A 288,358-nucleotide genomic window follows, 5' to 3' on the forward strand; every position below is an offset into this window, starting at 1 on the left:
TTACCTCCCCCACTCATGCGGGGGGTCACATACTTGACCCTTTGTATACAAATTTGACAGGGGCCAAGGTGGCTATGCCTAGCCCTATTGCCTGGTCTGACCACTTTTTAGTTAAAATCTCTCTTCTGATCAATGAACATCCATTTAAGCCCCTGGATAGAGTAGTGTACAAACGCCATTGGAATAAACTCAAACTGGAGGATTTTTACCATCTGCTGGAAGTGAACCCGTCAGGTCCTTATCTCAATGTTGATTCTGGGTATGACCTTTTCTGTGATTGGGTTTCTCGGGCCTTGGATGTATTGATCCCTGCGGCCTGGACGAAATGTCGTCCCAGAGAACCCAGCCCATGGTACGACAGTTCCCTGGTGCTGTTAAAAAAAGCCTGCAAACAGGCAGAAAGGGACTGGCGGAAATCCTATGAGGCTGGGAAAAAATCTCTGTATCTTTCTAAAGTCAAAAAATATCATAGAGCCGTGTGTAGAGCCCGTGCTGCCTATTATTCACAGGAATTCAGAACAAGTCTTAATCCGTCCAAGCTAATTTTTAAGGTCCTAAAGGATCTGATGGTCAAAAGAGCTCCTGCGGCGGAAATTTGTTCTGTGGCCCACTGTGAAGACCTGGCCTCTTTTTTCCTTGAAAAGGTTCAAGTTATCTACCGTGCCTTTTCCATCACTGAGCCGGTAGTTGAGCCCACCAGCCCTACACCAACTATAGGTGAGGCATTAGCATCATTCCCTAGTTTATCGATGGAGATATTTTTAAAACTAGCCCATAAGATAAAATCTGGCTCGCCAGCGGATCCCATGAGGCCAGCTCAGTTTAGAGACTCTGCTACTATCTGCCTCCCTCCATTGTGTCATCTTATAAATCTTTCTCTTGCCACAGGTGCTGTTCCATTTAAATGGAAACAGGCTGTTGTAACACCCATCTTGAAAAAGCCCACAATGGACCCCCTAAAACTCGAGAGCTATCGCCCGATTTCTCTCCTCCCTTGGGCCGACAAAGTTGGTGAGTCTCACGTGAACGAGGTGTTGACCGAACATCTTGTAAGGGCAAGTATTCTGGATCCCTCCCAGAATGGCTTCCGTGCTGGTCACAGCACTGAGACTGCCTTGCTCTTTATGACGGAACATCTCCGCTCTGTGCTTGACTCTGGTCAGACTGCTGCACTGATATTACTTGATCTCAGTGCCGCGTTTGATACGGTCTCGCATAGGATTTTACTCCAACGTCTCAGGGAGGCGGGTGTAATGGGCATTGCTCTCGACTGGTTCCGCTCTTTTCTTACTGATCGGACCTTTAAGGTTGCTACTCCGCCTTTTGAGTCCAAATTCTATTCGCTGGAGATGGGTGTGCCTCAGGGCTCGTCGTTGAGTCCCACAATATTCAACCTCTATGTGAGACCGCTGGCGGCTGTCGTCAAGCATTGGGGCTTGACTATGGTCTCCTATGCTGACGACACGCAGCTGGCGGTTGCCCTGAGTGGGGACTCTGACCTTGACGCCCCCAGATTCCGGGATGGTCTCTTGACGGTGGCTAGCTGGATGAATGCCAATTGCCTTCAATTAAATGCAAAAAAAAACGAGTTCATGATTGTGGGTAAGCGGACGGATCTTTGGGGTGAATAGGTGGTGGCCTCCGGAACTGGGTGTAACTCCTGTTCCAGTTTCAGAGGTAAAGAACCTGGGGGTGTGGTTAGATTCTGTCTTGAGTTTCAGTGTCCACACAAAAAAAGGGGCGGCTACCTGTTTTGGCATTTTGCGAGGGCTGCGACTCATCTTGAGGTTCTTTGATGCTTCTATCAGACAGCTGGTCATACAGGCATCCATACTATCGCGGCTTGATTACGCCAGTTCGCTCCTGCTGGGGGCCAACCAGGCTGAAATTGCCCGGATGCAACGTGTCCAGAATGCCGCAGCAAGAGCCCTGGTAGGCTTGCCGAGGTTCTGTTCTGCGGAAAGTACCATCCGTGCTTTGCACTGGCTGCCTATGGCACAGAGAATCCATTTTAAGACCTTGTGTCTTTCTTTCAAGATCCTCAAACGGGCCTCTCCCCAGATTCTTGCCAATCTTTTGGTGCCCTACGTGCCCTCGCGTTCTCTTAGATCTCTAGGTCAAAACCTGGTGGTGGTCCCACGGTTTAGGCTATGCAGGGCCGGAGGCCGGTCCTTCCGGGTTTTGGCTGCAAAGTTGTGGAACTCTCTTCCACCCCACATGCGTGAAATGGACGAGCTTCTGAAGTTTAGGAGGGCCATCAAAACGCATTTGTTTCCTCCCTCACTTTAGTATTTTGATCTGCGTGCTTCTGCCTCTGTATAGCTTTGTTGTGTTGGGACCTTTCTTTAAGCGCCGGGACGCCCCTTGGCTGGGGCAGCTGTGCGCTATAAAAGTGCTTTTAACATTTTTTTTAACAATTCTTTGTGTTTTTCTTTCCTAGTCCCCACGATGAGAGAAATGGCACTACCCCATATAACTGTTTGAAGGCCTCCCATAATATTTGTGGGGAGTCAACCGAGACCTGGTTTTCTTGAAAATACAGTTCTTTCTTGACCTGTGGGTTTCGGAGATACCATAGGTTAATAGGTGCGACCCCGGTCCTCTGCGTTTCTCCCAGTCCCATTTGCACCCAAAGGGGGGAATGGTCCGAGATGCCCCTGGCTAGGTGTTTAACCTCATGGATATAAGCCGCTTGTGAGGCAGGGGTTAGCACTTAATCAATACGAGAGAAGCTCTTGTGAGCCCCTGAGAAAAAGTGTGTTGTATACTGGTGGTGTGGAAAGCCCTCCACGTGTCCGTGAGCCCTAAGGAGTCTAAAAAATCCGGCAACCAGCGATTAGAGGAACTTAAGTTCCTAGGGGGTCGTCGGTCCAAGGAGCCCAAAACTACCGCATTAAGTCCCCTCTCACCAGGAGAAGACCATCAGGGAGTCCCATGAGCAGCTGTCACGAATAGGTCAGAGTGCCAGTAGTAAAATACCCCAAACCACTAACCTGAGCCGGCCAGCAGGAACGATGTGTGCGTTGCCTATCCCCCTTCTTCCCCCTTCCGCTAACGCTCACCATGGAAGAAAGCCTGAGTAGTGCGAGGGAGCAGTCGGGGGACAAAAGGGGGGGAAAAATAGAATGGTGTGGAGGTACGTGTGAACTTCTTGGGGGTTGTCGGTCAGGGACTTGCTCAAAGAGGTCTCCTGGGCTGGGCACTATGAACAAGAAAACAGAAGGCTAGTAACAAGGCACTATACATACATGTAATCCTAAACACACTAACCCCACTACATTGTACTCACTGTCGTCTGAGCTTTAGTTCCCACAGTATGTAGGCGGAGGTACCCAGCAGCTGCTCCTAGTCAGTATCCTCTTTATGTTTCAGGCCCCAAGGAACCTATACCGGACGACAACAACAGTACGGGTAGAAATTAAACAAGGAATGCTACTGCATCTTCTTAGTAGTGAGAGTGGTAGGAGAGAGGTCAAGGGAGGGCACTCCGGCCCCCTACAATCCTGCGTCTTGCCCCTCTCTGCGCTGCTAGGTTCACCGCTCCGTTTGGGGGTGATGCTTCCCAAATGCTCTCTTCCGCTGTTCCTTCACAGCGGTAGCACCCAATGTCATGAGGAGCTACAGCGCTCCCCCAGTGCGATCGACCGCTGTTCCCTCACAGCGGGAGCACCCAAGGACTCGAGAAGCTAATGGACTTCCGTCTCGCTAAAGCGCGGGTTACCTGTAGGTGTAGTGAAGACACGGGTGCCTGCCGGTGTCCAAGTGTTTCTTTTCGTCGGCGGCAGTCTCAGGGGAAAAGGAGTTCCGGTTTCTCTGCTTCCCTCGCACACTCGGCGCCCTCAGCTGATGATCCTCGCAGTCAAACCCAGAACTGGGCTCAAAATTGTCAAGCGCCTCCTCTAGGAGGAGGCGGTCTTTTATGGAGTCTGTTGATTCGGACATGGACGCCACGCGTCCTTCCGGCACACCCCAGGGCATTCTGGGTAATGTAGTTTTCGGTCCTTTTCCAGGTGACCGCGACAGAACCGCCTCTCGAGGACTGCCGTCCCGGCGGTCGTTCCGGCTTCCCAGGATGTGCCATATGGAATAGGTCCAATACGTCAGGGCAGTGGAGATTGTGTGCAGGTTCCCATGAATTGTCCTCCACCCCAAAGCCTTTCCAATCCACTAAATATTGGACCCGTCGTCTTACTATTCGAGAATCCAGTAATTCCTGTACTTCATACTCTTCTTGGCCGTCTACCTCTAAGGGACGAGGCCTCTCTGGGAGCCTCTTGCTGACAGGGCATGGTTGTAGCAATGACACATGGAATACAGGATGTACGCGCCAAGCAACGGGTAGGGATAGTTTCATGGCCACAGGGATCACAATTCTTTCTATGCTATAGGGTCCAATGTATCTGGCTTTTAGCTTATCTACCCCTTTAAGCTGGAGATTACGCGTAGATAACCATACTTTGTCTCCCACTTTATAGTTGGGTTCCTCCTCCCTCCTTCTGTCTGCGCACTTTTTGTGAGCTGCCTGGGCAGAAGCCAAACTATGTTTGGCATCGATCAACACTGCTCGGAGATGAGCATGATGTTCCTGGATGCTGGGAAGCTTGGATTGCACGGGCCAGTCAAAAGGGAGCATGTTGGGATGATATCAATAGAGGCAAAAAAACGATGAACAACCCAACGTGGAATGTTCAGCGTTATTATACGCGAATTCCGCCATCCATAGTAGGGGAAACCAATGTATGGCATTTTCCAACGTGAAACAACGCAAATATTGCTCAAGTGTCTGATTTAAGCGTTCAGTTTTTCCGTCTGTTTGCGGATGGAAGCTCGTAGATGTTCGTGCTTCGATAGAGAGTGACTGACAGAGAGCCTTCCAGAAACGGGAAGTGAATTGTGATTCCCTATCAGTGATTATTATACTAGGGATTCCATGTGCTTTTACGATGTGTTGAAGAAAAACGAGAGCTAGTTCTGCGGAGGAGGGGAGCTTTTTCAAAGGGATGAAGTGCCCCATTTCTGTCAAATGATCAACCAGTACCAATACTACGGTATATCCTTCGCATGGGGGCATTTCGACGATGAAATCCATAGAGATAGTGTGCCATGGTCGAAGGGGGAATAGGGATGGTGCGTAGTAACCCAGCGGGTTTTTTATGTAGCGCCTTACTTTGAGCGCATACCGAACAGGTCATCACATATTCATGGGTGTCTTTTCTCAATGTAGGCCACCAATAGGATCGTTCAAGACACAAGATGGTTTTGTAAAGACCTAAATGACCCCCCCAGAGGTGAATCGTGTGTCCAGGTCAGTACCCTTTGTTGTAGAAGAGGGTCTGGAATATGCAAGGCGTGGGAGTGATACAGAAGACAGTCCTTTTCATTTCTACTTTCGGGGTGTTCCAGTAGCCATGCCTGTGCATCTACTTCTGCCACCGCTACCCTCAGGTCTTCCAAGAAATCCTGTGGGGCGATCTGTGCGATTGTCTTGACGGATATTGGCTTGTCTGGGAGGATAAAAGGAGGTTCCATCTCTTCCATCCTCGCGTTGCATTCTGGCTCATCAACCCTTGATAATGCATCTGCCTTCCCATGCTGAGTTCCGGGGCGGTATTTGATAATGAAATCATAATCAGAAAAAAAGAATGTCCATCTCAGTTGTCTGGGAGTCAGGGCTTTTGCAGTCTTAAGAAATAAGAGATTACGATGGTCAGTGTAAATCTCGACCGTGTGGCGGGCGCCCAGAAGGTAATGTCTCCATTCCTAACAGGCTCTTTTAATCGCCAGTAACTCCTTGTCAGTGACGGTATAATTATTCTCACAAGGGGAGAGTTTTCTGGAATAATAGGCCACGGGATGGAGCTGTCCTGTTTCAGGATGTCGTTGGGATATTACTCCTCCTATGGCGTACTGTGATGCATCTGTCTCGACAACAAACGGGAGTTGAGTATCCAGGTGCCGTAAAATAGGAGCTTGTGTAAACCTGTCTTTCAGAGCCTGGAATGCTTGATTAGCTTCCGTTCCCCACTGAAAGGGGCTGTTTTTTCTCAGTAAACTTGATATGGGTTTTATGATCCTCGAGAAGTCTTTGATGAATCGTCGATAATAATTAGCGAATCCTAGGAATCTCTGCACAGCCTTGACGTTGTGGGGGGCCTTCCACTCCCGTGATAGCTTGTACCTTGCCATGATCCATCTGAAAACCCCGGGAGTTGATGATGTACCCTAGAAAGGCAACCTCCTCTGCGTGAAACAAACATTTCTCAATTTTTGCGAACAAGGAATGTTATTGTAGTCTGTCCAACACCGCCTTAACGTGCAGCACATGGTCTTCAGGAGTGGTGGAATATACCAAAATATCATCGATGTACACCACACAAAACGTTTCCAGGAAGCCTCGGAGTACTTCATCCATAAAATATTGAAAGGCTGCCGGGGCGTTACACAGCCCAAATGGCATCACCAGGTATTCATATAGACCAAACTTGGTCCTAAAGGCTGTTTTCCATTCATCCCCGCTTTTTACGCGTACCAGGTGATAGGCACCTCTTAAGTCAAGTTTAGTAAACCATCGTGCTCCCTTGAGTTGGTCTAACAGCACGGGGATCAACGGCAGTGGGTATCGGTTCAATACCGAATTTCATGAGAAGAGGTGGTGTATGATAGAGGACCAGTCCAGAGGACAGTGCAGTGCCGTCTACCGCCTTGACTTCCTCTGGGTGTTTCTTCTTTTCTTGTGGGACCCCTATGGTGTTGGGATACTTTAGGTCCATGTAATTCCCGGTCGCACCAGAATCCAACATTGCAGGCATGTCCAAGGGGGTATCAGGGTAAATCGAAAGGGTAATCCCTACGTTGAGATGCGCTACAGCAGGTTGGATGGTGTTCGCTACGGCGGGGGAGATCGCTGCTTGTTTCCCACCCGGTCCAGGGATCTCATCCAGACTCAGGTTTAATAGTTTTCCGACGTCTCTTCCTGATGCACAGAGGAAACTTGCATCCTTAGGTTGCCAGTTTTCTCAGGGAGTCTTGTTCTTGTTCGGCATTCCTGTATGAAATGCCCGCTCTTACCGCAGTAGAGGAAAAGTTTCATTTTTCGTCTTCTTTCACGTTCTTCGTTAGTTAAGGGTCCCTTCATCCCTCCAATCTGCATAGGTTCGGAGGTGTCATTAGTTTTAGGAGAGTCATCTGGGGGTAGCTTAGGTCGGGCGTAAGTAAAGCGGTTTTCTCCTCTGGTTCTATCTCCCTTCCGTTCCTGGAGACGATGTTCCAATTGGACCGTGAGAGTAATACATTCCTCACAGGTTGGAGGGAGTTGCACCACCTGGAAAAGAACGTCTTTTAACTCCCCTCTCAACCCTTGAGGAAGGTGCGCTTTTCCTGTGGCCAATCCGTCTCAACCACCAAGCGATTGAAAGAGGTGATGTAAGTAAGGAGATCCTGTGATCCCTGCTTCAGAGTCATTAATTCCCTGTCCAGAGTTAGCATATGTGACTTTCGATCGAACAGCTTCCTCATCTCTATGCAGAAGTCCGAAAATTGATGTAACACTGGGTCATTCCTTTCCATTAGGGGGATGGTCCAACTGGCTGCGTTCCCTCCCATGTAGGACATTGTGAACAGTGTTTTAGCGGCTTCATCCTGGAAAACCCCAGGTTTACAGAGAAAATTCAATCTACATTGATTGAGGAATGTCTCAAACTTCTTCGGATCCCCGTAGAACCTTTCAGGGTGTGCCAGTGGTATACCTGTGTTCTGCAACACATGTACCGTGGGGACGGTTTCAGTGACGGGCATAATGCTCTGAGGGGGAAGGGCTCCATTCCCTTTTCACTGGCCGGGTTTTGGCGTAATACCAGGAGGAGGGAGCGTCCATTCCTTGATGTAAGCCCCCGCCCCCCTTGATTCAGTTCTGCCTTGTCGGGATAAACCTGCTACTTCTCTACGTAGGGTACCTAGTTCGCTTTTGAGATCTCGGTTTTCAGAGCGGGAGGCCTGCACCTCCGCCTGAAGAGCTGCAAAGCTCTCCAGAAGGGAAGTGAGGATAACGTTAGTATCCATCGTTCGGGCTGGGATGCAATCTTGGGCTTGACAATCTGTCACGAATGGGTCAGAGTGTCAGCAGTAAAATACCCCAAACCACTAACCTGAGCCGGCCAGCAGGAACGATGTGTGCGTTGCCTATCCCCCTTCTTCCCCCTTCCGCTAACGCTCACCACGGAAGAAAGCCTGAGTAGTGCGAGGGAGCAGTCGGGGGACAAAAGGGGGGGAAAAATAGAATGGTGTGGAGGTACAGGTGAACTTCTTGGGGGTTGCCGGTCAGGGACTTGCTCAAAGAGGTCTCCTGGGCTGGGCACTATGAACAAGAAAACAGAAGGCTAGTAACAAGGCACTATACATACATGTAATCCTAAACACACTAACCCCACTACATTGTACTCACTGTCGTCTGAGCTTTAGTTCCCACAGTATGTAGGCGGAGGTACCCAGCAGCTGCTCCTAGTCAGTATCCTCTTTATGTTTCAGGCCCCAAGGAACCTCTACCGGATGACAACAACAGTACGGGTAGAAATTAAACAAGGAATGCTACTGCATCTTCTTAGTAGTGAGAGTGGTAGGAGAGAGGACAAGGGAGGGCACTCCGGCCCCCTACAATCCTGCGTCTTGCCCCTCTCGGCGCTGCTAGGTTCACCGCTCCGTTTGGGGGTGATGCTTCCCAAATGCTCTCTTCCGCTGTTCCTTCACAGCGGGAGCACCCAATGTCACGAGGAGCTACTGCGCTCCCCCAGTGCGCTCGACCGCTGTTCCCTCACAGCGGGAGCACCCAAGGACTCGAGAAGCTAATGGACTTCCGTCTTGCTAAAGCGCGGGTTACCTGTAGGTGTAGTGAAGACACGGGTGCCTGCCGGTATCCAAGTGTTTCTTTTCGTCGGCGGCAGTCTCAGGGGAAAAGGTGCTCCAGTTTCTCTGCTTCCCTCGAGGATGGGAATCGGACACACACTCGGCGCCCTCAGCTGATGATCCTCGCAGGCAAACCCGGAAATGGGCTCAAAATTGTCAAGCGCCTCCTCTAGGAGGAGGCGGTCTTTTATGGAGTCTGTTGATTCGGACATGGACGCCACGCGTCCTTCCGGCTCGCCCCAGGGCATTCTGGGTAATGTAGTTTTCGGTCCTTAAAGGTTGTGTGTTGGAGGCCGGGGGGGGGGGGGACGTAGACCAAGACCAGATTGAGAATGTGTCCCTCCCACCTTCCCGTGACTGCTACGTACCTACCCCCGTCATCAGTTCGAGTATGTTGAATAGTGAATGGACATGTGGTTTTCAAAAGGACACCCACCCCCCTGAAGCTGGAGCTAACGCCCGCGTGAGTGACCATCTTGTATCCCCATCGATTGAGGGCTTTGCAGGTGAGACTTTTTTAAGTGTGTCTCCTGTAGGAGCACCACATCTGGGGAGTGACGCCTAAGGTATTGTAGGACCAGTGTGCGCTTTAGCCTATCTTCTAGTCCATTAACATTTTAGCTAAGTAATTTTAGTTGTGCAGGCATGTGTGCGGTAATAACCTGAGTGTATTGAGTACAGGATATCCAACGGCATTGTCTCAACTAACAACCGAACGAACAACAAAATAAACATTCTTTGAGATTCTCCCATCCCCCAACCCTCAATCCCCCCTCCCTGCCACCCTGCATTCTGAGCCCCCAACTGCTCATATAAAACAACTGTGCAGAGCGCCTGTCACCCAACCTGCTAACCCTAAAGAAGGTAACTTATAGGGAGTAATACCTCCCGCAGTCCGCCCAATCCCCGATAAAAGGTCTAAATTGTGTCCTCAGCTGGTCCACCCCAGTGTCCAATTGTTCCATAGTGGGATCACACCCCCGCCAGGGTGTATCGTGTGACAAGACTAGTCTCTGACGTCTCCGCAGTGTCTCTCCTCTCCAAACCGGTGAAAGAGTCAGAAAAGTTTATTACCAGGTCAGCGTGTGTAGTCCCTCATCAGTCATTCCACCCCTTTACCGTACTTGGCGTTGTGGTCTCTCGCATCCCACCAGTTCTCCAGCCAGTCCCCGGCCTCCTCAGAACGATCGAAGAACCAGACCTTCCTGTTGGCTTCTACACGCAGGCGGGCTGGAAAGAGCATCGAATATTTAATGCCCTTATCTCGAAGCTGCTTCTTGACTGTGAGAAAGGAGCGACGAAGCCTCTGAACGTTTTGAGTGAATTCCTGAAAAAAGGAAATTGTGGCATTTTCGTATTTGAGTGGCGAACTTGCTCTAGCACTCTGCAAAATGATATCCCGGTCTCTGAAATTTAGGAGGCGGGCCAGGATTGGTCGCGGACGAGCCCCCGGCTTTGGTTTTCCACCCGGGACTCTGTGGGCCCTCTCGACCACAAATAACCGGGATAGGCCTTTGCAGCACAGGTGGTTGGTGATGAGATCTTCAACGAACAGGTCCGCTGCCTGCCCCTCCGCCCTCTCCGGCACACCAATAATGTGCACATTATTCCTCCTGGACCACCCTTTAAAATCATCTAGTTTGTCCTCTGCCTGCTTCTTGAAGGCCTGAAGATCCCGGAGTTTGTTTTGTAGCTGTGAAACATTGTCCACAAGACTAGACAAGGTGACCTCAAGTTGTTTAACTTTGTAGCTCATCTTGGAGAGGTCTGCTCTGATGAGGGTGACCTCCAATGTTATGGCTCGCACTCCAGCAATGGCATCCATAACATCTTTCAGGGTATGCTCAGGAGGTAGGCTCCCTGACTCTGCGCTTGACTCATCTTTGTGGACTGTTTCAGGAGAGTTCGCTTTTTGATACGTGAAGTGGTCGTGTCTCTGTTGGGAGGTCATCTTGGCACCCTTAGCGTGGGACATCGTGCGAGGCGTTTGACAATGCACACCACGCAGAGCCTCCCCTGCCGGCCACCCCACAATGTCAGGCCAATAGCAGCTGCCAGTGGAAGTCCCTTGTATATATTGCGAGTAGTCAGCCAGCAGAGACCCCCCAACGATGACACGGTCGCCACCGGGGAGGCCCTCCCACCGATAGCTTCGTCAAGGCGGGCGTCACTGGAATGAAGATGGAAGCCCGTTGTTTATGGCGAGTATCTCTGACGGGACAATCACGGCGATAATGGTGGCCGCTGCGCTCTATGGAAGCAAAAAAAGAAGCGGTGATGCACTGCCACAGGGGTAGGTGGGGGAAGATGGTCGGGGAATGGAGAGAGATCCTTTCTCACCCACCGCCCATCGCCTGCTAAGAGATTTTCACCAGTCACAGAGCCGCCTGGTGTACACGTCAGTATTGCTCATCAGCTCAGCCCCGGCAGCCACTCCAGATCCCGATCCGCGTTGTCCCTAGAGCCCCTCTCATGGGGATCCGTGCCGGTGGTATCTAGGAGAGTTTTCGACGATCCTGTGCGCTCGCCGGGTGTATGGATCTCCACCTTCGGGTGTCCGATAATGGCGGCCGCCGTGCCCGTCACGGAGGATAATTGAAGCGACTCCGGTCTGTCCCAAAGGGGGGAGATCCCGCCTCGCCCCGCCTGTGGCCGGCTCAATATCGTCAGTCCCCCGCAGAAGCCGCCGTGCGCGCGCCGCCGTACCTCTATGCAGTGCGGCTCCGGCTTTCACTGCAGGTCCCGGCTTAAGTCGTCACAAAGGCTTCCTGTCTGGCGACCCCAGACGGCGTTGGTGTCGGGGGTGTTAGACAGTTCCGAGTGCCCACTCAGGACAGGGGCTGCAGCGCAGGGGTGTCACTGCGCCGAGGGACGGATATTTCGGTCAGGATGTGGGAGGAAACGGTCGAGGCCACGGGAGCTGATTCACTACGCGGCCATCACCCTCAAGCATGTAGCCACCCCCCCCCCACTGTGCCATACTTAATATTACCGATGGGGAGGAGGTAGTCCAAGTGCTCTCTGAAGCCTGCAACCGAGTCATGATCTCAGGAAGCAGGTTCGTAACAAACCTTTTTAACAAACAATCGGACGCCTCACTCCATCGACAGTCCTGACCGCTAAAATCCAGAAACACCCCTTCAAACCTAGTGAAGAAGTCGGATACACTTTCATCTTTCTTCTGACGACATGCAGTTAACTTATCCCAATCTACTATTCTCAGTGGGATCAAGGAGCGCATATACGTGATAATTCAGCCTGGCAAAGCTAGTATCTCAGCTTTAGGCTTCTTGCCAGGCTTCCTCTCCTTCTCCCATGTCCTAATCTCATCCCAAATGCCACCCATCTCCACTACATGGTCCTGCGTGTGCTCCTGCCGCCGAATATCAACCGCCACCAGCAAACCGAAAAACATTTCAATGTCAGCCAGTGTCATCACCGTTGAGGATGCAGCCTCCGTCAGTTCTTTATAGAAGGCAGTCGGATTCTTCCTAGAGTCGGGCAACTGGGTCTTAAGAGATAAAATCTCACTCCTTTTCCAAGGAGTATAAATCCACTGTTCGTGGAAATGGCCCTCTACTTGTTGTCTGATGACTTGGTCCTGTTCATTTCGAAGCTCTGGTATTTCGAGGTGATAAATGGGATGCACTTTTCTCATCGGGAACTGAGACACTGCAATCGGGCTCTTTTGGATCAACCTGCCTCTGTATCCAATCAACGTGGCAACATTACTAAAAACATCATTAGGAGCCATGCCAGCCGCATACACACTATCCCGAATATCATAAATAATTTGGGGGGGGTAACACCATTAAAACACTGTTCCCATAGTCCGATCAGAGTAGCCGACATATGCTTGAGGGCATGCTGCTGCACAAATGGCTCATAGTCTTTCAACACACTCCACACATCTTCCACACTGTCAATTAGATTCCGGGCCCACTGAGAGGCCTGATCAGCCACCATCTTCTTCTCTGCATCACCCACATCAGACCGAATCAACACTCGCCCCATCCGTTCTTTAGCAGCCTCCCGACCCCCATCATCCAGCATGGGCGAGGAAAAGGAATGAGGGGAGGACACACTTGTAGATGTTGCAGGAACTGGGGACACTAATGTCTGTGTGGTGGGTGTAAACGAGAGGTGTAGGAAAGAGCCAGGGGCAATGGACACAGCAGATCGGCCTACAATTGCTGCAATCTTGGCCGATGGAGCCGAAGAAGAAATGAGGGGTGCTCCATCTGAAAAGGCCGGGTCAGGGGCAGGGGTGCCAGAGGCGGCAGCATGGGGTGTTGTTAGGGCTGCTGTGTATACCCTTTGCAGGCCATAAGTAAGGGGTGGCCGCACATCTAACAGATCCTCCACAAAAGGATCGCCTTCATCACGTGTGACATAAGACTTATCACATTGCAATCTAAACTTTCGGTCCGTGCATTCTATACCCTTCTCTATCTTCTCCCTCTCGTAGGCTATAGCGTTTTACATTACTGTCTGCGTCTTCTCTCTCCGGGCCTCCTTCTCTGCCCTTATCCGTCTTTGCTTAGCTTCCTTTTGCCATATCTTAAGTTTGTCAAACATAGACTGTCTGCTCCTTTTTGCAAACAATTTATACTGCAGGAAGTTCAGCTTCTGTTCATCAAAGGTACCTGTCAAAGGCCACTGGAACTCGGCGTTGTCCCTCGTATATTTGTGCCATAATGTACTAAACACAATAGGGCCATGGCCATTTTTGACATACATGGGGTGCCTTCTGGAGGCGCAGGCTGCCTCTCCTCCAATCGATATGAGAAGGTCAGTGTGCCAACAAGGGATTTATTTTAAAGTGATCAATTATTTATGAATTTCACCGATTTGAATCAATAGGCATGTTAAGATAAAATAACATCAATGTGAAATCAATTTCATAAACTGGACATCATAGATATATAATGATAACAACGCACACGGGGATTTCTTTTGTGATTCAAACACATTAGTTTATGTAATTTCATCCAGAGTAAAAAGAGTACAAAAAAGACATAAATTAAAGCAATATATCATGAAAACAGGGGACGGAATTAAGTCCTCATTTCATCTATATATACACATCTATTCCTGATTGGTTTGAACAGAGATGCAGCTTTTTCTTAAAAATACAATCTGCTGTACATAACGGATAACTTGGAATTAGATGGTAAAGTCGACGTTTCGGTCTTGGGTGGTGTCAATCCGTCAGACCATCTTCAGGACAATGATTGCTTAAAAAAGGGACTCCTAAACAATACAATGCAAATAGTTACATAAATGTAAACATAAGTGCACTAACAAATCTATGTACAAAGTTTAACCCGTGTGCGAGCAATAAAGTTATCAATATCTTATCAAAAGTTATATCAAATGTCTAATATTGAAAATGCTATTATCTTTCAATCATTTCAACCAATTATTTTCTGTGCTAATAGATAATTTGTATCAATGGTAATGCTTACTTAGAGGTCTCAGTAGCGTTCTCACGTAACTTTATTTAAAATCATGTGAGTATTTACACTGCAAATCAAAAAACATGATTCAAAATTTAGTCAAAGAGAGTTGTCATGTTGTGTGAAAGAAATTATCATACCATGTGGAGCTTTGGCATCAGCAACTGCCAGATCATGATAATGCGGGAATCAATCCTGCCGAGATTTAATTTCTGTACAATAGAAATAGATGATGGTGTATTAACTATTCAATCACCTATATGTTATTTCTCTTTTTCTGACTATGTTTATAGATTCCAATCGTAGTAATGGTAGTATGGATCTATTTAAGAGACCCGATTGTTTGCCAGTTTATTCACAATTTGTGTAATACAGTGATTTTCAAAGCTTGAATGAATTTTACACATTATATATACCACCGAGAGAGGTGCTACAGCTTAAGGATAGGGGCCTGACTAGTGTATATCACAGCAGGGCAAAATAATGAACTTTCCTCAGTAAAGTTTTGCTTTGTTCATCGTTGATTTAGAAGAATGTCAATTTGGGTAAATCACTCGAGACTGTACTAAAAATTAACGTTTGCTGACAGAACACGTTATTAGCCGGTCAGTAAGCAATGAGTAAATTAAACATGACTTACATTACTGTCGTTAGTCTTCAGGATGTGAATATGATCCGTCTGGATCAGGATAGACTGATAATACACTGCTTTTAAAGAAAGGCTGTGGTTACAAATCGGCACAGCTGAAAGCTGGAAGGATAGAAAGAGTGACGGCGTTAGGTTGAAGCGGCCATTCATTGCAGTCTTATTTAAACTAAACAACTGCAATTATCTAGGGTGTGTAGGGAAAATTTGTCATCTCACATTTGGCGTGGACAAATTGAGGTTGTATTTCTACAATGGACATTTAATTGCCCGGTTATCCAGTATAACAATAAAAATATTTTAAAGCATATACAATCGCTTAGAGGGTTATCATACGCTGATTGATTGTTGTTTCAAAAGGATCTTTTCTAATTTTATAGGGTCAAAGAGTTATATAAATACACTGTTTGGAGTGTACTGAATCAAGCGAGAATGCGCGTCATAAATTCACCAGTGAACAGTACAGACATTTTAAACAACTTACTTTTCTGGCGTCAGTCTTCAGAGAATCAATGGGGGTCTGCCTGCATCAGAACAGCCTAAAGGTATACTAAGCTGTGAAGTGCTTTTAAAGGCTGACTATGGCAGCAATTCAAAACAGCTGAGAGTCAAGAAAATAGACAGGGTATCTTTATCGAATGACAGCGGCCATCTTGAAGAGGCTTTTATCCACTTGATGGCTATGTTGTCACTGTGGTATATCAGTTATATTACAGCTAACAGAATTTATTGATGAATAGTTATGTATGTGATCTAGAGTAAGGTTATCTGAGGCCGGTCATTAATGTAATCCGGTCCATTCTCGGCTCCACGAGATATATATAGACTTTTACGTTGGATTACAGCCGCCATTTTGAAGTGTCCAACTTCACTCAAAGAGTATATTATTTCCTATTTCTTTTTAGCATTAATTAAAGACGAATTTCTGTGGTTGTGACTGAGTGGAAAACGATTATGAGCCGCTTGAAATAAGCGGGACATTAATCATGCTCCGGGGTAATCCTTTACCTTAGTGCTCACTGTCTGTGTAAACTATATTTACATAGCACAAAAATGTGAAAACATACTGAAAGTCTGTAAAAAATTTTTGATTACATGTTGATATATTTCTCACAGATACAAATCCAGTAAGTCGACCGTGTATCTATAACATTGGATATTACATGAAGTTATTGAACATAAATATGGGTATCCTGCCTATATCCATTCTATTTCTCACGGTGCAGTACATAAGTATAGTTGGATGAAGAAATATAAAGTCTGCATTCTTATCAGCAACACAGAGACGTGCTATTTTTCTCGCATTGTATTAAACAAAAACATAATTGGGTCAGTTGATGTCTAATATACATTTTTCTCAGCATCTCATAGAGATTCTATATCGGTTGACCATCGGATCATTCGTTGTTGTAGTTGGTTAACGATCAGATGTTCAGATCTAGATTTACATGGGCAGGGGCAGCTACTTAGATGGTATTTACATAGATAGGTAGCATGATGAATGCAATACAATTTCAATGAGTCTATGAAATGTGGGATTAAACAGCCTAGTTTGAAACTGAAGAGGGCTGTTAGGGCCTAGATCCACAGCCCTACTCATAGGAAATGCTACTGTCAGTAAAGGTACAGTTCAAATGATGAAAGGACATCAACGGTTAAGACATGCCAGCGAGTGCCACTCAGTGGCAGAGTTCAGGCCTTTTTTAATGTTATCAGTACGGCAGATCCAACGGTTCTCCCTCAATGTCAGTATGTGATCCACGTTTGTCTGTCGAATTGTGGGCTTAACGACTTCGATGACCCACCAGAGCATTTCTTTCTCAGTATGTTTCAGTTGCATATAATGCTCCACTAATGGTGCAGTCTCTACTTTACACCTGATTCTAGATTGGTGTTGCAGAATCCGTTTTTTGACCATTTGTGTGGTTTTGCCTATATACTTGAGATTGCAAGGGCATTGTATGCAATAGACCACATTACTGGTATTGCAATTCGAAAAGGATTTGACCATGTGGTTCTCACCCAGGAACTCAAATGATTTGGTGGTTATTGTGGTGGGGCATGCTGCACACTTGCCACATTTATGGTGCCCTATTAATGGTGTCAATTGGCGCATGTCATCAACCACATTTTGGTCTGTCATTTTATAAGCATGTACAAGTCGGTCTTTGAGATTCGTACCTCTCTTAAATGAAAAGAGTGGTTCCTTGGTGAACTCAGGCAATGCAGAAAGGAGTGACCAGTGTTTCTTTACAATTTTCTTGATTTTATTAGTTGCCGTGCCAAATGTAGTGACACAAACAAGTTCTGGTTCATTATTCTTAGTTTTCACTTCGAGTAAGGCATCTCGATCGTTGTACCATGCTCTCTTTAGAGATTTTTTCAACAATTTGTTTGGATAGCCACGATGATGTAACTTATCTTTGAGTTTTTTTGCTTCCAAAAAATAATCTTCTCTTCTGGAGCAATTTCTCCGAAGCCGGAGAAATTGACCAAACGGTAAGCCATCCTTGAGAGACTGGGGGTGGTGGCTTTCATATTTCAGAAGGGTGTTGCGGGCTGTTGGCTTCGTGAAAAGGGTGGTATAGAGTTTGTTATCTGTGTCTACTTTAATTGAGATATCAAGAAAATTCATCTGTTGGTTGTTGTAATCAATAGTGAATTGTAGATTGGAATTTTGGGAGTTTATCCAGGCATGGAACTCAAGTAGTAGTTCCACATTGCCTCTCCAAATAAAGAACACGTCGTCTATATACCGAAGCCAACATGAAATATTGGTTGTATACGGATTGATGGAATTTTGGACATGTTTTTTCTCAAACTCGGATACCTAGATATTGGCTATATCCGGTGCGTAGACAGCACCCATTGCAACTCCCTTGAGTTGTTGAAAAAAAGTCCTTTCAAAAAGGAAGAAGTTTTCGCATAGGGATATTCTTATGCATTCAACAATGAAATCGGTTGGTACCGCATGTGGTCTGGGTCTATCCTCAAGTAAAACTTCTGCTTGTGGAATGTTAGTATAAAGACTCTCTATGTCCATAGAGACTAGAAGTTGTGTCAGTGGATCAAATGTATAGTTTTCAACCACATTGATGACCGCTGTGGTATCTCTAATATATGTAGGTGTTTCTGTGGCAAAAGGTCGAATGAAAAAATCTGCATATTGAGCCAGTGGTTTTAAGATGGAATTGCACCCTGAGACAATTGGTCTACCGGGAGGTGTCTCAGCATTCTTATGTACCTTGGGTAAGATATATATCACCGGTACTGTGGGGGATTTGTTGATGAGAAAAGATGCTTCTTTGGCGCTTAGCCACCCACCATCGAAACCTTGTTTGCTCAACTCACTGATAGACTTCTCAATACGTGAAGTAGGATTGTGATTTAACTTCTTGTAGTGTGACGATACCGAAAGCTGTTTGTTCATTTCAGCATTATAGGATGTCAAATCCCAGAGTACGATGCCACCGCCTTTATCGGCTGGTTTAATGATGGTTTCTGGAAGAGATTGGAGATTTCTTAAAGCTTGTTGTTCATTGGAAGTGAGGTTGAATCTTGTGTGTGTGGGTTTTTGAAAAAGGTTATCTATCTCTGTGAGGATAGCATTCTCGAAGGTAATGATTTCTTTGGCTATCATTGTGTTAACCGGAAAAAAGGTTGAAGGCTGATGTAACCCTGTGGTATCAGACACATGTGCAATGATTTTATTTGCAAAGAAATTTTTCAGTCTAACCGAGCGGAAGAACTTATATAGTTCCAATTTGGTTTGGAACAAGTCGTTCCTATTGGTCGGCACGAAGGACAACCCTGCAGAAAGCACGGAAATCTCAGCCTCAGAAAGGTTGTGTTTTGATAGATTGAAGATGGGAATAGTCTCATTAGTTTTTACCATTCGTAGTACTGGTTCCGGGTTTGTCGATAGCCCGGTGTGTAGTGGTTGCGCGACCAACCCCTCCTCGCACCTCGTTGTCTCCGAGGTTGGCCGGATCCTCTCCGATCCTGACCTAAAAAAGACTGCCGTGATGTTGAAGGTTGTTGGTCAAAAACTTGGCGATAGTTCTTTTCGGATGTCCGATCACTATCAGTGTCTGAGTTTGTATCTGAGAATGTCACTTTTTTAGGGAGATCTGGTCTTAGATTATGATTTTGTTGTTGGTAAAAATCTTTCTGTAGATAGGGATAGGTTCTTTCTTTGCTGTATCTACGGATATCTTTGTGCAATTTATCTGTTTTTTTGTGGGAGTTAAACTCCTCAAAATCTTTTATTGTCAATGCCACTTTGTCTAACAACGCTTTTGCATTGACTATGCTGGAATCGGCATTGATTTTACTTTCTAGATTTTCAATCTCCTTTGTCAGTTGTTTAATATGTTTGATGGCTGTCTCTATGCTAAGCACCATCCATGTGCGGGAGCATTTGTTGGATGCGAAACTGAACCCAATCTTAAAGTCTTCGTCATCGACAAAGATGATTGGAATATTTCTAATTTGTAGTCCGCCTGGTATGATGTTAGCATTCAGACAGTCAGTTAGAAATTTCGCATGCAGTTCCGTTCGGACCAGCTTCTTTTTCAGTCTCTCTAATTGATTTAAATCAGATTCGTAGGGTAGGGACACTACCGAACCTTTAGCTCCTAGCAAGGAGGGGCCTGCAGCTATCTTTAGGACATATTCATCCGTATAGGACAATGTCTCCACCTCAGACATAAGTATGAGTGAAATTTGATATTTAAGACAGGAGAGATGATGTGACAATGTGGTCTACTTAACTATAGAAACAAATGAAAAGCACAATTTTTAATTCTTTCTAGTAAAATTCGAGGAAAGAAATAAGACTAGATTACAATCTAAAGTTCTGACAAAAACCACTTCAAAGAAGTGACCCAAAGCAGACTGCCGTCTGCGCTGGAACAATGTTAGATAGGGGTCAAACCCAATATACCCTTGAGGGCTTGGGCAAAGAGATATGAGAAGGTCAGTGTGCCAACAAGGGATTTATTTTAAAGTGATCAATTATTTATGAATTTCACCGATTTGAATCAATAGGCATGTTAAGATAAAATAACATCAATGTGAAATCAATTTCATAAACTGGACATCATAGATATATAATGATAACAACGCACACGGGGATTTCTTTTGTGATTCAAACACATTAGTTTATGTAATTTCATCCAGAGTAAAAAGAGTACAAAAAAGACATAAATTAAAGCAATATATCATGAAAACAGGGGACGGAATTAAGTCCTCATTTCATCTATATATACACATCTATTCCTGATTGGTTTGAACAGAGATGCAGCTTTTTCTTAAAAATACAATCTGCTGTACATAACGGATAACTTGGAATTAGATGGTAAAGTCGACGTTTCGGTCTTGGGTGGTGTCAATCCGTCAGACCATCTTCAGGACAATGATTGCTTAAAAAAGGGACTCCTAAACAATACAATGCAAATAGTTACATAAATGTAAACATAAGTGCACTAACAAATCTATGTACAAAGTTTAACCCGTGTGCGAGCAATAAAGTTATCAATATCTTATCAAAAGTTATATCAAATGTCTAATATTGAAAATGCTATTATCTTTCAATCATTTCAACCAATTATTTTCTGTGCTAATAGATAATTTGTATCAATGGTAATGCTTACTTAGAGGTCTCAGTAGCGTTCTCACGTAACTTTATTTAAAATCATGTGAGTATTTACACTGCAAATCAAAAAACATGATTCAAAATTTAGTCAAAGAGAGTTGTCATGTTGTGTGAAAGAAATTATCATACCATGTGGAGCTTTGGCATCAGCAACTGCCAGATCGTGATAATGCGGGAATCAATCCTGCCGAGATTTAATTTCTGTACAATAGAAATAGATGATGGTGTATTAACTATTCAATCACCTATATGTTATTTCTCTTTTTCTGACTATGTTTATAGATTCCAATCGTAGTAATGGTAGTATGGATCTATTTAAGAGACCCGATTGTTTGCCAGTTTATTCACAATTTGTGTAATACAGTGATTTTCAAAGCTTGAATGAATTTTACACATTATATATACCACCGAGAGAGGTGCTACAGCTTAAGGATAGGGGCCTGACTAGTGTATATCACAGCAGGGCAAAATAATGAACTTTCCTCAGTAAAGTTTTGCTTTGTTCATCGTTGATTTAGAAGAATGTCAATTTGGGTAAATCACTCGAGACTGTACTAAAAATTAACGTTTGCTGACAGAACACATACATAAGAATGCTGAGACACCTCCCGGTAGACCAATTGTCTCAGGGTGCAATTCCATCTTAAAACCACTGGCTCAATATGCAGATTTTTTCATTCGACCTTTTGCCACAGAAACACCTACATATATTAGAGATACCACAGCGGTCATCAATGTGGTTGAAAACTATACATTTGATCCACTGACACAACTTCTAGTCTCTATGGACATAGAGAGTCTTTATACTAACATTCCACAAGCAGAAGTTTTGGAGATCATTGAACATTTACTTGAGGATAGACCCAGACCACATGCGGTACCAACCGATTTCATTGTTGAATGCATAAGAATATCCCTATGCGAAAACTTCTTCCTTTTTGAAAGGACTTTTTTTCAACAACTCAAGGGAGTTGCAATGGGTGCTGTCTACGCACCGGATATAGCCAATATCTATGTATCCGAGTTTGAGAAAAAACATGTCCAAAATTCCATCAATCCGTATACAACCAATATTTCATGTTGGCTTCGGTATATAGACGACGTGTTCTTTATTTGGAGAGGCAATGTGGAACTACTACTTGAGTTCCATGCCTGGATAAACTCCCAAAATTCCAATCTACAATTCACTATTGATTACAACAACCAACAGATGAATTTTCTTGATATCTCAATTAAAGTAGACACAGATAACAAACTCTATACCACCCTTTTCACGAAGCCAACAGCCCGCAACACCCTTCTGAAATATGAAAGCCACCACCCCCAGTCTCTCAAGGATGGCTTACCGTTTGGTCAATTTCTCCGGCTTCGGAGAAATTGCTCCAGAAGAGAAGATTATTTTTTGGAAGCAAAAAAACTCAAAGATAAGTTACATCATCGTGGCTATCCAAACAAATTGTTGAAAAAATCTCTAAAGAGAGCATGGTACAACGATCGAGATGCCTTACTCGAAGTGAAAACTAAGAATAATGAACCAGAACTTGTTTGTGTCACTACATTTGGCACGGCAACTAATAAAATCAAGAAAATTGTAAAGAAACACTGGTCACTCCTTTCTGCATTGCCTGAGTTCACCAAGGAACCACTCTTTTCATTTAAGAGAGGTACGAATCTCAAAGACCGACTTGTACATGCTTATAAAATGACAGACCAAAATGTGGTTGATGACATGCGCCAATTGACACCATTAATAGGGCACCATAAATGTGGCAAGTGTGCAGCATGCCCCACCACAATAACCACCAAATCATTTGAGTTCCTGGGTGAGAACCACATGGTCAAATCCTTTTCGAATTGCAATACCAGTAATGTGGTCTATTGCATACAATGCCCTTGCAATCTCAAGTATATAGGCAAAACCACACAAATGGTCAAAAAACGGATTCTGCAACACCAATCTAGAATCAGGTGTAAAGTAGAGACTGCACCATTAGTGGAGCATTATATGCAACTGAAACATACTGAGAAAGAAATGCTCTGGTGGGTCATCGAAGTCGTTAAGCCCACAATTCGACAGACAAACGTGGATCACATACTGACATTGAGGGAGAACCGTTGGATCTGCCGTACTGATAACATTAAAAAAGGCCTGAACTCTGCCACTGAGTGGCACTCGCTGGCATGTCTTAACCGTTGATGTCCTTTCATCATTTGAACTGTACCTTTACTGACAGTAGCATTTCCTATGAGTAGGGCTGTGGATCTAGGCCCTAACAGCCCTCTTCAGTTTCAAACTAGGCTGTTTAATCCCACATTTCATAGACTCATTGAAATTGTATTGCATTCATCATGCTACCTATCTATGTAAATACCATCTAAGTAGCTGCCCCTGCCCATGTAAATCTAGATCTGAACATCTGATCGTTAACCAACTACAACAACGAATGATCCGATGGTCAACCGATATAGAATCTCTATGAGATGCTGAGAAAAATGTATATTAGACATCAACTGACCCAATTATGTTTTTGTTTAATACAATGCGAGAAAAATAGCACGTCTCTGTGTTGCTGATAAGAATGCAGACTTTATATTTCTTCATCCAACTATACTTATGTACTGCACCGTGAGAAATAGAATGGATATAGGCAGGATACCCATATTTATGTTCAATAACTTCATGTAATATCCAATGTTATAGATACACGGTCGACTTACTGGATTTGTATCTGTGAGAAATATATCAACATGTAATCAAAAATTTTTTACAGACTTTCAGTATGTTTTCACATTTTTGTGCTATGTAAATATAGTTTACACAGACAGTGAGCACTAAGGTAAAGGATTACCCCGGAGCATGATTAATGTCCCGCTTATTTCAAGCGGCTCATAATCGTTTTCCACTCAGTCACAACCACAGAAATTCGTCTTTAATTAATGCTAAAAAGAAATAGGAAATAATATACTCTTTGAGTGAAGTTGGACACTTCAAAATGGCGGCTGTAATCCAACGTAAAAGTCTATATATATCTCGTGGAGCCGAGAATGGACCGGATTACATTAATGACCGGCCTCAGATAACCTTACTCTAGATCACATACATAACTATTCATCAATAAATTCTGTTAGCTGTAATATAACTGATATACCACAGTGACAACATAGCCATCAAGTGGATAAAAGCCTCTTCAAGATGGCCGCTGTCATTCGATAAAGATACCCTGTCTATTTTCTTGACTCTCAGCTGTTTTGAATTGCTGCCATAGTCAGCCTTTAAAAGCACTTCACAGCTTAGTATACCTTTAGGCTGTTCTGATGCAGGCAGACCCCCATTGATTCTCTGAAGACTGACGCCAGAAAAGTAAGTTGTTTAAAATGTCTGTACTGTTCACTGGTGAATTTATGACGCGCATTCTCGCTTGATTCAGTACACTCCAAACAGTGTATTTATTTAACTCTTTGACCCTATAAAATTAGAAAAGATCCTTTTGAAACAACAATCAATCAGCGTATGATAACCCTCTAAGCGATTGTATATGCTTTAAAATATTTTTATTGTTATACTGGATAACCGGGCAATTAAATGTCCATTGTAGAAATACAACCTCAATTTGTCCACGCCAAATGTGAGATGACAAATTTTCCCTACACACCCTAGATAATTGCAGTTGTTTAGTTTAAATAAGACTGCAATGAATGGCCGCTTCAACCTAACGCCGTCACTCTTTCTATCCTTCCAGCTTTCAGCTGTGCCGATTTGTAACCACAGCCTTTCTTTAAAAGCAGTGTATTATCAGTCTATCCTGATCCAGACGGATCATATTCACATCCTGAAGACTAACGACAGTAATGTAAGTCATGTTTAATTTACTCATTGCTTACTGACCGGCTAATAACGTGTTCTGTCAGCAAACGTTAATTTTTAGTACAGTCTCGAGTGATTTACCCAAATTGACATTCTTCTAAATCAACGATGAACAAAGCAAAACTTTACTGAGGAAAGTTCATTATTTTGCCCTGCTGTGATATACACTAGTCAGGCCCCTATCCTTAAGCTGTAGCACCTCTCTCGGTGGTATATATAATGTGTAAAATTCATTCAAGCTTTGAAAATCACTGTATTACACAAATTGTGAATAAACTGGCAAACAATCGGGTCTCTTAAATAGATCCATACTACCATTACTACGATTGGAATCTATAAACATAGTCAGAAAAAGAGAAATAACATATAGGTGATTGAATAGTTAATACACCATCATCTATTTCTATTGTACAGAAATTAAATCTCGGCAGGATTGATTCCCGCATTATCACGATCTGGCAGTTGCTGATGCCAAAGCTCCACATGGTATGATAATTTCTTTCACACAACATGACAACTCTCTTTGACTAAATTTTGAATCATGTTTTTTGATTTGCAGTGTAAATACTCACATGATTTTAAATAAAGTTACGTGAGAACGCTACTGAGACCTCTAAGTAAGCATTACCATTGATACAAATTATCTATTAGCACAGAAAATAATTGGTTGAAATGATTGAAAGATAATAGCATTTTCAATATTAGACATTTGATATAACCTTTGATAAGATATTGATAACTTTATTGCTCGCACACGGGTTAAACTTTGTACATAGATTTGTTAGTGCACTTATGTTTACATTTATGTAACTATTTGCATTGTATTGTTTAGGAGTCCCTTTTTTAAGCAATCATTGTCCTGAAGATGGTCTGACGGATTGACACCACCCAAGACCGAAACGTCGACTTTACCATCTAATTCCAAGTTATCCGTTATGTACAGCAGATTGTATTTTTAAGAAAAAGCTGCATCTCTGTTCAAACCAATCAGGAATAGATGTGTATATATAGATGAAATGAGGACTTAATTCCGTCCCCTGTTTTCATGATATATTGCTTTAATTTATGTCTTTTTTGTACTCTTTTTACTCTGGATGAAATTACATAAACTAATGTGTTTGAATCACAAAAGAAATCCCCGTGTGCGTTGTTATCATTATATATCTATGATGTCCAGTTTATGAAATTGATTTCACATTGATGTTATTTTATCTTAACATGCCTATTGATTCAAATCGGTGAAATTCATAAATAATTGATCACTTTAAAATAAATCCCTTGTTGGCACACTGACCTTCTCATATCTCTTTGCCCAAGCCCTCAAGGGTATATTGGGTTTGACCCCTATCTAACATTGTTCCAGCGCAGACGGCAGTCTGCTTTGGGTCACTTCTTTGAAGTGGTTTTTGTCAGAACTTTAGATTGTAATCTAGTCTTATTTCTTTCCTCGAATTTTACTAGAAAGAATTAAAAATTGTGCTTTTCATTTGTTTCTATAGTTAAGTAGACCACATTGTCACATCATCTCTCCTGTCTTAAATATCAAATTTCACTCATACTTATGTCTGAGGTGGAGACATTGTCCTATACGGATGAATATGTCCTAAAGATAGCTGCAGGCCCCTCCTTGCTAGGAGCTAAAGGTTCGGTAGTGTCCCTACCCTACGAATCTGATTTAAATCAATTAGAGAGACTGAAAAAGAAGCTGGTCCGAACGGAACTGCATGCGAAATTTCTAACTGACTGTCTGAATGCTAACATCATACCAGGCGGACTACAAATTAGAAATATTCCAATCATCTTTGTCGATGACGAAGACTTTAAGATTGGGTTCAGTTTCGCATCCAACAAATGCTCCCGCACATGGATGGTGCTTAGCATAGAGACAGCCATCAAACATATTAAACAACTGACAAAGGAGATTGAAAATCTAGAAAGTAAAATCAATGCCGATTCCAGCATAGTCAATGCAAAAGCGTTGTTAGACAAAGTGGCATTGACAATAAAAGATTTTGAGGAGTTTAACTCCCACAAAAAAACAGATAAATTGCACAAAGATATCCGTAGATACAGCAAAGAAAGAACCTATCCCTATCTACAGAAAGATTTTTACCAACAACAAAATCATAATCTAAGACCAGATCTCCCTAAAAAAGTGACATTCTCAGATACAAACTCAGACACTGATAGTGATCGGACATCCGAAAAGAACTATCGCCAAGTTTTTGACCAACAACCTTCAACATCACGGCAGTCTTTTTTAGGTCAGGATCGGAGAGGATCCGGCCAACCTCGGAGACAACGAGGTGCGAGGAGGGGTTGGTCGCGCAACCACTACACACCGGGCTATCGACAAACCCGGAACCAGTACTACGAATGGTAAAAACTAATGAGACTATTCCCATCTTCAATCTATCAAAACACAACCTTTCTGAGGCTGAGATTTCCGTGCTTTCTGCAGGGTTGTCCTTCGTGCCGACCAATAGGAACGACTTGTTCCAAACCAAATTGGAACTATATAAGTTCTTCCGCTCGGTTAGACTGAAAAATTTCTTTGCAAATAAAATCATTGCACATGTGTCTGATACCACAGGGTTACATCAGCCTTCAACCTTTTTTCCGGTTAACACAATGATAGCCAAAGAAATCATTACCTTCGAGAATGCTATCCTCACAGAGATAGATAACCTTTTTCAAAAACCCACACACACAAGATTCAACCTCACTTCCAATGAACAACAAGCTTTAAGAAATCTCCAATCTCTTCCAGAAACCATCATTAAACCAGCCGATAAAGGCGGTGGCATCGTACTCTGGGATTTGACATCCTATAATGCTGAAATGAACAAACAGCTTTCGGTATCGTCACACTACAAGAAGTTAAATCACAATCCTACTTCACGTATTGAGAAGTCTATCAGTGAGTTGAGCAAACAAGGTTTCGATGGTGGGTGGCTAAGCGCCAAAGAAGCATCTTTTCTCATCAACAAATCCCCCACAGTACCGGTGATATATATCTTACCCAAGGTACATAAGAATGCTGAGACACCTCCCGGTAGACCAATTGTCTCAGGGTGCAATTCCATCTTAAAACCACTGGCTCAATATGCAGATTTTTTCATTCGACCTTTTGCCACAGAAACACCTACATATATTAGAGATACCACAGCGGTCATCAATGTGGTTGAAAACTATACATTTGATCCACTGACACAACTTCTAGTCTCTATGGACATAGAGAGTCTTTATACTAACATTCCACAAGCAGAAGTTTTGGAGATCATTGAACATTTACTTGAGGATAGACCCAGACCACATGCGGTACCAACCGATTTCATTGTTGAATGCATAAGAATATCCCTATGCGAAAACTTCTTCCTTTTTGAAAGGACTTTTTTTCAACAACTCAAGGGAGTTGCAATGGGTGCTGTCTACGCACCGGATATAGCCAATATCTATGTATCCGAGTTTGAGAAAAAACATGTCCAAAATTCCATCAATCCGTATACAACCAATATTTCATGTTGGCTTCGGTATATAGACGACGTGTTCTTTATTTGGAGAGGCAATGTGGAACTACTACTTGAGTTCCATGCCTGGATAAACTCCCAAAATTCCAATCTACAATTCACTATTGATTACAACAACCAACAGATGAATTTTCTTGATATCTCAATTAAAGTAGACACAGATAACAAACTCTATACCACCCTTTTCACGAAGCCAACAGCCCGCAACACCCTTCTGAAATATGAAAGCCACCACCCCCAGTCTCTCAAGGATGGCTTACCGTTTGGTCAATTTCTCCGGCTTCGGAGAAATTGCTCCAGAAGAGAAGATTATTTTTTGGAAGCAAAAAAACTCAAAGATAAGTTACATCATCGTGGCTATCCAAACAAATTGTTGAAAAAATCTCTAAAGAGAGCATGGTACAACGATCGAGATGCCTTACTCGAAGTGAAAACTAAGAATAATGAACCAGAACTTGTTTGTGTCACTACATTTGGCACGGCAACTAATAAAATCAAGAAAATTGTAAAGAAACACTGGTCACTCCTTTCTGCATTGCCTGAGTTCACCAAGGAACCACTCTTTTCATTTAAGAGAGGTACGAATCTCAAAGACCGACTTGTACATGCTTATAAAATGACAGACCAAAATGTGGTTGATGACATGCGCCAATTGACACCATTAATAGGGCACCATAAATGTGGCAAGTGTGCAGCATGCCCCACCACAATAACCACCAAATCATTTGAGTTCCTGGGTGAGAACCACATGGTCAAATCCTTTTCGAATTGCAATACCAGTAATGTGGTCTATTGCATACAATGCCCTTGCAATCTCAAGTATATAGGCAAAACCACACAAATGGTCAAAAAACGGATTCTGCAACACCAATCTAGAATCAGGTGTAAAGTAGAGACTGCACCATTAGTGGAGCATTATATGCAACTGAAACATACTGAGAAAGAAATGCTCTGGTGGGTCATCGAAGTCGTTAAGCCCACAATTCGACAGACAAACGTGGATCACATACTGACATTGAGGGAGAACCGTTGGATCTGCCGTACTGATAACATTAAAAAAGGCCTGAACTCTGCCACTGAGTGGCACTCGCTGGCATGTCTTAACCGTTGATGTCCTTTCATCATTTGAACTGTACCTTTACTGACAGTAGCATTTCCTATGAGTAGGGCTGTGGATCTAGGCCCTAACAGCCCTCTTCAGTTTCAAACTAGGCTGTTTAATCCCACATTTCATAGACTCATTGAAATTGTATTGCATTCATCATGCTACCTATCTATGTAAATACCATCTAAGTAGCTGCCCCTGCCCATGTAAATCTAGATCTGAACATCTGATCGTTAACCAACTACAACAACGAATGATCCGATGGTCAACCGATATAGAATCTCTATGAGATGCTGAGAAAAATGTATATTAGACATCAACTGACCCAATTATGTTTTTGTTTAATACAATGCGAGAAAAATAGCACGTCTCTGTGTTGCTGATAAGAATGCAGACTTTATATTTCTTCATCCAACTATACTTATGTACTGCACCGTGAGAAATAGAATGGATATAGGCAGGATACCCATATTTATGTTCAATAACTTCATGTAATATCCAATGTTATAGATACACGGTCGACTTACTGGATTTGTATCTGTGAGAAATATATCAACATGTAATCAAAAATTTTTTACAGACTTTCAGTATGTTTTCACATTTTTGTGCTATGTAAATATAGTTTACACAGACAGTGAGCACTAAGGTAAAGGATTACCCCGGAGCATGATTAATGTCCCGCTTATTTCAAGCGGCTCATAATCGTTTTCCACTCAGTCACAACCACAGAAATTCGTCTTTAATTAATGCTAAAAAGAAATAGGAAATAATATACTCTTTGAGTGAAGTTGGACACTTCAAAATGGCGGCTGTAATCCAACGTAAAAGTCTATATATATCTCGTGGAGCCGAGAATGGACCGGATTACATTAATGACCGGCCTCAGATAACCTTACTCTAGATCACATACATAACTATTCATCAATAAATTCTGTTAGCTGTAATATAACTGATATACCACAGTGACAACATAGCCATCAAGTGGATAAAAGCCTCTTCAAGATGGCCGCTGTCATTCGATAAAGATACCCTGTCTATTTTCTTGACTCTCAGCTGTTTTGAATTGCTGCCATAGTCAGCCTTTAAAAGCACTTCACAGCTTAGTATACCTTTAGGCTGTTCTGATGCAGGCAGACCCCCATTGATTCTCTGAAGACTGACGCCAGAAAAGTAAGTTGTTTAAAATGTCTGTACTGTTCACTGGTGAATTTATGACGCGCATTCTCGCTTGATTCAGTACACTCCAAACAGTGTATTTATATAACTCTTTGACCCTATAAAATTAGAAAAGATCCTTTTGAAACAACAATCAATCAGCGTATGATAACCCTCTAAGCGATTGTATATGCTTTAAAATATTTTTATTGTTATACTGGATAACCGGGCAATTAAATGTCCATTGTAGAAATACAACCTCAATTTGTCCACGCCAAATGTGAGATGACAAATTTTCCCTACACACCCTAGATAATTGCAGTTGTTTAGTTTAAATAAGACTGCAATGAATGGCCGCTTCAACCTAACGCCGTCACTCTTTCTATCCTTCCAGCTTTCAGCTGTGCCGATTTGTAACCACAGCCTTTCTTTAAAAGCAGTGTATTATCAGTCTATCCTGATCCAGACGGATCATATTCACATCCTGAAGACTAACGACAGTAATGTAAGTCATGTTTAATTTACTCATTGCTTACTGACCGGCTAATAACGTGTTCTGTCAGCAAACGTTAATTTTTAGTACAGTCTCGAGTGATTTACCCAAATTGACATTCTTCTAAATCAACGATGAACAAAGCAAAACTTTACTGAGGAAAGTTCATTATTTTGCCCTGCTGTGATATACACTAGTCAGGCCCCTATCCTTAAGCTGTAGCACCTCTCTCGGTGGTATATATAATGTGTAAAATTCATTCAAGCTTTGAAAATCACTGTATTACACAAATTGTGAATAAACTGGCAAACAATCGGGTCTCTTAAATAGATCCATACTACCATTACTACGATTGGAATCTATAAACATAGTCAGAAAAAGAGAAATAACATATAGGTGATTGAATAGTTAATACACCATCATCTATTTCTATTGTACAGAAATTAAATCTCGGCAGGATTGATTCCCGCATTATCACGATCTGGCAGTTGCTGATGCCAAAGCTCCACATGGTATGATAATTTCTTTCACACAACATGACAACTCTCTTTGACTAAATTTTGAATCATGTTTTTTGATTTGCAGTGTAAATACTCACATGATTTTAAATAAAGTTACGTGAGAACGCTACTGAGACCTCTAAGTAAGCATTACCATTGATACAAATTATCTATTAGCACAGAAAATAATTGGTTGAAATGATTGAAAGATAATAGCATTTTCAATATTAGACATTTGATATAACTTTTGATAAGATATTGATAACTTTATTGCTCGCACACGGGTTAAACTTTGTACATAGATTTGTTAGTGCACTTATGTTTACATTTATGTAACTATTTGCATTGTATTGTTTAGGAGTCCCTTTTTTAAGCAATCATTGTCCTGAAGATGGTCTGACGGATTGACACCACCCAAGACCGAAACGTCGACTTTACCATCTAATTCCAAGTTATCCGTTATGTACAGCAGATTGTATTTTTAAGAAAAAGCTGCATCTCTGTTCAAACCAATCAGGAATAGATGTGTATATATAGATGAAATGAGGACTTAATTCCGTCCCCTGTTTTCATGATATATTGCTTTAATTTATGTCTTTTTTGTACTCTTTTTACTCTGGATGAAATTACATAAACTAATGTGTTTGAATCACAAAAGAAATCCCCGTGTGCGTTGTTATCATTATATATCTATGATGTCCAGTTTATGAAATTGATTTCACATTGATGTTATTTTATCTTAACATGCCTATTGATTCAAATCGGTGAAATTCATAAATAATTGATCACTTTAAAATAAATCCCTTGTTGGCACACTGACCTTCTCATATCTCTTTGCCCAAGCCCTCAAGGGTATATTGGGTTTGACCCCTATCTAACATTCTCCTCCAATCGAGCATCAGCAGAGCAACAGCACCCGAAACAGCAAAACTTGCTAAAACAGGGCATCTTCATGAATACAGAAAGACAAATTTGCTACTTGCACCCGACAAGTGACTTACCAATTCCTCCCCACAGGTCCTTTCTCGAACTGCATTAAATGCTCAAAACCCAAAGACCAGCCCGCAGGCCAAATTACCAAGTCGCCTGGCAGAGGGTCCACAGACACCCTGTATCTCCAAAGCGGTCCGCAGACCTATCTATTTCACAAACAAACCAAGAAATGATCTCCAAACCGTATGTATATATCACGCTACCAAATTTGCACCAAGCAACCAAGGCACTCACAGGCGGGTGCTTTTAAGTGGTGGTGCCCCACGTTTGTAATATTCACGCTTCCCAACTTCGCCCTCGTCTTGTAACAAAGTAAAGCACTCACGGGGGGGTCGAATCAGCTCATCTTTTAATCAGCAAATAAACATAACTTTGTTACAAGACAAGGACGAAGTTGGGAAGCGTGAAAATATATATATTGCGGGTCCGGTGCTGTTTATTGGGACAGCTGATTCCGTGAGCTGGAGATTGCCTGGTAATGGGGAGCTGTGATACACTCGAGCACTAAAAAAGAACTTATGTTTTACATTTTTGGAGAGGTCCCATAATCCTTAGCAACGGCGTGTGTATTCTGCCGGCCCACATGGGCGTGACTTTCATTTAAATTTGGGGGATGTACTGGAAGCTGTGTTTGACCCACCAGTTGACAGTTTTGCCATGGAAGAAGGGCGGGGATGGCCCGAAACGCGTCGCAAGAGACTGTCGTGTGTTAGAGGTGCTAGCAGCTCCTGAGTGGCACCACGTCTCCAGCGAGTGCTTCCCGCAAAAGGCAAACCCTGTTTATGTATATATATATATATATATATATATATATATATATATATATATATATATATATATTATTCAAAACTGCACCCTTTTCACCAGGAATCAACACAAACTCACTTTGTACACACAGGTCAAAAAAAGTTATTCTCTACTGCCAACTCTTCGCACCAAACGGCCGATTCCAAGGGTTTCACATTTCAGGACCACAGCCGGGATGACCACTACATGAGGCACCGCCATATCAGACAGGCTGTAAGCACTGCGAGCACTAAGCTCAGTCGCGTGGGGATCCCCGGTCCGCACGTCCGACCTGATGCAACCCTGTCCGAGCAGTCTTTGGATTTCATGTGCTGATAATAAATTATGCACTTTGCACTTCATCCTGGTGTGTTCCTGATTCTATTTTGAATGGATGTTTGCCAAGAGGTCCTCGCCAGATGATCCCCGTTCAACTGCATAAAGCGGGGCTGGAACTGTCTTTGGAGATATATATATATATATATAAATTATTCAAAACTGCACCCTTTTCACCAGGAATCAAGACAAACTCACCTTGTACAAACAGGTCGAACAAAGTTATTCTTTACTGCCAACTCTTCGGACCAAACGGCCGATTCTAAGTGTTTCGCCTTTCAGGACCACAGCCGGGGTGACCACTACATGAGGCACCGCCATATTAGACAGGCGGGACAGCTGCGAGCACTAAGCTCAGTCGTGTGGGGATGCCCGGTCTGCACGTCCGACCTGATGCAACGCCGTCCTCCACACCCAGTTACAGGCGAGGATGGGACACCCGATGGAGTCCCTGTTTGGGCTCCAAATGAAGGAAGTGGCCCGATTAGGGTCACCCAGGTCACTCACGACCACCTCTCTGCCTTTCCAATAAATGAAGGGTCGAGAAGACAGTAGAGAATACAAACCAAAGCATTTATTAATATTGCGCTGCAGTGGAGCCCAGTCTGACCAGTCTGCTGAGGTGACTGTCGAGGGACTGACCCCAATCTACATGGTAACACAAAATATACATTTCCAACACCTCTAAAGTCCTGCCCAACTGGGATTTTCCAGCTCAGGCCATGGTGAACGAAGAAGGCAAACAAGGATGAGAGATGGCACAGAGCTGGGTACATGCTATCTCGACCCCAAGGCCATTCTGCCAGTGTCTACCATTATAAGATGTGGGAACGAGTGTAACTAACAGCATAGGTTTGCAATAATAGATAGCACATTCATTAGTGCAGCGAAGCTTCAACCTTGAGAAGTGTGAACTGGAGGCACAGGGGAGGCCTGTTTGCTGAGGCAAGCATTATGAGACAGGAGCTCGATCTTATTAACAGAACAAAATGGTGCCAAATAAAGATGGCGCCATGAATGCTAACTTAACACGGAATAGAGTTCAAGCATGGCAAAGGAAACATTGAATTCTGTGTATTACGGAAATAACATTTCATATCCAACAGCTTCATTTTGGTCTCTGTTGTGCCGCCCTTCAGAATTTTCGTAACATGGAGAGAGGGGATGGCATCTCTGTGGCAGAGGAGCAGCAGCTAGAGGACCGGCTTCTGTGCAGCACTTTGTTGGAATCTGGGAACCCCTGGAACTTTATTCACAGCGACAAAGAAGAGGTCGACATGCGTGCCCTGCCTAGCGCTACCATCACGTGCAACCTGCGCGTGAGGCTCTTCCAGGACTGTAGGTGCAGCGCTCCCCTGGGCCTCCTTTCTTTCGGGGTTCGAGCGGGCGGGGACTGTTGTATTCTGGCGAAGGCAATTTGCATTTTAGTCACTGTGTGGAGTTAGCATTTCAACAGTTTATAATATTGGTGATATCCTAAATTGCACCCACTTTTGTTTTTCCCCTGTTGTCTCCTAAAAGCACACTGCCTGTTTAGCAGGTAGGCCTGCCTGCAGAAAACGCAACCCTGTCCATTTGGAAACCCCTGTGATTATCTAATCTAGTTTTTGTTTGTCACTGAAGGACAATGTTTTCAATTTCAACCACATTTCATATGGTTTTGTCCTATTCAAATCTAGGACAGTTCCCTATTACACGTTAAGATTATTGAACTTTTTTATTATTTTAATATTTGTTTGTCGTCACAGAGTACAATTTTTTTTTTTTTACATACCGCTTACCATCAAAATCTCTCAGCTTCACAGTACTGTGACAAGCAAATGTTACATCATCAAAGTCCTTCTCCCATCAATTTAAAAAAATAAAAAAATAGTAAACATACCGAATAGCCTGGCACCCATGACCACGAGGTTGTACACTCGCTCACACCTCTGAAAATGAATTAGTACAATGAGCTATCTTGGCAGCTAACACTACCCCTTTTTATATTGTCGAAAAGGAAAAATTGGCAGCTTAATTGGGTTTGCATTATCATCATCATCAAGATTAACTTTATTTCGGCAATTAGCCTTAAAAAGTACAAATATAGATACATACAAAGACAACACATACACTTCATGGTAATATATCATAACAATTCATTAAATAGCAATCAGACCCCTTCTCTTGTTCCACATTGCTAATAAAAATTGGGAAACTGCAAAAACTATACATTCAGAGGTGTCTGTCTTGAAAATTCTAAAAGCGTGGTTACATTGCCGAAAACCCATATTTTTGCAGATAGGCAATATCCAATATTTTCTTGCTTTGATATATGCAGTGCAAAAAAACAATACATGGAGCTCGTCCTCTTTAACACAACTACAACCAGGGCAAACCTCAATGGAGTTGGGTGCCCAATTGCTAGTGAGAGCTCTCAAAGGTAAAGTGCCATATCTCCATTGAAGGTATAATTTTCTTGATGCGGTAGGATAAATAATATCCAAAAAGTTCTCAAATTGATAAAAGTCCTTGAAGCTAAAAAATGATTTAGTTAAAACTCCAATCTTAGGGGCAAACTGAGCACTTGTGAGTTGTTCAGCCCAAAAAATCTTAGTAAACAGCTTCCGCGAAATCGCCCTGCAACTTTTTTCTGGATCATACCACATATCATCTAAACCAAGTTTAATAAACTGGGATTTTAAAAACATAAACCAAGGGATTTTTAGTGAACTACTACTAGCCAAAATTTCCTTCAGCTCAGCTCTATAATGTAATAGTTCCGGCGTAGTCCACAGCCTGTGCCAGTATCGAAGGGGTCTCAGGGCTAATTCGTCATTGATGGACCGCAGGCCCAAGTCCATCCTTAGAGGTTGGAGCGGGGTACTTTGTGGGAGTGACAGTAACTGTCTAATAAACCTGTTTTCTATTTTAGGAAGATCAGACCCTGTTTGATACCCCCAAAGTTCCGCTCCGTATAAAATTGCAGCTCTGGCCTGACACTTATAAATTTCGAGCGGAGGTTTGATAGGTTTGTAAGTGGACGTGTTGGACAGCCTAACAATACCCCCAGTATACTGGGTTAATTTCAGCTGCGCTTTCGTTACTTGTTGAGCCCATGAGAGGCTTTCGCTTAGAGTTACTCCCAAGTACTCAAAGGTTTTAACCCTCTCCAAATTTAGTGAATCAAGTTTTGGGTTCGGCCGTGTAGAGGGCGAGGGATTAAAGACCATGAACTTTGTTTTGTTAACATTAATTTCCAAGCCACGGCCTTTACAGAAATCCTCAAAGCTATCAAGCACACGCTGAATTCCCATAGGTGTCTTAGAAAGTAGCAGGGTGTCATCCGCGAACATAATCGCTGGCACCCTGCTACCTGCCAACACTGGGGCATCATTATTAGGGGCATTGTTGAGATGGGAGATCACACCATTGACATATAGACAGAACAGGGTAGGTGCTAAAACGCACCCCTGCCTGACTCCTCTGTCAATGGGGAAATTGGATGTCAAAGCCCCATTCTTCCCATATCGAACCTGGGCAAAATTCCCCTCATGCAGCTTCATCAATATTGCCAGGATTGGTTGTGGCACACCCAAACTGAGCAACACAGCCCATAGTTTACCCCGGGGCACTAAATCGAAAGCGGAGCGAAGGTCCACGAATACCATATAGAGGCTGCCACCCTCAATCTTTGCCGTTTTCCAGAATAGTAGTAGTAGGCGAAAGATTTGATCTATGGTAGAAGTGTTCCTCCTAAACCCAGCTTGGTATTGACTCAGTATGGCGTTCTCCTCCTTCCAGTCCTGTAAACGATCAAGGATGAGCCGCGCAAAGATTTTTTGGGGAACATCTATAAGGCTGATGGGCCTGTAATTTGCCGGTAGTAAAGGGGAACCCTTCTTAAAAATGGGAACGATTTCTGCACCCAACCATGTGGAGGGCACGTTCATTCCTCTCAAGATTGCGTTAAATAAGATACATAGATAGGGTCCCCATATCCCCGTTTGATGTTTAAAAAGATCTCCCGGTAGTTTATCTAGCCCCGGAGCCTTTCTAGATGCAATTTTAGAGATGGCATTAATAACTTCCTCCACCGAGAACTCTATGATATTATAGGGCTCGTTTGCTGATGCTAGGACCGGATATGTATCCATATTAGCTTCAGCAGCGTATAGGGCTTTAAAATGTTCTTCCCAGACATTTTCGTCTATATTGGGTTCAGTTGCGGGTTTAGGTTCACCGCTACCTGTGTTGATTATAGCCCAAAATTTACGAGCGTCTTTCTGTTCTAGGGCACAGGATAAGTTAGTCCATTTTGCATAGTCCCAATCCTGTTTGGCCTGTTTCAGCATGGCTTTATAGTGTGTTCTTTTGGCAGAGATAAGGGTCTTGTCATTACAAAGTTTTAACACCTGTATCAACTCTTTTTTTGCCAGGCGGCATGCATTGTTAAACCAAGAGGAGAGAGGAGTCCTTTTCTTGCTCTTAGTTGCCAATGGGTTGAGCACAGCAAATAGGGTATCAACTAGGCCCACGTGCAGAGTTTGCAATTTAATATTAAAATCAGGGGGAGGTCGTTGGGAGGTTAGGGTATCTAATTCAATGAACCATGGCAAGATTGAGTTATACAATCTTGCCAGGTCCTCGCCGGACGCTTCCACCTTATCCCATTTAACCCTGCGCCGATCATTCGTTAGAACTACCCTATCAGCAGGATTATCCCGATGGCCCAATCCCTTCGCTTGTGGGGCCGGGAAAACCAACTCCAATCTTAAAAGATTGTGGTCGCTGTCAACCCTTGCTATAACCTCAAGGTCAATGACCTGCGACCACAAATTTGTCCCGACCATAATGTAGTCTAAGCGTGATTCATGGCCCTTTTTATTAAATGTACACCTGGATGGTATATCCGAGCGAGTACGTCCATTGCAGGCCCTAATTGCATGGTTTAATGTAAGGGCCGTGATTTGAATAGCTAAAGGGGACCATGACCTGGAGTGTGGAGATTGGGTTGGCGGAATAGACCAATAATCATCCTCAGAGGCAAGTGCACCATGGTCCATCCCCGGAAGAGGTTCAAAGTGACAATTCAAATCCCCTGCTACTAATAAAAATGTATCTGCTGGAATAGAATATAAAAAATTTGATAGTTCATCCACCGTAGCGGACTCGCCAGCTATGCCAACAGGTCTCGAATATACATTCACAGCAGCAAGCTTGAAGCTGTTGGGCCATTTCATAATGACGCACTGTATATCATCCGAATGGGTGCAAACAGACTCAGCAGTGCAACCCAAGTGAGTTGCTACCCATGTGGTAAGGCCCCCAGATGATCGTCCCTTCCCCCCCCCCCCATCGTGCAGGTATATGAAAACCCGCAAATCCCACTCTCCTTTCCTCCTCCCTGGCCCACGTTTCTTGGAATAGACAAATGTCCATTCCATCGATGAAATTGCCCCAGTCATCACACGATATTTTGTTGTGTAGACCCGCAACATTCCAGGACGCAATCACCAGAGATTCTAAGTTCGTAGTTGTCCTGGAGTTGCAGTCATTCCCAGTTATGGTACTTATTTCACAGAGTTGATGCTCTATAGCCGCTAGAGCTTCAGGAGGGCTGCCACCAGATATGGCCTCATGGGATTCAGAAGGGAATTCAACTGTGGGGCTACAGTGCACTAGGACAGTGTTTGTTATGCCATCCATACTTGGCATACACTCGGGTTCACCAATGGCCTTACCCCTAGTATTATTATGCATTTGTGTGTCGCCCGTTGCCTGGCCAAGTCAATCTACTTGGTCCAGACAGCTAAATCTGTTTTGAATTGAGATTTTAGCAGCTGGTAGCTGGTGGTCATAGGGAGCCCTTGCGTTCCTATCTCCTCGTCTATGTTGTACCAGTGACCACCCATTCTCCAAATTATTCCAATGTGTCGGGGGATAAAAATAAGACAAAGGATATGTTTGGATCAACGCTTGCTGGTTAGAGTGCCTCCAGTTGCAGATGTATTTGGCAGTTCTAGAATCTTTAAAATTAACCAAAATACAATCACCCTTGATGGTTTTGGGGCTATGACCCACCCACGCTACTCTACGTACCATCAAGATTTCACTAGTAATGTGGGGGGGAAGTGGCCGATTTTTATTAAGCCAATCTATGACTTTGTTTTTAAGAGACGGAAATAGTTCTCTAGTTGAGCTTGGGAGCTCAGGAACCCCAACCAGAACTGCCACATAGGGACTACATTCCGGAGGCAGATCAATTGTATGTTCCTTAGTCTCCGTATAGCCCCCCTTTCTGTCATCTGGGTTAATATCCCCCCCCGGCAGTGTGGTGGTTAAGATACTAGTTGGACACTGACTTATTGTTGATACTATTGGAGGGACAGGCGTGATGTTATTAGTTATAGCTGTAACAGACTGGGGATGTCTAATTTCAGATGGAGCAGGACATGGATTTGGGGTGTCTGGCTTTAGATGGCTCTGTATAACCAGTGCTACATTTTCCATCCGCATGAGCTGCTGTTCAATACGAGACAACCTCATTTCCAGTGGCGTGATCATGGCACTCAATAGAGCACTTATGATAGCATGTGTCTCTACTGGGGTTTCACTACTGCTGGATGTTCCTGACTGAATTTCAATGGGTGCAGGTGGAGCATGGACTAGAGCAGCAGTAGATGGTATGGTTACTGTTGGATTGATTATAATCTCACTACCAATGTGACCTTTAGCAGATTTCACTTTTTTTCCCCCTGCCCTAGGAGCCGTATTCCTCTTTCTTTTTGGCACAGCCCCCTGACGATTTCCTCGCAGCTGTGGGAGGCTTAATCTCTCGGGTGAACTGGGCATTGTTGATGCTATAGTAGAGTCTAGAGCTTGCTCGAGTGGGAGGGACTGGGGTGGATCTGTTCTACGATGCGCATTATTACAATTGGGAAATGCATTAACTAGGGGTTCCCTCCTACTAGCATCCGGAGTGAGTGCGTTAGCGATATGGCCCATAGAGGATCTTTTAGCGAAAGCTAGATCTTGTGAAACTCTTCGCTCCATTAATATTATCCCCTGGTCAATAACGGAATTTGCTCTAGTGATGAAATTATCAAGAGTTCCTGTTAAGGCAGTCCTACTTCTGGTTTGTGACGCAGCCATGCTACAATGGGCACAAAACAGCGATAGATGTACTTACAGTCCTCCTCCCGGCCTCACCACAATCGCAACATATAGAACGACAAGGGGGTGGCCCGGTCCGGTCTTGTCCGTGCTTGAACGGGCTTAAACGGGCCCGCCCTTGGCCCGGGCTTCGCCCCGGACTGCGTCCCGCTTGCGCGATATAGAGCGTTGCGTTTGTAGAGGGAGGAGGAGGGGCCGGGAAGAGGCACCAGGTGCGATGTCCTAAAGCACCCTGGGCCTCGCAGTCCCAGCGTCAGGAGTCAGCCTTTCAGGCAACAAAGCACAAAGGTCCCGGAATCCCCTCTGCTCCTCCAAAGATTAAAAGAATTCCGCAACAGCAGCAGGATGGTAGAGTCCTTGCCCACGAACGGCGCCCTCGAAGCAGGGGCCGGAGGCGTTTTCAAGGCGTAGAGGTAATGGGGGGAGGGGCCGGGAAGAGGCACCAGGTGCGATGTCCTAAAGCACCCTGGGCCTCGCAGTCCCAGCGTCAGGAGTCAGCCTTTCAGGCAACAAAGCACAAAGGTCCCGGAATCCCCTCTGCTCCTCCAAAGATGAAAAGAATTCCGCAACAGCAGCAGGATGGTAGAGTCCTTGCCCACGAACGGCGCCCTCGAAGCAGGGGCCGGAGGCGTTTTCAAGGCGTAGAGGTAATGAGGGGAGGGGCCGGGAAGAGGCACCAGGTGCGATGTCCTAAAGCACCCTGGGCCTCGCAGTCCGAGCGTCAGGAGTCAGCCTTTCAGCCTTTCAGGCAACAAAGCACAAAGGTCCCGGAATCCCCTCTGCTCCTCCAAAGATGAAAAGAATTCCGCAACAGCAGCAGGATGGTAGAGTCCTTGCCCACGAACGGCGACCTCGAAGCAGGGGCCGGAGGCGTTTTCAAGGAGTATAGGTAATGAGGGGAGGGGCCGGGAAGAGGCACCAGGTGCGATGTCCTAAAGCACCCTGGGCCTCGCAGTCCCAGCGTCAGGAGTCAGCCTTTCAGCCTTTCAGGCAACAAAGCACAAAGGTCCCGGAATCCCCTCTGCTCCTCCAAAGATGAAAAGAATTCCGCAACAGCAGCAGGATGGTAGAGTCCTTGCCCACGAACGGCGCTAAGAGTGAGCTGTGCTCTTCTTAGTGCGCACAGATCAGAATTTCTTTATCCTTGATCGTGATCCTCCTTTATGGGGGCTGAGTGTTGCCTGGTCACCAAAGCAGTCTCAAGTCCAGTTCCACACTTTACATCAAGACTGCCATATCCTTCAATGGAGTGGTCTGATGCTGGTGATGCAGGATGCTGAGGAGACCTTCCAGCGCAAAACAATCCTTACAGGCATTTTCCTCTTTCTATGTGTGCTGTGAGAGCCATGCTCCTCCAGGAACGTGGCGGGGTACCGGTTCTTCTTTCTTCCCGTTCCAGTCACTCTTCGTTCCTGCTTTTTCGGCCCTGCAGAATAACACCGCCTTCTCTTCTTGTTCTCCTCCTTCTCGCTCCTCCGCGTCTTCCTCACGGTGCGTCGAGCGTGTTAACGTTGTAATGCCTGCATGGCTCGGACTACCAAGCCACCTCTGCCAGCAGGATACCTACTATCCAGTCCAGTACTTTCTTTTTTGCAGTCACTTTTCCAGGTCTGTGAGTCCAATTGAAACAAACCGTGACAGCGAAATCAGAATGCACTCATTTGTGTAATGAAAACACTGGTCTTCTACTGTTGTTTTTGAGACTTGAAATAAAGAACTTTAATTTCAGATGTTTGTTATTCTTGTTTTTAAAAAATGACATTTATGATGCTTCGCCAGTACAAGCTCATTCTGTATCCCACATATTACTTCTTTGTCAATAAGTGGTTCTCTTTCCATATGTATCTCGTGCACAGGCGCGTAACACCCATGGGGCTCACCGGGCTTCAGCCCCCCCGTCATGTGATTCAGCCCTGGCTGAGACAGCTTCCTGGGCTGGCGACCCTCTAATTGCAGCCGCACCCGAGTACTTCACAGGTCTTTAAAAGACTATCTACTTGTTAATGAGGCTTTTCTTATGTTTTCCCCCCTTCTTAAAGCCACTCTGCGTGTGGCTCGAAGAATTAGCCCCCCGAAATCTTTTTCAGCCCCCCCACCGAAATTTGGCTCTAGTTGCTCGCCTGCTCGTGCATACACTGAATTATAAACGGGGCCTTGTTCTTGCATATCTAAAACTTCCAAGCTAAAACAAGCATTGGCAAAACTATTGGCTCTGCCAATGTGTTTTAGCCATGTTGTACACCAGCGTGGTCGCTGTTCAGGATGGCTAAAAGTTAGTGGCATAGACCTATACGGTGTACCACACTACCCATGAAGACAAGCGCTTTAGCGACACCCAAACGGGTAGTAAACGCCTCATAAAATGTTGCAATGCAATTGACAACCCGGTCTACAGGTTGGAGCTCTCTGGACGATAATGATGACGCACAACTGCGTCTTTGTGCTCTATTCTGCAGGGTTGTGTGCATGGAGGCGTCAGAGCAGAATGACACTGCAGCATTACGCTGTGCCCCTCTTTTGACTGGCAGTTTTAGTGTTGTGTTATTACAATAGGTCTTCGAGCAAAGCTTTGTGGCAGATGCTTTTCTACGTCAAGAAAAAGATAGCGCACATGGGCGGACTATGGGGGCGAGTCTGGGATTTTGAAAACCCATTGGATTGGAGGCGTGTTGATATAGAAAAGGGACAACAGAGCGATTCCTCAGCAGCTCGAGGGGGCCCACGTTCACCATTTCGTTGAATGGAGCGGTATAGAGTTTAGAGATTATTTATTTCTTCTGCTTCCTATACAACTTCTTTCCAAGTTGTCAGAGGGTGACTACCAGAACTGCATTGCCACACGTGCCTCCCACAAAATCGGACCCAACTCAGCAGGCCACAAACTCAGTAAAACTTAAAGGCATTGTAATATACAATCAAATAGCTCAACAAATGCGAGACCAATCTGCATTGCAAATGCTTGTTTTCATTCCAGTTACAACACATGGACTCAGACCGGGATATAAATGCGGCCAACCTGTGTGTGTGGGGTAGGGGGGTCATGGGCGTGTGTATTTGTTTACTCTGTGAGATGCACTCAATCACTCATTTTAGCTTGCACTTCTTTCCAGAGGCTTGGCTAGTTTGTCTACCTGCAGACCCCAATGTGCACGGCTTGCCACCCCTGCAGCCGCGGTATTTTTCTGGCACAAACATACAGCATTGCTCTGTCAGCATCCGTTGCTCCCTGTACCACTGATCTCTCCAGTCTGGCGCGAAGATGTACACGTTTCCTCGCCTTACAGTGTAGCTGTTATTGCTGAGTGAAACCCCTGCAGCACCCCATCCCCTCCCACTACTCGCCACCCCCCGTCCTCCTCCCTTCATTTTCCACCTGAGTTCCCAGCGCGGATGTGAAGCGCCCGACCGGAAGCGCCGAAACTTTCTTACCTCTGGTCTCGCGCGCCTGCGCAGTGTAGCGCTGCCCTCTCACCCGCGCACAAGTATGCCAAGTATGTGAAGAGCAGAGACTAGAGAGGGGCTGAGAGTGCCGGGGGGGAGAGAGAACGAGAGACAGCCCGACTCCGAGTGAGGAGAAGCAGACTGGCCCTGCTACAGAGAGAGACAGGGAGAGAGACGGAGTGGTTGGCTAGACAGAAGAGGAGAGGGCAGCTGGTGCACAGGGAGAAACAAATCTGCAAAGGGAGTGCACGGACTGGATCAACGGAGATCTACAGCGGGATCCTTGAGTGGAGATAGCGGACCGACGAATCTGCAGGGAAGAGTGAGACCGGCTGCCCCAGAGGAACGGACAGGTTCACGAGCAGGCACTCACCCAGACCTAGGCGGCGAGCCTGGATCTGCGGCGGTGAAACAACCCGGCTCTGGCGCGGACAATGCAGCTGTGTCCCGGAGAGAGCTGCAGGGGTGCTCGGCATTAGGGTTTGGACATCTCAGCTCAGCGGAGGATTGCAGTTCCCAAAGAGTTTAAGGACGATATCGTGTTGAAAAGGTCGGAAACACTCTGTGTGTGGGGGAGTATCTCAAGGACTCCCCCAGGTTTGGGGGGGACCCTGTGTGTCGTGCCAGGTGTATACGGGCGAAGTCTGTATGTTCTGTGTATGGATGGAGTATTTGTGTGGAGTTGTCTATGGGAAGACTGGTATGCAGTGCGCATGAGGGGTGTCTGGGAGCTCTGGGAGAGGGTACCTTCCTGCTGAGTGTTGGGCCGGTGCTATGCTTGTGTAACCTCTCTGAGGGTTTCTTGTGTGTTTAGTTTGCTCTGGTCTGGCGTGAGATCAATGAGTAGTCTTTGTGGGCAGGGGGGAGCCCCGTGAGTTGTGACATTGGGGGAGGGCGTGGTAGTGTATGTGTGTGTGAGAGAACTTATGTTGTGAAAGCGGGGACAGCCCCTTGTATGACGGAAGGGTACTATGTTGTATGTGGATTTAATGGGGAGTCGAGCGTGAAAGAGGGGATGGGGTGCAGTGCGTGGGAAGAGGTGTGATGTGGTGGTTGTGTGTGGAGGAACTATTTATGTGCGGGGTAAAAGGCCGGTGTGTGAGAGCCCCGTGAGTGTGGGGGTCCACAGATTGAGAGGGGCCGCTGGTAGGCATGGACTGCTGCCCCCGTCTGTGCCCTCGCTGGGGGCACGGCGAATCCCAACCCTGGCCTCGTGGCTCTCGCTGAGGCCGGGCACGGATCGGGGATGGCCGATCCTCTGCGGAGAACTCTATCCAGACTCCGGGGCAAGAAATCCAAGCGGGTCAAAGTGGCAGAGGGCACAAGTGCAGCTCCAGAGGAAGACGCACAGATGCCAACCCAGCACCCACTTGCCAACCAGAACAACAACAACTACAGAGAGGTGCTGTGGGCCGGGGAGGACTGCAGGTGGATCTGTGGTGTCAACATGACGAGGGAGCACCTTTGCAAGCCCGGGGGAGACAGCTGCCCCTGCACCGCCTGTCAAGGAGCCGTTCACAAACCGCAGAGGCTAGGGTGGGCAGTTGACGGCTGGGGGACCCAAACTGCTGCTGGGCAAGGCTGTGAATATTCTGCGTTCAGGGGCTGTGGTAAAGCTGTGGGACACGAAGACCTCAGTGTGGCCAGAGCCCCTCACACTTACGAAACACTGAGCACCAATGCTCTGTCTCCAGCCCCCGGGCATGCCCAGCTCTGCAGTCAATCCAAGGTGGCCCCTTTCCAGGCCCTGCCAGTGGACAGCGCCCAGTGCCCTGATCAGGCGTTTCAGGAGGGGAAGCTGCTCCTCTCCCGCCAGAACGGGTTCACCAGGGTCCAGAACTGCCCACAGCAGAAGTGGCAGCAGGCCAGGGACATCGTGTCGGAGTTGGCCACTGCCCACCCGGGCCAGGCTCGCCATCTCTATGCCAGCTTACAGCAGACCTACAGAAGCAGTCAGCACTCGTTGGATAGCGAGGACGACGATTACTACGACAACGACTGCCTGCCCTTCTATGAGCCGCCCGAGCTGTCAAGTGTCCAGGGGGGACAGGACGCTCCCTCTGCAGAAGAGACCGCGAGGAATGGAGACCCCACTGGGAAAAGCAGTGCCGGGGTCTCCCAAGAGACGGACCGCCTGCGGAGCCAGCTCCAGGAGGCATACTACCTGCTGATCCACGCAATGCACGACATGCCCGTGGAGCGGAGGAGCCCCCTCCCCTCGAGCACTCCCTCACAGGACAGCATCTGTACTCAGTCCTCCCCCCAGGCGCCGGAGAGCCAGCACTGCTCGTCCGGGGAGGCCAGTCCCCAGCAGGTATCGGACACCGAGTCTGCGGCCCCAGCCTCGGGGGGCCTCCTTCCGCGGCGTCACCAGTGGAGTAAAAGTGAGGAGACCCTGGGCAGGGAGACGGCCCTGCCTTCTCTTCAAAGGTCCCTCAGTGACAGCGGGATCCAGTACGGCGCTCTGCCCCCCCGCCCGAGGGACAGGCAGGAATGTGGAGGTGGGCCGGACAGTGAGGAGGAGGACTCCCAGTGTCCAGCTGCCGAGGAGCAGGCAGTGCGCTGGGGGCGTGCAGCTAGCGGGGCTGGCCATCCATCACGTTCGGACAAAGAGTGGCTGGGGGGGCTTGGAGACCCCGATCACAGCCCCTCAGGGATGGGCAGCCGGCCAGATGGCCCCCTCCGGGCCTCTGGGGTGACGGTGCGGAAGATGCAGAAGTGGATGTACAAGGGCCGGCTGCTGTCCCTCGAGATGAAGGAGCGCATCATCGGCGGGTCCCTGAGGCCCGGGGGCCTGGGCCCGAGGGACGAGGGGCGAGGAGGAGGCGTGCTGCCGGGGAGCGCGCCAAGCAACAGGAGGCAGCGGACAGGTATGTTCTGTTAAGATCAGAACTTTACATTTCACTCGTGTAGAAAGTTCTCTTTCCACCATCCATGTTTTTCCATTCGTTATTTGTAATTTACGTTTCCCACGAGCTTTATTTTTTGGTTCTAAAATCGCAACTTGTCCCAGGCCAGGTCAAAGTATCACGTCCGGATGTGTGTGTTTTCTCCGTGCACTTTTCATTGCCCTATCCCAGAGTGGGGATGGGGTTCAGGGCAACAGTGTAAGTCAGTATTCAGGACCCACCCTTTGGTCACGGACAGCACAATCTCTCAGCAACATTTGGTTTAAGTGGCCCACGTAGTGCATGCTCCCCGCGTCACTCACTGCTTTTGGGAGCGCACATTATTGACATGTTGCCTTTCTCATTTGTAAATATACCAGTTGCTTCAACTTCCATAGACCGATCCTGTCCTGGCACCTGTTGTGTTTGTGTGTGTGTTTAGTGCGCCAGGCGTCTCAGGGGAGCACCAGTTCCATTGTAGGATGTAAGCGCCTCTGTCCTGCACAAGTAGTCCCCTCCCTCCCATGGGTAGTATAGTGGCTCCTGCTATTCCGTCTTTACCCAGAGCTGTGAGGTCCCTGCCTGCTATTTACTATTGTCTCAATACGACATCGTTCATAAGCGCGTCGACCTGTTTGTTACACTGGCTGTTTGTGTACATTTGTGTACCTGTTACAGACAGGTAGGTGTAAAGCGCGTATCTGCTAGTTAAACTCTCCACCATCTGAGTTTCATCTCCCACTAGCAGCTAAGGCGCATGTTATCACAGAGCGCTATAACGTTTGTTATTTGGAGCGCTTAGAAATGGCCGGTGTGCGGTTTGAAGCGCTGTATACAGTTATTATTGAACGAGGGACTTGCAATCAGCTGACAGGGGCTTGGTTTTAGGCTGCAGGGAGACCACAATTACAGTTTTGAAAGCCGCCTGGGTGGAAGGGATATCGTTTTCGAAATGGACTCCGATTTAAAACGCAGCTTGCTGCCTGAATTTAAGAAACACATGTATGCGTCAGTGCGCCTGCCATGCCTGGTGTACAGGGTGTAATGCAACGCACACACTTTTTTGTTGAGATCCGTTTGTTCAAATAAAATGCATCACCACAGCCCTGAACATGGTATCCGTCGGACGGCGCTGATTGTACGCAATTTCTTAATGGTGCTTTTTTGCACTTGTCTTGTGCTACATTAGATGCGTTTGATGGAGCGTTACGGGCACGGAGACTGGAGCTGGTTCATACAGCGTGGACCGGCATGTGAACGGTGCTCGCAGTCCATACACCGGGTGCCCTCAGGTGTAGTGTCCTGCAGGACGAGTTTGCTCTTGGTCCATACAGCGTGTACTTGCAGGTGTAGTGTGCGCGTGGTCCATACACTCTGATCCTGCAGGTGTAGTGTGCTCGTAGTCCATACACCGGGTACCCTCAGGTGTAGTGTACCTGCAGGTGTAGTGTGCTCGTGGTCCATACACTGTGGACCTGCAGGTGTAGTGTGCTTGTGGTCCATACACCGGGTATCCTCAGATGTAGTGTGCTGCAGGTGTAGTGTGCTTGTGGTCCATACACCGGGTACCCGCAGGTGTTGTGTGCTCTTGGTCCATACACTGTGGACCTGCAGGTGTAGTGTGCTCGTGGTCCATACACCGGGTACCGTCAGTTGTAGTGTGCTGCAGGTGTAGCGTGCTTGTGGCCGATGATTTGTTTACCTGCATGTGTAGTGTGCTCATGGTCCATACAGCGTGTACTAGCGCGTGTATTGTGTTTGTGGTCCATACACTGTTGACCGGCAGGTGTAGTGCGCTTGTGGTCCATACACCGGGTACCCGCAGGTGTAGTGTATCTGCAGGTGTAGTGTGCTCTTGGTCCATACACAGTGTCCTGCAGGTGTAGTGTGCTCGTGGTCCATCCACAGTGTACCTGCAGGTGTGGTGTACCTGCAGGTGTAGTGTGCTCATGGTCCATACACTCGGTACCCTCAGTTGTGGTGTGCTCGTGGTCCATACACCGTGTTCCTGCAGTGTGCTCGTAGTCGATGTTTTGTTTACCTGCATATGTAGTGTGCTCATCTTCCATACAGCGTGTACTAGCGCGTGTATTGTGTTTTGTGGTCCATACACCAGGTACCCTCAGTTGTAGTGTGCTCGTGGTCCATACACTGTGTACCTGCAGGTGTAGTGTACCTGCAGGTGTAGTGTGCTCGTGGTCCATACACTGGGTACCTGCAGGTGTAGTGTACCTGCAGGTGTAGTGCGCTTGTGGTCCATACACCGGGTACCCTCAGTTGTAGTGTGCTCGTGGTCCATACACTGTGTTCCTGCAGGTGTAGTGTGCTCTTGGTCCATACACTCGGTACCCTCAGTTGTGGTGTGCTCGCGGTCCATACACTGTGTACCTGCAGGTGTAGTGTACCTGCAGGCGTAGTGTGCTCATGGTCCATACACCCGGTACCCTCAGTTGTAGTGTGCTCGTGGTCCATACACTGTGTACCTGCAGGTGTAGTGTACCTGCAGGTGTAGTGTGCTCGTGGTCCATACACTGGGTACCTGCAGGTGTAGTGTACCTGCAGGTGTAGTGTGCTCGTGGTCCATACACTGGGTACCTGCAGGTGTAGTGTACCCACAGGTGTAGTGTACCTGCAGGTGTAGTGTGCTCTTGGTCCATACACTCGGTACCCTCAGTTGTGGTGTGCTCACGGTCCATACACTGTGTACCTGCAGGTGTAGTGTACCTGCAGGTGTAGTGTGCTCATGGTCCAAACACTCGGTACCCTCAGTTGTGGTGTGCTCGTGGTCCATACACTGTGTACCTGCAGGTATAGTGTGCTCGTGGTCCATACACTGTGTACCTGCAGGTGTAGTGTACCTGCAGTTGTAGTTTGCTTGTGGTCCATACACTGGGTACCTGCAGGTGTAGTGTACCTGCAGGTGTAGTGTGCTCTTGGTCCATACACCCGGTACCCTCAGTTGTGGTGTGCTCGTGGTCCATACACTGGGTACCTGCAGGTGTAGTGTACCTGCAGGTGTAGTGTGCTCATGGTCCATACACCCGGTACCCTCAGTTGTGGTGTGCTCGTGGTCCACACACTGGGTACCCGCAGGTGTAGTGTACCTGCAGGTGTAGTGTACCTGCAGGTGTAGTGTGCTCGTGGTCCATACACTGGGTACCTGCAGGTGTAGTGTACCTGCAGGTGTAGTGTACCTGCAGGTGTAGTGTGCTCGTGGTCCATACACTGGGTACCTGCAGGTGTAGTGTACCTGCAGGTGTAGTGTACCTGCAGGTGTAGTGTGCTCTTGGTCCATACACTCGGTACCCTCAGTTGTGGTGTGCTCGTGGTCCATACACTGTGTACCTGCAGGTGTAGTGTACCTGCAGGTGTAGTTTACCTGCAGATGTAGTGTGCTCGTGGTCCATACACTGTGTACCTGCAGGTGTAGTGTACCTGCAGGTGTAGTGTGCTCATGGTCCAAACACTCGGTACCCTCAGTTGTGGTGTGCTCGTGGTCCATACACTGTGTACCTGCAGGTGTTGTGTGTTTGTGGTCCATACAAAGTGTACCTGCAGGTATAGTGTACCTGCAGGTGTAGTGTGCTTGTATTCCATACACTGGGTACCTGCAGGTGTAGTGTATCTGCAGGTGTAGTGTGCTCTTGGTCCATACACCCGGTACCCTCAGTTGTGGTGTGCTTGTGGTCCATACACTCGGTACCCTCAGTTGTGGTGTGCTCGTGGTCCATACACTGGGTACCTGCAGGGGTAGTGTACCTGCAGGTGTAGTGTGCTTGTGGTCCATACACTGGGTACCTGCAGGTGTAGTGTACCTGCAGGTGTAGTGTACCTGCAGGTGTAGTGTGCTCGTGGTCCATACACTGGGTACCGGCAGGTGTAGTGTACCTGCTGGTGTAGTGTGCTCTTGGTCCATACACTCGGTACCCTCAGTTGTGGTGTGCTTGTGGTCCATACACTGTGTACCTGCAGGTGTAGTGTACCTGCAGGTGTAGTGTACCTGCAGGTGTAGTGTACCTGCAGGTGTAGTGTGCTCATGGTCCAAACACTCGGTACCCTCAGTTGTGGTATGCTCGTGGTCCATACACTGTGTACCTGCAGGTGTAGTGTACCTGCAGGTGTAGTGTACCTGCAGGTGTAGTGTGCTCTTGGTCCATACACCCGGTACCCTCAGTTGTGGTGTGCTCGTGTTCCATACACTGTGTACCTGCAGGTGTAGTGTACCTGCAGGTGTAGTGTGCTCTTGGTCCATACACCCGGTACCCTCAGTTGTGGTGTGCTCGTGTACCTGCAGGTGTAGTGTACCTGCAGGTGTAGTGTACCTGCAGGTGTAGTGTGCTCGTGGTCCATACACTGGGTACCTGCAGGTGTAGTGTGCTCGTGGTCCATACACTGGGTACCTGCAGGTGTAGTGTACCTGCAGGTGTAGTGTGCTCTTGGTCCATACATAGTGTACCTGCAGGTGTTGTGTGCTTGTGGTCCATACACTGGGTACCTGCAGGTGTTGTGTGCTTGTGGTCCATACACTGGGTACCTGCAGGTGTTGTGTGCTTGTGGTCCATACACCGGGTACCTGCAGGCGTAGTGTGCTCAGGGTCCATACACTGGGTGCCCTCAGTTGTGGTGTGCTCGTGCTCCATACACTGTGTACCTGCAGGTGTAGTGTGCTCATGGTCCATACACCCGGTACCCACAGTTGTAGTGTGCTCGTGGTCTATACACTGTGTACCTGCAGGTGTAGTGTACCTGCAGGTGTTATGTGCTTGTGGTCCATACACAGTGTACCCGCAGGTGTAGTGTGCTCGTGCTCCATACACTGGGTACCTGCAGGCGTAGTGTGCTCGTTGTCCTTACACTGTGTACCTGCAGGTGTAGTGTATCTGCAGGTGTAGTGTATCTGCAGGTGTAGTGTGCTCGTGGTCCATACACTTGGTACCCGCAGGTGTAGCGTAAAGTTGGATTGAAGTGTGAGAATTGAACCTGCGCGTGTGCACACATGTACAAAGGAATGCATGGATGTCCTCGACATTAATATGAGATTATTTGCCTATCTCCACACCTGGCTTGTGCCTTGCCTGATGTGAGTGGAAATCATAAAATGCCCTTTCAAAAGCTGAAGGCCTCGTTAATAAATATATCGTGTCCCACAAGTACTTACTTGCCACCTGAAAACCAATTGCGTGGGCTGCAGTATTCCTGCTCCCTTGGGCCGACCTCGTGTGCACAAAAGACGACGCGCTTTATTACCACACGGCCCTTTGTCTTGTCTCGTGCAAAGACATTTGCCATTTCAAGTTGATGCCAGGGGCTTGACGCAGCCAACCACACGGTTCCCCGTCCATACACGAACGCGCGTGCACACTGTGGTGGCAACGCTGCTGTTGTGGAACAAAGACTCCTTGTGCATTTCTTTCTCTGTGTGATGCTAAAGAGATTGTTACGATTAAGGCGCGCTGCTTTCGATTTTCACAAATTTTACTAGTGAATACAACCAGAAATACTGCTGTCTTTTTTTTTTTTTTTTTTTTAGGGAAAAATGCCGAATTGCGCTCCTCCTCTGAATGACTCAACCCCCCCCCCCCCCCCCGACCTCCGCCCCCCGCCCCCCGCCCCCCACCACCATAATATCTAGGATCAAGAAAACAGATGTATGCGTGAAAATTGGAGCAAATTTTCGATTTCTGTGGTGTATGCCAGAAAATCTATTGAACATTGGAAAAGTTGTAGATATATGCAGTGCATGTGCGTGAGTTTAGGAACTGGACATTTCAAAACGTGCCCTGTCTTTTGTCTCCATGAGTCTGATTCTCTAAAAAAAACATAAATCTACACGCATGGGTGCCTAGGTTAAGTGGAGAGGAACACCTTTTTGCGGAATTCACAAAAATTCCAGAAGTACTGCTTGAAACCTGTGACAGTCACAGTTTTCCAGTATTCCTTCATGGATGTACATGGAGTACGTTAACCCTAGTGTAAATGCTTTGCCAAAGTTGTCATGCACGTGATAACTTTAAAAACAAATCTCCAAGGGAAAAATAACATCCCTCACTTTTCCACCAATTTAGGAGTTATTCCCTCCTGGCCTTGATGAAAGTAAATATTTGACCTAATTCGGGTCTGCATTGGGCCTTGGAATAGTTTGAAATGTACAATTTTGTCGGTGTTTGTCAAGTTTCCTTGACACCACCATCCAGGAATGCCCATTCTCTCTGTGCTGGGAGAACATTAACTCCCAGCGTAATAGTACACCATACTCATGTAATATTGGCGAGAAGATGAGCGTGCAGATATACATCATGCCATTTGCGCACCTGCTTTAAATGTGAGTGCACACATGGTCCTATGAATCGCCATACAACTTTAATAAAGTAAAAAACATGATGGGATTTTTTCTGGTTAAAATGCCACCTTAAACCAGTAAATCGCAGTGCAGCTAATTAAAACAGCAGGGGTCAAGACCAAACTATAGCTGTAATTTTAATCCTAGCAGGTCGCCGGAGGGCCTGAAACACCCTTGCCAACAAAAGACTGTGTAAAAACCACGTGCCACTGGTCAACTGGGTTTCCCACTAGAACTTTCAACTAAAAGCTAAACCCCCTTAAAGAAACACACATTTTGTTCAGAAAGCAGTGACTCCTGCAGAAATATGATATTTAAGAACGTAAAGGATATTTGATTTTGGCCAAAGTGGTTTTCTTAAAGTCGTATACACGTGCATACGTCCTTGGACTGATTAGTATCGCTTTACAATTTAATTTTCCAAAATTAGCATCCAGCATGGGACCTACAAAAACAAATGCTGCCATTCAGCCATTTAGTGAAACGTTTAGCACATCTGTAATTCCGATTGTTAACCAAACACGCTCCCTTCTTAGATCCTCGCTCTCGCCGTTTTGTTTGTGGAAAATGTAAGTATTTGTGAAGTATGAGGCGGCTTCTCATTACCAGGACCGCAGCGCGCGCTGTCAAGTCTGTGCAGGCCCCGGGGTGAGTTGGGAAATTCGAACAGATTGCTGGGGGTGTTCTGCGCTGTAAGCCCTTCTCAAATAAGTGCTTATTGGCGGAGGCCGAGAGCGCTGCCAGGAATGTCATGGCGGCATGTGTTGTCAGAATTGCTCTGTGCCTTAACTTATTGTTTTCAGAGTGGGAGATGGCCCTGGGCCCAGATTCCAGACACATGTGCCATTAGACCGTAGACAGAAAGGTGCTGATTATTTCTCGGCGGCGCGTTTTCTGAGAGGAATGTTACACGGGTTTCTGTGCACGGCGAACCCCGCGAAAGACTTGTCGATTTGTTTACAATCTGGTCCAGTTACTGAACTGGAGACTTGGCAATGGGCGCCTGAGTTCTAATGCCAGCTTGGCACTCACCCATAGTGTGATCTAGGGCAAACCACATTATCAGAAAGTACAAAAGACATAGAAGTACTTGAACCAATCTAAATCATTGATCATGTCTCTTAGTGCATTCCAGTCAACGTTTTTTAGCTCGTCTGCACGTATAGCGACAGAGACCAACCATATGCAAATATGGCTTTTTTTCCTGACATGCAACAGAGACATTCTAGTCTTGACTTATTAACTGCAGCACCTATTCACAAGGGCATTTTGTAATACATAACATACTACTCCTGTGGTACCCTTTTATGCACTTACATGCCGTTGCAAATTGGCCCCAAAACGTACAATGGAAACGATGGGACTATTCATGAACAATTAGTACAAATAGAAAGTTCTGTGCCCACTTTGCAATTTACTAATAGCGTGTTGGACATGGCAGACTCACATAAGGACTGGCGAGTATGTAACCGAGTACTCTGGTAGTAGTACTTCCTGTACTCATAAATCCGTTTGTGAATAGACCTTTTATCTTACCTTGAATCGTAAAAACGTGTACGTAAATATGCAAAAAAAGTATTAAAACACAGTGGCTCGTTCTCTATGTGTTGCCGTACATTTACACGTTTCCCGGTTCCTTTCTAGGATATCGTGTTTCTTTTATCCAGCCTCCACTGAACTCGCGTACACAATAGCGTTCTGTGTACAACTGAGGAGTACCTTCTTTTCTAGAAGTTTAATGTACGATGAAACTGTTTTCTGTTAACACTCCACTGCTCTAAATCTCGAGGAACGCGCAGTAAACGCCTAAGACATTTCAAAACAATTTAAATGTGCATTGTTGCTTCTAAATATTTTGCATTAATATTAATGAGGCACAAACTTAAAAATAATTTTGATGTGGAGGATTGTTCGAAACCATTATGAACAGTACACAACATTGTTACAAAACTTTGTACATTATCTTTATAGTTTTTTTTTAGGTTTGTATGTGTGTTTTGGGGGGATTTACTATAAATTGGCAAAAGCACAACAGAAAGAAAGTAATACTTTAATCCCAATTTAGATTCTCTCGGAGTGCTGGCCAGGGGCATGCTGACATAAGATAGACGTATTGTTCTAAATTCAAGCACATAGCCTTAGGCATTTTATTTATACAGTGGTCACTGCGCCTGGAAATAATGCTTCCTTGGTAACCAATCCTGGCCTGCTTCCTTGACGACCCGTCCTGCTTCCTTGACAACCACGTTGCACAGTTTCTTGAGGTGGATTTTACATTCCTCTTTAGATAAATTAATTGAATTACTTACTTCCTAACCAGTTTCCTTTTTTTCAAACCGGGTTAATGTGCTGAAATAAAATGTAGAACTAGATAATTATTTGTTGTTGTATGCTAAAGAAATATTTTTTTTTCAGCGCCAAATATTTTGTTTGTGGTATAGTTAATACTTATTTGTTTTTGCGATGTAATTTAATAGTAGAAACATTTTAAATAAGTTTGACACTGAGGGCATTTGTAGCCACTGCTAGGCATAAATACAAGGATCTAAATTCACTTAATTAATTAGTTTCTGTTCGTGGTTTGTAGTAAACATATGTAAAAAGGGATAAACCGTTTTTCAAAAAGTATTTACATGTTTGATCTGCACTAACTGAGCAACTTAATTGGATGAACGGGAACTCTGGTGCAAAGTCCAATTGTTAAGTTGGAAATGGTGTTTAGTGCTTCCTGATGATGGCTTATAGGTTTGTACACTTATTTTAACGCCTTACAACTTATTCTATTTGCATCTTAGAACTAGCTGTAGGTGTCTATTGGTTTCAGTTTACATTTTTTGTTGCTTCTGAAGGGCAAATGTAGTCCAGTGTCTAGAAAATGCATATGCTACAACTCAGCTCGGCCAAAACTGATTGTCACTGGTTTATTGGAATTTATATCATGAAGTGACACTGCAAGAAATATGTTCAGAATGTTTGTTATGTTCTGTTTTATGAAGGTAAGAGCACCTATTGTATTCCTTCTTGCAACAATTCTTGCAACAATTATTTGTAAGGCGTAGCATAACTGGGTGAATTTGCCAAAAAGATTGCGCATGGATGTGCATGACATGTAGAAAATAGGATCACGTTAAGTAATTGAGAATTATTCCACATTCATCCCTCTTTCCTAATATAGTCCTTATTAAACGAGACTCAATCAACATGGCTAGAACCTCCTGGCACCAACGTAAATAATAACAAAATGGCATAAACTGAACCATGTTGATCGAAGTCCCACACATTCCTTTAGGCCAGTATAGTCACAGACCTAACCCCACAGTCAAAACTGACGCTATTCGTGGAGATGAGAACAGGAAATAAAGACATCCTGCAGATAAAGGCCAGAGACTTCAAAACAGCAGGGACATCTTAAGGATTTTGGGGGTCCTGGGCCAAACGTATTTTGGGAGCCCCTGTTCGGAACAGCTTTGAATCAAAAGATCAGTTTCAGCTCTTTCTCCTTGGCCAGGTCACTGAGAGTGCACAGGCCACTGAGAGTGCACAGGCTACTGAGAGTGCACAGGCATACCGGTTCACATTCTCAGGGATAGTGAGGTGTGTTTTCAATTGTGTAACACAGCAGCAGCTCACTAATATTATTGCAAATAATCTATGTGACCCTCTCCCATTTCTCATATGTGAGGTCCTGTTGTGATCCAGAAGAAACTTTTTGTATGGATGTTGCATGAAACATAAACACAACGTTTCCCCGCAAAATTTCTGTTATAAACTGCCACACATCACCCATATTAAAAATACATTAAAGGCAAACCGTATTTAAAACAACCTCTTTAGGAATTATTTAAGGTCATCGGGTTAAGATTCTTTGCAGATCAGAGCTGGTTCTATCAGGGGGGCTGAAAAGCTGGGACCCTGGGCCAATGCCTACTTTGCCCATGCCTTAAAACATCTCTGTAAACTAGAGCACACCTCCGACTCTTCTAAATGGCGTTAATGCCTTCTTGTTGTTATATGTGGACGATGGATTCTAAGGAATGAAAAAATACCATCAGAGATGGGTTGTCCATTATCATCCTGGAACTTTAGATACTTTCTTTCATCACTATGTACCAGGACCAGACTGTTGTGAGACTACCATAGGTGGTGTGCAGCACTTACCACCTCCCACCAAAAAATAAACATAACAACTTGAGCATGATTGCATGAACACCATGTGTCAGCCATTCTCATGGAAGGGTAAAAAGGCACATGGGCATGTATAAAAATAATAGCAAGAGTGTATATACAAGTTACGTTGTGTCTAGGTCTTATAAATGCCAACATTACGAAACAAAATGCATGTAAATTTAACAGCCTCTGAAATGCAAAAGTCTCGAATGGAGCAAGCAACCTGTAGACCCTGACTCACCCCAGCCCCTCCCTATCAGACAGCACTGTGTCTCTATGAGATTGTACCCGGGATGCAGAAAATACTTAGAACTGATGCTGTCCTCACCAACTCCGTACAATTGTGTTTTCTCAATAGGCCCTTTGCAGACTGTTATGTATTCGCAACCTTTTCTGTGAAAACGTGTTTTCTGTAATTTATCCTCAGCACAACGACTCAAACTATGCCACTATGTTTTTAGGTCTCACCTAGCGTTGCAGCTCACATGCACTGCTCGCTCTGCGGGGGCTATTGTGAGAGAGGAGATTTCAGAAGGGGACTTGAAGCCCCGCCCATCATTTTCATTTGGTCGCATCAGCGTTTATGCTAAACGCAGGCTTCTCATTGAAAAGGATGCTTTTTCGTTACCGCCCTTTCTCCTTTTCGTCCTGCCCATCCGGACTGGGTCATTATTTCTTATCTTTGGAGGCGTGTAGTGACGGATCATGTTTCCTTTTATTGCTTAATGCCTGCGTTTACTTCGTTTACTCCGGGCAGGCACGGAGCTTAGAGGTGCAGGGGGTCACAGGGAGGACAGGGGTATCCCGTCAGACTCTGGGTGCTTTTCCGCCGAGGCAGCGTCATGTTAATTTTTGCATCGCCCTTTCACTTAAAAGTGATAGCGCGATGCAAAAGGCTGTGGGGCCGTCTTCTGCTTGAACCCCGTCCCCGGTGCTGCGGAGACATGTTATGATCCCCTAATTTCTCCTTATCCAACATGCATATCCGTCTGACCGCGAACGGGCTGCTGCGCATCCTCCGCTTCCCAGCTAGCTACAGGGAGAGCACGGTGGTGTTCCAGGCAGGTCAGTGCTTTTTATACCCCTCATCGAGGCTTTTAATAACACCACGGGAGACATCTTGTGTCGTTCTGTACCCGGGCATGGATGTGAAAGACTGACCTGTTCGTTTACTCAGGGCAGGCACGGAGCTTTGAGGCGCAGGGCGTTACGGGGAGGGCAGGGGGATCCCGTCAGACTCTGGGTGCTTTCCCACCGAGGCAGCAGCGTGTTCATTTTTGCATCGCGCTTTCACTTAAAAGTGAAAGCGCGATGCAAAAGGCTGTGGGGGCTGTCTTCTGCTTGAACCCCATCCTAGGTGCTGCGGAGACATGTTATGGTCCCCTAATTTCTCCTCATCCAACATGCGTATCCATCTGACCGCAAACAGGCTGCTGCACGGCCTCCGTTTCCCGGCTGACTACAGGAAGAGCACGGTGGTATTCAAGGCAGGTCGGTGCTTTTTATATCCCTCATCAAGGCTTTTAATAACACCATGGGAGACATCTTGTGTCGTTCTTTACCCGGGCATGGATGTGAAAGACGGACCTGTCAGGAGGAGGCTGCAGTATTAGTCCAATGGGTAGGATATGCTGTTTGCATGCTGTGGTGGCAAAGCTGCATGTATTTGGCGCAAGGTCGGCTGTTTCCCATGTTGGTGGCTGCATGTTGGTTTGTGCATGCATGTAAGCTGTTCTGGCAGACGCACGTCCTGTTTATATTTACGTCCTTGTGGAATGAGCGCCCTGTTTATATTTACGTCCTTGTGGAATGCAGAATGGTGGTCGCTTGTTACCCACTTCACGCGGATTAGGCGTTCTAATCAAGCACTAAATCCTCTGCAAATAGTATTCACGGGAGGTCATTTTCACATGATGCCCTAGTGCTTAATAATATTTTCTGCCCCTTCCTCCTCTCCTGGGCTAAACTTGGGCGTATCTTGCATGGCGTATCTTGCATGTCAGTTATCTGCTATTGCACATCACAGCTCCAATGTAACGACACAGTATCCTAATATTTAATTTGATAAATATTCCCATCGCATTGTAAACAAAAGTGCTCCTAGTCACTTCGAATGGTGGCCTAGCACAGTTCAGGTTCCAGTCGATTGTTGGTATTGTGTTTATATGTGAATAATGTGTAAGGTTTCCCAATTGATCCGTAAAGCATTGACCTAGGGCTTCGGTGGTTTGCAAGCATGCAGGTCTCAGCATCCATCCAGTTTGGCATTGCAGTAGCTCTATTTCTGCTCCCGTGACGCCGCCGGCATCATTTCCTCTCACTCTGCTGATGTGACATGGACTGTCTGACTGGCAGGAAGATGAGACCGTCCAAGGAGATGCTCTCAGTCTGATCTGACTATATTAGGAGAATTGCTTTGTACCCGTTTAGAAAATCTTTAGCTTGGCTTTCGAATAATTAGATAGAGTTGAGGCTTTGAGTTTGTATTAAAATAAATAAATCTTTCAGTATGATCTTGTTGGATTGCTGCTTTTTTGGAGAGATCAGTTCAGCTCAGGACAGACCTATATAAATGAATTCCATGTAGAATAATACTAGGTCAATCAAAATCTGGCATGCATGTTTCCTTGGACCTACATTTGACCCTGATCGAGGCCAATATGCAGCTTATGTGTAACTTATTTTCATGTATACATCCTGTTAGTATATAGAGACATGAAGGGGCTTGCACCTCACCTTTAAACCCGGTCTCAAGGGGCTTAGTGCAGTATTGATTCTACTAGAGGAATGTTTGTCCTCACTTCGGGTGGGAGTCTTGGTGGGTCAACTCAGCCTCTCATCCTCCCATGGTAGATACAAGTATAGCCATTGAGTAGATTAACAATGTACCATTGAGTAGAGTTAGTAGTAAACAGTAACCGGCCCAGGAGATCTCACGGGGGGGCTAAAAGAGAAAGTGGTGACCGAACGCCCGTATGCAAGATATCAGACAAAGACCGACCAGAAACACCTAGGCAGTACGCACCGACCAACACGAGGTACCAGAGGAAATACTCTCAGAAGACTACAAGAACCCAGAGACCTCAAGGAGAGAGCAAACACACGTGCTACAGATGTGGCAGCCAAACACATTCAAGCAACGATAAAGCATGGCCAGCATTCAGAGCCAAATGCTCCTACTGCGGGATAATGGGACACTACGAGCAGGTATGCCGGCGCAAGCTCAGCAGGATGGAGGTGAAGTAGGTCGCCCAGGAACCGGACGGTGGTGATGAAGTCCGAGAAGGAGGCGATGAAGAAGACGAGGTCTTGTGCATATGCGACCAGGTCCTGGGAGTAAACTGTACGAGATCCAAGAAACCGGCGTTACAGATGGCGATCGGAGGTGTACAAGTGGACATGGTGGCGGATTCAGGCTCCCCATACACAATTATTCAACGGACCATATGGGAAAACGACTTCAAGCCCAGAGTGGGTGAGGAGCTACTCCCCACAGACATCCACCCAGTCACGTTCACAGGAGAACCTATACCCATGGTGGGGTACCGACCGCTACGATTCGAGTTCAAAGGACTAATGGCAGAAGGAAAACTATACGTGGCGGAGAAAGGGCCCTCCGTGCTAGGATGGATGGCTCAAGGAGCCTTAGGAATACAGCTCAATCCAGGCGGAACCACCCAAGTGTTAATGGTGGACGCAGCCCAAATACACGAAGAAAACAGATGGATGAAGGAATACCCAGAAGTTTTCAAGGGAACAATAGGATGGATGACGACGTTCACGCACAAGATATGCCTGAAGGCTGGAGCGAAGCCAGTAAGCCACAAGGCCCGCAACATCCCTTTCAGGAGTAGGGTGGCGGTCCAAGAACAATTGCAACGCCTAGAGAGAAACGGAGTCATAGAAGCCATCGCAAGTGCTGAGTGGCTCGCACCACTGATGGTCGCACAGAAACCCAATGGGAAGGTGCGCCTGTGCTTGGATTTGAGGGAGCTCAATAAGAACATCTTGGTGGATAAGTTCCCGCTACCCCGGGTAAACGAGATGTTGGCGAAAACAAAGGGGGTCAAGTGGTTCTCAACAGTGGATCTCACTTCCGCGTACCACCAAATTGCTTTGCACGCGTCATGCAATCACCTAACATCGTTCATCACGCCTTTCGGCTGTTATAAGTGCCTCAGGATGCCGTTCGGACTTGCCTCAGCCGCCGCGGTGTTCCAAAAGCTCATGCATCGGCTGTTCCAGAAGGTGGAAGGAGTCCAGTACTTTTAGGATGACATCCTCATCATGGGGAAATCAAAGGGAGACCATGATGAGAAACTGCACACCGTGTTGACGATACTGGCACAAAACAGTCTCACCGCCGAATGGGAAAAATGCAGATTTGGTGTAGGATCGGTGACGTACCTGGGCCACGATATTAGCGGAAGGGGGATAGAACCGAAGCGAGCCAGCGTTGCGGCCATCAAGGAAGCGCCTACACCCAAAAGGAAGGAAGACGTTCGTTCCTTCTTAGGCATGGCGGAGTTCTACAGCAAGTATGTCCCTCACTTAGCTCCTGAAAGAAAAGAACACCTTCAAATGGACGCACGAAGAGCAAGAAGAATTCGAGATGCTAAAACAAGACACCTGTTCTGCCATTCCCCTTAAGGGGTTCGACCAAGTAGCTCTATCCATACTAACCTCCGACGCCAGCGACAAGGGACTGGGTGCGGTGCTAATGCAGAGATCCTCACCACTGTCAGTTTCGCCTCGCGGTCCCTAGCAACCAACGAGGAGAAATTCAGTGTGATAGAGAAGGAAATGCTGGCAACAGACTGGGCCATGGAATGGTTCAGACAGTTTCTTTGGGGTTCGAAGTTTCTACTCCGCACAGATCACAAACCGTTGGTGAGAGTCCTGACATCAAGCGTACACGCCCATGCGCCCCCCCCCCCGCATCGCGAAGATGACCCTAAGACTACTGGATTATGTGTACGAAGTGGAGTACCTCCCTGAGTCAAAAAACAAAGTAGCCAACTTTTTGAGCCGAGCAGCCGCAATGGAGTCAGCGGGAGATCAAGTGCCCTCGGAATGGGAAGGCTACATAGTAGCACTCACACAGGACCACGAAGGAGCGGTCAGTGCACAAGAGTGGGAAGAAGCTTACGCGGCTGAGGAGACTCTGGGAGCAGTGAAGAGTTACGTAACCCAAGGATGGCCAGACAAGAAGCACCTTAACAGTGAATTGAGGAAATACTGGGAAGTCCGTGAGGAACTATCCATCGGAGACAATCCAGTGTTCCTACTGAGAGGGGATCAGGTAGTCCCTCCGCAAGCCTTGGTGAGTCATCTTCTAACCATCCTACATGAAGGACATCTTGGCGTCATGAAGACCAAGGCGAGAGTGAAGCAGGCATACAGGTGGCCAGCAATGGATGGGCAACTGGAAAGACACGTCAAAATGTGCGAACTGTGCAACCAGGCAGACAAGACACAAGTATTACTACGCCCGCCACTAGGGAAGTTCTCCTGTCCGTCCAGCCCGTGGGAAATGCTTTCAGTGGACATACTGGGGCCCATTGTGAATGCGGAAGGTATACCCAAATACGCCATAGTAGTAGTAGACAGATACTCTAAATGGCCTGAGGTGGAAGTGTGTGAAACGGCAGACGCCGATGCTGTACTGGCTTTCCTCACGACCACATTCTTGAGGGAAGGAATCCCAAAGGTGATAACCTGTGACAATGGGCCACAATTTGTGTCATGTCAGCAAAATGGAATGCATTCATGGACCGAAATGGAATAGAGGTCAAACACACTCCTGTCTACCACCCGGTGGGGAATGGACTAGCAGAGAGGTTTAACCGAGTAATCATGGGGTCGGTACAAGCAGCGATAAGCGCAGGACTAAACTGGGAGAAGGAACTCCAACGCATGCTATGGGCCTATCGAATCACCCCGACGAACACCGGATACAGCCCTTTCAAAATCCTCTGTGGGCGTGATCCTTTCACAAAGGACAATCTGGCATGGAAACAACTTCTCATACAAAGCAGATGGTCGCCAGCGGTGGTACGACGCAACATTGACAGAGCGCAAGCCTTGTACACCGAGTACTACAACAAACGACGTCAAGGACGTAACCCTAGAAAGGGGAAGAGTGGGTTAGAGTGAAACAAGCTATTCTGAAGAGGAAAGGAGACACTACATTCAGTCAACCATTGCAAGTGGTAGAACCTTATACCAGGTCGGCCCTGTTGAGTGATGGGAAGATATGGTCGCAGGATAGGATGGCAAAGTGCAACAAGATCATGAAGTGGGAAGATCCGGAAAATAGAAGGTTACCCATCTCGGAAGAAGGAAATGAGCCTGAGAGAGACATGGAACAGGAGAATATAGAGCAAGGGCCTGTCATGGCCAAGAGATGTAGTTAAGATCAAGACGCCTCAGGAGAGAGCGGAGGAGTTGAAACGACCAGTCAATGTACACCTAAGAACTCAGACGTCAGAGTAAAAGAGAGAGAGGTGCAAGGGGAAGCGAAGGTAGGCAGTGGAACGCCGCTCACGTTCCTATACAGACCCGTACAAGACCGGGCAGAGTTGAAGATTTTGACACACGATTCAAGTAAGACTGTAACTGTTTATGATAGCTCTAGTGGTTGGAGAGCGCGCCATGGGCATGCCGGGAAGGGGCGCGGCTACGCGCCAGATCGCCGCGAGGTAACACGGTGGGAAGGACGCGTCCCGGCGCTCGGGGGAAAATAAAGATAATAAAGATAAACTTCATCATCTAAACTGCCTGGCGAGTTATTAATGTGGCAGAACCTCTACAGAAATCACTACAGACTCGCTCACTATAGTATTTAAGAAGAATAATATAAATAAATCCGTGGCTTGCAGAAGTGCAGACACATGATGTGGGCGGGGTGTAGAAAAGATTGAATGATCGCTGATGGTGGTTGTGCCCTTGGGTGTTTGTGTCTCTTTTCTTTTTTTTTTTTTTTTTACCAGAAATAACTTTCCATTTTAAAGGATCTAATTCTCGCGTGCGGGAGAGGAAATATTATCTCTCTTCTTTTCAGTCTGCTTTTGGTTTCTGGCGAGGAGCTGGGTTAGTGTAGAAGCTGCATATATCACTAATTAAATGTCATCTGATTACTCATGATGTCTCATGCAGTGTGACCGCACAGTGTTTCTGCTGGTAAATTGGTACTTATGCAGCACATTCTCTTACCGCTGCTGTTGTACAGTGTTAGTGCGTAATCTTCTCACTAATTACCACTGATGCATCTCTCTAGGTGATCCACAGACCACACTGCAGAATAAGCAGCATCTGATTGTAACTCCCCTCTTGGAACGATAACAGTGTGTGTTTAGATAGTCACCCATGGGTGTATCCTGCTGGTGGCATCCCTCCAACATGCATCTGGCACAATTATTAGAACTTCGAGGCAATATGCAGATTTGTCCAATGTTGTGTTATTTGTAGAGCAATACACTTTATGTTGTGTGCTTCTGGCAACATACCACATATTGGTAACTAAATGGTGTGAAAAGGCTTTTTCAAACTTTCCTTTCAGGATTTACTTCCCGAGAAATAGACGGTTCCCATATGTATTGCCAGTTATGCTGGCACATGAGAACTGTATTTCATTGTATGCCACCACAACAGCCTTTTTGTGTGGGCACAGTAAATGATATGAACGGAGGCACTGATTAGACCAATCCAGCGGGAGAGGAGCACATGAGCAGCCACCCTCATCTATTGGTGGTTAAGTGTATAGGTGGAAATGTAGAGACAAGCATAGTCTGGTAGAATCCGGCAGAATACACAAAAAATGAATGTAAAACTTGTGCACTATATCTCACAACTCTACTTACCATAACATGCCCGGCAATAGTTACCTAACAGGATCAGAGCACCACCATGGTCAGTCAACCGAGAAGCCCAATATTTCCTGCACAGGCTTCCTACAATGTCAACACGATCACAACCAAGCATTCTCCCATGGTGTAGCTTGATAACCAGTCCCTAATGCGCGCGTGTGCCTCATCAGGGGTATAAGCACTATATAAATGCAACTATAATACAATAAAATAACCTGAAAAAAAATATTGCAACAATGTGTCAATTATGAATAGCGTACTACTTTCATTGTTGCTGTTCATTCCAAGGAGTACTTTAGTCGGTCATAAAAACTCGGGCTAGGGACCATCGATGAGGGTGACTTGCCAGCAGTGCTTAATTTGTAACAAAATATGTGCCAGGGCCCTCATCAGGAGGCCACTGCAGCTTGCCACATGCATTGCCCCTGCCAGCGCTGCCAATGACAGTACCAAGACAACTACTAAAAGTCACACTCCTACAATTGTGACAATTCAGACTGTTCCAGGCTTCCAAAGCTATAAGAATGGCTTGGGTGGCATGTATCTGTCATTTTTAATGTGTACTGGATTAATAAACAACCGTTGTTGTGCTCATTGCTAAATTAGACAAACCGTGCCACCATGTGACAGACTGTCTTATGTGCAGGTGTTGACAATCAAGTGCTGTTGCCAGCACCGGAAACCACTGGCTTAAATTAACATTGTGTGCGGTTCCAAAAGGAATAGTGCATGTCTCTGGGCCAACACTGTACTCCAATTGAGAATTCTTGGAATTAGATGTCTTTGTAAGAGACTGGGCCAGGGGAAACATACGAAACTTTTTTTTACGGAAACCATATTAAAAGGATTTGATGTCAATCACTCACTAAACCAGGTTTTCCCCCCCATAAGTACAAGTGCTTCTGTATGCATTGTCATATTTGCGACTGAATGGGTGAGTGAGCGAATCTAAGCATGATCCGTGGGATAAGTAATTGAGTATGTATAGATGAGTGCTTGGATAAATAGCTGCATGAATGGATGAATGTGTGCATTGAAGTAAATAGTCTATCAAAATCCTCATCCATCCATCCGTTCAGGAATGTTTCTTTTCCTCATTCACTCAGTCATACACAAAAATTCTCCAAACAATAAGGAAGCACTTCCACTTATTAATAAGAGCCAGACCTACTGGCTTTGTCAAAGTTCGCTTTGAAATTGTCACTAATAATAGATATTGTTCTTTATTAGTTACATATTTAAAGATCGCAGTTAACTGCTTAATGAAAAGTTGACTGAATTTTTGATAATTACACTTTCCTTTCTGCTTTCAATGGATACTAATAGATTGTAAAATGTAGGGCCCATCTCACTTTGTACTGTTATTATTGTCATAACTGTATTTTTCTAATTTTGTCATTATGGTGGTGACTTTAGTGGAAGTTCGTTAAAGAATAGCTTTTATTGTATGGCTATATTAGGTTATTCGGGTTATTCCACATAACAAAACAATACAATTTAACTCAACGAATCAGCATCACTAGCTCAACTCTCGTATGGTTTCCCGCCTATGTTTCTGACCAATCCTTTTCTGTTGCCTGGTAGTGTACCCACTCCCATACACTCTGTTACCGGTCGAAGTCCCAAGAGGCGCCATTTTAACCCCTTCAGTGCCACGCCCTTTCCCCCCCCTGTGCCGGGCGTTGCACTAGTGGGTGGGGTTCATGACGCGATAGTCTCGTCATGGGCACAGCGCAACCGTGCTCCATGACGAGACTATCTCGTCATGGGCACTGAAGAGGTTAAGTCCTCTGCTGTTCTTTCTTTATACTACCTCTCTTGGTCATAGCATCTTGTCATTTGGCTTCTTTTTCCACTTGTAGGCAGTCGACACACAAATGTTGTTCTTATTCCCTGCTTTTTCACCTCACCTTCAGGCACACATATCGGATTGTCCATCAGCCATACTGAAAGATACAAAGCCCAAGATCTCATATCTTCGTTCCGCCTCTACAACTACTCTTCCTACCTACATGAACTTCCTCCTGACAGTCTTACCTTCTTGCCTCCTTATTACTCTCCCCACCAGCAAAGTAAGAACAGTTAATAATCACCTTTTAACTTAACCCATTTGTTAAGTTAAATGTGCAGCATTCTGATTCTGGTTGTTCCACCACCTAGGACCCCTCCCCTGGAAATTACATCCAGTTTCCATTATGGTTATTACCTAGCTACAGGGTAAAAACTGTTTTTAAAATTCTCATGTCACTTCAAATCAACAATGGTCAGCATATTCTTATTTTTTAACACGCAGTGCTTAATATGAATCAGTGGTTCCTGGTGCGTGGCGCCGGTGCCTAATTCAGTCCGAACTCTCGACGTGAACGTATGACAGATGCCACAGCATAGTCAAGCAAAACATTCCTTTTCTTTGCTCGTTATCAGTGACCAACTGAGCCCATTTCATTGCTCACCCCTGATATTGGAGATACCTCATTTGAGAATCTTAGACATTTCTTTGTCTAAGGTCAAGAAATCACATTAAAGTTACGTTTGTCCAGAAGATGGTCTCAATGATGTGCCACAACGAAGACCGAAACATTGACGAATAGTCCATTCTTCTACGTAGTGATTGTTCAATTAACTAAAATTTGATTGCTGGATCCTATGTTTAGCACAGACTCATTGTTCGTTTGGAGGAAGAGTGATATATACATTGACAACTAAGATAGTGTCTTATATCCAAACTTGTACGTTTTTCGGTTGTCAATGTTTGTTTCAGTTATTTGTTGTATTTTTGTACCCCTATATATTGTTCCCTAATGACTGATTTATTTTTTGTATGTTATTTGAAATATATAATTTTTATACATTTGGTCACCCGGTTGTCACAATTAATTTGCCATAAGAGTAAAAAAAAAATCTTTTTAGCATAATCGATTGCAACAAAAAATTATTTCCAAGTGTTATGAAATATCACTCCATAGATATAAGAAAAGAATCATTTCAGATTACTTGTTATTCAAACAGATCTCTTGTAAGCATCTCTACTTTTCTTACTTCATTGCCCAAGCCCACAAGGGTATATTGGGTTGCCCAGTTACTTAGCATAATTCTCAACACTGGCACTTATGGCAGCCACATGGTGACACTGTTGGACTAATCTAAAGATATGTGCAACCACAGTTGTTTATTAATTCAATATACATAAAAAATTACTAATATCAACCTCCCAAGTCATTCTTATAGCTTTGGTGGCCTGGAATACTCTGAATTGCCAACTTGTAGGAAGGAGTGTGATGGTTAGTAGTTGTGTAGGTAATGTCATTGGCAGCGCTGGCAGGGGTAATTGGTGGTGCAAGCTGCAGTGGCCTCCTGACAAGGGCCCTGACATTTGCTTTAGGACAAATTAAGCACCAACACTGTAAATATGTAAATATAACCTATCCATACATGTAACTGATGTTTATACTTAATAAATATTTAATATATAATACACTGTTTGCTCATCTGCACTATTATTACACACACACTCACCCCAATGAGTATATCACCAATTAAGCCATTTAGTATTTGTAACTAAATGATTTTCCTCTTCTCCAGCATTTCTGGTCAAAATATTATTTTCTGTTTCTTAATAAAAACGAATTAATCAAAGTAGGTCTCATTATAGAAACGGTTGGAGACGCAATACCTAGACCACCTTGCCTTCTAGAAAATCAATTTCCAGGTTCTATATCTCATTATAATCCAGGTACTTATAACTGTAGGGGTACTGAGGTGGGACCCAGTTTTTGTTAATGGAATCCCTGAAAATCTACCTTGTAGAAAAATTGCACTTTTCTAAGTAACAAAGGTATGTTCGTGATGAACTTTGTAGCTGAATCGTGGAAGTTTTCAGAGCTGCATGTGCAGTGAGGTATACAGAGGTGAAAAGAACAGATTTTGACATGGTGCAAGATAGTGCTTTCAGATCTTGATAATTGACATTCCTAATTTTTTTTTACAGTCTACACACTGAAGAGACTACTTCTATTCATTTTCAATTTTTGATATTCCTACTTTCTTTTTAATCAGAGATACTTAATATTGATGGGCCCAACAATTGCCACCAAAGAGGTATTAACAACGTTCCGAGCAAGTGTTTCCTTTGTGCTCATTGATTAAGGTTTGGCTAATGTGATTCTGGCAAGATGGTTGCTGTTACTGGTTGCCCCTCGATGGATCCAATGTGAAGCCAAAAAAGGATGGAGCACACAGCATGAGTCGTTCTGTTTGCCTTTTTTATGCTCCTTAATCTTAAGTTAATACATTTTGATTGATGCAGCTGTTTGTATTCAGTGTGGGCTCAACATAGTTGTGGTTGTGCTTGATTTTGTCAAAGAAGTTAGATCACCCAGAGTCTGTGAAGGGTGTACAGAAAGGTTTTAGCCGACAAGCTATAGGTTTGCCTTTACAAAGTTTGGACACCTTCCATTTTCTGTATAAAAGAAGCTGGTGTAATGGTGTAATATTGCATAGCAGTAGCAGCTTTTGTCAGGGCAAAGGGGGTAGATGACGAGAAAAAAAACGTACCTGCCACCCGCTGCATTGCTGCTCTTCTGCTCCTTTCCTCCACTGCAGCACAGGGTCTCAGACTCCCCTGTGGCCAATCCAGACACTGCTCTCATGCAGCATGAGAGCAGCGTCAGGATTGGCCTGGGCGTCCTGGATTTGTGCTCCCAGAGAGACTGGGAGCCTGTGCCTGCTGTCTCCAACCCGGCGACGCTGCTCAGGTTGGAGACATCTCAGTGCGCATGTTGGTTTGGCCGGCCTAAGACTGCCAGCCAAACCCACATGCGCACTGACAGCAGTGCCCATCACTCCCTTCCGTGACTGCCCCGTGATTACCCCGCCCCCAAGACACGGCCCTTAGAACGTGAAAAATAAAATTATAATAAACCTTATCGCTTTATTTTTCAGGTTTTAAGGCTGCTGGAGGGGGGTGGGGGAGTGACGCTCCTCTGCCATAGTGGAGGAGCCGCCGCTGTTGCGTGGTCTTTAAGAATCAGAATAGAAAGTGTACAGCCGAGCAATAGAACCACCACGCATTATTGGAGATCGTGTGCACTTACTGTCGCATCAGTCAGTGAGGCAAGATGAAAGCCTGTACTTTAGTGTAAAACTCTAAGAGCTCGCTTTTTGTGGGCCCTATTAGCAGAGGGAGAAAGGGCTACATATTGGGCAGGGGCAGGAAAGAATTATTGAGGCACAATCCGTGCATACATAAAGTATTAGAAGCTGATCACAAATGACTTCTTAAAAATAAATGTCCTTATTTATTTTGCTTTTCTGAGCAGGTGGTAAATAGCTGCAGGAGAACTGCGTGGGTGGGAAATGTCGGAGAGGAAATCAAAAGATGCTCTCTGGTGAGGTGAACATTACATGCCGGGCTGGGGGTCGGCGGGTAATTGGAAACTAGGTTGGGTCTGCACTGCAGCCCTTTCCCTATGTGGTTTTACCGGCCAGATTTTCTAGCTGCTAAAATTGTGTCCCTTGTTGGCACACTAGGATAATCTAGGTGCAGAAACTCTGAACCCCTTTAAATAATTTTGCAAAGGTATGCCCAGACGTGGGTCCCTTGCTCTCCATGTCACTGGAATCAAGCTATCCTGGCTGAAGAGGGGTGGAACCCCGAAACCGGTCCTAGGATGCTTGTTTCCAGTCCAGGGAGGACCTGGCTTGGCAGTTCGGGCTGGACTGTTCCCATGAGGCACAGGGTCAAGACTGATTAGCATATGGCTGGGTTCAAACTGAAATGGTATGGTGAGCAAAAAAACGATGGATTTAGGCCCAGATCTCTGTACTGGGGTGAATGTATGACATTGTTCTGCATTCTGTCCATCAACTGTTGTTCTTGCTTAATGACTGGGTAAGCATGTTTTTATATGATGCCTTCTGTGCAACATCGTTTAATTTTGCCCCAAAGATTCACTGATTTTTGTTTTTTATGTGTCAATATGATAGCTCTCATGAGTTTAGTTATGAGCATCTTCAATTTGTCTTCCTTTTTTTGTTTTGAAGGATTTCTATTATAAATGTTGCAATAATCAGTATTAATTGGCAATAGATTTTTTTTATCATACCATATTTCTTATTTTAAGCTCTCTTGAATATGTTTGTATATTTGATCTAACATTACCCTAGATTTCCAGGTTTTATAAAGTCAGTTGTGACTTGCAAAGTTAAAGCATTTTAGGAGAAGGAAAGGCCCATATTTTCGTCACTTGACATTGTTGGTGTTACCATCTCGTGCGGCGGGTCCTCTTAAGGAGCGTTAGGGACGTTGACCCTCACACAATGTAAGCCGTCACACACTGCAGCATTAATTATAATGATCCGTACCTTCAGGACAGGCAACTGTACGTGCAGTATTGTCAGGGGCGGAGGCGTGGCCCTGTTACAGAGCACCATGTGACATCATGCATCCTCCTGATGGTCGCCATGAAGTGGGCTTGTCCGATTGGCTGTTAGCTTCAATGCAGCCAATCTAACATGTGCACATTTGCCCTCTGAATCTGTGCTGTATGAGAGCGCTATGGGAACAGAGACCCAGTTCCCCTGTACTCGAAGGGAGCGCTAGGTTGAGCTGCCCAGCCAATACCGATGCTGCTTTCAAGCTTTGTGTTGAAATACAGAGCACGAAATCAGCATTGGGATTGGCTGGCTATGTTTTTGTCCGTTACAGCACTTTGTCGGCACCACACAGAAGGAGGCACAAACTGTACTGGAGTACGTAGAGAAAAGAGAGATCGGCGTTTTCAAACTCCTCGAATCACAGTGGTCAAGCGGCTGGAAAAGTATGTTCATTTTGTGGGCTTATTGCCCCACTACTTTCATATTTTACTAGCTGCCGCTGCCATCTCATACACGAAGGCCAACCTCTTTTCTGGGATGAATGGCTGCATATCTTGGATTTTTCAGACTGTACAGGCAGTGTTCCTGGAGGAAGTGTGTCTACAGTAGTGCAGAAATCTGTGCCATGGGGTAAGGCTGCACTGAAGGGATTCTTAATTTTTTTTTATTTAGTTTTCGTTTGAGGGATTGCATAAAAACCATGTATATGTGGGAGTTGCGTGTAGTATTTCTTTCTGATGGAACACATAGATACCTGTACTTGTAGTGCAGTGAGTGAGCTTGGTGAATTATAATGAACTCACTGTGGTCCTCAGTATGCCTTCAGGTTGGTGCTGCTGTCCTGGCTCTCTTTTTAGGTCTCACATACACAGCACATGAACTGTGCTGCGACACATATTGTTTACAATTCAGTGAGCTTACAACCCGCCCACAGCTTACCATTACTTGTTTTTGCTGTCACTTTCCTTTGCAATCTTTAGAATGCTTAGTTCCAGTAGGTTTCCCTTCTTTTCATATGTTTGCTCCGCCTTGGTGCGTGGACCAAGTACATGAGTTCTTCCTCATCTTTGTTCTTCTTCATCATTTTGCAATACACTATTTTTATGAATTTATAAGTGTTTCAATATTATTCCTAGATGTGCAATGTGTTTTCCTATTTTTATTAAAGGCAAACAGCTGATTTATGCTGCTCTCACCATATCTGTTGTCTCTATTGAAGCTTTAGTTACTTACACCCACAATTGTACTGCTCTATGCCACTCCACTCTACTCTACTCCTCTCCATTCTACGGCACTCTACACCACTCCTCTCTATGCCACTCCACACCACTCTACTCTAGACCACTCTACTTTATGCCACCCCACTCTACTCTGTGCCACTCAACTTAACAATAAGCCACTCCACTGTCTGCCATTCTATTATACACCACTCTCCTCTACACCACTCTATGCTATTCTGTTGTATGCCACTCTAGTCTGCTACTCTACTGTATGCCACTCTACTGCACGCCCGCCACTCCACGCCACTCAATTATACAACACTTAGCTCCACTCTTCTCCACACCACACTACTCCACCCCACTCTATGCCACTTCACTCTATGCCATTCTACTCCACTTTGTCCCTCTACTCCACTCTGCTCCTGCTCCTTTCCACTCTACTCTACGCCACTCTGCGCCACTCAACTTTACACAGAGTCACTCTGCGCCACTCCACTCTGCACCACCACACTCTGTACCACTCCACTCTACACCACTCAACTCTACGCCACTCCACTCTACTCTCGATACTTCACTCTACTCCATGCCCCTGTACTCCAACCCACTCTACTCTGCGCCACTGTACTCTGTGCCACTCTACTCTGTGCCCTTCTACTCTATGCCACTCTACTCCATGCCACTCTACTTCTACTCTCTTGTTTACAATTCAGTGGGCTTACAACCCGCTCCCAGCACACCATTAGTTGTTTTCGTTGTCACTCTCATTTGCAATCTTTCCATTTCTTAGCTCCTGTAGCTTCCCTTCTTTCTTATGTTTACTCCTCCCTGGAGCATAGACCAAGTACATGTATTCTTCAGCGTTTTTGTTCTTCCTCATCGTTTTGCACCATACTATTTATATTATTCTATAGGTGTTTTGGCATTATTCCTGGATGTGCAATGTGCTTTCCTTCTTTTAACACAGGCATCAAGCTTATTGTTTATGTTGCTTTCACCCTGTCTGCATCTCTAGTGACGCTTTATTTTTTTTAAAATATTTTTTATATACCAACAACTGTACTATTCTACCCCACTCTACTCTTCTCCACTCCACTCTACGCTATGCCACTGTACTCTACGCCGCTGCACTCCACTCCATTCCTGTGCAACTCCACTTCTACGTTTTAATGTATTATTTGGATGCACAGAAAAAAAAGTAATTACAAGAAATGCAGATGTGGGCTTGTGTTTTAAGTCTTAGAAAAGAGAACCCTGATACACCTGTCTTCAGATTTAAAAAAATAATCATTTATGCTATTGGCATTTGTATAACTCACGGTCTGTTATTGCTATGACATCATTGGCCATTTGTCATTCCGGTTAATTTATATGTAAGCCAGTGATAGTATTAAAAAAATAAAGGCTTCTCTCTAGACTAATTTATAATTTTCCTTGCTTGCAATGGGGCCTGTCACACCCCTGCTACCTACCACACTCGACAGCACTGCACTTGTTATTGCTGATTATAACCAAGAACAAACGTATTCATTAACACTTGGGAGTTTTTAATACAAGAACTGCCTGGGTAAATTCTACTTTTGTATCAACCATGCAACTCTCACAATAACTTCCAACAGTAATTATGCGTTTTTGTTTTAATAGATCTCATTGAAAACGCGCACGCATCGTCTGTCTTTAGAGAAGATCTGAAGGTCGCGGAGGTCAATGAGCAGAGACAACACAAGAACAGCATCACGGTGTCAAAAAAGCGCAACTGGCTGCAGCAGAGTACGCAGTCCCCACCTCCTAAAGATGGTTTTGACTTCTTTGATAACGCCCCTGGACGTGTCGCTCAGACCCCTGCCGTAATTTGTTCGGAGTCCCCGAAACTTCCGATAACTGCCCGATCACCTCCAGACCTCCAAAGTCCCGTCAGACCCCAGGCGCGCGCCACCACAGCTGCGCCCGGCGCCATCTCAAGCCCCGTGACTCTGAGCAAGTGCACCTGGAACCTCAGCGAGGAGAACGACGCAGACGACGAAGGGGAGATCTGGTACAACCCTATCCCCGAAGACGACGAGCCCGACCTGCGCCGAGGGCACTGCCCCTCGGCGATCAACGCCGCGAAGTCTGACGTTCACCCCATCCATCCTCAGAAGGTGTCTGGCAGGGATCGTATGAAAGGGCCGGGGCACGCCGCGGGCCGCCCGTCTCCTGCCCCCGAGAGCGCGGGGGACGCGCAGACGGCTCCTTCGAGTGAGATAAATCTGCTGGATTCCTCGCATTCCTCGGAGCACCATCTGCAGCTGCACAAGCAGAGGCCTTTGTACAAGAGGCCAGCCAGGCTGAATGCCGAGGACCTCCCGCCATATAAATCTTCGGAAACAGGTAAAGTGCCTGCAGCCTGGCCTTTCTTAGCCAGCCCTAAGAAAGAAGGGTGGATCTATCGCCCGAGATAAGATGACGTTTGCATTTCAATGTTTCCATTCAGTGTGCACTCAACTATGCAAAATGTTGAAGCAATTAACAGTATTTTGATAAATTAATTAGATTTTGTCCCTTTCTCCTGAAGGTCGGTACATTGAGTACCATGCGTGTGCAGTAGTGATATGTTTTCTTTAAAGCTCTTAGACAGCTAGGATAGCTCATGAGGTGAAAGCTTGCTAATAATGGAGGACAACACAGGTGATCGGCAGATCACGAGTACCAATCCCAGCAAGGCCAACACTGCCCTTCATCCTCCCAAACATTGGTAAATTGAGTACACGGAGTGGGTAATAATAATGTCTTTTATTTAAAGAGGCAGGTGGTATGAAGGTGTGCATAAAAAACAAATTACTAGTTTCTTCACTTCTACAACAAGGTTGATTCTACATTTTGCTTTGTTGAGATTGGGCATGCATTAAGGGTTCAAGATGGTGCTAGTTATCTGGTAAAGACATGCTTTAGGTTGATGATGGGACATCTTGTGTCGTCGGTCGGAAGACACATGGAAACAACTCAAGGTAGCACTAGAAGGATAATAAGAGCCTGTGAGTGCATGTTGAAACCGAAGTTATGAAATTGTGCAGTTTGTAAATCCAGGGACTGAGCTGCATTGACAAAGGCAATAAATAGGTCTAGTTTTCTCATGTTGCACGGGAGTCTATGTACTGACAGAAAACAATGAAACAACATGACATGCACTCAGAAAAGAAAACATACTACAAACGCTCATTCAGTTGCAAGCACACCAACTCAACTCAAGAACTTTTGCTGTACATGTGACTACTGCTTGCTCCTCCTCATTTTTGTCAAAGTAAATGGGAAGTGTATATTGAATAATCATTTCAAGTTCAGAGCAACTTCAATACAACTTTGTCAGGTCAAGAGCTCAAAGGTAGGCAAGAAGAGGCCTTTAAGATCAGAAAACAGACAGTCATGGGTAATAGCAATGCAATTCACATTAATGAGTAAGGGAGGACAGTGGGGTGCATCACAGACAAGAATCGGCAACAGGCAGAAAGAGACAATCAGCGACCAAGCACACCAGAGTTCTGAGGGTGGGACTGGACAGTAGAGGCCTGGGGAGGCAACATGAGGCACCATGGGAATGGGTTAGCAACACCAATGGATAGCCCAAGTATGGAAGATGTAAATGTGTGAACGAGGCATGTGTAAGTGCTCGCAAAGAAAGTTAATAAGCAGTGATCCAAAGAGGGATGGAACACAGCACAGCAGATATAGGGTGCAGGAATCTTGAAGCACAAGTAAGGTGGCACTCAAGGCAGCGTATGGTAAGGGGAAACTGCTCCATCATTCAGACCCTCTAGACATCTCCAGAGATCAAGTGTCTATAGAACAAACATCCCTTCTAAAGTGACTCCATTCCACAGAGCAGGCCGCCTTGGTTGATATTGGAGGATATGGTCTTTGGTGTCAGTGAGGATTTAGGAGGGTTGAGGATCTCCTGCTCTCTCTGCCCTCTCTGTTGCTCACTGTTCCTCCTTCCAGCCACACAGGGCAGGAGTACGTACTACACTATCTCATGTGTACAACGCTGAACAATAGCTACCCCCCGAGTACCCTCAAAGGTAAATTTATCCTTAAACATTAGTTTAAGACAGAATGGATCTTTTTTCACCTGCCGGGAATTTGGAACGGAATTCCTGGTGGGCATATATGCATTTACAAGTGTAGATTTTTCAATGAGTGCAGAGAAATCCACATCTGTAAATTCCACTAAAGGGGTTGGAAATAGCTGTTCCAAGACATGGTTTGCCGTTGAAGTTTGGAAACAGTCAAAAACATGTGTGTTTGTATTTTCAAACACCTCCCCTTCCTCTTCCCACCTTGGAAATGGTAAAGGTTTACCCCTTCCAGGATGGGAAGGGACTAGATCACCTGCCTGATTTTGTTGTGGTGTTGGCAAAGGTCTTTTTCCATGAGAAAAATGTCTCCACAGAGACGAACATTTTTTTTGCACAGGAGGCTTCATGCCTCATTTGTGGGTTTTTCCACTACGGGAAATAGGTGCCTTTTAAAAACGTCACATGACATTCCCGGGAATACCACTGGAAATCTGCATTTGTCACAGATTTCTGGGCGTATTTCCTGGAATGTTTTGAAAACAAAGCCTGAAAGTACACTTACGCAGAGCCGTTATCACCCCCTGTACTTTTCCAGGATTTTTTTTGTGTGCTTTGTGAACAGAGCACCATTTAGTGTTAAATATAATTTACAAAAATATTGTCACTTCGCAATTAATAATAGCAAATCTACGTTCTATTGGGTGATGTTTTTTGTATACCATGTTTAATACACAACATTTCTGTCAGATTATGTTTTTGATAATGATATTCTGACATACAACTACTTTTGAAGTACATCTGCTGCCATTTTGGAACACTAGAATATTGAAAAATGTAGAATCATCATAAGAAAAAAATAATTTCTCAAAAACAAACTCTACTTTTTTCAACGAAGAAAAATACAATCAACAATGCTTAAATTGTTTGTGTGTGAACAGCAAATATATTGTAGGTTTATTGAAAAAATATGGTGTGCACTACCAATTTATTTATGTGTTTTTTGTAGGTCCTGAATGTCTTATTAAGGCCATTTGCAGTCCTGGAACTGCAAGTAATCAGTGACTCTATGGGTTAGCCATTACAACTAAAAGAGTATCAATTCAAAGTTGCCCTTTGGTGGATCTGGCATTAGCTAATTCTTACTTATGTCCATTGGCATAACATAAGTCCCCACAGCCCCCCATGCGGGGTGGCCCTCGAGCTCCAGGGGCTCTCTCAGCAAAATTGCTAGATGATGGGCTATGGATGGGGCCCCCCTCAGTGGACTTTGCAGGGGGCCCCCTCAAGTTTCGTTACGCCACTGCTTATGTCCGCAACTCCATAGTTGCGTCATGCACTGCTATATTGTGCATAGCAAGCAAATTCCAGAAATGCTTACACATAGGAGGAGATGATATATGCTAATGGTTCAATAGCAATAACCAACAGCTCTTGCATAATGCTTGTGTGCCTCACAAAGAACCATTCATAAAGCTGAAAATATTGCATGTACACCCTTAACAATGTTCCATCTATGAGTGGACTTTAAATGTTTTAGGGAAGGGCTTATCTTACGTTCTCTAGCCAGAGCTCCATAAGAATCTGTTATATTGGGGTTTAAGATTGAATCTGCCACTACCAAAGTGGTTATTGGTCTCTTTCAAGATATTTATTGATTAAAATACATCACATCGGTGCTGAGGACTCGTGATGCACAAAGTTGCAGCTTGGTAGAGAGGGTTCTCTGTGCATCGATGGCTGCAAGGAACAAACTTTCCTTCTGCTCGTGGATGAATTTCACAAGCCTGCTTTGCATTGCTCCATTCTAAACTGTTATATACAGAAACCTTTAACTTACTGTACCTCAAAAGCCCTAAACCTTGATTGTGAGGTGAGTTAGAAAGCTCGTCACCCACTTTGATTCATTATGATTGATTATGTAGAAACTTAAGAAAGTATTAATTTCAAGTGACTATATAACAGAAATATATCTAGACTAAAAATAGAATTAATCATGGAAATTCTGCACTGAATTTAAAAGACTCTTTTTGACTACTTAGTACTCTGCTTTTCCCTGTTTAGCACCACTAGTCTCTTTCTTAAAGTTTCAGATGCTCCGCCACACTCTTTGTAGACCGTTATGACCTCAAGTGTGCTTTTGAATAACAACATTGTGCATCTTACAGACATAAGAAAAAATATTACAGAAGCCTATGCACCTTTGTTTGGAGAACTAGAAATATCAGAAGTAGCTCACAAGAAGTTTCAGGGAGTTAAACACTTGCCACTGATATCTGCTGTGACCCTAAAATCACATGTCGATTTGTGGAAAGGCCATCTCAGCCTTCAATCTTTTAATGTTGGGAAACAGTGAATATGAAATTGGGCACTAACAACACCTTTTATCAATCATCAAAAGTCTTTATTTTGGTTTTACAGTACCATAAAAGAAAAAAAGCACATAGGTCTTGCATGTCAATAATCAGAATACAAGGTACTGTAGATTAAAATACTTCCTATACAGGCTCTTGATAGTTTTAAAAGAGATAAAAATTAGGATAAAAAGCTTATCACAAAGATACAATATGTACATAGTGCAAATATAAGCATATTTCAATAGTTAAAAGATGCGTCCTAACATCAAAATTTAAAAGGCAAGCAATCCAAATATTTACAATCCAAGTGCTAGTGCAAAATACACGCCCATCTGTTCAAATCATTTGGGTTTTAATTCATTTACTTCCTTCAAGTCAATAAAGTCGATAGGGCCCTCCTTCTAATGGACCATAATTTACCCAAACATTTTGCCGTTGCACAAACAAAAAAATGGTCTCACATCTGACTTCAGAATGCGTAGGGCTTCTTTATGACTATGTGTCCCTAGGTGTCTACATACCGGGATAAGCCAGTTCCTTCTGGGTCTGGCGTAGGCGGGGCACGCAAAAAATACATGGCCTATTGTTTCTTTAGGACAAGGGCAAGAAGGACAGCCCTTGGGCTGTGATATATTTGTCCTCCAGGTATTAGTAAAAGCATTGATGGGAAGACAACCGTGTCAAAATTGAGTATATCATTTCCTATCTTCTGGCACTTTTATTAAATCAAGGAAGCTTTCTAACCAGCTGCTAGATTTAATATCAAAGAACAAGTCAGTTAAGCAGCCATGTCGTGTATTCATAACATTCTTCTGTTCTACCCAAGCCCAAAACTGTAGTTTTAGTATATCCCTAGAGTATGTGGGAAGGTGACCTTCTAGCTCCTTAGGCACACCTATGTCCGCCCGGATGGTATTTATATAGTTGATCCACCCAATTTTATGGTTTGTGTCCAGGGCCGAAACTTCATTAAAAGCAGCTGCATAGGACATCAGTTCTGGAGTTGTAACTAATCTGTGCCAAAAAAGCAAGGGGCGTAGGCTCACCATATCATTGATAGACTTGAAACCCATATCGAGTTTCAAGGGAAGGAGGGGAGTGCTCTGAGGGAGTGATAATAGGCTTCTAAGAAACTTATTTTCTATTATTGAGAGGATGTTAACATTTATAGTGCCCCACAGTTCGGCTCCATAGAGTGCACTGCTTACTACCTTGCAGCTATACAGCTTCAGTGCAGGGGCTATAAGCCTAGAATACGAGAGACAATGCTCCCGTCGCAGGGCCGCAGTTAACTGGGAGAATTTCAGAGATGCCCTCTCTAGATGTTTATTCCATATCATTCCCTCAGATAACGTAATTCCCAAATAATCAAAGGAGCTCACTCGTTTGAGCGGGACATTATCAAGAACCAAGTTACCCTTAAAGAATTTGTGAGGATTTAACATCATCAACTTAGTTTTAGTTGTGTTGATGACCAAACCCCTCTCGTCACAAAAGTTCTTAAAGCAATTTAAAAGTTTCTGTAAGCCCATGGGGGTTTTGGACACTAAAAGAGTGTCGTCTGCACACAACAAAGTAGCTCTTTTATGATTAGCCAGCGATGGGGCATCAGCCGAGGTAGACCACAAGAGATCAGCCACCTGATTTACATATAGGGAGAAGAGGGTGGGGGCCAGGATGCACCCTTGGCGCACCCCCTGCCTGATTTTAAATGGCTCAGTGTTTTGGCCCTGGTTTCCCCACCTTACACAGGCAAAGTTATCCTCGTGCAACCTAATGAGTGGCTCTAAAAGTTCCAGAGGCATACCCATGTCCCGAAGGACCTGCCAAAGCAGGTCCCTGGGAACTAGGTTGAAAGCTGGTTTCAGGTCAATAAAGGCAAGATGTAAGCTGCCTTTGCCCAACACAACTACCTTCCAATACAGCAAGACCAGGCGAAACACCTTTTATATACAGTGCTTTCAAACTGCAAAAACTGTGTTATGGAGATTTGTGCTACTATTATTATTGTTGTTATTATCATTAACAATTTTTCTTCGGTCCTCTCCTGTTCTCCCTATCAGGCTTAAGTATTTTAGAATTGCAGTTAAACCTTTAAATAGGCTTGTGTATTTTCGATTTTTTTTCACCATTCCAAATTTGAAAGCAGATGAAAAACAGCCGTTATTTAATAAATGTGTAACAAACGAGTAATTGTAAATATGGTACACTATATGTCCCATAATGTCTCATAATAGGCAAGAATGGGTTAACACTATTAAATTTGGAAATGGAGAACGGACTCACATTACCGTGAGCAAGACCCGTTTGGGTTGAAACGCTTTGGTGGTGGTTGATGGTGTTTAATTGCATGATTGCAATAAATCTTTAAAATATTGATTCTCATGGAGTGCGGTGATTTCCAGCGTGTGGATAATTTAGTATAGTCACACACACATATACATATATATATATATATATAATTATATATATATATATATAATATATATATTACCTACTGGCGGTCGCCAGTAGGTAGTTATAGTTAGGACCCCTTTTCCATAGGAAATCCGCAACATTCTATTTTGAATAACTTTGGCGCCGGTCGATGAATCCTCGCGAATTTCTCAAAATAGGTGGGGCGCTACGCTCCGCTCCTACCCTGAAAGTCTCGGGGGGATTCGTCAAGCGGGGGCTGAGATAAAAGGGGGGTCCCAAAACGCGTTTTTCCCATGCATTTTTCCATAGGACCTTTAGACAGAGCTACAGCCCGAACGGCTGAACAGAATTACTAGAAATTTGGCAGAGAGGTAGTCCCTATGTCAAGGAAGTGCCTTTTGTAGGTTTGGTGTAAATCTGTTCAGTAGATTCTGAGAAAATAGCCTTTAAATCAATATATATATCTGAGCCCGCTTACGGTACGCTTACCGTACGCTTACCGTACGCGTACGGTGGCATGCGCGAGCGCGATTCTGATTGGCTCTTAGATCTTAGTAAACATTCGAATCGGCCGAAACCAGGAAGCGGCGTCCGCCATTTTGTCTCTCGCACTGAGTGTTATTTATCAAACATGATGCCCAAAAACATGTTACGGGGCTGTTTTGACAACTCCCTCCCACATAGTCATGTTGAGGGAGTCCCCAAACATCCCCCAAGAGCAAAAACGTTTTTTTTTTTTTTTCGGCAATTTCGCTGAGTACGCTTACCGTACGCTTACCGTAAGCGTACGGGAAAAAATAGAAATAAAAAAAACACTATCCACACTTACCCCACCCCCTGTGCTTTTGGTGGCCGTAGGCCACCAAATGTACAGGGTTTATTACATCAGTAAAAAAACTATATTTTGGCAACATGAAATTATAAAATCGAAATAAAAAAAACACTATCCACATTGACCCCACCCCCTGTGCTTTTGGTGGCCGAAGGCCACCAAATGTACAGGGCTTATTAAAGTTGATAAAAACCGTGCACGGAACGCACTGCGTTAAGTGGGCGCGCACGCCTCGAATGGCGTAAAGTAACTTAGCATTTAAAAAACCGTACAAATTCACTGAAAAAACCATAGGTTTCACACACGTTATAGTTAGGAATTAGCATTTAAAAAACCTTGCAAATTCACTGAAAAACCCATAGGTTTCACACATGTTATAGTTAGCGGAAATTTTACTGATAAAAAACCAATGAAATTGCCCCGTTATAGTTAGTGCTGGCAACTATAACTCACGCGACCGCAATCTTCTGCTGATGACATATGTGTCTTTATAAAAAAAAATATTTGTAATATATGTATAGCTAAAAATGTATGGAAGAAGACATGGGCAAATAAGTGTCTAAATACAGTATTAGCATCAGCAGAGGATTGCGGTCGCGTGAGTTATAGTTGCCAGCACTAACTATAACGGGGCAATTTCATTGGTTTTTTATCAGTAAAATTTCCGCTAACTATAACATGTGTGAAACCTATGGTTTTTTCAGTGAATATATATATATATAGATCCACTTGGTGATCGCAATATATCATTTCTGGAAGTAATCTATCACCGCAAAGAACTAGTACACACTATTTTGTTGGGTAAGTAAAAATATAACTGGAGGCATCCGTATCATTTGTTGAAAACCCAGAGAAATATGATTCCTGTGGAAGGGCCAGAAATTGTCATACTTGTTACCTCTGTCCTTTTCTTTTAACTATTCAAGTGTTTCTCAAAAGTGATGCAAACAATCCTCATCCTTTGTCAGTGTTGTGTCTGTATGTTTATGGAGATTAGAGAATAATTATTAACATTCTGGTAAAGTAGGTTTATGTAATTTTGGATTTTACTCTGACTAATCCATATTAGAATGCATAGCCGTAAAAAGTGTTGTAGCTGCTAATTGCCTTTCATCACTGCTGGAGGCAATCCAGTCATAAAGAGATCAAGTATGCACCCTGCCTAGATTAGGTAACACATTTCTCCCTCAGCGTTTAACTCCTGCATTTCCAGGAGTCCATTCTGGAGATGTTTTGCCATCTCTGCCATTACTTACACGTTTATTCCTGACATGTTAGGGATTGTTGGGAGGGTTAATTCTTTATTTTCTCAAGCACTACTAGTAACAGCTGCGGCAATCATACAGCATATAAGAATAACATTACTGTGCACATGGAATTCTAGATTTCACTCTCCGAATTCTACTTAATTTTATGATTGCAGAAACTATGCACCCATTAAGCCTGTTTGATCAAAGGTGAGGTAAGCCCTCCCAGCAGAACATATCAAATATGTCGTGTAGGATTGATACATATTTTTCAAATTAATACTTTCTGATACCTTGAAAATTCAATATTATTTTTTATTGTTTTGAAGAGCAACAACCAGCTTCCAATATAATATTTTGGTGAATATTTGATTTCAAATATGATATACGATAATGTTCACTTAGTATATTAAAAAAATCTACAATTCAATATAATCAGCAGAATAAAAAAAATAAAAGTATAGTACCGGCCACCTCCCTTTCTTAAGAACCAGATTCCACTTCTAAGTTGACATGGTCAACACATTCATAGTACCTGGAATTGTGTGTACCCAACACCGCTGTCAAACAAACCCAACCTTCAAAGCACGCCTCCAAAGAAACCAGCTTGTTGACAGCATATTTTTTATGTCAGAAACGTTTCAAGAATGCTACTTAATGGAGGCAAAGCCTGTATTTCGCCACACCACATCCTGTAATCACATCCCATATATATGTTTCTTTAGCATGGAAATCGATGCCACAGATGTTGTACACTTCATCTCCTTAATCCTTTCTGAACTGTAAATTAAGTAATTTGCCGGGTGCCTGGCCAAATGCAGCATGTCTAGTCACAAGTTGTTAGATTAAAGCTGGATAGCCATGGATCCTCAGAACCCCCAATAAACAGAATACCTGATTATTGACAATTCAGCCTACAACCAGACAGCATGCCACATAATAGCAAAAGGAACTACACTCAAATCGGGGCCCCATAACCATTAGCCTTAAGCCAGATATTAATGTATCACTGAATATGTTTCAAACAATTTGCATAATCTCATCACACAAGTCATGAGGGCTGAAATATTCAACTTCTCATGCTGCTTCAAGTTCCTAAGAATGCCTGCCATCAAAAATATTGTGTTATTTTTCAGTCATTACCATTATTATCTTGTTATACTATGCACAGAAAATCTAAATTTAAAGATGGTTTTCGTTAAAGAGTGACCTGTACATTGCCATGCCAACTGATGGTTAACTGTCTGCATTGTCCCCATCCTAAGAGACTTTCACAGGCTTCCTCTTGGTGCCAACATTTTTCCTATGCACTCTTGTGTTCATAAAAAAGCCATCCACCATGGGCCCTATCTACATAGGGAAATTTAGTATTTAGGGAAATGATACACTGCTGCTACATAATAAACTTACTGGTAATCTTCTGACAACTGGAAAATGTGCTATAATCATTTTCTCTGATTAGGAGGAAATGCCTCCAGATCCACTGTCTATGAATCAACCTTATGGAAATAGCAACAAAAAACTGGTAAACCATCATACCTTTGAAGTAAAGCAAACCATACTCGTAGTAATACGGAATGCATCTACACCAGAGCCATTAGACTATAGCTTAACAAACATCTGCCCGCAACCACCTACCCATTCCACAAATACTGTATTCTAAGTAACTCTAGCATAATGATCAATATTTACATTATCAGATTTATAATCCGTATTAGACATCATCAAGGAAAGTTATCAATTTTCTATTACCTCGGAGTAAGATTGAAGACTAATATGTCCTGGACTATGCTAATTAGTAATAGTATCCTGAAACTTCAGGAGAACATTTCCGGGATACAAAAAGTGTTTCAGTCCACCTCAATTATGTCAGTTTCTCCAGCCATTAATATATATAATGCAAAAGCTCTGGGAAGTGCACTCTGTGCCACAGAATTGTGGGGCTTTTCTCAGCTAAATAGCCTACCAACAACTGTAAAAACGTTTCTGAGATCTTTAGTTAATTTACCAGTCTGCTTCATTTTTGCAGTTACTTTCAGACATGGGTTTAAAACGTATCTCCCAAAGGGTTGGCCTCAGACTATTAATATATTGACGGAGGCTTTGCTGCATTGAGAAATTATCATATTATCGATGAGCCCTAGAAGAGATTATTACCCTTGATACCCATAGAAGAATCCAAGGGATCAACAAAGTGTGATATACGCTGACTACCATTGGTGTGGAAAAGTTGTGGTCTAATAGAGCGAATCTTCTAGCAGTAACAAAATCCCAGTTAAAAGAGAATTACTGGCGATACTTAACTGAATGTGAGTTTTCTAACATGATACAGGGATCTCATACAGCAGCCTTCCTGAATTATAAATGTTTACCTTTATATGAATCATTTTTTGACATAATTACGCCCCCTGCAGTAAAACATTTGTAAATTAAATTTGGGTATGGGATTCTTCCTGTAAACAGCTTTTGCCACAACTGGAATAGCTCCCACCCTACTTCTGGAAATTGCCTGATTTGTAATAAGAAAGAGGACATTGTGTCTTATTGGTTGTTTTTTGTAATGCTTATCCAATTCCTCAGAAGGAGTTGTTAATACCAATATGTCGCTCTGTAGGGGCAATGCAGTATGCCGTTGCCCTTAGGATATTCAGATCAGCCTTATCCATAGTAAATGCACATAGCATAGCCAAGTATTTATATCCTGTCTGGTGTATTAGGAAAAGCTACACACAACAGAATTCTGCTTAGGTGTTTTACTTTGGAAGAGATATCTTCTAAAGCCTTGCAATGTTTTGGAGGTTTATTAATAATACTTATGATTTTTTTATATACATATATCATATGGGGTCTGTTAATGTAAATAATTGCCACTCTGCTCAATTATATGATTTGCATTGCACATGTTTTATCCTTTTAACAATTTTGTTAGTGTCTTTTATGCTTTTGACTAACTGAAATAAAGATTTATTGATGATCTTTTAATAGTATTTAACAGCATGCTACCAGAATGTTGTAACCGAAATATCGTCTGACAGAAATATTATTCCTTAAATATAATTTATAAAAATATTGCCTCATTAGTGTTAATAGTAGAACATCTGCCAAAGGGGCAATATTCTTGTAAATGTTATTTAGAACATAAGATATCACTCTTACAATATTTTTCCCAAATATATTTTGATATACCGTCTGTTTAACAAGATGTAAAGTGCTCTTGAACCTGGTCAGTATGTCAGGCCCATGACCTGGAAAAGTACTAAAGTAAGCAAATACATTACAGACTTTTCCATACTGTGGATCTATATTACATGGAAAAGAGCTCAGGCAAAGCAGAGTGTGAGTGCCATAGTCAAGAATGCGGTCAGTAAACCATAAGTAAAGCACACATAATGGCATTTGGGAGTAAATGTAACAGAAAGAAGACATGTTACAACAAGTGGCATGGCAGAAGATGATTAATAAGGAAAACTACAACGTATGAAGGGTCTACGGGAATATTTTGAGACCTGGCGTGGATATACTCCCCAATCACAAACTAGGTACAAAACAACAATATCCACGGGTCTATTCAGACAGTTAGAACCACAAGAGACCAGAAAAAACCGTGACCGCTAACCTATATACCTCTAGCAGGCTAGGAAAAATCCTTTAAAAGGACGGATTCCCATCACTCACCAAAGGTGACATGCTTCATCATCTGGGTCTCCTCCTAGTGTCACCCTAGTGGCACTAAGGGCTATAACCCTTTCAAAAGGAATGGGAAGCTCGCGGATGTTTTTTATATATAAAGCTATAGAGATTATAGCGATAAAGCTCGCTGTAATTGGACCTACAGATGAGGGCAATTGATTTGTGTGGGACTGATTAGTGCAGTGCAAAATAATATAAGATAGTGAATTAAAATTGAACAATGAGAGAAAAAACGTTATTGATATTTCTCAAAGCTCAAACTTAAAAACAATGCAATCGACAGTTTTCAACAAATGACTGTCTATGTATGGAAAAGGGTCAACATGTTTCGGCAGAAAAGGACATAATTATCCTATGGCTTTTTCAGGACCACAAAATTATTGCTGTTATAGTATGGAGCTGTAATTCAACATCATTTTGGACTAGAACAGTTACTGTAAGAAAAAGTTAATTGCATAATTCTAACTTGAGGCTTAAGTGGGTCATCTTGAAAGACATGCCATATTAAAATTGTGGGGATGTTAATTGAAAAAAAGGTATTTTATTACAAGCATAGTTGCCCATAAATGTCTGTATTGATAATATGCATTAGGTCCTCCTACAATTGTTAAAGAATGGTTTCTGATCATTTTAGAAATACTTTGAAATGTGGGTCAATAAGTAAATACTTGACAACACCAAAACATCTGGGAATGCAGTGACTTAAAAATATATTTATGTACCAGCACAGTTTATATTGTATAGTAGTGTGTTACACTATTGCCTAGAAATCAGAATGCGAAGACTAGGTAGGGAGGAACATGGAGGTTTTTTAAGGGTGGAAGAAGACTCATAGAGGAGAACAGGGAAAAAGCAGAATGTATTCAAGCTAATAGGAGGTTGGAGGGTGTAAAAGAACAGCAAAATGACCTACTTTTAAGTGTTAGTTTTACAGATGTACTTAACCCTTTTTCCTTTACTTTTATTAAAATATTTTCAGTACTTATTACTTTCTTATTCCCATCGCCAATGCTTTAACAGTGAGCAAAAGGGAAAACGTTGCCATTTTGCAGAGGACTGAAAATAAGGGCCTCATTATGATGCCGGTCGGACTTGCGTCCGACCAGCACCATGGCGGAAAAAGGACCGACTGACTAGTAGTCAGCGGTCCCGCTGTCCGCATTACAATACGACCACCTTGAAGGCGGTTGCGGCGTGTCCTGCGGGCTGCAGCACACGCCTCAGCACAAAACATACACATCTGACATATCCCTACACTATGTGGCAGGCATCGCATGGCCCATACTGAAGGGCCAGGAGGGAAGGGGGGGGGGGGGCTGCTACTGGCCCCCAAGTCACTTTCTGCCCTGCCTTTTCATGGCGTGTTAACCGCCATGAAACTGCCGGCGGAAAGGGACATTGTAATCCCTATGGTGCCACTGTTGTAGAGAATGCAGTCCCTCCAACGGTGCCCGTTGGATGCGTGGTGGTCGGCCTCCCCGCCTGCCCTCCATTGGCCTGCCATCATAATGCAGCAGGCGGTCCTGCAGGGTCCGATGGTGGTGGGACCACCCTGACGGTGGCGGTCTCACCGCCATCGTAAAAAGGCCCTCAATAACCAATAAGTAAAATCCCCCAAATTATACAGTTTTTAGAATAGCCATTTCTTTGATACAGCTTGCCCTAAATCCTGATTGAAGATTATAAAGCAGGCAGTTTTCTTCAAGGAAAGTTTCACTTGAGCTTCCACACAGCTTTTGTGTACATGAATGGTGGGTTGGACCTGGGGCAGTAGTTGTTCAGGTCTTCTGGAAGCACCTCTGTTTTTTTTGTCATGGAGATACTTGTACTATTTTTAGACCGTCCATCCTGAATATTTTTTCATGACTTATTGCATATTTTATAAATGTTAAATATTTAGCAAATGTTAAATTCTTAGGACATATTTTGCATTTCTACAAATTAATTTGCTATTCTTTTTCTATAACTATTGTATGCATGCAAATGTGGGATTATGTGTCCTGATTTTTTGTTGTTGTTAAAAGCGTGCTTTTGCATTATCCTAATTGGTGGGTAGGAATGAAATGTATTTCCTGGGTATGAAATTCATAAAGCAAACATCTCATAGGATAAGATGGGTGTGAAATTCATAAAGCAAACATCTAATAGGATAAGATTGAACTGATGTTGGATATTGAGTAATTTGCTACCTTGAGTATCAGTGTTTGAATAGACAGATGAGGTGCTCCATTTAATCAATTTAAATTATTCCTTAATTTTTGCTAACTTTGGTAATAATTGTTCGCTCACATGATATTGCTGTATAAGGGCCAAGTGACTCTTTTTATATAAACCTGCATTGCTTTAAAAACATATACTGCTATTATCCATTAAGGAAGCTCTCTTTAATACAGTGGACATTGTTAGTATTAAAATGTATCATATTAGGTTTGAATGCTGTACAGAAAAAACGAAAGAAATTGGTTTCACAATTCAATTGTTTTCTGAAAGAATGCATGATTCATTCAGTGACCTTAGAAAAAGAGAGTCTACAACTGTGCCACTAAGTAAATGTTGTGACTAATTGAAGCACTTTAATAAAAGAATAACCAACTATGGCCTGCGTCTCATGCAAGTCCTAGGCAATAAATTCCCCTCTGTCTCTTATCCTTCCCTGTGGAGAATCATATTTCAAAATGAGTGGCTTTAACTCTGGCCAGCGGCAAATAAATCTTACTGTCACTGCAACTGCTAATACTAGAATACATGAAGCTCATTGTTATGCTAATATTTCCTGTCAACATATGAAATGTACAGATGCCTTCAAAACAAAGGGGCATCATAAATTAGGTTCCTTGCTAATGTCAAAATGAAAAGCAAATACTCTCACAGGCTTGATTCGCTTGTGGAACTGCGTTTTCCTTGTCCATTGTGGACAAAACTGGTTGGACGGATACTAAGGGGCTTATTATGATGTGGGTTTCAATTCTGACTGGCTGATTATGAATCAGCCGGTCGGAATTGCAACCGGCCGGTCATTCCGGCTGGCTTCCAACAGGCTCAAGGAGCCCGTCGGTCAGTCGGAGGCCAGCCCGTAATCCCAAAGGGCAGTCTCTACGCCCTTGGGATTATGATGCATGGTTTCCAGAAGGGTTTCCATGCTGGCCTTTCCGACATGGAAACCCTGTAGCAGGGCCCCCTTGTGTGCCCGGCCTCCATGTGGGGGTGGGGCCTGCCACGGGGGCAGGGATTAACACCACCTCCCATTTCCTCCCATGGCCGTAACACATGATCCCAAAGGAAAACGTCGGAATGCTACCGAACAGTTCGGTCGCATCCAAATCCGCTGACCCGGAGGTTGGTCGGTCCTGTTTACGAGATGGTGTTGGGCGGATGCTAGTCCACCCGACATCGTAATCTGCCCCAAAGGGTTTCTGTTGGGGACAGTGCGACCCAGTGTACCTCTTAGAATTCCCATGATGAAGCAAACACTGGGAAGGAGGGAGACGATTGAGGATCATTTGCATCTGTCCACAACTCCGTTCTCTCCTTCTCAAAATGTTTGAGATGTAATGCACCAATAGATATCACACACATTGACCAAGAATGGGAAGAGGGCCTGTGAGATAGAGGTAGCCAAATACAGGGAAAAGGGACGTTTTGTGTCAGATGCTATTTTCTTTCACCCTAAATATGGCTAAACTTTATTGCAACCCGAGGTTGAAAGCTTAGCCAACTACCTGATCCAATGTGAAGGCAGAATTCTTGCAGCATATGTTTTCCTGCACAGACTATCAATTGTCTTTATTGTAAAGTCTCTCCCTAATGAACCTGACTTGGAAAGGGTAACCCCTCTTGCGTCATATACTTACAGATGAATGGCCCTCACCCTTGCCCAGAGCATTCTAAATGGTGTCTCCAAAATCCAGCTTAGATTGAACACCAGCATTGGTAACCCCTCACATCGTGTAATCAAACTTCTATCAACCCCAACCACGCACTAACACCCCACAGCTCCAAATCTTAGTTGTAACATGTGAGGGCCCTAGCCATTTCCCAACCATTGCCCTGCCAACTCCTTTGCCTTAACCCTCCTTCAGCTTTCTCCAAGGTCAAGTCACCCTGTCCCTCTGAGCTGGCTGCACATGTTTATTGGCTTGCATACCCCTTCGTCATGCCTCATAACATTCGACCCCTGCACAGCCTGCACACCTCTGACACCAGCAGCAACTGACAAAAAGCAAATCCTTTCATTCCTGTTCCACACAATGCCACTTCACTACATAGGCAAAATCTCTCAGGCAACTCCAGCCAATGAAACCGAGGGTTAAGGAGGGGTGGAGTGGGAGGGAAAAACACAACTTTGGCTCCCACCCTCTGTACAGGGGAAGCTGCAAGAAAGGCGGAGTACCTGTACATAGCCTAAATCCCAATGATACTATCCTGACCTCTGGCCCTTGTCATGTGATCTGGCTGCACTAACCACATTATTACCAGCTTGCCTGCCACTAAATCCACATTGGATGAGACTGCACATCACAACAGACTCTCTTTATATTTAAGAAACTCTTTTTAATGGGTCAAATCTGCATTACATCAAAAGCACCCACGACTTCTTGGCTACGCCCTACAGAATAACACCCCAAACTCACTATACAATGAAACTCCTAACAAGCCCAACCACCCTCTAATCTCCCAGTAGCTTCCAGTCATAACTATTTAGGCACCTCCGGTAAAACGAGCCATTTTTCAGAGGTAAATAAAAAACACACAGGACGAGGGCAGTTAAAAATAAAGTATGTGCAGTAACTCAGCTCGGCAATGACATCTGAAGGCTGAAGAGCTAAAGTGGCCTTACCGAATCGGAGTCTTCACAGCTCATACCCACGTCTCAGCAGTCTACTGACCTATGGGCCTGCCTGGTGAATGTAACCAGTTTATGTCTGAAGGATTTCATCTAAAGAAACGAAAACCGTCCTCGTCAATCTGAGTCCAATGTTTTAGGGTTGTATATTGCTGTATTTATCAATCACTTAGCCTGGAGCCCTCGCCGTGCCTGCCTTTTATAAATAATTACATGTAGACACCAGCCAAAACCATGAACCAAAAAGACTGAATATCGCCATTGAAAGCTTGCTTTTCATGAAGGTGAAAAAAGTGTAATGTGTTGGCTGGCTTCCCTCACCCAGGGGTAATGGCTTCTGACAGAGTCAGAAGATGAATGTTTTGGGCTAAGGCATGTGGCTGATTACTCCAGGGCGCTCCAGGCAGCCTGCAGCGAGTGTGTGCTGTGATGTGCAGCACAAGGGTAAGCTTTGTCCAGTTTTATCAAACAGCACATTTCTGACTAGCTGCTTGTCAGAAAAGCACAGCAGTCAGCCTCCAAAGGGCCCCGGATTTTAATATAGCGGTGAAAGCTTCAGTGCTTCAAATGAGATGAGACCGTTTTCCAGGAAGAGCCTTGCCATTTTTTAGTGTTATTTGCAAATAAGGAAATGGAAAGGTTATTGTGGAAAATATACCAAAACCTTCATAAACACAAGGCAGAGACTTTTTTGCTTTTGGTTTTTGATTGCTGCTGATTATGGGACATACAGACACACTGTGCATACAGACACACACGACTTTGGTGTCACATTTTGCCCTTGAGAAGCAAATATATTTTTTCTAATTTTAGAATGGTTCGTGCTCTATTTATATTAGGCCTCACATGGTTTGATAGTGCAATAACATAAACCTGATATATTTCACAAATAGTTTGCTGTGTATATGTAACATATATTCTTGTAGTACTCCAAATTTGCTCCTGAATTCCACTGGAAAACCAGGATTACTTCTTGTTTACACCTGGCTTAGTCCTGGAATTAAGCAGAAAGCCAATAAAGTATGTCAGTCGTTGTATGGCAAAATATCAGCCACTAAAATATAATAAAAACAGAACACAAAACTATCAACTTTACCATACTTTTGATGCAAAGCAAAAAAATATTATGAACAAAATATCAACGTTATAGTTATAAGTACATATATATAAATTGTAGTTTATAATAATATTAAATCATTAAAACAAAAACTAAATTCGTTTTGATAAAATTAATCTATGTAAAAAAAGAAATAGCACCTAAAAATAACCTATAAACATTAACTTGATTTTCCCCAAAAAATATAACTTTATGAATACACTTATTTAAAATACATTTGAATATTAAATTACAATACATTTATTATAAACATAGAAATAAGTATTACATAGACACATGATAGATCTGATTTATTTGAAAGAATAAAGCACCACCTGATCGAATAATTATTTGTTATTAGAAAAGGCTAAAGCTTATTTCAAATGTATCCAACCATTATAAATAATATTATGAAGTATCACAATAACGATAAACTAAAAAATAAAAATATAGTAAATCATTTAAATCCAATCCAAAATTATTTAAACAAAAAAGCAAATAAAAAAAATCAATACTGATACCATATTCTAACTAAAATCTTGCAAACGTGCATAAATTCAGGGGTCAACATTTACTTTCCAACTCCAGTCTTAACACTGAGAAAGAGCATACCTTTAGGGTCGGAAATGATTTCATATTCCAGCCAAAGTCTAAAAATTATTGAGGAAAGATTATACTTTTGGGTGGTTGGGGGCAGATTTTCTGTTTTGACTCCAATCCAACAAACATTGAGGAAGGTGCATGGGTGTGGGGCAGATTTATGTTTTTCAACTCTACCAAACATATGGGAAAGTGCCTACAAGGGAATGGTTGAATTTACTGTGCTAACTCCAATCTAACAAACAGTGGGCAAAGCACATACATTAGGAGGGAGCAAGGTCAGAATTATTATTCTACCTACAGTCTCCAAAAAGCACTGGGGAAAACACATATATTGGGCAGGAGTTCAGATTTAGTACTCCTCTCTAATTTAAGAAATATTGGGGAAAGTGCATACATTTGTAGGTTAAAGGACAGCACATTCAAATCAATATGTATAAACATTACAAATTATTTTGTAAATGTAAATAAATAAATTCCTAAAAATGTGTGTGTGTGTGTGTGTGTGTATATATATATAGATATATATATTAAAAATAACAAATATAACAATAATGTTTAAATAATGAAGTAAACCGTATCAACCGCACCTAAAATAACACATAAACATAAAAGACAATTAATGACATTTGTTGATAGAATAATTATTTGTAGTTAATTGTAATTTATTTGGTATAAAAACTCCCCTCTCAATCCCTTAAAAATGAAGTTTAAACTAATAAATGAATACTAATACTTAATATACATTTTAGAAATAACAGTACCTACCCAAATCCCAATACACTACACTATCAATAATAAATACATAATAGGTAATAGTTTCCTAAATATATATATATATATATATTGTTTCTATTGCCACACATGAATCACTTCAATTACTATCATGTTGCATAGGCTTGAATTAATTGTCGTATTTACGAATTGTTTAAACTGTTTCAAACTTTTTTCATGAATGAATTGATAACGTTTTTGAAAGTATGTCTTTTAAACTGATAAGGCAGGCGAACATCATATGCAATGTTTTCTATGTCTATAACCATACAGTCATGGACGGTCCAGCTCCGTCCATGACTTCCTCGCTCTTATACCATCTGCGTTCACTTCTGTCAATCAACTGCAATATGTTCTTCTCTACTGTGTTTACCACGCCTGGTTTGTGATTAAATATTGAGTACGTTGATCCAAATGGTATGACTTATTGATTGAGTGGTCTGGAAGCTGCCATCATTTATTCTCTTTCAACATAGAACACTCTTCTCGTTTTATTTGTTCATACTGGAGTTGCAGCTCTCTAATCCTGCACATCCTCATGAATCACATGCATCTTTGATGATCAGCATTGAACATTCTTTTCATACTTACAGTTAAGGCTATGATATAAAAAGATGTTAAATACTATTGATTAAGATGAGCATGTTAATGCATTCCAGAAAAAACAGTATTTTTATATAAGCCTCCATGTTGCAAAATGAAAATTGTTGAAGTTGTGAGTGTGGTAATAAACAAGTACAGCTGCAAGGTTCCTTAGAGTTTAATGCTCACCTGAGATATCTACTATAATTTGCAGGCCAAGAGTTCTAATCCCAGCAAATACAACGAAGCCTTTCTGGAGAATACTATTAAATTAAATATTTAAACAGTAGGCAATCTTCTATTCTGGAATGTATATCCATGTAGCTCTTATAATAAAGGAAAAGATAAGTCATTTGCATGTATTTTAAACTTATTTAAAATGTAGCAATGTTTAATGGCCCGTCCTGGATTATAATATCATTTTTATTCCTTGCATTCTCCAATGTGCATAATTTTACACATTGTTGTCATGTTCTGAATACTAGCGTCTATGTCCATTGCCTAATTAGGTGGATTTTCGTTAGTTTACTGTATTTTAATTTACCCTTGGTGCCCCACTCCACTCCCTCTACACGTCTTAGTCCTGAGGAAGACCCCATAGTAAGGTGGAACTCAACCTACGCTTATTAGGGGTCGAAACAATGACTTTTACACTTTTGTCTACCCAAGAACAACAGATTATTATCACTGTGTGTAAATGATATGCCTCTGTGATGTCAACAATGTATTTTGTGACCACACTGAACCCTTTAAAACTGTCTACACAACTTTAACACTCACAAAACCACTTACCTACCCCCACCTTTCCCCCTTTTTCCGGGCACTACTTTGATGCTTAATGAAGTGATTGGGCAAATATGTGCTTTGGTGAGGATGTGAATAAATGACATCTCTCACAAATTCAATGTATATCTTTCGTTTATAAAGTATTAACAATTGTTTGTGTTCTCTGAAGAGTATATACTGGGACCACTTTCCCTGCAACACTGAATACTCGTTAGGCATACGTGAACAACTAAGTATTTAAAGAATGCCATAACTGTTATTTTATTTGTGTATTTTTATGTGATTGAAAATATTCTTCTACTTATATTAAACTCTGTTGAGGTAATGATGCCGTTCATTGGACTAACAAAAGTAGCTCACCGATGTTACGCAAACTGGTCTAAGTGTTCAGGACCACTTAGGGATCACAGAGGATCCTTTCCTGGATATATATTCACACGTCTGTAACATTGATTTTTTAAAATTTGTTTTGGTCCCCTAAGAGGTATCCTCACTTATACAGCTAAGTTTTTGTTTCCCAAACCAACTCCGCATTGAAACTTTTAATAACGTTTGTATGGCTAATCTGGAATACCTTCGTGCAAGTCGTATTTGTGCAAGAACCTTTCATTATGCTTAATCCTAACAGAATGGTAAACTGTTATTACATGGGGTGTTGATTATAAAAACAATGATCAGCCAATTCTGATTGTACTTTTCTATTTAGGTCCTGGGAACAAGGCCAGCATACTGGAGTTCTCGCCACCTTCAAGCCCTAGCCCTGTGAAAAGGGGAGGCTCAATTAACTGGTCTTTTCCAGATAAAATTAAATCTCCTCGAACTGTGCGCAAACTCTCCATGAAGATGAAAAAGCTTCCCGAACTCAGCAGGAAGCTAAGCGTCAAAGGAGGTTCAAGCCATAATACTTATGACAACTCCTCTTCCTCACCTAAGGGATATTGCCAGAGCTCAAAACACCCCTCTTCTTTAGCTTCTGGGAACACTGCAGCTGCAAGCCGCAACGTGATTAGCCGATATCATTTGGACAGTAGTGTCTCATCTCAGCAAAACTACAAAAAGAAAACAACAGGAAATTCGAAGTCTTCTAGTAAAGGCGGGTACCTCAGTGATGGAGACTCTCCGGAACTATTAACGAAATCAGGTAAGCATGCATCTGAGAACAGAGCCAATAAAGGAAAAGAAGCCCTTCAGAGCAATAACAATAAAACTGACATTGACATTGATGCATTTAGGCACTACAATTTTTCTGATCAACCAAAATGTTCACACTATATATCGGGTCTCATGAGTGTCCACTTCTATGGGGCTGAGGATTTGAAGCCACCACGAATTGATACCAAGGATGTGTTTTGTGCTATTCAGGTTGATTCAGTGAATAAGGCAAGGACGGCCTTGCTTACTTGCAGGACTGCGTTTTTAGACATGGACCACACTTTCAACATTGATCTCGAAAATGCTCAGCATCTGAAGTTGGTAGTATTTAGCTGGGATCCTGCGCCTCGTAAAAATCGCGTCTGTTGTCACGGGACAGTCGTCCTACCCTCCCTTTTCCGAGTGACAAAGATGCACCAATTGGCTGTCAAACTGGAGCCCAGGGGACTTATCTATGTGAAAATCACCCTCATGGACCAGAGGGAGAACTCGTTCAATAGCAGCGGGGTGAATCGGGAGCCGGTCATGTTTGGGGTGGACGCTCGAAAAGTTGTTGAGATGGAAAATGTTGGCTTGATGGTTCCTCTACTAATGGAGAAGTGCATAGTGGAGATTGAAAAACGGGGCTGCCAGGTAAGGCCTTATTCCTTCATCTGCAAGTGTTAACACAGGGCAGCATTTGTGCATAGAGCTGGTACTTGTTTCTTTCTTCCAGTAACGTTTATTTTACTAACAAAGGTGGACTCCCCAGCCCTGTGTTGCTAGTTGTTCTTGTACTGAAAACACTTCTGATCACAGAGTAGTCTCCACATGAACAAACTTTTTGAGAAGCTAGATAACTGCACTCATTATGAGTAGAAACAAATTTAAGAATGTGTAAGCTTACTTTATGTCAATCTTCATTGTTGACAGGCCTGTTAAGGCCATACTGTTGTATGACACAGACTGAGGACATGAACCGTGGGTGTCAGTACATCCAGTGCTTGAAATGGAAAAATAGAAGTTTCTGGAAAGTGTCTGTACTTTCCAATTAAAAGTATTACATTTTTGTTGAGAAGTGCAGGTACTCTTCCTCTCCAAATTAAAAAAGTGTCCATACTCCGTACCGGACAGTACCAGCCCAGTTAAAGCACCGAGTACATCAAATACTTAGGGCAGCAAAAGTAACTCCTTTGGCCCAGGTGTAGTCATCTTTAATCCCGCTCTAAAACCAGTGGCGTCTCCTCCACTAAGGTGGAGGAGCCTCATCCCACTGCTTTTAGCAGTGCAAAGAAAGACAAATTAAATGATATTAACTTGACGTTATTATCATTTTATTTGTTCCTTCTGCTTGTCAGCTTGCGGGTGAGGCGGGTCTGCTCTGATCTCCGAGCATGGGGAAGGTGTGCAATGACTGTTTGGCTAACCCTCAGGGGCCGGCCAAACAGCCATGCTCACTTTGCATGTTCTCCACCCAGGCTGCATTACAGCCTGGGTGGAGAACATGCCCAGGCCCCCAGTCCCTGGTTGGGCGTGGAACCGCGGTGCTCAGACCAATCACAACACTGCATTGCAGAGTTGTGATTGCCTATGGGGAGCTTGGGAGTCTGGGAGCTTCCTGCTTGCACAGAAGCCAGGAAGAGGACAGAGGAGAGGCAGCGGCAGTCGGCTAGCCAGCAGGTAAGTTATTATTATCTTTTTTTAAACCTCCCCTCTTCCCCCCTCCCCGTCCCACTACTGCTTCTCAGGAGCAACCACTGGTGCCTGAAACACCCAGTAGCATCCTATATGTTGCTGAGGGGCGAAGGCCAGTGCTTTATTTGTAAAACAAAAAAACACTTAGTGTAGGGGACCAAATATTATTTTAGGAGTACACTGACCTCATGTCTCTTTCTTCTTCTGTCTTTTTAATCTTGCTCATTTAGTTTATTAATGCTTTCTCCCTTTGTCGCTGTTTTCCTATATTTCTCTTTCCATCCTTTTCTGCCTTTCTGTCTGTTACTCTGGATCAAAGTATGATGATGAAAATTATGTGCTGGTACCCACAACCATCAACCGCAGCACAATTAATTAGGCGCCGTCTGGTGGGGAAGGAAAGTCATATAAACCACAGAAAGTAAACAGGGCTTTAAGCGACCTGATTACTTATTGTTCATGGGACCCGGTTAGCTAGGGCAGTGCTAGGGGAGCTATAAAAGAGATATCCACTAACTTTGTATGAATGACGTCCATTATATCACCCTTGAATGCCGTTTGCACGGCAGCAAAACGATGTACAGTTTTATGTCAGTATGGGAAGTCTGGCCACAACTAAAATAATGTTGCCTCATTTCACACACAACTTGATGGCACTCAAGGTAAACATGTTGCTTTTTTTATTTAGTCTTCACTATGCTTCCTTGGGTTTGAGTCATTTAGAAATGAAAGGTGTTGGACTCACATGGAATTTAGGGCTTACGTGCACTTTACAAATTGATACTTTTTACAAATATTTATTTTGTGAACTTTTATTCGAGCAGAGTGTTACCAGTCTAGGGGCTTCCGTTGAAGCGGAGCATACTTTTCATCGCCCTGAATCTGTTCAACTACCCGCCGTATTTAACTGACAGTACACTGCGTTTCTACCTGACAAAAGAAAGGTTTCACAAAGACGAAAGATTAACAAGGTGACCGGAGAGCACAGCGGTCCACCCCCTCCCATCACCACAGCCGCCACTCAGAAAATGAAATTGGGTCAGGGCTTTTTTAAAGCAGAGTGTTGTAAAACACTGTTATGGTTTCCTTTCACGTTAATTGAATTCCCCATCTGGCTGCGGCAAGGTGCGTGCGTAGATGTTTTAAATTACAATGTGACATGGAGCACCTGGTGGCTTAAAGAGCGCGCCTTCAGCAGCTGCCGTGTGTAAAACTGCCTGACATCTTGAAACCGCATCCCGCGGTCTCCTCCGAGAGAACGTCTCTCTCTCTCTCTCTCTCTCTCTCTCTCTCTCTCTCTCTCTCTCTCTCTCTCTCTCTCTCTCTCTCTCTTTTCTAAGTACTCCCCTGCTCCTGGGTTACCTGCTGTTGTGCACTGCGCCGCTCGGGTACTTCTAAAGGTGATGGTGTTAATGGACGATGAAACACTCCGTTAACTATTACACTGTTTGTTTGGTAGCCCAAGAGCAATTTGTTAACCCATATCAATGCAGGAGTTTTGTGGTAATTTTTTTTTTTATTTGTCCTCTTTCACATCCTAAGTGGAGACCTTTCTGATTCCTATTGAGATATAATTGCACGTCATTTCCTTATGAAGTCAATGCAATGAGTTAAAATGGTCATGTTGACCAGTGGGACCTGCTCACACCTGTGTCCTGCCTTTCTATGGATGCTTCTGCTTTTCGTGCTGTTACGTTTGGAATCATGTGTCCCGCACTTTAACCTGGAAGAGCTTGTTCTTATCATATAGCTGTTTTCATGGTTTTATGGTTTGGCTTTGTTGCCTAAATGTACGAAATAGCTTCTCAGAAATTCGAACCAACTCTAGGATTTATACTGGTACCAAATGACATCACGTTCATTACCAATTGTAGTAATTTGTGGTTGGTTTTCTATCTCCTAGTGTTATTTCTGGCCAGTGGGGTCTACAGCTGACCTCACCTCAGGGACACTCTCTTAAAATTCACTTTCTTGGCACAAAACTGACCCAACTCCACTGGACGTTGATCACCAAAAATGGATATGTTGGCCCTCTTCTGAAAGTTCACAATATGTTGACCGGCAACAACCTACCGTCTGTTTTTCAGCACAAGCACAAAAAAGTCATTGTTAATATGACATTGCAATAAAAATACCTTAGTGTTGGCAGAAGGAATTGGCTTTTGTTATGATTAGCAAAACGTCCAGCCTCACATCAGCTCCTGACTCAAAGGTCTGCCACATACCTGGGTTTAGTATAGTGTCTGTGATTCAAATGTGGGTCCTGTCAGTGCATTACTCTATCCAACCTTTCCTGTAATAAGATCTACTTTTGTTCAATGAAAATCATCCTGAGCTACTAATAGGAGTGATGTAATGGTTACCATCCATTCTAAGATTGTCAGCAGTGATAACATCAGTACATTAAGTAGGCTTCCCATCAATAAATTAAGAACATATTATTGATTTGAAAAGCCTCTATATGGGTAATGTATAAAAGTCATATCTGCAACCCCCCTGGAAAAGGTAATATTATGAGTAATTAAACTCTCCAACTCAAATAGCTGCATTAAATAAATTCTGAAAATTCAACCATTTTTCTCCAAACATCAGCTTATGAGTCCTGAAAATACACACATTTTCGTCTGGAATACATGCTTTTGCACTTTTGTTATACATATTATAATTCAACCAAGCAAAAGCTTCTATAATAATAGGCTGGGCGGCACCCAGGAGAGCTACTAACAGGCACATGGAGAGCTATTTGTAGTTCACGAGCTACTTGTTGGAGACGCCTTCTCTACATAACATTATCTTCCATATCTTTCAGTGAGATCAAATGTATCCCTAAAAAGGTCTACGTGTCCTGGAAGAACTTGGTAAACGGGACAACTTCTTCACTTGTCAATAGTTAGAACAATCGGATAATAAATCAAGAGTGCCATTGGAGGGGTACCCACAGATCTGGAGATCTTTGCATTAAATAAGCAAGAGCAAGCTATAGACGAAGTTGGTTTCAATTGGTAAATGAACATTTTTGAAGGATTCTCAACGATGTAATGATTCATAAGCCTTCGAGTAAAAGAGAATACAAATGTAGGAATTCACTGCCTTTTTTAGACTGGTCCTATTTCCCAGAAATCAGGTACCATTATTGTTATTGTTTCTTCACGTTTGAATATTGCAGTGTTGCCATTTGTCCTTTTTCTTTCAAAGATTTTCCAAGATAAATTGTGCTTGTGAAACTACCTTGTTCATGCACCGTGTGATTTCAACTCTTGACCAAATCAGTAACTCTCCTATAATTTCACAGTGCAAAATAAAAAATAGTATTTGACAATCGATTAAGATATTCCGGGGAGTTGAAGCTCTGCTAAATGTCCTGAAACTATGTGCACCGGTTAATTTATGGTTTTGGCAGCACCTGTGAACACCGTGTAGTACAACAAATGTAGGCAGAAACATTTTAAGGCATGGGCAAGACAGGGAATGCGCAGGTAGGACCCCCACCTTCAAAGGGGCCCCTAGAAAAGTGAACGTTCTCCCTATCTCACGTATATCTATTTAATCAGCTCAAGCTTTAAGGTATTATTCAAAACTGTTTGGCATCATGAGTGCTTAAATTGCAGAAAATAAGTAATATAATACAAATTTGTTTCGAACAGGGTCTCCTGCAGCATGTCCGCCCATGGCCCCGAAAATCCTTAAGATTACACTGGTAGTAGGTAGTCTCTGGCTGTGGAACCAAACTATTACCAATCACGGGGGAAATAATTTCAGAAATTAAAACGATAATTTTAGAAAAAGAACACATTGGCGCCTAAAAATGTTATATTGTAGGTTGTCTGTGCCATTTTTCATGTTGTTTCAATTTTTATACTTGGCTTACTTTTATTTCATTGTCCTTACTAGAACTGAATTCAGTCTAACATTATGGGTTTGTTTTTATTTGTAGGTAGTAGGCTTGTATCGACTTTGTGGTTCAGCAGCTGTGAAGAAAGAACTTCGAGAGGCTTTCGAAAGGGATAGCAAAAGTGTGGTTTTGTGTGAAAACCAGTACCCAGATATAAATGTTATCACAGGTAAATATGGGAATTATTTCTGCATTGTAAAGGCTTCTGAAGGCTACTGTTTAGGAAAGTCAAGAGCTTCACATTGAGGGTGGTGCATTTTTGTAGGTAAAAAAAACCATAACATTAATCGAAAATAAGTCCATGATATAATCGTTTCCAAAGACAAGCATAGACTCACATGAAAAATAGCTTTAAGTTGATGCCTTTAACCTCAGCTTTGTGCAGTAATGGGGAGGTCAGCTGAAAACATGAAAGATCATCACTAGGTTTTATTACTTCCTGACTGGTAATTGAAGGTGACTGTTAGGTCATTCAAAGGGGCACATAATGGAAGTGATACTCCATCATTTCAGGATTTTAGTTTTCGACCCATTCCGGCTGAGGAACTTTACAATCATTCCTCTATTTGAGTATTTGAGGTACTGGATAATATTTGAATGAATACGCCATTCTCCAGACTGACTATAACTTGTGCATGATATGCATACATTCTGAAAATAATGAGTAGTTCTGATGTAAGATCAGAGGTGGTAGAGTCGCAGCTGGTCTGAGTTTGTGTTTTGATCTCTTCTTTTTTAGGTCTCGCCTAGCTAGCTCATGCGTGGTCTCCTCAAGACATTTTGTTTCTAATCAGGGGACCTACACCCCATCCATAGCTTAGTATTGGTTAGCTTAAGGCGTCGCTCTAAATTGCTTTGTTCCCATTTTGCATGGTATGCCTACGTCATGCCCTCTTCTGGTATTTGGCCCTCCTCTGGAGCATGGACCAAGTACTTGTGTCCTTACACTGCCCTTGTTTTTGGAGCTACTTTTTTTGTTGCGATGAAGCACTCCAAATACGAGTGCTTTTGTCTTCAGGCCATCTCTCATATCGGCTTCTTAAGCATGTTCTTCTTCATCTTACTCCTTTTACCCCTGCCTCCACCCCTTCCATGTTGCTTTTTTATCCTTCATCCCGCCCTGTCCATGTTTTTTCTTTGCCCACCCCAACCCCCTTTTTATGTTGTTTCTTTTAATGTTCCCTCCCCCCATGTTTCTTTCTACTCCTACCCACGCCGTCTATGTTGCTTCTTTAGAACTTTCTCCACCGGCCACCCCCTAGGTTGCTTCTTTTGCCTCCCACTGCTCTACCCCTGTCTGTTTCTCCTCACCCATCTGCACCATATCTGTTTCAGCTACCCCTCTATCCACTATGTCACTGTTGCAGCTCCTTACCCACTTGCCCCTTCCCTGTTGTAGCACCCTACCCACCGCCCCATACCTGTTGCAGTTCCCTCCCCACCCACCTCATCCCTGTTTCAGCTCCCTCCCTCCCCAACCCATCCCTGTTGCAGCTCCCTTCCTCCCCACCCACCCCATCCCTGTTGCAGCTCCCTCCCTCCCCACCCATCCCATCCCTGTTGCAGCTCCCTCCCCACCCACCCCATCCCTGTTGCAGCTTCCTCCACACCCACCCCAAAGCTGTTGCAGCTCCCTCCCCAACCGCCCATCCCTTTTGCAACTCTCTCCCCACCCGCCCCATCCTTTTTGCAACTTCCTCCCCACCCATCCCATCCCTTTTGCAGCTCCCTCCCCACCCGCCCCATCCCTTTTGCAGCTCCCTCGCCACCTGCCCCATCCCTGTTGCAGATCCCTCCCCACCGCCCCATCCCTGTTGCAGATCCTCCCCACCACCCCATCCCTGTTGCAGATCCCTCCCCACCCGCCTCATCCCTGTTGCAGCTCCCTCCCCAACCGCCCCATCCCTGTTGTAGCTCCCTCCCCACCCGCCCCATCCCTGTTGCAGCTCCCTCCCCACCTGCCCCATCCCTGTTGCAGCTCCCTCCCCACCCGCCCCATCCCTGTTGCAGCTCCCTCCCCACCTGCCCCATCCCTGTTGCAGCTCCTTCCCCACCCGCCCCATCCCTGTTGCAGCTCCCTCACCATCTGCCTCATCTCTTTTGCAGATCCCTCCCCACCGCCACATCCCTTTTGCAGCTCCCTCCTGACCCGCCCTATCCCTTTTGTGGCTCGCTGCCCATCCTCCCCATCCCATTTGAGGCTCCCTCCCCACCACCCCATCCCTGTTGCAGCTCCCCCCCCCCACCCACCCCATCCCGGTTGCAGCTCCCCCCCACCCACCCCATCCCGGTTGCAGCTCCCCCCCCACCCACCCCATCCCGGTTGCAGCTCCCCCCCCACCCACCCCATCCCGGTTGCAGCTCCCCCCCACCCACCCCATCCCTGTTGCAGCTCCCCCCCACCCACCCCATCCCTGTTGCAGCTCCCCCCCACCCACCCCATCCCTGTTGCAGCTCCCCCCACCCCATCCCTGTTGCAGCTCCCCCCACCCCGTCCCTGTTGCAGCTCCCCCATCCCTGGTGCAGCTCCCCCAGCCAAATCCCTGGTGCAGCTCCCCCACCCACCCACCCACCCACCCCGTCCCTGGTGCAGATCCCCCACCCACCCACCCACCCCGTCCCTGGTGCAGCTCCCCCACCCACCCACCCACCCCGTCCCTGATGCAGCTCAACCACCCACCCACCCCGTCCCTGGTGCAGCTAACCCAGCCACCCACCCACCCCGTCCCTGGTGCAGCTCACCCAGCCAGCCACCCACCCACCCCGTCCCTGGTGCAGCTCAAGTGTCGTAGCTCCCCCACCCACCCACCCTGTCCCTGGTGCAGCTCTCCCACAGCTCCCCCCACCCACCCTGTCCCTGGTGCAGCTCCGCCACCCACCCACCCTGTCCCTGGTGCAGCTCCGCCACCCACCCACCCTGTCCCTGGTGCAGCACCGCCACCCACCCACCCTGTCCCTGGTGCAGCTCCACCACCCACCCACCCTGTCCCTGGTGCAGCTCCCCCACCCACCCACCCTGTCCCTGGTGCAGCTCCCCCACCCACCCACCCTGTCCCTGGTGCAGCTCCCCCACCCACCCACCCTGTCCCTGGTGCAGCTCCCCCACCCACCCACCCTGTCCCTGGTGCAGCTCCCCCACCCACCCACCCTGTCCCTGGTGCAGCTCCCCCACCCACCCACCCTGTCCCTGGTGCAGCTCCCCCACCCACCCACCCTGTCCCTGGTGCAGCTCCCCCACTCACCCACCCCGTCCCTGGTGCAGCTCCCCCATCCACCTACCCCGACCCTGTTGCAGCTCAAGTCCCCCCACCCAGTCCCTGTTGCAGCTCCCCCACCCACCCACCCCGTCCCTGTTGCAGCTCCCCCACCCACCCACCCCGTCCCTGTTGCAGCTCCCCCACCCACCCACCCCGTCCCTGTTGCAGCTCCCCCACCCACCCACCCCGTCCCTGTTGCAGCTCCCCCACCCACCCACCCCGTCCCTGTTGCAGCTCCGTCCACCCACCCACCCCGTCCCTGTTGCAGCTCCGTCCACCCACCCACCCCGTCCCTGTTGCAGCTCCGTCCACCCACCCATCCAGTCCCTGTTGCAGCTCCGTCCACCCACCCATCCAGTCCCTGTTGTAGCTCCCCCACCCACCCACCCCGTCCTTGTTGCAGGTTACCTCCCACCCACCCCGTCGCAGCTTCCCTTCCACCCACCCCGTCCCTTTTTCAGCTCCCTCCCACCCCATCCCTTTGCAGTTCCCTGACCACCCGCCCCATCCCTTTTGAGGCTCCCTCCCTCCCCACTAACCCATTCCAGTTGCAGCTCACTCCCCACCCACCCCATTCCTGTTATAACTCCCTTTCCTCCCGCCCCTGTTACAGCTCCCTCCCCACCCGCCCCATCCCTGTTGCAGCTCCCTCCCCACCCGCCCCATCCATGTTGCAGCTCCCTCCCCATCCGCCCCATCCCTTTTGCAACTCCCTCCCCACCCGCCCCATCCCTTTCGCAACTCCCTCGCCACCCGCCCCATTCCTTTTGCAGCGCCCTCCCCACCCACCACATCCCTGTTGCAGCTCCCTCCCCACCTGCCCCATCCCTGTTGCAGCTCCCTCCCCACCCGCCCCATCCCTGTTGCAGCTCCCTCCCCATCCACCCCAATTCCTTTTGCAGCTCCCTCCTCACCCGCCCCATCCCTTTTGCGGCTCCCTCACCACCCACCCATCCCTTATGAGGCTCCCTCCTCACCCGCTGCATCCCTTTTGAGGCTCCCTCCCTCCCCACCCCATTCCTGTTACAGCTCCCTCTCCTCCCGACCCTGTTGCAGCTCTCTTCCCTCCCGCCCTAGTTACAGCTCCCTCCCAACTGCCCCATCCCTGTTGCAGCTCTCCCACCCACCCACACCATCCCTGTTGCAGCTCTCCCACCCTCCCACCCCATCCCTGTTGCAGCTCTCCCACCCTCCCACCCCATCCCTGTTGCAGCTCTCCCACCCTCCCACCCCATCCCTGTTGCAGCTCTCCCACCCTCCCACCCCTGTTGCAGCTCTCCCACCCTCCCACCCCATCCCTGTTGCAGCTCTCCCACCCACCCACCCCATCCCTGTTGCAGCTCTCCCACCCACCCACGCCATCCCTGTCGCAGCTCTCAAGGTCCCACCCATCCCGTCCCTGTTGCAGCTCCCCACCCATCCCGTCCCTGTTGCAGCTCCCCCACCCATCCCGTCCCTGTTGCAGCTCCCCCACCCACCCACCCCGTCCTTGTTGCAGCTCCCCCACCCACCCACCCCGTCCTTGTTGCAGCTCCCCCACCCACCCACCCCGTCCTTGTTGCAGCTCCCCCACCCACCCACCCCGTCCTTGTTGCAGCTCCCCCACCCACCCACCCCGTCCTTGTTGCAGCTACCCCACCCACCCACCCCGTCCTTGTTGCAGCTACCCCACCCACCCACCCCATCCCTGTTGCAGATCCCCCACCCACCCACCCCATCCCTGTTGCAGATCCCCCACCCACCCACCCTATCCCTGTTGCAGATCCCCCACCCACCCACCCTATCCCTGTTGCAGATCCCCCACCCACCCCATCCCTGTTGCAGATCCCTCACCCACCCACCCCGTCCCTGTTGCAGCTTCCTCACCCACCCACCCCGTCCCTGTTGCAGCTTCCTCACCCACCCACCCCGTCCCTGTTGCAGCTTCCTCACCCACCCACCCCGTCCCTGTTGCAGCTTCCTCACCCACCCACCCCGTCCCTGTTGCAGCTTCCTCACCCACCCACCCCGTCCCTGTTGCAGCTTCCCTTCCACCCAGCCCGTCCCTGTTGCAGCTTCCCTTCCACCCAGCCCGTCCCTGTTGCAGCTTCCCTTTCACCCACCCCGTCCCTATTGGAGCTTCCTCCCTAGCCCTGTTGTAGTTCCCTCCCCACCGCTCCGTCCCTGTTGCAGTTGACTCTCCTCCCACCCCTGCTGCAGCTCCCTCTCCCCTCCCTATCCCTGTTGCAACTCCCTCCCCTCCTGCCTCTTCCCTGTTGCAGCTCCCTCCCCTCCCACCCCGTCCCTGTTGCTGCTCCCACCCCTCCCGCCCATGCTGCATCTCCCTCCCCTCCCGCCCTTTCCTGTTGTAGCTCCCTCATACCCACCCTGACACTGGTTCTTCTCCACGTCTCCACCCGCCCATGTCTGTTTATTCTCCCTCCCCCTAACAGGCAAAAGAGAAGAAAAAGCACCCAGTGTTGGCCGCTTCATATGGCTTTCTTTTACTGCCTTGCTCTCCACTTCCACCTGTCCTCCCATTCACAACTCCCACCTGCCCTCCCATTCACAACTAACCCCGCCCTCTCATTCCCGACTCCCGCCCTCCTTCCTGTTCATAACCCCCACCCTACTGACAAAGCCAACAGCTTTCCCATATGTGAGACCTATTGGCTTTGCCAGTGCTTGTTCTAAAAGAGTTAGCAAACCCTTTCAAATCTTTGCTGTTTAAGAATACATAAATCGTGAGCTTATGTGAGAATTGCGAGTTGCTGGCTGCTTTTATTCTCAAGGTTCCATATGTATCATATGAATTGGTAATGAAAAGTTCTTTAAATAGGATTTTTTCCAGCCCCTTGGACAGTAGGTGAATAAAATATCTGCTCTGGTGGCTCCAGACTTTGCTAAAGTGTAGACATTTCTGATAAAGGTGTGACCGATATTATCATGAAAAAGTACATGAGTCTTCTAATGAGAGAGTGACGATAACATTTATATGGTATTGCGCAAGCAACAGACTCTTCTTTGTTATGTTTGTGCATTTGTACTATACGTTCCTCCCATTTGTATGGCCCCAAGCACTCTTTGAACTGGGGCACACTTTATTGTCCTGGTATTTCTTGTTAAATGGAGTCATCTGTTCTGTTAATTATTTTCAATGTTTCTCCTATTGTTTAGATATGAATCATATTGGATAGTGGCCCTCAAGGATGGGGTAAACTATTGTATTTTTTTAGAGATTAAATATTTTGAATAGTGGCTCGCCACATTCAGTCAAGGATCTGTGCAAAGCATGTTTTTTGCATGAATGCATTGGCAGAAGAAAAACATAACTGTGTGTTTCATTCTGCTGGGTTGTACAGTTGTCCTTTGTCAGGTATTAGGTGCGTGTCAGAGTTGGGTTTATCTTTCCTCATTATTATCGTCAGTGTTTGGTGGCTGTTAAATATTTAACTTGGTGGAGTGTGAGCAGATGGTGGCTTGTCCGTTGACACTCTTGAATGACAGTACTGGAAGCTACTAGATAGAGTGTGACGCTCTCTACCTTAACAGCATAGTTGAATATTCCTACCTTAACAGTGTGATGAAACTGCTTCAGAGTGGTAAACCTGCTCCTATGAGAATCAAAAAAGGAAAATATATTTTTAATTGGTTACTTCCTTGATGTTTAAAGTGTAGCATGTTGAAATATGACTTGCTATTAATTTGCATTGTTGCCATAGGTTGCTATGGGAGACGTGGTGGCTAGAGGTAATGTTTGTTTAGCAAATATTGCACCCCGTTCATAATAGTAGGGGCAGTCCGATTAAACAAATCTTTTACATTTTTAACTTGAGCACTAGTGCACTATTCACCGAAAGAGTTAACCAAGAATGAGATCTTCCTTGGTTACATTGCACTCAGGCCTTTGGGTTGGTGAATTATACATATGTATTTCAGTATTACAGTTAAATTGGCCAATATTGTACAGGGTGGCTGATCAGGTTTTAGTCGTTGTGTTAGTTTTTCTAAGATTTTTAATCCCAAGATGGCTGCCTTAAGTTATCTCATCTAAAACTCCTCTCATCTAGCCACCGATGTGCTGACAGAATGCAAGTGCTTTTGCTTTTTTAAAGAGTGCACACTTTTGTCTGTTTATCAGTCATGGGTGAACAAGAGACAACTTAGCCAAGGGTGGTTCCTTGAGTGGTAACTAGTTGCTCACCTTTCCCCTCAGTCACCTGTGGAGGTCGATGTTGGCAGAAATAAACTCAGTGGTTGCAGACCTGGCTAGTGACCAGAAGCAATTCTGCAGTTATGATTAAAGTAGTGAGAATGTAAAAATCTTTCCTCAAGGACAATTCCAAGCTGATATTGCTTGCTAGCAATGCCCACAGGTTATGGTGGTTGCGTTCATGCTTGAAGCTACAGAGCCCACTAGCTACAGCCTTCTTCCATACCTTATGAGCTCTGTGTTGATTATGTCTGTGCCGTGTACCCACTTGTATTGCCTCGCTGTCAATAGGGTAAAACGTTGGCCAACCACCGAAGGCTCAATATAAGGCTTAGTTGTTCTTTTGTTTTTGCTCTTTTGAGGGGAGCGGGGGGGTCAGTGCACTTAATGCAGTTAAGCCATTCAGGAGCACTGGCAGAAGGACTGCAGAATGACATTTCTATGGCTGCATGCCTTTCCACAGTGTACTAGTTCCTACCGCTACTGGGCCAAGGGGGTGGCTCTCAAGGAAAGTCCTCCATGCATTACATACTGGTACCCGTGCAGAGTTAGGCTCTGTGTTATGGGACTACAATACATGATTTTGCTCTGTGAATTTCCGGAGGTTTGTGATATAATACTCAAAGCAATGTTTTTTTTTTTGCTTTGGTTGGTGTATGACGAAGCCAACTTCCTACAAAAGAAAGACCCTATTACACTTGCATTTTACATTTTACCTAAAGTGCATAAGGTTGCAAGACCACCTCCAGGGAGACCCATTGTGGCTGCAATTGGTTCTATACTCGAGCCGTTGTCACAATTTTGTGACTTTTTCTTTAAACCATTGGTTCAGAGTAGGAGAGCATACTTAAAGGATACCACTGAGGTCCTTAATCTCCTTACTGATATGGATTTTAATCTGGAGGAGGAATATTTGGTGGGGTTAGACATAGAATCCCTGTACACCAATATTCCCCAAATGGAGACTCTAAGGGTGATAGAGGAACTCTTATTTGAACAAGATTGGCAATACCAGACCTAGACCATTTATTTTACATCTAGCCGAATTGGCACTGACAAAAAACTTTTTTGGGTACAAAGGTATATTTTATTTACAGACCCATGGAACATCTATGGGGAGTGCATTCGCGCCGAGTCTAGCGGGTCTGTATGTTTCCTTCTTTGAGCAGAAACACATTTTTGATGCAGAGAATCCTTGGACACAGAATATCCGTGTCTGGAAACGGTTTACAGATGATGTCCTCCTTATTTGGCTGAGGTAATGAAGCGTCTAAAAAGGAATTTATGAAATGGTTGAACAGACAAAATCCGTTTCTCCACTTTACTACTACTATTACAATCTTCCATTTTTGTATTTAGTTATCTTTCCATATGAAGGAAAATTGTCCACCAGAGTACACCATAAAGCCACAGATAAGAATGGCCTACTTCATTTTGGGAATTTTCATCCCAAATCCCTGAGGGAGAATCTTCCTGTTGGGTAGTTCTGCGACTTCGTAGAAACTGTTCAGAACTTGATAAATTTAGGGAAGAGGCTACTTTATTGACAGGAAAACTTAAGAATAGAGGTTATCCCAATCAAGTGGCGAGTAGGGCACAGAAGCGAGCTTTGAATTGTCCTAGAGATGCTCTTTTGGAGAAATCAGAAAGACCAGCTAAGAAGAATAAGATATGTGTAACTACATTTAATACGTCTTCAACGGCGATTAAACGTATTATTTTGAAACATTGGCGCATATTGAACTCTAGTGGTTTGAGACTTGAGAAACCCTTATTCTCATTCAGACGAGGCCAGAATATCAAGGATCAGCTGGTTCATTCCCGTACATATAACAATGCTCGAGGGGCTCCTCGTGTGATGGGAAATCTTACACCAGTAACGGGCCACACAAGTTGTGGGTCATGTGATGTTTGCAAATTAACAACAAGCATTTACAATGCAACGGTCTCGGCAATATTATAGGTAGAGTTATTGGTATTGCTCATTATTTTTTATTATTTTTGTATCCCTAAATAAATGGCATTGTCATTTCTATTGGCATTAGCTTTTTTTTTGCATATGTGATACCTATTGCATTAGCAGAGAGAGAGTGAGGTAGTGAGATAGAGAGAGAGAGAGAGAGAGTGAGGTATTGAAATAGAGAGTGAGGTAGTGAGAGAGAGTGAGGTAGATAGAGAGTGAGGTAGTGAGGTAGTGAGATAGAGAGTGAGGTAGATAGAGAGTGAGGTAGTGAGAGAGAGTGAGGTAGTGAAAGAGTGAGGTAGTGAGGGAGAGGGATGTTGTGAGGTAGTGATATATAAGCATAGAGTGATGTTGTGATGTAGTGAGATAGAGAGAGAGGTAGTGAAAGAGAGAGTGAAAGTGACTTAGTGAGATAGAAAGAGTGAGGTAGAGAGATAGAGAGTGAGTGATGTAGTGAGTTAGAGAGAGAGTGACGTGATCTAGAGAGTGAGGTAGTGAGAGAGTGAGGTAGTGATCTTTTTAGAGAGAGAAGTAGTGAGATAGTGAGGTAGTGATATAGATAGAGGGGAGTAGTGATGTATAGAGAGTTATGTAGTGAGAGAGAGTGAGGTAGATAGTGAGGTAGTGAAAGAGTGAGTTAGTGAGTGAGAGGTATTTTCTGACGTAGTGAGATAGAAACAGTGAGTGATGTTGTGAGGTACTGAGGTTGGAGAGTCCCGATCATCATCTTTGAAGCCAAAAATATCTTCATTTGGGTGGTCTCACGCCTGAAATTGCCTCTCTTTCAATATATGTAAATGGGAAAAATATAGAGTCCTGATTACTTTTAAAATTCTCCCACTTGACTATGAGCCCAGACTTGGGTATGCGAGTAACGGTACTAACATATGGGGCTGGATCCGGGTATTTGAGCCTGGACCAGGAATCAAGTCTGCGCCTGGCCCTGCACTGTGGAATCTGGCCTAGGACATCCGTACCTGAGCATATAGGGCTGTATTTGGGTTTGTGAAGGCGTGCCTTGGTATAATAGGCTACATTGGGCTATATGAGACTGAAACCCGTAATTTGAGTCTACCCAGGGACATATATACGTGAGACACTGACAAATGGCTGCAGAATCACGCTTTATAAGGCTGTACCAGGCAAATGATAGCTGGATCCCTGGCATAAGGAGATTACACAATGGTTGGCACTTAAAACAACATTTATGCAATTCAGTAGTGAGTTTCAGCTATTGATTTGTTTTACGAGTTTCGATATTTTTTCCTTTGAAACAATGCCTTTCCTTGCGATTTCAGCTGTAATGTGGGCAATGTACTGTCATCAGAGGGCATCTGATGTCATGTCCATTATACCAATCAATACAAGACACATAAATATCGCCTGCATAATGTGCATTCAGAGTGGAGGTTTATGTTCAGTGCAAGTTTCCGCAACCGGTTTTTAAAAATGTTACCTTTGAAACAGGTTTTGCTCATTTTCCACTTACTTTCCGCTCTCCTGTCTGCAAATATTACTTAAATATTTTAACTATCTTTCTTCACACCGCCTCGACGAAGTGTGGTACTAGTCGTCAGAAAAAAAGGGGTAGGTTGCGCTGTAAATTGTGGGATACATTCATTCCATAAATGTGGAATTTACCAAACTGTTATGTATTTGTTTTGTAATGAGCATTTTTCTACACTAGTAGCTCGTTTGCGAACGCAGTGTGAATCTAAAACATGGCCCCACGTTACCTTCCCACCTGGGAGCATGTATATGAAAAGCTATGCGGTTCCTGCGTCTGCCCTGAGCCCTGGCACGGCGCCCTCGCCCCCAGGAATATCATATGCGCCGAGACATTCTTGTACATATCACCCGCTGTGATGTTCCAAGTCCGTTCTTGCACGAGCCTCTCGTGTTACCAGCGACACACGGGGCGCATGCCTGGGCTGACGTGTGTCCCACGTTTTCGTGCACTGCATCAAAGAGGCCGCCCGTGGCTTGTGTAAACATAAGTATAAACGCAGATTAAACGAGTCCTCGGTGTGGTAATTCAATCTAGAGGGGAGACCGGAGGGTGGCGAGAGGACACGTGAAGGGGGGAGGAGGAGACAGATGCAGGGAGAGGGGAGAGGATGAGAGAGAGGGGGTGCGAATTGATAAAGAGAGGCGGCAAGAAAGCGAGAGTAACCGAGGCCTAGAGTATAGGAAAACAGCATGAGGACGAGAAGGGGGGGGTGTAATAGAGAGAGAGCGAGAAAGATAAAGAGAGAGATGAGAAAAAAGTGAGGAAGAGAGAGGTAAACAGAAGGGAGACTTTGGAGAGAGGGGATCCGATAAAGTCAGAAGGTGAGATAGTCACTGATGGGGGGAGGGTACAGACAGGCATGGAGGGACGAAAGACTAGAGACGGGTCAAGGGGGTGTAAGATTGAGAGAAAGGCTGAGGCAGAGTAAAAAAAAATTAAAGGCAAACGGAGTGGGAAGGGAGCGGGCCAGTCAGAAAGAGTGAGGTGAAATTCGGAGGCAGTAGAGGGAAAAAAGGGAGTGTTTATGAAGGAAGCAGAACGAGAGAGGGGTGAGAGCGAGCGAGACAGAGAGAGGTGGGCGGCGATCGGAGGAGGAGAGGGTGCGGCACAGTGCACGCGGAGAGCTCCTCGGCAGCTTGCACAAACGGTGCTCCAGATGTATGGCTGCTCAAGTCAGCCCAAGGCAACAATTCTGATCAATTCTAATGTGATAAAATGCTGCAGGGGAAAGTGCGCCGCAACGTATTTACGTCAGCGCTTAATTAAACTGTTGTTCGCTTCCAGAGAGCCTTAGAACAAGCACACCACTGCCTTTCTCCGAGGCAAAGCAGAAATGCCTCGGAGAAACGCAGTGGCGTTTTCAGATTCGGGGGCGTGTTTCTTTTTCTCTCCTCTTGCCATTGGCTGGAGGAGAGAAAAACACGCCTGAGAAAGGGCGTGGCTAAAAAGTAGAAAGAACAGCAAGAACACGCCCCCGAATCTGAAAAAGACGGAGCCTATTTGGAGGGACGGCTCTCTCCTCCAATGGCTGGCCTCCATTTAGGAAGCCAGCCAATGGAGGAGAGGCAAAAAGAGAGGCGGGCTAAGGAGCCACTCTCAGAAACATTAAATCTCCGACTTCCGGTTCTGCCTTCGGCAGACCGGATAGTCCTCGACCTAAAAAACACTAAAGAGGTTGTTGGGCTGCGCGACCCTTGGCAACAAAGAGTGCACACGAACTGTAATTCCTCTCACGTTATCTACATCATCAAGTGTCCTTGCAATTTAATCTGTGTGGGAATGACGTGTAGGAAGGTGAAAGTGAGGATAATGGAGCACAGGAGTAACATTCGATGTGCCAGGACCAATACTCTCCTCGATTCACACTATATGGAAAAAAGACATACAGTGGAGGATATATTTTGGACGGTGCTGGTTAAACCTGCTTTCGCACCATCTACGAGGGAGTTATCACATGCCCTCTTTATACGAGAACAAAAATGGGTATACCGCATTAAAAGTCATGTAACAGGGCTTAATGACGATATACCCTGGGCAGCCTTGGGAAACAAATAAATAATAAATATTTTATCCCCTACTAAATATCTGTTACACCCCTTGCAGCTGGTATAGAAGAAATGCGTAACATTTAGGCGGGGCGCGCATATTTATGGGTGTCATATATATGTGGATATAGATATTCTTTGTTTTTCCCTAGTAATGTCCCATATTGTATCGATTACTTAATGACAATGATTTTGATTATATACTTTGGGTATATTGCAGATGAGGACTTTGTTACTAAGAAGCCCTGATTTTAGACACTGACTGAATATTGTGTGTTGTATTTGGCTAATTCCATAGAAAATTTGACATTAAAATCTTTACTGTCAGGTATTTAGATGGAAATGGGGTGACCGTGAGGGGCTCCTTATTGGTCCCAGTTGGTTTTACGAGTCATTGAACCAGCACGCTTGAGTTAGGGTTATCGTTCTAGTGTTTCTTGCAAACCTAGCGCGTACTACGTCACACGCGGGCATCACGTGATAGGAAATGAGGAGATGAAAGGAGCGGAACAGAGACGCACTTTGTTCCTACGTGGCACTGTGAGAGACGTATTATAGTGGTGGCGGACCACTCTTGATGAAGTAAGGTGCATGGGTATACCATTGTTTGTTTACTAGAGAGTACCATGCTTATTTAGTACATCCCACGATGATCAGATGAGAAACGCCATAAATATTTATCGAGGGTGCTCCACATGCGTAGGTTGGGGTTATCAATATTTTGATGACGACGAAGATTGAGGTATATTCAGTATGACCTTGATCTTTAATACAGCAGTGCAATATTTGGGCCGTACGCCGCTACTTTGAGTTCTGAGGTACGACGGTATACAGACTCTGCTGTACGTAGCTTACTTTGGGGTGATGCGTGGAATGGGAGATTTAGTGACTATATGTTTACTGTATTGCTGTCATTCCCCTTGAGCCACAAAGCATGTAATTGACGTATATTTTTGAAAAAAAAAAAATTCAACAGTGTGTGACTCTCCATTGCCAGTTTTAGCGTTTGACCAAATAAACTCGGTAAGATGATATATAGTGTAGCCGAGTGAGACAAAGTTATACTATATTTTATTGATATGACACAATCTATGATTATGAGTGGGGGCATGGAGCCCCTATAACATTTTAATTTGCCTGATGAAATGTGGAGATATGCTCACTTTCTTTGGCACGCTTTTTCTTGTTTTGCACAGCATGCGATTAGCATTTAATGTGTGTTTCACATAATTTGTGTGTCACATATCATTAGGAGAGCCATTGTTGCTTTCTTTTCTTGTTGAAGTGGTGTGATATTCATGATTTATGAAGCCCTGAAGTCGCACCTAATGGGTTGTTTGTAGATGCAGTTCTATTGAGAAGAGCACATTATTAACATTTGTCTTTGTATATGTGTGGTGTTGGTAAATGTTTGACAGTGGGTTTTCATTGTTTCCTTCTCTCACAGTTCCAAATTGGAGAGTAATGTTACCAACAGCTCCAGACTTTCAGGTGGAGTAATAACCCATACAGTGGTTATATTAGAGGGGTTTAGTTAGGAAAAATAGCATGGGGATCCTACCTGTCCTGACGAAGGCCGGATAAAGAACCTATAACCGGGTGAAACATGTCGACCTCTATGCAGTCGGGGGGGGGGGGGTGTTGAGTACTTAATTCACTCACACCACCATCGGTAGGTATCCTTTAGGATACAATTTTTTTTAGCTCTGACTAGGGAATCGAGGAATAAAACTATTATACTGATATCTCTAAGCCAGTTTTAAATCACTATTCTTCTGCACCTTTATAGGATCCTTTCTTTTTCCTTTGTTTCTTTATCACTGTTGTATTGTCTACCCCTCCCTATTGCTCCGTCTCTAGCATTGGTCTGCGCAGAGGCGTTAGTAGCAGCCCTATGATGAAGCATGCCACAACTTGTTGTGGGTAAGGGCAGTTTTAACAAACCAGGTGTGCTCCCCTGGCTGACTACATCCATACAAACAAAACAAAGACGACTGTTTATTGCTCTACCTCTTTGTGTGTTTTTGTATGAAGATTTTGATCGGTTAGGTGCGTCCAAACAGGGTAGCAGAGATCATTGCCTATTTACAGTATTGGCTATAATATCACTAATGTTTACTATCATAAACATATACATATGCTAGAGTCAGCAAGATGGCAATATGGCATCATATAGAACCTTTTACAACCTCCTCAATCAATCCAGATTCTGATTGGTCATCTTATCCCACTTTTCACAATTATTGAAAATCATTACCGAATTCTTTTTTTTGTTTTGATTTTTTGGACGACTACCATTTTCCATTGGTGTAGATATAAGGTGTGGCTGTGGGTTGAAAATTATATTTTAGGTAATATCATCAAAATAGCAGGACAAAAATGCACCAAAGCTACAAAAAAACACTTACTGACGCAAAACCAATATGCCGGCCAATTTTGGTATACCTTTCTTCAGCAATTTTTGAACTCTTAGCAGAAAAAATTCTCTATGCATGGTCCCAAGGAGTGTGATTAAGTAATATTATCCGAAGAGTAGGGAGCTTCCAGGTAAATGTTGACAGGATAGAGTTGGAGGGCCTAATTTGAAGCCGAGGGTCCAACTTCATCCCAACTTCATCCCAGTCATTAACTACCTAAGATTGCCCACCCTCTTGCATAATATTGCTAGTAAATTAGATCTTTATTCTTTCTTAGATAATGTGTTTTCCATGGGACTTTAATAAACGTTCTCCATTTTTGTCCAATTAAAATGCAGGCTAGTGAATGCCTAGTTTGATGGTCACAAAATGATCATATAGAATAATGATAACAAATGTAATAACCATGTAAATCTATCTTTTTCTTTACTCATATCTTACTAAATGTAGGCATTGTTGTGAGTTCTAAGGTGATTTTACCCTATAAAAAATGTTTTAAAAACGGTTTTCTCTCATGATGTTCTCATAGTGATTATGGAAGGCATTCCAGGAGCTAAAAAGGGTATTGGGGACACATTTTTTTATTACTAAATGCGCATGTGAGAAACAAGTTTGACATGCTGAATAAAATGTACTTAATAGCAGCTGACGTATATCAGTTGATTTCCCAGTTTCCTACTTCTGCTTCAACATAGATATCTCATAAACATCTAGAGCATGAACATTCTATATCCATGACAAATCTGAGAAACACATAAAAGCCATGTTGCTGGATTCAAAGTTGTAGAATTGAAAATATTTCCTATGAAGACACTGGACCTTATGACAAAAACAGAGGTTATTTTGTCATATACATTATGGTTATTTCTCTAGAAAGCTAACATGAAGACACAATTTCTATAAAATATCAAATATCTTGCTCATGTCAAAAAAGTCTACCTAGTTCCAACACAAGCATCAGTCTGTCAGTTGACTTCCCAGTGTTCTAATCTTGCTGCACTATAGGGTTCTAATAAACAACTGGATTGCTTTCATTCTTGTTGGAATAGGAGCTGTTGCATTCAAAGCCTTTCCTATGGAGCAGGCTGAAGTAAATGAGCCTTGCAGTACTCGTGCAGATATGAAACCAACTGGTTAAAAATGTGAGGGATAATATGGGGTTTGAGTCATTTGAGGAGCAATTCATTATTAAAAGGACTAAACATTGTTAATGAGAGAGATCCCTAACTAAGGGCCTGACTTAAATATCAGCGGGTGTGATACTTCGTTACAATGGTGACCGATATCCCGTCCACCAAAATCTAAATCCCATTGTATATTATGGGATTTATTTTTCCAAAGAAGGGATATCCGTCTCTGTTGTGACGGAGTAACCATTCCGCCGATATCTAAATCAGTCCCTTAGTGAACATCCCATTTCCACATCAGTTTTTTCAGGCTACCCATCGCCTCTGTCGCTTAATACCACCCTAATTGTAAAATACATTTTTGTAAATCTTCAGCATTAATGTACGTAATAGATTTTTAGAGGTGCAGGAAGCTAATTACAGAAAGATGTCATATTTGAAACAAATATATATTTTTTTACTTTTTCCCTCTGCATCTTGTCAGCACTTACATCTCTCTTCAAGATTGTAAACTTGCTTCAAATATTTTTCATTGTAATCTGTATGTGGGAAATAGTAAAATTCCTTTGAAATAGGTTTTCAAAAATGTTGCTCTATAGATCTGATAAAAGACTAATTTCAAGTTAATCAAAAGATATTTTAAGATAAGTAACGTTAGAAATCAGGCATTAGAATGAGGCTGTTTGAAAACGCAATGTAAATTGTCATAGACTACACACTTTTTTCATACACAGAACAATTTAAATATTTTAAAAAAAACAAATGGAAAGGAAGGCTTTCAGGGATTTATTTATTTTTAACACTTGCCATGAGAAATATTTTCATGTATGTATTTAGCCTACTACACAGGTAAGTAAATGATTCTAAAGTTGTCTTCCACAGTAGTGTGTCTCCCAGGGCTGGTATACGCTGAAGTAGGTGAACACTCTTATTCTTTAATAGAACTAGAAAGAAAGCATAGTGATATGGGGGGTAATAGTTTAATGAGGCTTGTGTCTGGTACTAGCTATGAATCTCCATTGTCGGTATTGCTGACGCAAAAATATATTTTCTTTAAATCAGTTCTTCCCTGACTTGCAAAGGTGGTATCCAACACCACACCTTGTTGTTGTTCTTCAGGTCAACTGGAACTTTGCCACCGTTTTAGAATAGAGCATAAGCAATATCAAATTTTAACACCACTTATTATGTTCGGTCATTAATGACAGTTTAGAATAATTTCAAAACCTTAATTTGTCATTTAAAGTTTCATATTTTGGTTTTTTGATCTCTTTATTCAAATTAGAAATTAGATAAATCCGTTTACAGAAATATCAAGATAAATAATGGTTAGCAATACAAGTTAACTAAGTCCCTATTCTACTATAATAGATCCTAACTTACCAGAACCCATAAATAGTCCTTTTCAGAAAAGAGGGAGAATTTTAAAGAGCCTTTAGAATAGATTTAAGATTTTAGTTGAAATCCTCATAAAGTCAATTCTGGAAACCCGTCTGAGTCTCCTCTCTCTCAAATTGGAAGTTAGTCACAGCAGTAACTGTATTCTTAAAGGAATTTGGAAAACACCATCAATGTAAAAGGCAAAAGCCAGGAAAACTAATAGTAATAGAACAATTTGTCTGGACAGCATAAACCTCTAAGAGCTTGCTCTAAGGCAAGGGTAGTGGAAGAGCTAACCAGGAACACGCATATTAAACACGAAAACGTATGTATCCACATTGTTCGGTGTTAAGACATCTTTATCAAATTGAAAAAGGATCTTCCAATAGTCTGCTGCATCATTGATTCCCACAGTAAACATACAAAGGCGGCAAAGCATTATCTGCAAGCAGCCTACTAAGTTGCAAATGTTTATGTGCGTTAGTTTCACTCCAAATTCCTACGAGAACCCTGCAGCTTACTCCACTAGCTATTCGGAACTCCACTGCTTGACAATAAAATAGTCTAAAGCAAAAACATTCTAGTTGTAACTTCTACGGAATTATATCACGAGCTTCACATTTTCCTGCATACACTATTGTTTTAATATACTGTTGGTATTCATTAATGTCAATAAATGGCAGCTAAAATCTAACCAAATACAATGAGAACATGTAGCTTAAGAAGGAAAGAAAAAAATATTTTTAAAATCAGCATATTCTACAAAGATGACATGTCTGATGAAGTCAACGTGACGTATTTATTTAATACTGCACCGTTCAGCATCTTGCTAAAACACTTTATTTAAGAAAAGTTGAAATAAAGGCAATGCAGAAAATAGAGAAATAAATTAGGCCTAGTTTAGCCTGACAGTGCACATATGACGGAAATGGATGCTTATTGCAAAACAAAATCAAGCGAATCATGCTACACGTTAATTTGCACGTTTAATGAAAGGCACGTTTTCCATTTGATTCAATTTCTTTGGGCATTCTCATGTTAATATTTTCACATGCTAAACACATATTTTAAGCTAATTGTGCTTACTTCAACTATTTCGACTGGCTAGGTCTTCACAAACTTCACAAAGACTGAATAGGTCTTCACTGAACTTCACAAACAAATGGTTTTTTTTTTTTTGTAAAAGCACCCAATGCCGTCCTTTCACTTCAATGGTAGCCGCACCCCTTTCTTCTGGTGCGGCTTGCTGTAATCTGAATACGGCGAGCTGCGTCTAAATAAAGGGGAGCGGCCACCATTTAAGTGGTCTCGCATTTGCGAGAGTTTGAGCTATTGGTGTTAAAAATGGCAATGCCTTTTATATATGTGTTGGTTTGCAAAACACATAAATAAAAGGCGTTTAGTTTACAATGCCCATAGCTTGAACTTTCGCAAATGCGAGACCTGTTGCATTGCAAATGCTTGGTGATTTTGGCAACTGAATGATTTCCCTTCTTTTCCTTATTATTTTCACCCAACTACAGATGCATCAGAAATCTAGACAGATGCTCGAAATTTGATGGACTTTGTTAATTCCAAATAGCTATATAAATTGAAATGTGTCTGTTAGACCTGGCACATTGGCATGGGTCTCCCTTCCATTTTTCGCTGTTGCCTCATATGTTTTTGCTGGTGTCAGTTGCTCCGGGCACTGTGCCACTGCTGTCCAGTGCCACAGTGCAAGTGCTCCCTTTTGTAAATTGATGTATAATTTGTGATTCCATGATTGGTTGGTTTGGTTTACCTGTCAGACCCTAGTACAGTGCACAAAGAGTGCCCAGGGCTTGTAAATCCAAATACTGCTGGTGGGCTTGCAGCACTGGTTGTGCCACCCACAGAAGCAGCCTGTAAAAGTGTGTCTAAGGTCTGCCATTGCAGAGCCTGCGTGCAGTCTGGTTCTGTCATGCTGACTGAGCAAGTGCACCCACATGCCAGTCCCTAAACCTTCCCTTTTCTTCATATCAGACACCCCTATGGTAGGCCCAAGGGCAGGGTGCATTATAAGGATAAGGTAGAACCTGCCCTGGTTTGTGTGGCATGTTCTAATAGTGAATTACAGCCATTTTCGTTTTTCACTATTGCAAGGCTACCTGTTCTCCATAGGCCAGAATGGGCAGTTTGGTTATTACATCTTATAATCCTAACTGACTCAGAGAACATGGTAGAAATTCGAATTTAGTATGCCTGAACTCAGGATGATAAAATACATCTTTCAGTAAAGTTGGTTTCAACATTCTGTGTTTGAAAATGCCACTTTTAGAAAGTAGGCATTTTCTTGTCTAACCATTCAAACCTGCCTCTGCTAGGCTGTTTATTCCTTTGTCTGGAGTTTGAGTGACAGGGCTGGGGAATTCCAGGAGACAGGATGCGGTGCCCCAGTGGTGAATAGAGAGATCTGCATCTAGATGGGTGGGAGGAGTTGCACCTGGGACCTGAATAGGGCTGTGCCTGCCCTCCACAATGCTGGCTCCACCTCCTGGGGAGCGGCTGATGTCTCTGCCCTGCACAGTGATGAAGAGAAGGAATCCTGTCAACAAAGTGCTCCAGGGCTGTACTTGCCTTCCACAATGCTGGCTCCACCTCCTGTGGGGCGGCTGATGTTTCTGCCCTACACTGTGAAAGGAAAGGAGAAGTCTGGTAAACAGAGTGCTCGGGAACTGGTTTGGACTGGGCAAAGGCCCCTCTGCCTTCAGAGGACAAAGGATTTCTGGGTATAAATATTAGGACCCTGATCCCAAGAATTTAGATCACTTTGGGAAAACAAGAAGAACCTCTGCTGAGGGAGGAACCAGAAGAAGCTGAGGAGGAAACTATCCCTGAACCTGGGGGATTGGTCTGCAGTGGTTGCCTTACTGCCAAAGAGAGGAGAAAGGAACTTTGTGTGTACTTTTGCTCAACTTGTGAAGGATCTCCAAGGGCTTGGACTAGAGCTTGCCTCCTGCTGAAGTCTCAGGAACAACAGACTTCACCCTCCAGCTCCGCAGAGTTCTTTGGAAGTGCCTGCTGCTGTTGTTGGGCCTTTGGAGGGACTGCGTGTCGCCAGGAGCTGGAAGCGCAACTCAAGAAGGAGAAGCGTGCCGTCGGAGCTGTTGTCGTCGTATCTCGTAAAGTGTGTCGCCGCTTCAGCATCGCATCGAGCGGAAGCGTCTCGCATCATCCAGGAAGTGTTTCGCAACGCTGAAGAAGCGTGTCGCCATCGTAGCTGACGCATCGCACCACATCAAGAGAAGAGTCTCGCAGAGAGGAAGAAGCGTGTCGTCATCGCAGCCATTGTAGTTGTCGCATTGCACCGCATCAAGAAAAGCGCCTCCCATCCACGGAGAAGCGTGCCGCCGTCGGAGCTGTCGTCGTTGCATCGCGTAAAGGGATGTTGCCGCTGCAACATCGCATCGAGCGGAAGCATCTCGCAAACGTCGGAGAAGAGTGTCGCTGCCAAGGCCGCTGTCGTCGCATCGCGTAAAGGGTGTTGCAGCTGAAGCGTCGAGTCTTCTCGCAACATCGGAGAAGCGTAACGCATCTGGAAGATCTTCACGTCTTTATTTCTTTGCACCAAAAACTTCATCGCATCAACATCGTGGCAACACTTTCGTTGCCCTGCGTGTCGCATCTGAAAGGTACATTGACTTAAAGTGTCGCATTTAAGAACTAAAGAGAACTAAGCAAAATTCTACCATCTAAAGTAACAGTATTGCGTGTTTTTGTCGTTTAATGGTCTTGTGGTAAATCTGTATAAAGAATACTTATTTTTTATATGAAACCTGTGTGGTGTCCATTTGTAGTGTTTTCACTTGGTTACTGTATGTGTTCACAAATGCTTTACACACTGCCTCTGAGATAAGCCTGTCTGTTCGTGCCAAGCTACCAAGGGGGTGAGCAGGGGTTATTTTGGGAGTGTACCTCCTTACCCTGACTAGAGGAGAGGGTCCCAATTTGTCACAAGTGCATACCTGTGCCAACTAGAGACCCCCAAGTCTAACAATGTCTATAACAACACTGGGACTTTTGTTTCAATATAATTTATACATATTTCTTTATTAAGTTTTTCAATTCCTTGCATACACCTTTACTAACACCTGATTAAATGGGACTTTTTGGGTTTGCACTAAAGAGGGCCTTAACTCTCAATGTACCTGCAAGGAAGAATACATGTATACTAATAATACTCAAAGAGCCGCTGCTTGTACTAGTGTGCATCACTTACAACTTTGCTCCACCTTTCTTGGAAAGGGTGCAATATAAAACTTAATCTAGTACTCTGGTGCAAAATATGCCTTTCATAATTCACAAAGAAGTCAGACTCTTACTTTCCTAGTTATTCATATTTTTGGATAGGGGATGTTATGTCAGACTGTGATTTTGAAAGTACTGCATGGTAAGCAGTGGTTCTCTATGATGTCATCAAAGCGTATCACCTATAAAGCGTTTTAATTTTTCTGTATGGAAAGGAATGGATGTATGTGCTGTCGCTTGTGTAAATGTGTACTTTGAGGTTGCACCCATTGCTCATGGGTTAGGTCCTCTTAAATACAAGACTCTGTGATAAGGTTATTGTTAGACCTGGCATTTCTTGTCTCGATTACCCCATACTTTTTGCCTCTACCTCCTCTATTTTTGATGCTGTGATGGATTTCGTTTGACTGGTTTAGATGCTTTGGGCACTTTGCCACTGCTGATCAGTGTCAAAGTGCAAGTGCTCCCTGTGTAAAGTGTAATGGTAATTGGTTGTCCATGATTGGTATGTTTGCCTTACTAGTAAAGCCCCTAGTACAGTGCACTATGTGTGCCAGGGCTAGTAATGCAAATGCTAATAGTGGGCCTGCAGCACTAATTGTGCCACCCACACAAGTAGCCTTAAATAGAGAACTCAGGCCTGCCACTGCAGTGCCTGCGCGCAGTTTGTTAAACTGCCATGTTGTTCTGACAAGTGCACCCACTTGCCAGACCTTACCCTTCCCTTTTTATGCACATCAGACACCCCTATGGTAAGCCCAAGGTACCCCCTGGGCAGGGTGCAGTATATGTGAAAGATAGGGCATGTACTGAGGTGTGTACCATGTCCTGACAGTGAACTACTCTCCATTTCGTTTTTTACTGTTGAAAGGCCATCTTGCCCATGGGACAGAATGGGGGAGGCTGTGTAATATGTTCCCAGCCTATCTTCCCAAAGGCTTAAGATGGAGAGGTGAAGTTTAGTGTGCCTGAACTCACAATTCAGTAACACATCTTTTTGTTAAGATGGTGTTTGCATTGTGTGTTTAGAAACCACTCTTTTAGAAGTGGCTAGGTTTTTGTGCTCTAACATTTCTGTGTGTCTCTGCCAGTTGTGGATTGACTGTCTGGATCTGAAAGTGATAGGATCTGGGGAATGTCTTGACCCAGGGGAGGAGGTGAGACAGCAACAGGCTGACCTGCATCTGGAGTGTAGGGGGGAGGAGTAGCTCCTGGAGGTGAAGAGTCCTGGGTTACAGCCATAAAACAATGGCTCCATCCCGTCTTGAGTGATTAAGGATCCAGACCCCCACTATCAAAGGAAGAAGGTGTCCCTGGCAGGGAGACACCCAGAACTGGTTTTGACAGGGGTCAGTGCCCCCCTGAACACAAAGACTTCAAAGACTTTGAGGGGTATAACTATGAGAGCTGAAACCCCTGAACGTTGGATTGATCAAGACTGAAAAGGATTGAAACTACTTCAAGGTCAAGAGGAACCTCTGCCAAGGAAGAAACAACTGACTAGACTGAAGAAAAGGACTGACCCTTGCTGTGTGTTCTAGGGCTGGCCTGCAGTTTGCTGCTTTAACCAAGGAGAGGCTAAAGGGACTTTGCTGTGTTCTGTGTCCCCCTGCTTTAAAGGACTTTGCTGTGCTGTGTCCTGAAGTAACTTAATTCCAAGGGCCCGAGGTGATCTGGCTCCCTGTTGTGGAAACTCAGGAACACAAAAGTTTCCAGAAGTGTCTCAGCGACGCTGTGTGCGTGTACCTTTGTGCAGCCTGAGACCTTTGTAAGCCGTGCCCTGTAATTGTGGGCACCTGGAATCCAAGCGAGTCTCAGCGACGATGTGTGCTTTTTGCAGCCTGAGCCCTTCGTGAGGATTGTCCTGTGATCGTGTGCACCTGGAGTCCAAGTGAGTCTCAGCGACGCTGTGTGCGTGTGCTTCATGCAGCCTGAGACCTTCGTGAGGATTGCACTGTGACCGTGCACACCAGAAGTTCAAGAGTGTCTCAGCGACGCTGTGTGCACGTGCTTTTTGCAGCCTGAGACCCTCTGAAGAATTGCCCTGTGATTGTGGGCACCAGAAGTTCAAGTGTGTCTCAGCGACGCCGTGTGCGTGTGCTTAGTGCAGCCTGAGACTTTTGTGAGGATTGCCTTGTGATCGTGTGCACCCGGAGTCCAAGTGAGTCTCGGCGACGATGTGTGCGTGTGCTTTGTGCAGCCTGAGACCTTCGTGAGGTTTGCCCTGTGATTGTGTGCACCCGGAACTCAAGTGAGTCTCAGCGACGCTGCGTGCGTGTGCTCTGTTGCAGCCTGAGATCTTCATTATCGTCATCGGCCAGTAATCAACCAAGTCGCATCGGAGGCCCAAGTCATGAGAGGCGGAGAGGAGAGCGAGGTCTCACACACCAGGTAAGGTGTGTCGGCGCCTGGGGCGGGGTGCAGGCTCGGAGAGAGACGCTCTTGGCCTCTCCCCTTCTTGTAGCGCGAGCGTCAGTCCCAGCTCGTATCGCGGCCCGTACGTGCCAAGGAGTGGCAGTACCGGGGCCGGAGCGTGGAGTTGCACTTTGGGTTATACCAGATCCGTGTTGGGGGCATATGTTGACGGAAACTGACCGCGAGTCAGTACGAGGGGCGGCGAGACCCTCTAAAGCACCGTGATCAGTGCTGGGGTGCATTACCCATTGCATTATTTCTGCATAACGAACTGTCTGATTGTTGTATTAAGCATTGCATTAGTTTGCAGAACGAGCTACCTGATTGTTGCATTACGCCGTGCATTATTTCTGCGGAACGAACTACCTGATTGTTGCATTACACACTGTATTAGTTTGCAGAATGAACTACTTGATTGTTGCATTATGCATTGCATTATTTCTGCATAACAAACTACCTGATTGTTGTATTACGCATTGCATTAGTTTGCAGAACGAACTACCTAATTGTTGCATTACGCATTGCATTATTTCTGCATATCGAACTGCCTGATGGTTGTATTACGCATTGCATTCGTTTGCATCACAAACTGCATTATTTTTACATTGCAAAGTGCCTGATTCTTGCATTACGAACTGCATAGCATTGCATTAGGACTGCATAGGATCACCTAGAATTGCTCCTTAATACAGCCAGAACTTACAAGAGCTGGCTGACCTAATAACCGGCCAGGAGGTATATTACAAATACGCATATGTTGAATCTTTATTGTGTGGTCTCATCGTATATCTTTTTATATAAACCTATACTTGTTTTTATATGAAACTCGTGTGGAATCCTTTTGTGGTGTCACCATTGGGTCACTGGGAGCGTGGTTGTAAATACTTTACACATTTGCCTTGAAGATAAGCATGTCTGCTCGTGCCAAGCTACCAAGGGGGTGAGTAGGGGTTATCTGAGAAGGTGTCCTTCCTTTCCCAGATGTGGAAGCGAGGGTCCCTACTTGGCCTAAGGTACCTACCTCAGCCAACTAGGGAATCCCGGTTCTAACAGTTATGCTGCACCATAGTATTTAATGCATTGCCTGAAAAATCTTCTTTTTCCATATTCGCAGTGGTAGTATTGCTAAATTTAGAAAGCGTAGATCATGTGGATTTTTTTAGAAGTGAAATTAACGGTTCTTGATAGAACATTCAAAAGAGCTTCTTTGTATCTTTCAGTTTTAAAGATGTCATACATTTTGAAGTCTGTCATATGGTTTGCATCAAATATAGTGACTAGACACTAAGCTGTTTTAATATGTTGTCATATGAGATGCCGATCATAGACTGTATGAAGAAGACTGCATGTTTGTGGTGTGCAGTGACCAGCTGTGCTTTTGTCATTATTCACATCACTGTTCATGCTTTAGTTTATCATGAAGGGCCATTTACTAAGATATGATTGTGTTGGAGCTCAGGACTACAATGCAGTCCTTTAAAGGTCCCATCTTTTCATCTCCTACAAATGTACAGATAGCGGCGTGCATGCATAGGTTTCCTTGGCCGTAGATATATTCATATCATGCTAGGGACAGTAATTGTGGCTCTAAAACGTTAATTAGAGCAGTTGTACTAACAGACTCGCATTCACGTATTTAATGCTAAAGTGCACAGGTGACATATCCTGTTATCACCACAATACAGCATAACTGGCATGAGAAAAGGCTGCTTAGTGTCTCACACAATGCATGTTATGGTGACTTTAGAGACGTCAACTTCTCTGCTAAAGCCAGGAATCCTTCTCAGTGTGATTTTATCAGACTGCATGGATTTAAACAATTGTAACCTAGTTCTGGTTGAATGCCTTTGTTAATACCTACAACACCAGACAAAACAGTGTAGCATAATCCATATATATAAGTATGCATCTGCATTGATTAATATGGTGTTTGTTACCATTGTTGAAGGATGGGAGGGGCATCTCGATCTACTTGAGGCTTCACTTTTCATTAGCAATGGCCACTACTGACACTCAGCGATGGTAATAAATATAATCTGCATATGTAATGTGTCTATAAAGACATGATATGGATTCATTTAGTAACCCCATTAAAGGCATTAGTTACTCTTTTACATCTGGATACCAGATTTGAAGTACCTTTAGAAAATCTCTAGCTGTGGTGCCTTTTATACAAATATTTTATGACTGAGACAATAAAATGGGTGGTGTGGGTGTCATTAATGAAAGGATCGTTATCGGTGCAAGTGGTAAAAAGCAGGTTAATTGAATTGAAATTGCATTTATATAGCACTTACCACCGCTAACAAGGCATTGAAGCGCTTTAGGGCGAGTAGCACGCTACTCGGGAGCACAAAGCTAGTGGTCGGTTCAGTGGTTATTCAAGTAATTTTTGCATGCTAAAGGAAACCATTACATGCATTTGTTTATTTTGTGGTACAATATTGACAGGTGTGATCATTAGAGGGAGGTATATGAGAAGCCAATAATAAAACAATTTAAAAAAAGCTTGAAGACAGACAGGCTTGAAATTTAAGAATAATTTATATATAGAAGAGGCATATAAGATAAGCAGAGGTGCATTCAAAATGAAGGAAAGAAATAGTATTCCAAGGTCATGAAGGATTTTAAGGAATATAGCAGGTATTTTTTTGCGACAGCATGCAATCTGTGGATGTAAATCTGTGTAAAGAAAATGTTTAAAATTCTGCTCTAAAGGAAAGTGTTTTTTATGTCGAGCCTGGGCAGCGCATGCGCTGCTCTGCGAGGCATGCTGTACTGAGGTAGGGACTTGAAGCTCCGCCCACATTTTTCATTTGCTTGTGTCATTGTCCACGGTAAACTGTGGCTGTTCATATGTCAAAAGGCTTAGTAGTCCCTCTTAGTACCGCCTTGTCTCATTTTGTAACCTCCCATGGCGACACACCCTCATGCTCAGTAGGCTTTAATTACACCCTCGGAGCACTATTTTCTCAAATAGTTTTGTCCTGCCTGCAGGCAGGACACTCTCTCTCCTAATGCTTTAAAAAAAATGTATAACACACATTTGCAATGCAATAGATCTTGCATTTGCGAGAGTTTAAGCTATTGGCATTGTAAATGACAATGGGCTACATGTATCAAAATCGAAAATTGTGAATACCTAATTGCGAATTTCTGAGAATCGCAATTAGTTAATCGTAATTTACAATGTATGAAACTCGAAGAGTTTCATATAGCGATTCCTAGGGGGTTGCAAATCGCTCTACCTCATTAATATAAATGAGGTAGATCGCAATTTGCGACCCCCTAAGAATCGCTAGAATCACGGGATGGTGGCCTGCTGGGGTCAGCAGACCACCCTGTCCGTGATTGCTTTTAAATGAAGCAATCTTTTCTTTTAAAATGCAGCCCGGTTTCCTTAAAGGAAAAGGGGATGCGTTTCAAAAACCAAAATGAACCACTGCCTGCTCTTACAAAATGCTGTTACAAACATTCACAAAGGGGAAGTGGTCCCTTGCGGACCGCTTCCAATTTGCGAATGGGTTACCACCTACTTGAAGTAGGGGGTAAAATGCTAATGTTTTGCGACTGCATTTCGGTCACAAAACATTCCTACATACTGATGCGATTTGCTATTAGGAAGGGGCCCCCTAAACAGGCCCCTTCCTAATAGCGAATCGCAAACCTATTTTGCGATTCGGTAACAGGTTACCAAATCACGAAATGGGTTTTGATACATGTAAGAAGCCATTTTAGCGTTCACAAAACTAACGTTAAATAGCTTGATACATACATGTAGCCCAATGCCGTTTATGTATCTGTTTTAAAAGCAACACAGAAATAAAAGGCATTGTCATTTACAATGCTGATAGCTCATACACTCATAAATACGAGACCTATTGCATTGCAAATGCTTGTTTAAAGACGGGGCAGATACTCCGATCAGTGCACAAGGGACACTTGCTCACAGCGTAGCCACTAAGCAAAATACTTTTTGCTTCATTACGTCCACTGTTGCTGAAACAGTATTGCATGAGTCTTTATGTGGTTTTCATCGTTTTCTCAGCTGTTTTTTGGGAAGGGTAAAAAAGAGTTTTGCCTTTGTAATAAAAAGTTACTATTTTATTTGAGCTTTTACATAACAGATAGACCCCTGGCGCCCCATCTACCTTAGTTTATTCTTCATGGTGCCCGAAGTAGGTATGCCATAGGTATACCTCCTCGGTGGGTATTTGTATTCAGAAAAATAAGCCATCGGAAAATTAGCTTCTCATCTCATGGGCTCCGTTCGTTTTGTTAAATGCCTCATAGTTTTGGCGTTGCATCATGTCTGCTTTCATCCATGTGAATTTGCATCTCGGGTAAAGCATGTAGTACAGTTTACAGTTCAGTGCTCCTGAAAAATGAGAAATTAATGAAGTGTGCGGTTGGTTTTGCTTGCTGTCTAAATGTGTTCTCTGTGGTCAGTGGTTGTGTAAAAAAAAAAAATAGAATGCAGCGATATGAGCTGGCAGCCAGAATGGCAAAGCTTGAATTAATTAAAAACATAACTGCAGCTTCTTCCAGGGCTTCTATAGAAGGGGGCGCAGCAAGGGGATTAGCCGAGGTCAAAGAGTACCCCAAGCATTTCTTTATCCAGGGATTAGCGAAGAGGGCCTATTTGGGAGCGACAAAGCAATGACTATAATGTATTTTGTGTTTGTTTTTGCTTGCGCAAAATTCGGAAGCAGACCTTAACTGAACAACTATGAAGGGGCGTCTATAAAGTCACGAGTATACCGCTGTCTACCTTAAGGCGTGTGCAAGTCGCTCGTTATTGTTAAAACATTTCATGTGATGCTATAATTGGTCTGTGTATGACCCTTACCATTAATTTAACGACAGTTAGTTTGGTAAAAACATAAAATCACCGTTACTTGCACACTAAGATATTTTTTATTTCTGTGCCAGATTTTCATTATGAAATTTCTATTAATATAAGCTTTATTGAATAAAATGTTATTTGTGCATTGAATAGAAAGGCTTCATAAATATATGAAAATGAGTGCTATTATACTTATACATATTTAGAATAACTCCTACACAAGTGTAAATTAGATTTTCAACTTTTTCTGACCATGCTTTGCTGTAAAGAAGTGATGTTTTTCAAAGAAAAGCTTCCTTTTTCAAAAGAGTAAATTGGTCAATTTGATACTATGATTTTCAGGTGTTAGGAGCGTTTATTTGACTAAGATATGAATGAAAGAGAAAAATATGTTCTTCATTTCTTTTATTTACTAATTCAGAAAAAGCTTTGGTACACATCAAACCACAAACATTAATGTGCCATACATTTGAAAGTGTTTAACCAAATCCCATTTTGTGTAGTTACATTTGCTTACATTTAATGTTTGGCCGTGCTGTTGAAAAGTATTTGAACTGAAAAAAGAAAAAATACAGAATGAGTAAATATTTCAGTGAAATTGCTAAGCGCAGCCCTTGTATAATATCACGGGGACATCGTGACTACCAACGTCGTCGCGAATATTTTTGAAAATATAAAAAAAATATATATCAATAAATCATTAGTATGCATTTTTATAGAGATAGGAGAGGGAGAGGAGTTGGCCTAACAGCTAGGGGGGTCGACCTCGAATCTGAGTTCGAATCTCGGCAATGACGCTGAACATCCTGTGATTCTGGGCAAATCACTTAACCTCCCCGTGCTTAACAAAAATTAATGTGTGCTCATGTAACACAACTGGTGCTATGTAAAGCGCTCTGATACCCGATTTGGGGTCAAGTTCACGCTATATAAAACTCTGTAAAATAAAATAAAAAAAATAAATATCCTCTTCTCTTCTGCAAATGTTAAAAATAAATAAATAAATAAGAAAGATTGCTGACTGCTGACATAAACTTGAAATGTCGCCCTGTTTCCTTAAAGGTAAATAGATTCCATTTAAAAAAAGTTAACTTTTTTGAAAATCAATCACAGACATTGTGGAGAGCTGTCCCTTTAAGGCCACCATGCCTTGATTGTGGCAAATTAAATTATACCTCAATTTACAACCTACCTAACGTATATTCATTCAGCTGGTTAGATTGTGACTCAGTATGGGTCAGTTTTTTAGGAACCAACCTAATGGTGCATAGGACTGTCAGTAAAAATACAGACTGGTCACCATAATACTGTTCACAAATTGTGCTCAATATTTTGTGGCAAATAAATAGTACATATGGTACTGCCTTCTTTAAGGGAAATGAATTTGGGCTGGAGTGTTTGGATTCCAGGAAAAGGTTGTAACTTCTGGAAATATCTTTGTCTTAACATGTGAGCATCACACTCATGCCTAAACAATTTAAGGTATTTGGAAATAAGTTCAATGCATGTACCCGTTCTCATATCTTTCACACCACCTTTCTATATTGATTTGACTCATTGTATTGACATATAGAAATCTGGTGGTAGGTTTGTCTTTTTTACTTTGATTACTGATTTGTGACTAGTATGCATGTTTGATGAGCTGCAAGCATTGTTGTCCAGAAGATGGTATTCAAGACCCGCAGTAAAGTGTAAAATTAACAAAATTCTGAGGAATCCAGTATTCTCTTTGGGATAGATTATCTGCTATCTTCTTTGTCCATAGACATCATTTATGGATTTTATTAAAGGGTTATTTGTTGACCACAAGAACTGTTGTTTATTGGTTCATGTTTAATTAATTAACTTGATAGAAAGTAAAGGGCTCAATGCTGACAAATATAATCGGCCCTTTATTGGGATGCTTGCTGAATATTAACATGACTGCCCGAGAAAAGATGTATTTTACATTTAAGGGGACATTGCTTTACTTAGTAATAAGATGCATGCCATCATCTTAGAAGGGGTCCTGGCAATCTGATTTTCACTTGCCAAATCAAGCATATCCTTTTGGAAAAATACGTCCTGAGTATGTGGATAAAATCATCTTTTCAGGAGAATTTAATTAGGATTTCCTACAAGATTATAGACTGACTGAACAATAACTCACTAAGAATACAGAGCAGAGTAGTCTGGATACATGACTGCCAAGCTGCAGAGACATTCATCCACATATCCAACCATCCAGTCATCCTGTTTATCACTTCTTAATTTAACCTTACTTTGAATAGGTTTTCATTTCTCCTGTGAATTTTTTTCATTCTAAAAAAGAACATTTGAAAAGTCATCTAGTTATGAAAAAGTTCCTTACAAAGGACAAGTCTGCTTCTCTAATAAGTTTGTGTCTTTAGGAATGGCATTTTTGCCTAATCTATCAAGTGACCGTATGAGGTTTCCATACAGTCTAGAGCTGTTTGGAGTATGCTGTTATGCTGTCTTCAAACATCTAGCTCCTGCTGACTTCTCTTACTATAAAGAGGGTATATCGGTCAACAGTGTTCCTAGGGTGGTCATAAGTAGTCTTCCTAGAAATTTGAGGATATTTTGTGCTGGAAAAAGCCTCACATCTTATGCTGAAAATCCACTTCCAATCAAGCTCTTACTAGTGCAAATGATATTGCTGGCTTTCACATGTTGAGATGAACCCATTCTGTTGAGCTGAAGCCAGTTTTAAGCCCCTGACCTATGTGACAAGAGATTATACAGGGACTAATAGGACCTTTTCTGAGTGTGAAAAGCTAAGATATTAAGCTGTGCGCAAACCAAACAAGAAAAGGTCTGTTTCAGCACTCTGCAAAATCTCCGAAAATGATTTTCAACTCTGGTCTGTCAATAATTGAGTGGAGGCTGTGGGCACACATCAGGCAACAACAGGGTGGGCGGTAGGGTTTGGAAACCAGGGAGAGGATTGCCGTTTTGAACTGAATGTCTTATGCAGTGTCTTGAACTGCAACCACGATTCATTTAGGCCAAAGTGGGAGTTTGTTAATGAAAAATAAAAAACGAATGACTCGCACAACCAGTGGGTCCTTTTCATTGAGTCTGCGGGTCATTATTATTATTTTTTCTGTATGTCACCATCAGTTTTTACCTGGCAGTGACAGGCAGGAAACAAGGACACAAGACTGGCCACCCTAATTAGGGTGGGCAGTGTAATGCCTTTTCGTAATACCTACTCCGACAAGGCCATCAGAGGAAGCTATCCATCAAAGAAACCAAAGTGGACCCATGGAGGGAAAGCTGATGGTCCTCCTGAGCCTAAATAAGTTGGGTGGATCTTCATTTCTGCAAACAGGGTACCATGACACATTTGTAATGGAGAGACTTGTCTGCCAATCTATAAATCAGCCCCTGAGTTATGCAGGCCCAGTGATGAGTAGGATGAAGTCTCTGAGCATTATATAGTAGGTATCTGTTAATGTAGTCAATCTACAAAATATGCTGTATTATCCCAAGACAGTGCCAGATTTAGAATATTTTAAACTATATAATTGTAGATTGTTTTCGAATACTATGAGAAAAACAAAATAAGAGAACAATTACAAATATATTTACCATGTGGGAGATATGCATTTGTGATGTTCAAATTCTAATTTGTCAAAAAAAAACTGGATGTAATTTGTTATGGTAGCAGAAATAGATGTTTGAGATGCATATTTGAGAAAGTGAAAAAATCGTTGTCCTATCATTTCACCAGAAACACAGCAGTGAAACAGTTAATTAAACTTAAAGAACAACTTGAAAAATTCTCCTGGATAGCAAGTGAAAAACCATAGGTCCAAAACAGACTTTAGGTTTTGGTTAGGTAACCGCAACTGAAGCTCTTAACCACGTATGTTTGTATACAGCTAGAAGTTAATAGGAAACTTCAGTCTAAGGCTCGGAACAAAAAATGTTTTGAACAGGAATGTTTTGCCCTGTTTGTTTTTTCCTTGGGGCTCGAGATGCCAGCGTATGAGCTTGAAATATATAGCATGCAGCAATCAGTCTGTGGTCGCTTTGAAATGGCTGGCACTGTTGACGGAGTAAGGCGCACATGTCCTTTAATCATTTGGGTTATGCATTTCCACCACACATCGTGAAGTCCATTGAGTGAGAGAAGGGGTATTTATCTTGAGTAGCTAATCCATCAGCCAGCCACAGGCCCTGTAAAAAGAGACTGAGGGCTCTGCACTCCTATAACAATGAGAGATTAGGGCTAGGACTTGGTGGCAGGGGTCTACGTTCAAGTGGCGGCTGGTTAATTTTGTCACACTCTGAATAAACGTTTAGGATACCTGGCTAATGCTCCTCACTCTTACATTTACATGCACAATTGCATCTCTCAACAGTACAATAGAGATATTTTCAAAATGATGGGGCAAAAAGATGAATATGTCACCATACAGACAGATGCTTTTATGGAACGGACTTCTACATAGACTAGCTTTTCCTATCCCACAGGGCTCATGATGCACTTTGCAAAATGTAATGTGTGGCCTTAACTTGTTTAATTCAGCCTTTCTCCACGAAAGCCTAGTGAATCTGATGTGGGATTACAGAACTCCCTCTGGGTGATGGATGCCATCATGCAGTCCTCTCAGCAAACAATCTCAGGGACCTAAGCTTCTGGTCTTATCTCACCAAAATAATTAAATTGCATCTTGGGCTGTATGATATGAGTCTTAGGATAGTGAACAATATCCTGTGCAATAGGTCTGTAGCAAACATACAGCTGTCTACTACTGTAGATAGATATGTGTAGCAATGGGACTTGATAAAGATTTGGGCTCTAAAATCTGGAACAGATTACATACCAGCAAATCTGCAATTGTACAACGGTGAAAGTTATCAGTTGCCTAACTTGCACCTAGTTATGCGTTTGGCATCATGGAATTGGGAATCAATACATAAATAGTCTTATTTCACATTCCACATAGCATTAGCACAGTGCCACCCACGCTGCACTAGAAACTAACAAAGTCTTTTGGCATTTGTAAACCAAAGTCTTTAAGCCTACGATTAGCAAGTGCCAGCCACAATGAGCTGGAAAATACAATTATGTGGGACTCTAAGCCTGAAAGGGCATTGTTATGACTTATATTGGTTGCTCCCTTTTGTCTGGACAAAGCCATACCTCTCTGACGAACTCTAATAAGAACTAAACACGTGTCAGGTGTTGCTTTAATTCATTCCAGATTGACTTGGGCCCCAGGGACCCTATCTCCAGGGGCTGACACTGTTAATTAGGGAAGGGGCATTTGTCTCCCCCTCCTCATGTCTCATTGAGGCCCAAGGGATCCCTATCCCTCCAGGGCCGAGTGTAACATTTAGGGGAGTGAGCGTGTGGTCCCCCTTTCTGTGTGTCATTAAAGCCCTGAGGAACCCATCCCCCGGGGCCAATACTGGTAATTAGGCCTCATTGAGGCCCTACAAACCCCATTATTTGTCTATATTAGGTATGCTTATTTTATGTAACATTGTGCAAGAATGCGTAAGTTTATGGTACACAAAGGCAGTTATGTCATAAATATCCCTTGTTTGTTATATACATCAGTTATAATCTCGACAGTATAAAATGGTGCCCATTTTCACATTTACCCTGATATTCTTCATCCATTTTCTATTTTGTTAATTACAGCCATAACACTGGGTGTTTGACTACATCCCAGTATGTGATGAAGGCCATGAAATGGCCGAAACTTGTCATGGTGCTGGATTACATTTGGATTTCACCTCATAACTCGGGCCGAGTGAACGTTTATTTTATTTCCTTTTTGGTTACCTTAATATATAATGATATGTATAAATAAACAAATCTATATATCCACAGTTTTCCCCATCAAGAAAAAGCCTGCACTCGAAAACGTGAGAAATCTGTTTTATTACAATCAGTACTTGACATAGAACGTGTATCGGTCGCTAGATCAGCCTTTGTCACACTGTAGGGTACCATATTACAAACAGTTTATATACTCTCTTCATGTGGTAGCAATTAATTAACTCCTTCCATGCTCATGACGAGGAGTCACAATGGAGTTGTGCTCATGACGGGCTGAGCTCGTCATAACGGCCGCGGCCCGCCCACGCGTGATAAATTCCCCACCTGTGCGGGAGAATTAATCAGTGGGCGGGGTCGTGACGAGCTCAGCTCGTCATGAGCACAGCTCCACTGTGAGTTATGACGAGCTGAGCTCGTCATGAGTACAGCGGCGCCGCTGACCCCTCCCCCGTACCGTGGGGGAATTACCCCCGCAGGGAAGGGGTTAAACACAAACAACCTATTTCAACTTTCCCGCTTTACCAGTGTGCCATACAATTAAAGCAACAGTGCCAAAATTAATACTTTGTAAATAAGTGTAAAACCACCAATTCACACCGTTTTGTAAATTACAAATGGTCAGCCTGCAAGTAACATCCGATTAAATTGAACTTATTTAAGCACTTGTGTTTTGATCTTCAAAAAAAGCATTATCATCAATTCAGATGTCAGTTCCTTCATAATAGCAATGCAATGTTCCTTCACCTTGGGACTACATTTAAACGTTGAGGCTTTAAATCAAACGCTTAATTAAAAATACCCCAGTCTCACAGTTCTACCGCTTGCCAAACTTGCCTGCGCAGCACCCAGCTCTGTACACTTCATATCCACAAATGAGGGATGTTTACCACAGAATGAGAGTCCCCGCCAAGGGTAGCTCTTCAGCTCCCAGCGCCGGACTCACCCTTCCACATCCGCTCCTTCTTCTTTGTTAGTCCGGTTCGGTGCTCGCCACCATTTATGTGTGCTTTTAAGTTCTGCGGACTGCTGGCATGATAGTTAGATAGATAGATAGATAGATAGATAGATAGATAGATAGATAGATAGATATCAATGCTTGTTTTCATACAGCGCATGCCTATTTACAAGAAGCATTCCCAGACAAAATAAGGCAAAAGTTTAGCGGACAACGTCAAACCTATTGGCTTTCCCAGTGCTTTTTTAAAGTGGCTCCCTAGTAAGGTACTTTCCACTTGTAGCCAGGTATTTCCATTCAGTTCACTGTTTCACCTCGTGCAAAAAAAGTGCCTCGGTTCTAATTTTGCAGTATTTGTTGCTTGATGTGATTTAAACTCGTGGTCCAGTAAACACTTTAGAAACCTAGTTCTCAAACTACTATATGAATAGAGACTGCCTATAAAAGAAGCCTTTTGTTTACTGAAAATTAGACCTTTCACAAAAACATATATGTGCAACATGAACTCGGAAATAATACAATGGCCTCTTTGATTGACGTAAACATCTAAACACAGGCCAGCTAAGGACACATTTTCCTGTCCTAGATACACTTCCTGAGATTAAGAAGACTGTAAATAAATATGATTACACGGGTTCTGTAAGAGATGAGGACCTTGTGATCCAAGAATTCAGTAGTTAGAAAGTGGATTGTTTTTGTGGATGTTTCTAGTGTAAAAAACATAAAACTATTCCAAGCAATCTATTTTATTCTGTTATAGAATTCATATAGCACTAAGAGAACACCCTCTTGGGGCTACAGGGGATTGCACTTGGTGCAGTAATAGGACTCATGTGAGGGAGGAAGTCCTTCACTCTAGGGTATGAGGGAGTACAACATTTACTGTAGAATATGAGGCAGGGAGACCCTCTCTGTACAGTATGAGTGAGGGAGACCTTCACTCTAGAGTATGAGCGAGTACAACATTCAATGTAGAATATGAAGAAAGGAGACCCTCTCTGTACAGTACGAATGAGGGAGACCTTCACTCTAGAGTGTGAGGGACAACAACATTCACTGTAGAATATGAAGAAAGGAGACCCTCTCTGTACAGTACGAGTGAGGGAGACCTTCACTCTAGAGTGTGAGGGACTACAACATTCACTGTAGAATATGAAGAAAGGAGACCCTCTCTGTACAGTACGAGTGAGGGAGACCTTCACTCTAGAGTATGAGCGAGTACAACATTCACTGTGGAATATGAAGAAAGTAGACCCTCTCTGTACAGTACGAGTGAGGGAGACCTTCACTCTAGAATGCCACTACACAGGACAGTTGTCAATTTTTGATTTGTGCTTATTAGTCAATATTCTGCATTAACCTTCCACAGCACAGCTTTCTTTCCTATTACTTACCAATGTTAAGCTTGTCTTTGACTATGTGCAGTGCCCTACTGCCTATTAGCAAGGTTGGAAATGCCATATACATACAAACATATATATATATATATATATATATATATATATATATATATATTACCTACTGGCGGTCGCCAGTAGGTAGATATAGTTAGGACCCTGTTTCCATAGGAAATCCGCAACATTCTATTTGGAATAACTTTGGCGCCGGTCGACGAATCCTCGCAAAATTTTCAAAATAGGTGGGGCGCTACGCTCCGCTCCTACCCTGAAAGTCTCGGGGGGATTCGTCAAGCAGGGGCCGAGAAAAAAGGGGGGTCCCAAAACGCGTTTTCCCCATGCATTTTTCCATAGGACCTTTAGACACAGCTACAGCCCGAACGGCTGAACAGAATTACTTGAAATTTGGCAGAGAGGTAGCCATAAGGTCAAGGAAGTGCCTTTTGCAGGTCTGGTGTAAATCTGTTCAGTATTTCCTGAGAAAATAGCATTTAAAAGCATATATATATGTGGGCGGAGCCTAACCACACATCTCATCCTGAGATCTGATTGGCTGTCAGCACTTCATCCAAGAAGTGTTGGCAGCCATCTTGGGACCAATATACATGATAGCACCTCATTAAAAAGCATTGCAGTTAATAGAAGGTTTTAAGACTTTAGTTACATTATAAATCATTTGTTGATGGTACCATACTCATTTTAGGAATTGTGGTATGTTCTAAGGTGATTTCACCATGTGAAAAAGCCTTCTGCTGGGATATCATGATTGAGAGAAAAATATTTTCTCATGCTTTTACCACAGAGGTTTGGAAGGTGATCTATAGGCTAAACTGAGAGCTTATTTTCTGTAAATTCACATTATCTTTCTCAGTCATGTGAGAATGAAGTCTGACATTCTCAGTAAAACATGTACATCCAACAAGGGCAGAGACTGTCAGTTGATTCCTTTGTGTTCTACTGCAGCTTCCCAGAGTGTTCCAAAGAACTACTAGAGCGCTAACAGTCCTACTTATGATAAACGTATGGCACACCTGAAGCCATCTTGCTTGGATTAAAGTGGTAACTCTTAAAACATTTAATTTAAAAAGGAACAAAATGAGGGGGTTCATTTTTCCATAAAAAGTATGATTAGTGCTGCAGAAAGAAAAATTAGGGCACATTTTGAGTGACTTCTCAAATCCTCTTCTATTTCATTAAAAAATTCTGACATGCAGACTGAAACATGCACTTTCAATACCAGCAGCAGTTTTCCCTGGTGAGCAGTAGCTTTACTACAGTGATCTAATGAGCAAAAGGAGTGCTAACATTCTGAATTTATGGCAAATGTGTGACACATCTGAATGCCTTCTTGATGGAATCAAAGTAAAAAACTGAAAGTATTTCCTACTGAGGAGACTGCAGTAAATGAGGAAATTAGGAAACTTCATAACAAATAAGTCTCCCAAGATGACCACCAGAGACAAAAGAGCCCAAATGTAGCCCAAATATCACCCAGATGTAGCCCAAGTATAGCCCAATGACAGAATGTCCCAGAATGTTCTTAAAAACAACTAGAGCGCTTACTGTCTTCATTATGACAAAAGTAAGGCACACCTGAAGCCATCTTGATTGGAATAAACTGGTAACACTTAAAACATTTAATTTAAAAAGGAACACAATGAGGAGGTTCATTTTGCCATAGAAATTATGATTAATGCTGAAGAAAGAAAATGAGGGCACATTTTGAGTGACTTCTCAAATCCTCTTCTATTTCATTAAAAAATTCTGACATGCAGACTGAAACATGCACTTTTAATACCAGGAGCAGACTTCCATGGTGCAGTAGTTTTACTACAGTGATCTAATGAACAACTAGAGTGCTAACATTCAGAATTTATGGCAAATGTGTGACATATCTGAATACCTTCATGATGGAATCAAAGTAAAAAACTGAAAGCATTTCCTACTGAGGAGACTGCAGTACATGAGGAAATTAGGAAACTTCATAACAAATAAATCTCCCAAGATGGCCACCGGAGACAAAAGAGCCCAAATGTAGCCCAAAATCACCCAGATGTAGCCCAAATATAGCCCAATGACAGAAGTGTGCAAAACACTTATTATTTTGTGTTTTTGCAGTGTTATATAGTGCAGACTTGTCAGGTATTGGAGTGCTTTACATGAGCATTGGTTACATCACACAAGAACAAATTCATTTTGGTTGTAGACATGGGGAGACTAAGTGATTTGACCAGAATCACAGAATGTCGAGCTGAAGCAGAAACTTCAACCTGGTTCCCCAGTTGCAAAGTCTGCAGTTCTGGAAGTAACACCACATCCTCTCCCCTAAGTGCAACATTTAATCAAGTGGTCAACTGGATAAAAAAACATAAAGGTAACAAATAATTTAAAAGTGCTTTGTCGCTATTTGAAAACTCAGAAAATATGTCCTTATTTTAGTCTTTTAGAGCACTAACCATAATTTTGATGCCAATAAGACCCTCTCATATATGTAATTTCTAAAGGAAATGCTCTAGGTATTACAGTTTTGATTACATCAAGATGATGTCAGGCGTTCCACACTTTTGTAATAAATATAGAATGTTAGCAATCTAGTTGTTCATTAGGATACTGTTGAGAGGCAGAGGCCAGGGGCACGGACTCTGAAAATTGAAGGCAGGTAGGAGGGTGCAAAGGCAACAATTTAACCACACTGAGCAGGCAGGAAGGGCCGTGGAAGCACAACAGACTATGGAGGGCAGTGGAAAGGGGGGCAGGGGCAACAAACCAACAATACAGGACTTGCAAGAGAGGCTGTTGGAGGGAAGATCTATTACGGGTCAAGGAAGCTAGGGGCGGTCCCCAGATCCCCGGGAGCCACCACAGAACTGAGCAGGAGAGTGAGTCAGGGACAAAAGGGGCACCTTAATTTGAGCCGGGGTGCCTAGGAACGCTTGCTCCAAAAATGAAGAAAACAGACATATGAGACATGGAATTGGAGGCAGAATACAATGGCAGTTTAATGAGAAGATGCAACTTCAAAGAAACCGCAGAATAGAGACATAAAGTACAAAATACAGAATCCAGATAATCATACAGCTGTCATAATATTCTCTGTATCTCAATTAATGTACTGACAGAGAGAGAGAGAAAACACATCTATAAATGCATCATGAGAAACAAGTTACACCAAGGAAAATGTTACCTAGGAACACTCACGTTTTCTCTTAGAGCAAGCATTCCTGCAATTACAATACAAAATCTTTTAAATGCAAAAGTAAAGAGAACAATGGTTAAACATAACATGACATTTCATATAGGTAAAATAGAATAAGATACTTCAAGCAAAGCAGAGCAAGACATTTTAAGCAAAGGAAGACAAGAGCTCCCAGCTCTTGGGGAAAACCTGCACTGCCTGTTAACCTACATACAGACGGCGAGGTAGTCCGTCGATATCTGTGGGTGCTCCCTTTTTATATCATTTTGTGGGCTCCTTTGCACGCTACATCTACCTACGTATGCTACCCAAAAGCTTCGTCTGCAGATTTTACCAGACATTTCGTCATTTACCCACTTAATGCTGACAATGGACTGGGTGAAAAGGTCAGTCTCTCAGGCCAATCGCTTATCGTAAGTTCCATAGAGCAAGCAGAAAATAATGGGTATTGTACGGGAATTCAATATATTCATGTATAAAATCTCCTCAGTTCTCCTAACTTGACGCTCTGCGGTTGCCACTTCCTTAAAAGCGGGAAACCTGCCCAGGAAGCAAGTACCAGTCCAGGATGCAGCCTACTGTATGTCGACAGCTTCAGGGGAATGTTGAACTTTGATACCGAGCACGGAGCACTCGGGTAGGGTGGGGGCTACTAGTTTGGATCAGAAGGCCTCGCAGACCTGCCTTCAGACTGCTATACACTAAAATTGCAGAGCTATGGTCAATTTAACAAAGAGGCCTACATATTGAACAGAAGGGCCTACACAGGGGTTTTATGCTGGCTGAGTGGTAAGGATGTCTCAGGATAATTATATAGCAACACAGGACCCGCTGATCAATTTAATACGGCCTACAAATGCAGCTGGCAGGGCAAGGACAAGGGTCTCATACTTCAGGTGTGGACAGAACGGGCCAGGGGCCCCCTGTGATACAAAATCTACCCTCCTTCAAGGCTGTGGCAATGTAATAGACCATTGTGGGCAGAAGGAAGAGGCAATGGTAGTACAACCATACATGCCAACAGACCCGATTCAGCCAGGAAACGTCCAATGTTTTTAAGCTCAAATGGGCTTTATTTGATCTGTCTCCTGTCTACAATATCCTCTTTTTCAATGTAACTCAAAGGGGAAAATCAATACCCCAGTTTTTTTTCAAAATCTCCCTCTTACCAAGTTCAAAATGTTCGCAAGTATGGTACATTGGATCATGGAAGGAAATGGGATAGGGACATGGACTTGGATAACAGAGGACAGGAGGGACATGGAGAGGTGCACCAAACTGACCCTGCAGGGCAGGCATCAGGGTTTGCAGCAGCACAATACACCACACAGGGCATGCAGGACGGGAGTGCAGCACAACAATCCATAGAAAGCAAGAGGGAGGGGACAGGACCATGCACATGGACAACAGAGAACAGAGGGGCAAGAGGCAATGGTAGCTAGCTGACCATAATGGACAGACAGGAGAGAAAGCTGCAGTATAACAGACCATAAAGGGCAGGAGGGACGGATCAGGGGCATTACAATGGAACAGACAAGCCAGGAGGGAGGGAGTAGGGCTGGGGGCAAGGGGGCAGGGCAGGAGCAGCAAGATGGCCATGGAGGTCAGGCAGGATGGGCACTAGAAGCAAGACACACCATGAAGAGCAACAGTGAGACTGTGATGGCATACACACAGACCATGGAGGGAAGGTGGGAGGGGGTCAGGGGCAGCTAACTGACCACACAGGGAAGGTGGGAGGGGCCATGGCAGCACAGAAGACCATGCATGGCAAGTGGGAGGGTTAGTGGCAGCACAATGGCTATGATGGGCAAGAAGGAGGGTGGAGGGGCATGCACAAAGGACGATGGAGGATAGAAGGAAGGGTCAGGACCTGTGCACAGACAAGAAAGTTCAGGGGAAGGGACCTCACAACAGACCACACGGGGCAGGCAGGAGGAGCAGTTGCAGCACAACAGACCAGGGAGGGCAGAAGGGTGTGGCAGTACAATGGACCATGTAGGACAGGAGGAAGAGGATAGGGGCATGGCATGTGGACAGGCAGGGTGGAGGTGGCAGGGACAGGTTACAGTCCTCTGACAATGCTAGGCAGGTGGGAGGGGAGTGGCAGCTCAACAGAACACTCAGAGTAGATAGGAGTGGCAGGTCCATGGGACATGGTGGGCAAAAAGGATGGAGCAGGGGCATGCACAAAGACATCGGAGGGCAGGGGGAAGGAGAATAGGGGCAGCAAGCTAAGCACAGAGTTTAAGCAGGAGGTCAATGATGGGGCATAGAATTGGGCAATGGAGGGCAGGAGGAGTGGACTGGTACATCATACTAAATTGAGGGCAGTGGCAGCACATCAGACCATGCATGGCAGGAGGGAGGAGGCTAGTCCATGGATTCACACAACAGAGGATAGGGAGGAAGGGGATGGGGCAGCAAGCTAACTGTTCAGAGAAGGCGGGTATTAGGAACTTTATTGTTTTTAAAACATTGTGTCTGTGCGAACTACTTAAAATATGAACAAGTATGCAGCATAATCTCACTTTTATTCAGGAAGAAGAGGACGTTTGTGACTGTGACTCCGGGCTCACTTGGCAGAAACACCCCCTGACCCTCCACCCCCTATCGCAAAATGTAATGCCCGTGAAAAGGGTAGGTGAACACAGTGTTATATAGAACATAGTCCTGAGAGCACGATTGAAAATGAAAACTAGATATAGTGTATGGTATAAACTATGCACCAAAAAGTGTGATATAAGATGAACCGGGCGTGAAATATAATATGCAATACATTGTGCGCAATGACAGATTCATGGGAGAGCGCGAGATAGCACAGGCACTAGCGCGTGCTATGCGATATGCGCCTTGGAGTGTAATATGCACAGGGCAGTGTTGTGTAACCTAACTAGTCTCTAAAGTTGTAATATAAAATATGTGCTGGGGAGTGTAACGTTGCATATGCACTGTGACAAAGATATGGATCCCAGATTGTAATATGTATGGCATAGCACTGTGCGTTATAACATAGGCATCGAGAAAGGCACGTTAGATGGGGCAATATAACCCGTGCGAAGACAAGTGTGGCATGACATATTCACGGGGTGGTGTTACAGTGCACATGGGCTAGAGAGTGTCATAGCATATGCACTAGCTAGTGGAATACAACACAGAGGTGTGTGGCACTCGGCAGGCAATGGTGGGTGTAACACAGCATTGGGCTCTGTCAGGAGCACGCTGTGACTCTCAAGTGATGTTCGTCCCCTTTCCAGAGAGTAAAATAAAAAGTATTACACATCCGGCAGTGGATGTGTGTTTTATTAACCGTGAGGGGGGTTTCTTGCATAGTTTTGGTCGAATTTTTGTCGAATCCCCTTTGAATGGCTTGGTGTGCATGTGTATTAAATGTGCCCGTCAATAGCTACCCATGTTTGTATAAATAAACGACAAGGGTGTCTACCAGGATTAGGCACGGTAGGGCATCAGACATGTCAGAGCTTCACTAGTGGTGTAAATACATTCCACGTGGATTCATTGCATGCATAGTCGCCTTTTAATGAATATCACGCAAATCGTCATGGTGATAGGTACGTACGGTTTGTCCATCATGTCCTAGGTGTGTCTATAAATATATATTTTTTAAAAATAATAAAAAACAGTGGCCGGCCCTGGGGATTGGGGTCAAAAAAATATAATTAGGAGACTGGCCCTGGGGGATGGGGTCATCAGGGCCAATAAATTAGAATAAGAAGGGGAACCAAACAGCCCCCCTTCTTAAAAAACTAAAATAAATAAAAGACTGGCATCGTGCCGGAGGCCATGCCCCCTCCGTGCAGCACTCTGCAAACGCGCCCCCAACAGGCATCTCCAGTATGCGCCAGGGAGCTGCGCTGCAGCCAGGTGTTCTGAGGCCAAGCCCCTTTTTACACCTCTCTGCAACGCAGCTCTGTGGCGCTTACTGGAGGTACCTAGTGGTCTAGTTTGACCCTAGGGACCCTTAGGATTCAGGGGGACTTAATCTCTCAACTTAGAACAGCCACAGGGCGCGTTTACACAGTGGTGAAGGGAGGGGACGGGGCCTGAGGTGACGTGTGCAAACACGCACTATGGCACGTTTTAAATTGGGGATATAATTTCCCTTCAATACTGAGGGCCCCTGGGGGCTAACTAGCCCACCAAGTGCTTCCAGTAAGCGCCACTGAGCTGCATTGCAGAGAGGTGGTCCAGGCCGTGCCACTTTTTACACCTCTCTGCAACGCAGCTCTGTGGCACTTACTGGAGGTACCTAGTGGGCTAGTTGGACCCTAGGGACCCTCAGGATTCAAATGAACTTAATCTCCCAACTAAAAATGGACACAGGGCGTGTTTACACAGTGGTGAAGGGAGGGGACGGGGCCTGAGTTAACGTGTGCAAAAACGCCCTGTGGCCTGTTTTAAGAGGTAGTTTTAATCCCCATGCCCTATTATACACTAGGGGCTTACAGAGGAGGTCATGCTAATCACAGGGGGACCCCAACGCATAATGTTCCCTAGTGTATGTAGGTGGTTTCACTGTATTCTAAGTGTCTTTTAACATAGCACTGGCTCTAGGACTGGTTAGTCAGACTCAGTTACCACCAGTATCCGTCTGAAAAAGTTGAGGGTACAGGATGATTTTGCAACAAGGCTTCTTTCTGCTCTTCTTTTTGTTCTTTCTGCACGTTATCCTTCTTCCTGCACTTATCTTCGTATTTGAGGACTTCTGTTGCTTCTTTCTGCACTTCTTTTGTTTCTTTCTGTGCATTTTTTCTTCTTTCTTCACATGTCCTATCTCTGTAGGCATAGTTAGAAATTAGCATTTAAAAAACCTTTGAAATTCACAGAAAAAACCATAGGTTTCAGGCACGTTATAGTTAGGAATTAGCATTTAAAAAACCTCAGAAATTCACTGAAAAAACCATAGGTTTCAGGGGTGTTATAGTTAGCTGGACTTTTCACTTGTACAAAACCATTGAAATTCCCCCGTTATAGTTAGTTCAGCTAACTATAACTCGCGCGCCCGCAATGCACTGCTGATGACGTCACATATTACATCACTCATGACATGGTCAGTGACTTCACTCATGACATCACTGATGACATCTCAAATGACATCACTGATGACATCACTGATGACATCATCCTTGTGATAGAGTGGCAGACCTCCTCTTCCCCTAATATAACCTTTGATACACACATTCAAAAATAGAAATTAAAATTTTAAAAACAATGGAAATACCAATACCAGTTACAACAATAGAGTTCATAGAAAAAGAGAGGGAAGGTGCACTTCATCAATAGTTGTAGTAACCAGACACTTGTAATTCAGAAGTCTTTTTTTTCGTTTTCTTTATTATTCGAAGTTGATTGACATGGAAACGGCACACAGCCGGTCTAGGAACATAAAGTACCATTTTTAACAATCAAATCCACAGCACTATATAACTAAATGAAAATACCGTATTCAGTTTCATTAGCACAAACCGGAACACGAAAAAACAACATTTACCAACCAATCGTTTCTTTAGGAATGCAGCCATGTCCAAAGATCAGACTGCTATAATGTACACGAAAAGGCTAGATTTGATCTCAAACCATTTCCTCAGACTTGCAACCATAATTAGCGATCAAACTGCCATAGTAAACACACGAAAATAAAAGTATTAGTGCAGTCACCCGAGGCCCACGTTTATAAAGGGCATCAAGAATCAGAAAAATTGTGCATGAGTGCAATCACGAACATAGTCCATGAATATATCTAGAAAAATAATTTTTTTGGTCAAAATTAGGATACAATATAAAAAGGACGTTATTAGTATGTTGTCCCAATTTAAAACCGGATTTATGTTCCGACCTCGCGAGCATATATGTATGTTTCATTAAAAGCTAAATGTCGATGGCATTTGTTAAGATGTCAGTTAAACACTATTAGATAAGATCTTATATATTGAGAAGAATAAGGAGAATAGAGAAAAAAAGTTAAGAATAGAGATCAGCATACGGACCCATTAAATAGGACATTCATTATGTTGGATGCATGACATTTTGTAATGAAGGGCATTACATGCATTACATATACCCCATACAGAAAAATACCTCAAATTATCAACATCATACCCATCTATCCAAGAAAATAATGTAGCTCTCTATCGGTATTAAGACCCATTGTTGTGGCCCGCAGACGACAAATCCACCTGGCCTCCTTTTGTCTAACCTGTAGTTCACGGTCACCGCCCCTGGCGTTGATGGGCACGTGATCTATCCCGTAGAACCAGAAGGACGTGTCATCTGGATGCATTTGTTTATAATGTTCACTTACAGGGTAACGGGTATCACCGTTAATAATGGCCCTACGATGTTCTTGTATTCGGACCTTGAGGCAGCGTACAGTGCTCCCTACATAGATGGAATTACAGCTACAGCCCAATACATAAATCACGTGTGTCGTATTGCAATTTATAAAATGTGCAATTGTGTGATTTTTCGGGGAGTTGTGTGTGAAGGTAGTTGTTCTATTTCTGCCTAACGGACATACATTACAGGAACCACAAGTAAAGAAACCCTTCGGTTTGGGAGGTAGCCATGTAGTTGTTACATTTGTCACATAACTGGAACACAATATGTCCCGTAGGGATCGCCCCTTACGATATGTGATTGCTGGCCTAGTGGGCAGACATTCGCTTAGGCTAGGGGTATCTTTTATTAACCCCCAATGTTTTTTGAGGATCTTATAAACCTTGCCGCTGTTGTTATTGTACTGGGTGATAAACCGTACTGTTGTATCACGAGTGGCTTTGGGTTTATCTCGAAGTGTATCCACCCTCTTGAGTTTCTGTGCTTTGTCCATGACTTTATCAAGTAGTCTCCTGTCATACCCTCGTTTAAGGAATCTTTTCTTAGATTCAAGAACCTTCTCAAGGTATAGATTGTCCTCACTACAGTTCCTCCTTAGACGTGTCATCTCTCCGAAAGGTATGTTATTAATTACTGTGCGTGCATGCGCACTCTCCGCGTGAAGAATCGAATTACAGGCTGTTTCTTTTCTATAGAGAGAGCTTTGTATGGTGCCATCTTTGATATAAAATTCAATATCAAGAAAGTTAACTCTGTCTTTGTTATATGTCATGGTGAGCTTTACATTAAAAGGGTTAGCATTTAAGTATGTGTGGTATTCCTCAAGTGATTCCACAGGTCCTGACCATAGGATAATGATGTCGTCAATATACCTCCCCCAGAACACGATGTACTCCGTCCAGGGGGAGGCATGGCTGTGCCAGGCGTACTCCCTCTCGAACCACCCCATGAAGAGGCAGGCGTACGAGGGAGCAAATTTAGAACCCATGGCAGTCCCGAGTATCTGCTGGTACCATGTGGTGTCATGCAAGAAAAAATTATTGTTCAAAATGATGTCAATCATCTCTAACGTCATCTCATTATATTCATAGAGGCCAGCAGGCTCCCTATCCAAGAAAGAACGTACAGCAGGAATTCCAAATTTTTGGTGAATACACGTATATAAGCTGACTACATCCATTGTGACGAAATAGAGCTCATCCGACCACTGGAAGTTGTCAAATTTGATCAAAATGTCCTTGCTATCCCTGATATATGAGGGAAGATCCAGGACATATTTTTGAAGTCTAGAATCAACAAATTCCGACAATTTTTCTGTTGGTGAGTCATTCCCAGAGATAATAGGGCGGCCAGGAGGGAAAAGACCACCCTTATGTATCTTAGGTAAGATATAGATACAAGGGTATCTCGGTTTGTTCACTCTCAAATATCTGTACTCATCTTCAGACAGCAAGCCAATATCCTTCCACTCGCTTAGTTTCATATTGATCATTGATATTGATATTGATCATACTGGTTAAATTCCTGGTGGGATTGGTTGAAACGCGCTGATAGCAGCGTGTGTCGTTTAGCTGTCTAGTGATTTCAGTCATGTAATCAGAATGGTTCATGACCACAACGTTACCGCCCTTGTCGGCCTCTTTTATAACAATGGTGTTATCCGATTTAAGTCTATCCAGGGCTTTTCGTTCACTGGCGGTAATGTTGTGTCTGACGCGTGTCATTGACCTACTAGGCACTTCCAGATTGTACAGGTCTTTACTCATTTTGTTATAGAACACATCTATATTCGGATGGTAATTGAAAGTGGGTATAAATTTAGATCTGGATTTGAGCCCACTATCCATATTACAGTCTTGTTCAATATCAAAATGATTTAATAGAGTGGTCATATCATGATTCTCATCCTCATCCAGGCTGAGCAACAATTGTACATTTCGAATATCCCCCACTGTCTGTGTATAATTTCTAGAAGGAGTCGGGGGCATTAAACTTCTTGGTGTTTGTTGGGAAAAGAAATCCTTCAATTTCAAAGCTCTTATAAATTTAAACAAATCGATATGTACATCAGTAAAATCACCCCCCTGAGTGGGACAAAAGCTCAAGCCTTTACTCAGAACCATCATTTCATCTTTGTCAAGAATTTTATTAGTCAAATTAACAACTTTCAGGTCACAAGTGCTATCAACAACATTGGGTACGCACATATTAGCAGATAGGTTATCATTAGTAGTTATGGTTTCGATTTCTTGTTCAGACCTCGACCTATTCCTGTACCTGCCTTCGGACCTCCTGCCACCCCTCCTTGTTTTGTTTGGTCTTTTTTCTGTTGTATTCTGCTGCTGATTCGGAGTTTTGCGAGCTCCTTCTGGAAAGAAGAAGCTCCCTCCTCTAAAGGGGTCTCATGTGATACGTTAGAGACTGAACTGCCTACTGATGAGGAGACACTACTATTAGAACGAGCCTCATCACTCTCTTCCCTTTCCTCTCTGGTTCTCTTTCTTTCTTCTCCTGCTTGGATATTGTCAAATTTTTTTTTTTTTTGGTTCGAGAGGGAGTACGCCTGGCACAGCCATGCCTCCCCCTGGACGGAGTACATCGTGTTCTGGGGGAGGTATATTGACGACATCATTATCCTATGGTCAGGACCTGTGGAATCACTTGAGGAATACCACACATACTTAAATGCTAACCCTTTTAATGTAAAGCTCACCATGACATATAACAAAGACAGAGTTAACTTTCTTGATATTGAATTTTATATCAAAGATGGCACCATACAAAGCTCTCTCTATAGAAAAGAAACAGCCTGTAATTCGATTCTTCACGCGGAGAGTGCGCATGCACGCACAGTAATTAATAACATACCTTTCGGAGAGATGACACGTCTAAGGAGGAACTGTAGTGAGGACAATCTATACCTTGAGAAGGTTCTTGAATCTAAGAAAAGATTCCTTAAACGAGGGTATGACAGGAGACTACTTGATAAAGTCATGGACAAAGCACAGAAACTCAAGAGGGTGGATACACTTCGAGATAAACCCAAAGCCACTCGTGATACAACAGTACGGTTTATCACCCAGTACAATAACAACAGCGGCAAGGTTTATAAGATCCTCAAAAAACATTGGGGGTTAATAAAAGATACCCCTAGCCTAAGCGAATGTCTGCCCACTAGGCCAGCAATCACATATCGTAAGGGGCGATCCCTACGGGACATATTGTGTTCCAGTTATGTGACAAATGTAACAACTACATGGCTACCTCCCAAACCGAAGGGTTTCTTTACTTGTGGTTCCTGTAATGTATGTCCGTTAGGCAGAAATAGAACAACTACCTTCACACACAACTCCCCGAAAAATCACACAATTGCACATTTTATAAATTGCAATACGACACACGTGATTTATGTATTGGGCTGTAGCTGTAATTCCATCTATGTAGGGAGCACTGTACGCTGCCTCAAGGTCCGAATACAAGAACATCGTAGGGCCATTATTAACGGTGATACCCGTTACCCTGTAAGTGAACATTATAAACAAATGCATCCAGATGACACGTCCTTCTGGTTCTACGGGATAGATCACGTGCCCATCAACGCCAGGGGCGGTGACCGTGAACTACAGGTTAGACAAAAGGAGGCCAGGTGGATTTGTCGTCTGCGGGCCACAACAATGGGTCTTAATACCGATAGAGAGCTACATTATTTTCTTGGATAGATGGGTATGATGTTGATAATTTGAGGTATTTTTCTGTATGGGGTATATGTAATGCATGTAATGCCCTTCATTACAAAATGTCATGCATCCAACATAATGAATGTCCTATTTAATGGGTCCGTATGCTGATCTCTATTCTTAACTTTTTTTCTCTATTCTCCTTATTCTTCTCAATATATAAGATCTTATCTAATAGTGTTTAACTGACATCTTAACAAATGCCATCGACATTTAGCTTTTAATGAAACATACATATATGCTCGCGAGGTCGGAACATAAATCCGGTTTTAAATTGGGACAACATACTAATAACGTCCTTTTTATATTGTATCCTAATTTTGACCAAAAAAATTATTTTTCTAGATATATTCATGGACTATGTTCGTGATTGCACTCATGCACAATTTTTCTGATTCTTGATGCCCTTTATAAACGTGGGCCTCGGGTGACTGCACTAATACTTTTATTTTCGTGTGTTTACTATGGCAGTTTGATCGCTAATTATGGTTGCAAGTCTGAGGAAATGGTTTGAGATCAAATCTAGCCTTTTCGTGTACATTATAGCAGTCTGATCTTTGGACATGGCTGCATTCCTAAAGAAACGATTGGTTGGTAAATGTTGTTTTTTCGTGTTCCGGTTTGTGCTAATGAAACTGAATACGGTATTTTCATTTAGTTATATAGTGCTGTGGATTTGATTGTTAAAAATGGTACTTTATGTTCCTAGACCGGCTGTGTGCCGTTTCCATGTCAATCAACTTCGAATAATAAAGAAAACGAAAAAAAAGACTTCTGAATTACAAGTGTCTGGTTACTACAACTATTGATGAAGTGCACCTTCCCTCTCTTTTTCTATGAACTCTATTGTTTAAATAGCATCCTTCAACAGCAGATGCTGGAAGATGTTGCACTCACTCTAAATTTGCATAAATAATTGAACTTAAGTGCTTGACCTTGGTCTGCTGTTGGTTGCTTTGTTGTTACCAGTTACAACAACCTATACAGTAATTCTAAGATCCACATACACTCATTCACCAACAGTCCTATACAGTCACTCATACATGTACTCACTCATCATATGTACTCATACACCTATACATCCTGTTACACAATGCCACTCATCCATAGAGGTACTCACACACATAGTCACTCATGCTAATAAAGAATCAAACATACATTTACTTGCATATACAGTTATACACACACCACCACACTTACTTCTACGGAAACTTACACATACTTAGTCTTTTAAACAATCACTTATAGAAACACATACTTATTCATATAGGAACTCTTTCAATCTCTCACTGTCACATATACTCGCTTATATACACCAATAGTCACATATACTAGTTTAAAACATATGTAGTTACTCATAAAGACACTATTGAGACAGTCATTCACTCACTAACACACCCATACACTCACTCATCCACCCATAGAGTCCTGCACACATGCTGTCTTCAACACATACAAAGAGTGAGTCATTCATTCATGCACCTATGCACTACGTAATACCCCCACCGAACCATGCAGACACTCAGACTGATACTCATAAAACCAACTAATAACCTATATAAACACCCATGTAGCTACTCACCAACCCATGCAGCCACTTATACACAAAGTGAGAGACTGATACAGATATTTACATATTTAAACATTACTCACTAAGCCATGTATTCACTATGAAACACTTAATCAGTCAGTTACACAATCAATTTTTCAAAAACAAATCATCCATTTAGACACTTATATACCCATTTATTCTTCCATCGACCTTGAGATATACATATATAAAACATATTTAATTTTCAGAAACGCACACATTCACTGGATGATGTCATCAGTGATGTCATCAGTGATGTCATTTGAGATGTCATCAGTGATGTCATGAGTGATGTCACTGACCATGTCATGAGTGATGTAATATGTGACGTCATCAGCAGTGCATTGCGGGCGCGCGAGTTATAGTTAGCTGAACTAACTATAACGGGGGAATTTCAATGGTTTTGTACAAGTGAAAAGTCCAGCTAACTATAACACCCCTGAAACCTATGGTTTTTTCAGTGAATTTCTGAGGTTTTTTAAATGCTAATTCCTAACTATAACGTGCCTGAAACCTATGGTTTTTTCTGTGAATATATATATATATATATATATATATATTGTTCAAATCCTCTCACCTGAGAAAGGATAGAGTCGCACTCCTTGTGGTGACAAATTTATTAAAAAACCGGCAGTTCCTTATGCATTTCGGTCACGCAGTGACCTTCATCCGAGGATATATATATATACATACATACAGTATGGGGGGTTTTCTGTTGTGTTTTTCCTAGGAAACAGACTGTGCTCTTCTCTCTAGTTGTTTCCATAATGTCAATGAGCTGTGACTGTTTTCTAGTTAATAATTTACCCTCTGCGACAAACCCTGCTTGAGTCATGCATATTCTCAGCTGAGCAGACGTGGTGGTTTTGCACGTACTGAATGCTGACAAAAGCAGTAGATTACATATCAGAAATGTAGTTGTATTCGCAGAGAGTGCTCTACAGAAGGAAATTGCATTTTCAAGCACTGTAGATTAATTTCTACAAACTGAAGCAATATTGCACATGCAGCATCCACAGGGACTGGTGCAGTGTGTCTATGAGCAGTTGCTTCTTTATGAGGCTTCCCAAGGTGTAGACTGGGGGTGAGACATAAGAGCGGTTAACATCACAGAGATGGTATGCCGGCTATGTGGCCAAAAACCAGAAACCACGGTAAACATAACCGGTCTATGTAAATCACCATTGGTGGACTGGAAAGCCATACTAAAAGCAGGGTTTAACATCAGGGGGCTACGCAACTGCAGGCATGCTAGCCTGCTTTAATTGGATGTGGTGTGACAGCTAGATTGCCAACTTTGGAACTGGGTAACCAAGGTTCGAGCCTCGGGGTCACGTCCACATCCTGTGATTCTGGGCAAATCACTTAATCTCCCCGTGCCTACCAAAAAAAATGAATGTTTCCTTGTGTAACGTAACCAGTGCTCATGTAAAGCGCTCCAATACCTTCAGGTCGAGTTCATGCTATATAAATCTACATTAAAAACAAAAAATCGCATATTAGTGAAATACCTTCCGGGGAATGAGTAGAAATCGAAAAATCGTCTGTTGAAAACTGAGATGGTCCGGATCGGCCACAGGAGTTTTTGATCGCTCTTTGTACATGGAAAGTCAAGTATGGTCACTTTGCTGCATTCTTACACACTAAGACTAGATGAGCACGGTCTCTTTAATGCAGCTTTGCCCCGCCGGAGACATTGTAACAAATGGGCTCCTGGGCTTAAAATTTAAGACTATTTGCTGTGACCCAATCTAAATTGTAACAGTGACAGAAACCTGTTTATTAGCGAACTCAGAACTGAAACTCCATACCCAGGAGTACCCCAATTGAATAACTCTGGACCTGGCGGTAGGGGTGACGCTGAGCCGCAACACTAAAATGGCCATTTAGATAACCTATACAAAGAGGAATGACACCACAGAACATTTTCATTCCAAGATCATAATTCTAACTTTCAGGGAACACTGTTGCACTTTAAGGTTTGAGTGATTGTTATGACTCATATTTGTATTAAGTTAATCTGTACAGACTCATCTCTTTGAATTCCTCTCTTCTGTTTAAAAAAAAGTTGTATATTTTTTTTTATTTTTTACTATTGGTGTTAATTAACTATGCACTTCAGAAATAAACTTTAACTTGACCCACCGCGTTGGTAAAGACAACTTCAAGGATAACAAAAGGTTTTTATTTTCTCAAACCTTGTAGATATATGGTCTATATCGATTTTTTTAGCTTTTTTCTCTAGGAAGCAGTCTTAGCTCTATTCTTTGGTTATTTCCAACAGAAAGATCTATTTTTGTTATAGGAACCAGAGCCTGGAATCAGCTCCCCTTGTCTTTAAGACTAGCTGAAACTGAGACAGTTTTTAGAAAGTGTCTTAAAACTTGGCTATTCTCGTTTGACCAGGTGCTTTTTTTCTGGTTCTTTTGACCTTTTCTTAGCAGTAGTTGTTAGTAGATGGTCATGTGCTTGGAATAGCAGCAGCAGGCTCCGTAGGAGTGTGCTTTATAAATAAACATTTTCATTTAATTTCATTTCAGTTGGCAATGATATCAGTCTCTGTCTCACAGAAAGACATGTATTGAGTCGGGGAAAATTAGTTTGTAACTAGTTTTCTGTAGGTAGTGGTAAAACGTTTTATGGTGAAGCATAAGGCATTGCACTGAAGGGATGGTGTAGGTAATGGCTGGAAGACAACATTCCTGATGATGCTACAAAGTGTCATGATTTCTGAAAAATGTCAGCCTATGCCATTAGCATTATGTGCTCCTTTTTTTGCTGTGAGAATAAGAAATATTTCCCACTGCTTCCAGTTGGGGGTTCGCACTTTGAAAACAAACAAATTGTGGAAGGTTCTGTCTAGTTGTTCAAGAGTCTCCCATTGGGATCATGCGGCATTCTAAACAGTGACCTAGCTGTTATTTGTACAGCACATCTAAGATCTTCTTCCTCGCTTTGGTTTCATATGGATTGTGCATTAGTCTAAATCTGCAGTAGGCCAGAATTGATGAATGGCTCGGTGAAAATGGCAGAAACGTTTCATGTGCGAGCGATCCAAATGTAGGCTTTGTTTGTAGCAATTTATTGCTAAACACTTGTGTTGAATTCATATTTACCTTTGTGATGCCTTGGCTTTTCTGCAGCTGATTTACTTCTGTGATCAGCTGCTGTACCGAATATAACTAAAACGTCCATTTTATTTTTTAATTTAGTTATTTTTTTGCTGTTACTTCTGTGTTTACCATGGTGGATAATGAATACCTACCTGTGAAAGTATGCTCCTGTTTTACAGTTTGGTGGTTACAGGTCATCCAACAAAAGGCAGAGGATGTCCCACCTGTTATTTTCAAAGTGGATATATGGCTATGCACCCTTATATAGGTCGGACCACACATCCACCACTGTTTGGTTGATATGGGATATCTATCAAACTCTAAACCAGGGCTACTCAAAGTATGGTCTGGGGGCCGCTTCCAGCACTCCTGCCCTTTACATGCGGCCCCTTGGTCAACAGCAGCGCCGGGATGCTGTTTACTTGACTCGGCACTAACATTCAGGAAGCTATTAAATAAACGGGCAAGCATTTATTTACAGGTTTGCTGAAGTTAAAGAAAGGCAGTAACTAAGGTGTCCTGCATCACTTAACTATAGGAACACCATCATTTTTAAAGACATCTTGCAGCAAACCTGTAAAAATATGATCACGTCTCTTCAAAATTCAAAAGATGTCATTAACATGCAGAAGTGTTTCACTTTAGTAAATCAGATCATATCACTGCTTAGAGAGGTATATATTTTTTTTAAAGTGATAGTTTTCAAACATGAATTTAGAAAATTTCTGCTTCCCTCATTCTGACAGCAATGTTAATAGAGAACTAAGAGTCCAGTCACTTGTCGTGCGCACCCACTGTGTGGCCTGGGTTGCTAGTACACATGGACAACATTATAGTTTAGTACATCCATTACAAAAGCAAGTTATGAACAGCACACATCCAGAACTCATGTTTTTCAAGGTCCTCTTATGTGTGATAATGAAGAAAAAGGAGGCAAAGTGAAAAACACAATTGCCTCAGATAACACAGTTTGGTCAAGTTGGGAAGCCGGGATTGATCGCAGGTTTTCTGGTGCAATTCAGCCACTAGATATGCATCCTCCACTTCCCCTAAGCCCACCTTGCACCCCCCTCACCTCAGACCCTCTGACCCCTCTCCTGCTGGCATCAGTGAGGCCCTTGTCACATCACAGACCATACTTTGTGGTCTCTGGGGAAAATGTTTGTGAGTACTCATGCTCTAAACTAACCCCTATTTGTTTTTAAATCATTGCTGACTGCAGTACAACAGGTTATTGTATGTGATGGTCCACTACTGTGGAAAGAGTGATACAAAGGAAATGATTGGCGTAAGTGGGGTAGAACAATACCTTAAAGGAACTTTGAAAGGAATGAAGTTCATGAAAGATCTTCAATTCACCCTCCTTCTCTGTTACATTATTAAACACCCTCTCCTCGAAGAGTTGCACAACATGCTCTATTGATAGGGTGTAAAAAGCAGAAAATGTGGGTGACTTAGTCCAAACCATCTAATTTTCCACTTCCTCAAACATTTTTAGAGTTCCTGACCTCTTAGCTAAGTGGCACCAAACAAAACCCGGTTAGATCTATTCCATCCTCCTGTGTAATGGTGCCTACTCGTCAAGTGGGATTTGCCTCTAACACAGCTTCAACAAGCTCACATAGTGGTTGTATGATTGGAGACACTGAGTAACACACAGGGAAGTTCAGTCATTAAAACAGATAGCTCATCAAGAGCGAGGAGTTCTTCATCGATCTGTTGATAACAAAATCCACAACCCTGTGGATGACATCAAGATTTTTAATGTCTGTAGTCCTCCAGAAAGAAAGGGAGAATAAAGCAGGCTAAGCTATTTCATTGAAGGACTTTGATGATCTACAAAATCAAGCATTGTCAACGCCAGTAGGTTTCACCTTTACAACGAGACTGCAGAGTTTTGGGCTTTGCAGGTGTTTGTATGTAAAGCATTTTTTTAAAAGACTATGAGCTGCTCCCCAGGACCAAAATGAGACCCAGATCAGCAAAACCGGGCCAACGAGGCCAGCATCTGAAGCTCAGACCCCAGGGAGATCAAGAGGTAAAAGGAGCGAATATTGCTCTGCTTCAAAATCTTAAATGCCCCCAGAAAGGTTCAAGCCCCTGGGAGTCATCACAATCTGTGTTTATTATATGTTGATGGGGCGGGCTCAATGCAAGGAGTTTGTCCCATTTTAGCCCATCCTCCTGGGACAGAAAGATGAGCACCTCTGTGCTTTCAGCTGGCACTGTGCCACCTCCACTCCCTATGCCCATGGCAGGGCAGAGTGTGGCACTCACCGCCCTTTAGCACCCCACCCATAAGGAGCAGGTGGGAAGAACAAGATGCTGTCTCCCATGCTGGCACTAGAACTAGTGCCTGTCTGCAGGAGAGGTTTTCCATGATTTCTAGCACTTCTGTAACATGCACCTTTGTACATGGGTGTGGTGAATGTGGGGAGCTCTGTTGGGAAGTCCTAACACTGGTAGTGACAGAGTATGAAGAAAGAAATAAGACTTTGGGACATGATTCTCAACATAATGCTTTATTGACAATGTTGATGATTGACAATGTAAGATTTATATTACAATGAATAGTATTTATTGTATGTTGGTACTCCCTATTGGTTTCAGTGCTGGTGCAAAGGTGGATTATAACATGCCTCTGCTTTTACTAATGTGGTGACACCTTGACAAAGCCAGTAGGCCCGCCTTTTTGATAACAACACCCTCCTATATTGAGGTATTGCATCTATTTATGGGGGGACTGGGATTCTGGGTTCAGAGCTTGCTGAAGTTATGAACTGTTGTTGGGGTGTCACAATTGCACACATTTGTAATGAATTTGCAGTATTCAGAAGTGTGTGTCTGATAAAGTACATTTTCTTTTTATAAGAAAAAGTATTGTTTGAACAATTATTTATTGAGTGTTGCTGCCCGAGTAGGTCTCGTACTGCTCTGCTTTGCTGACCTAAGTAAGTCAAGTATCAAGTGCTACAATGGGGTACCTGGTTCCTCGAGAAAATGACATACTTATTGTGAAGGATTCACATCCTTCGCTTCTAATAACCCAGTTTCTTACAAACACCTTCTGCCTCAGTCACAAACTGATTGAGTACAGCAGATGGCTTTTGTACCAGTACCATGAATGCCTATTTATGGTACAGTTTGTGCTTCCTTTCCAATACGTAGAAGGCAGGAGATAAAACAGAAACAACCCTTAAATTTTCTGTACAGCCAAGGTCCAGCAACATTATCCTTGGTTCTGTGCTTTAACACACAAGCTGGGAGAGATGGAGAGCAACACAGAGCTTGGGCATGGGGTTCAGGGTATTTGAGAGGTAGAGCAGGACACAAGGGGAGAGCCAGTAAATAAATACACTCTCTTGGAATGCTGGATGAAAAAGAGAAAGTAGTTCCCTAAATTTGAGCAGCAGGAGGATACAAGTCAGGCAATCAAAAGGATCAGAAAGAGCATGTGGTCCAGTGGAGGGGCAAAATAAAGGAGAGGAAGGCAAGCCATCCATAAGACGTAGGCAAATGAAAGTGACAAAAAAGTCAACCAGTTGTAGAAAAACACGTGGGATGTAAGCCCACTGCAAGCTCACAATAGTTCTTTAGCAACTTGCGCTGCCTTGCAGGGGAGACCTAAAGAATGTTTATGGAAATGCTACAATGACATGATTTTGGTTTCTACTGCAATTTGAGTGAAGCCTTAAGTATATTTCTTGGTGAGAAATGCAGCTTTTTGTTGGGTACTTGTAGTCAAAAATTTAAGCAGACCGAATGGAATGTACAGGCTATAAGGCTGTCTGTGGCCACGCAGCGCTTTCCCTTAATCCAATAGAAATGCGTTTGATAACTCCTTGTACACTCAACAGAATCAAAAAGTGATTTTCATGGCATTCCTCAAGATAAAGGCACATTTCATGGTGAATATGCAGATTTCATGGTGTAAGCGTGGAATCCTTTTTGTCATTGTAATCGCTGATGTTAGGCCTGTGCTACTTTTGTAGCTTCCAAAACAAAGGTCCAGGCTGTACAATGCATAGACGTAAATCCGGCTCTCTTACAATCCACTTATTGTAGTAAGAATTCGCGACTTTGAATACATTTAGCATGTTTTTCTCCACTGGACTAGTAAATTCTTTAGCATTTTTTCAAATCCATAAGCCATTATCCTTTTACCGTGAAGAAATGATGGTTTCTAATACAATACGTATAAAGTGTACTGCCAACTGATAAAATATTATTTTTACAGTCTACCGAAATAATTACCTTAGAGATACTCGGTGCCATGTGGTTCACCATTGCAATGTGTTACAAATATTAAATGTCATTCAACAATAACGCTCAGCATCCCCTAAGATATACATATAAATAAACAATGTAAGCAACAAGTATTGACAAAGCCATTGAGGGGTGGCCTTGGCAAGCTGGTGTGGTTGCTATTTTTTGTTCTTAAATTTGTTATTCCAAGAATATGCAACTAAAATGAAATGGAGAAATTGTGCTACCACTTAAACGTGACTGCCTTATGCTTCAATAACAATTTTAAGTTTAAAAAAAAACTCACTGATGAAGCAATTTTACTAGCAATTTTTTTTTTAACCAAAAATATTTATTCATGTTATTAATATAATTTATGAAGAACTCCAGAATAAATCTAACCAGGCAGACAGCTACAATGTCACTTAAACACACGCAATACCATAACATTTATAAAGAAGAGCTGGTAAAATAAATAGCTATTCAATAAGAATAGGAGAACATCTGACGTCGCAGATTCTAACGGACCAAGGACAAGTGGCCCATACATTTTTTTTATCCCTACGCAAACTCTTCTTTGTGTAAAAATCGGAATTCAATATAATGAATTGTCCACCAGACTTGTTAGGCATCCCCACTCACAATTCTTTTCCGGTTAATTTCGGCAGGTTACAACTTTTTTAAAAAACAGGGGGAGGGGGAATGTTCAGTAATTACCATATGCACAGTTTGGTGGAGTATGCACCACATTCCCCACATTATGCTCCATGTCAGAGTTAAAGCTCTGATTAGAACATATGTACTGGACCCGGTACATGCACTCACACCACAGAATCAGTATTTACTAGGTCTTGTAAAAAACTTATGCCTTTTTATCCCACTTATGATTTGGTGCCTAAAGGTCACTCTGCATGCCTAGGGACCGTGCTACCAAAGAGAAAGAATTCTATTTTAATACCTTGTGCAGTTGCATTAAAAAATATTTATTTTCGACTTGACATGTTTCGGGTATGAGGAATAAGAAAATACTTTTAGGTGCCAAAAACACACTTAGCATCTATGCTCAAATCAGAAGTTTAGTTCAGTTCTACTTTAATTAGATATGTGATTATTTTAAAATAAACAAATACATGAACTGGCTATTTACTTACCTTCATGGGTGGTGCAGTTGTTTACCACATACCCAAAATTGCAATTGTATTTATGAAAAATGTAATTGCTTGTCTGAATTCTCAAACATATTGGTGCAGCGCTAGGGGAGTTATACTATGTTATAATTATAGAGCTCTTGCTGCTCAATCTGTGATTTTAACGTGACCAGTAGAAAATATAATTGTTGGAATCATAACAAGCATTGGCACAGCCATTGGGTCTCACAAGCATTGGCACAGCCAATAGGTCTCACATCTTTCAGCGCTATTGGCTTTGCCAGTGTCTTTTAGCCATGTTGTACAGCAGCGTGGCTGCGGTTCTGCACTGCACGCCTAAAAGTTAGTGGTGTGGCATAAGATGGAATGTGTAGGGTGGAGGGGCGTAGAGTGGCATTGTGTGGAGTTAAATAGAGTAGAATGTAGTGGCTAATAGTGGAGTAGAGTGGTGTAAGGTAGTACAGTTGTGAGGGTGTAAGTAAATAAAGTGTCAATAGAGATGGCAGATAGGGTGAAAGCGAAACCCCAATTGGATTGTGGAACGTCGCACTCCTTGTGAATATAGTAGGTGATGTTGGGTTTATTTTGGGTGCCTGGTAAATAACCTCCTGAGCCAGGAGGTGAAGACAATGAGGATAAATGCGTTGTCTCCCGTGGGAGTAACGTCCTTTACTCAGCACTCCGTTATTATCAAAATTCAAATAATGATGATCCAAGTGATAATAAGTTGTTTCGCAAGATGTTCTTTAATTCAAGTTGTAATCAGTTTCTTTAACATTCATACTATTTCTTGCATAGTATTGCCCATGTTTATTTTCAACAAGTTCAAAGCCAAATTCAAAGTATTTCAGCCCTATGCATTTCGGGCGAACCCTTCTTCAGGGGCATTACATTTCTGAAAGCATAAAACGTTTTATTCAAATAACAAGATGCAACACAAATTTCATGAAGAGAATCAAAAATGTTATACTAGCAACCATATTTGATGTTTGAGAAAGTACAGTGGATTGTGAGCGGAAGAGTACCGGACTGTGAAGATGTTAAGTTCATGCATTAGATGGTGGCGAACACATTATGTGGATGTCTATATTGTGTGTGTTTGTGCGGGAACTATTTCGAAAAAAGAACGTGAGTTTAAACTGTGACGGCGTGAAGGAAAGGATGGGACGAAACTCCTGTTGAAAAAGTGTTCGTGCGGGATAAAAGTAAAAAAACGAACTTAGGTGCTGTGAATAGTAACAGAACTACCGGGTGAGTCGAATCGGGGTTTAAACTAACCTGTCAAGAGGTGAGCATCAAATTCTATCAATCTGTCGTGGCGAACCACCGGCATGGAAAATGATAGATGAGACTGTCTGAAAAGAAGATTACAGGTACTATTCAGTAAACGGAGAATGCGATAAAAATTCTGAAAACTGTATTAACCGTGAAAACGGTTGTTTGAAGTCTTACCGCGACGGGAATTCAGTCAGGTGGCGTTGTGAAGCCGTTCGTTAGTAATCGGGAAGTGTTTACTTCCTTGTATGTTCGCGGTACAATGAGTCACTCATCACGTGGTAATGAAAAGTGAGAAAAGACTGTGCCGTCGTGGATGCGAAGATGCCTGTCTAAAATAATGTTTAGATAGCGAAAACGTGTGCTGACTAAAACTGTGATTGCCATTGAATTGGCCTTTAGAATGCATAAAAATTGGCGGTAATGGATAAATGTTCAGATTTTTGCACGGAGAATAAAAAAATGTCTATTTGTTTGTTCAATAAAGTTTTGGGATGATGAAAAGGGGAAAAAAAGAAATAGTGATTGTGTCTCCTGCGTGTAGATGTGGGAGACATCTACAACACAATGGCCAATGATGAATACACTGAATGTTTGAAAAATCGCCGTTCTGGTGCACCACTTAAAAAGGTACTGAAGAACTGTGATAGCGCTCCCTTATCCATTAGTGACTTACAAATGAAATGTGAGGAGTAGTGGGGGTGGGTACAGTGGGGTTTAATGTGTGCACAAATGTCAAATTCCATGATGTTAAAAGGATTGTCAAAACAACGATAATAAAAAGAGATCAATGTGTTATTGCTGAAGGGTAAAAAGCAAAAAATACTTGTATCTTGAGACATTTAACATCAATGTCAATCTGAAAACTGGTGGTGATGGATATTTCCGTTATATAAACGGTATGCATTATATCATAGTTGGTTTACAAAAAACAGTGTAATTCAAAACGTTCATTTAATCCTTTCGGTTGAAGCGTATTCAGATGAGTCATCCAAAATATTTCTCTTCTCAGAAGGTGTTGAGAATTGTCTCTTCCAGGGAGAATAGGTACCTGTTCTAATATGCAGAAACGCAATTGACTGGGATTATGATGGTGTTCAGTAAAATGTAAAGCGACCGTGGATTTGGTATTCCTGAGTCTGATGTTACTTTTATGTTCAATGATTCGGGTTTTTAGTTTTCTTTGTGTTTTCCCCACGTAGGATAAACCGCACGGGCATTTTAACAAGTATATCACGTTGCTGCTGTCGCATGTACCTGATACTCGTAGTTTTATTTTTGTTCCTTTTGTTGGATGAAATATTTCACTGCCCTTAATTATGGCATTGCAATTACTACAATTGTGGCACGGTATAGTTCCTTGGTACTTTACATTGGTAACCTCTTCTTTGGGTTTGAGCAATTCCTTAAGATTGCGAGTACGTTTGTACGCGAATCTTGGGATGTTGTGAAAAATTCCTTTGAAATCTTCTTCTTGCGTGAGTAGTGGCCAGTGTTTCAGAATAATTTTCTTGATGTTAAACCTTCTGGTAGAGAATTTAGAAATGAATACTGGTCTTTGTGTTTCATTTTTGTGTTGTACTGTCAGTAGCTGTTTACGTTCAAGTTTCCGGACTCTTTCCTGTGCGTTGTTTAACCTCTTCAGCGCTGCGCGGATTCCCGCGCAGTGCTGAAAGATCTGAGCGCGGGCGGGGCCATGACGGAACGGTTCCGTCATAAGCACAGCCCAACCGGCGTGCATGACGGAACCGTTCCGTCATCGGCATTGAAGAGGTTAAGGTGGTTTAAGGATATCCTCTTTGTCTGAATTTTTGAATGGTAGTAGTTTTGGATTGATTGTAATAATCCGAATTAGAAGAAATTCTTTTGAGACGTAACAGTTGTGAAAATGGTAGATGTTGCTTCAGTGAAGGCTGATGAAAACTTGAGAAATGTAAAAAATTGTCTTTGTCAGTTGGTTTGGTAAATACTTTAGTGTCAAGATTGCCTTCATTGTTAATGACCAAGACGTCTAGAAATGGTATTTCCCTTTTGTTGATGTTATGCGTAAAGCCAATTCTGTCATCGACCTGATTCAATTCTTCAATAGCTGTTAACAGTAGGGTTTCTGAGCCATTCCACAATACAAAAATGTTGTCAATGTACCTTCCATACATAATGATATGTCTGTACCAATTTGGATTGGATAAAATATGCTTTTGTTCGAATTTGTACATGAAAAGATTAGCATATGCCGGTGCGGCACAATTTCCTATAGATGTTCCTGATGATTGGATGAAAAATTGGTCTCCCCATTTAAAATAACTATGGTATAGCGTGAAGTGTAACAGTTCCATTAGGAATACTTTGAACATTTCTTCATGGTCACTTGTGGTTAAGTAGTGTTCCACAGCTTGTAAGCCCAGGTCATGGGGTATAGACGTGTACAAAGATTTGACATCGATGGTACATAGTATCAGGTCTGCAGTAAATGATTGTCTGTTGGATTCCAGTAAATTGAGAAAGTGAGTGGTATCTTTAATGTCGGTACTCATGTTTTGGACTAGTGGTTGAAAATGCTTGTCTAGAATCTTTCCCACTGGTTCGTGGATGGAATTTATGGTGGAGACAATTGGACGGAATGGTGGAAAATTGGCATTTTTGTGGATTTTTGGAATCATGTAGATGTAGGGAATTGCAGGGTTGGATTTAATCAAGTATTCTTTCTCTTTGATACCAATGATTCCTTGAGAGATGGCTGTGTTTACTATTTGATTCAAAATATTCTTGAATTCGTTGGTGGGATCCCTGTCATGTCTTGAGTAAATGTTGGTGTCATTAACGTGTTCATTAACGTTGGTGTTGTAGAAGTCTGTGTCCATAATGACAAGGGCGCCGCCCTTATCGGCTTGTCGAATGGTTATTCCTTTGTTTTTAGCCAATTGATCTAAAGCTTGTCTTTCTTTTTGATTTAGGTTGGAATTTTTGGAACGAGGTTGTTTGAATGTGTCTTGAACTTCTTTTAAAACAATTTTTTCAAAGACGTCAAGAACCTTGTGACTCGTGGGTGGAATGAATTTGCTGGGATTCCTTAGACCCAATAGTTTGTTCTGTGGTTGGTCTGCTGAAGGTTCTAACACGTTCGAAAAGAAATGTCTTAACCTTAGTGTACGTAAAAATTTGTATACGCATACTTGTGTCTCTAGTAGGTTAGAATGGTAAGTAGGTACATACGAGGTTCCCTTCTGTAATGTCTGCAGTTGAAAACGCGAGATTGGTTGTTTTGATATGTTCATGACTAGGGTTTCTGACTCCTTTTGTTCTTTGCTATTGTATCCGTCATGAGCTTTCTTTTTAGAATTGCTCCTCCGGGTACTTCTTGTAGGGCGGTTCCCCTTTCTAAAAAAGATGTGTCTCTGGTTGTAGGAAGATCCTGATCTTGGGGTGCAGAGGCAGACGTTCTGTCTGGTCTATGAGTATTCGTAGGTGGAGGCTGCTTTCTGTGTTGAGGTTCGTCGGAAGACGAAGTTTCTTCCGAAGATCTTCCTGTGTTTGATCGTTGTTGCCTGCGTCGTGCATATATGTCCGCCCATGTATAGACCTCTCTGAGTCGATAATCTGTGGTGTCTCGTTTGAATTTCCTGATCTTGCGATCATTGATTTCTTTAGAATAAGTTTCTAGTTGGTTGTTGATATCTTTGAGAACGTTATACCATTCCTCCGCGTTTAGAGACTTACTTAATTCTTGTTTTAAAACGGTAGCTTCCTTATTCAGATCGTCAATCAGTTTTGCTAGTTCTTCAATTATGAGTAATATTAAGTCTAAGGAACATTTGTTTAAAATAGCAAACCATTTTTCTGTGAAACGTGCGTTGTTTTTGCATAATGTTGACTTGAGGGATACCCGTAGACCACGTGGAATTCTTTGAGCTTTATGGTATTTTATCAATGTGCTAGCGTGCAAACGTTGATTCATGATTCGTTTAGACATATACATCATTTGTTTGATGTTTGATTGTGTTGATCCTGATGATGTTGTGATGCTTTCAGGGTCATCGATTAGTGAGTAGATTCGTTGAGTATCCTCTTCGGTAAATACAAACGTGTCGGCACGTTGATCCGAGGTATGTGCAATATCCTCAAATTGCATTTTGTATTTTTGGGTGCGTGTCCACAGTTGGCTCAGCCGGTAAATGTGAAACTCCAATTGGATTGTGGAACGTCGCACTCCTTGTGAATATAGTAGGTGATGTTGGGTTTATATTGGGTGCCTGGTAAATAACCTCCTGAGCCAGGAGGTGAAGACAATGAGGATAAATGCGTTGTCTCCCGTGGGAGTAACGTCCTTTACTCAGCACTCCGTTATTATCAAAATTCAAATAATGATGATCCAAGTGATAATAAGTTGTTTCGCAAGATGTTCTTTAATTCAAGTTGTAATCAGTTTCTTTAACATTCATACTATTTCTTGCATAGTATTGCCCATGTTTATTTTCAACAAGTTCAAAGCCAAATTCAAAGTATTTCAGCCCTATGCATTTCGGGCGAACCCTTCTTCAGGGGACTTACATTTCTGAAAGCATAAAACGTTTTATTCAAATAACAAGATGCAACACAAATTTCATGAAGAGAATCAAAAATGTTATACTAGCAACCATATTTGATGTTTGAGAAAGTACAATGGATTGTGAGCGGAAGAGGGTGAAAGCAACATAAATAAGAAGCTGTATGCCTATGTTAAAAGTAAGGGAAGTACATTGCATGTCCAGGAAGAATACAGAATCAACTGAAAAATAGAAAAAACTGTGTGTTGCAAAAAGACGAGTAAGAAAAACGATGAGGAAGAACACATGTACTTGGTCCAAGCTCCATGGAGGTGCTAACACAAGAAAGCATGGAAAGCCTACAGGACTAAGCATCAAAAGATTGCAAATGAAAGTGAAACAAAAACAACTAATGGTATGCTCTAGGTGGGTTGAAAGTCCACTGAATTGTATACAATATGGCTCGCAGCACATTGCAGGCGCTGTGTATGCAACACCAAAAACAAGTAGAATTACAATGGGGAATTATTTCAAATATGGATACAAATGGAAAATGACTTTTTTCTGGAAATCTGGTACACATCTGCAGTATTCAAATTTGAAAAGAGCGCTGAACCTTTGTTTGAGAATAATTACCTAGTTTTTGAGGGCAGTTATAGAAATCTGTTAACGATAGCTTAATGGGCAGGAATCTAGTTACACAGACGTACTTTCTTCCCCTACTCAAGAGGTCTAGGGAAATCAATACATATGACCAGAAATTCCAAAATGTAGGTCCATTTAATAGAAATTATCAGAATAAACATTAAGACGTAACAGAAAGCACTATGTTAAAGATGTTATAATTGTTATTCAATAAAGCACAATTACACAACATAGATACATTGCTAACAAAATAAGTCTAAAGTTATTCACATTTAAAAGTATATTAACACAAGTAAAATATGATAGTCATGAAACCATTCTAAATTTTTACATTTCATATTCAATTAAAAAATATGACTTGTACTAACATTTCTTGCAATAAATAAAATATTGTGAAATATTATTACATTATTTTCAATAGGAAAAATAAACAAACTATTATTAATGAGACATCAGTATTATTAGGATAGACACTAATAAAGTGATGCATTACATATTTAACTGGCTCATACTTCTTCATTAGTAATGATTACATACTTTATAGACTAGACTTGCAAATGATGACCATATCAGAACTTATGCACGCAGCTTTGACACATGATTTTCAGACTGGCCTGTTATCCAAGGAATTTGTCACCATGGCATCTGTTTAATGAAACAGACCACCAAACAAAGTATGTACCAGCTGGTGAATGATGTCTGGGTTTGCTAGGGGGACCCTTTGCATACAAATAAGGCCATTGACTGCCATTTTCTGGAGCAGTCAGATAAAAGCAATTGGTCTGGTCCTTCAACATTTTTGTCAACAAGCATTGGAAAAGCCAGTAGGTTTGGCTCTTTCTTAGGAGAAGCTGTTGGTTATGATTTGACATCTTTGTGTGTGTTGCCACCAGCTGCCCTAGTAGGAAAATCATGTATTAAAGCAACATCTTGAGTTACAACAATGTGGAACTTGGAAGTAGGGTCCCTTTGCTGAGGAACTCCATTAGCAGAGTTAGTTGTATACTTCATGAAGACTTTTCTGGAAATGTGTGTAGGCATTGCATTTAAAAAGGCATACATAACAAAATATATCATAGTAGATACATTTGCAAAGTGCCAGAATTTGTGTTTTATCATTAGGAAATCCTATTTGTGGCAAGTCTTTACTCTGTGAACAAAAAAGTAGTAAATCTAATATGTTATTATGTCTGCAAGTGAAACAAGTGAATACACAGTAGTGTTTAGTGACTAGCACTATTTGTTTATGAGAAGCTAAGGCACTCAAACTGCAAGCAATTCCTAAACAAAAAAGGCATAAGTCCGCAATTACAGTGTCATTGTTGCAGAAAAGTAAATACATCAAAGAACACACAGTGGACCTCAATTATAAATCCATGTCCCAACTCGAGCTTAATAGTGGACTACTTGATGCCCCAACGCCAAAACCTAGTGGAATAAAAAAGGGGGCAAAATAATCATTCACAAATTGCTGTGGCCTTGATGTATAAGTGCATCAAGCAATGGTAAACCATGAAAAACACATGAATGCCAACGGCTTAATTGGACAGACCCGAATTTCACTCTCAGTTAGTAGGTATCTGCAATGTATTTTTGAAGAGTAGATGATGCAAGTTCTTCCAGATAGATAAAGTTGCTTCTAACCAGAGCTAAAAAGAAAGAAAATCCAGTAGTGATATCACGGTTTCTTTATCAAAACTTGAAATGGAAGAGTTCTGCAAACATGATTCACAGAGAACCCAAATGCACAGCAGCTCATGTTCTAATGTACAGAATCTCAGATTACCTCATAAGTTAATGAATTTATATTATCATATGTACCATGCCCAATTACATCTTCAATGAAATCCTTGATATCACATTTACTGTTGACATAATTGATTCCAGGAGTGATGAAATCACATCAGAGTTGTAAGATAAAGTCTTGGGTGTTTTGCCTTAGCACTATTTTATTAGTACCCTGATGCACTTCATAGAATTCTAGCATGCTTGAACCCCTTGAGAAATTGCATATAAAGTCTTATAGCTTGCCAGTACATTACACATGACAGTGTGTGTGTGTGTGTGTGTGTGTGTGTGTGTGTATATATATATGTGTATGTATATATATATATATATATATATATATATATATAATGTTTATTGAGCAATTCAAAATGTCATCTACATTTATTCTGCAACAGAGCATATTTTGTCAGAGCACATCTATAACAAATTTTGACACAATGTATGTGCATACTTTTTGAAATCCCAAATTGAAAATATTAAGCCATTCCCCTCCATCAGCACCAAAATGGTCACAGATTCACACGTTGATGTGTGGGTACATTTTTCTTACTGAAGCCTTTGCAGTTTGTCACTTTAGCTCCATGTCCAGGATCATGATTACATTCTTTGCTTGTTAATTGTTGTAATGTTTTGTAATTCTAGACTTGCTGATTATGATATATTTTTAATTTATAAAGGTGTACTCAAGGATTATTTAAGAGAACTGCCTTCACCTTTGATAACAAAGCAGCTATATGAAGCAGTATTAAACGCCATGGCAAGAAAGCCCTTAAAAATTACTGGAAATGACAATGAAATGGACACTAATGATTTGAAGAACACTGTTGGGTTACTGGATTGCCTGCCCGATGTGGAGAAGGTAAGTCTTTTGCAAACAATTATCGAGGGACAGAGGAGGATACGGTTGGGGGAGACATCCTGGAGGCAGTAGGGGAAGGGGGCAGAAACAACACAGGAGGAGAACAGGCAACAGAGCAACATGCAGCAGGTAGAGAAGAAGCACACAAGAGAGAAGGCAACGGAGGGAGTACATAAAGGCAAACGCAATATCAGAGGGGCGAGGCACAAGGGCAACCAGGAGCAGCACCCGAAATAGATTGAGACAAGTGCACGAGGGGGACAAATGGAAAACACATGTACTGTCATTGAGTGGTTAATCACAAAGTAAAGAGTATTGCTCGAAGAGCAAGCAATGGAAGCATAGAAGTCAGCAAGTCAAAAGACATGGTAAAGAGACTATGCTCCGTGGGAGGGACAAACACAAGACTGACAAGCTGAGATAGAAATAAGAAGCAGGCAAATAGAGTGACAGGAAAGACAACTAAAGGTAAGCAATGTATGTTCTTGGTAAGCCCATAATATGTCTTTTGCTGCATTGTCTGGTAAGCTCGACCTAAAATGGGCCCTTTACCTTTTGCAAATCAGAATGCCCCTGGTGAATTCCTCCCTTGGCACATTCACCATTTAAATGAGGAACAGTTTGCTTCTCCTGGTGCAGTGCAGCTTGGAAACCATCCTATGATTGGTGCTTTTTTGGCTTTCAAAAGGAGGCCATTGGAGGGGAAGAGCATAGCCAATGGATAAGCCTCCCTTTTCGTGCACAATCATAGGCTGGTACACAAACCTAGAGTAGTGACATGGCTGTATCTTATTTCTGACAAACCTTTATTACCTGGTCTACGTGGATGGTGGATGAGCAGTTCATTAAAGTGAGCCTCACTTCACCTCCCCCACAAAGGAGGGTCGCATGTGTGCAAGAGGGCTGCATCTGTCCACTTTATGTAGCGTGTGTGAGATATCCCATTGTGTCTCCACAAGTGCTTGCAGAGATTACCGCACACAGGAGCTAAGAGTCTCTGCTGTCTGTGCCTTGAGACCCGCATACATCAGGGGCTGCCGAGCACTAATACGTGCCAAGTACAAGCAAGTTTGACCTGTACCAGTTGCACCCTGTTCATGCTATGTAATATAATGCTCTTAACTAAACCTTTTTGTTTTCTGTATGTGTCAATTTTTATAAAATGATATTCCTGCATTTTGCCTTTCTGTTAATGCCTGGTGAGCTAGTGCATTGCTCATTTAATCACCAAATAATGATCTGTAAAATCTGAAGTGGTTGTACATCTTGAAGGGTAACCATGTAAAACAGGCTTGTCAACCCTTCCTTAGTTTGTATGCATTTTTAAATCCTTATCTGTTCAGTGAGAATCTGCAATTCTGCCAGAAATGTGTCTCTAGATTTTCATCTTGGTTGCCCTCCCACTTCACTGGTATAAGTCTCCAAAATCTGCCATTAACCTCAAGTTTTATTGCTTCAGAACTGGAGACATTTCGTTGCTCCTTTATAATTTTTATACTCTTTGACTATTCCCCTAAACATAAAAGCTGTGTTATTCCCAGGGCATCTTAACTGACGTTTGTCTGCACAACATTAATTAGCTGTATACATGTATTTACTTATGCGCCCTATGACTTGGGTGCACAGTATATTATTATTGTTGCATTGTGTGCAACATAAAGCAAATAGTTAAAAGAGCAAGGGAGCAGGCTTTTTCAGTGTCCAATTCTACTTAACCTGCTTCCCCTAGGATCTCACTTATGCATCCCTTCACGACCCCAGTCATGCCACCCTTGGGATACCTCCAGATATGCCATTGTTTGGGACCCCAAGAGACGCCAATCTATTAAACTCAAGTCATGGCACCATTATGGACAACAGTTCTGCCCTCTATCTAACTTAATCTCTGCTCTATGTGATGATCGTGCCCTTGCTCCTATCCGTGTACTTGTCATTTCATTAAACAACTTTGTCTCCTCACTGGTACTCTGCTATTGCCCATTGTGTCACCACAGCTTTTCCTTGTCGGTGACTCTGGACATTGCTCTTCTATGTAACCCTGGGCTTCGTCTTGGTTTCTCTTCACTGATATTCACCTTCAGTGTTGTTCTCCCCCTACCCTGCTCCATTCCCATCACTATTTTAGTCTTCCCCACTTACCAGCTCCAGAGTTATCCCATCTTTGTGATGGACACTTTCTTCACCTTCCAATACCAGTTTCTGTCCTAACAAACTGCCAATGACTGCAGTGTAAGCAACAGAAAATCCACAGGGTAAATATCAATATCTTTTGGAGGAGAAGTTCCTTGCCCTTTCTTATATTTTCTCTATTGAAGACAACACTGAACACAAAACTGTGCAATCTGCAATCGATCTCTATTTCGAATACATACAAGTGGCCTTGTACATGGTCATTACCCCGTTCAGAAGGCACAGGGCACACTGAGGTTACTGGGTCCAACTCTGGGGATTGAGGCCTTTAATTCCTGATGTTCCAGGGCACGACCTACTCTGGATCCTGAGCAGCTGTGCCAAGTAGCCCTTCAGCACTTGACTCTCCGAAATGGCATGGGTGAACAGTCCAAGGTTCCCAAGTAGGGGAAGGTAGATACAGGGGGGAATTGAACATATGCTCACAACTCAAAATATGTGAAGCAACAACAATACATTATTGTCCAGCCAAATGCTCACTTTTATGGAAAAATAGGTATTTTATTATACTGCTATTAACACAAAGGAACATACGACGTTCACAAACATCTACCACAGTCCCTCCTGAGGTTAGGGCTCTAGTGTTTAGGCCGTTTCATGTGTTCCCCTCCATCCTTGCTCTAGCGATAGTAGTTATTCTCCAGTCACTACAGGCAACATCCAGGGTGAGCCCCACTAGTAGTCTGAGTCTCAAGAGTTCCACTCCAACTCAGTTTTAAAGTCAAATGTTTTCCAGTGCTGAAGTGCTATCTAGCAAGCAAGTTCCCTTGGGGCAGTCTGGCCTGAAATAAGTCTTAGCTGCACTTGCAGGATCAGAGAAACCAAAGTTCCTGAGCTCCCTCTGAGGGCGCTGGATCAGAAGCTTCTGGTTCAGGTGAGTTCACTGAATGCAGCCTGGGCACGCTCCGCTCATCGGTCCTCGAGTTCCTCACATGGGGTCATGCAGCTGCAGTGACCGTGGGTTCATTGTGGCTCCTCCAAGCTGGGTAATTTCATTGCTCTGTTTCACGGTGAGTGTGGGAGAAGTAAGCGGTGCAAAGATGATGGTGTCAAAGCTCTATCACAGAGCTGGCACCCAGGGGTCCCTACAGTGTCCTTTCCCCTCTGGTGACTATCCGGATGAAATCACTCTTCTCGCTTAGTCCTAGTGACCCCCTCTGGCATATGGGGGTCACAGTTTCTCCACTGAACACGAGCTAGGGCTTTGGCCCACACAGCACAGTGGCCCACGGCAGACCCAATCGGCATAACGACAATCAACGCTCACTTCACAGCAGTGCTCCCCAGAAGTTGGAGAGTTTTTCCTGCACATGAGCAATGAATGAATGAATGAATGAATAGGCATTTATAAAGCGCATGGCTACCAAAGGCTTCCCAGCGCTAATGACAAAAACCAATCACCCACCATGAGGAGCATCAGGGAAACAGTAGGGTTTTCAGCGTTTTACGGATGGAAAGGTGATTCGTCTCAAGACGGACGCGGTCTGGAAGCTGATTCCAGTTTTTTGAAGATATAGTAGAAAACATTCTACCACCACTCCGTACACGATTAACTCTACAAACAGTGCCCAGACATTTTTTTCCTGAGCGTAGAGATCTATTTGGAACGTAGGGGGTAATGATAGCCCTCAAAATTGGAGGAGCTGAAAAGGACATAACCTTGTGAGCGATGCACCAGGCCTTGAACTGAATTCTCTTTGACACTGGTAACCAGTGCAGCGAGATGAGCAAAGGCTTTGCCGAAGATTGGTAGGGGGGCTTGCATGAGGGCACGAGTGGCACAGTTTTGTACCACTTGAAGCTTTTTAATAGTGGCGTTTGCCGAGCCAAGAAAGAGCACATTGGCATAATCGAGCCGGGATAAGATCAAGGCCTGCACAAGCAGTTTCCCTGCACTAAAAGGGAGCAGGGGTAGGACCCTATCAGTGCAGCAGCCTTCTCCTCAAGACGCGTAAAGAGAGTGCAATACAGAATTCCCCACTGGACCTTGCTTCCTCTAAAGCTCTCCTCTTCCTCACAGAACACACTGGTCTTAGCACGCTAGCCGGCACTGGGGCTTGGAATTCCCTGGGTGATGTCCCCTCATCCAGTTGGGAGACAAGTAGGCCTTGTCACAGACAGAAGTCTGCTTCTCCTCTTTGCACAGCATGACTGGCAGCTTGACAGTTGACAGTTTTTGGTGTTTCAAGCCCCCCTTCTTATAGTCCATTTCCAGATACCAAATGTGATTTAGAGTCTGGGTCTTTGATGTTTATGTTGGGGTTCTGCTTCCTTTTGAAGCCCACTCCCCTGCCTTCTCTTCCTCCAAAAAGCAGTCTGTCACAGCTGGAGTGACCCCAAAGCTGATAGCCCCACCACACCGGCCATGGGAGTGACTAGATTTCACACGTGGGTCTCAGCCGCAGTGATATGTGTATCAAACGTTTAGCTTAAGTTCTCAGCCCTGCTCTTTGTGATTGTCTTATCATCCCCATTGCCTTCCTGAGATGTGCACAGGACCCTTCCTTATGACCTCTCTGAATCAATGAGCAGCTTTTAAAGTGTACTGGGGCAGCCTTGCTCTCCCTTCTCCAGTGTGTCCCACCCATCTCCTCTGAGATGCACAAATCTGTCTGGTGGGGCTCCTCTACCTCCCGTTCTCATATTTCACTTTGCAGCATATAGTCAGCCATGTACTGTACAATCCAAAGGCACACATAGACCCAGCACATATATACTGCATACACACAATGCTCAGCATTAGATCCTTCTGGTATTGTACCCCTCACAGGCACACCTACACCCATCACATGTTTGTAACATGCAATCAGTGCACAGCATTATATCCTTCATGTTTTGTACCATTCATATACTCTCAAACACCAAGCACAGGCATATAAAATGCACACACTGTATTGTACCACTCCTAGGCATACATACACCCAGCACATGTACATCACAGATGCACTGCACAGCACTACATACAAAACCAATGTAAGCCGAGGGTAAGTTCACCACAGATCAGCAGAACTTCAAATGAGTGAGCCAATACGTCTCCCTCTAGCGATACCTTAAAAAGGACCTGTTCACTCCTTCAGATCACTATCAAGTATGCTGCCGCTGCCGTACTAGTGCTACTTAACTCCTGGTAACGGCAGTACCCTTTCACCCCAGTGAGATGGACCTATGTCATGGTGCACACGCATGATCCGTGTTTGCCTCTGACAACAAAAATGAGCATTAGGTACCTAGACATCAGTAAAATTGGGACTCTCAGGGCAGGGGTACACGTCCGTTACCATATGGAGGACTTTTCCATCTGAACATGCATGAATTACTTGTGACTCAGATTTTTTTTAAATGCGTGGATATCATTGCACACTAAAGACCTCACAACACATTAGACAGCTGTATGCAATTCAAATTGTGGCTTACCCTTGTGTATGAATTTCCCCAACGAGTAAATTAACTAGATTTGTGTTCAGTGTTTTTGTTCAAAGACGAAAGGAAAAGTCGTGATTTCTACACTTTTTAAAGTGGTATGAAGAGCAAAATTAGCTACTCTTTCAATTTTGTGCTGAGATACTTCAGGGCAATCCAATCCACAAATACCGTCTCATGCAAAACCCTTAACCAAAAATCTGCTGCTCCAGTCCAGAAATAAGCATCACCTCCAAGAGACCTTGGAGAAACTCTTGAGGCCTCCAGGTCAGTTGTAAGCCTTAATTGAGTGAACAGATTTGGTCATTGGAAGTAGAATAAGGTCATTCAACCTGCTATACTGATAACTAATTCAAAAACATCTTTAACGGTAACATGGGGAGAGGAGTTGGCCTACAGACTGCGGCGGTCAACCTCGAATCTGGGGAACCGAGTTCGAGTCTCGGCAATGACGCTGAACATCCTGTGATTCTGGGCAAATCACTTAATCTCCCCATACCTAACAAAAATGAAGGAGTCCTCATGTAACGTAACTGGTGCCATGTAAAGCGCTCTGATACCCGATACCGGGTCAAGTTTGCGGTATATAAAACCCCGTTAAAAAAAAACATATACACACTATCCTGTCCTCTAAATTTATTCTGGAGAAGCGAAGTATTTTCCTTGTCAACCTGGTTCCCTATTCTCGATTTTGAAAATTACCCCCTTTCAATTTTCTGCAAGATTTACAGTATGAATTTAGGCCCATTCTGAGGAGAACGTAAGCAATACTAAAAAGCAAGGAATGCTTGTGGAACTTTCATGCTTAAGTATGGCTTTCATGCAAATAAATAAGGAAGACATTTATAAAGGGCCTATTCACAAACTCAGTGACTGAGCAGAGTATCCTCTCAATTGCTAACTAGCTCTACCTATTGTTCTTGCACAGCCCACTCCACCATCAATTATATTATTATCCAATTTCAGCCATGGAACCGGTTTGAGGAAAAGAGTTTAACTTGACGCCTACAGAGCTATCGCAGCTCTTTTTTTTTTCTAGAGAACCTGGATATAAATAAAGGTATGGTTCCATTCCTGGAATGTTCAGAAGTTAAAATCCAAAATAAGATGGCCATATGCAATGCCGCTGGGTTGAATCTCTTTGCAAGGATGCAGAACTCTCTTCAAGCTTATCGTAAAGCTGTGAATATTTACTGCATGAAAAATACAATGTAAGCTAAATCCTACAAAATACTAATTGAGGATCTGGGGGCCCTCGTTCAAAACAAACACTTTCATAACCCATCCTCTGCGGATCGCTACAATTGAAAATTTGAATGCATTTACATTCCTGGGAACATCGTGTGGAGGAAGTAATCACCAGAACCTCCATTCATGAAAACCTAAGCAAGTTATGTAGGCCAGGACGAAAGACATCTTTTGTTTTGGTTCCAAAATGTTAGGTGTCATACCTACCAACAGGAATGTTTGAATACTGTTTTTGGGAAAAACAATGGTCCTAATCTAATCACTAACCACTGGACCCCTTATGATTCTTTTGGGCTCTAAGTGCATTCAGGACAGAATCTCTGAAGCACTGCTCCTTTCTGTACCAATTTGTGGGATTATTCTTGTGAGATTCTGGATTTATAACCCGGTATGATATCCCACACAGTTAGTAGAGGCTTAGCCCCAGGTAGCAATAGCACAAAGCAGGGTGCTTTTTCACATAGAAATGGAAGTAAGGTACTTAAACAGCACCAAAACATCATTACCAATTCCTATTTAATGTTCCCACCTTCCAATTTTGCCTTAGTTTCCTGCTGACATTCTTATTGTTGCGGTACTGTAATGTGCACAACACAATCCGTTTATGTGGTGTTCTATGAAGATTGACTACATTTGTGAATGTTTTTCTAGGCTACTTTGAAGATGCTTCTGGACCACCTAAAGCGTGTGGCTTCACACCATGAAGTAAACAAGATGACCTGCCAGAACCTGGCTGTGTGCTTTGGGCCGGTGCTGCTGAGCCAGAGGCAAGAGACCTCCCACCATAACAACCGTGTCTTCACTGACTCCGAAGAGCTTGCAAGTGCCCTGGACTTCAAAAAACACATAGAAGTTCTACATTATTTACTCCAGATGTGGCCAGGTGAGGAAGCATGAAGTATTAAACTATGCAAAGTATAATTCTTTCCTATACAATGTAATGAAAGATTAAAACCTTGAAATACTCCCATTTATTATTAACGGTACAAATGTTGCTAATCGAGCCGTGTTTGAAGCAGAAATCATGCATTATTTTTTTAGAGTATTTTATAATAGTAGGGCACGAGATTTTCAAATATCATATATCCACTGTATCATTCTAACCACTGCATCACAGAGTGAGCTCAGCCAATATTATCAACCTTGAAATAGTGATATAAAATCAGTTTTAAATTTCGGCCTGGGTTGAAAATAATGTATTGCATCAATGTTTTTTTCTATTGTTATCCAGAATTGTACCTCCAGTATTTGTCCTGAGGATGGGTTAGGGGTGTGCTTTTACATACATTTAATTAGGTGTATAATCAAACATGAAATCCTCAAGGGCAATTTTGAATCCTTCAAGATTCCTATTACAAATAGCCATCAGTGCAGTTCCTGGGTTATCGGTGTGCAGGCTATGACCCTTTTTTAAGTTCATCTAGATGTGTATGGTACAAAATACTGTTCCATACATTCTAGCGTTATTGGAATAGTGCTGATGGCTTGGCAATTACTTCTCGAGCATCAAAACTTTAATTGTATATACTCCTCATGGTACAGAAGGTATTTCTTCTTTTTGGACGAGCCATACCAGTGTAATATGCTGCCACAGAGCTCGTATACCAGTGGTTTCTGTTTAAGCTTGTTCCAGGTACAATATTTTCGGTCCAATTCATTATGCTTTGACAACTGCACATAACTGTTTTTTATCACTGTCAGTCACTCAGTCTATGAGGGCTTAATTTTTCTTTTAAGTGTACACTTTTTGTATTCATTCCTCCTTGAACAAGTTTGAATTACAACGCGTTTTCCGATTTGACATGAAATGTTAGATTTGGACAGAGATGGTGACAAACAGCATCGCTGAGATGTACAATCAAAGCAATCACTGTAGATTTCTATAGCTGGTTTGGCAGTTTTGGTGTATTGGGCGCTATGTAAAGCAGTCTTTTTGGAGCTACTTTTGCTTTTTTTTTTTGTTCACCAAAATCTAAACTGCTTTCGGATTAAAACAAATCCACACACTGCAGTTCGTTTAAGGGCCTGGGGTTATATGCGCAATAAGAGGTTCGGAATTCAAGATCAGGCTGTAGGAAAGTGCTATTGTGTGTGTATCTGCCTGAGCGTGTTAAGTGCGTGTGGCTGCACTCACACACAGTTGTTAGTACAATGTGAAAACATTGATTTAAATTTCCAAAAGCAACTGCAGCATATGCCAGCCTTTGTCACAATGCATTTGTTATTGATCGACGTTGTCAGCGGCTTACTTTCTGTTGTGCTCAGTGTTTGACTTTAGAAATCACAAAGTTATAATTGAATGATGCAGACAGCACTGGGTACAGACATTCTGTTATCATTGTATTTCAGTCTTTTATCCATATTTGTCAGCATTCCTGAAATGCGTCGAGTTGCACATGACCACTGTTCCTGTTAAGAATTTCTTCCACAAGTCTGGACTAGAGAATCATAATTCACAAGCAGCAGCACATCCAGGAAGTTATGTTTTCCTCTTAAAATCCTGGATTGTTTCTGCATGACCTGCAGTGTGATAAGTGTTTTCTAGGTAACGAATAAGGAACTTGCGTTTTTGAAGAGTTACTCACATGAATGTATCGCATTGTTTTGATATTACTTCGTGAAGTCTGCGAATAGTAGTAGCACCTAAAATATAATGATGCCTAATACGCTACTTTTCAACTGAATTTCAGCTTGAAAGCATTTTGTATTAACAGCAGGAAATTTCACATTCAGACCACTGGTTAGATTGTGTGGCAATGTGCTTTCTCTAGCAGCCTATAAGATAGCTATCTCCTGGTCATCTTTCCTCATATTTCCCTATGTAAATCGTGATAGCCATATAGGCCGTGATATGTAGAGCAGACCCTTATTGGTAGGGCCTTCAATGGGGACGGTTCAGAAAGACACGTAAGACTTTGTAAAAGAGTACTTATGTTATGTAAGAGATTACTCTTTTACTTACTTTTATATACCTTTGTAAGTTGGTCCTAGAACGTATATAATTGGAATGTTCATGGAATATTCATATATAATTAGTATTAATAGTGATTCATAAAGGCATGTAGGAGTATGTAAAAGAGTACTCATGTAGGACTAATTTCCATGCTTAAAAATGCTTTTGTGAAGTGGTCTGTATGTGTTGTTTCACAAGCTCATCCTGCCTCCAGTCCTCCCACTTTGCTTGATTTGCTTTAGTTGGCATGATACCATGCAGCGAAATGAGTTGCTGAAAAGGAATAACTCCAGCATCACCTCTGATGCATCTGCTGAATACGTTCATAGTCCCACAAACAGAATCAATTAATTTAGGACAAGGATGGCAATAATGTGGTGGTAGAGAGACTCTTTTTAATCATTGCCACGCTCCAACTGCAACAAAATGGTTAATAAGAAACGTAATCATCATCTTAATCAGTAACTTTCTCTGATTTCCCCCAGCTACCAAGTTATCCTCTTTTAGGTTTATGCAAAAAGAGAAGTGACTGGACTTTGTCCGCAGTACAAAATAGCACCATCACAAGTCTATGCCCAATTCCCCTGGGACAAGAAGCAAGCAGGACAACAGTACTATTTATGTGAGAAGGAGATACTAACACTTTTATATTGATTCTGGAAGTTCATGTTTCCAAAGTCACAGAGGAATGTGATGCAACTTCTCCTGGTTTACTGCATTGTCAGCTAAATTTCTATTGCAAGGCAAAGCCACAATGGTTCCTTTAGACATACTGATGACTTTTCTTTTTGCAATGTCAAGGGGATTGTACTCATTCCTTATTTTTTTCTTTTTCTTGTACAGTATCCTCTTTCACGTAGTGCCCTGCATTATCTGTATTACACGCTAATAGTTATGTCTTCTTATTATGTCAAGTCTCTCTCGACATCATTTTCATACCCCATCTTTACATTAACCAATTATTTAGAATCCGCTACCAAATAAGCTTTGTTTTGAGCTTCCTAATACTCATATTATGACTAAAAATGATTTCACTTCATTTGCTTTCTGGGATATGTTTCTCAATTAACCTTCTCAAATGAAATGACTCCGATAGAGGAGCATTAATGAGGCATTGGATATGAATGTTTACCCTTGCTCTCCAGACAAGATTTTGAGTTTTGACTATTTTAATTTTCCTTTTTAAAAGTAGAGAACAAATAAAATTTCAAGACGCTAAAGTTGAGCTATTATCCTTGCAAGAAAGCAGAGAATGGGTCTAAAATTAATGAAGCATACATGCATGCTGTAAACAAATATAAATATAACAGAGTTGCATTTCAATTATGACTTTGCATGTAATGAAGTGGTTTGGGATTTTGTTAGTCCTTCCAGATTTGTCTGGCTTGACAGAGCAAGTTGTCATCAGACAATCAAGTGAAAATCGCTAGAGAGGGGTTTTGGCTTTGCCCACACATTGGGAGCCAAGAGTACACATTTTAATTGGGCAAAAATTGTGTTCTTCCACAAAAAGATGCATTGCCTTCATGCAGCTGTGACCATTTTGTTTATTTATCCAGCTTCCTGAGCATGAATTTTGAGGGACACAAACATGACATTGTAAAGCTATTAAAGTGTATTGGAATACTAGATAATTTATGGTGTTTTTCTGTGGCAGTAGCACAGATGGGAGGAGGGCAATCATTGCCCTACATTGAAGTTTAGGCCTGGCTTGACAGTACAACTGTCAAATGAATCATAAACCTTTATCAATATTATTCTACAGTTCTTTGCTTCCACACAAATGCATGTCCATTCCCATGCTATGTACTTTAAATACTTCACATTACCGTACAACATTCCTTTAAATCTAGGCCTATTGGCATTTCTAGTGCTTGGTTAATTTTGGACTGCCTAGATTTTGGATCCCTGTCATGACTGAGATACAAAAATGGAGTCTCGCTCACTGTGAGCTTCTTTGAATATAGATTTCAGTAATAACCGCTAACACCCGCCTTTTAAAATAAGACCCGTAACCGGGGTAAGAGGCTGCAATGGTTACACATGAATAAATGTGCGCACACAGACCACTTCCTGACTCAGCCTGGGATCTGCACAAAGGCAACCTATCTCACATAATCTTTCACACATGAGATAGATCCTGGCCAAATTTGTTATGCTATGCCGGGCCAAGCGTTATCATTTATTGGGGTTTCAAAGGAAATATCCTATTTCTTTTTGACTAAAGTTTGTCTGTAGTATTTTGTTTTGTTTAATACTGCACAAAATATAATTTTTGATTGGTTTAACATAAAAAAAAATTAATATAATCTATTCGGTTTTGGAAAGGGCCCGGAGTACAAATAAAACATTAATTTGGCCATATTTGTGCTCCTTTATGTGCTGTATGGTTTTTAAATATTTTTTGGAGCGACCTATAACGAGATTGGGGTTTTAAACTACCATGCTGGGAATACTTAATTACTCCGCTGGCATGCTGACAGATCAGAAGCCTCCACTAGACAATAGCCACATTTATCTGGATTATCCTTCTCCTAAGAGAGCAGACAGGGAGAAATGTATAAAGGGTGATTAGCTGACACTCACAAGCCTTTACACAGGGATAAAGAGGGAACAGGCAGAACTCTTACACTAGTCACACTAGTGGCTCCTTGTGGTGGTGGTTGTCAGAAGGCCAACCTGACATGCAGCAGACCACTCTCACTCCCCTACCTAGAGCTCACAATGGTGACCGATATGTTGCTGCTATGTTGGGGCTGTCAATTTAGAGAAAGTCGATATCAGAGGCATCTAGTTTCAAGCAGAATGCCAACTCCATACCAATCTGTTGGAGCTGTAGGCAATCTGCTTAGCCTGAAAAGCCTTTCTGTCATCTTTTAAGGGAAGGCTGGTACAGGTTCTCATGGACAAAACTACTACCATGTGACACGTCAACAAACGGTGCGAAGTGGGGGTCTTGGGCCCTATGGTAGCATAGTCTATGTCCCTGGAAGGGGCTGGAAAAACCAAACATGTTTTTGGTGGCCAACCACCTAGTGTGGTCCCTGAGTGCCACAAGGGACGGACTGAACAGCAGGTGTTAGGCAGACCACAAGCAGCATCTCCTCCCTAAGGTGGTGGAGGGCATCTTCAGTCAGTGAGGCGAGCCCTAGCTCGATCTATTGGCCACCACCGGGAAACACAGTATCAGCTGTTTTTCACACTAGTGTTACCTCCAAAGTCCTTGCTCGGAAAGACATTGTAGCGGGGCTGGGATGAGGGACTCCTTTATACATTACCACTGCTACCTTTTGTGCCTAAAGTATTGAAGTAGAACCAAGGCCAAGTCAACTTGTTTGCCCCAAACTATGCCAGGAGAGTAAGGTACTCATAGCTTTTCAACCTTTGCACTGCGATAAGACTACCACTTTGGGAGGGGGGATCTCCTGTCTTAGCCAGAGGACATGGTCCTGCACCTCAGTCTCCATAATCTAAACTCCATGTGTGGATATTGAACAGTAACAGTAAAATGCTTTTGATGTGCCAACTGAGGAGGCAGATTTCTTCCTTGGTGCCAGGCCCACTTCTCTTAAATCCATCTACGCCGGATGCTGAGAATATTTGTGGCTTGGTGTGATGTCTGGACTCCTAATGCATTACTGGCCAAACTTTCTGATGTTCTTTATTTTGTCCTTTTGTTGGCCCAGCATGGCCTTGTAGTTGGTGCACTGAAACGTTACTTGTTGAGCCTCTTGCCTTTTTGTGTTTTCTGGACCAACTGTCCTTATTTGAATCAGTAGTTGAGATCCATTTAATCAAAGTTTGACCCATTTATTTTCTCCCTGACGATATATGAGATCTCAATTTTCATTGAGCCTGGTTTTGACGTTCTTGATATGCATGCCCTTCGAGTTCATGCACAGTTACTCTTTAAGGCTTTGAGAATTAAAACAGTGTTCCTTAACACAGCAGCATGCTATCTGAATGAATTGCAGGCATTGTCAGTTCAACCACCCTACTTTACCTTATTTCCAGAGAAGTTGATGTTATGAACTAGGGTGGTCTCCCATCGAAAAGTCTTGATACCTTTCCATGTTGGTCAATTGATCATTTTGTCAGCATTCTTTGATCTACCTCACCATTCGAAAGAGAAAGACTGGCTCCATTGTCCCGATTCCAAAAGGATGCAGGAGGGGAAAGAGACAATAAACTAGCATCAGCACACTGGCAGGCACTTAAATGCAGCTCCGCTCTTTCACTTCCAGGTATATTTGGAGACATAACAGAGGCCCTTGACAACACCTACTGGCTCACAGGAGCACTGTTGTTAATTTTGCGAGATCCTGTCTGTAGGAATCTGCAGTTAAATAGATTAACTAACAGAAAGAGTATTTGTGAAGGTAAGTAACTTCTTCTTCTGGAAGAAAGTTTTACTCCTTATGGTCTTCCCCCAGCACAGCCGTAGAGTCTGACCTGGCTCTTTTTACTGAATTGCGTGCGTCCCGCATTGCCTCTGTCAAATATACTATTAAAAGAACTTACTCCAGGGTCCTTAACACGAAAGGAATGCCACGTTACCCAGATCCAGCCAGATAAAGTTACTCTAGGAAATAATCGGTAGCCTAATATCTTCAGCACAACACATGAGCGGATAGTGATTTCCCTAGCATTGATGAAAAGTCCATAGTTGCAAACGAAAAAGAGGTTCCCCTGGAATTGGAGAGCATGAACTTGCCTTTTTAGAGCCGTTTTTGATTTCTGCAGCAGGAGCTATCTACACATTGCTAATCTCCGAGGGACAAAAGCCCTTTGTCAAAGGCAAAGGTAATTGTCTCTCACTTTGCAGTATTCTCATCAAACAGATTTAAAGGGAAAGTGGAAGACTGCCCATGCTGCTAACCACCAAAGGAGGTTCTAAGGCAGTTTGTCCAATGTTAGTAAAAAACAAGTCTTCCTTTGGTTATAACAAAATAACACTACTTGTATTCAATCACTCAGTCCACAGGAATCAACCCTGGTCACACTCTGTGAGGTTATGCTATAGGCCCTAACAGTCAACCAAGAATACGTATATAGTAGAAAATGTACAGAATGTATTACATTAAAAACATTTCTTTAAAAATGTCAATGTTTTTGATTAGGATTTCCATGGTTTGGATTTTTTGAAATTTGGATCCACCACCCCCTTTTCTCCACAGAAAATCCCTAACTTGCCCCCAATGGATAGATCCAGATTATTTAACCTAATAAGGTCTTTTTTTCGTCTGTTGTATTAATGGTTCAAGATTATTATTAACGAGACTATCCAGTTTTGCCGTTCTGTTGACACCCAAATACGTAGCTTTTTCCACTACTCGGAATTCTCTCATCTTGATATTATGATTGAGGATTATCTGTGTTTTATCTTAGTTCTGCTTATACCCGATACGCCTCCAAAGATTTTAGCCTCTTCTTCTATCGCCTTTATTGCGGGGACAGGGTCGCTGGTGACTAGCGTGATATTATCCGCATACGCCAATGTTTTTTTGGGCCAGTTTCTTGACCATATTGGTGATATTAACGTGTTATTCTCGAGTCTATGAATGAAAGGGTCAATAAACACCGCAAATAGAAGGGGAGAACATGGGTACCCCTGTCTTGTCCCTCTGGTAATGGCTACCTTCTCTGACACCATCTCGTTTACCGTTACTAAAGCTGATGGTTCGGTATATAGCATTTTGACCGCTCTGATAAAATGTTGCCTAATACCACTTCTTGACATAGCTGTCCATAGATATTTCCAGGAGGCCCAATCAAAGGCTTTTTTGACGCCCAATAATATGAGTGCTATAGGGTCTCCTGCAACATCAGTAATATCAAACAATGTGATCACTCTTTGGACATGGTCGGTGGTAGATCTCCCTGGGATGAACCCATAATGGCGGACAGATACAATTTTATGAATAACTGGTGCTAATTGACTGGCTAATAATTTAGAATACATTTTTGAATCACCATTAATCAGGGTGATATGGCGATAAGACCCAAGTTCTGTAGGGTCTTTGTTTTAAAAAAAACAAAAAACACGATTTTGGCTATGGACCATGATCCCGGTGGTCGCTCTCCCGAAAGATATGTGTAAATAAATCGCAAATTATTCTTTTTAACTGTATAGAGAACTTAGTATAGAACTCTGTTGGTATCCCATTCATACCGGCCGTCTTTCCCTTAGCAAAGCTATTCATGGAGAGCAAAATTTCCTCCCATTGCAATATATAATCCAAACTATCTTGATCCTCTACCTCTAATCTTAACAATGGATTTTGATCTAGATATTCCTCGATCTTTTCCTGTTGTGTACCAGTGTCATCATATCATTTTTGATAATACCGTTGAAATGCAGCTCTTTTCTCTTTAGAGTCGGTCTTTTGCCCATACTCTGGATCTTTGATTTCCCTTATTAGATTGGCTGTATTTTGTTGTCTAGTACTCACTGCCAGTTGATGACCAACCTGTTCGCTTAATTCATAAGTAAATGCTCTGTGTTGTTGCCTTGGCTATGGCTTTTTCCGTTAAGATGTCGGTGGTAGAGTTTTTAGCAATCACCACACGTCTTAGTTCACTTTCAATTTCCCGCCCCTCCTGAACTGCCTTTATCAGTTCTTCCTCAGCTACACCCAAATTTCTCTGCAGGGCCACCATTTTTTGTTTAGCCTCCTTATTAAAATTTTGTGAAAATCGTAGCGTCTCCCCTCTGATCCCTGCCTTCAGGGCGTCCCAAACCACATCGATTGCAGTACTGCCTAAATTATCCTCCAAAAACCCTGGTATCCATTTACTCATATGTCGACAATATTCCTTGTTTAGCACCAAGCAACAATGCTCTTTCGAAAGTCCAAATTTTCACATTGGGGTTCACTGCTACACTTTCTATATTTAAAACTAGAGGATTATGATCAGATAGGACCCATGGTCATTTTTCTATTGAGCAATTAGAGTTCACAGTGTTTGAGACAAACATCTAATCCAGTCTCGCATGTGTTGAATGTGGATTAGAGAAGAAGATAAATCCTGGATGATTTGGGTGCATTATTTGCCAACAATCTATTAAACCATGGGTCCGACATAAGTTTTTAAGGACCTGAAACACTTTGGGATTCCTCCCCCGATATTTGTATCCAGGTTCCAACGACCAATCACAGGGAAGGTTCAGATCATAGTCCCCTGCAAACTATCAATGGGAGAGGCCAGTGAGCAAGCTCATTAGAAATATAATCCAGTACATTAGGATCATCGCTAACACTTCCATATATTGTACATAATGTCATTTTTTTATCATTGTTGTTTTGACATTCTGTAATTGCCCACCGCCCGTACTTATCGGATGAAGATCGAACAAACTGTATCCCACTCCCTTTTGCCAAAATGGCCACACCCCTAGTCTTTACTCCCTGTGTTGTTGCAGTAATCAGTTTTCACACTAGCGTATTAAGTAGATACTGTTGTGACCCCTCGACATGTGTCTCCTGAATACAAATAATATTAGCCCCTGTCATTTGTAGTCCTGCAGCCACTCTTGGTCTTTTCTTTGAATCATTAAGTCCACATATATTAATGGTGAGGATTTTCAGCCTAGCCATGTCGATTCTTATCAGTACCTGGATGTATATATTTCTTCTCTCGGGCCACTTTCCGCCTGGATTACTCCTACCATTTCCTATCTTTCTTATATCCTAGTTCGTCCCTCTTAGTTGCACCCCTTATACCTGTCTGAGATTTCCCCCTCCCCCGCTTACCCCCTTCCACTCTCCCTCCCCCTGCCCACACCATCCTTTAGGAAATCAGGCTCAATCCTGAGTCTGTGTGATAGTGTCTGAACCATCCTCACCCACTCTCCACTTCCCTCCCCTCCCCTCATGCTCAAATAGACTGTAGCTCCATCTTCTTCCCACTGTGGCATGTTCAAAGTCTGGTTGTACGAAAAATGAGAAATTCTCCCAATACCTTTTCATGTTGGGTCTGGCCAGATCTTAAACGCAAAAAGAAGAATTGATGGACAGAATGCAGAACAATGTCATACATTCACCCCAGTACGGAGATCTGGGCCTAAATCCATAGTTTTTTTGCTCACCATGCCATTCCAGTTTGGACCCAGCCATATGCAAATCAGTCTTGACCCTTTGCCCAATGCGGACAGTCCAGCCCGAACTGCCAGGCCAGGTCCTCCGTGGACTGGAAACAAGCATCCTAGGACCGGTTTCGGGGTTTCACCCCTCTTCAGCCAGAATAGCTTGATTCCAGTGGCATGGAGAGCACGGGACTCACGTCTGAGCATACCCGTTCCACTCGGGGTGACAAATGCAAAAAGAACAATTGATGGACAGAATGCAGAACGGTCTGCCGGAGCACAAAGTTTACAAAATAGATTAATATTACATGTGGATATGACTGAGGGATCGAGGGTGTGCTAGTTCCGGCAGAGAGTTTTTCAACATATTTATTGTGAACTTCCTAATGTCACTGCCTTCACTGTTCTAGGGTATCCCTAGCAGCCTCAGGTTGTTGAGACGTTGACGATTTTCTGCCTCTTCTAGCTTCCACATCACATCCTTCTATGTGCTCTCTTGTGAGGTAGCCTGTGTTTTCAGAGCATCCACCGTGTTTTCTAGCACCTCTGTGCGATTTTCCACCATGCTTAGCCTCTCTGCTATCTCTGTACAGGTTTTCCCAATTTTGCACATTGAGCCTTGTAGTTTTTTTTAGGCCAGTTGTGCTTGTCGATTTTCCATTTTGACCTCATCTTGTAAGATCGGTGAAAGTGAAGGTTCTGCAGACTGTTCACCTTTTTTCTGTCCGGCCGTGCCCCCCGGTTGTTCTCTGGAGATCCTCCCTTTCTCATTTGAGCCATTGGGGGTAATAACTGTGTGGCTGAGTAGTCCCATCCAAGTTCACCCTCTTCCTCTCCTAGATTTCTCTTACGGCTGCTCCTTTTTCCTTCCGATATCCGCTTTGTTCTCCTAGGTATCTTTCTCTCCCCTTGCTGGCTATAGTTGCTCGCCAGATTCCTCATTCAAAGTGAAGAATTTTTCCATGGAATCTGGGGAGAGGTATCCCGCCTCCTGGCTATTTTTCTGTGGGAACATGTTGTTTTTCCTCATTTAGCACCTCAGGACTACTTATCGCTTTTGTAGTAATTGCTGAATTGCAGATGCTTTCCTCGTGTCCCCATCTCCATTCTCTTCTCTTTCTCAATTCCGCATATGCCCACAGGTGAAAACAAACTTGTTATAGCAACCTGTTTTTTCCCCTGTTCTCCCGCTGATATGCCTCTGGACAGTGCTTTTATTAGGCTCAATCTTATCCCTGTCCATTTTGTTTCCCTTATCGGTACGCGGTTCGCTTTTCTTTAAGTTCGTGTCCGTTTTCGGGTCAGTTTCCTGTCATGCTGATGCCGGCAGCGCACTCGAGCGCGTCTTGCCTCGACCTCCTCGTGCTGCCATTGCCTCTGTGGAGTGAGCTCTAGGATCTCCACCAGCGTCTTCGTTGCTAGGCAACACCAACCGGCATCCGTCACTGATTCCCCATCCGGAAACTGCAGTCAGCAATAGCCGGGCAAGGGATTCCCACTGTAATATCGTGACGTCAGGCCGTCACGACTACGCGACTGGTGCTTGCGGCGCTCGTGCCCCGACGTCTCGCCCAGTGCGGTATGCCTCTGCTGCGTGGTGTTCGTGCCACGCTGGGAGCATCGAGCTCCTGTGGCCTGAAGAGCGGCTGCCTGCCGCGTGTGGGATCTCTGCGGGTGTGTCTGCGGCCGGGCGTGCCCTCGTGTGCACGCGCTCGATTGTTAAGGCTTGCTGAGCTGCCCCGCCCGATTCGAATCATCGGTGCGAGGGCGGTCTGCTCTTGTGGATGGTGCCTGAATACGCTGCCGCTTTGTGGCCTCACGTGAGGGAAGTGCCAGGAATACACTGCACAGTCTGCAGGCCCAATTAAGCCCCTCCTACGATTTGAGGAAAGGCCCTCTATATCCCATGAGGCATATTAGAGGGAAGGCCCTAATGGTGCACAGTGCTCCTTAGAGGAAAAGCCTTAAAGGAAAGGTGGGAACAGTGCTAAAAAAAACAAATAATGACACACAGCTACAGTGATTAATGTGGTGGAGCAGCACAATATATATAAAATAAATAACCAAGAACAAGTATCAACAACAACATTTTGTAGAAGCCACTGTTTTCATAATTTGGCTATGTCTAAACAGCCAGTGTGTCAATATTAGGAGAACTATTTACCTGCACAGTGAAGGAAAAGAGGCCACCCGAGGGTCATTCATTGGGAGTATTTAACCTGGAAGGACTTACAGTATTGAAAAATAAGAACGAAGTCATGGCTCAAATACCGTCGGTAGAGCCCTTCTTAGTAGAAGGGTCCCCATCCTCCCTTGCGCCTCAATGGAAAGATTGGGTGGATAGAGTACAAATATTTTTTGAGGCCACTAAGGTACACAAGGATCAAAAACGTGCAATGCTTTTGCACCTCGGAGGGAAAGACATCCACAACATCGTCAAAACTATCATGGAAGTTACCCCCAAGAACCACCACACCTTAATAAACGTGCTCAATGGGCACTTTGAGCCCATGGCTAACCAGGACTACGAAAGGTTTATATTTAGACAGACACAACAACTTCCTGAGGAATCGCTGGACTCCTATCATGCTAGGCTGAAGAACCTCGCTTCCACATGTGGGTTCCAGGACACTACAGAAGAAATAAGAGGTCAAATAATTCAGGGGTGTGCGTCAGCCAAAATTCGAGAACGCATTCTAGAAGAATCTGTCCAACCGCTTCCTGATATTCTAACTCTGGGACGAACCAAAGAACTCTCCAAAGCCCGAGCTGCTCACATGGAGGCCGCTCTACAAGTCCCGGTGAAGACAGAGCCTGTCAATGCAGCGACCACTAGACCTGTGACCAAGTGGACAAAAAAAAGTCCCAATACTATGATGGCCGGACCAGCTAAGATGTGTGGTTACTGCGGCGGACCACCGCATCCACCGGCGGAGTGCCCAGCAAAAGGGAAGAAATGCTCTGGATGTGGAAGATTCAACCACTTTGAAAAGGTATGCCGATCTAAAAAGTACCGACGTCCCAGACAAAGGGCAAATGCAGTATCGGAAAGGGATCAAACTCCAAGTGACATGGATGATGATGAGGATGAAGAGAAAGTAGTACACAAAGTGCACATGATTGGCACTGCCACCCGGAAGGCCCGTCAGCTGCCACAATGTAATATCTGCGTGGGATCTCAAGAAGTAATGGCCGTAGTGGACACTGGTGCTACCATAAACATCATGGCAGCCACTTTACATCGGACGCTGAGTCCCGCTCCTGCACTGCGTTCCTCCGCGATCACGGTGTTTGCTTATGGACAAGAAACCCCACTGAAGATTCTAGGTAGGTTCAAGACTTCCATAACACATGGAGATCGAGTTGTCAGCACTAATGTGTATGTCACGGAAGAGGGGCAAGGAATTCTGTTGGGCTGTCGGGCAGGCGAAGACCTTGGAGTGGTGACATTTGCCTTCAGTGTACATCATGGATCCATACAGCATCTTCTCGATTAATTTGCAGAAGTGTTCAAAGGAATTGGGCGATTCCGAGGGAAAGAAATTCACCTTCACATCGACCCTACAGTTCAACCTGTCGCTCTACGACATCGTAGAATAGCGTTTCATCTTCGTCCACAAGTAGAGGAAGAACTAAAAAAACTGGAGGCTGCAGGAATCATCGAAAAGGTCTCTGGTCCCACTCCGTGGGTTTCTCCAATTGTGGTCACGAGAAAACCAAAGCAGCCTGGGGCAGTGAGAATCTGTGTTGATATGCGTCTGCCAAATGCAGCGATCAAACGAGAGCGCCACATCACCCCGACCATTGATGATCTCATCGGGGAAATGGCTGGAGCCTGTTGGTTCTCAAAGTTGGATTTACGGTCAGGGTACCATCAACTGGTACTTGATGAGGCCTCGAGAAACATCACCACTTTCTCAACTCACGTGGGGTTACGACGGTACACCCGGTTGAGCTTTGGGGTGTCGAGTGCGGCTGAAGTTTTCCAAAATGTTATACATTAATTGATCATGGACATCCCAGGGGTGATCAATGTAAGTGATGACATTATGATACACGCAAAATCAATTCCCGAACACAATGCACGGCTTACACAAGTGTTTTGCCGCTTACGCGATGCTGGGCTTACTCTCCATCGAGAAAAGTGCGAATTTCTAAAGAAAAAACTTCAGTTCTTTGGGTACACATTCTCCGCTGAAGGAGTCAACCCAGATCCGGAGAAAGTTCGGGATATCAAAGAAGCCGTGGCGCCCACTAGCGTGACTGAAGTTCGCAGCTTTCTTGGCATGATAAATTACTGTGGAAGGTTCATCCCGGATCTCACAACTTTAACGATGCCCTTACGAGAGCTCACAAAAGACTCAGTTCCATGGAAATGGGGTCCGGAGCAAATCCAAGCATTCACTGAGATAAAAAACTCTCTTTCTGAAGCAACGACTCTGGCGTTCTTTGATCCTGCTAAGTTGACACAAATCGCCGTAGATGCTGGTCCTCGAGGCCTAGGGGCCGTGCTGCTGCAGAGACAACAACAAGAAGAGGACTGGACTCCTGTAGCCTTTGCAAGCAGATCAATGACCGAAACAGAACAGAGATATTCTCAAATTGAAAAAGAGGACATTGCCATTCACTGGGGATGTCGCCATTTTCACTTGTATGTCTATGGAAAGCCTTTCACAGTCCTCACCGATCACAAACCACTGGTAGCTCTTTTTTCAGGAACCTCCACCAAACCTCCTCCGAGAATTGAAAAATGAATGTTGCAGCTCCAAGACTACAATTGTAAAGTGGAATATCAACCGGGATCCCGTAACCCGGCAGACTACCTGTCCCGACATCCCCGAGTCGCTACCCGTAAGGAGATGGAGGATGCTGCTGACACCGAAGAATATGTAAAATGTGTTACAGCCCGATCGTGTCCACTTCCCTTGTCTATGCAGACCCTGGCCGAAGCAACTTCTACTGATGAGTGTTTACAGAGAGCCAAATTAGCTCTGCAATGTAACAATTGGCGAAAGGTCAAGGTTGATTGGAAAAACCTGACAACTCAAGCTCAGCGAATAATGGAAAGTCTATGCAATGTCCGAGAAGAACTCACTGAAGACCAGAGCGGTTGCTTGCTAAGAGGACATCGACTAGTGGGGGGCGTGGCCAGGCGCTGAAGATGGCTGACGCGTTTTGATCGCGCTCTGTGCCTGATCCCCGGTTTATCCTGGCATATCCCGCTGGCGCGGGGCTCCGCCCGACCCCGGTGCCTGCCTACTCTGTTTGCCTCGTGGAGCGGCGTCCGCGGGAGGTTCCTGGGGCTCTGTGCTCACCCCGTAGCGCTCCTGTGGCCTGCTGAACTACGGAGGCCTGGGCCGGCCGGCTGACGGCGCGGCTCGCTCGCGCGGGCCGCCCCTGCCGCATCGGAGTGTGTGGCGGGCCTGCGGCGCTCTCCTGCCTGCCTGGGGCTGCAGTGGCTCACCCTGGCGCCATCGTGAGGGGCGTGAGATGCCCGGTGGCTCCCTCGCATTGGACGTTGCTGCCTGGTGACCAGCGGTGCGGGGACCCCTGACCTAGAGGCCTGTGCTCTGTCTGTGGAGAACGCTGGCCTGGTGCTGCGGCTGGTCGTCGAGGCCTTCGGCCCAGGTAGGCCTGTGTGGAGTGCGGCAGAGTGCTTGCTGGCGGCGGGGGGGCCACGGGGGTCGTTCGGGCCTAGGGCCCCCTGCGGGACTGGAGTGTGGAGGCCGGCTGGAGCCTGGGACCCTACTGCGGCGGACCGGTGCAGTCCTCGGGCTGGGGCTGGCCCACGAAGGGCGCGGCTGAGTGCTACCCGGAGGCGGTTGGGAGTCACGGGGGCCAGTCGGGCCTGGGGCTCCCTGCTGGGCTGAGACGCGGAGATCGGTTGGGCCTGGGGGCCCGGTGCTGTTTACTGACTGGGAGTGAGTGGCGGACCCCCGTGCATATCCTAGGGGGCCCTCGCCTGCGTGGGGGGCTGAGACTGTCACACAGCGCTCACTGTGGACCTGGTGAGGTGGTCACGTTTGCTCCTACAGCTCCTGGAGTTGCCCTTTGCCACCTGACCTCGCCATCCCTCCTGGAGCGCTTACAGCCTGTGGCGTAGTCGGCGTGGATCCCTGCTGCGCCCTTGCGGTGTAGGTCTGTGTGGCCTGGACATACCCTGCGTGGCCCCGGTTGAGACGCGGGGAGTGGAGGACCGCTTCACGCTGGCGTCTGGGCGTGTGACACCAGGTCCCACGCTAGAGCTGCACCTAACAGTTACACGTCAGTTCACGCGGAGTCTGGTTGAAGCGGACGGGGGCTGTCCTGGCACGAGTCGAGGTTTGCAGATACCTGGGGTTTGGTGTGCCTGGAATCTAGCTCTTAGTGTGACGGCCCCCTTGCTGTTACGCTGTCCTACTCGTTGACCGCCTGCGAATGCCCACGGCGCAGCAGCTCGTGATGGGGCGCATGAAAGCTAGGTTGCAGCAGGGGCCCTCCCGTGGAAACGACTTGGGCCCCCCGCCCCTAGACACTGGTGGCTCGTCGGAATCTACGCCCACGGCCCTAGCAGCCAAGATGGACTCCGTCCTTGCGGCAATGGAGCGGATATAGCGCTGCAGTGGAACACACCAGGACATCCCTGGAAACCAGAATGGATAAGATCGCCTCAGATTTTACCCTCTTACACGCGGATCATCGCAAGTTAGTCGACAAGGTTACTATACAGGGCCAAACACTCACGGAACTCCAACCTATTACGCAAAATCATACTGCGGCGCTGCAGGACCTACTGGACCGGGTTCACGAGCTGGAGGATAAGGCGGACGATGCGGAAGGCCGTTCCCGGCGAAGCAACGTTCGCGTGGTGGGCCTGCCGGAAGGGGAAGAGGGAGGTCACCCGGAACAGTTTATGGAGCGGTGGCTTCACGAGCTCATACCTCAGGCTCTCCTGTCGCAGCAGTTCGTCGTTGAGAGAGCCCACCGAATCCCAGCTCGGGGACCTCCGCCGGGGGCCAGGCCGCGGCCATTTCTCTTTAAACTGCTCAACTATAGGGACCGTGACGTGGTTCTCCAGGAAACGCGCAAGTTGGATGCTCTCAAGTTGGGCGGCAGCCCGGTCATGTTCTTCCCTGACTACACGGCTCGGGTGCAGAGGCGCAGGAGCAACTATCTCGCAGTGAAACAACAACTTCGTGCCCTTGCCATACCATACTCCTTGCTATTCCCGGCCCGCCTACGCGTCACGGCCAAAGAGAAGACACACTTTTTTGATTCCCCAGAGGAAGCGTGGGACTGGCTCGAGGAGTCGGGGCTGTGGTCGGGTACGCGGCCGGCAACCTCAGACACTGGTGCGCCGGTGGCTGGGGGGGGCCGTCGCCGCCGCGGAGCCAGGAGGCCCATCCAGCCTGGGATCATTGCCCCGACCCCGGAGAACATGCGCAGGGAGAGACTGGAGGCACTTGAGGCGGTCACCACCCTCGGCTCCCCGCGTGCCCAGGATTGCTTGGAGCGCCAACTGCAGGCCACGCTGGTGCGGAGCGGCTCATCCTCGCCCTCCACTACCGCTTCAGATGACATTATCCTACCGGCGGTGACTCCGCAAACAGCTGACGATCTTATCTGAATAAGCCTTTCTGCTGTTTTTTCACCGTTGTGGACACTGCACGCAAGTAGCCCACTAACAGTCCTTGCCTAACCCTGAACGTGGTTGGGGGCGGGGGTGGTTCTATCGTGCCTCTGATATTGTCTGACCCTGCTGCTGTTGGAGTGGTGGTGCCTTACCTGTTGTTGGCCGTGGTGCGGGGGTCCGCTCGGGGGGCTGGGAGGGACCCGGGGCGCCGGGGTCGGCTGGCCCCACATGCTGACGTCAGGGTTTCCACAAGCTGACATGCCCACGTAGGAATGGGGGGGAAGGTTACGGCACGTCTTAGCTGGCTCACACGCCCTCGCAGGTACCCTTCTGCACTGGTTTACACTATTCCATTGTTACAGTAGTTTGGACGGACGCTACGCCATGTCTGCCCCTATGGTTGCATTGTTCTTGGTTTCTTTGTTCTGTTTCTTGTTGCAGCACTCCGACATGCTATCACCGGGCCTTGTCCCTTGCCCCACCTGCGCCCGGCCGGGCTCCGGCGCCCCTATCCTGCTGGTCTTCTCTCGATGGCGCACACTGACATAATCATGTGGAACATCTGTGGCATGTACACGCCCTCTCGCCGTTATTCTATCTTTGCATATCTTCAGCGGCACTCGGCGGCTATTGCCCTTTTGCAAGAGACGCATATGACGCAGCCGGAACTGGATAGGTTACGCAGGCGCTGGAGAGGCCAGCTATATGGCACAACTTATTCGGCGCGTGCCCGGGGCACGCTGATCTGGGTGCGGGCGGGCACCCCCTTTGTATGCGAGGGCACGGTAACAGACCCCGCAGGCAGGTACACCCTGGCTCGTGGAACGCTCAACGGCCAGCAAATACTGCTAGGCTCCATTTATGCTCCGAACATCGACCAGCCATCGTTCTTGGCGCAGTTGTCTCAGTCCTTGGCCCCCTACGCTGGAATTCCGTGGTTGTTGGGTGGGGATTTTAATTCGGTGCTGGACACGCACCTGGACAGGTCTTTTCCACCCCTCCGTACCGCGCAGGCTGGCTCGAACGCCCGGGCTCTCGCCGGATGGCTTTCGGATTGGGCGTTGCTGGATGTGTGGCGTTGCCTGCACCCGGACACTCGTACATACTCCTTCTATTCTGTGGTACACGATCTGCATGTGCGTTTAGACAGGGTGGTGGGCTCCCAATCGCTATACTCGCTGATTGAGGTCGCCGAGTATTTGGGGCGCACCCACTCAGACCACAACCCCCTAAAGCTGCGATTGAACTGGGATCCGGGTTGTCCCCCAGTGCCCACTTGGCGTCTCCAACCCGCCGCGTTGGAACATCCGGAATTCCGCGCCTCTCTGGGCACGGCTATCCTAGAATATTTTGAATTAAACGAGGGGACGGCGAGTAATGCGCTGGTGGAGTGGGATGCCCATAAAACGGCTATTAGGGGCCACTGCCTGGGCGCCACGTGGAATATACGCATACGACTGACATCGTCGCTCACCCGCATTGAAATGCAGTTACTCAAATATGAGCGGGACGGTGAAGGGGGACATCGCCACTCAGCACAATTGGCACGCCTCCGGGCGCAGCATGCTGACCTTCTGGAGTGTCTGCGCTGTCACAATTACACGGCCCATACTGCGTGTACTCGTGCCAGGGCTGACAGGACAGGTCGTTTGCTGGCTTGGCTGCTCAGGCAGGAAACCGCCCATGCCCCGATAGGGGCCATACGTACGCCTGAAGGTCCCCTGGTCTACACACAGCGCGAAATACACCAGGCAATGACTGACCACTATGCACAGCTGTACCGCTCCCTGGGGCGCTGTTCCAGGCTCGCACTCGACCGCTTCTTGGAAGCCGCCCACCTGCCCACGGTCCCTGTAGCCCACCTGGAGTCGCTTGACGGGCCCCTTACATTGGAGGAGATTGATGGGGCGATCAGCTCCATGGCTACTGGGAAGGCGCCAGGCCCGGATGGCCTCCCGGTGGAATACTACAAGGCCTACAGGGAATCCTTGGTACCGAAGCTGCACGCCCTTTATTCCGCAGCCCTAGAGGAGCACATTTTGCCTCCCTCAATGCGCGAGGCCTACCTGGTGTCCCTGCTTAAACCGCATAGGGATCCTGTGAGTCTAGGATCATATAGACCCCTGGCTCTACTTAATGTAGACTATAAAATTTTAGCCAAGGTACTGGCGGAACGCCTGGCGCCGGTGGTGCCCCTATTGGTGCACAGCGACCAGAACGGATTCGTACCTAAGCGGAGTACCTCACTGAACCTGAGGTGTTTTTTCCGGGTGGCCTCGGAGTGTGGGCGGGGGTGGCCTGCGGCGGGTTGTCTCACCCTAGATTTGGAGAAAGCTTTTGACTGTCTGGAGTGGGGCTACCTTGCGTCAGTGCTGACGAGTTATGAACTGGGCCCGGAGTTCCTCCAGATGGTGGCACTCCTATACAGGAGCCCAACAGTGCGGGTAAAAACGGGGCCCTACATCTCAGCTGCGATACCAATCTACAGGGGCACCAGGCAGGGGTGCCCGCTCTCGCCCCTCCTGTTTGCACTGGCAATGGAGCCTCTGGCATCGACGCTGCGCTCGTCACTGGGTGACGGTATTCCTCTAGGGGACGCGACGCATCAGGTGTCACTATATGCTGACGACCTTCTGATCTACGTCAGAAATATTCCGGTCGCTCTAGAGCGCATATTGATTGACTTCGCCGCCATCTCGGGGCTTAAGGTGAAAGCCGCGAAGTCCTGTTTGTATGCGTTTGGAGGGGACACCCCGGACCCAGGATACGTCTTGGATGGTGTGCGCGTGCAGTGGAAGGCAGACACTTTCCGGTATCTGGGAGTCCAGATATATCTCCAGCCGGCGGACCTCATCGAGGGCAATCTGGGCAGGGCGGTGTCGGCAATCAGGTCCCAGATGCGTTTCTGGAGCACGCTCCCACTCACGGTCACCGGCAGGGTGGCCCTGGCCAAGATGGTGATACTTCCCCGTCTACTATATTACTTTGCCAATCTGCCAATATACGTCCCAGCGGCCTTCTTTACCACACTCACGAGGTCACTCCGGGATTTTGTTTGGGGCAGCTCGCGCCATAGTTTGGCTTTGCCCAAGCTCTACCTGCCTACCGACCAGGGAGGCCTGGTTGCGCCGTGCTTTGAACATTACTACTTGGCAGCGCAGCTCCAGTGGGTAGCTCGTTGGTTGGCGGGTAGGTGCTTGGATGACACTGCAACAACAGCGTCTCCCCTGTCTCTAGCGGACATTACTAGGCTCTTCCATCCGGCCGCAAAAGCTCACGTGCCGTCACCGCTCCTTATGGTAGTGGCCTACAGATGCTACCGCCGCAGCTTGTATCTCACTAGAGCCCTGGTTCCTTATGCCCCGGCCATTCCACTGGAGGGCTCCCCGAGCGGGCGGGGGGTACTCACTGCCACGGAACTAACGGAGTGGCATACAGCGGACATACAGACCTTGGGTGATCTCTACCGGGAGGGTGCTCTCTTGGGCTACGAATCCCTGATCGACGAGTCGGGCCTGCCACCAGGGCAATTTCTCACGCATCGTTCCCTGATCGCCACATTAGCGGCTAAATGGGGGGGACATGTCGGTGGAACCATGCCAACACCTCACAATACAGTATCTGCATGTGATGGGGCGGGGCAGCCACTTGATTCGGTGGTTTGCATCCTCCTTACGCGCGCACGCGGCAATCAGCCTGGAACCGCTTCGCCGTAAATGGGAAGCGGACCTGGGGAGGCCACTAGTCGATAGGGAGTGGGGCAAGATACTGCAGAGCCCAACACGAGTACCGCGCAACATGCGATTCCGCCAGATACAGCTGTTCATACTTCACAGGGCGTACCTCACACCCAAAATGATTAATAGATATTTCCACCGCATAGATGCAGCTTGCCCCCGCTGTGCGGAGCCGGGAGCGGGGCTGGTGCACGCGCTGTGGAGCTGTCGCACGCTGCGTCCATACTGGGAGTCAGTTCACGAAAAGCTGCACATGTGTACAGGCCGCACCATACCTTTTGAGTGGCCCGTCTACCTACTGCACCTATTCCGCAGAACACCGGCCGTGAAGGTCACCTCCCGTTTCCTAGACTTGGGACTGGTAGTGGCTAAACGTCTGCTCACAAAACACTGGAAGGCATCAAATCCACCGCACGTGCGGGCGTGGTGGCTCTCACTTCAGGCATGGGCTAAGGCGGAGGGCATAGCTCTCCTGAGGGAGGAAACACTGGGACTTAGGAGGACACCTATCACAGCAAAATGGGATGATCTCCTACGGGCCCTGGCGCGGATCGAAGGGGATTCTACAGAGAGTATCACGGCCCAAGAGGGAGGGGTGTCCCCAGACACGGTCGAGCGTGTACATGAGGTCAGTTAATCTGCCAATTAGTCAGCAGTGTAATGTCTGATAATCAGGGTAGTCGGTGTCATTTCCCCAATGTGGGGCTACTCGTTTGGGGGGTGCTGGGGAGGGGAGGGAGCTGGGGGGGCCACTGTCAAGTATCGTAGAATGTACTTTTGTAGGTCGGACTCTGCTGCTGTTTCTTGGTTGCTGGGAGGATCTTTGTACGTTCTGCCTCCTGTTAATGTTATATTTCATTATCTGTGCCAGCAAGTATCCTGTTTGATTTGTGTAGACTATGTGCATTATGCCGCTGGTCCTATCATACCAAAGCATGACACGGTGTATCATACTGGGATTCGCATCATCACTGCCTGGCTGTTAAATCCTTTGACTGCGGGGCGAGTGCTCCTCCTGTCCCATGATTTGACTCCTTTGGTTAAGCCATTGCTTCATGATTTGGTCACTGTTCAGCGTATTCTAGTGCTTGTCTATAACCTGTAAAACTTGCAAAATAATAAACAGATTTATCCAAAAAAAAGAGGACATCGACTAGTAATTCCCACCTCGTTAATGGACCGGTGTGTGCAGTTAGCCCATGTGGGGCACCAGGGCATGGTGAAGACAAAGTCTCGACTTCGGACCAAGGTATGGTTCCCTCTAATGGATGAGCTGGTAGAGTCAACCGTTTGCTCGTGTTCTTCATGTCAAGCCACCGGAGACCTGCCCCGTCCGGCTCCAGTAATCGCAGAGACTCGGCCAAGGCTCCCCTGGTCTTGTGTCAGCATGGATTTTGGTAGCCTGCCCGATGGCCGCCACACTCTAGTAGCCATAGATGACCATTCAAAGTATCCGGAGGTGGAGATTGTCACATCCACCACTGCTGCGGAAGTCATACCCAAGATCGAAAAAATCATAGCGGCACATGGACTGATGCAGGAGCTGCGCACTGACAATGGGCCTCCGTTCCAAGGACAAGAACTAGCCACATATCTTACGGCCTTGGGAATTCGACATCGTCGAGTCACGCCAAGATGGCCGCAAGCCAATGGTGAGGCGGAAAGATTTATGAGGACTCTCAATAAGGTGATCCGGATTGCACATGACAAAAAACAATTCATAGAGCTGGCTATATTCACATTCCTCCGGAGCTATCGACAAACCCCTCATTCCACCACTGGAGTGGCCACTGCTCACTTGCTAATGGGTCGAGTGATTATGGACTCAATACCGCATCATCCTCGCTGGCAGCCCCAAAATCCTGATGAAGGACGGATCGAAGTTTGGCGCAAACAGGCGTTTGCTCAAACAAGCCAGAAAAGAAATGCTCAACCCACAAAGATCCAAAAGGGGGACGTGGTGCTGCTCAAGAATCGAGCATCCACAGGAAAATTTCAACTTCCATATGAAAAGTCGCCATGGACTGTTGTCAGCATCAAGGGGACTAGGGTCATTGCCATGAGAGGACGCGAGACTGTGACCCGGAATGTTTCCCATTTCAGAAAGTATCACCCTGAGCCCCTGACAACCTCGTCGTCTCAACCGGAAAATGGAGACCAATGTCGGGTGAACAGTAGAGAAAAGTGCTCAAATGATGTTGGTGATCTGGATGACTCATGGCCTACTGACAGCCCCCTCGCGGAGCCTGAAGTTTCTCGGGCTCCGTTGGAAGTCGGCGACGGTGAAGATGCCGTTGAGGCCGGAGTGGACGTCCCCTCAGGGCGAGGCCAGTCCCAATATCTGCTAAGAAATTATCTCACGTAAGACTGTTCCGTTTTTTTGTGGGAATTTGTTAAGAGTATCAGAGTGTGTTTTATCGGGGTTTTATTCCTAATGAGGACATTGATATTCCCTATTGCTGGTTTACAGTAGTATCTTTTGTTTTTTGTTGTTTTGTTGATTGTTGGGAGGAATGTAATATCGTGACGTCAGGCCGTCACGACTACGCGACATGCGTGCTATATCACGTGACATACATTCAATAAAGTTAAGGGCCACGTCGACGTACGCCAGTTCGGGCGACGGAGACCAAACCCTGCAGTAATACCAAACAGTGTCTCCTGTGATTATTTAGCCCCCTCTCACCTGAGCACGTGGTGAATCGATCCCGATAGTGTCGGCGCTGATCCTGCGCCCGACTCCGCACCCACCACGCACAGCAGCCCTCACTTTTTTCCTCGGGTGGGTGGTCACCTTGTCTCCGGCCTCCGTCATGCCATCAGGTCCATCGATCAGTTTCCACTTGCATAATCTGTTTATGCTCGGAGGGGGAACCCGGCGAGGATCGGAGCGAAGCAGAGGTGAGTGATAGCGGTCTCACTCAGATGCCATCTTCGCCCCTCATGATTTTTAAAACAATGTTTAAGTGCCAATATGTTTTTTTTGGTGCCGTTAAGGCAAAGTCTTTCATATCCGTTTTGTAGTCTGCATATGGGTAACAAATCCCACAGTTGGAGAATACAGTGAATTTTAAGTCTTATTTTTTTGTACGCAGGATTTCCATTTGGATTTAGCGATACACAGAAATGTGCACGTAAAATGCATTTTTTATGATGAAGAGACGATTTAGTCCTGAAATGCATTGGAGTGTTTGTTTACATTGAAAGCTTTTGATTTAACCACTCCAAAACAAAAAAAGAATTCAGGACAGGCGTAATAAGACTTACCAATTCTATCTACCATCATGCTCTCCCCCACTTATTCACCCTAGTTTACACTCACTCACCCTTCAATGCACAAACCTTTCCATCCATGTACCGACTTATCCTTACATGCCAGCATCTGTTGTCTCATATTTGCCTTTATATATGTTGCTCTCTACCATGGCTATTCTATGGGCTTACTACTCCTCCCAATCACTCATTCATCCATGCATGTGCTCATTCATACATTCATGCATTAATTCAATCATCGGATCATCATGTGTTCTTTATTGAGTTTTTCTATTGACAGACGTTTGCAAGGGCCACTTCAGAGTGGTCATCCACTCATATATTAAATCACTCAGTTTATCCATCACAACGCCCACTCACTTTCACTTACCAAAACGTGCAATGCTTACATTCCTTTATACATATTTAGACGGAACAACACTGCTCACTGTAAGCGCGTGCATGTAAGATGGCAAGCAGTTGCTGGCCCCTCTTTGACCTGAAGTCTATGATCCTGTGCATGAAGGAAACTTATATTACTTAATTAAACTCGGCTTGTTTATAACCACTGCCTATACAATGATCACGTTGTTAATTGTAGATAACCTGACCTTTCATTCTGGAGCATGACTGGTGCTAAACTGAAATTTAAGGGCTACAATCCTATTTCATGCATTCCTGCGACTTAAAAGAATTTCTTCACTAGGCCTGATAAAAATATGATTATAAAACCTGCAATGTTTTTTTTTTTTTCTGTGCATGGCCCCTGTTCCCAATGCAGTCAATCCCCACGGTAAACATGTGTTTGTGCAGTTCCTCCGTGCTGGTATTTTGTTGACATGAAACAAACTTTCATTGTTCTGCGGCAGATTGCAGAGCACGCATGTGATCACCGACCCTTGGCCCCTTTCATCTTCAGAAGTGCAAGCCAGACAAAAGCGCGTTTGTTTCAGTAGAATAAAACGAATAACAGCGGCAGTGCCCGGGGCGCTTTTATGGTCTGCATCTCAACAGAACCATTTCTTGGGAAAGATCAGAAGTTCGCCAGAATATTCTCACTTCACAATAAGAGCTTGTTTTGTGCTGGGTGTTAATGGGTGTCTTAGCATAGTTCTTGCCATCTGTGTGTGTTCTTAGCCTGTCAGTGGCTTACACCTAGCGTGTGCTTGTCTGCTGTCAGCCATTTGCCCACATGTCTTGGTCATGCGAAAACAGTTCCCTAGAGCTGATCATTGGTTCTAATGAGTGTAGGTGAATTGTAAAATAGTGTGTGAAATAGATCCGTTGTGAGCTATGGCGTTGCTAGTGGAAAAATAACATTCCACACACTCTTGACCAGCATCTGTTGATGAGGCAGCTGATGCTGTAATGGTTGAAGACATGTAGGACGATAGACGGCTAGGTACCAAAAGGGATTCTGCCCACCAAGAGATTACAAGCGACTTCATAGAAAGTAGAGAAAGACTCGAGCTGTCTCTGAGGTCACTTGAAACCCACCCTTATAGATGAATAATCTACGCTCCCATCGGAGTCCTTCATTACGTAGACTGTCCACCCCATGGACCTGCTGTGAGAAGAGCACTGATGATACCATACAAAACATGCCATGCCCGAATGAAACTGGCGTGGTGTTACCCCTTTCTCCAGACTAACCAGCTTTCCTGTCTCTCACTGCTCCCTCACGCTCATTTAAATATAGACTGTGTTTTTCTGCTCTCTTATCCCACTCTCTTATTCTCGATGATGTGAAGAAGTTCCACTCTTATTTTTTGGTTTTCTATTCTCCAGCACCTCTTTGGCTGAGAAAATTCCCTTTTTACGACTTGTGTACCTGGGCAGAGCTAGGAATCACAATCTTTTGAATACTTTAGGTAACATGAATGCTGCCATTGCCAACACCAACGCTACTACTGCCACCAGATGCATCACTACCTTTGCTTTCTTCCATGGTATGTCTCCACGCATTTCACCTGAGCCAGATTGGTAGCATTCTTCAGGCTTGCTGGTGTCTCAAGACATGCTGGCCAGCTATGTGGATTACCCACCCTACTTTCTGCAAGTGCCACTCGCTAGGTTCTTCCTCATGAAGAAAATGCACTGATACTGCCGCCAAGTTTAACCACAGATTGGGATAAAAGCGAGCCAGCAGCAGGAAATAAGTGTGTAGACTCTCCTTTTCCTAGCTCCCTCTTGCTTACCTATTTGTTGTTGGTCAGAACTATCACATCCATAGCCTTCTTTTTAAAGATGGAATTAGTGAGCTGTGCATGATGTGCATGATAATAGGATGTTACAAAGACTAGTTACATTTTCAATTATCTTCTATGAGAAGCAGTTTCCGGTCTTATCACTAGTTAGCAGGATGTCAGTAGGCTAGAAAAATAGTGATGAATCATGTTGTCTCCTAAAGGTAACCTTATCCTTAGCTCTTCACCTTCACCTCTGTTCTCCGTGTCAGTATGTTCTTCATCAAGTGAAGTGGTTTTAATTTTACAAAAACTACTCGGTTAAGTGCAGTGTAGAAAAACTGTCTGCACCTTTCTTTCGTATAGTGTGCCATGTATGACATTATTCAACATTCACTGCAATTTTAGGTGAGCATAATCTTAAATTCCCTTTACAGGACTGTTCAGATTGAGCTGCAGAGTAATGTCAGCTGGTAAATTAGTACATAGATCCTAGGCATTTTAACATGTTATCTGGCCGACTTGATATGTAATTACACAGTAGGTATAAAATATAATTTGAAGAGCTGTGGCATAGCCCGGACGTCAAGGGTCCTAATGCATGCAAGGAAATTGCCCCCCACACTTTGGTATTGTTGAGAAAAATCAGCCACTAATTGGAGTGAAGTGGGTCACTTGAAACCACAGGCTCCTTATATCCGTGGGACTCAGTGCCACTGGATCAGCTGCACTGATGATCGTACAGAGGCAGCAATTGTTCATACTGACATATTCAAAGTTACATTTCTAGGTTTGCCATTCGCTCATGCTACAGGGGTTTACCCACAAATTAATTCGAGAGAAATCTTTCATTGGGAAAATCCTCTTATACGTGAAGTAAGGGTTAAAATATTTTTCAAAGTCATTGGACTTCTCGATGAACTCCCCTCTGCATTCTTATCTCTGGTGAAACCCTATTGGTTTCTTGAAACCCAGGACTAAATTCAGGCCATTCTGTCAAATTCATTGGCTTGTAGCTAAACCGTCCAGAAATGTATCGAATATCTCAGTCTGTCCTGTACATTTGTGATATCCGATTATCCCATGGGGTTATTCAGTCGGTGTTGTACTCTTGCTGCTGTTAGCAGTCTCCTTCTGTGTCCTATGGTGCAACAGTCCTTCAGCAGTATATTCATGGTATCTGCTGTTCAGTCTACTCAAAATTAATTTTGCAGTTCAGCTTACTCATATTTCAGATATTTTAGCATTGAGATACTTGTTACGGTATGCTGAAAATCTCCAGGCACGTTTCATGTTTATTTCCATTCATCATCGAAGAGTATTTTGTTTTATTAAATGTTTATTCAGCAGACCCTGTCATAATTATTTTTGGTTTGGGTGATTATATAAAGATGCCCGAAGTCCGTTTCAAGATCTTACTCTAGAGTACGTTTCAGTGTAGTAGCTTTTTGCATTTTGCTGCTGTTGTCTTTCATTGTTATTATGTGGAACATACAATTATTTCTATAATTTAAAATAGGAAAACAGTCGCAAGGAAAGGACCTATTTGTGTCTCATGCCTTGTAATCAGGTAACAAATGTTGAAATGGATGCTTGTACACTTTACCCTTGGAGTGGCTTGAAGGCTGTGTAACTTTACCTTTGAAAGCACGACTTTGAGCATGGAGAACATTTGAAAACGTTTTGGATTATAAAGTGGTGAACGCACTTATTTTTACCGTTTTTACTTGTTTGATTTAATATAGTCAGTGCAAACCCAACTTACTTTGAGGTTGCATTTCTAAAAATGCATGGTGTGAAGAGCTGTATGTTTCATAGCATCCGATGGCCATTAAGATGTGTGTTTTTGCTCTTAAAAACACTAGTTAAAAGTGATCTGAAATGAGATGAGACTAACTTAAAAAAAAAAAACACTGCATTTCTCCAGTTATAGTTTATTGAACTAGTTGTCACTTGCACCTCGTAATGCCCTTCCATGATACATCACCCTTGGCATGGTAAATGACATTATTGTTGACATCACTCATGACATTATTGATGACATCATCCATAATAATGGTATTCACATTATTGTATTAAAACTTGCATGTCAAAGTCGAGCTGCTCTTTAAATGCTAATGTATCCAAAACAATGGAGCGCAATTACACCAAATAAAAAAAAGCACATTTTCTGAGTAAAGTTGTAACTTTGTGCCAAATGTGGAGTAAGTCCATTTTGCCTTTTGTTCCATATCGGAGAGCCAACTTTCCTATGGGAATTAAAATGGGAAATTATACTTTTGGAACCCACCCTTTTTTCTTGGCCCTACTTGACATAAAACTTTCCACCATAAAGGAGCCAAAGTGGATGAACTTTTTTTTTTGTTTAGGGCCCGTTCGTCACTAGTGCTTCCACTGTAAGATATCCTTCTCTCTATCGCTCTCTCTATAAATATATATAAACACACACAAACACCCACCCAAAGTATGAACTGCAGTCCTTTGTTAAATGCACGGTGTGAAACATAACTGTAAACTTAGTATAATACTGTAAGGACAGTGATCAAGTGCCATGGTGAATGCATTCTTGGAGTGCCTCTGGAGGATTTAGTTATGCCATTCAGAAATAGGTTATGTGTTTCTTTAACAATACCTTAACTAAATGTTATGTTTTTTCCAGTGCAAAATTCAACTGCCAAAGAGTCACTGTACACCAATACATCCCCAGAACAGCAGCCTTATCTGAGGAGAAAAAAGCAACGGCCTCAAGTATTGAATTTGAATAACTCTGAAATGGCAGGAATTCGTCGGCCAAGGCCAGTTCGACTGGACAGCCCCTCGAGTAATCGGTATGCAGGAGACTGGAGCAGTTGTGGGGAGAACTACTTTTTAAATGTAAAAGAAAACTTGAACGAAGCAGACTATGATGATGTCCCCTCAGAAGACATCGAAAGTGGGGAGGACATCATCAGAACAGATAAACCAGAGAATGTGACAGAGGATCAGACATCTTTACCCAAAGAACATCCACTTAAGGCCTTCATGGCCATGCAGAAGATGGATTCATCACTAGATCCCAGAGTAGACCTACAGGACTTGCAGGAAAGTATTGATAATCTGATTGGAAACTTGGAGCGAGAACTCAACAAAAATAAATTGACCATCAGCTATTGATGGCTTGTCTCTGGATGCATACGGTTTCTTTCTTGCTGCAGAATCCCCTTCGAAATATTCTCATAGTCTGCTGCTGTAAACATAACTCATCAAATGTTGCCTTATTTACTAAGACATTCCACTTCTGTTGTGAAGTTTCGTTGTGTTTGTGCTGTGCTTACAAGAACACGCCATGATCCAATTCTTGGTGTATAATGCCTTAATGACATACTGCATCGAGCTGCAGTAACTCTGCTCTAGGTACCATGTATGTGAGATGCAAAATGCACTTAGAAACTGTGAACTATTTATCAAAGATGTTTATTCACCACCATATTGAAGGCTTTACATGGAGAGGACCTCCTAGCTGATGCGACCTTGAAACCGTCACAACCTTCCTCCATGAGGAGAACTGTTGTTGCTTGCTATTGTTATGTGGCAGGACTTTTGTTCGATTGACTTCTTCTCTTTGTCACCTCTGTTTTTGCAACGCAAATTCAAGATAAAGAAAGGCTTTTGTCAATCATAAAAGTAAATTGTAAGAAAAGTATTTTATGTATTAACACTATTCAGTAATTATTTAAACTTGCATCATCATAAAACCTATTTTTCTAACCATATTATTGTATCTATGTATTTATTTAGCACATTATTTTGTCTCGCTGATTAGTGAGGAAATGTTTGAATATATTGGATAAAATGTTTGAATATATTGGATAATTTCGTCACGTTCATCTTAGTATCAAATAACACGTTGATTAGGAATCTGCCCTTGCTTCCACCATAGTTTGTGGTTCCTCTGAAGGAAATAACTGAGTGGAGCATAAATAAATTGCAAACAAACAAAAAAAACTCTAAATACCCTTACTCTGGTTATTGTAATTGCTGTTGACAATTTAGTAAATTCACAAATATAAGTTTTCGGAGCTAGTTCAAGGCCTTCTTGCCTTTTTCTATTGCATAACACTGATACAAGGTAAGCAAACCAATAGAAGAAATCCGTGGGCATTTCTCAAACTAACCAAGCGCAATTAAGTGTGAAAAGAACATAGTAAGCAGTGCGTTGGCTAAGTAGAGGTGCTTGCCTTCATCCCATCATCTTACATGCACCTCCTGTTTGTCCTAGGACAGAACATTCTCAGTTCTCTAAAAAGTAAAGTGTCACTATTAAACAGAGGTTTATTTTAGGTCTGGTTATGTTGCAAGCTAAAGTAAAATGCATCATGACCTCCATCTTGTCTGCAATCAGTTGTACTATAAAATGAGAGGATTTAAATATGCAATATGGTGATACATTTCAATATTCATTACCTTTGTAAATAGTCCTAAGCGTTTATCCGTCAGAATGTATTTTTTTATGTATATCTTTTATACCTACAAAACGTGTTCAATATTTAAGGCTTTCATTAAACAAAACTGTGAGAATAGATGAGACACGTCACAACTGATAATCACAATTGTAAAAACATTTGAGTAAGTATATGCTATGTATAATTGACAGAAGGTTTTCATTTACTCAGTTTATCATAAGTGTACCTTATGTTGTTGTGAGGTATCGCTGATGTTCAGAGTACTGTTTTTGGCTAAGCAAAATTTTAAAGTTGTTTGTCTCAATCAATCCAACATTTCTATTTTTGTATGCTTTTGGAATCTATTTTATAACCAATCTTGGTATTCTTCAGAAAGAATATTGAAGTTTACGGACCCTTATAATTTTGCATACCTTTTGGATGTGTACATGTATTTTAAGTAGCATTAAAATGTATCGAACTGTACATTCTGCGTTATGATGGTTCAGTTCTTGAGATATTTGTTTACAGTATGTAATGACAGGTTTGATATTGTTTATAAATGGCATCTACACAGTGGTCGCAGCTTTTTTGAGGACTTTTTTCCAAAATGTACTTTATATATATATATTGTAATTTATGTATCTGAATGTCCGTGCCAATACTGTATGCAGTACCTGTTACATTAAAACAGTAATCTGCAAACGTTCAAAATTTCATCCATACATCTTATTTATCAAAACAAGGGCGGGATTGAAAACGTGGCCCAGACAGAATTTATCTGGAGGGTTTATTTTTATTTATGATCTTTTATTTTGTTAATGGAAGAAGCTTGGAACAATTTGAGATGAAAGAGTCAAAGAATCTGCGTGAATCAGACTACTTGCCAGTCGAATTCTTAAAATGCATCTAGAGGGGGACTCGGACCCGTTTCTATACGAATAACGCCACAAATAGCTCAATCTTCCTGCTTCCCTTTATTGTAGGTTCAGGTCCTTTTATTTACCAGAGTTGTGGTTGAAAAGTGCTTTGAAAGTGCCTACATGCAGGCACTATGCTTAAGGGGACTTTCCTGAGTGCCAAAATTAATTATATTTTGAACCAGACAGCTGTACATCAACACCATTGTCACAGTGCCCCAGCCATATACAGAACTGTTGAGACAGCCTTCATTTTCATTCGTAACTCCTTCCCTTTTAGTTTTATTTTTCAAACTTAAGTCATGTATAGGAGTTATGCCAACCAACACTTGTTTTGTCCAATCACGGACTTTATAAATGGGATTCGGGGGGCAGTAATCTCTATAGCGGAAGAAAGGTATGTGTTTTCCAGTGGGGTGACATTCTCTTTGAGCAAGAGAATGCTGTCCTCGATTACCATGGGTGGACTTTGGAAGTGGGGCTGCAGAGCTCAACGGAGGGAACTAGCAGACACTACCTGAAGCCCTTTTGAGAAACTAAAGAATAGTGCTTCATTGGATAGTTTGTGCCATTAGGGACTTGTTATGTTGAAAAAGATAACTGGGGATAGGATGGATCCACTCATTTATGGAACTTCACTGACCTGCAGTGGGCCAGAATGATAAAACATTTTCCTAGCCCCTTGAAGTCAGAATGCTGTGGGAATCGTGGAAGACAAGACAAAGAAGGAGAGTGTTGTTGGTTGTTCTTTTCTAAAGAAGGACAGAGGACTTAATCCTGAACCCTTTGTCTTTACCGATCAAAACATGTTCTCAGGGCCAGGTAGCTGGTCTCTTGTTGGTCTCACAAGGAGAAACAGTTGCCTAGACATAGTCAAGAGGGCCCCCGCTATAATAAACTCCATAGACGGCTGTGAAGTGGAAGAGGGTTTCGAGAATAAGAATGTGCTGTGCGACTCTATAACATTGTATGTCAGCTTATGTATAACTTCATACCAGAGATAAGGTGCCAAAATATTGAAGTGACGTTTGCATGATGTGAAAAGGCTCACTCAATAGGGCACGTAAGCATTCAAGGCTAATGCCCAGATTGATGGAAATCCTGTGGGTGCAATGTATCCTATGTGGAAGTATTTTAGTGTCATGCATTTATGTTGAATGGTGCTCAAATTGTGCAACAGTGTAGCTGCGGATATGTATGAACATAGAAGAAAAGTGTGAGAAGAGACTTTTATGCATGCAGATACCTATTTTTTAGGTGATTTATGTCTTACAGTTTAAAATATGTTGAATAGGGAGCATAGGAAATGCCCAGTGATCAAATATGCTATCCTCGGAGATGTAATCTCCCATCAACTTTAGTTTGTGCAGTGGAGTCTGCAGAAGAGCAACACATAATAATGAGCAATATACAGCCAGGCTTAGTATATTCTCTGAAAATCCATCCAGGAGTGGCAGGGAGCCAATAAGAATCACCATTATACAACTAGCAATGTTATGTGCGGAGAGGTCCAAATTTAAACGATAGAGGAGCAAACATTATTGGATTGATGTGATGACTTGACACTGCACAACCTATAGCAATTGGAAAATTGTAGTGGGGTGGCCCCACGTGTTCAGGTGACATAGTAGACGTAGCCGAGATGATTTTATGTAGTTTATTAAGTCCATAAGTAGAAGTTACAGCAAGCCCCACCAGGAGCAGCCTCCTAGCTGCTCAGCCCATCTTCCAACTGACAACACTCACACACCAGGCACCCAAGCATTCCACTCATGTCACTCACGCCAACATGAGGCAGGTCAACCCAAAGATGGCGGCAAAACAACAATGAGGATCACCGGAGCTGAAGAAAATACTTCCGTCACAGAAGCTGACGTTGAACTCTCCACAGGAACAACAGCACAATATGAGGAACCTTCACAAAGGTAAGCGCGTGCAGAACTACTCACGAGCTCCGTTTGTTTTTAAACTTGTAGATGTCAGTTGGTTTCTCAGCGCTGCCCAACAATCAAAGAACAAAAAAAAAGTCTCACCTGACAATTACAACAGGGACACTTTTGACACCATTGCAGACCATCCCTAATCACGTCTTTGCGTCAGGTTTCATTTTCTAAGCTGCAGCCAGTGAAAGACAACCAAAGAAACTTGAATTGTGGTACAATGAAATGTCTTTCAGAAACTGCACTCCCATCGAAATGTCATCAGCTTGAAGACAAAAACACTTACCAGGTGCAGCACACAAATGCACTATGCAGTTGAACACATGCAAAGAGTTTGTCAAACTTGCAAATGAAGAGTTTGTCAGACTACCACCTATGTACCACACAAATGTAGTGTTCTCCAGACATGTAGCTGATAACTTGAGAATGCAATAACACACTTTACATGTAAACGTATTCCTTGCCATTGTGTCATCATGAGATGGTGTACAGCACACTTGTTTTGCGCAGCATCACACCAAACAAATGTCCTTGTGCACAAATGTAGATGATAAACTTCTAGAAATACCATCTCATTTAAAACAGAAGAAATACACTCGCACTGGAGGCAGCAACATAGCCAGCCACAGGTTACCTTGCTTTTTAAGGAACAATAGACGTTTGTTGTGGCACTGTAGACTTTTGTTGTGGCAAAAAAAAAATGGCCAGCACGATGTAGGCTGCATTGAAAACATATTACCAGATGTTGAAAATACATAAATCAGAGGTGAGCACGCCTGTCCGGTGTAGTGAACACTGGTGGGGCTGCGAGGCGTGCTTGACCGATTTCTTTTTCTTGCGATACTTGATACTTGTTCCAAATTCCTTACTTCTTAGGTCCATCAGCTTTAGCTTAACTCCTCTTAGTTGGCACATTCAGCGTAGATAAATCCCATCAAGATCGTCGCCAAAATGTAGTGCGCTGGCCCCATGTGTTCAGGTGACATAGTAGACGTAGCCAAGATGATTTTATGTAGTTTATTAAGTCCATAAGTAGAAGTTACAGCAAGCCCCACCAGCCTCCTAGCTGCTCAGCCCATCTTCCAACTGACAACACTCACACACCAGGCACCCAAGCATTCCACTCATGTCACTCACGTCAACATTCTACACGGAACAGTCACACTGGCTGAGCAGCTAGAGAGAAAGTGAAGGGGAACATAACAGCATAACATGAGAATACTACTAAAATATATAGTGAATTGTAGTATATACTATGGAGAGCCTTCCCAGGTGCAACCTGAAGGTATAAGCATTATACAGCCATAGTATAAGCTCTGTTGACTTCACCAAGGTGTGGCAGAGGAGCAACCCAAGGATATAACAGGCCCAGTGATGCATGAGTCCATTAGGAGCACCCAGGAGTGGTAGCGGTGTAGCTTCAGGAAATTAAAGGTCAGGCGCCACATGTAGATTGATCTGAGGGGGTCCACCCATCGGTGGTAATTGTACAGCCCAAGAAAATCGGACAGACCCCTGTAATGATGTATATGGGTCTGTGAGTCCTCCCATCAGTGGTGGTGGTATGACCACCAAAAATCAGCAGACCCAGGGAATCTACATGCACCACAAATACATAGGTGCTGGGCCCATCAAGAAGCATAGATGGTGCTAGTCAAGAAAACAAGGGAGATCCGAGGTATAACTGGAAACCGCTTGTGCGTGGCAAGTGGGGTATCCACCCAGAAGCAGTGATGGTGCAGACCTAATGAATGATGAGACAAGGGAAAGCTTCTAGGTCAGGTGACCTTGGAGGCATCCACCCAATTAGCGCCAGCATAACTTTACCACGTCACAGAGAGAAACCTGAAAAAAGAGTATAGAGGCAGTTCAAAAGGTAATGCGCTCAAAATGCGGAAATAGCTATTCAGACACAAAACCGCCCTCAACAAATTAAGAGAGCCAGAAACAAATACATCTGACTCTAGATTGACAGAGCAGCTAGATGCGACTCAGATGTGATGCTATACTAATTTGGGATCAAAGAATCAGGCAGCAAGCCACCCAAGAATGTGGCTAGTAGGAAGACTAGTGGCTCCCTGAATATGCCCAAGATGAAGGGGCAGTTTATCTGGAAACCAATCACAGCAATGTCACGGCATCGGTGCATGGCTCCACAGCGCTTCTCTCCTCTCTTGGCTCTCACATGAAGATAGTGGAACAGGTGTGAGAGGCCACAGACAGCTAAGTAGGAAGAACGGGAAGATGTGGGTTGATAGGCTCCCTGGTCTTTACACTTGCCCTTGCACATGTCTGCCCCACACAGCAGGCAATCACAGCCTCAAAAAACAGACAGTAGATGCCGGTCAAAGTGCCGGACCGCTCAAATGCAGGTACAGCATATTCATTCTTTCAACAGGCCACTAAAAATGGTGATAGGGATGGAGTAGTCTAATGAAATAATAATATTCCAAGATCAAGTGCTAGTTTACATGGTGGTCAAGCTGGGCACATTCAAGGCCTCGGAGGCTGGCTCAATGCATTATTCTGAGAAAAATAGCAGCAAATATTGGGTTCGGATGCAATTTTTGCGCACCGGTTCGAAACTTTAGTTTTCAAACTTTTCCACGCGCAAAACTTTTACAAACTTTTCCAATTGACTAGACAACATCGAAATCTCGACGCGCCTTTCATCGGTTCGATTCCAGTCGTCGACGCGGACCCCTGGGCCTATCGACTCCGTAAGGCCTACGGCTCATGGAAAAGACACCTTTCAAAAAATGCCCCCAGAGTGGAGCAAAATTTTCACACAGTGACCATCACAAGGTCTGTAACCTGTGCCTCTCGCCAGATCACGATAAGTCCAGCTGCTCAGCGTGCGCTTCCTTTCGATCAAAGAAGACCATTCGAGATCGTTGAGCTCGAAGACACGTCATGGCGCAGAGACCAGCTCCGGAACCTGTGGACATCTTCGACGAAGTCCCAGATGTCCCAGAAGAAGATTCAGAAGATCTCCAAATCGTGTCAGAGGCAGAAGAATCAGACGACCCCATCACTCCTGGGCAACGAGTGAGTACTACTGCTCCTACCCCAACTCCCACACCAAAGCAGGAGGCACCGGTCAAAACTTCGCCTGTTGGCCCCAGTCGCAACCGAAAACACACTTCAGAAGCCCTGCCTCCGGGCCCGGCTCCGAACAAAAAAGACAAGCATTCCGGAAGCTCGGGACCGAGCAAACCGCACGTACTAGTCCCACCGGCACCTTCGGCACCAAAGCCAAAAGAACACTCTGCTCCGAAATCGACTCCGATTCCTTCCACTTCCAAAGACAAACCGGCCTTGAACACATCGAAGCCCATAGATAAGCCGGCGGTGAACACCTCTAAATCTAAAAATCATGCCACAGCTCCTAAACCAAAGCCTTCGGAACCGAAAACCAAGCCTAAGGATTCCTCCACACCTCCTAAGGCCAAAGAGCAAAAGACTCAGCAACAGCCCCGTTCGGAACCAAAAAAATCGGCGCCGAAACCAGTTACTGAGGAGGAGGAACTTTTTCATCCGGATCCTGTGGATCCTAAACAGAAAAAGATCTATATCAACCCTAAAACAGGACATGTCACAGCTGTGCCATGCAAGAAGAGGAAATTGGACACAGCATAAACCCCTTCAGTCCCTGTGAAGAAGAAGGACTGTGCCACATCACCTATGCCACCTTCTTCTCCTGTCCTCCCATCTAACACCCCTCCTCTCCCCAAACCTGTTACACCGCCTCAGCCTGTAACTTCTCCACCACATACACCACCTCCAGACGATTATGATGATGACCTACGGGTGGGTGGTGACCCTAATGACCCGTTCACAGATCCAGATGACCCACCACAAGACGATTGGGATTACAATGATCCAATAGATCCCCCATGTGAAAAGTTGGCCTGATATATGCTGTCCACTAGTTATAGTGGGCACCCTGTATCAGTCCAAACAACCCCTTATGGTGAATAGGTTAAAGACAACCTTTATTGAAAGCTATCCTAGTGGTAGCTATGGAGAGCAGCCTTCAGGCTAAGTCTTGAAGGAATGTAAAGCAGCTTGTTTTACATCTATAATCTCTTGAATGATCAAATGAAAGGACAACCACACCAGGTATATATTTAAAATATATGTTTTTAAGATAAAACACACCCCTCTAGTCTCTTTATGAGACTGGAGTTCGAAGTACTTTAGCTTACAAGTTAGCAATCAACAGTACCAAACCATATACCAATAAAGTGGTATAAGAACCACGACTGAGCTAGACACAAGGCCTAGAGCCTGTAGAAGTGCTTGGACTACAAGGAACCACCCAAGGTAGTGACACGGGACGCTTGCAGTGTGAGAACACTGCTGCGAATCGCCGTTTACTTCTATGGGGAATGTCGCGGTTGGAAATTTAGAGTTTAAGGACACTTAAAAGATATCTACGAGCGAACCGTTTTGAACTTAGAGGTGCCTAGGGCCAACACCCACATGAGCACCGGAGTACTCGACTTACCTCACCCAGGGAAGCCGGGTGCATAGGTGTCAAATGATGTCGGGTCGCGTCGCTGTTTTCAATGAAAGCTGCTCAGGAAGTGCTGCTGCCGTGAAGAGGAGAAGTGTCCGGAGAGATCCTAGCCTGGATCTAGGATGGAAGGAACCTGAAAGCAGAAGGGACAGAGTCTGGGTCACTTACCAGTGACCAAGGGCACGATAGACCAATGCCCACAGATGTTGGGTGCTTCAGGTGAGTTGACGGGTGTCTTGACTCTTCAGCCACGAGGTCCAGGTGGTGCCGATGACGACCAGGAGCTGGATTCAAGCTGTCCCACGAAGTCTGTCGAGTGTTGCGGTGTCGGCGACCAGATTGAACCCAACAAGCCGTGGCAACGGCAAGTCACTTGGAATCAGAGAAAGGACGTCGGTGCAGATCAGCAACGTCTGGGGGACTCACCCAGTGAGGGTAAGTTGGGGCACGTCTGGAGCAACCAGGAAAGCCCAATCAGAAGAGGAGTTGCCTTCGTGGGGACCTACTAGCCAACGGGCTAGCGATCGTGAAGGAGCCTCGAGCGGTCGCACTGGCAACTGACCCACGGGTCAGTCGTGGAGTGGAGGCCAGAAGTCTTCGGTGCAGGAGGTGCTCAACGCGGGGCTACTCGAAGCCCAAAGCACAACTTCGAGGAAGACCAGGAAGATTATGGATCAGCAAAAGATCATGGTGTCCAGGGGTCTTCGGCGTCTGGCGTGAGATTCAGTGATGCAGACCGGTCAGTTGCTTTTTTGGTGCCTGCCAAGCAGGGGCGTCACTCCTTGACCCCAAGGGAGATTTCTTCAGTCTTCTAAGCAAAGTAGAATGTCGAAGGTCCAGGATATATATTGCAGAGTTTTGTCCAGGGTAATCTAAAGTCGCAAGGACTGGGTTCCCATACTTATACAAAGTTTGGGGGTTGGACATACTCTAGGAACCCACCTATGGGAGGGTTTGGAAAGAGGGGCACCAGAGCAGGGGCAAGTAGCCTCTGCAACCGGTTTGAACTGGACTATGCACAGGGACACCAAGTGTGCCCCCAGTGCAGGACTTCAAAGCACCAGAGAGTGCTCCCGCCCAGCCCCAATACACATCTGCCTGTCTGGGGAGGTGGTTACACCTCCCTGGGACAAGAAACCTATTGTCCAGGCCTCCCCTGCTGGAGTTTCGGGCAGCTGCAGGAGGCCAGACCCGTGTCTGTGCTATCCATTTTGTGATGCCAGGACTGTAGAAAGTCCTTACCGGGTTAGACCAGTGTGAACATGTCTCTCCCTCTAGAAGGGTGGGATGCAACCCCCCCCGCCAGAACTGGCGGGGGGGGGGGGGGGGGGTAGTATTCCAAAGCATTTGACACCAAACACGACATGTTTCCGTGCAGCCATCCCAAAGTTAGCATTTACCGCGAGATTATAATGCACTTAAGAGTATATGGTCAGGCTGCACCACAAACCGCATCAGACGAGGTACTCCGAATGCTGCAGAGGGGCTCGGCCCATGCAGGGGCACCCTCTCACATAAAAACCAAGCACTTTGCCTTCAGGATTGTTAAGGCCTGCCATAGGAGTGACTTATAGGTTTTATGTGTGTGCAATGGTAGTGATATAGGTAGCCTATACCACAGTAAGGGATGCAAGCACCACCTTACCCAGGCTGCAGTAGCAGACCTGTGGTGTCATTTTGGAGTGCTTCCCAGGGGTGGCATAATACATGCTTCAGCCCCTGGTAGGCCTCTGAGGTACCTATGCCCTAGGTACATAGTATACCATATACTAGGGGCTTATAAGGCAATCCAGAATCCAATTAGAAATGTACCTAATGTACATGGAAACCATTTTAGAGAGGAAGCAGCTAGGCTGAGGTACTGATTAGCAGGGCCACAGCCAGACTAAGGTCGAAAAACAGTGAAACACCAGCAAAAAGTGGGGGTACCCATGTGAAGCAGATCCTACTCTCCTACACCCCAGACCTCCCAAGCCCCCAACCATACCCAAAAAAACCATCTCCTCCAGATGATAATATTGGGTTTGGACAACTCATCAATAGGGCTGCTGTATTTCATAGGGTGCACATGCACTCAGACACACCAGAGGAGGATTTTCTTCTAGACACATTTGAACAGACCCAGAAGACTGTACAAATATTGCCAATGATTAATGATTAAAGAGGTGATTAAGCATGCTCCCGACATATTTAAAGATCCTGTACGGGCCAGGATTCTTAATCCGAGGATCAATAAGAAATATAGACCTGCCCCTGACGATCCTGCATACATCAAAGGTCAGCTGCCTCTAGATTCATTAGTAGTGTCCAATGCTAGAATGCGAGCTAATTCACAAACCTCAGGGAACGCACCGCCCCCTGATAAAGAATCTAAATTGTTAGACGCATCTGGCAAGAGGGTATCTGCGCAGGCGGCCAATCACTGGCGCATAGCCAACACTCGAGCACTGCTGGCTAGATATGATAGGGCCCATTATGACCAGCTTGAAACCCTATTACAGCATTTTCCTGACCAGTAGAAGACTCAAGCAAATGACCTAATCCAAGAGGGCAAACTAATCACCAACGCATCAATTAAATTCGCCGCCACATTTTCACACCCACTATCCAAGGGCAATGCACTATGGATGAACTGGTCAGGCAGATTTGCGTACGCTTTTCCACCACTCCCACTGATTCCACTAGTGGTACGCAAGCTCCGACAACAGTCTCTAAAAATGATCCTAGTGGCTCCCACATGGGCGCACCAACCGTGGTACACAGCACTACTGGAGCTCTCACTAGTCACACACCAAAAACTACACCTCTCCATCACTACTAACGCAGAACCATGGAGAGATAAGGCATCCCGATCCAACTCAACTGAATCTCACGATCTGGCTTCTGAAGTCCTAGAGTTCGGTTACCTTAACCTTCCACCGGACTGTATGAACATCATTAAAGAAGTCAGGCGCCCTACCACCAGAGCTTGCTACGCAGCAAAGTGGAAAAGATTCGCCATTAACTGCACTAACAATCATATCGATCCACTGGATGCGTCCATCCAGAACATTATTTGCTACTTACTACATTTGCAATGATGTAATTTGGCATACTCATCCATGCGTCTACATCTAGCAGCACTTGCCACTTACATACAAAACAGACAACACTTGTCACTTTTTAGGGTCCCAGCAATTAAAGCCTTTATGGGAAGGCCTTAAACGCATCATACCTCCCAGATGACCACCCTCTCCAGTGTGGAATCTCAACATTGTGCTTACTAGGCTCATGGGACCCCCATTTGAACCTCTACATAAATGTGAACTCCAGTTCCTCACATGGAAAGTAGCTTTCCTTATTGCATTCACCTCTCTCAGAAGGGTAAGTGAGATCCAGGCTTTAACCATACAAGAGCCATCGTAAGAAAGTGGTTCTCAGAACAAACCCAAAATTCCTACCTAAAGTCATTTCTGCATTTCATCTTAATCAATCTGTGGAGCTACCAGTGTCTTTTCAAAACCCGGAATCTGTAGCAGAGAGAGCTTGTCACACCCTAGACGTTAAAAGAGCTCTACTCTATTACATAGACAGGACTAAATCCTTTTGCAAAACAAAACAAGTGTTTGTAGATTTCGCTCCACCGCATAAGGGTAATCCCATCTCAAAAGCTGGGATTGCAAGATGGATCGTTAAATTTATCCAAATATGCTACCAAAAAGCCAAGCGCACATTAACAATTCCCCCTAGAGCGCACTCAACACGCAAACTAGGGGCTTCCATGGCATTCTTAGGGAACATTCCCCTAGAAGACATTTGTAAGGCAGCAACATGGTCTACAACATGGTCTTGTTTGTTGTGACCCCTGACGAAGGGTGCTTCATAGCCCGAAAAGCATTGGGTTTTACTGAATAAACACTGCTTGTGATGAACTCTGCATTAATCGTATTTTTACAAGAGGTCCGGAGGGGCACAGTTTGAATATAAGAAATCTGGAAAAAAGCAATATTTTCCACGTGTGGATTAGCGTATAAAAAATTAAACGAAATGAAATGTCAAAATATGAGCATAAATGATGATTGAAAATGGATTATTAAGAAGGACTAATAAGATGGTTCATTCACCACAATGGTGGCATTTAGCAGTTTGTCTGGTTGGGGCAAGAGGTTGCCCCATTTTATGTTGTTTATATCGATTTCGGTGGCATTTGGGCAGGCCATCTGCACGCATACCTGGATAAAAAGGATAAACTTGGAAAATTTCGAATATTAGGTGTGGATCCCACTCTTATTACCAGAGACACAGCACCTGTACCCTGAACCCAAGTCCTTCTCTAACTCCTGTATTGCTCTGCTGGCGCACTGCTCTTTCGTCGGGGTTGCAGATTGTACCTAGTGTGTCCAGGCACCTCCTTATCAACAAACAAGGTGCAGGCTCACTTTCAGTTGGGGACCGGGACTCAGGGGCTCAATGCACAGAACGAGGGTCACATAAAGCAAAGCCTCCTTGCCGTCATTGTCGGTCTGTGCCTCTCTCAGCTGGGCATCAGGAAAAAAGGAACAAAGCAAAGAATCAGTTCCCCGTCCTGATTTGTGACCCCGTCTTTCGCCCAAGAATTACCCGACAGTGGTAGGGGTACACGTTTCTTCCGGCCTTCCACCTTCACCACTGTTATAGTTGCCAGCACCACCTGTGCTGGTGTCCTTCACCTCAGCTCCAAGCTGGACTTGCACTGAATCACCAAGCTGGATCTGATGTCCGGGCCACTCTGGCAATGGTTGTAAGGCAGCAGATATCTGTTAGTGAACAGAACAGAAATCTTTAGACACAACATACAAATAATCAATCAAAAGAGGATATTCAATTTCAGAAATGCCCCTGTATTATTCTTCTGAATAACCTCAAAGAAAAAGGAATTTCAAAACCACTATTATTTTAACAAACTTAGACATATAAGTCATCATGATACAGCTTCTACTTAGTGAACCTTCACTATTTTGCAAAACTGCCGACTCCTCTAAAATTATTTTCCTTACATAAGAGCAACCATGTTTTGCTCTTATGACCATGCTCTCATATTATAGGTGTTGCGGAAAACTCTAAAACTGTGAATGTAACAGAGATCCATATTACATGAGTAACTGATAAATTAAACATAACCTAGTAGGTACATGAATTTTCCAGCAGAACTTGTTTGTGGCAGACAAGAAAACAAGCAAAAGAACATTTTGTTCTTAAAAAATGTGTGCTAATGGCATATGGGCATCTTTCCTAGCATTGTGAACCATATGCATCATACTTTTCACGATCTGGGCCATGTAATATCATATTCAGGGGAGAAACCTATTCACCAGCTCTAGCAAGGGCTGTCAGCTCGATTACATAGACTAACTAATAAGGGACATGTGATGCCTCTGCGACTTATGTAGTGCTGGAATAACCAACAAATAATGGTGTTGCCACCTGGGAAGTTGGAAAAAAAAACATCAACATATATTCACAGCGTCCTGTGAAATGAATGACTAAGCGAGCCCAACCAATTGTCCCATGGCTGTTCCTAGACAGCTTAGACAGGCTCGGAAAAGAGAGAGAGAGAGAGAACACACAAAAACAAGCTGCCCTGCGTATTTCCCACGCAGAATAGCTCACAATAATACACATAATAGGTACATAAACCAAGAAAAAAGGACACAATAATACATTTACCAAGCACAAAAACCAAAAAAACACAGTGTGTTACTTAATTTTGCTTACCCTTAAATTACCCAGGAGCTAGTCTCCTATCCCCCTTCGACAGTAGGTAACCTAAGCAGGTGACCTCCTGTCGACAATACTTTCCTCTCTTGGCAGCTGGGCACGGACAGACTTGTAGGTGGTAAATAACTAGGGGAAACCACACCAAGGAGGCCATGTCCAATACTATTAGACTGTACCACCTTGTAAATTTTGGTGTACAAGCACATTGAGCTAACTAGAAAACATCGATCCAATGACCAACTACCAATTCCTTTACCTTATTGTGCTGTTTAACATGATGGCGCATTAATGCAAACTTTATTTCATTGCCCCTCTCTGTGTCAAGAGCTACACTTGGCCCACAGACGGAATGTCTACTAAGGTCGAAGTACCAGAGCAAACCTGCCAGAAATAAACCCTCCTGTGTGGGCATTTTGCTTTCAACCGTGCTAGTTTGCTAAATACAAAACCCGACCTCTGACCCTTAAACCTGTTGTCCCTTGTCTGAGCAAAGTTATCCCCGTGTGGCCATCACAATTCAAAGTAACTCTTCGAGAAGCACGACTGAGGGACATCCCTGCTCTGTGCCTGTGTGCTCATATTACAAAGGTAGGATGTAACGTTTGCTCTTTATTTTTGTTATTCTTGTGCACTGTGCTTTCTAGCACCTAAAGAACTGGCTCAAAATGTTAGTTTTCATAATGTCATAATGCGCCCAGAACTATTGTGCACTAAGGCGTGCAATGTAATTCACATGTCTCTAGAGCTACTCTTTTTGTATAACTTTTAATTGTATTTGAGACTGCAGCCATTAGTCCATACTAGAAATCATATTTTAAGTTTGTCACTAAGATACAGTAATATTGTCATTGTTAGAGAAACTAATATAATTTTGATGCACAATATTTTTAACTATTTAGACATTGAAATCTTAATGCACACTTTGCACTGGGTAATTTTCTACATTGCTAAATATTATTGAATTTTCACAGTAGTGTTATTAGACATTATTAAGATCATAATAATGCAAAAACGATTTTAGTGCAATGACTTTCATGTAGTCATTTTTTTATAATGATCACTAACCCTTTTTGTTGTTTCTACATATGAAAAGCAAGCCTCATTCCTTTCTTTTTGTCTTTAAATGCATTTATTTATAATACTTGCAAAACTTCTTTTGAAACTAAGCACAGAAGCTTTACTGAAACATAGAAAGTTTGTTTCACCTATTAGAAAATAGTAATTGTTTACCATCAGATCCACAGACGTGCTTTTTAGGAAAGCAACAGGAAAGAAAGTCCTTACTTTTATCCTTTCTCTTTTATCCAAAATAATGAAGCTGTATTTCTAACTCTCAAGTTTTGTAGTCTTTAATGCACGTGCTTTTATGCCATTTTGTACTAACTTAAAACCTAGTTGCCACAGTGTTTATTTGTAGCTTGTGCCTGGGTAAGTCCTGTCTTATTTATTTAGCTGTGTTTTATGACCGGCAGGTGTTAGCTTCTACATTTTTTTTTCTGGAGAGAAGGCATTGTGTTCTGGGACTACTAAATCCTGTCTGACAATTAATGACACAGGGCCCCTTATAATGCTATCTGTTTCCAATATGACAGCAATGTGCTGTATTCTAATGTCCTCACAGAATCCCAAAAAAGTTGATAAACCACTCATTACCTCCCTGTGCTCTGACAGACAGCTTCCTTCGGACAGACAGCTTGAGCAGCTGTTAAAAGCTCTCTTTCTGGTGCTAGGAATGAGGCTCAGTTCATTCTATTAAAAACCAGGCATTCCAAGCCAGTCAAATGCTATTGTTTGCAGTGTGCGGTAAAAGGAGGACGCTTTTATTTTAGCAGCAACCAATTACTCCTATAGTGTGAATGCTTTTAATATTTAATATGATGTATCTAAGGATAGTGCTGTAACATTTTGCACAGCCGATAGGCAGTACTAACAAAATGTTGGACATCTATTTTTAATTTTGTTAAGTCCTAGTTGTGTAAAACACACACATTCGTTTTTCTCTGTGAGGCCCACTTTTTCCTATTGAGTTTTAATTCTAATTTTTTTACCATTGTGGCAATATAATAATTGAATGTTCACACATCTATACTTTGTTACTGCTTTACATTCCATAGTAGCGTGCAGCTACTTAACATGTTTTATATAGTTCATTCTTTGAAATTTAAAGTGTAATTCTTCCAATGGCATCTGCAGAACACAATGATGACAACAAACCAAATTGAGCTCATTCCATACATTTTCAAGAAGGTGCCACACACTCAAAACACACAACAGTGCTTGCTGAGGCAAGCCATCCTTACACAAAGAGCAGAGTCGCTACTCACTCAAACAAGTACTTCACAAGCATTACCACTGGTGTCAGTCCACAAACCTCATAGACACTCAAACACACAATCAACCCACAAATCAACACCAGGACAAAAACAAGAGGCAGCCCACAGACTGTACTCAAACCAAACCAACTGTAAATCATATTTACAAACAAAAGAGCTCTCAAAAGCAGTCCAGAGACTGCACCAAGACAAGTAAACAGCCCAAAGACTGTTCCATAGACAGACAATGCTCAACATACTGAATCTTCTTAAAATCAAATGACCCATTTACTGGCCATCGTAGATCAGGATCCATTTTCGTATATTTGTTCCATAGTGTACTATACATTATGGAAGAAATACCTTATTTAATGTACATAAACCTAATAGGTGTCTCCTCTAGGGAAGCCAGCTGACTACTTTCTAGATCCATATTGATACCTCCAAGACAGCAACACATTCTACGTAGTGTGCTAGGAGCAGGCATGCCAAAAATATTATAACAAAATATAATATTATAGTCCAATAGTATTTATCTCAAGAATATAAAAAATGGAGACAAAAATCTCCTCATTACCTGCCTTTGTTTATTGCAATAGACAAATCAAACAAAACCAAAACAAGAGTGTCGCTTCAGCAACCTTACCAAACCTCAAACCTCCACCTGCCAAGCTCTGGGTTGACCTAATGGTCACTTACACCAAAGGAGATCTCAGTCGGAACCGGCCAACACCTGGAGGGTCAGATCGGGAAAACCGGAAAAACACGTCGGTCTGCAAAGACAAAGGGTCTCTTCGTGCAGGGTACCTCCTCAGTAGATTCCTGTCCTCCGTCAAGACCGCTCCTTCGGATGGCTGCGTCTCCAATGAGCCCCACGAGTCGGGCACCAATTTGTTCACCCTTATCTGTTCACAGGTCGTTAGACCAACAAAATAGAGATTGGCACGGAAGCTGGAATATCAAATAACAAGTTTATTAATTACTCATGAGTGGGACTACATCAATACAACACCCTCAGGCGCTGTATGAGGTAGTCCATGGAACACAGAAACCAAGGGTCTTATATACCCTGTTTACAGCTGAGTAAGCATGGAGACTCAAAGTGGAGGTACAGGCATACACAGGAATAGCTATTGACTAACATGGGCAGGCAAATATTTCTTAGTCAGCAAAATGGGAGGGGAGATAGAACTGCTTGAATCAGTCGAAACAGCCTGACAGTTACACTCTAAAACAGGTGCATTCTAGCAGCTACAGGCCTTTTCTGAGCATACACAGATCTCTGGCTCAGTACTGAAGGAGTTAACTACAATTGATGACTGAAGCAGAATAGAAAGACAAGCAACAGGGAAGACGGAAGAAGCACATGGCTAACACATAGCTAACAAAAATGGATGCCACAACCAAAATGGCTTTAGCTCATGCTAACAGAGATTATCTGTGATTTCCACAGGATAACAACCATATATTTAAGGCTCCCTGTTCTCCGTTTTTACTGATTTTTACAGATAAATACAGACATAATTCTAAATACGGTCTACCATGACTGCTAAGTCAATAGCTGTGTATATTGATAGATGATTAAAAAAGAAAGGAATTTTAATTGAGGCTTTAACATCAATAGATATGCACAAGGCTGATACTAAAATGTGCATATTTTATATAAGTGCATTGATTTAACTTCTGCGGATGTTCATAGCATTGAAACCTGGCAGGGATTCAAGCATGAGTGCATATTTATCGGTTAAATAAATGTGAAAATATACTCATTTCAGCTTAATCTTTCTACAAAACTTAAAATAAATATGGATAAATATAGATAAAATTAGCAAAAAATAAATATGGATAAATACAGACGGAAATGTCAAAAAAATAAATACCTTAAAACCAGGAGCCTTTTTCTCATTGTATGCGAGAAGGACAAAAATAAAACCTATAATTTTACAATAGAGCACAATAGAATGTAATAAGGGGTTCATTTGCTTAATTGCTTCTACTTAGAATGACATTTGTCATAGATCCACAATATTTGCAAATGCATGTAAGGATTTAGTTCAGGTATGCTTGAGACAGTTGGTTTGCTGAGTTTCAAAGAGCACTGCTCTATATCCTGCACTTGCGCTTGGAGGGATCACTGCCCCCTCTTTAAAATGAGGCACGGTCAGCCCCCATTGAAAGACAGGGCCACTGTTTTGAATATCAAAGATGTACTCTCCCTAAAACTGCCACAAACTGCCAGAGCTCATGCCTTTGCTGAGAACAGCGCATTTATTTCTGTAGTCAAGTGCATTTTGAGGCTAGAACTATCACAATGCATTAACATCGTGGACAGAATATCAAACTAAATATTGAAAGGTATGTGCAAGTAGAGGAATTGTAGGTTTTTTATTCTCAAATGCACATCTATGCACCTTGAAGATTTTATATATATATATATATATATATATATATATATATATATATATATATTAACTTGTTACGTACCAGTAAAGCGATCACTCAGAGTTTGGCATACACCAGTGGGTGATATTTATTCCACCTGGAATAAATATCACCCACTGGTGTATGCCAAACTCTGAGTGATCGCTTTACTAGTGCGTAACAATTTGATGTTGGCGTGCTCCGCCAACTACGAGCGAACCTCTGCAGAGGGCGGGGAAAGACAGAAGGAGCGAAAACCAAGGAAATCTATATATGCTACCAGTTCCAAACCCTGCTTTCGGTTTGGACATCCACGTCGGGAAAAGACACCACACCACTCCTTGGGAAATTAGGGCTTGGATTTATTCACTGCTGTAACGTGTTTTGGCTTATGCAGCCTTGATCACACATCAAGCGTTTGTTGCATATTCACTGTTTTTAAAACCACTAGGTGCTGCCGGTTATGTGGGTCGCAATAGTCATCACCACTGAAGACAGATTATGCTTCACTATGGTTACTATGCATAAACGGAACTAGTAATGCTAAATTTAATTTAACCATTACATAAATTGTTTAAATATTACAAATAGATCATTTTGTTAAACGGCACAAAATTAAATTCATAAATATTCGTCATCAAATCCAAAGACTTCCATAATTTAATTTCTTAGTGGGAAACCAATGCGCATACGTGACGTCCTTCAATTACACTCAAGTGAATATCCGAGTCAAGGTCGTATACTAAAGTGCATGTGCATTATGCTTGAAAATAATTCTCAAGAGTTGTAAACAAATATTCTCCAGTATACTGTAAAGGTTGTTATACTGTTTCTTAATGGGAAACCTGAATGTGTATGCCGCTTCCTTCATCTACATTCAAGTGAATACCTAAATCACAGTTGTAGATTATAATGCAAGTGCATTATATTTATGTTACAATTTTTAAGATTTGTACACAGTAATTCTCCAGCATATTATCAGGATTATTATGCCATTGGCTACATAATGTCTGCTAGTCCATGATTACTTTACCACTTTATCTCTTACTAGAGAATGACATTTAAAACATCTAGCTTTGCACATATATTGACCCTTGATTCTTACAGCAATTTACCGTCACCAAACATCAATTACCACAGTTCCCTCACTGTGTTTCATATTTGTGATGATGCATAATAACCTGTGTGCTCTTAAGCAAGTGCCACACCTAATTTATTGCTCACATGTTGTGCCAACTTGCATCATTCTATTTCTTTGCTGATTTTCACAATTTCATGATTGTTCCGTGACCTTCAGTTCCTTCTACAAATTAAAACATCTAAAACCAGAGGGGGCAGCTATTCTTTTTTCAGACTCCTAAGTGTACAGAAAGGTCCTCGTCAGAATTGAGTCTAAACGGGATCTTGGATCTTGGTATTGAAGAGTATTATATATCTAGACTCAAGTTGACGTAGGTATTGAAGAGTATTATATATCTAGACTCAAGTTGACGTAATCTTCGCTCCCAATTACCACCTCTCCTGTTCTTAGGTACCTGGTCAATCACATAATAGACTTAATCTTTGATATTGCCATTACATGCCTTTCTACTGGGTAGCTTTTGTCCTTATTCGTGACAGCCCTCATATGTTGTAATATTCGAATATGTGCTGGAGAGTGGCTAAATCCATGCACCCTCGGTCAGGAGCTTCAAGGAATCCCGGAACTTGGAAGTGTATATATATATATATATTCACTGAAAAAACCATAGGTTTCACACATGTTATAGTTAGCTGGACATTTCACTCGTAAAAAAACATTGAAATTCCCCCGTTATAGTTAGTGCAGGCAACTATAACTCACGCGACCGCAATCCTCTGCTGATGCTAATACTGTATTTAGACACTTATTTGCCCATGTCTTCTTCCATTAGATTTTAGCTATACATATATTGCAAATATTTTTTTTTCATAAAGACACATATGTCATCAGCAGAGGATTGCGGTCGCGTGAGTTATAGTTGCCTGCACTAACTATAACGGGGGAATTTCAATGGTTTTTTACGAGTGAAATGTCCAGCTAACTATAACATGTGTGAAACCTATGGTTTTTTCAGTGAATTTGCAAGGTTTTTTAAATGCTAATTCCTAACTATAACGTGTGTGAAACCTATGGTTTTTTCAGTGAATTTGTACGGTTTTTTAAATGCTAAGTTACTTTACGCCGTTCGTGGCGTGCGCGCCCACTTCACGCAGTTCGTTCCGTGCGTGCACCGTGCGCGCACAGTGAGCACGTGGTGCGCTTCGCGCACCGCGCGCCCACTTTACGCAGTTAGTGCCGTGGGCCATGTACACACGGAGGACATATTATGCGCTTCGTTGTGAAAGGTTATCTATTACATGATCTATGGGCAAATATGCCATGCACAAAAGGTGCCCTTCGGGCACCTTTTGCACACCGGGTGTGGAAAATGTGGATAATTTTTTTTTTTTTTTTTTTTTTTTACCGTAAGCGCAATCAGCGTTTTTTAAAAATAAAAATAAAATGAATTTTTGGCCTTGGGGGTTCTTTTGGGACACCCTAACCATGGATAGGTGGTTAGGAGCTGTCTAGCCTGCCCCTTTTCATGTTATCCAACTTTGTTTTTCCTCCCCCCCTCAGAGTGCGACAGAGAAAATGGCGGCCGACACTTCCTGGTTTCGACCGATTCGAATGTTTACTAAGATCTAACAGCCAATCAGAATCGCGCTCGCGCACGGCACCGTACGCGTACGGTAAGCTTACCGTAAGCGCACGGTAAGCGCACGGTAAGCTGCCACAGATATATATATTGATTTAAATGCTATTTTCTCAGGAACTACTGAACAGATTTACACCAGACCTACAAAAGGCACTTCCTTGACCTGTAGACTACCTCGCTGCCAAATTTCAAGTAACTCTGTTCAGCCGTTCGGGCTGTAGCTGTGTCTAAAGGTCCTATGGAAAAATGCATTGGGAAAACGCGTTTTGGGACCCCCTTTTTTCTCAGCCCCCGCTTGACGAATCCCCCCGAGACTTTCAGGGTAGGAGCGGAGCGTAGCGCCCCATTAGTTTTGAACATTTCGCGAGGATTCGTCGACCGGCGCCAAAGTTATTCAAAATAGAATGTTGCGGTTTTCCTATGGAAACAGGGTCCTAACTATAACTACCTACTGGCGACCGCCAGTAGGTAATATATATATATATATATATATATATATATATATATACTTATTTAGGTATAGAAAATCTCTACTTCATTACCTTTTGATATTTTGACCTTTGATAAGGTGTCCATGTTATTTGGGGGCAGCGCAGGATTCCTATCTCGATATTCCAGGGTTACACTTTGTGTGCATCATGATGTCTATTTAGACCGCACTTCTGATATGTAATATGCCGGCAGGTACTTATTTGTTTTATTTGTGGGGCGGTTAGACTAAGCGAGGTAGACGGGGCTAGTGACACCATGTTTGTACAAATTCCAATTGACTTTCCTGGTTCTACACTTCTCATCCATAGCAAGTGCTTAACAAGGGGTTCTCGTAGAGCAGAGTGCACACAAAGAATATGTGTAACATTTTGAGTGTCAACAATGGTTCATGGTTTTTCACCGTGGCATTCGAGGTTACAACATAATCAACTTAAGATGAACACTGTTTTAGAAACGTACCCATCTTTAGTTCTGTTTTCCCTCATTCTGTCATGCCACTGTTTTCCTATTTCTCAATGTATGCAATATTAGCCAAACTCTGTAGAAAGCAGAATTTATAAAACGAACTTTCTTTTGACATTTTGCCTTAACAGTTTGATATATTTTCTAATTCAACCCGGCTCTCTTTGAATGTGACTAACAACTCCTCTTCTGAAGCAGATCAAAGCTTATGCTGAAGAAAAGTTGAATGCAAAAACAACAGTTGATGGACAGAATGCAGAACAATGTCATACATTCACCCCAGTACAGAGATTTGGGCCTAAATCCATCGTTTTTTTGCTCACCATGCCATTCCAGTTTGAACCCAGCCATATGCAAATCAGTCTTGACCCTGTGCCTCATGGGAACAGTCCAGCCCGAACTGCCAAGCCAGGTCCTCCCTGGACTGGAAACAAGCATCCTAGGACCGGTTTCGTGGTTTCACCCCTCTTCGGCTAGGATAGCTTGATTCCAGTGGCATGGAGAGCACGGGACCTACGTCTAGGCATACCCGTCCCACTCGGGGTGACAAATGCAAAAACAACAGTTGATGGACAGAATGCAGAACAATGTCATACATTCACCCCAGTACAGAGATCTGGGCCTAAATCCATCGTTTTTTTGCTCACCATGCCATTCCAGTTTGAACCCAGCCATATGCAAATCAGTCTTGACCCTGTGCCTCATGGGAACAGTCCAGTCCGAACTGCCAAGCCAGGTCCTCCCTGGACTGGAAACAAGCATCCTAGGACCGGTTTCGGGGTTTCACCCCTCTTCAGCTAGGATAGCTTGATTCCAGTGGCATGGAGAGCACGGGACCTACGTCTAGGCATACCCGTCGCACTCGGGGTGAAAAATGCAAAAACAAAAGTTGATGGACAGAATGCAGAACCGGTCCTAGGAAGCTTGTTTCCGGTCCAGGGAAGGCATGGCTTGGCAGTTCGGGCTGGACTGTTCCCATGAGGCACAGGGTCAGACTGATTTGCATATGGCCATGTCTGAACTGGGGTGGCAGAGTGGGCTAAAGAACGGTGATGGATCAAACCCAGATCTGTTGACTGGGTGTGAGTGTTTGATTGGTTCTGATGCTCAGTCCATCACCGCCCCCTTTTGTACCGCTTTGTTCGCCATAAGTTGGCCGGGTATGCTCAGACGTGATTCCCTTGCTCACTTTGCCACTGGATTCAAGCAAGCCTGGCTGAAGACGGCTGATATGCCAGAAACCGGTCCTAGGAAGCTTGTTTCCGGTCCAGGGAAGGCATGGCTTGGCAGTTCGGGCTGGACTGTTCCCATGAGGCACAGGGTCAGACTGATTTGCATATGGCCATGTCTGAACTGGGGTGGCAGAGTGGGCTAAAGAACGGTGATGGATCAAACCCAGATCTGTTGACTGGGTGTGAGTGTTTGATTGGTTCTGATGCTCAGTCCATCACCGCCCCCTTTTGTACCGCTTTGTTCGCCATAAGTTGGCAGGGTATGCTCAGACGTCATTCCCTTGCTCACTTTGCCACTGGATTCAAGCAAGCCTGTCTGAAGACGGCTGAAATGCCAGAAACCGGTCCTAGGAAGCTTGTTTCCGGTCCAGGGAAGGCATGGCTTGGCAGTTCGGGCTGGACTGTTCCCATGAGGCACAGGGTCAGACTGATTTGCATATGGCCATGTCTGAACTGGGGTGGCAGAGTGGGCTAAAGAACGGTGATGGATCAAACACAGATCTGTTGACTGGGTGTGAGTGTTTGATTGGTTCTGATGCTCAGTCCATCACCGCCCCCTTTTGTACCGCTTTGTTCGCCATAAGTTGGCAGGGTATGCTCAGACGTGATTCCCTTGCTCACTTTGCCACTGGATTCAAGCAAGCCTGGCTGAAGACGGCTGAAATGCCAGAAACCGGTCCTAAGAAGCTTGTTTCCGGTCCAGGGAAGGCATGGCTTGGCAGTTCGGGCTGGACTGTTCCCATGAGGCACAGGGTCAGACTGATTTGCATATGGCCATGTCTGAACTGGGGTGGCAGAGTGGGCTAAAGAACGGTGATGGATCAAACCCAGATCTGTTGACTGGGTGTGAGTGTTTGATTGGTTCTGATGCTCAGTCCATCACCGCCCCCTTTTGTACCGCGAAGAAAAGTTGAATGGCAGAAGTCATGACATTTGCGGCCATTGTTTTAGAAGGAAACTGTACTGTTGTGAATGTTATTTATTCTCGCGCTAGTTTAAATGCAAGTGGCTTTGATTTTAGCAGTTTATCACTCATATATTCCTTCAGCAGAGGACCAAACATTCTCAGTGATAGTGTGCAAATGTTTTGTGTGTTGCCTGAAGGAAAACATTTCCAAGTCAGATATGGTATATGCCGATCATTTACATAACCAGATCAAGTCCAATGTCCACTTGTTAAACTATTGATCTGGAATCAGACTTTGTTGCAGCAAAAACAGAACCATCATCCATGTGATTTGTGGCACGCAGTGTCCAGACAATAGCAACCCTACCTCCATGTATTCTCTGCAGCCTTTAACGTGACCAACTAATCGAGTTAGGCACTCAATGGGCTTTGATGTAACAGTCCCACAGTGGCTGGAATCATCCCTAAATGATAGAGCCCAGCTGGTGCAGATAAACACCTACAGATCGAAACTAATCTCAATAGCCTGTGTCATATTCCAAGGCTCTTACAGATTATCTTCAATTTATTTATGGAACTGCGAGGAGACTGACTGGTCAGAAATTAAATCAACCTTCACTAATACACAGATGATACCCTCCCTTATCTGAAGGTAATGCCCATCCAAATGTAACTCAACAAGTTCTCCCTAGCCACCATTCAATTCTAGGGGGAAGATTTATCAGGACTTTGTGCCAATGCAAAGTCACGCAAAGTGGCACAAAGTAAGGTAGTGTTTAAAAAGTATTTAATATGCAGCAGAAAGCTCTTTTGCAATGGAAAGTAGTCTTAAAGTAATCAAATAGCACTTTGAACTGCTATATGCTTCTTTGCTTCAAGGGGATGTCCCATGGGTGGTACCACCTGTGATTTTCGATGCAAAGCTGTATCTACTAAAATTGTTAGGTAGGACTTAATGCCAAAAAATAATACCTCCTTGAGGTAGGTGCTAGGTAGGTGAAGGCTTATAATTTCTCCTAATGTTTCACACATTGTATGTGTGCTGCACTGTACATCATACATTCACTTTGTGAAAAGTTTAAAAGCTTGTGTGATGCCTAGCGTAGGTTTTGAACTTATTATACAAAATACCAAACAAACAACTTTTCGCTATAGCGCAAAGGTGTGTGTTGCACTAGGTAGTCAGTTTGTGCACCAATAGTGGCAAAGAGAGAAGCAATGCCACATTCTAGTAGATATGGCTCTGCAGTGCTCCCTTCACTAGCACAACACAAGTTGCGGCACTGCATTGCACTATTTCTTTTAGAAATATATACTCTTGATATCCAAGACATCCCTTAACATAAAGCTTAAAAAAGAGTTTTTGTCTACCTTCAATGCCAGCAAGCGCCCGTCACCCAAAGATGGTTAAAAAAAATGGCTAAAAAGGGGAACATCTAGTCACACCATAAATTGTTAATAGTCGCTTAAGAAGCGACATTGCATTGTTAATATCCGCTTAAGAAGCGACATTGCATGCCAGACAAAGACATGATATCAGCACTTTATCTTTCCCCCCAGAAGATAACAGCATAAAAGCTGCTCAGGTGTTGGTCCTATCCCACCTCAATAAAGGCAACACCCTACTTGTTGGAATTCCAGAGAGTCGCCTGAATCTTTCAAAAGTGCCCCAATGGAGCAGCTTGCCTCAGTAAAGGTCTTAGTGCATTGCGCTGAATCACCCCATCCCTCGAAAGTGTCACTAAGCATGCACTATGTGCAACTGTTGTCTTGCATCTCCTTCAAGGTCTGCTGCATCTTTTGAAAGTCAGTCAGTATGAAGAAGAACTCCAATAGCAGCATTGAAAGGCTAGAATGCTACACACTGAGGATATGGTATTCCATTCTGTCCAAAATACTGCAGCCACCTTCCCTTCATCACTGCAAGAAGAAACTCAAGACCCTGCATAAGTCTTTGAATATCTCCAACTTCACTTCCTTCTCCATTATCTGAATCCCTGTCCTCCAAGTTAACCTCTGCACTTGAACCTCATGCTCTGCCCCAGACGATGCCACAGCAGCCTCTTAGGTTCGGTGCTTCTTTGGTTCATAGTTATGTTCATACACGAAACATCAGGCATACATACATTATACTTGATTCTTCAAAAAGAATAGAAGATGTTTGCTACATTCATGAAACTGATTCAGGTAGGGCTGGTGGTAATTTGGTCTTTAGTTGCAGAATTGTAGAGTGTACACTAACTCTGGGCGTAGTACTACACCCTGCTCGCGTAGTTTGCGTTACTACGCGCTATGCGAAATGCACGTAGCACAGTGCACAAACGCGTAGCGGGAATTTTTTGCTTGCTTGCAGTCCTCAACGTTAAGTTGGCGACCGCGAGCGAGCAAATTGACATCCCTACGAGATTTTTTCCTCGTTCAAGATCAGCAACATCAGGTTGCCGATCACGAGCATGGAAAATAAACCTCCCGGCGAGATTCTCAATGCGGGGAGGTCAGGTTTCTCATTGACCGCTCGCGATGAGAAACTACCAGTCCGCGTTGAGAAACCTGCCGCTCGAGTACAAATCTACTCGAGCCACAGAAAATGACCGCTTGCACTGTGCAAGATGCCCTTTGCAATGATTGCACAGTGCGGACAAGCATCCGGCACTGTGCAATCAATGCAAACAGCATTTTCCCTACCGCACTACGCAGTTTGCATAGCTACGTGTAGCTCGAGTAGTGCGAAGTGCACTTCGCGTAGCATAGCGCCACTACGCAAACTACGCCCAGGCTTAGTGAACACCCCAAGTCAGCAGTAGTAAATTAAATAAGGAAGTCAGTTGTATAGCTTGTCAGGAGAATTACAAAGTGGGAGAGGGTACTGTAAATGTGTTAGTTCATTGTACCTTGCAAAATAGTGATACCTTGGCTGATGTAACTAGGGTTCCAACTAAGGTACTTGTAAAGGGCCACTGTGATATGGCAATTGAACAGGCAATAGTTAATCCAGCTGCAAGAGTCTCTGAGAAAGGAATCAATGTAAGCATGCGTAAGCATAAAGATCTTTCTCAGTGCAAACTCCTTTACGTTTAAGAGAGAGAATAAAGTCAAATTAACCAACAAAAATGGTTACTTAAAACGTTGGAAAGTGTTCCATATAGTTAAACATGGAGGTGAGATGCATTGCGCCTTATAGACCAGACCAGCACCATTTCCTCACCATTTCCAGTTAATTATTAGATGAACACTGAGATGGGAGGGCTAGAGGAACAACCTTCCCACTCACTAACTGAAGGTTGACCTTCTCCCTCTACTCTCCAACCCTTTGACTTCTGACATGCTCATACTTTACAGCACAATGCCAAGTTCAGAAGTGTGGTCACTTTCTATCTCCATGCTCCCATTTGATATGTATATTGTGAATAAATAGCCATGTTTCCTCCTTTATGGATTGCTTATCATGGTCTATGGTGCTGAATCCTGGAGCATTTTGAAGAGATACTAATTCGGACACAAGACTAACTCTTTATTACTTTTGCTGTGACTTTGTACTTTGACAATGAAATACCAATATTGAAATGTTTCAAATCAATACTGAGTGTGACTATGAAACCCAATATAACAAAAAAAGACAAAACATGCATTAGCTCAGTCTGAGCTACAAGCTACATCAGTCGGTCCCTTTACGTTATGCTCTGACATGAATATAGGGATGGACAGTCACCATGTAGAGGGGCACAATTCTTGCCTGCTTCTAGGCCAAATTGAATTATCTGGGGCACAGACAATCTCTTTAAATCCCTCAGCTGCCCATTTTTGTTTTCTGCAAAACTCACTTAGACCCAGCTTCTGTTGGGTTGTGGGAGCCTCTAGAACAGTCACGGCTGGTATAGGTGAGTGCGGTGGGGCGGGGCGGGGTGAAGTGACTGATGATGGAACAGGAAAAATAAAATAAGTATAAACACTTACCATGCGCTATGTGCATCGCCGAGTTGGCAATGCCGCAAGCGCAAGATAAGTGGCTTTATTTATTTATTTCCCTATTCCGTCATCTGTCACTGCCCCTAGCCCGCCCCACCACACTTACCTGCACTGGCTGCAACTGCTCTAGAAATTCACCTACGCTAGTGCACCATACAAAATCTTCTAGTATGCAAACCTACATTCCACTTAGTATCCATTAGCAGAATAATCTGTGACACACCATCTCTCAAAACATGCTTGAAGGTGTTAATGGGTGTTAAAGGCACTGTGTGTGAACACAATAGATTGCATTTAATAAACACTCAACCTATGTTTCATCCATGCAGAATAGGCATAGATCCTGGTCAGAGAATGAACACCTTATAAAGCCATTATACTAGCTAAAATGCCAATTTTCAATCAAGCATTCATAGTGAAATGCACGATTTTATATATATATATATATATATATATGCATTTCAGAACTTCCACCAAAACCACTGCTCACATTACAGGTGGGCGCTGCTACTGCGCAGTGGTGGAACGCTATTCAATGGCTTCAAATTACTTTGTCCACACAAAGTTCGTAGCGCACACTCGAGTTCAGTTAAATTATTTTATTTTATATTGTCACCGTGGCTGACAAACATGTTTCGGCCATAACAGCCTTTATCAATAACGCATTTCAGCCATAACGGCCTTTATCGATGTCCGCGTGCCACAAAATCTCACTCAATATAAAAATAATTCTTTATAATCGTTGTGGCCATCTTATTTATTTATTTGTATTTATTTATTTGAAAAGTTTTATATAGATCCGGAGGTATCAGAGCGCTTTACATGAGATAGGACATTGTTTCAGAACATTGTTACACAGCTACATCAGTTACAGTTACAATTACCAGTAAATGCTTAGGAGAAAAATGTGAGCTTACACAATAATATAAGATATTAGCTCATAGCAAATCCAAGACACACGTCATATGAGGAATGAAAGGAAGTGGGGGAAAGGTAGACAGGTGAGAGGAAAGCAGACGGAGTCAGGTAGATCTGAAGGAGGAACGTACTCCTGGGGGAACAAAGCAGTCAAGGCAGCCGAGGAGAGAGAAAGATTAAACTGTAAATGAACCATGAAAAACAATGTCCGATGTCTGGCTGGGTAGGTGACGGCCAAGGGGGTGACACAGAGACAGACTCCGCTATAGCTGCATAGGACAGCTCCACCGGGCAGCGGCCAAGGGTACTCGGGCTCCGTGGAAATTAAAAACTGTTTTAGTTTCAGCCTGTGGGGCATCGGAATAGTTCAATAGAAGGTAGGTACAGGCACCATCTCGGGATCGAATGCCGTGAAAGGCGAGTACAGTGCAACATTCCACAACAATTGGAGCCCCTTGTGTTCGGTACAGAGTAAGCCTGTGGCTCTTCACACCAGTGTGGGAGTTGTAGCCCATTGTGGTAAAGGACCACTGTGGCGGCCATCTTGGGGTCAGGCAAGAGTGGGGGGCATCTGCGCCCGGATGGTGTGTCCTATTATGGGGATCAGCACTTCAATGTTTTGCAGTTATGCACTGAGGGGGGTTCTCCCCGACCCCAAGCCGCATCAGAACCTTGTCTGGCCTCTTCCGCGGGCAGGGGTGCACCCCCCGCCTCTAACGGGTGCGACTGCTTTGCCCCTTTGCTTGGTATAGTCTGATAAGTGTTGATTCTCTGCGCGCTGCTATGTTCTCTCAATCTACGGACTGTCTTATGGGCCAAAATTGCTTGAATACTCAATGACACCTTGCTTTACAGATAGTGATCTATGTGTTGGAGTACCCTTTCTCAAGGCTCCAGACGTGTATCTATATCTTTTATTTTCCCCCCGGGTATAGGTGAGCTATGCAATTGCCATTTACCACTTATTGGGCTCCAGTCACTACTACTGACGGTTTGGTTGCGTTGTTTGCGTCCGGGTCGCAGTTCCTCTGCGGCGTCTCATGGGGACCGAGCATTGTACAGGCTCGTCAGTTTCCTGTATGAACTACAAGTGTCCTATCCCTCATTAGCTGTCTCGGGATGGCGGCGGTTCTGCATGTGTACTCTGAAGCCTTGGGCGAGACACATCCCGTGGGACCAATGCCTTAGTTGACCACTACTCTGGTATGTAGTGTGGTTCCCGGCAGGGATCTCGCGGACCTTTCAAATGCTCCAGGGTCTGTCACTCACTCACCAGGCCTTCGGGATTCTCTTTAAGGCTGCTGCAGATTGGCGGCCGTGTCGTGTGGTCCTCGTGAAGTCCCAGGAATGGCGCTCACTTCAGGGCTGGGTTCGTGGCCTATTGACACTCTTGTGTGCGCGTAGGCCGCACGTCACAGCGAGAGTCCCACGTTCTTCCCGGAGGCAACAAGAATCATCCCTCGGTTCTATTGGTGGTTTCTGGGATTGGTGCTCTCTTGTCTAGGTTCCGAAGTCCCCTTGTATGCCGTAGGCTGCGTGATTCATCAGGGGTCCTAGGGTCTTTTGGGAGGCATCCGGGGTCGCCGCTCGCCAAAGTGTCTCCAGGAGCCCCCCCGGGTTGTAGGGTGGCTATCCAGAGGCTTAGGGATCCATGGATGGTAAGATGCCGGTAGGATTTATGTTGGTTTTTGAATGAGCTATGGGAGCAACTCTATTGCTCGTCCGACATGTCGCCAAGTGGTAAAAGTGTGGTAAAAGTGTAATTGCATCAATTCGTCCTTATAAAAAGCCATACAATAATTAATTTTTATATTAAAATGCAATAATTTCAATAAATAAATTGGCATGTTGTTATTTAAGGATATCTTATATAAAAGCATATATATATATAAATATATATGTCAGTACAATTGCAACATGAATATATATAACACTATTTTTTCATGATGAGATAATTGTCTCCACTGGAGGAGTGAACATTCATATTAGAGGGACAAACAGGCACAATAGAACGTTAGTGATGTGTAATAAAATGATAAAATATCCCCACCGAAGGGACTAGATAAATTGTATCTCGGACTGAATTTGACAGCCAATGTGGCAGGACACTGATACAATGATATAATGCGTTCTGTTCAATATTTGATCGTGCCAAACTATGGACACTCTATCCGGAAGTAACTTTTCAAAAATTTCAATTGGTTTGATTAGAAATGAATTATGGTCTTATAATTTGGTTGATCCTGATGCCAAAATGTATTTGTTGGTTTATTTGACTCATGTTATCGGACATGAAATGATTTCATTTTCTGTCTTTTGCATATCCTGGTAATATCACTGTAACTAGAAGGGACCACAACTCCCAGAATTCTGAGGAGTAAACCCCGTCACTAACAGGAAATGAGGTAGTACCATTTCCTTTTCCTGTTATGAACGTGTAAAAACAAGGTAGATTGCACAAAACAAACAACCGTGAACAAGGTATTTTGCAATACCGAAACGCGTTGGTTGGGATCTGTGTTTTTTTGCTGACTAACAAATGATTTAAGAATAAATTAATTACATGAGCTGGAGTGCGACCCTATTTTCCTCTTCATTGAAGAAATTGCTGCATATATATATATATATATAAGGAGTAGGAAAGCCACATCCCCCGTCTTTACAATCAGTGCAATTTTCGTTGGAAGCTCCGAAGCCACAAACAAGTCACGAACGGCACTGGAGGATTCCGTGTGCCGACATCATTTTATGGTAAGGAGATCCACGATTGCGAATGACATTGACGGGTTGGGAGATTATTTTGCCAATTTACGCTATTCAAACGAACTTTCTCGATATTCTGTTGGGGGAAACATTTCGTACATTCATCGCTTAAGATGTCAGCCCAAGACACGCTGCGTGACCGGGAGGCAGCAGCTGAGGAACTTTTTGTGAATTTGCCCACCACTAACCGGGCAATTGATAAAACATTAGACAGTAGTAATGTCAATGATATCAAAGGACTTTTGAAAAAATTGGAAAAATTACAACGTAATGAAATAAGTAAATGGTGGGAGAAAAAATCCCTTGAAAAATATCGGGATGTTGACAGAGTGCCACGGGGGTTGCGGGTGATGATCACTCTTACCTTTGAAAACCCGCACCCAGAGATGCTAGCAGAGTGGGCTACCAACAATCTCCAGGCCTCGATGAACATGGTAAACATCCTTATCAAATATGCAGAGATTGATAGAGAGGCCATTATCAAAGAGATTGATGAACTGAATATTATCTTGGAAAGGAGTGAACAGACAGAGTTGATTGCTAAAGGCAGATTGGACATTGAGTCAAGACTGAAGAACCACGAATCTGTGGTTAAAACTCGGAAAGCCTTTAAGTTCGCCCGTGATAGGGATGATTACTTGTTTGGTAGAGTTTTTACTTTTTCACGAAAATTTGACAATGTCAAAAAGTTGGTTCGAACAGAACAGGTCAAAGTTTCTACAACATTGGGTATAACTGGTGATAATTCAGCCCAGGTAGATTCAGATTCGCTAACTAGTTATGATTCAGAAGAAGGTACCAGTGGGGCATCGATACAGAGCAACACAGAGGAAGCTGTTAAACATACGCTGGGGGAAGAACTGAATTTTTTAACTATGGACAGGCGAGCCACTTTGCGCCCCAGGAACAAACAGAACACTGTGCCATTAGCGCCAGTAAATCCCGATGGGAGAGGCGGAAGCAAAGGCGCAGCAAGAGGCAACAGGGGCAGAGGTTGGTGGAAACGGAACCGCTAACACCACAGGATAATACTATCATCAATTTGACCAATATGACTCTAACAACAGCGGAACAACAGTTATTGACTCTGGGGTTATCTTACTGTCCTGAGTCAAACTTCTCGTACAAACACTCCCGAGTGGATATTTACAAGTTTATCCGCAAAATTAAACTTCGCAAGCATTTCCAACTTAATAAATTACCTGCAGCCAATTGCAGTGATAATTCTAGTTCATCAAGCTTGACAGTGGCTGACATATCAATATTAGGAGTTGTACAATCTCTTGCTGCAAATACCAACACAGAACAAGAGTGTAACTTGAATGAGTCCTTTGATTTGGGGGTTAATACGGGCATGGCGGCTGCCAGCCCATTTTGTCCCCAATCTACTTTTTATCCATTGATGCCCAAAGATAGTGTGGACATTTTCAGTGATATGGTCATCAATGATTTGAAGAAATTACAAACATCGGTCCTTCATGGACATACCAAGTGTACCTATCAGGCAAAAAAATACTGGGCCTTGATTAATAAATTGAAAAGCAAACATGATGTTGTTGTGATGAGTGCCGACAAGGGAGGTAACATTATTTTATGGCCAAGGGTGGATTATTTGAGGGAAGCTGACCGTCATTTAACGGATACCAACTGTTATGCGAAAGCTAGCAAATTGAATTTAAATCCTGTGAAGGAAACTGTTACAAAGAGTCTACTAGCATGGAAACGACAGGGGTTGATCACTAAAAAGGAATTTCTCTTTTTAATAAATGATTTCCCTACAATTCCCATAATGTACTTTATTCCTAAAGTGCATAAGGGAATATCTCCTGTTGTTGCCAGACCAATAATCTCTGCAAGAAACAACGTACTAGAGGCTATATCCAGATATGTAGACTACTTCCTCCAACCACATATGATGAATTTACCTTCTTCCATAAGAGACACTGGTGATTTTCTGATGAAAATCAACCAAATAGATTGGTGTAGTGATTGGTGTTTGAGGACCTTAGACATCACATCACTATATACATGCATTCACAACTCTCAAGGCTTAACAGCAATAACATATTTTCTCAATAATCGCAACATAGGTTTTAAAGAGCACAATAACATGTTACTCCAGATGACTGAGTTATGTCTGAACAACAACTTCTTTTTGTTTAACAAAATTCCCTATAAACAACTGAGGGGTGTTGCGATGGGGGCGTGTTTCTCACCTACCTATGCCTGCCTGTTGGTAGGGTGGTGGGAGGAGCACATCCTTAAAGTGCAACACAAACAGGTCTGGGAGGATCATGTGAGGTATTATGGCAGATATATTGATGACATATTTGTCATTTGGGATGGTACGGTGGGCGAAGCTAACGATTTTATTTCGTCCATCAATACCAATTCCATGAACCTCCACTTTACAGCTTCTATCAACGCAAATAAGGTGGAATTTCTAGATGTTGAGGTATATATTCATGAGAACCATCTACAAACTCGACTACATAGGAAGGGCACTGCTGGTAATTCCATCTTGCATGCCAGCAGTGCCCATCCGCGTCATTTAATACAAAGTATTCCATACGGAGAATTTCTCCGTATTAGACGCATATGCAGTCTAGAATTAGATCTAGACAAGTGCCAGAAAGAGGCTTTTTCATGATTATTGATGAGAGGCTATGCACATTTAGATTTAACCAAGGCTTTGGATAAAGCTAATTCGCAACCACGAGAATCGTGTTTAGTCTCTAAAAAGAGCCTCATCAATCCAACACAGAGTGAGTCCACTCCAGAAGCAATTCAAACTATCCGCCTTATCACTACTTTTAGTAGACAGGAAAAAAGCAAAAGACACATTATCTATAAACACTGGCCTATTGTCTTGACAGATTTAACTTTGAGATTCCTGTTGCCAAAACTTCCCGCCATAACTTTTAGGAGGGCACCTTCTATGAGGGATGCACTTGTTAAGACATGCCCTGAGATTATGCCTAAAACTAATTGGTTGATCAGACCAGGTTTTTTTAAGTGCTCATCTTGTCGAGCATGTAAATTTGGTTTGAACCTATTGGAATATTGCACAGCCTTTAGTGATTCTCCAATACATATAAAAGAACACTATACATGTAGAACTGACTACGCTGTATACCAACTGCAGTGTACATGCCAATTAAAGTATATTAGCAGTACTAAGCTTCCGGTCTTTAACCGGATTCTTCAACATCTGCGTGCTATTGGTAATTCGGATGAAAACTATCCTGTAGCACGTCACTTTAAAGCAGTTCACAACAACAGGTTGCAAGATTTAACCTATTCTGTAATAGGGGCAGTTCCTCCTTACTTTCGGGGAGGCAACAGGGAGAAAAGATTGAGGCAGTTGGTGTCCTCGTTCATTCTCATGTTGGATACACGCATACCGCATGGATTGAACACTAGTGAGGACTTGCATCATTTCCTATAGACAACATGAAAGGTCTTAATTTCAAATCTAACATACATACAGTAAATGTAGAAAAGACTTTCACCTGTATTTGTGGACCTCTATTTATGAGTATCATGTGTTTATGGAGGTGTACCCACTGTCAAGCCATAAGCACTATAACATGGGGACTTAATTCTCTCCCTTGCTAATCTACTAAATAATTTTTGTGGAGCTGTTGTCATTTTGTCATTTTGGCTATTAGTGAGATTGTCTAATATTGCCACAGTACACTTGATTCATCTTCAATGTTTAATGCCCGTATCTATGCACTAATTCTTACACTTAGTGGATGGTATTCACAAACATTGTTCATTGCTGCACCACCTTAAGTAATTTTAATTTCAAATAATCAACATTTATTTCCCTTTTTAAACATTTTTTCTCATTCATGGAGGTTAATACAATCTGGCACGATAATATGTTTGGGAAGTGCACAGTATTCTTTAGACTAACATGATGAGTGACTATATAGATTACGTGTAGTCATATTCCAACTGCAACAATAGCAGGTGCTAATATAAGGCAATAGTCTCACATGAGGAATAAGTGGATTAGATTACCGAGATATTAAATATAAATATTTCATTTAAGAAATTAATGGTAATATTAGGCATCAGTCCTTTTACAGTGGGAATATGAATTGAGTTATATTGCATTTGTAGCGATGTTTCACTAGGCACTTTCCTTTTGCTACCATGCAATTTATGCCCAGGGGTCTTTTGCAGAACTGTATATACGAATTTGTTTGTTTTAGTTTTCAATTCCAATCTGGTTGACGGGCAAAGATTATGTACTCACTTTCTAAATATCAGTCACTGCTCGCATCAATATTTAAATGCGTGATCTCTGTAAAAAACTGTTTGCCAATATTCCATATCTCTGTTCCATTGTATTTGTATTTGCACTTATTTGCTTGGCACCGGAATTTGCCATATTTCGCATGTTACTTTGTAACTAATGAATTCGTAGCAATTTGTCAAAATCTTTGTGTTACTCCAAGTGCTGGTATTGCTTTAAATCTCCATGAGGATTTAATTGTTAAAGGGTTTTTATTGGTTGAGTGTTATTTAAATATGGCAATCCGTCACATGCGCGTCAGGGCGGACACTTGCCTGTTTTTTACTACAATGGCTGAATAAACTACGACTAAGAAGCCACCCCTGTGTTTTGAAGCGGTTTTTGTAAACATCTTGAAGATTTTAAGTGGTTCCTACCTGTGTGTTGGGACAGAACAGCAACTCAGGCATCAAAACTATATATATATATATATATATATATATATATATATATATATATTATTGCTGCAACTCTCCTTCTCACATCCACCATCCAAAGAGAAAGACAGCACTCTCGGGGGCCGTTTCCAAAGTTTATTAAATGGAAACTGTCACGTAAACAAACAGACGCGTTTCGGTAACAACCTTCATCTATGTTTACCGAAGCGCCCGCCCGCCATGTTTTTAAATCATCGTAATTTACATCAACATAAATGAGGGACCAACGTCAATAACGCGGTCTCCTACATTACTTTCCCAATGTCGGCGCCATCTTATAGTGTATGATAACCAACAAACCTAAATGACAAACTCTCCTCGCAAATGCGAGCGGAGTAAAGGAAGAAACTAACCATAAATGTCAATCCAGCCCTGGATGGGCATACATCTGGAGAGATTCTCCAACTGAAATGAAACATGGCTAGGGCTGCCTACTACTTAAAAATTCTATACAATCATGATATGCCAAGAATTAAATTGGCGAAAAATACTGAGTGGGTGAGCAAACTACTATGTCTATACATCTGGGGATACTACATACAATAATATACAATCTGTCATACATGATGTTTACACAGGAAGCAACCAAGGTAAAGTAACGGGTCCTATACTCGGGTTTAAATGCAAATACAAACACAAATGAGTATAAATATATATACATATATACAAAATATATACAAATTATGTGAATGTAAGCCTACAAACACATGAGGGCCATATATGAACACATGCAAATCATATGTATACACATCAAGTATATATACACACTATATGTACAATATATACAACAGCAAAATCCAATATTAACAACTGTAGTAGATTGAAGGGGGGAGGATAGAAAATTAACTTCACTCCCCTAAGTGCACAGCTAGCTCTTCACTACTATTCAGGCCCCATGGTGTTTTAGTTTGGAGATCGATGATGTACCGTGACTCCAGTCTCCGGAGTTTCAGGATCCTGTCTCCCCCTCTAGGGTTCAACGGTACATGATCCAAACAAAAGTAGCTTAACTCATCTCGATTACGATTGTGAGTTTTGTCAAAATGACGCGCTACGGGGTAGGTCTCGTCGCCTTTACTGATGGCCCGCATGCGTTCTAAGATCCTGATTTTAGTAGGATGAATAGTGCTACCCACGTAGCGCAAGCCGCATGGGCATACTAGACAGTAAACAGTGTAGGGAGTGGTGCATGTTAAAAACTTTCTGATGTTCCTATTGATTTTCATGATGGGAATATCATAACTGAGCACCCTTTACTCCCTTTGCAGGCTTTGCATTTGCCACATGGAAAAAACCCTCCTAGTGCTCCAAATGGTGATCTAGGGGCATCCCTCAGATAGCTGCATACTAAGTCATTTTTGATGGACCTAGCTTTTCTAAATGTGACAAGGGGATGGGGTGGAAGATCTGTCCCTATCACGCCATCAGTCTGTAAAATATGCCAGTTCTTACGCATGATCCTCTTGAGGTTCCCTGCATCCCTAGAAAAAGTCGTTATGAGTCTGAATTTGCCCCCATTGATGACATCCATATTCTTGGTTTCGGTACTTTTAAGCAAATCAGCCCTTTTAGTGACCTTCACCTTTTCAAAAGCCTTCTCAAGAACCCCTTTGCTGTAACCTCGGGCTTCGAAACGTCTGATGCTATCGTTGGCTGCCACTAGAAACTCTTTATCATCTGAACTGTTTCTTTTTGACATCCAAGTAATTACTTGGATGTCAACATCTATGTAGAAAAGGGACAGTTGAAAACCAAACTTTTCCGCAAAGAGACAGCGGGAAACTCTGTCCTGCATGCTTCTAGCAGTCACCCTACGAATCTGGTCAGGAGCATCCCCTATGGGGAATTGCTCCGCATAAAAAGAAACAGTTCAGATGATAAAGAGTTTCTAGTGGCAGCCAACGATAGCATCAGACGTTTCGAGGATCATGCGTAAGAACTGGAGTAAGAACTGGCATATTTTACAGACTGATGGCGTGATAGGGACAAATCTTCCACCCCATCCCCTTGTCACATTTAGAAAAGCTAGGTCCATCAAAAATGACTTAGTATGCAGCTATCTGAGGGATGCCCCTAGATCACCATTTGGAGCACTAGGAGGGTTTTTTCCATGTGGCAAATAAAAAGCCTGCAAAGGGAGTAAAAGAGTGCTCAGTTATGATATTCCCATCATGAAAATCAATAGGAACATCAGAAAGTTTTTAACATGCACCACTCCCTACACTGTTTACTGTCTAGTATGCCCATGCGGCTTGCGCTACGTGGGTAGCACTATTCATCCTACTAAAATCAGGATCTTAGAACACATGCGGGCCATCAGTAAAGGCGACGAGACCTACCCCGTAGCGCGTCATTTTGACAAAACTCACAATCGTAATCGAGATGAGTTAAGCTACTTTTGTTTGGATCATGTACCGTTGAACCCTAGAGGGGGAGACAGGATCCTGAAACTCCGGAGACTGGAGTCACGGTACATCATCGATCTCCAAACTAAAACACCATGGGGCCTGAATAGTAGTGAAGAGCTAGCTGTGCACTTAGGGGAGTGAAGTTAATTTTCTATCCTCCCCCCTTCAATCTACTACAGTTGTTAATATTGGATTTTGCTGTTGTATATATTGTACATATAGTGTGTATATATACTTGATGTGTATACATATGATTTGCATGTGTTCATATATGGCCCTCATGTGTTTGTAGGCTTACATTCACATAATTTGTATATATTTTGTATATATGTATATATATTTATATTCATTTGTGTTTGTATTTGCATTTAAACCCGAGTATAGGACCCGTTACTTTACCTTGGTTGCTTCCTGTGTAAACATCATGTATGACAGATTGTATATTATTGTATGTAGTATCCCCAGATGTATAGACATAGTAGTTTGCTCACCCACTCAGTATTTTTCGCCAATTTAATTCTTGGCATATCATGATTGTATAGAATTTTTAAGTAGTAGGCAGCCCTAGCCATGTTTCATTTCAGTTGGAGAATCTCTCCAGATGTATGCCCATCCAGGGCTGGATTGACATTTATGGTTAGTTTCTTCCTTTACTCCGCTCGCATTTGCGAGGAGAGTTTGTCATTTAGGTTTGTTGGTTATCATACACTATAAGATGGCGCCGACATTGGGAAAGTAATGTAGGAGACCGCGTTATTGACGTTGGTCCCTCATTTATGTTGATGTAAATTACGATGATTCAAAAACATGGCGGGCGGGCGCTTCGGTAAACATAGATGAAGGTTGTTACCGAAACGCGTCTGTTTGTTTACGTGACAGTTTCCATTTAATAAACTTTGGAAACGGCCCCCGAGAGTGCTGTCTTTCTCTTTGGATGGTGGATGTGAGAAGGAGAGTTGCAGCAATAATTGAATGCGGGTACACCCCCGCACGAAGAAGCACCCGCCTGTGAGTGCACCTGACTGGTGTTTCCGTAGCAGCAATATATATATATATATATATATATATATATATATATATATATATATATAATCCAATTGAATCGCTGATTCTCTTACCTCAATTGGCGGCGGGCTCATAGCGAGGTAACGAACCTCTCACATAATGCATTGTCTTCTTTTTCAAAGAAAGCATGCCGTGCCCAATTCATTTATGCGTGAAATATGTATTTCATACAGCGAAAAAGCCCGGCGCATTTCAGAGCAACCGCTCATTTCTCACAGATAAATAACATTTGCTGACACAATACTTATTTAGCAGTGCACTTATCACCAACACTAAGGTAGGACTACTAGATCATAAACATCATAATGCAAATTGGCGCCATTTTAGAAAGGTCAATTTATCTTTACAATGTTGAGCATTACAAATCTCATGCTTGTTGTTGAGAAATTCATTGACCTTTCCAATCATTTTTATGATAGTTTTTATGAATATCATATACATGATTCAGTTATAAAGCTGTTCAGCCAATTAACTTCGGTTATGGACATCACATTATCGGGTCTTAACTATTGTCTCTTTCTTAATTCATTCTCACATTACGTAATCATGCCCCAGTGGGCTTACACCAAAAATTTCCTTCCATTGTCCATAATATTAATTACAATTCCGCCCGACGGGCCTGTATCATGAACATTTTCATGACCATCTATCCTTCATATCATCGCAACACCCAATATTAAAAATCACCCAGACATTTCAACTCCTTTGCATTCCTCTTCTTCATATGATGATGGTCACGTCTCCTACAACAATAAAACAAAGTGCATGATCAGTTAAAATCTACCTATTACCATTAAAAACAACACATTTGAAACATAGAGATGCATTTAAAATACATAATTACAGAGTCACTCTTCTAAAGATGCGTGTACATTAGTAGGGATATCTAACCTAGGTTGACTGATAGTTTTTCATCCTTAATCAAACCAATAGGATGCATCATTTAATACTTTATGATCAGTCTGGATTCCTGACGTCACAGATCACAAACCCTATTCCCACCTCTCTCTGAGATAGGGATTTTATCGATCACACAATATTTAGGTAGCCTTGCATCCTTATCATGACATTCTTTAAAATGCCTTGCAATGGGATACTGTTTATCGTCTCTTGTTATGGCTCTCAAGTGCTCCAAAATTCTTTTCTTTACTTTGTGGATAGTGCTCCCAATGTAAATCAATGAACATGGAAACGTTAGTGCATATACACAGAAATCAGAGTTGCATGTTAGATGTTTCGTAATCAAATATGGTCTCTTACACTTTGACAATTTAATTGGTTTACAGTTGGTACTGTGTCTACATGCTTTACACTCCCCACATAAAAAACCCTATATTTGATATAAAGTGGACTTAGAATGAACTGTACTTTTACTCAAAACATCTTTCAATGATGTGCATCTTTTGAACGTGATCTGTGGATTTTCACCTATATGTTTAGTCAGGATTTCATCTATTCCTACAACATGGCAACATTTCTTAAGGCCTCCTTTTACTTCCCATGCCTTATTACTAAATGATGTTATAAATCTGACTGGTTCCTCTTCAGTCTCATCTTTTTTGTTTTCACAATCAATAAATCATCCCTTTTCACAGCTCTTATTTTGTTACACGCCTTTTCAATCACTTTCATTGAATAACCTCTTTCTTTGAACCTCTCCTTCATGTTATTCATTTCATTACAAAAAGCATCATCCAAACTACAATTCCTTCTTGCTCTAAAAAGTTCTCCGTATGGTATGCTATTAATCAGATTCTTAGGGGACAGCTGTCTGCATGTAGCAGACTATTGCCAGCTTTTTTACAAAATAGTGTACTCTCCAACTTATTGTTCAGAACATTTATTTTCACATCTAAAAATTCTATTTCATTTTTGTGCACCTCACTTGAAAATCTGAGATTCAGTTCATTTCTATTCAGAGTTTCCACAAACTCATTGTCATCCTTCTCTGTTCCTCTCCAAATGCAGAATATATCATTGATGTATCTCACCCAGAGGACGACATGTTGCTCAAAGGTATTGATGTTATTGGCCACCTGCTGTTCTCACCAGCCCAAGTACAACCCAGCATAACTGGGGGCGAATACGGTCCCCACAGCAGTCCCCTCGGTTTGTCTATATATTACATGATTGAAAATGAAGAAATTATTTGGCAGACATGTATAGATCATGTCTAACAGCATCTAAGTATGCAATAGATAAGACATTGATCTTGCTCTTAGGAAATGTCACCATGCTAGCATTCCTAAATCATGCGGTATGCATGTATAAAGGCTATTCACATCCAATACCATCAACAACAAATTCTCCTCCCAAACTATGCTGTTGATTAGCATTAAGAAATCACCTGGGTCTCTTATGTACGATGGAAGAGACTGCACAAAAGGTCTCAGAAAGTAGTCAATATACTTTGAAGTGTTTTCATATACACTACCCATTGAAGAGACTATGGGTCTACAAGAAGGATTGTTTTTATCCTTATGTATTTTAGGCAACATATACATTGCTGATAATTAAGAAAATCGCAAGATAGAAATTTATATACATCCCTCGTTATTAGACCCTCATCTCTCCATCTCGTTAGATTGGCGCTATATCTTTCTTTACTTTTATCATACTTGACTCTGTCTGTTTTTTCATAGTTATTCACATTATCCAATTGTCTTTTGCCCTCCTTCAGGTACATCACTAAGGGCCAAACTATTACATTCCCTCCCTTGTCAGATTTTGTGATAACTATTGACTTGTCATTAATGTAATTCTTTAATCGCCTTCTGCTGTTCTATAGATAGATTGTTTCGGGTAAAGCATTTGTTCTTATCCAACTTTTTAAACTCATTGTTCACCCCTCTTTCAAACATTTCTATTGTATTACTGTGTATCTGGGGTAAAAAAAATGATTTTGGCCTAAATCCACCTGTACTTGCCTAATCTATTTCAAGTTCCTCTCTTGCTAGATTCAAAATTGGATCATCCGACCACCCATCACTACTTTCTAATTCTCTCATTGTGTCTAAAATCTCAATATCACCTATAGTAAGAATGGATGACCTGCTACTTTTAGGCTGCACACCCTCGATTTTATTTGCATGCCCTTTTTTCAATTGAAATTTACTAGTAAATTGAAAAAGATCAATACTACTGTCGGTGTACTTAAATCTGGCTGTTGGACAAAATGATAAGCCTAAAGATATCAGTCTGACAATCTGAGAGTACAATATCAGATACATTTACCACAGTGAGTAAGTCCTTCATTTTGCCGCTGATAGGCCTCTTGTGGTCATTCCCATGTAGCCATCTAAATTTCCTTGTTTTTTGCACCTCTCCTGTTTCCTCTGCTTTCGTCTCTTCCTCGACCTTTGTGTTCCTGGGATCCTTGATTCCCTTGCGCCACCAGCCTTCCTTTCACCATTAGATCAAATTCCTTTAAAATTTTGGATTTTACTCCAATTTTTTCAGATTGTACAGATGTATCATTTTCACGAGCGTCACTTTCAATATGTTTTCTTTGTCCCACATTATTACAGTTACCTTTTCCACTTGTTGTGTCGTTCCTGGCTTGTCTTGGCTTATTTCTCTTAAATAATCAAATTTTCTCCCAAACTTGAAAATCTGTTCCATCTCATAATCTATTTGATCTCTGTGGAACTTTCATTGTTTCATCATTTTAATTTCCTCCTCTGCATTTTCTAATGTCATATTCTATTTATTAATCTCAATATCAAACTCATTATCCATGTATTTTTATTTTAGTATGTTTCTTACTTCTTCAATCTCTAATAACAATCTTTGCGTGTCCTTCAATGCATACTTTATTAGTAATTTCAACATAATGTTGGAACAGTTATGATTATTTTTAGCCCCTTCATCCATTAGTTCTGGATCAGGATTATTAAATGTTGGAGTGATGAAAATTCTTAAGTCTCTCACAATCCACATATTTTTGTGTGGGCGTTGCCTCTCTCCATTTAGCCTGTTCCTGTTTTGCAGCTTTCCACAGTTTCTCCCATAGCTGTTTTTTGGTTTGAAATTCACTCATACTACTGCCACTCTGCTTGTCGCCCTCAGTTGTTTCTTTAGATATTGGAACAAACAGCTTCTCAGCTGCGTGTCTTCTCTTGGCATCTCTGCTCGCTGCAATACTGGTCAACTTTTATTGGTTGTCCAATTCAAATCTTTGTTGCTTGTGCACAGTGCACATTCACGCTTTTTCTCGGCTGTAGCTGAATTAATTCAGCCACGTCGATTCCGCCAGCCTATCTGCGTTTCCTCATACGGGTACACATGAACTTGGAACTTTTCTTACCGCTGCAGAGGAGCAGCTGATCAACGCCACTCGCATCAAACCACTTTGCTTTCCACAGTTCCTTTACTTCGTGCTGTTTCCCAATCCTTTAGTCTTTGCACCACACAAGTGTATTCGCTTAACTAATAAATAATACCTGATAAAGTCATTAACCAAGTAAAGCTTTCACTTTATGACAGGCCACAATATTGGAGGGATCAAGAACTTTTGAATTAGGATGAATATAAGTTTTTAAAGCAAGATCATCCTAGCCTTCCGGTATTTTATTTGTTACCCAGGATTCATAAGAATGCTATCAATTCCCCAGGGCGACCCATTATCGCAGCACAAAATAGTCTGTGGGAGAATATATCTAAATACATAGACTATTTCCTGAATCCAATAGGGACTACGTTGCCCTCATATATATGCTATACCACAGATTTCTTGCGCAGAATTTTTGATGTGAAGTGGGAGAAGGACATGTTACTAATGACTCTTGATGTGACCACACTGTATACTAGTATAGAAACCGTGATGGATTGAAAGCTGTTGAATACTATTTGAGATTATGTCCTCTTAAACACACAGAGCATAAAAGGATGTTATTAGAAATGATAAGCCCATGCTTAGAAAATAACATCTTTCTTTTAAATAATGAGCTCTTTAGACAGCTTAGAGGGACAGCTTTGGGCACCTGCTTTGCCCCCACCTATGGGAATTTGCATATGGACTGGTGGGAGGAGCAGGTTCTCGGCGCACAACTGATGGAAGGGTGGACTGAATATATTTCAGTAGGGCTTTGTTACATAGATGATCTCTTTGTGCTTTAGCGAGGCACAGGAGATGAAGCCAACCACTTCATCAGTGCAATAAATGATAATTTTCTTAATTTAAGATTCACGGGAAATTAAGCCAACATTCTATTGAATTTTTGGATGTACTAGTACGAGTTAGTAACGAGAAACTAGAAACAACAGTATATCACAAACCAACAGCCTGTAATACAATATTACATGCTGGTAGTGTCCATCCTGTCCCTCTGGTTAAAAGTATTCCCTATGGTGAGCTATATAGAGCCAGAAGAATCTGCAGCACTGATATAGAATATGAGGATATTGAACAACAAATGATTAAACAGTTCCAACGAAGAGGATAATCTGCTGTAACCCTACAGTCAGCATCCAATAGAGCACACGCACAGCAAAGAGAGACAGTTCTGTTTGCTCTGATTAGCACTAAACCCTCTGACAGAGCACTAGCATAGGTTTATTATCACATATAATATCGAACATTAGAAAGTGCGTAAAATTCTGTTTAAACATTGGCATCTGATTAAGAATGCCTCTGTTTTAGGACCAATAGTAACTAAGGGTCCGCAATTGAGTTTTAGAAAAGCAAAATCCATTAAAAATTAGTTAGTAAGAAGTGAACTGGCACCTGTACAAACGAAGGTTACTTGGTTAACAAGAAAAGAAGGTTTTACTAAGTGCTTAAGGTGCAAAGCCTGCAAATATGGCAAAAACAGAGCCAAAATCATGAGCCCTTTCAAGAAAACGTTGAAAATGAAAGGCCACTTAACATGCAAAACTTTGTTTGCTGTGTATATGTTGGAATGCCCTTGCCTTAACCCCTTCCGCACTGCGTGAATTTTTGCACTGTGCGGGCGGTTTAATGAGTGGGCGGGGTTCGGACGGCCCCTGGCCGTCCTCTGCACACGCCCACTGTGACGTCAGCCAGGGGCCGTCCGAAGCACACAAGGGGTTAAGCAATACGTGGGGAGCACAACACTCCCAGTACATCAAATAATTTTCCAACATCTTAGAGCTATAGTTAACAAGGATAGAAGTTATCCGGTAGTGCGGCACTTTGAAAAGGTACCTCATAGTGACCCTACTGGATTCACATACAGGTGTCTGTCACATGTGCCTGAAAATAAAAGAGTAGGGGATCTGGAAAGAGCATGACGTAGGCTAGAGACCAGCTATATATTGGAATTAGATACAAACACAGAAACCCCGGCACTCTGAATTGTGTATATATGCAATTCTAGATATAGATCTGTTGAGCTAGAAAAACGAAATGATGTGAGGAAATAACCCCTGACATAGAGAATGTCCAGGAACATACGTGTGTATCATTCAAATACTGATTTATTCATTGAAGAAATAGTTAGAAACATAGGTCAAAAACATTACATCCCATGTCAAAAGGTATTCAAAAACACAATTAATTTTGTGAAGTTCTTGGGAGTCCAGTTCTTGACATGTGGAGCATCAGAAACAGCCAGCGCGCGTTTCGTCACCACCGTGACTTCCTCAAGGCGTCATAAGTTATCAGTTGTAAGATTAGAATCGTAGTTAATAACCTCTGTTGTGGAGCTCACATAAAGGGGGGGCTTCAGTATACCTAGTCCCCTATAGACTCCAATATCCTGGACAGTTTGTGGAATCCCAGATTAGCGTTCCAAAATTTGAAGTAAAGAAATCCCACTCTTTTAGTGTAATAGATTCACACAATCCCGAATCAGAAATAGATGGAGAACAACTCAAGTGTCCCCAAAACGCTGCACAGTATTCATTTAGAGGCGTATAAGCGTAATCGTCTTTGTCGTCAAAATACGAAGTGTCCTCTGTGGGCGTAACCACTCCTGTGGCTTTCTGGTACTTGTGGTGCCATTCTTTTACCCCAGTGGGTCGTGCGCCATCTGCAGTGATGGCGGCTTTCTCTTGCAGGCGGCAACTCCCAATAAAGAAATTAAGCGATACAAACCTGCTGTGGTCCCTTCCTTCACAGGCACCCTTTTGCTGTTGGATGTTAGCGGCCTGCCTGAGCCGCAGAAGGTGCCCTGCTGTTTTACAGACCGGCTGTTATGTTAAACAACATGACGGCACACGGAGCAGCAGCGATGTTGGGGGCGTTGAGGTGCCGGTTCTAAGAGCAAGCTGTGTGCCGCAATCCACTGGGAAACATTGTTTGTTATTACTGCAGATGGCGCACGACCCACTGGGGTAAAAGAATGGCACCACAAGTACCAGAAAGCCACAGGAGTGGTTACGCCCACAGAGGCGGGGACTCGAACTATATACAGGTGCTCGAACTTAGCGTTTGCCATTTCGCAGTCTAAAGCCTCAGTTCCTGAAGAAATGCGATGAGCATGAAACGCGTCGGACTTTTGGCAAATTGAGTGACAGCGGCTTTCTCTTGCAGGCGGCAACTCCCAATAAAGAAATTAAGCAATACAAACCTGCTGTGGTCCCTTCCTTCACAGGCACCCTTTTGCTGTTATATATATATATATATATATATATAGAGTGATGCCTCGTTTGTTCAGCAGACCAGGAAAAAGAGGCTTTTAACCCTTAAACGTGTCGACACTAATGAATAACTGCTGGAGCATGAAGGCAAGCTGCAAATTAATGCCTGATGGTGAGAGTGGTGTCGAGTGACCTTCTAAAGCTTTGGGGCACATTATTTATAATCTACATACACGGCAGCCATGCCGTGAGAAGGAGCACCATCTCGTTCGCAGAGAGACTGTGGAGTCAAACTGATTGACATCGTGTCAGCACACCACTCCATATGCAAAGAGAACTCGCCTACAATGCCCCGAATCCTACCAAGGATATTTAAAAGCTTTTAAATTTACAAAGTGCGCATCAAACGTACTACAGGAGAGCACTTTGCTCACATTAGGGACTACATGTCCCATCATGCACTAAACGACTTTGCACTTATTAAAGGCCCACTGGGGGCCATGAAAATAAATAATGCCGGAAATTAGTATAATGGAGCCAGTGATGCCTTGTTTGTTCAGCAGCCCAGGAAGAAGACGTTTTAAACCTCGAAACGCATCGAAATTAATGAATAACTGCTGGAGCATGAAGGCGAGCTGCAAATTAATGCCTAATGGTGAGAGTGATGTCGAGTGACCTTCTAATGCTTTGGGGCATATTGTTTGTAATCTACATACACGGCAGCCCTGCCGTGAGAAGGAGCACATCTCCTTCGCAGAGAGGCTGTGGAGTCAAACTGATTGATATCGTGTCAGCACACCACTCCATATGCAAAGAAAACTCACCTACAATGTCCCAAATCCTACCAAAGACATTTAAAAGCTTTTTAATTTACAAAGTGCGCATCATACCTACTACAGGAGAACACGTTGCTCTCACTAGGGACTACATGTCCCATCATGCACTAAACGACTTTGCACTTAGTAAAAGCCCACTGGGTCCATGAAAATAAATAATGCCAGAAATTTCTATAATGTGAGCTAGTGATGCCTCGTTTGTTCAGCAGCCCAGGAAGAAGAGGTTTTAAACCTCGAAACGCATCGGAACTAATGAATGACTGCTGGAGCATGAAGGCGAGCTGCAAATTAATGCCTGTTGGTGAAAGTGGTGTTGAGTGACCTTCTTATGCTTAGAGGCACATTCACATTGTTTATTATATATATATATTGACTCCGAAATGCATAATGCCATGCCAATAAAGCTGCCGGTCTATTCAAATCCACTGTGTGTGCCTGGTCTTTCCGATGTGAGGGGCCGTTTGTGTGATATTTTGGTGCATGGCCACTAAGCACCTTGGGCACCCCGTCCGAAGTAGTGCGGCAGGCTAAGTGGCAAATTGGAACTGTTTTCAAAGAACTTGGAATACTGCCGTACCGCCGCTGCTATAACATCAAAGCAACTTTGTTTGGGACTGACTCCAGTCCAGGATGCCAGGCCCGGATTTCCCGAAAGGCTTGCAAGCGGCTGATGTTGGATTCTGGGACCGGCAGTGTGGTGCTTGATCCACTGGTGTCACTAGCAGGAACGGGAGCACCACCCACATGGGGAGGAAGTACTTACCTGAGGCGCCCAGAACTCTGCTACGCCCACCGTGTAATCTTTGCCTATCGTAGCGAAGCAGGCGCCATAAAACACTGGACCCCGAAAGCACTGTCTTGTTGGAGGAAGGCATCTGAGGAAGGATTGACTCCGAAATGCATAATGCCATGCCAATAAAGCTGCCGGTCTCTTTGAATCCACTGTGTGTGCCTGGTCTTTCCGATGTGAGGGGCCGTTTGTGTGATATATATATATATTCTTCGTAAAACTTAATATTCAAGCGCGCTCTCAGGAAAAAACAAACACGGGATAACAAGGTGTCCGTTGTTTAATTCACAACGCATTTCACCTCTTGCGAGGCTTGATCACGTGACCTGCAGGGTCGGGGGCCCCCGGTAAAATGGAGCTTTTTCTTGGAATATTAAACTGAGTGGGCATGACCCGCTTTACGAGCGTACCTGCCATCGGATTACCACGGCTATTGGGTAAACGTGAGTGAGAAAGGGAGATGAGAAAGGAGATCCCTCTCTTTGGAAACACCGCAATTTAAGCAAATATCAAGAGGAGATCCCTCTCTTTGGAAACACCGCAATTCAAGCAAGTATTAAGAGCATGACAGCAGCAACATGCACTTTGCTAAATAAACTAATTCATGCATGCATCTTTAATGATGACATTACATTTCATGACATTTGGCAAGCAAAAAACGCTATCAAGCATAATGAAATTATTTTACCTTGTCATACCATGGAAGCTGGATGCTGGTGCATCATGGGGCCTGTAATTGTTCTCAAGGCCATGTGACCACTAGGACTAAATAACACTCACCTGTGAGCAAGGCGGCAAACGTTGAAACGCGTAAGGGAAATGAGTGGTTTTTAATGCTGTTATGGAGACAAATAAATGTCAGGCTTGAAAAGAAGTCGGAGTTGGGCTCTGCATTTTTCTTGGCACAATCCGCAGCAACAGGATTCTCCGTTCCTGTTTACAGAGCCCGCCCTGCAGGGTCGGGGGCCCCCGGAAAAATTGAGCTTTTTCTTGGAACATATATATATATATGTATATATATATATATATATATATATATATATATATATTAGCGCTCCAGTATCTCTTTGTTTTAATAAAGAAATAAAAGCACTCACGGGTGGCGTGTCCACGGGTCTTTATTGCCAGAACAAACGCGTTTCGGCGGTCTGCCTTCTTCGGTGTTACCGGCACAACGTGAGCAGCCATCTTTTAAACATCTCTATGTGCCATAAACATAAACATAGTTTTTCTGTTGGTGTGTAAATGCATGGGTTGGTAAGTAGCTACATCAGTGTCTATATGGGTTAATGATTGGTTGTCTGAGTACCTGTATGGGTGCCTGTGTTTGTGTGGGTGGGGGGTGTGACTCCCTGCATGGATGTGTGAGTGGGTGATTAACTGGGTGTATGGGTTTATGAGTGTGTGTGTTAGGGACTGTATGGGTGAGTGAGTGTACGTATAGCTATGTTGGTGAGTGAATTAATGTCTTAGTGGTATATGTGTAAGCAACTACATATGTGAAAGGCAGTATATGTGAGTGTTGGAGTATATAAGTAAGTATAGGTGACAGTGAGTGATTGTGACAGTGGCTGCATGGATAAGTGTGTGCTTATGTCAGTGATTGTTGAAGAGAATGCGTAAAAGGTACTATCTGTATGAAAAGTGAGGTGGTGTGTGTGTATACCTGTATAGGTGAGTAAATGTCAGTGTAATTAATTCTTTGTTGACTGACTAGGTGTTTGAGTAACTCTTTGGGTGAATGGCAGTGTGTGAGTGTCTATATGGGTGTATGAGTGGATATATCAGTGGCTGTATTGATGAATGACTGTGTGTATGAGTGACTGTATTAATGTGTAGACGTATGAATCACTGAGCGGGTATGTACTAACTGCTAAGGTTTCAATATTGGTAGTCTGTATTTTGGAGTGGGTGTATCAAAGGTTTTATTAGAGTGTGAGGAGGTGCATCAGATGTTCACATGGATGATGTCATCAGTGATGTCATTTGAGATGTCATCAGTGATGTCACTGACCATGTAATGAGTGATGTAATATGTGATGTCATCAGCAGTGCATTGCGGGGGCACGAATTATAGTTAGCTCTACTAACTATAACGGCCACATTTCTCTGGTTTTTTACCAGTGAAATGTCCTACTAACTATAACATCCCTGAAACCTGTGTTTCTTTCAATGAATTTCCAAGGTTTTTTCTAATGCTAATCCCTTACTATAACGTCTCTGAAACCCCTGATTGTTTTCAATGAATTTCTAAGGTTTTTTAAATGCTAATTTCTAACTATGCCTACATAGCTAGGACATGTGCAGAAAGAGGAAGAAAAGCACAGAAAGAATCAAGAGAAGTGAGGAAAGAGGCAAGGGAGTTGCAGAAAGAAGAAAGGTGCACAAAAAGCAAGAGAAATGCAGTAAGAGGCAACAGAAGTCCAGAGAGAGGAAGACAGTTGCAGAAAGAAGCAAGAGAACTGCAGAAAGAACCAAAAGAGGTGCAGAAAGAGGACTACTTTACCTGTACCTTACAACAGACTTATACAAAGTACCCTAATCACTAATCCTTCTCCGAAGATGTCTTAAACCTCACTTTTCTCTTGAAGGTTCCCTATTAATCGACTGCACAGAATGTTAGGCCTACCTACCAAATATAAAACAGCAATCCTAAGCATATCACTGTTATAAGCCTGACCAAGTTTGTGAAGCATGCATGTCTCTGCTTTTACTGAGTGACATGTTACATAAAAATAAACATGGAAATACTTGAATACCTGTGTTTCAAACAGCATACTCTGTAAATGTGTGTAAAAAAAGGTGTAGGCATTTCTTTCTGCTCACAATTCAGGGCACATAGGTATTCAATAGTATATTTGAGGGGTTCTATAACACATATATACATAAGACATGTCTGCCTGTGCAACTAAATGACAGAGCAGAACAGCGAAAATTTGACCACCTATAGGAGAAGGTACCTGCTTAGCTACCATCTTCATATGCATAATACATGTAAGAATACATATGCAAGTAGACATATACCTCAGTCACGAGAGAACTCAGACCTTTAAAGTTAACAGCTTGCACTTCCCATTTGAGTACAGAAAGAGGCACAAGAAGTTCAGAAAGAAGCAAGAGAGTTGTAGAAACAGGCAACAGAGGTGCAGAAAGAGAGAACAGGGGTGCAGATCGAGGCAAGAGAGGTGCAAAAAGAGGGAAGAGGGGTGCAGAAAAAGGCAAGAGGTGTAAAGAAATTTGCAAGAGAGGTGCATAAAGAAGAAAGAGCAGTGCAGAAAGAACCAACAGAGGTGCAGACGAAGGCAAGAGGGGTGCAGAAAGAGGCAAGAGAAGTGCAGAAAGAACCAACAGAGATGCAGAAAGAGACTAGAGAACTGCAGAAAGAGGCACAAGTGTTGCAGAAACAGGCAAGGGAGGTACAGAAAAAGAGAACAGGGGTGCAGAAGGAGACAAGAGAGGTGCAGAAAGAGGAAAGAAGGGTGCAGAAAGAGGCAAGAGGAGTGCAGAAAGAAGCAACAGAAGTGCAGAAAGAAGCAAGAGAGGTGCAGAAGCAGGCAAGAAAGGTGCAGAAAGAGGGAACAGGGTTACAGAAAGAGGCAAGAGGGATACAGACATTTGCAGGAGGGGTGCAGAAAGAAGCAAGAGCAGTGCAGAAAGAAGCAAGAGAAGTGCAGAAAGAAGCAAGAGAGGTAGACAAAGAGGGATGAGGGATGCAGAAATGTGCAAAAGAGGTACAGAAAGAACCAACAGAGGTGCAAAAAGAGGCAAGAGGGGTGCAGAAAGTGGTAGGAGAGGTGCACAATGAGGCAAGAGTGGTACAGAAAGAGGCAGGAGGGGTGCAGAAAGAAGCAACAGAGCTGCTGAAAGAGGCATGAAGGGTGCAGAAAGAGGCAAGAGAAGTGCAGAAAGAAGCAACAGAGGTACAGCAAGAGGCAAGAGTGGGGTAGAAAGAGGGAAGAGAGGTGTTGAAAGAGGCAAGAGAGTTTCACAAAGAGGCAAGTGAGGTGCAGAAAGAGGCAAGAGAGGTGCAGAAAGAGGCAAGAGAGGTACAGAAAGAGGCAACAGAAGTGCAGAAAGAGGCAAGAGAATTGGTGAAAGAAGCAAGAGCGGTGTAGAAAGAAGCAAGAGAAGTGCAGAAAGAGGCAAGTGAGGTGTAGAAGGAGGCAAGAGAACTGCAGAGCGGTACATAAAGAGGTAAGAGAAGAGCAGGAAGAAGGAACACGAGTGCAGAAAGAGACAACAGGGATGCAGAACAAAGGAAGACAGGTGCAGAAAGAAGCATGGTAACTGCTGAATGAAGCAACAGGGGTGCAGAAAGAGGCAAGAGAAGTGCAGAATGAGGCAAGAGAGTTGCAGAAACAGGCAAAAGATGTATAGAAAGAGGGAACAGGGGTGCAGACAGAGGCAAGAGAGGTGCATAAAGAGGTAAGAGGTGTGCAGAAAGAGGCAAGAGGGGTGCATAAATTTGCAAGAGAGGTGCAGAAAGAAGGAAGAGCAGTGCAAAAGAACCAACAGATGTGCAGAAAGAGGCAAGGGAGTTGCAGAAACAGGCAAAAGGGGTACAGAAATTTGGAACAGGTGGGCAGACAGAGGCAAGAGGGGTGCCGAAAGAGGCAAGAGGGTTGCCAAAATAGGCAAGAGGGATGCAGAAATTTGGAACAGATGTACAGAAAGAAGCAAGAGCAGTGCAGAAAGAACCAACAGAGGTGAAGAAAGAGGCAAGTGAAGTGCAGAACAAAGCAAAAGAAGTGCCGAAAGAACTAACAGCGGTGCAAAATGAGGCAAGAGGGGTGCACAAAGAGGGAAGAGGGGTGCAGAAACAGGCAAAAGGGGTGCAGGAAGAAGCAAGTGAGGTGCAGAAAGAGGCAAGAGAGATGCACAAAGAGGCAAGTGAGGAGCTGAAACAGGCAAGAGAAGTGTTGAAAGAGGCAAGAGATGTGCAGAAGGAGGCAAGAGAACTGCAGAAAGAGGCAGCAGAGTTGCAGAAACAGGCAAAAGGGGTGCAGAAAGAGGGAACAGGTGGTCAGAAAGAATTTGAATTTGAATTTAAAAGCATTTCTAAAGCGCACTTTTACCAAGCGGTTTCTTGGCGCTGTTGGATTGTGAGAAGCAGGCAGGAGCAGAGGGGAATTTAAACATTTAAACATTGTAAGCGCGGGAAAAGAGAAAAGTTTTAAGACCCTTCCGGAACTCAATGTAAGAAGACGACATGCGGAGTTCCGGAGGGAGGGAGTTCCAAAAAGCAGGAGCGAGCACTGCGAATTTCGTGCCGCCGGTCTTTTTCTTGCTGAAGCGGGGGATGGTTAACAAAGCCTGATGAGTAGACCTAAGCTCTCGTCCGGGTATGTAGGGGGTGATGGCAGAACAGATATATTCCGGGGCAGTGCCTGTTTTAGCCTGGAAGGTAGTACAGCCAAGCTTGAACAGAGCACGCTCTTTCACCGGCAGCCAGTGCAAGGCCTGCAGTTGGGGAGTGGCTCGATGGTGTTTGGGCAGGCCGTGGATCAGGCGGGCAGCCTGATTCTGCACTAGCTGCAAACGGCGAGTGGCGTAGGCTGGAGCGCCATTATAGATGATGTTCCCGTAGTCGAGGCGCGAGAGCACCATGGCCATCACTATAATTTTTAGGGCAGGTAAAGAAAAAAAACGAGAAATCTTCCTAATGATTCGAAGAGAAAAGAAACAGGAAGAAACAACTGAATTGACCTGAAAATGAACAGAAAGTGAGGGATCCAGGAGGATGCCAAGGGTCTTGACCTTAGGAACTGGGAGCGGGGGAGCACCAAGTGAGGAGGGCCAGTGGGAGGGGGACCAGGGACTGCAACCACCTCTGGTCAGGACTAATTCCGTCTTGTCCGGGTTTAGTTTGAGGTGGTTGCAGTTCATCCAATCCTGGATGAACAACATGACGGATTGGACATTCGAAGCAGAGGAAGTGGAATGGGAAAGGTCAAAAATTAGCTGGAGGTCATCGGCGTAATTGAACACCGTGACCTCGAGCTGCTGTAACATAAAAATGAGGGGATAGATGTATAAATTAAACAAAAGAGGGGAGAGGGAGGAGCCTTGGGGGACTCCACATGCAACCTTACAAGGGGCAGCGGTGAAGCCAGCAAGGTGGACTGCCTGAGCCCTGTCACTTAGGAAGGACTTAAGCCAGGTGAGGGCCGGGCCCTCTATACCCGCCGCCTTGACACGGGTGAGGAGGATGGAGTGGTCCACCGTGTCAAATGCGGCGGATAGATCTAAAAGAATGAGGGCCTGAGGGACGTTAGTATCAATGCCCTCACGTAGGCTGTCCATCACTGAGATCACTACCTTCTCCGTCGAGTGGAGGGGGCGAAAGCCCGCCTGCCGGGGGGAGAGGCAGTGGTTGGCTTCCACGTAGGTGCTCAGGGTGCTGGTTACATGGGTCTCCAAAACCTTGGCCAGGTAGGGTAACAGGGAGATGGGACGGTAATTGGAAGGGGATGAAGGGTCAGCACCGGGTTTTTTTAAAATGGGAATGACTGCCGCAAATTTATGGGCAGTGGGGACCACTCCAGATTCGAGTGAGTCATTTAAAAGTGTAAGGGAAGGGGTAGGGCAGTGTAGGAAGACTTCTCGCAGAATACAAGCAGGGGCAAAGTCTAGGGGGGAACCTGACTTTACCTTTTGGAGCAGGGGAGGGAGTGTAACTGTGGTCAGAGGGGGGAAGGAAGTGAATTTGGAAGTGATAGCAGGAGGGGAGGGATTAGTGAAGGAGGGGGAAGGGGGGGAGATGTTAGCCTTGATTGTTGCGACCTTATCAACGAAGAAGTCGTTGAGGGAGTCGCAAAGCGGTTGAGAAGGGGGGATCGAGGCCGTGGCTCTATTAGATGAAGCAAGCTCATGTACTGTAGCAAAAATCTCTTTAGATTGAGATTCAGCTGCTAGTATCCTGTTAGAGTAAAACAGGGTCTTTGCGTCAAGTATGCTTTGTTTATATACTTTGAGCACAGAGAGGTAGATGATTTTTTTGGCGGGACTATATTCTCTTCTCCATGCGCGCTCTGCTCTGCGTGCGACTAATTTCTTCTCCTTGAGGTCGGGGGTAAACCAGCGATTGGCAGCATGGGCACGCTTCACCGTGATCCGTCTCAGGGGAGCAAACTCATCGCCTGCCTGGGTCAGCCAGTCATCAATGATAGTCAGCTGGTCCGGGGCGGCGAGGCCCGAGAGGTCAGGGCAAGATTTGGCCAAGGATGAGCAAAACGATGGTATGTCTGCCTTACCCCATTTTCTAACCCAGATGTCCTTTGGGAGAAGGGGTATAGGCACAGGGGCTAACGCGAGGGAGAAGGAGATTGAAAAATGGTCCGACCAAGAACAGGGGGAGATGACAGGAGAAGTGGTGGGGATATTTAGGGTCCAAACCTGGTCGAGCGAGTGGCCAAGAACATGGGTGGGGCTGTGAACGAGGGGACAAAAGTTAAGGCTGGTCATGAGGCTGGTGAATTCTTTGGACAGGGGGGTTTCGCCGGGATCGTTGGGCCAAAAATTGAAATCACCCAGCACCAACACTGAAGAGTTGTTAATAACCAGTGTGGCGAGGATGTCCTGAAGGCAGGACACAAAATTGGAAGTTGCGTGAGGGGGTCGATAGATAAGAACAGCAGTGAGGGGGGTAGAGTGAGAGCTAGCACGAATTATTAGACAGTCTACCTCAGGGATGAGAGGAGAGGGGAGTATTTGAAAGGGGGAGTCAGTATGTGTTATCAAAGCTACTCCACCGCCTCTCCTGCCCTCCGGGCGATCCGCACGAATGATGGAGTAGGAGGGGGGGAGTGCGGCTAGGACGTTGGGGAGGGAGTCTGCCTTGAGCCAGGTCTCTGTTAAGAACAAGAGGTCCGGGTTATGGCTGTCAAGAAAGTCGTGTAGCTCATGCTGATGGCTAGCGACAGATCTGGTATTGAGGAGTATGGCAGTGGTGTTATAGGACGACGTGTGGGGAACAGGCAAGATGGAATGAATAGGCGCAGCGGCCCGAGGCCGAGGAAGACAACTTTGAATAACGGCGGGGGGTGCAGCGGGGGGGCTCGTAAGGAGATTTAAATGTTGTACTGAGTTAGACACAGTAGGACTAATGGTGCCAGGGATCCAGTAAGAAAGAAGCTCGGAGGAAGTGTATGACAGCGGGAGGGCATAAGGAAGAGCCCCCAGCCCCGGCCTGCCGCGGACGGGCGCAGACGGGCAGGACTCTGGCTTGACTCCGGCGAGCCTACGGCGCGCCCGCTGCGCTCGTCCGCTGCGCTGACACATGGGGGACGTTTAAATAGAGGAGCAGCGTGGGGGGAGTGGCGTGGGTGGGGTCGGGCGAGCCAGCCCGATCCAAGATGGCGGCCACTACCGCTAGGCGCCTGAGATGGAATCAGCTGCCAGCCAGCCTCGCTGGGCCCCAGGAGAAGCAAAAGGTACCTGTGAATTTTCAGTGCAGGTTAGACAGCACAAACAAACAATTTAAAACCAAGTGCGTGTCGCCGCTTATGATCGGCGTGACAACGCGCTAAAAAACGCTTAAATGCTCAAAGCGCAGCCCTCAGCTCCTACGAGCAAGCCCACTGCCACCGGGCTGCTCGAAAGAGGCAAGAGAGGTGCAGAAAGAGGCAAGAGAGGTACAGAAAGAGGCAACAGAAGTGCAGAAAGAGGCAAGAGAATTGGTGAAAGAGGCAAGAGCGGTGTAGAAAGAAGCAAGAGAAGTGCAGAAAGAGGCAAGTGAGGTGTAGAAGGAGGCAAGAGAACTGCAGAGGGGAACAGAAAGAGGTAAGAGAAGAGCAGGAAGAAGGAAGACGAGTGCAGAAAGAGACAACAGGGATGCAGAACAAAGGAAGACAGGTGCAGAAAGAAGCATGTTAACTGCTGAATGATGCAACAGGGGTGCAGAAAGAGGCAGGAGAAGTGCAGAATGAGGCAAGAGAGTTGCAGAAACAGGCAAAAGATGTATAGAAAGAGGGAACAGGGGTGCAGACAGAGGCAAGAGAGGTGCATAAAGAGGTAAGAGGCGTGCAGAAAGAGGCAAGAGGGGTGCATAAATTTGCAAGAGAGCTGCAGAAAGAAGGAAGAGCAGTGCAAAAGAACCAACAGATGTGCAGAAAGAGGCAAGTGAGGTGTAGAAGGACGCAAGAGAACTGCAGAAAGAGGCAAGAGAGTTGCAGAAACAGGCAAAAGTGGTACAGAAAGAAGGAACAGGTGGGCAGAAAGAGGCAAGAGAGGTGCAGAAAGAGGCAAGAGAGGTTACAGAAAGAGGCAACAGAAGTGCAGAAAGAGGCACGAGAATTGGTGAAAGAGGCAAGAGCGATGTAGAAAGAAGCAAGAGAAGTGCAGAAAGAGGCAAGTGAGGTGTAGAAGGAGGCAAGAGAACTGCAGAGGGGTACAGAAAGAGGTAAGAGAAGAGCAGGAAGAAGGAAGACAAGTGCAGAAAGAGACAACAGGGATGCAGAACAAAGGAAGACAGGTGCAGAAAGAAGCATGTTAACTGCTGAATGAAGCAACAGGGGTGCAGAAAGAGGCAGGAGAAGTGCAGAATGAGGCAAGAGAGTTGCAGAAACAGGCAAAAGATGTATAGAAAGAGGGAACAGGGGTGCAGACAGAGGCAAGAGAGGTGCATAAAGAGGTAAGAGGCGTGCAGAAAGAGGCAAGAGGGGTGCATAAATTTGCAAGAGAGGTGCAGAAAGAAGGAAGAGCAGTGCAAAAGAACCAACAGATGTGCAGAAAGAGGCAAGTGAGGTGTAGAAGGAGGCAAGGGAACTGCAGAAAGAGGCAAGAGAGTTGCAGAAACAGGCAAAAGGGGTACAGAAAGAAGGAACAGGTGGGCAGACAGATGCAAGAGAGGTGCAGAAAGAGGGAAGAGGGGTGCCAAAAGACGCAAGAGGGTTGCAGAAATTTGGAACAGAGGTACAGAAAGAAGCAAGAGCAGTGCAGAAAGAACCAACAGAGGTGCAGAAAGAGGCAAGTGAAGTGCAGAACAAAGCAAAAGAAGTGCCGAAAGAACCAACAGCGGTGCAAAATGAGGCAAGAGGGGTGCACAAAGAGTGAAGAGGGTTGCAGAAACAGGCAAAAGGGGTGCAGGAAGAAGCAAGTGAGGTGCAGAAAGAGGCGAGAGAGATGCAGAAAGAGGCAAGTGAAGAGCTGAAACAGGCAAGAGAAGTGTTGAAAGAGGCAAGAGATGTACAGAAGGAGGCAAAAGAACTGCAGAAAGAGTCAAGTGAGTTGCCGAAAGAGGCAAGTAAGGTGCAGAAGAAGGCAAGAGAACTGCAGAAAGAGGCAGCATTGTTGCAGAAACAGGCAAAAGGGGTGCAGAAAGAGGGAACAGGTGGGCAGACTGAGGCAAGAGGGGTGCAGAAAGAGGCAAGAGGGGTGCAGAAAGAAGCAACAGAGGTACAGAAAGAGGCAAGAGAAGTGTAGAAAGAGGCAAGAGAGGTACAGAAACAGGCAGGAGCGGTGCAGAAAGAGGGAACAGGGGTGTTGAAAGAGATAACAGAGGTGCTGAAAGCGGCAAGAGAGGTGCAGAAAGTAGAAGAGATGAGCAGAAAGAGGCGAAAGAAGTGCAGAAAAAAGGAAAGGTAGAGAAAGAAGCAACAGAAATGCAGAGAGAGGTACAGAAAGAAGCAAGAGTGGTTTGTACACCCTTAGTAACAATTTATCGATTGCTGAGAGTGGTCCGAGGCCACGCCCCCTTTTTACAACACTCTGCAAATGCGCCGCCTGGTGTACTGCTGCTCGGGGGATGAAGTCCACTTCAGTCCTGAGGTCCGCAGGACACAAGAGTACCTCATCGCGCCACCAGCAGTTCGCCAAGAGGTGAGTTTTCAGGGTGGTGTAAAAAGGGGGCATGGCCTTGGACCACTCTCAGCAAGCCAGCTTTGTAGGGCTTACTGGGGGTACCTGGTGGGCTAGTTGGCCCCTAAGGACCCTTAACATTCTAAGGGACTTAATCCCCCAACCCAGAGCGCGCCAGGAGGCGCGTTTGCAGAGTGGTGCAGGGAGGGGGCAGGGCCTCTGGCGAGATGCCAGCTTCTCTGTTATTTATTTTTTTAGAAGGGGGGGGCTGTGTGGCCCTCCTTCACTTTGTAACCCTTTCTTATAATTTTAAAAAAAATGGAAAAGGGGCTGCGCGGCCCCCTTTCCTTGGGCCACTTCTGGCCCCGGTGACCTCATCCCCAGGGGACTGGCCTCTTTTTTTTATTAGGGGAGAGGACCGAGTGGCCCCCCCTTACAGGCCACTTCTGGCCCCTGGAACCCCATCCCCCGGCCCTCACGTTGGGGACCACTGGGGGAGCCCCAATGCCCACATGGTCCCAGATAGCATCCTGCCTCCTGGGGAGCCAACTTTGCTTTTGGACAAGGGGAGCTGCTGACATGCAGCTCCACTTGTCCAAAAGTAAAACTGCTTTGCATCGTGGAAGCGAGAGCAGGTTTGCAATGACAGGGCAGGAGCCGAGCTGGGACCTTGCCGGAGCCGGCCCTGGGGGGTGCACGGCCCCACTCCCAACATTTTTCATGCCCCGGGTAGGTGGTGGTCCCAGGGGCTACGGGGGGGCTGCTTTCCCCCCACACATTATGAGCAAAGCCCCGGGGAGGTGGCAGTCCCTGGGGCTACGGGGTCCTCCGCGGGCCCTCGCGGGCCCCAGCTACATATATTTCTTGATTGCCCCCAGGACCTGGCCCAACGCGCTTCGTTTTTAAAGATTTTTGTGTAGGATTCATGCACCCAACATGATTTCTGCCAATTTCTTTTTTTTTTTAAATGCTTTTTTGGGCCAGAGCCCCTGATCAGGCCCAGGGGGTTAGGGTGTTTTCTACCCTGCGCCTTTTCTTGTTTTTTATAGTTTTTTTTTTCTACTGTTTTCTTGTGACTCTGTAAAACTGAGTGGCTGCCAAAACTTCTTGGTTTGGAGTGTTGACAGCCAATCAAAATGAAGCTTGTGCTCGGAAGGGTTTGCAAATCCTCCTCTGCCACCAGATATTGATATTTTTATGTTTTGCATTTCTCAGGAACTACTGAATGGATTTACACCATTTAAAAAAAAGGTCGCTTTCAGAACCAAGACCTACCTTTTTGCCAAATTTGGTGTATTTCCGTTCATCAGTTTGGGCTGTAACTTTTCTAAAGTTTCCTATGGAAATTAACATTGAGAAAACGGGTTTTGGGACCCCCTTTTTCTCAGCCCAGCTCGACGAAAGACCCTGAAACTTTTTAAGACAGCAGCTGACCTGAGCGAACCATTAGTTTTGAACATTTTGCGAAGATTTGACAAACGGTGTCATAGATATTGGTAAAAGAAAAAACGCTTCTTGAATAGAAACAAAGTCCTAACTATAACTACCTACTGGCGACCGCCAGTAGGTAATATATATATATTTATATATATATGTTATATAAACATGGCTAGATACATTTGAAATCTCAACTTATTGATTTACCTGGAATGTAAAGTCATGGAATCTTACCATGCAATGTATTAACTACTGATGTAATTGCTGTGAGGTTACAATAGCACACTGCAGAAACGCATATCAAAAACCAAAGCCATGTCATTTAGTAGAGACACATGTAGGCCTATTTGGTTTGTGAGTGGCTTCAAACAGGAAACAGTACCCTGTCAAGGAATGGACACTGAGATGGTTATTTGAGCACTCTTCTTGATTGACCAAGGAATAACTCACTTCTCGCTGCTACCCTGAACAGAATAAAATATGTGAAATGTCATCTTAAAAGGCTCTGACTAAAAACCTCTCTTGACAATGTTGTGGTTCTTGATTGAAGATGAAGATAACACTGGAGTAAACAGCAAGGCACCACACTGATCCTGGAATGAAGATTGCAAAAAGCACTAAGAAAAACCAGGAGTTAAGTCTCAGGGACAAAAATAGTAGCACTGGGGTGAATATTGCATCAAAAAATCTGGGAACAAGATGTATTTGATGCATCTTCCTCTTGCAATGCCTCCATCATATATTCTTTATATAGGGACATTAAAGGGAAATACTGTGCTGCACCTTGGAATGGGAACCTCAACTTCCAATGGACTGACCACCATCTAGGAAAGGGCAGTTTGCAGGTTTAGTTATTGCCCCTTTCTTGACACTCATGGAGTTTATTCCACAGGAAGTAGAAGCAGCGGCTATCCCTCTGCCCTTCATACTCCAGATTTCTCTTGGAAATCCTCCAGGTTACAGCAAGCACAAAAGTGCGTGAGTGATCCAGGCTATGAGGATGCCCAGCCTAAGATTGAGCACAACATCTGAGAATGCGCTGATGAGACTTTATATTTTGTCAAATTAACTGTTGTATAACTGGTACGCAATGAAAATCCATTGCATGGTGCAGCTCAGTTATTGCCTCTGGGTTCCTCTGGTTCTTGGAGAACCTACAAACCCTATATATCCCCTCAACCAGAAGGGTCCAACAGATATAACGGTATATTGCTTGAAAAATAAAATGCCATACTTAGAAGAAGTCAGATGTAAACCTAGACATAAATGGTTGTTTTTTTCAATTCAATTTCAATATTTTCTTTTATTTCAACTGTTCCTTGTAATGGGAAAACTTTGAAGGATCTTTACACATGTCCCCCTTGACGAATTTACAATTCTGTCTACTTTCCGGGATACACTGGGTTTCACACTCAATTCTACCTCTTAACTAGAAGGTTGAACACACAAAAACTAGGAAAAATGGGCTATGTCACAGTAAAATGCCAAAACTGTGTTGAAAAATTTGTATTTCTGATTCAAGTCTGCCTTTCCTTGAAAACTGGGAAGATGGTGATTTTAGCACCGCTAACCCTTTGTTGATGCTATTTGCAGGGGAAAAAACAAACACTTTCTTCTGCAGCACTAGTATCCCCCCAAAAACGAATATAGCTGTTTTTTGGCTAATTTCTCGGTCCCCTTTGGGGGAATCCACAGACCCTGGGAACCTTTAGAATCCCCAGGATGTTGGGAAAATGGACGCAAATTTGGCATTAATAACTTATGTAGACAAAAAGTTATGGGGGCCTGAGCGCAAACTACTCCAAATAGGCAAAAAAGACTCAGCACAGGATGGTGAAAAGTCCTGGCAGCAAAGGGGTTAAAAGAACAATAATGTGAAAACACAACACATGAAAATTCCCACACCAATTTAGAACAATAGAGTAAAATGTAATAAATTATTTGACTTCAACACAACAAAAATTCAAAGATTTAAGGGAAGTATGGCCCCTAATGTAACTCAAAGTGCCACTTGTGCTTATCTGGTTGTGTGAAACAGTGGGAAAGTCACAAGTTCAAGTCGACTGTTATGGAGCGTGGACTGGGTACAGGGACTTGGTTAAACCCATTGAAAAAGTTACCTTCTAAATTCCAGCACAGAGAGTAGGGTTCGCGGTGGAGTAGTCCGAGAGGAGCAGGGAGAGCATTGTGAAAGGTTGTTGCTGTAGCTCAAAGAACAGGCTGGGCATGGCAGATGGTCATTGCTGTAGCTCAAAGATCCTGTTGGGCATCGTGGACTGTATTTGCTAGAGCTTCGTGTTGTCAGTCATTGGGGGCTGTCGGCACTGTAGCATGAAGTGGACATCTCCCGTTGCCAGTCGTCGCTAGCGGGTGCAGCATCCCAAAGAGTCAGGTTCACCAGAGCTACACATTGGTGGTTACCAAGATCTTGGCATGAACTGGCCTGTTCTGGTTGGCACAAAGATACCAGAACTTCAGGATTTCTCCTTTCATTCAAGGAGGAGATCAACTGATATCACACCAAGGGTCCTGGATCTGGGAGCCATCTCCTGGGGATCAGGAACTCACCACAGCAGAGGCCAGCAGTGCTCCAGTGTAGAAGATTCAGCTGGTCAGTTGCAAGGAGACCTCTTGAGATTGTTCTGTCCCTGTAGCTCAGAATAGGAGTCACTTCAGCCAGGAATGAAAGTCTTCCTTCTCAGACAGCAGGACAGGCCTCAGTCATATCCAGTTACAGTTACAGGCAGGTCCAGTGCAGCAGGTCAGCTGAGCAGTCCTTCTTCTGTATTATCCACAGGTCCAGGAGTGTACTGAAGAGTGGGTCTGAGGGACCTTTTTTTATACCTGGTGCCCACTTTGAAGTGGAAGACGTCATTCTAGTGGCCAATGGCCCAGAAAGATACGAAAAATGTGTAAGCCACTGTGACATTTATGTACACGCGAAAGTTAAACATTAAGAAAAACAATGGTTTGTTACAACCTCTTTCTACCTCAAACGTATCTTGTGAGAAAATGTCTATACATTTTGTAGGAATGTATGACGTTACAACGCATACATTCACAACGCGGTATTTTACATTGAATTTATTACAACGCAAGTCGTTACAACGACTTGCGCTGGAGAGCGCTGGACTTAGGAATAGTTTGATTTACTATTCTAACTCCAGCCTACATAACAGTAGGGAAGGTGTTGGAATAGTAAATCATACTACTCCTTAGCTTAGAGCGCCATCCAGCGCAAGTCATTGTAACGACTTGCGTTGTAACGCCCGCGAAGTAAACACACCGCAGTGTAACGACCGCGTTGTACAGGTCGTTTTCTATTTTGTAGTAGCCTTACCTCCTGATCATGGTATGACCACAGTCTTGGAAGAAGTAGCCTACTTAACAAAAAAAATTCATTTTAGCCCTTGCAAGCAAGTGCCCTACAACCAGTTCAATAGTACGTGAAGGGTAAGCCCAATATACCCAGTTCATCACATCAGCCCACAGTTTACTTCATGTTTATGGCAAGAATGGTGCTTTGTATAACAAAAAATGCACTAGCTTTGTCTTCAAATTATCACCCTCCTTTTGTTTTGGAGTGGACCTCCTTTGGCTTGCATAAATAGCCTGCAGCAACGCTAGACATGCAATCCAGAAGTTATTCACCTTTCTGTGGGATGTCAAGTTTTCATGCAAGATTGCTACCCATCGTAATTCCTACAACTTCACAAGTACCCTTAAACTTAAGACTTAAACCATGTATGACACCTTCAATAAAATTAAGGTCAACTTAGAACATTCTAAGAGAGGTTACAAAAGAGAAGCAGACAAGCACTAACAATGTTGGCCCAAATACAAGACAGGAGCTGGAGAGTGGCTTTCCACACAACATCTGCACTTCAAAAATCCAGAGAGGTTTGCTCCAAAAAGGATTGGTTCTTTTAAAGGGGTGAAACATTAGGACCAGTAAATTATAGATTAGATCTGCTTGCGGCATTGAAAATACATTCAGTATTTCAGACATTTCTGCTTAAGCCAGCGGTCACCCTAATCCAAAGGGGGAACCTTCTGTGAGAGTACTGGGACTACCAGAAATTAAATTGAACAAGTTCCTAGACTCTAAGAAAAGGAAGAGTAAGGAAACCCATAACATAACTTATTGTTGTTATTCCCACACTCAGCTTTTACCGTCTAGTCTGCCATAGGAGACTTGGGGCCGTATTAATGACTTTAGTGGTGCAGGGCAGCACAGCTAGTCATTTATCAAATTATGGTGCAATCCTGTCGTTTTACCTTACACTGGTGCTGTTTTGGCAGCCTAGCATCAACGCAAGCACCCTTGCACCATGGTGCAAGGGTGCCTGTGTTGTAGGAAGGATTGCTTTGTTAAGGGAAACCTTCCTACACAAAAACATTCCTGGGAGGCTTTTCCTCTTTCTATGTGGACTGTAGAATGCAGGACACACATAGAAAGAGAAAAAACGAGGCGACATAAACATATTTCTCCTCGCTGTGCCTCGCCTGTGGAGGAGTATCTTTTTGCCGCATTCCCAGGTCTACAAGTCTTGTAAATGTAGGAATGCACCCAAAAACATGGGAATTGCATGGGTACACCAGTGCAATGCCGGTGGAATGCCTACCTAGAGCAGAGTAACGCAACCCATGATTTGCATTGTATTGCGTTACTCCACAATTTTGGAGCCTCTTCAAATCCATGCAAAGGGGCTTTGCGAGGCTCCAAAAATATGATTTACGGTTCGCGATGCTTTTGTGTCATGTTGCATGGTGCAAGAGCAACGCAAATAAGGTCATAAATATGGCCCTCAGAGCGTAAAAGGAAACAAAAACTTCAGTGATTAAATATTCCGCAACAATTTGTGAGAAGTGAGGTAAAGAGAAACAGTACATTTGTTGATAACTTTATTTTTTTTGCTCTCCTTCCCTACTGTTCACCTAAACACCTCCCCTCATCAATCGACTCCGATAATTGGTGTTGATATCTAAAAAGTATACAGTAGTGTTGAAGAAGTGTCACCTTGAGCATCAAACTGAGTCTAAGATTTGGGGAGAGGAATCATAGCTGAGACAAAAATGTAATCCACAATCGAGACTCCAACATAAGTATAGTGCATGTCTGTATATTTTGTCTGAGATGTAAAGATGTTTTTCAGAGATAGAGATTACATCATTAAAAAAAAGATTAGCAGCGCTTTGTTCAAGGCTGAATGTCCTGGTTGCTACTAATTCATTTGAGAGCCTACACAATGAAACACCTGTCACTTTGCCCGAGCTATTGAGATTAAAATTACAAGTCATGATAATTTAATGGTTTAGGTGGTTGTAAATTACTTCCTCAAATGATTCACAAAATGCATACATTTCTGCTTTTCGATCACCCTACTGTAAATTTAAATAAACATTACATATAAGAATTACCACACTTCTGTAACCTAAACAGTAATGATCGTGACATATTGCTTGAAAGAATGACCTTAGCTGGTTTATCAGCAAAACAGTTAGACTAATAGTTGTGGAGAGGTACATCAAAAGATTTCTCTGAGGTCTGGCAAAGAAGTTGGTCTTGACAGCCGGACAACATGGGGCCTTATTTACTAAAATTTAATGCAGGGCATGCTCTGCTGCAGAAAAGGGCAGGAATGCACCATACCTATGAAATACAGCGCATTTCTGTCCTCTACAATTGTGCTGGCACACAAAGTGGTGCCTAGCACCAATGCAGGCACCCTCGCATCATGATGCAAGGGTGTCTGCATTCTTGCCATGATTTTTTTTGTGCAGGAAGAGGCACCTTCCAGCACAGAAACAATTGTTTCGCCTCCTCTGGAGAGGCGCACGGTTTTGACACATTTCCAGATTCATGCTAGGTTGTAAATTTGGGAATTTTGCAATTGAGTTGGAACACCCACTGTAATGCCAATGGTATGCCTCCCCGACGCTCTGCGAGGCAACGTAGCAACTTGCCTTACACAATATCTACGATGCCATGAAGCAGGGTGGCTGTTCATGGCCTCGTAGACATGGCTCTGCACCGCCAGAACATTTAAAAAATGACATTGCGGTGGCGCACATGGCTTGCAAATAAGCCCCATAGTTCTTACTAGCCACCAATTAGAAGGGATATAATACTCCAAGTTTCCTGCAACAAATAATATACCAAGTTGTTGATATGTCTTGGTCAAGCAGTTGTCTGAGACCAGCCACATTCCATAAAATTCCAGTGAAAGTTGAGATCTACTTAGCCGTTTCCCATTGATTCTAGACTGGGATGGGCTAGGAATACTGAATAACATTAGTGGTGGCATTCTGTTTGTAGTTCCGTACCTAATGGTGCATCCATAGTTTAAATGTATAGTTTTATTTTCCCATAAGCTTTTTGGGACTCTTAGTTAATGTGAAGTCTGAACCACCATTTGTGCCCTTGAAGATGCCCTTTGAAGCAAGATGTGGGGGTAAGTCCTGAAAGGTCTTAGTCAAGGTAGCAAGGTATTTCTAGGTCTCCCTTATTTATATGATAATACCTTATTACGCAAAAACAATTTGTCTCAAGCGATTTGTGCTACCAAAGTTTTAGAGCTCAATGTTAATATTGTGGCTTCAGCAACAGGCAAAGTCTGAAGTGTGACAACTTGAAGTCCTGTAATGCCATCAGTTGTAATGTGTATGCATTAAACTGGGAATAAGCTGAGATAATGGTAAAATTGTTCTCCTGTTTAGAATATTATCTCTACCTCGTGTTATATGTTATGGCTTGATTTTAGCGGGGTCCTAATACTGCTTGACAGTATTATGTTATCTTGCTGCACTCTTGATTACTATTACAAATGTATTGATCCCTTCTTTCATAGTTTATTTTAAAAGTTAGCAATTTGTTGTTAACCATGGTAACAACAATACTCAGCACCTCTGTCTGCATCTTGTCAAAGCTCCTGCCAAGCGAAAGCAAATATCTATATCTCAAGAGTGGGCACCTGGCCCTGGAGAGTCATGGTCCCTAGGGCCATTAATTGCTTCAGGAGAAGGGTCACATGGCCACCCTCCTATGTATTTGCACAGCCTGGCCCTGGGAGATGGTGGTCCCCGGGGATGAATAGGGTATGGGAGGGGGGTCGATGCGGTCCCCCCTCCCCTTACAAACATTGGCAGTGCCCCAGGTAGATGGCGGTCCATGGGCTGTAAACAGCCCCCTTCCCCTTCAATTTTCTGTGACCTTGCCTTGCGGAGGTGATGGTCCGCAGGGCTGAAATTGGCCATGGGCAGGGGAGCCGCACGTGCCCCCCTCCCCAATATACGTATATAGATTTGCCCCTGGACCTGGCCCACCAGGCAACTGAAGTAAAACAAACACAGGAGACCGCTCTTGTTTTATTTAATTTTTTCGCCGAGATTCGCGGCTCTGCCATCATTTCCACTGAAAACTTTCAAAACCAATGCTTTTTGGCCCTGGCGAAGTTTCTGTGGGACTCCACCACCAGGCTAGGGGTTCGGGGTAGTCCCACCCTGCCCCATTCTCTTTTATGTTACTTTATTTTTTACTTTATTTTTTGAGCCTCGGCTGAGTCCGAGTCCCAAAATGGCTGCCAACACTTCCTGGCTGAAGTTTTGGCAGCCAATGAAATCTCACCATGAGATATGTCTAATCTGTGGAGGATTGGTGTACTAGATATCTATAAATGTTATCTTAAATAACTCCAAAAATACTGAAGGAGTCTACACCGAATGACAAAAAACGCTCTTTCTGCAGCAAGAGCTAGCTTTCTGTCAAATTTGGTGTAATTCCGATCAGCGGTTTAGGCTGTAGTCGTGTTCAAAATCCCCATGGGAAATTGCATGGCGAAAGCGCATTTTGACACTCCCCCTTTTTCTCGAACCCCACTTGACGAATCACCACAAAACATTCCAGAAAATAGCTGAAGTGAGTAGCGACCTTGTCAAATGGCGCCACAGTTATCAGCAAAATAAAAAACGCTTTTCCTATGGAAACTAGGTCCTAACTATAACTACCTACTGATGACTGCCAGTATATATATATATATATATATATATATATATATCGCCAGTAGATAGTTATAGTTAGGACCGTGTTTCCATAGGAAATCCGCAACATTCTATTTGGAATAACTTTGGCGCCGGTTGACGAATCCTCGCAAAATTTTCAAAATAGGTGGGGCGCTCCGCTCCGCTCCTACCCTGAAAGTCTCGGGGGGATTCGTCAAGCGGGGGCTGAGAAAAAAGGGGGGTCCCAAAACGCGTTTTCCCCATGCAATTTTCCATAGAGACCTTTAGTCCAAGGTACAGCCCGAACGGCTGAACAGAATTACTTGAAATTTGGCAGAGAGGTAGTCCTCAGGTCAGGGATGTGCCTTTTGCAGGTCTGGTGTCAATCTGTTCAGTAGTTCCTGAGAAAATCAAAAGTAAAATCATATATATATGTGGGCGGAGCCTAACCACACATCTCATCCTGAGATCTGATTGGCTGTCAGCACTTCATCCAAGAAGTGTTGGCAGCCATCTTGGGACCAATATACATGATAGCACCTCATTAAAAAGCATTACAGTTAATAGAAGGTTTTAAGACTTTAGTTACATTATAAATCATTTGTTGATGGTACCATACTCATTTTAGGAATTGTGGTATGTTCTAAGGTGATTTCACCATGTGAAAAAGCCTTCTTCTGGGATATCATGATTGAGAGAAAAATATTTTCTCATGCTTTTCCCACAGAGGTTTGGAAGGTGATCTATAAGCTAAACTGAGAGCTTATTTTCTGTAAATTCACATTATCTTTCTCAGTCATGTGAGAATGAAGTCTGACATTCTCAGTAAAACATGTACATCCAACAAGGGCAGAGACTGTCAGTTGATTCCTTTGTTTTCTACTACAGCTTCCCAGAGTGTTCCAAAGAACAACTAGAGCGCTAACAGTCCTACTTATGATAAACGCATGGCACACCTGAAGCCATCTTGCTTGGATTAAAGTGGTAACTCTTAAAACATTCAATTTAAAAAGGAACAAAATGAGGGGGTTCATTTTTCCATAAAAAGTATGATTAGTGCTGCAGAAAGAAAAATTGGGGCACATTTTGAGTGACTTCTCAAATCCTCTTCTATTTCATTAAAAAATTCTGACATGCAGACTGAAACATGCACTTTCAATACCAGCAGCAGTTTTCCCTGGTGAGCAGTAGCTTTACTACAGTGATCTAATGAGCAAAAAGAGTGCTAACATTCTGAATTTATGGCAAATGTGTGACACATCTGAATGCCTTTGGAATCAAAGTAAACAACTGAAAGTATTTCCTACTGAGGAGACTGCAGTAAATGAGGAAATTAGGAAACTTCATAACAAATAAGTCTGCCAAGATGGCCACCAGAGACAAAAGAGCCCAAATGTAGCCCAAATATCACCTAGATGTAGCCCAAGTATAGCCCAATGACAGAATGTCCCAGAGTGTTCTTAAAAACAACTAGAGCGCTTACTGTCTTCATTATGACAAAAGTATGGCACACCTGAAGCCATCTTGATTGGAATAAACTGGTAACACTTAAAACATTTAATTTAAAAAGGAACACAATGAGGGGGTTCATTTTGCCATAGAAATTATGATTAATGCTGAAGAAAGAAAATGAGGGCACATTTTGAGTGACTTCTCAAATCCTCTTCTATTTCATTAAAAAATTCTGACATGCAGACTGAAACATGCACTTTTAAAACCAGGAGCAGACTTCCATGGTGAACAGTAGTTTTACTACAGTGATCTAATGAGCAACTAGAGTGCTAACATTCAGAATTTATGGCACATGTGTGACATATCTGAATACCTTCATGATGGAATCAAAGTAAAAAACTGAAAGCATTTCCTACTGAGGAGACTGCAGTACAGGAGGAAATTAGGAAACTTCATAACAAATAAATCTCCCAAGATGGCCACCGGAGACAAAAGAGCCCAAATGTAGCCCAAAATCACCCAGATGTAGCCCAAATATAGCCCAATGACAGAAGTGTGCAAAACACTTATTATTTTGTGTTTTTGCAGTGTTATATAGTGCAGACTTGTCAGGTATTGGAGTGCTTTACATGAGCATTGGTTACATCACACAAGAACAAATTCCTTTTGGTTGTAGACATGGGGAGACTAAGTGATTTGACCAGAATCACAGAATGTCGAGCTGAAGCAGAAACTCCAACCTGGTTCCCCAGTTGCAAAGTCTGCAGTTCTGGAAGTAACACCACATCCTCTCCCCTAAGTGCAACATTTAATCAAGTGGTCAACTGGATAAAAAAACATAAAGGTAACAAATATTTTAAAAGTGCTTTCTCGCTATTTGAAAACTCAGAAAATATGTCCTTATTTTAGTCTTTTAGAGCACTAACCATAATTTTGATGCCAATAAGACCCTCTCATATATGTAATTTCTAAAGGAAATGCTCTAGGTATTACAGTTTTGATTACATCAAGATGACGTCAGGCGTTCCACACTTTTGTAATAAATATAGAATGTTAGCAATCTAGTTGTTCATTAGGATACTGTTGAGAGGCAGAGGCCAGGGGCACGGACTCCGAAAATTGAAGGCAGGTAGGAGGGTGCAAAGGCAACAATTTAACCACACTGAGCAGGCAGGAAGGGCCGTGGCAGCACAACAGACTATGGAGGGCAGTGGAAAGGGGGGCAGGGGCAACAATATTGCTTGCTCATAGCGCTACCTGGCAGACGCTGTTACTATTTTAACTGCCCTCGTTCTGTCGTTTAATTTAATTATTATTAGATTCACTTTGACCCTGATTTTAACAGTTCACAATTGCGCAAAATAGCCTATCGTCGTCCCTACCTGTGCTCTTACTCCCGGACCGCATCCTTGCATTTTAAAATTTGGCTGCTTTCACCGCCATTTCGGCGGCCCGGTCCCCGCGCTTTGTTTATCTGGGACGCCATCTTGAGTTGGGGTGGGAAGCACTCTGCAGCCATTCGCTGGCACCGTCACGTGATCGGGCCAGAGGCTGTATCATAGCGCTTATTTAAGGTGGATGCAGGAGCATTTCGCTCCTAATATTGCTTGCTCATAGCGCTACCTGGCAGATGCTGTTACTATTTTAACTGCCCTCGTTCTGTCGTTTAATTTAATTATTATTAGATTCACTTTGACCCTGATTTTAACAGTTCACAATTGCGCAAAATAGCCTATCGTCGTCCCTACCTGTGCTCTTACTCCCGGACCGCATCCTTGCATTTTAAAATTTGGCTGCTTTCACCGCCATTCGGCGGCCCGGTCCCCGCGCTTTGTTTATCTGGGACGCCATCTTGAGTTGGGGTGGGAAGCACTCTGCAGCCATTTGCTGGCACCGTCACGTGATCGGGCCAGAGGCTGTATCATAGCGCTTATTTAAGGTGGGTGCAGGAGCATTTCGCTCCTAATATTGCTTGCTCATAGCGCTACCTGGCAGACGCTGTTACTATTTTAACTGCCCTCGTTCTGTCGTTTAATTTAATTATTATTAGATTCACTTTGGCCCTGATTTTAACAGTTCACAATTGCGCAAAATAGCCTATCGTCGTCCCTACCTGTGCTCTTACTCCCGGACCGCATTCTTGCATTTTAAAATTTGGCTGCTTTCACCGCCATTTCGGCGGCCCGGTCCCCGCGCTTTGTTTATCTGGGACGCCATCTTGAGTTGGGGTGGGAAGCACTCTGCAGCCATTCGCTGGCACCATCACGTGATCGGGCCAGAGGCTGTATCATAGCGCTTATTTAAGGTGGGTGCAGGAGCATTTCGCTCCTAATATTGCTTGCTCATAGCGCTACCTGGCAGACGCTGTTACTATTTTAACTGCCCTCGTTCTGTCGTTTAATTTAATTATTATTAGATTCACTTTGACCCTGATTTTAACAGTTCACAATTGCGCAAAATAGCCTATCGTCGTCCCTACCTGTGCTCTTACTCCCGGACCGCATTCTTGCATTTTAAAATTTGGCTGCTTTCACCGCCATTTCGGCGGCCCGGTCCCCGCGCTTTGTTTATCTGGGACGCCATCTTGAGTTGGGGTGGGAAGCACTCTGCAGCCATTCGCTGGCACCGTCACGTGATCGGGCCAGAGGCTGTATCATAGCGCTTATTTAAGGTGGGTGCAGGAGCATTTCGCTCCTAATATTGCTTGCTCATAGCGCTACCTGGCAGACGCTGTTACTATTTTAACTGCCCTCGTTCTGTCGTTTAATTTAATTATTATTAGATTCACTTTGACCCTGATTTTAACAGTTCACAATTGCGCAAAATAGCCTATCGTCGTCCCTACCTGTGCTCTTACTCCCGGACCGCATTCTTGCATTTTAAAATTTGGCTGCTTTCACCGCCATTTCGGCGGCCCGGTCCCCGCGCTTTGTTTATCTGGGACGCCATCTTGAGTTGGGGTGGGAAGCACTCTGCAGCCATTCGCTGGCACCGTCACGTGATCGGGCCAGAACGCTATTTGACTGACTGGCCATGACGCGCAGCGTGTACGCGCATCGGGGACGCCATAGTGATGCCGGAGTCACGCCAGAGTCCAGCCCGTCTGCGCCCGTCCGCGCTGAGGACGCGCTGGACGGCTGGACTCTGGATGCGAACGGGGTTGAGGCTTCCTCACGGAGATATACGCGTCAGGAGATGCTGCGCCTGAAACCTCGTTACAAGAGATGTTCACACATCTATGAACCAGACGAGTTTCTTTGCCCTTTACCTTGCGATTGTCAGTATACGTGCTCATTGGGCAAACTCGCCTCCTTCCCCTGCCACCCCCCTTGTAATCCCCCTGTCGTTAATGGCCCTAGGACAGTGGGAGTAGATGGCATACTGATCAATAGTCGCTCTTTGGTCAAGAATAAAATAATGTTTAGAGAGATGGTTTTGGATAGAAAGCCGGCATTAGTATTTATTACTGAAACCTGGGCTAAAGATTCATCTGGCCCCGACCTGATTGAAGCGGTCCCGGAAGGATATTGCCTGGCTAGATTAGATAGACAGGGACGAACGGGAGGGGGGATAGCCATTCTTTATCAGGATCACCTGTAATGTCATACTGTGCCTGTACCGGATCTTCTGGATGGTGTTCAGGCTTTCTTCTTTGGGATAAAGGAAGGGCGCTACCCCCTTTTCAACGGAATATTACTGTACCGACCTCCTGGCCCTAGGGCCAACTTTTTGTGTAATCTCCTGCACTATTTGGAGCCTTACTTTGGTCGAGAAAATTTTTCCATTCTTGGGGACTTTAACTACCACTTAGAAAGGTATGATTTAACAGATACTTCCTGTCTCATTGATGCCCTGGCGTCGTGTGGACTCACGCAGCGAGTCCGCGGGGCTACCCATCATGCAGGCCATATTCTAGATGGTATTTTCTCCAATGACCCTCGTCTGATCGTTAAGGATCCGGTACATCTGTCCTGGTCTGATCATCTTGCGGTCCCGTTCCTGTTGGAATGCCCTCAGAATGAGGGTAGTAAAGCAGGGAAACACACCATGGGGACTAGCAGAAACCTCAGAAACATCAGGCCTGACTCCTTTATTCCCTGGGCTGGTAGTCTCTCCACCGCGGACTTGGATAGTGTTCAGACTGCGGTTGGGCATTTTGGACGAGTTATTACGGAGGCCTTGAACGAACTGGCCCCACTACAGACTCGTCGTCGAGCCAGGAAGAGACCCTCTGCCCCATGGTACTCAGACTCCCTTAGACTTCTTAGACAAGAAGTTAGGAGGATGGAGAGGCTTTGGCATGCTAGCTGGGATCTTAAGAATAAGGAAGCTCATAGGATCCTGGTCAGGAAATATAAGGCTGAGATAGCGGAGGCCAAACAAAACTATTTCGTGGCCATAACAACTTCCCTTTCCTCGCCAAAGGAGCTTTTCAGAATTGTTGACTCTCTGGTCAACCTTCAAACATCTGATCCAGTTATTCCCTCGCAAGATCTGTGCGATAAAATTGCTTCCTTTTTTCATACAAAAATACAAGATATCCATCTAGCTCTTGAGTTACAAAAAGCTTCGATCAGTGGGCCCTCTGGATTGGCTGAGGGGGACAACACTACATCTGGCGTCTCCCCTCTGAGTACTTTTGACTCCTTTCCCCCGCTGGCCCTACAAGATCTTGAGATTCTGCTCGACAAAACCAACTCTGGCTCCCCATTAGACATCTGCCCTCTGAAGATCCTTAAGCAGTGTAGGGAATCTCTCTTACCACCTTTACTAGAAATTATGAATCGGTGTATGCGAGAGGGCATCTTCCCCTTGGAGTGGAAGAGTGCAGTAGTCAAACCTCTGCTAAAGAAAGCTTCCCTCGATCCGGAGGTCCTAAAAAACTTCCGTCCGATCTCCCTGCTCCCAGCCCCTGCGAAGATGCTTGAGGCACATCTTAACAAGCATCTCGCTGCCTTGGTGGAAGGCTCGGGCTGCTTAGACTTCTCCCAGCACGGATTCAGGAGGGAACACAGCACTGAGTCGGCCCTCACCATTGTGCTTGATAAAATCCGCACTAGAGTGGATGGGGGCCAGACCACCCTCCTGGTCCTGTTGGATCTAACTGCGGCCTTCGACACCCTCTCTCCCTCAATACTTATACATCGTTTGAGGGAGGTGGGGGTCAAGGACGCAGCCTTGGATCTGATGACCTCCTTCCTAAATGGAAGGGAACAAAGAGTCAAGCTGGGAGAGTTCTTATCTCCATCCCGATCGGTGCTGTGTGGGGTCCCGCAGGGGTCGGCTCTTAGTCCGACCCTATTTAACATCTATGTGACCCCACTGGCCAGGTTAATTAGATCTTTCGGGATGGAGGTAATCTCTTATGCAGATGATACCCAGATCCTCGTCTCTCTCTCCCATTCAGACGTACCAACCGCCTCCAATTTTAGATCTTGTATGGAGGCAGTTGGTCAGTGGATGGTTCAAAATTCGCTTAAGCTGAATGGGGAGAAGACTGAGGTGATGGTGTTTGGAGGGAATCAGGATACTTGGTCAGCCAGCTGGTGGCCTGATTCGTTGGGACTATGCCCTTCCCCCACGATATCTGCCAGAAATCTGGGGGTGATGATAGATCCTGCCCTTAGCATGGGCGGACAGGTCAGTAGAACCATTTCTACCTGTTGGGGCTTAATTTATACCTAGGCTGTCCGGTTTTAGGTTTAAACCTATAATAACTGATAAAACCCCTCTGAAAGAGAAATAGCCCTCACCAGTGAAAACATATAAACACTGAAAAAACACCTGCACAACCACAAACTAAATTCCATTCAAAGAAAGGAAACAGGGAGTGAAATAGTCATTTTTTTTCTTCCTGAAGGGGCCAATACAATGTAACTTGGTATACAAGCTAGCTGTAAGAAAGTGTGGGCTAACATTATTCTGCTTGAATTTTGTTGTTTAGGGATGCCACTAA

The 288,358-nt window shown here is 43.7% G+C and overlaps 1 protein-coding gene across 1 annotated transcript; it reads left to right on the forward strand.

Annotated features, from left to right (window-relative positions):
* Nucleotides 1–44,053: 44,053 nt before the first annotated feature.
* On the forward strand, nt 44,054–212,739 carry SYDE2 (synapse defective Rho GTPase homolog 2). Its single transcript, XM_085602076.1, has 7 exons — nt 44,054–46,888; nt 74,518–75,243; nt 96,854–97,932; nt 102,908–103,034; nt 172,734–172,915; nt 180,425–180,656; nt 210,259–212,739. Exons 1-7 carry the CDS (start codon nt 45,265–45,267, stop codon nt 210,750–210,752), a joined length of 4,464 nt encoding a protein of 1,487 aa, XP_085458202.1. The 5' UTR covers nt 44,054–45,264; the 3' UTR covers nt 210,753–212,739.
* The last annotated feature ends 75,619 nt before the right edge of the window (nt 212,740–288,358 follow it).

The sequence above is a fragment of the Triturus cristatus genome, chromosome 4_2 (genome assembly GCF_964204655.1).
Source record: "Triturus cristatus chromosome 4_2, aTriCri1.1, whole genome shotgun sequence".
NCBI classification, from domain to species: domain Eukaryota; kingdom Metazoa; phylum Chordata; class Amphibia; order Caudata; family Salamandridae; genus Triturus; species Triturus cristatus.

What these genes read in the sequence shown, in the direction of transcription:
- SYDE2 (XM_085602076.1), top strand. Translation starts at nt 45,265, where the DNA reads ATGGCCGATCCTCTGCGGAGAACTCTATCCAGACTCCGGGGCAAGAAA. An exon ending in CAACAGGAGGCAGCGGACAG is followed by an intron (nt 46,889 to 74,517) that starts GTATGTTCTGTT and finishes TTGTTTTAATAG; the next exon opens with ATCTCATTGAAAACGCGCAC. An exon ending in TTGAAAAACGGGGCTGCCAG is followed by an intron (nt 97,933 to 102,907) that starts GTAAGGCCTTAT and finishes TTTTATTTGTAG; the next exon opens with GTAGTAGGCTTGTATCGACT.